Here is a 279,728-nt window from a genome sequence, read left to right as displayed (position 1 = left end):
GTACCCTCTATGCTTGTGTCCACCTTTGATTCCATCTTTCCAGAATGTACCGTAGACTTGTTCTACTGAAAGATATTTTTTACCTGAGTATATAGCTGGGCTATTGGTTCTGAGCTCAAACCGATCTACATAAAGGACCCCAAAAATTTTACAACCTGATTCTTTAGGAAAACATAATTTTATGACCTGCAGCACTAAACTGCTTTACCTTCTCATAGACAAACACAAATACTATCTGTGGATGGTTTCTTTCAGGCACCAAAGTATCTGCTAAATATTAGGGGTGATCCTTTGTCATAGTAGCATTTTTAATGCAGAACTGTAATTTCTCTAAAAATTATATTTAATTAAAAACTATTACATGTAAGATAAAAATAGATTGACACAATTTTCTTTTAAATCTATGTATTAAAGATTTAACAATTGGTATGGCAATCCAGTTTAGTCCTGGCACAATTATAATTTTTATTCCACCTTAAAAATGTTATGTTGAAAGACTTCTTGATGATTGACAAGAAACCATGGCAAATGTGATCAGTTCTAGGTTAGAATTTAATGCTGTAGTGTGTATTTTTCAGTCCTCAAAAATATAGGGTCCGATTGCGAGTAAAATTAAAAAAATAAGGGTCATCTGCATTGCAGGGAATTTAAGAAACACATCCATAACCCCAACAGCCCACTTTAGTGCTTTAGTACATTTAAATAAAAACCTATAGCGTGACATCATAAAGAAAAGACATAATGTCACTTTTCAATTTTTTTATGTTTTCTATCAATGTCATGGCAATGACAAAAACAGTATTGTTCCATGTGGTTTTGTTAAAAAATGTACTCCTAATTGCAACGGATAACACACAACTGTTTCTGCTCACATTTTCCTGCTCTTGATGGAAATATTTTAGTTTTTCGTCCAAGACTGTAATGTGTTAGCTCTGAACTGTTGTCCAATGAAGACCACCTTCTCCATATATCAGACGCAGAGGCGGCTCTCTAATTAGAAAATTTAGGCGGCCGCCTAAGGCCTCGCGCTGATGAGGGCCTTGCGGCTGCCTAAATCGCCTTAGGGCAGAATACCATGTCTGACCGAGGACCCAACACAAGAGGAGGCCCTGCGGCTTGCTCATAATGCTGCCGGGTGCGAGGCCCCTCCTGTCAGTTTGCCCGAGAGAGAGACAGCCTTCAGTCTGCAGCCATCAGAGCAGAGCAGACTGAAATGTCTCGCGGGGTTACCACGGCAACACTCTAACTGGAGATCGCAAGATTTACCACAGGGTCTGCAGCTCACTCCTGGGGGAGCTGCAGACCAGAGAGCCGGACCAGCGGGGAGACTGCACCCACAAGACCACCAAGGAAGGTATTTATGAACCCTAATACCTAACCCCTGTTACTGCCCCTCCACCCCACCTACCCCCTGTTACTGCCCCTCCATCCCCCTACCCCCTGTTACGACCCCCTATTACGGTCCCTCTACCCCCCTACCCCATGTCACTTCCCTTCCACCCCCCCACCCCCTGTTACTGTTTCTCCACCCCTGTTACTGCCCCTCCATCCCCATACACCCTGTCACTGCCCCTCCACCTCCTACCCCTGTCACTGCCCCTCCACCCCCTGTTACTGCCCTTCCATCCCCCCCACCCCCTGTCACTGCCCCTCCACCCCCACCCCTGTTACTGCCTCTCCATCCCCCAACCCTCTGCTACTGCCCCTCTATCCCCCCTACCCCTGTTACTGACACTCCACCCCCCTACCACCTGTTACTGCCCCTCCATCCCTTCTACCTCCTGTTACTGACCCTCCATTCCTTCCTACCCCTTTCTACTACCCTTCCATCCCCTCCACCCCCTGTCACTGCCCTTCCACCCCCACCCCTGTTACTGCCTCTCCATCCCCCAACCCTCTGCTACTGCCCCTCTATCCCCCCTACCCCTGTCACTGCCCCTCCATCCCCCTACCCCCTGTCACTGCCCCTCCTACCCATTGTCACAGCCCCTCCACACCCTACCCCTTGTTACACCCTCTCCATCCCCCCACCCCCTGTCACGGCCCCTCCACCCCCTACCCCCTGTCACAGCCCCTCCTACCCACTGTCACAGCCCCTCCACCCCCTACCCCTTGTTACACCCCCTCCATCCCCCCTACCCCCTGTCACAGCTCCTCCATCCCCCTACCCCCTCTCACTGCCACTTCATGCACCCTACCTCCTGTCACTGCCCCTCCACCCCCCTACATAGTCACAGCCACGCCACCCCACACCACATTACAGCCCCTCCAGCCCCCTTAACCTATCACAGCCCCCACAGCCACCCACACATATTGTTCCAGTCCCCCCTACCCTGTCACAGTCCCCCCACCCTCTCACACCCCCCCACCCTGTCACAGCCCTGCCAACCTGTCGCAGTCCCCCCCTACCCTGTCACAACCCACCTTACTGGCTGTGGGATGACAGCCCTCTCACACTCCCACACACCCTGTCACCCCTCCATCCACACACTGTGACCCCTCCACACCCTTTCACAGTCCCCCCCCACACACACACTGTCACAGCCCCCCTCCACACACACTGTCACCCCCACACGCACACATTGTCACTCCATACACATTCACTATAACCATTCCCAAACACTTTCAGCCCCCACACACTGTCTACCGCTTCACTCAGCCACACTCACATTAAACCCTACTAATCTTGTCACTCTCACCCCCTCCAACTATACCAAACTCACCTTCCCTTGTGTGGCAAACCTAGCCACTTCTGGACACTTAGGGTATATCTTGCACATTACGTGGTTCATCATTGCTGAACACAGGATCCGCACTACCTTTCCCACAAGTGACGCTTACAGACTTTGTATTACTATCATCTAAGTTTTATTTTGGGACTATTTGTGATATTACAATTTTGGTCACATATTTCTTTTACCCCTATATTATTTTAAAGGGGGTTATTCACTAAGCGCTGAAACTATCTGTACAAAATGTATCTTTAGAATTTGGGAAATTGTTTATCTGTTTTAGCAGCTGGTGATTATTGTGTACCTTGGGTACCGTTTTTTTATGTCACTATTTAAATAGGTAATATAATTAGTGAGCTATTTTACCTAATAGCCTTTGTATTAAGACACAGCCAACTTTACTACTATTTCTTTGCGCTCTCTTGCTTGCATTTGTTTCATGCTGGGAAACACACAGTCCTCTGTAGTAAAACCCCTGCAATGTAATTCAGGAAACCCCTTGCATGGGGTCTGGTCTGTCACTGTGAAGCGGGCGTAACCCTTACACTACCTGATCGATACAAGATCATACCTGATGTTTTAAAGCACGTTATTCCAAACAATTTAGGAATGTTAGGTGTTTTATGCCCTTTATGGATTAAAACCAGACTCTGCATCAACTATGTAATTTTCCATGGGAGTTTTGCCATGGATTCCCCTCCGGCATGCCACCGTCCAGGTGTTAGTCCCCTTGAAACAACTTTTCCATCACTATTGTGGCCAGAAAGAGTCTCTGTGGGTTTTAAAATTCGCCTGCCTATTGAAGTCTATGGCGGTTCGCCCGTTCGCGAACAGTTGCGGAAGTTTGCGTTTGCCGTTCGCGAACGGAAAATGTTATGTTCGTGACATCACTACTAGGGATGTGTAGTTACAAACTGTGGATGGTAAGTCAACTTCAAGAGGGAAAGTAGCAAACTCAGTACATTGTAAACTCAGTATATTGCATTCTCTCATATTGATTTGTAAGTGAGATGCATACATTCTCAATGTATATTTAGTTTCTGTAAGTGCCTACAGCTTTTGAGTGAGTTTTAGCCATTGAAACCTTTGTTTTTTCATTGGCCTCATCTAGTGATAACCATTCAACAGTATTTGTTTTACCCCTTAGGATACCCCAATGATTCCAAACCTTTTTTTACTTGAGTACCCATTTCCATAAATTGTGCCCCTCAGATTAGCAAAATGTTTGTAATTAAAATAGTAGCTGTTATTTCAAATATATGTTTTTCTTTGCACCAGGCTCTCCCTGCTTCTGTTCCACCCCAGGTTATCCCTGCTCTTCCTCTGCCCCAGACTCTCACTACTCTTCCTCTGCCTCAGGCTCTCCCTCCTCTTCCCTCTGCCCCAGGCTCCCCCTGTTCTTTTTTCTGCCCCAGGTTCCCCACACATGCAGATACTCAGATACAAACACCGACACTCATACAGATCCAGACACACAGATACAAACACTGACACACATACAGTTGCACAGATACACACATTGACACACATGCAGATACAATATAAGGTTCAAGATGCCAAATGTCAGCCTCAAAACTTTAATGACTTGGGTAGGATCTGCAAAGAGGAGTGGAACAAAATCCATCCTGAGATGTGTGCAAACCTTGTGGCCAACTGCAAGAAATGTCTGACCTCTGTGATTGCCAACAAGGGTTTTGCCACCAAGTACTAAGTCAAAGGGGTGAAATACTTATTTCACTCATTGACATGCAAATCAATTTATAACTTTTTTGAAATGCATTTTTCTGGATTATTTTTTTGTTATTCTGTCTCTCACACCTACCATTAGAATTATAGACTGATCATTTCTTTGTCAGTGGGCAAACGTTCAAAATCATCAGGGAATCAAATACTTTTTGGAAGATTTTTTTATTCTTTAGGGGCTGCTTCTGAGGAAGTTAGTGCCAAGCAGGGAGCATTTCTCCGGCAGGCATTCCAAAATGCTGTAAATGGTCCTGGCTGCCACTCACAGGGAAGTGTGAGGAGCAGCAGCATCCAACTACTCCTCACAATGCTCAGTACTCATGGCTGCCAGGATTCCGGGTGACATCATACCCAGCAGCTAACAAGTTATAAAGGGCTGAATAAGCATGGGACAGGCTGCTGCTGCTGGTAATCTGTGCTGTGTGTGAGTGTCAGAGAATGTGTAGTTTGTGTGTGAATGGGTCAGGGTGTGCCAGTGTGCAGTGTATTTGTGTATGGTTCAGTGTTAGTGTCAGTGTGCTGTGTGTATATGGTTCAATGTTACTGAGTGTCAGTGTGCAGTGTGTTTTCGTATGGGTCAATGTTACTGAGTGTCCATGTGCAGTGTGTTTGTATGGGTCAGTGTTAGTGACTGTTATTGTGCAGTGTGTTTCTTTATGGATCATTGTGTTTGTGTATGGGTCCACTTTAGTTCCTTGGACAAGTAGATTTAAAAAAAATAAAAAAAAATCCATACCCCTGTATGTATCTATAAAGCAGTTTGTGTGTGTGTGTGTGTGTGTGTGTGTGTGAGTGAGACAGTGTGTTTATGTATTAGGCGGTGTGTGAGTGTATATATTAGGCAGTGTGTAAGTATGAGGCAGTTTGTGTGTGTATGTATTACATGTATGTAATAATCATATATTTCAATCTATGTCTTAGGCAGTTTGCCTCACATACACACACAAACAGCTTTATAGATACATATTCACAATGTGTGTAAGTATGAGGCAGTTTGTGTGTGTGCATTTGGCAGAGTGTGAGAGTATATTAGGAAGTGTGTGTGAGTATGAGGCAGTTTGTGCTGTGTGTGCAGTTTATGTAATAATCATATATTTCAATGTGTGTATTAGGCAGTTTGTATGTATCTATAAAGCAGTGTGTGAGTATGAGACAGTTTGTGTGTGAGTATGAGGCAGTTTGTTTGTGTATGCATTAGGATGAGTGTGCGTGTATATTAGGAAGTGTGTGTGAGTCAGTTTCTGTGTGTGTGCAGATTAGGCAGTTTGTGTGCATGTGTGTATAATGCACGTTGTGTGTGTGTTTGTATGTATTAGGCAGTGTGTGTATTTATACACACTGCAACTGTTTATATGTGTAAGGCAGATTGTTTGTGGGTTTGTGTATGTATAAGGTAGTTTGCCAAAAGAGAGCAATCCTCTACACCAAGCATGTCAAACTTTGTGGTCCGGCGAGCCGAGTACATGCCTAATGTTCCAAGCAGAGTAGGCACCTGCTTTCCCCACATTGCAGGTGCCTACTCTGCTAACACTTACCTGGCCGGGGAGGAAGGGAAGGTGGAAGCAGCGAGGGAGCTCTGTAAGGAAGCCGGGCGCCGGAATATGACATCAGATTCCGGCACCCGGCATCACTAAACCGAGCGAGGGAGCAGTGATAAGCAGATGGAAGGACCCTAGGGAGATGCCCCACATGGGCTCCCAAATGTAATGAGCAATAAGGAAAAGAATGTGTAAGTGTGCGATTGTCTGTCAGTGAGTGTGTGTGTCTGTCAGTGTGTGTGTGTGTGTGTGTGTCTGTCAGTGTGTGTGTGTGTGTGTGTGTCTGTCAGTGTGTCTGTCTGTCTGTCATTCTGTCAGTGAGTATTTGTGTGTGTCTGTCTGTCAGCAAGTATGTGTCTGTCAGTAAGTGTGTGTGTGTCTGTCTGTCAGTGTGTCTGTATGTGTGTGTCTGTCTGTCATTGAGTATGTGTGTATGTCTGTGTGTGTGTCTGTCTGTATGTGTGTGTCTGTCTGACTGTCAGTGAGTATGTGTGTGTGTATGTCAGTGTGTGTCTGTCAGTGAGTATGTGTGTGTGTCTGTGTGTGAGTAAGTGTGTGTCAGTGTGTCTGTATGTGTGTTTCTGTCTGTCAGTGAATATGTATGTGTCAGCAGGAGGATCAGATTTGGCACAGGGTGGTAGATGGGGGGGCTGGGATTTAGTAGAGGATGGTGCTGGGGTTTTATTTATACTGTATTTTTTAAAATAAACCTATGTTTCTATTAAAATGTAAGGTTTTTTTTTTTTGTGGCTCACATAAACTTAAACCTTGTTTATGTGGCCCGTGCCAGACTTTGAGTTTAACATGCTTGCTCTACACACTTAAACAATTTCAGCTTGCTGAACTGCCTTATATGTCTGGAGTTTGTAATTTTCTCTCAATGAGAAGCCTCTGACTGGAGGGCTTGCAGAAAAATATCATATTTTCATTGGGGGTATATACTATATTGATAAAGAAATTAGTGAATAAACTTGTGCCACAATGTAACTATCTTATGAAAGGCACCAAATTGATCTTTGCCTAGGGCAGCAGAATTCCTTACACAGACTCTGACTGACACATACACACACTGACATACAGATACCAAAAATGACACTTACACAGACATACAGATACACAGACATATGGATACAGAGACATACAGTTACACACACTGACGCATAAACTGACATGCAGTTCCACAGACATACAGATACACACTGACACATACACAGATACACAGACATACAGATACTCACATTGACACATACACAGACATACAGATACGCGCATTGACACACATATAGATACACACATTGACACATACACAGACATACAGATATACACACTGACACATACAGGTGCAGACACTGACACATACACAAACATACAGATACACAGACAAACAGATACCAACACTGACACTTACACAGACATACAGATACATAGACATACAGTAACACACACTGACATATACACAGACATACAGATACAATCATTGACACATACACATTCATACAGATACACACCCTCACATACAGACATACAGGTACTAACACTGACACATACGCAAACATACAGATACACAGACATACAGATACACACACTGACACATGCAGACATACAGATACCAACACTGACACATACGCAAACATACAGATACACAGACATACAGATACACACACTGATACATGCACATACCTACATATACACACACTGACATATACACAGACATACAGATACACACACACTGACACACAGACATACAGATACATACACTGACATACAGATACACAGACATATAGATATACACACTGACACATACACAAACATACAGATACCAGCACTGACACATACACAGACATACAGATACACACACTGATACATGCGCATACATACAGGTATAAACTGACACATACACAGACATACAGATACACACACTGACACATAAACTGACACATACACAGACATACAGATACACACCCTGACACATACACTGACACATACACACACTTACACATACACAGGCATACAGATACCAACACTGATACATACACAGACATACAGGTACACAGACATATAAATAAACACACACTGACACATACACATATATAGAGATACCAAACTGACACATACACAGACATAAAGATTCTAATACCCAAAACTCACATAAGGTTAGGATTTTAGCCACCCCCCTGGTCCTACCTTTTGGAAGCAAGAGAGTGGCTTCCATGGCTGTGGCTATTGGGAGTTGGGTTGCTTGCTTCTCTCCCAGTCCGGCTCCCCACCTTGCAGCTCTCCACCTCCTCCCCGCCTACACGGCTGACAGTGTGTCAACTGGGAGGAAGTGACAGACTCGCACTTCCTCTCAGCTCTCCCTGCCAATTAGAAGGGGCGCTGTCGCGCAATTAAAGTGACACAACGCACGGCCGGGCCCCTCATGGCGGATGTCCATCAGGGGGCCCTAAGTTCATGGGTCATCGGATGGATTCACAGTCGCCATTACCAATTTCTTTTTGTGTACCCCATAGGCACTGTTTTGTTACCCTGGGGGTACGCATACCATGGCTTGGGAACCCCTGCCTTAAGGGTATGATGGAAATTTTCTCTCATGCTGGCCTTTTACTTCTGACACTGTGTCCTTTAGGGGATGAGAAAGCACTCTATTGACAGATTATTATTTTTTTAGTAGATTTTTAGACTGTACAAGGGAACACTCCAATCAGAGGTATCTCATTGAGGAGCCAATGTGCTGGAGCCGCGAGCCATGTACACTTTTGCAGTGTGCCTGTGACTTCCTTTAGTTTAGAGGAGCTAACAATAGAAGTGAAAGAAAACCTATCTGGCTGTATGTCAGCCAGTGAAGTGTTTCTGCTCCCAGAATTAAAAGTACTGATTTCTATTAAAATCTGCTCTTTTATAAACTGTCAAGAAAAAAAAAAGGTAAAGTGCTTTTGTTGGTGTCGAGTGTTCCTTTAATCAGGTAGCCCTGACAAGTTCATATACCATTATTATAAGTTTCTACTTGATGAAGCCTTTTGTGGCGAAACGCGTCTAGGAACTTTTTTATAATCTTAGTGTTAATAAAGGAATATTTGGCTATTATACATTTGGTTGCCACATTCCTCTTTCCACTATAGAATTACATCACTTTTTTTAGTATTATTTTATTATTTGAAGTTTATTTTATTCAGACCTGACTACTACTGCCTTTTTGTCCATATTGGAGTACCAAGAATCCCGAGGTGGGGATTATACCACCCATACGCCATCCACCGAGCAGTATGCCTGCTCTATATACCGTGAGTATATTTTATTCTGTTTCAACATTTTATCAACTATACAGTGAGCACTATCTATTTTATCCTTTTATCCCGACCTGGACTACTCTATCAAATTACTCCACTAAAGAACACAAGAGGAGCACCATATATCCTTGAGTGGGGATTATTCCACTTCGTGCCATTCATACCAGAGCTGGATTTAAGCTCTGAATATTGTGAGTAGTTCTACTATTATATACACAATATTATTTACCGTTCATACTACACCATTGGAGTTTCCTCTGTCTTCTGTTTTTTTCCACATATCTACTCTGAAGTTGCGGATATACATCTGGGATTTTACATACCACCTTATGTACTACTAGGACTACCACCTGCATAGTGGATTATTTATATTCGGACTATTGGGTATCGCTGCTCGCACTCTCAAGTAATTTTCAAACAATATTATTTCCCTTGTTTTAGGCACACCCTTATTTCTTCTTTTTTTCTCCATATACCATTATTGTCTAAGTATCTGCTATAATAAAAACAGTTATGCATCACATGAGATGGAGTAATATAGCGTAAATGTATGTGTATGAGACAGAATAACATATTGTAAATGTATGTGTATGTATGTGTGTGAGACAGCATAATGTAGTGTAAATGTATGTACTTGTGAAAAAGGCATTTCGCCTAAAAAGTAAGAACGTGTGGTTTGATGTGCTTTGGGAGACGCATTCAGCGTTATATACTAAAGTGATATCCGCTGGGAATTCAAGTGTATTTCAAAATGAAGGCCAAACTGTAAGCATAGCCGATTTGTAGAATTTTTTTCCAGTTCAGCTATTTTGTTTTTAATTTTGAAATTGACTTTAAGTTCCCAACAATTCTCACTTTAGTGAAGAACTCTGTTTGTTTGTTGATCACATTCTATTTAAGGTGATATTTAAAATCTTCAACTGACATTTCTCTAGTGTCACACACAAACGGTAAGGCTAAGCATCAAGGTTGTTAAGTTCTATGTGTGATAAAGATTACCATGATAGAGGCTAGCTAATAACTTACAAAATGTATTGTTAATAGGTTTGTGGGGAAAGGGTCGACTAGGTTAACGAAGTTCCAAGGCCAAATTTAAAGCAATTTGTTGTCTGCTGGCAAACTGAGTTCATAATTTAAAACAAATCAAACAAAAGTGCAACAATGTGGACATATATGAAACATTCTTTTAACTGGAGAAAGCGGTGTAATGTGCTCACTTACCATCGTTGTATGGGAGGCCGAGCAAGAGTTGATAGAAGGTGAACAGGACACTTTTTTTTTTTTATTAACCATGACATTTCCAATGCTAGTATAACAGAATGGGTGGTGATATTCGGTAGTCTCCTCATTTACAGGTTTATAGGTGGTAGTGGGGGGTGCCAATTCATTTATTTGTCAAGTTGTTTGCTGTATCTGTAGTTCAGAACTTATTCAAGGCCATTCAAAGGTACCCTTGTGCAATTTGGACGATAAGAGATTTTGTGAAATACCTCTGCATTTCTGTCTTCATAATGCACAAAAATTACTTAGTTTTTTTTCCATAATCTGAATAAAAAATGTGAAATTTACTGAGTTACAGATATGTAATACTTGGATCTATGCAGGGGCGTTCCTGGAGCATTTAGCACCTGGGGCGGATCCTATATTTGGCACCCCCCCACGTCCCCTCCTCTCCCCCCAGCTTAAAAATGTAAAAAAACACCCACAATTTTTTTTACATGTACTTAGCACTTAGCAGTGTTTGAATTTTTTTTTTTATGTATTTAGCACTGAGCAGTGTTTTTGTGTTTGAATGTAAGCATGTTTTTGTATGGACTATGTGTGAGTGAATGTACGGGTGTGTTTGCACGTATTGGCATTTGAATGCAGGCGTGCATTTTTCTGTAGTGTGTTTTTTTAATGTGGTGTGCTTTTATGTAGTGTTGACATTTGGATGCAGGGTTGTATTTGTGAGTAGTGTAGGCAAAATGCTGAGATGTATGCACATATACACACATATACTCACATATACACACACTGGCACAAATACACAGAAACATAGGTACACACATGCAGTTACATAGAAACACAGTCATACACATATACAGACACACACTGACACATATAAAGATACACACACATACAAACAAACATTTATATACAAACACACAGGCACATACACACATACAGAGACACACACATACTATCACACTGATACAAACACAGACACACAAACAGATACACAGACACACACTGACACATAGAAATACACATATACCAACACACATGCAGATACACAGACATACAGATACACAGACACACATGTATAAGTGTGTGTCTGTGTGTGTTTGTATAGTGTATGTAGTGTTTGTATAGTGAATGCAGTGTGCTTGTGTAGTGGATGCAGTGTGTGTACTTGTATAGCGGATAATGGTGTGAGGGAGGGGGTGTTGGCGAGAGGGAGGGGATGATGGTGAGAGGGAGGGGGTGATGGTGTGGCATAATCTGTACTATTTACAAATGTAGGCACTGACGTGGTTGGCCTCCTTATAATTTGATAGTTGCCACAAATTCTACGGTTCATACCAATATTTGGGAGGTGGGTGATAAGAGGCAGGGGAGTAATACTGTGAGGGAGGGGTGATGGTGAGAGGGAGGGGGGTGGTTTGAGGGAGGGGTGAAGGTGAGAGGGGGGTCATGGTGTGAGGGAGGGGGGAGTAATACTGTGATGGAGGGGGTGATGGTGTGAGGGAGGGGGTGATGGTGTGAGTGAGGGGGGTGATGGTGAGAGGGAGGGGGTGATTGTGTGAGGGTGGGGATGCCGCCCCCTCAACTCCCCCCCCCTCCCCCTCCCCCTGCTTAATACGCCACTGGATCTATGCAAGATGATTTGTAGCAGTTGAAAATTAGTGCTTTGGTCTGTATTTTGTAATTATGCTATTAATCTGAATTAAATGCAGTTCCACCTGCCCTAAATACTGTTCCGCTAAAATATCCCAAGCAATGCATTCACATTTTTAGAACTGACCTTTTCTCTGCATGCTGTATGTGATCTGTACTTTGTCACATAAGTTAGTACTATTGGTACGTGCCACACAGAGTAATTTGGTTGCTAGAAAACTAAAACATTTTGTTAGAGAAGCAATCACAGTGCACATTTATTGGTGGATGAGTGTGAACTCCAAAGATCAGACTAAACAAAACTAGATTGCATATCTTTATTGATGTGCTATAGAGTGCAATATCCCTAAACAGGACATTGTACTTCTGCAGTTTGTGCACCTTTAAATAATTATTTTATCTGCTACAGACAAATGACACAATGTGTGGACCTGATAGGACAAATTCTTTTGGATCTTGTACACCATGTGCCATAGGTAGGTTTAATAAGACTAAGGAGATAAGAATTATTATTGTTTTGGCAGAATAAATTGTTCCACTTGCATCATGTTAAGTTTGACGTTTTTGTCTGGCTATACTCGATGGTTCTACCTGAAGCATCATGTATTAAAAATGTAGTCATAAAATAAATAAATAAAACCAGGCAGGAACACCCAAAATAACCACTAAAATATTGTGGTAGTTGCAAAACAAAAGTGGCTACCTCTGTGACAACAAATGTAGGGAGAGACGGTATACTTAATACTCGATGCAATTAAGATTCTCACATTCAGAAACTTGAAGTTCAGACATTTCACAAGCTTTCACTTCTTATATCCATACTGAAGAGCTCCACTTCAGTATATGAACTTGAAGTTCAGACATTTCACAAGCTTTCACTTCTTATATCCATACTGAAGAGCTCCACTTGGGGGGATTACATGAGCACAAGATGCCTGTGAGCCGCATTGCACTGAACGACTGCTCCAACAGCAACATTGGTAGAAAGCTGCAAATGCAAAGTAATTGAAAAGAGCCCATCTAATCATTTCAAAGACTGATTTTCAGTATTTTGATGTTAACAGTGCTGTCATCATCAGTTTGAGGTTTTAGTAAATATATGTAAGAGGCAATTTCCTGGAAGGGAAGAATTTGGTCTCAGGAAGACTCAACTTTGTGGCAACGTGATGCTGGCTATTGAACGGTCCTGGGGCATTGGGAATGCCTCGCCTCTGAACCGCTGCGTGGCTCACTACAGTGGACAATACACACGTGGAAGATGGGTGCCTAGTCAGGGTATTGGCTGACTTTCTGATTTTGGGAGCTGGCTGCCAACTAAGATAAGTCTCATGACAGGGACTCTGACCTAGACGAATGTAAACCCTGCAGCACACAAGCGACAAAAGTCATTTTATTTGGTTTAACACTGTTATGTTATTCATCTACTATGTTTATAGCTAAGTATAAGTCTACTAGCTTAGCCTATATTTTACCTAAGACATATGAGCCTAGCCTGTTTTGTCCTGGACAGCTGGACAGCTGCTGCAACAATTGGTTTGCATAACCAAAGAATTTCTGCACAAATAGTCAGAAACCGTCTCAGGGAAGCTCATCTGCATGCTCGTCGTCCTAATCGGTGCTCGACCTGACTGCAGTTCGTTGTTGTAACTGACTTGAGTGGGCAAAAGCTCACAATCGATGGCGTCTGGCACTTTGGAGAGGTGTTCTCTTCACGGATGAATCCCGGTTTTCACTGTACAGGGCAGATGGCAGACAGCGTGTATGGCGTCGTGTGGATGAGCGATTTGCTGATGTCAACGTTGTGGATTGAGTGGCCCATGGTGGCGGTGGGGTTATGGTATGGGTAGGCGTATGTTATGGACAATGAACACAGGTGCATTTTATTGATGGCATTTTATTGATGGCATTTTGAATGCACAGAGATACTGTGATGAGATCCTGTGGCTCATTGTTGTGCCATTCATCCACAACCATCACCTCATGTTGCAGCATGATAATGCATGGCCCATTGTTGCAAGGACCTGTACTCAATTCCTGGAAGCTGAAAACATCCCAGTTCTTGCATGTCCAGCATACTTACCGGATATGTCACCCATTGAGCATGTTTGGGATGCTCTGGATCAGTGTATTCAACAGCGTGTTCCAGGTCCTGCCAATATCCAACAACTTCGCACAGCCATTGAAGAGGAGTGTACTAACATTCCACAGGCCACAATCAAAAACCTGATCAACTCTATGTGAAGGATGATTACAATATGATGACATGGAGTAGTCTGCACAATTTTTGAATAGTAAACAAGCTCATGCAAGAAATGTCAAAGTAAGAGCAGTAGTGAGATTACAGTAAATAGGAACAAGCTATAAAAACTGGAAAGATAATTAATATTATAATAATAAGGATAAAGACCACCAGATAGACAGCAGTAATTATCACTCTAAGGCCAATTTCTCTGCTACCCAAGTCCAGGCCGGTGTATAAGCTGATGTCTTTTCACCACTTAGTCCTCCATCTTCCATGGCATGGCATAAATCCTTCAGGGCTCCTGAATTAGTCCCACAGGATTGCAGTCTGCATATTCTTGGGTCTTGGCCCAGAAGTCGAGCAGGATATTGAGACTCCTCTGGTACTTTCCTCAGGCATACATTGGGTAAGTGACTGCTGCCTCCGTCGGAACTCAATCCGGGCCCAGAAGGCAGCAGAAGGCGGCCTTCTTTGAAATGCCACGAGGCTTCGCCAGGCAAGGGTAATAATAGCCTCTAGGCTGCTTGGACTTGACAAGCTGTCCCTGGTGGGGCACGGGATAACCCCCGTCAGTCCAAAGGGGGGAAACGGGGTACCAGCTGAAAGCGTCAGGAGCACTGGAGTAGTCCGTCTGGGAGATTGGCTGTCTCTCCCCTCCAAGGATCGCCCACAGCGTCTAGGCCACCGATCTAGTTATGGCCGCAGGTGTTTCAAGAATGCTGCAAACTCCCTCAGAGGATCACTGCAGCTTGCAGGAGCAGGTAAGTTTTAGGTCAAATACGCAAGATATACCAGCTGCTAATGAGAAGCTCACTCAAAGAATGTCTGTCCAACATGCTGGCCAGGCCCTGCTCCCCATCCTCTAATACTTTTATCTCTCATTATGCCTTGGATCTTCTAGCCTCCAATCTTTCTGCCTTTGGTAGAAATGTCCTGTCTTCCATTTAATTTAAATAAATCACGTTTGTATTTTTCAGTCATTTGTTTTTTGTTGTTGTGCACAGATAACAGACAGTCTTGCATTCCCCCCAAAGCAGTAGCAAAATCTGAGAAACACATAGTATAACATTGAGGCAATAGAAATATCAGCACATTTAAAAAATATATAGGTAAGAGGAAACACAGTGTGAAATAACTGAAAGACACAGGATAGACATGCTTAGTGCCTATTATGAGAGATGTGGTTCCACCTCGAGAGGCTCTGTGTAGTAGGAGTGAGAGTCCAGATTAGTTAGAGTGGTTGGACACATGCTATAGACATTATGCATTACTGGGGGTGTATCAAGGCTTTCTGACTCTCAGCCTATGCCCGTCAGTGGCAGGGTGCAGTTTCATCTAATGGTGTTGGTCAGCCAGGCACGCGTTGTGAAGGCTGGCAAGATGGCACCTTGATGGCAAGTCAGACAGTGCATGGTAATCTGCTGTCTGCTTCTCAGCTCAGCTCCTCCAGGAGACCCTTCGCATCCCATGGCTGTTTATGGAAGTGCCCCCTGTGCTGCCAATGCTTTCTCCACCGCCGGAGGCGGGCCGCCATAGGGCCGGTAGCCGTGTGGTGGTCATGAGGGTTTCGGTGTGCCTGTGCAGGTACTTTTGCGGGAGGTACATTTGTGGCTGGCAGTAAGTACATGTTGTGCAATTGCAGCCAAAATGCTGTAAGGTGGCTGTCCAGCCGGAAGTAGCAGTCTGGACCTTTCCTCCTGGTGTAGCTGGAAGCATGCGGCCGCCGCCATGTTGGAATGCTGTTTGTGGCTGCAGCTTGTGTCTCGGCAGTACCACAAGTCTCCCGCGGAGATGAGTAGCCCTCCAGGTGGGGACTGTGATAACCCTTGCCAATCCAAAGGAGGAGGGTACAGGGCAGCATAGAGAGTTCCGTCTTGAGGCTGCTCTGCATGGAACAGGAGAGCGGCTGCATCTCCCGTCCAGAGGTTCCACTAGGCCTCACTTGGTTCCTCAGGAAAAACAGCTGTAGCCACTATGTGGACCCCTCACCGGGTACACAATGGAATTCAGGTAAGTGCCAGAGGGTGCTTGGGAACAGCGCCCGAAGACGGTATATTGCAGGGTAGAACAATTAGAAGAGGAGCACTTGCAAGATGCGTTCGACCGTCATGATTGTCAGGCCCTGCCCCCAAATTATAAGTTTTGTTTAGTATTAAATCTGAAATTCATTTTGAATTACCAGCAATTCTCACTTTTGTAAATAACTGAATATTTTGGGTTGAAATCCAGGTGACAGTCCAGTTTAATACCCCTATTGAGAGGAAAGCATGGAAATGTGACCAGTTTCATTTAAACTTAGTGAGTCTTGCGTTTGGTTACGGAAAAGGATAGATATTTACAAAATATTCACAGGCAAAAAGTACAGGTTACCCTATCAGTTCACTATGACATGCAAGCTCATGTACAGACCATAAAGTATTCATTGACCAGAAGCGTCTGGAATGCAAAGGAACAAGGGTTACAGTACAATGACACCAGTAAAGTCCCAATTGAGTAATGTTGGCAGTATTAATTTAGCATATGTAACACTTTTTGGTAGGTATTAACTTATTAAATGTAACTAGTGCACTTTGCCCTAACCAGGATGCAGATGACGAAATCCACTCAGACGTCTGTGTATAAAGTTGCAGTGAGGAGGGAAGTCCTTCTCTTAACTCTGGAGTAGATCTCTCAGAACCTAAACTTTCAGGATAATCCATTAATATGGACAATCGGCCTGGCAAATGGACAGCCATCTTTGTTCTGTGTACATTATTCATTTACCAGGTGAGCCAAAATAATGTACTCTGTATGGGATTTTGCATTCCTCATTGCACATGACTGAATGTAACATGATGAAGGTCATGTGATAAATTTGAAGTCTCCAAGATGCCACCGTGTTTGCAGTGCTGGGTCAAAAGGGAACAAGGGTTGAGCAAATAGAAATAGACTGTAGGATAGATAGAGCACTCAGCATTAAGTTCACATGGAAATTATTTTAACTTGAAGTCAATGTCTGAGCCTGTGAAGTTCACAGTTTATCCACGTTCATTATCTCTTGGAACAGAGCAGGGCTTTTCAAAATATCACTAAGTAACTACAAAAGACAGCAATTGTTCTCAATATCTATTAACAGGTTTATAGATAGACTCAAGGCACCAATGCAAGTTAGACACAAGGTCTATGCTGGGTTAAGATTTGTTATTCTGGTCGGATTCATTAAATTCCTTTCTATTTTATTTTTAACCCCTTTTCTAACCTTTTAACCAGCAGAGTTTCCCCTTTTGCATCAAAACTAAAGCTGACAATTGAAATGCAGCACCCCTGAAACCAATGTCTTGACAATATACCACTGCTTATGGAAACAGCTCAGCATTGCTACAAAACGTTAAATGAGAATGAACAAGTTACTTCTTGGTTTTGTGAGAATACACTGCAGAAGCGGGCTGTTGTCACCTGTGCAATTTAATTTGCCAACTAACACAAACTAATTTCCCATTTTAGCTAAAAAATATTACTCTGTAAAAAAAAGTGTTGCCTAGATTAACTAACATTATATTTATTATTTTTAAACACATATTACACTTTTTAATTTCAAGACAAAGTCAAAGTTTTTCCACTCACAGGTGCACAAGGGGTAGATCTGAGTAATTTGAAAAGCGAAAGTAAATTTGTATTTTTACGAGAAGGAAAATAATATATGGGACTCAGATTCTTTGTGATTAAAGTGTATACCATTGACTACATTTTGAACTGTGAGCATTCACTTTGACATTTTAGTGCATAATCCTGTGTATTATTAATACTTTATGACTTATTAAAAATTATTATTCCAGGATTGTCTTTATTTTGTGTGTTGGTTAATTTTAGTGAGAAGTGCCCCTTATTTTATGGGGAATAAGGCTCACGTAATTTTATTAAATAGGGACAAGAATACCTTCCATACACAATGTCCCTTTTATCTTTAATTGGCACGTGAAGAACTGAGAGTGAAAATGTGTGTTTTTTACACATTGCACAAAATACAATAGGTGGTTGTAAGGAGGGCAGCAAAATATTCTTGCACGCTGGTTACAATAAGATTAGGATTTTATTTTGAAATAATTCTCAAATTTTATCTACATTTGAATTAATAAACAGCTGCACATGTTTGGTTTTGTTACCTAACTGTATGGGAAAACTGCTTGTTACATTTATATATAATATATTCCATGTGTGTAAATCGTAGCAAATTCAAAATGCACAAAATCTATAGTAATGTTGCAATGTGCCCAGAAGTGGTGCATGATAAATAAAATCTTGATACTTTGAATAGATTGCATGAAGAAAGTATTAAGTGATTAATGTCCACTTATCTAAGCTTTCACTAGATTAGTGGTTTTCAATCTTTTTTGACAGGGACCCAAAATATGTGCCTGCTTCCCAGTATCAAAGATGGGGGAGACAGTGCTGCTACATTATTTGGTTTAATGCGTGCTACTGCCCTATTAATGTAGTGTTCCTTTTCCAGCCAGTCTGATCACATTCTATGGTCTAGGGAACCAAGGATTTTTTTACCATAAGCAAAATGTTATTATAGAACATTCATAAAATTGTTTGAATTTTGCATTTAGGTGGAGGCTGCTTCCCTCAGTGGCCTTGCCCAAAAGGCGGCGGTGAGACTGCCAAGGATGACACCGTTTTGGAGGGGACTGTCCTTGCGTCCTATAGGTGCTTCATGCAGAGATCCCTCAGAATGCCTCACACGACTGTGCAAGTAATTATCTCACAATAAATACAATCCCTTTAAAACTTGTTATCACACAAGCACCTTTTTTTAACTCCTTCAACCTTGGTACTTGTGTATACACGATTTAAATTTATTTGCAAACAAATTTAGTCTGAAAATTATGCTTTTTATAACTCCTGAAATTCACAGCACAGTGACACTAACAACTGTCACGCTCTAATTGTTGAGAAAGCTGAGAGCTGCAGCCTTACTCCTCCAGCCACCCTCCCACCAAGAGGAGAAGCCAATCGGAGGGTTGCTGATGCTGGCATGGAGTTCAGAGCTGACTGAGGACAGAGGGCACAAGTGTGCTGTAACTCCTGTCAGCAGGCAGCACTCTCTTCCCTGCTTCATTACTATGTCAACCTGCACATCATAATGGAGCAGGGACGCAGCTTGATGGCTGCTGTCAAGCGTTACAGCACAAATGCGCATGAATGTGTATATGTGTGTGTGCTTCAGAGTGTGTATATACGTGCATGTATTAGTATGTGTGTGTCAAAAGAAGCTGCATGGCTGCAGAAAGGGTGATATCAGCAAAGTCATGGCAATGTGACAACATATAATAATTATACAATACGTATATTTATTTACAACACTGTTTCCTTGCCTGTTACTTAAATATTTTATTTTATACTTAAGTTTTTCTGTCCAACCAAAATTCGGATTTTTGTTTCTGTTTAATAATGTGCTGGCGGGAGATTTAATTATTCACTGTAACATATTTAATTAAATTATTTTATATAGTTCCCTCATACTGATATCTTTCGATAGATAGGTAATGATACAGTCTTCTAAAAAAATCTCCTGTTTGTTTTTCATTTCAGAAACAATCGCTGCTCTTTGCAGACGTTTGCTGATTGAGCAAAGTTAATTTTGGTCAAATCTTTTTACCCACTTATCTGCAGTGAAAAAAAAGAAAAAATATGAGGAGAGGCGTCCTGGGCAAATATACTAACTCATGCTATTTATTAAAAAAAAGAACTTTTATATGTCATATTTGTGTTATATGTATTTTTGCTGGTGTATAGGTGTTAATACTATGTGTTTGCTGCATGGAAACAGGGAACTGTTTTTCAAACAATCAAATGTCCATCCAGTCAATACTAGGAATGGGGAGGTTAGTATATTTACTACTGCTACAAACCTATAACTATCATTGAGCTCGGTAATAACATCATCTATACTCCAGGACATACTTGAAATTTTGTGAATGCTAAACCTATTCTTTCTGGTTAAATAACCAATATTATTTCTGTTATTTGTTAAAGGCATGAATATTTATTTTCATGTCTTATGCACGCCCTTGTATTCTTTCATAAATCAGTTGACTATAAAAATGCTGCTGTGTTTGTTTTTTTGAGCATTTATGAATTGACCTAAACTCCGGTTCTGATAAAGCAAATATGACCACTCCCCAATGGAACAACTGAGAAATCTGGACCCCAAATTAGGATTGAGGGTTTTCCAATGAATTGGTTCTTCTTCTGATTTTCAATGAGCTGAGACTGGCTGATATATTTCAGCATATCTCTGAACCTACTGACAGGCACACACTCTCAGATACACATAAAATTACATACACACACTGACACACTCACAGGCACACCCATTCTCACTCACAGACACACACTGACAGCTACACTCACTCACTCACTCACAGTAAGGTGGACAGCCCCAGAACACGAGGGAAACAAGGCATTTGTCTGGGAGCTTGGGTGGCATTTTTTGGCGCCACCCTAGAAAAATGCCTTGTTTGTGGTAAATACATCCCTGCCTACTGGCACAAATTAGTGCATTTGCAAGAGCAGGTTTACAAATCTAGATTAACTTAAAAGCTTTTGCAATTTATAGCAACAGGTAAAAAAAAAAAAAAGCTCAAACCAGTATGAAGTATGTTTGCCATACACGAATACCCTTTAACCCCTTATGGACCGCAGACGTACTAGGTACTGTGGCAAACAGAACCTCGCCACAGGCTCATGGAGGAGCCTGCTTGCCAACCTCCTGCCTCAAGACTATGGGCCATGCGAAAAGGCTCATACAAGACTTTGTTCGTGGCCTTTCTCTATTCTGTTTGGAAATTGAACAGGCGCACAAACTATGGACCACCCGGGAGCTTGTTAAGCTTAATTGACAGTTTGTAACACGTTCCACCTCAGTGTTCTAATTGTTCGTCCACAGGCAGCGGTGTTTGGACTTCGAGTTAATGGAGCTGAAATCGGCTGCTCTAAGGGTATTGCAGCGATGCCTCGATGTCGAGGCATTCTGCAATACTTCTCCTGACTGCCGGGTCGCAGTTTAGCAGAGTATAGGAAGCCATCGGGCAGGCTTATGATGCTCTGCCTGTGTGCTAAGTTCATCAAGCGCTCGAGGCACTCAGTAAAGGCTTAAATAAAATAAATAAAATAAATTTAAAAAAACGAATAAAATAAATGTATTATTCTCCCCTCTCCCCCGCCCCACCCAACTATGTGGCTTCCAAGATAGCGCTGCCTTTCTAAAGGTAGTACATCATGGGGGTTCTGAGTGTGTCCCTAGCATGCCTCATTATAGCAATCAGAGCTTGACCCTATAATAATATTTATTATTACTATGATCCCCATTGGTCTGGTCAGGTCAATATTAGTAAATATTGACTCTGATCAGTGTGGATCTCCCTCCCTCTCTTCACTTGTGTTTTAGTGTGAGAGCGAGATCTGGGTTTAGGTAGAGGGATTAGGTAGTTTTAGGTAGGGATTTGTAAAATTGAGACTCATTTCAGAGCCAGTAATGCCAATCTAGCCAGTAATCACTACGGTCATGGGCGTAGGAACCCCAAAAAATCTGGGGGGGATAGCATTTTTACTCGCCGGGTATATTCTTATTCCGTAAACTAGGAGTTGTTTATCCCATTGTACAGCGCTACGGAATTTGCAGTCGCTATATAAATGATTAAATAATAACAACATTAAAGGGTCACCACAGGGAAGGGGTTTTACTTACCCGGATACAGCGCCGGGATCCTCCTGATTAGAACCACCCCTACCCTTCCCATGAATATTAGAACCACCCCTACCCCTTCCATGCACAAAAGAACTCCACCTACCCCTTCCACGCACATTAACTCCCTACCCCTTCCATGCATATTAGTACCCCCCTAACCCCTTCCATGCATATTAGAACCCACTCTACCTCTTCCATTCATATTAGTACTCCCCTAACCCCTTCCAATAATTTTTCTACCTACCCCCTCCTCCCATCCATATTAGTAGCCCCCCTAAACCCTTCCAATTATTTTTCTACCTACCCCTCTCCCCTATCCTTATTAGTAGCCCCTCTAACCCTTTCCAATTATTTTTCTGCCATGTTAACTAACGCCAGTGCTGGAGTGCCTACATTAAAAGGCCTGCAGGGACAGGCTATAGACACCAGAACCACTACACTAAGCTGCAGTGCTTCTGGGGACTATAGTGTTTCTTTAATGTGAGGTAAATTAGAGATTAGTGCAACGAATAATATGCTAGATTGCCTACTTACAACCAGATGAGGATGATGATGGGCTCTAGCTGCAGTCTGGCTCCACTGGTCTGGTGTATAACAGGCTCTCTGGAGGCTGTTTGTAACTGTGGTCACAAAAATCAATGTTCTGTGAGAACGGGAAGCAGCTCCATTTTTTGGGGGTCCTTTACACAGCTCAAGGTCTGGATCCCAGGGTCCACCTTCATGTTCCACCAATGAGTTTGTTCACAGGGGGTGGAGTGTGTAGGGGATGTCCTGATATGTGTGTAAGGAATGCATTGTGTGAATCTGTGTTTGTATGTGTAAGGGCTGCAAGGTGTGATTCTGTGTATGTACGGGATGCAGTGTGTGCGTCTGTAAGGGGTGCATTGAGTGTATGTACGGGGTGCATTGAGTGTGTAAGGTTGCATGATTGTGTGAGTGTGTGTGTGTGTGTGCACGGGGTGCATTGAGTGTGTGTAAGGATGAATTGTGTGTTTCTGTGTGTGTAAGGGTGGTATGATTGTGTGATTGTGTGTGTGTGTGTGTGTGTGTGTGGTGGATGTCAATCTCTCTCCCTCCCTTGTCACTCTTTCTCCCCCCCCTCCCTGCTTCTTTCTCCCCCCCCTCCCTCCCTGCTTCTTTCTCCCCCCCTCCCTCCCTGCTTCTTTCTCCCCCCCCTCCCTCCCTGCTTCTTTCTCCCCCCCTCCCTCCCTGCTTCCTTCTCCCCCCCCTCCCTCCCTGCTTCCTTCTCCCCCCCCTCCCTCCCTGCTTCCTTCTCCCCCCCTCCCTCCCTGCTTCCTTCTCCCCCCCCTCCCTCCCTGCTTCTTTCTCCCCCCCTCCCTCCCTGCTTCTTTCTCCCCCCCTCCCTCCCTGCTTCTTTCTCCCCCCCCCTCCCTCCCTGCTTCTTTCTCCCCCCTCCCTCCCTGCTTCTTTCTCCCCCCCTCCCTCCCTGCTTCTTTCTCCCCCCCTCCCTCCCTGCTTCTTTCTCCCCCCCTCCCTGCTTCTTTCTCCCCCCCTCCCTGCTTCTTTCTCCCCCCTCCCTCCCTGCTTCTTTCTCCCCCCCTCCCTGCTTCTTTCTCCCCCCCCTCCCTGCTTCTTTCTCCCCCCCTCCCTGCTTCTTTCTCCCCCCCTCCCTGCTTCTTTCTCCCCCCCTCCCTGCTTCTTTCTCCCCCCCTCCCTGCTTCTTTCTCCCCCCTCCCTGCTTCTTTCTCCCCCCTGCTTCTTTCTCCCCCCCCCTGCTTCTTTCCCCCCTCCCTGCTTCTTTCCCCCCCTCCCTGCTTCTTTCTCCCCCCTCCCTGCTTCTTTCCCCCCCCCTCCCTGTTTCTTTATTTCCCCACCCTCCCTCCCTGTTTCTTTATTTCCCCTCCCTCCCTGTTTCTTTATTCCCCCCCCTTCCCCCCCTGTTTCTTTATTTCCCCTTCCTCCCTCCCTCCCTGTTTCTTTATTTCCCCTCCCTCCCTGTTTCTTTATTCCCCCCCTCCCCCCTCCCTCCCTGTTTCTTTATTCCCCCCCCTCCTGTTTCTTTATCCCCCCCCCCCTGTTTCTTTATTCCCCCCCCCCTCCCCTCCCTGTTTCTTTATTTCCCCTTCCTCCCTCCCTCCCTGTTTCTTTATTCCCCCCCCCTCCCTCTTCCCCCCTTCCTGTTTCTTTCTCTCCCTCCCTCCCCTACCTATGATGTAGCGTGGCCGAGCGCTGTATAGTCCGCCGGTACAGGTAGCTTTTGTTTCCTGTACCCGGCGGACTAACAGGAAGTGCACACTCAGTGTGCACTTCCTGTTAGTCCGGCCGGGTACAGGAGACAGATGCTCCCTGTACCGGCGGACTATACAGCGCTCGGCTACGCTACAGTGAAGGAGTGACAGGAGGGAGCGCTGAGCGCTTCCCTCCTGTCAGCTCCTCTCTTCATGCTGCGCCCGGGCGGTGCGCTCTCATGGACGCACCAGCCCGGGCAAAGCTGCAGCCGCCTGAGGCTCTCTGCAGAGCGCTCGGGCGGCTGCAGCATCAGGGGGGGGGGCGGCGGAGCTGGGGGGGATTTCCCCATACCTGTCCCCCCCGCATGATTTGCTGGGGGGGATGCGTCCCCCCCATCCCCCCCGGTTCCTACGCCCATGACTACGGTATAAATCACTGGCTCTTGCACAGCAGCACTTTTTTTAGGTGTTCATTTCTTTTAGTGATTTTTTTTTGTGAGACTCTAAGGCTCTTTTCAGAGCTATTAACCCCTATTCTGCCAGTGATCACTGTATAGATCACTGGCTCTTCCACAGCAGCACTTATTTTGCTGTCTGTAAATTTTTTTAGGGCTTAATTTTTTGACAGATCACTAAATAAAGTGTCACTGAGGTCACAGAGGTTGTATAGCGCTGAGGAGGTATATACCATCCTTGCGTTAGAGTCTGACACGTCTATGTCTGACTCCCACCCTGATTTTGACCTTGCCAGGTGCTCAGATACATCACTAGATACAGTGTCTGCTGCTAGTGATGTATCTGTACACCCGGACAGCCTGTGTATACCCAGGTTGCCCAGAACATAAGGGAACCAGTGGCAAGATTGTCTGGGACCTGATATTCCCCCGATAGACAATTTTTATACAAGTGTCACTTTGTTCAAGCTATTGTATTGTTTTGATACAGTAGGTTGTGGTACAATCAGAAAGAACCGTGCAGGCTTCCCAGGACAACTTGCACGTACTCGGCTACTAAGGGGGTAGACCTCAGCTCTGCGCCAAGAGGAGCTGTTGGCAGTTAAGTACAGAGACAAGAAGGATGTGTACCTTCTTGCCACCATCCACCATCCACACTAAGAGGACTGTGTGTGCATCAGGGCCTATAACCAGCATATGGGTGGGGTTGATCTGGCAGATCAGCTGCTGCAGCCCTACCTAATTATACGGAAGACAAGGGCCTGGTACAAAAAGGTTGCAATTTACTTAATGCAGATTGCAACCCATAATGCTTTTTTGTTGTTCAAAAAAGCAAACCCCGGAATAAAACTGACTTTTTTACAGTTTCAGCTTCAGATCATTTCGTAGATTTTGTACCAAGATGCACCTGATCCCCGGGTGGTGATCGGAGAGAGCAGAGTTGGGACTACGACTTTTAAAATCCCCGTTACTGCGGCAAAGCAGAATCCTTAAAAAAGATGCAGAGTCTGTTTTAAGAGGAGGCAGAGAAAGTACACCGTCTTTTACTGTCCTGATTGCCCTGGGCAGCCTGGACTCTGCATTGGGGACTGCTTCAAGCAATATCACATACTGGACCGTTTAAAAAATTTTTTTTACATTTTCCGTTCACTTTTTTTTTTATTACGTTTACTGTTCCTGAGTTTTTTTTTTTTTTTTACTGCACCAGACTATTTTTCTGATCAAGTTCAACCTATACATGGGGGCATGAGTGTACTCAGGAGGCCTTGCAGAAAACAACCTGGAGTGGTATCTTGCAATAACCAAAAATAGGCTCCCCTAAATCACTCACAAATGTATGTGTAAAAATGAGAATTGAAAAATTACCACCACACATTTTCTCCAATTTTTTTTTTGCTAAAACGGTTGCATCAAAGGCATCAAACACTTCATATATAATACCTTGGGGAGTCAACTTTTCAAATATATGCACGTTCATGGCAAGAAAATAAATTGGGATATGTAAAAAGGCCCCCAAAAAAGAAGATATGTCAATTTGAAAAACCCATGTCAGATGTTTGGCATTGCACCCCCCCAAACAACCCAACAAACCTATGCATAGGTGGTATCACTGTACTCAGAATATGTTGCTGAACACATATTGGGGGTGTTCTTTGGCAGTAACCCTTAAAGTTCTCCATACATGTATTCTTAAATTGCTATGTGTGTCAAAAAAATCACCAATTATTATTATTGTTATTATTATTTTTTTAAATTTGGCATAGATTGGTGGTAAAACTGTTGCATGAAAAGCATCAAAATACCACAAGTTTAATACCTTAGGTTGTCTTCATTTAAAATATATAAACATGTGAAGAGTTATTCAGAGATTCTTGATAGATATCAGTGTTACAATGTAACTTTAGTTAATTTTGAAAAAAATGGTTTGGAAATAGCAAAGTGCTACTTGTACTTGTACTTGACACAGAGCACTGTAATTGGATGGCTTGAAATCCATCCAATCACAGTGCTCTGTGTCATTTTACACAGCGTGGGAAAATGCTTTGGAATTTTCCCACGCTGTGTAAAATGACAAAGAGCACTCTGATTGGCTTAAACCAGCCAATCAGAGTGTTCTTAGCCTAATTGCAGGGCGTGGCAAGGCTTTATAAGCCTTCCCCCGCCCTGCAGAGCTCAGTCTGCGCGGAGCCCTCCATGGGTGAACATGGATTTTTTTTTTGCACTCGTTTTTTTTTTTTTTTATTGCGTTGGTTATTATGGCTTTTTATTTGGCCTTTTTTGGGGCTGAAGAAAGAAGATTTTCGAAGAAAGAAAACATTGAATGGTAAGTTGTTTTTATCTCTTTTTTTTTTTACAGGTTTTTAGTTAAAGGTCCCCCCTCATTATTTTTAGGGTGAGAGGGGTAGGTAGGGAGATAATTTTTTTGGGGGGGGGAGGGTTAACTAGGGTCCCCCCCTTTGTATTTAGGGCCCCCACCCACCGCTCAGGGGTGGGGGCCGGGGGGGACAATAGGTCCCCCCCTTATTGGTAGTTTTAGGGCCCCCACCCACCGTTCAGGGGTGGGGGCTGGGGGGGGGGCAGTAGGTCCCCCCGATATTGTTAATTTTAGGGCCCCCACCCACCGCTCAGGGGTGGGGGCCGGGGGGGACAGTAGGTCCCCCCCTTATTGTTAATTTCAGGGCCCCACCCGCCGCTCAGGGATGGGGGCCGGGGGGGACAGTAGTTCCCCCCCTATTGTTAATTTTAGGGCCCCCACCCGCCGCACAGGGGTGGGGGCCGGGGGGGACAGTAGGTCCCCCCCTTATTTTTAATTTTAGGGCCCCCACCCGCTGCACAGGGGTGGGGGCCGGGGGGGACAGTAGGTCCCCCCCTTATTTTTAATTTTAGGGCCCCCACCCACCGCTCAGGGGTGGGGGCCGGGGGGGGGGGACAGAAGGTCCCCCCACAATTTTGTTATTTTTAGGGCCCCCACCCGCCGCACAGGGGTGGGGGCCGGAGAGGGGGAGGACAGTAGGTCCCCCCCTCATTATCTCCATGGCCCCCACCCACCGCCCACTATTGTGGCCAGAAAGAGTCCCTGTGGGTTCGGTCTTCAGCTGCCACTCCCACAGCAGTGCTGACAGCCTCAGCACACAAAGCGCGTTCACAGTGCTTTGTGTGCTGATAGCCCGTCTGAAGTATTCACCCATGCGTGAATACGTCAGACGTGAATAAGGCCTTTTTAGGGCCTCTGTACTCGGAAGTCCCTCTGGTGGCCGTCTGATTGACTGCAACAAGAGGTGTTCCAAGCTTCCAATGTAAACACTGCATTTTCTCAGAAAATACAGTGCTTACAAGAAAAAGGCTGCAGGGAGCTGTAGCACTCACCTGAACAACCTCATTAAGCTGAAGTTGTTCATATGACTATAGTGTCCCTTTAAGGTTGATTGGAAGATTGCTGCTTTTACCCAATACGACTGGTTACATCCATTATATTGGGAAAACTCTACACAAAGGGAATACTTTCGCTATATTCACCACAACTGGAAATAGGACTAGAGGAGGATTAAAGGAATAACAGAACAATAGACTCACGAACCCGTGACAGTATCTCTTATGACTTGGGCTCAGTTTATATATTAAACTTCAATCTACATATTATGCTAGCTAGACTACTAGTAAATATGTAGAAGAAAAGTTATTTTCATTTTATTTAACCATTCAATTTTAACTGCTATGCATGCAACACGTCTTCTCTATAAAGGGTCAATAAGTGTTTTGGTGTTTCATAGAAAATACCCCTCTCTGTCTCATTAGAGATTTTGCCTTTTAGGTGTAATAAGCGAGTTGAATTGCTAGCCTAGGACTCACCTAAGAGATTTTGTCTTGAAGTGGCAGATGATCTTACACTTAAATGACAATTCAAGTGACACGAAAAAAGCCTCCAGTTATTTAAATGTGTACAGGGATTTGGGATAGAGTACAAGTAACAGTTTTTTGTTTCTGCTACATATACAGTGTCTATAAGTACCTGGGCTTGCAGCCACCCTCCTGCAAGTGACATGACAGCATTCTAAACTTCTAAAGAGCATCTACAAGTTAAGAATGGTAAGGTGCCATGTATGTCATTTATTTGCTGGTGATTCAAATTGATGACATATCCAACCAGACAACTTCATTAATTTAAGTGGTCCGGGAGCAATGTCCCTGTCCCCTTAACCATGCAATGTTTAGATTGCAGCAACCAGGCAGCCACTAGAGGCGCTTCCTGCTGTTTCATGTAGTTTGACTTTGTGAAGCAATGCTGGACGTCCATAAACCTTGCACACTTGCTGCACACACTTGCTTACAGACACACAGACTGCTGAGTCCATACACACACACACACACACACATACTGCTGATTCCATACACAGAGACAGACTGCTGAGTCCATACACACACACAGTCAGACTGCTGAGTCCATACACACACAGGCAGACTGCTGAGTCCATACACACACACACACACACACACACAGACTGCTGAGTCCATACACACACACACAGACTGCTGAGTCCATACACACATACAGACTGCTGAGTCCATACACACACACAAGCTTCCTCACTAGCAGACAGACAGACAGACAGACACACACACACACAGACTGCTGAGTCCATACACACACACACACACATACAGACTGCTGAGTCCATACACACACAGACTGCTGAGTCCATACACACACACACACACACACACAGACTGCTGAGTCCGTACACACACAGATACTGCTGAGTCCATACACACACACACACAGACTGCTGAGTCCATACACACACAAGCTTCCTCACTAGCAGACAGACAGACAGACACACACACACATACAGACTGCTGAGTCCATACACACACACACAAGCTTCCTCACTAGCAGACAGACAGACACAGACACAGGCACACACACACACACACACACCTGAGCATATCAAACCAACCTGTCACTGGAGGCTGTTGCTTGGCAGTCAGGCAGCCATCTTCTGGACTTTCCAGCAGCAGCAAGATCTGCTGCTTAACGGCAGGGGCGGGGCTTAAGTGTAGGAGGCGTGGCTTAATTTGGGGGCGGGGCCTGTTCCGGGGAAGCTGCTGAAAACACCCAGCACTGTTCCAGCTCCTCTGTCCTGCATTCCCTCGGCTGTAACAGACTGTTACAGTCCGAGGGAATATAATTTAAGCACATGGCCATTAAGTTGCTGGCATTTGGGGGGGGCACAAGGAGGGGCACAGCATGATGTAGGGGAGGCCATGGCTCCCTCTGCCCCCCCCAAGCGATGCCACTGCTCTTTATAGCTCTGTAAATTATGAGCGAGCCTTCGCTACAGCACTTTATTTTACTTATTTTTAATGACATATTGCACTATTATTGTTTCCTCTTTTTTCTTTTTCTGAGATGCCCATCAGGGGGTGACAACCATGACGGTTGTCACGGGCCCGGCGGCCCTGGGGGGCCCGGGCTGCTCTGGCAGTCCTGGGCCCCACTTTCCCTCCCTGCACACATAGATAGCGAATATCGCTATCTGTGTGTGCAGCCGCGGGCCCCCGACTCCCTGCTACTGAAGAGGGGGCCCAGGCAGCACACTGCCTCTTCTCTTCTCATTTCTGCTAATAACTCTCGCAAGACCCGGTTGCCATGGCAACGCTCCGCAGGTCTCGCGAGAGTTATTAGAGGAGAGAGAAGAAAAGAGGCAGTGTGCTGCCTGGCCCCCTCTTCGGTAACAGGGAGCCGGGGGGCCCCACCATGCCACTGGACCACCAGGGATGGAATCTCCCCCTCCCTAGACACAGGTAAGCAGGGAGGGGGGAGAAACAATTTAATTAAATGTAATTTTGTTTTTAATTATGTTAAAATGCTCCCCCTCACCCCAAATTGCACATTTACACACATACACTGACACAACACATACACCAACACACACACTGCATACACTAACACAACATACATACTGCATACACTAACACAACACACACACACTGCATACACTAATACAACACACACACACTGCATACACTAACACACACAGTGCATACACTAATACACTAATACAATACACACACTGCATTCACTAATACAACATGCACTCTGCATACACTACACACTAACCCACTCACTGCATCCACTATACTGACACACACTCTGCATTCACTACATATTAACACACTCTGCATTCACTACACTAGCACACACTCTGCATCCGCTACACACTAACACACTCTCTGCATTCACTACACATTAACACTCTGCATTCACTACACTAACACACACTCTGCATCCGCTACACACTAACACACTCTCTGCATTCACTACACATTAACACACTCTCTGCATTCACTACACTAACACACTTTCTGCATTCACTACACTAACACACTCTCTGCATTCACTACACATTAACACACTCTATGCATTCACTACAAATTTACACACACACTACATTCATTACACTGACACACTCTGCATTCACTACACCCTAACACACACTCTGCATTTATTACACACTAACACACACTCTGCATTCACTAAACTATGCACACACTCTGCATTCACTATACTAACATACACTCTGCATCAACTGTACACACAGCATCCACTACACAAACATCTTGTATTCACAGTACACACACTACATCCACCACAAATTAAAACACTCTGCATTCACTATACACAGACACTGCGTCTAATACACACACTACATCCACTACAGACACTGCATCCATTAAACACATTTCATCTAGTACATACAAACACTACATCCACTACACAAACACACACTACATTGATACCGGAGAAACTGATGGAAGCCAAGCACAGAGAGATGGACACAGGTTTCTTCAGGAAGGAAGAGATTCTTTATTCGGTTCACCGATCGGGACTCAGAGGGACTAGTGTCACCAAAATACAACAAGTTCTGAGCCCCGGACAATAGTGCAGGCTCCTTATATAGGCACATAACTCTTCCCATATTAAGCTCCACCCGCACATTCTCATAACCAATCAAAACGAACAAGAACTAACTTCCTGCTTGACCGCATGGCTTGTCCAGCACAATGGAGGAGGGGAATACTACATCCGGTATTCTCGCACATGCTCCGTACACTACTGATCGTATCTTTGCCACGTGCAACCAACCGACCGATACGTCAGCATATGCACGTACACATGCCACGTGGTAATCTCGGCCTACTAAATTTATTTTTACCGAGATTCCACCACATTCCCCCCTTTGATGCCTCTGATATTTAATAATTACGGAGGCATCACTTAACCTTGGTTTTCATATACCTCAGGTTACCATGAACCAGACCAGACTTTTCTATGATGTGAATCCCTCAACACTCCTCTTCCTGCATTGGTTCTCCCTGATTTAGAGCCTCATATTTATATATGGCCATTATCTGTGCAGCCGCCTTCCTCTCTGCTATATTTTCTATCAGGCTCTGCACAGACCTAACTACTAAAGGAATAAGACATGGCAGGAGTAGACACAACATTAAAATCAGTATGACTCTGCCTACCAATGCCTTAAGCCCTCCAAACTGCTCATACCAGTTACCAAACCAACTACTTGGATTATACCCTTTCCATACCTGAGTAGGCACATGTGCTAGTTTAACCATATGGCTAGTAAGCTCAGCTATTGCTTGCCCTTCGTCATCTATTTGAAGACAGCAATTGCTCAGGTTAAACTTCCCACATACACCTCCCTCTACTGCCAATAGGTAATCCAAGGCTAATCTATTTTGGTACACTGCTGTCCTCATCCTGGTATTATGCTTCGCTAGAAGATTGAGCGCTTGTGAGGTCTCATTAGTAATTATCTCAACCACCGCCTGTAACCTTATAATGCGGTTGAGCATATATATTGGGGTCCTATACCCGAAAGTACCATCCTCTGCCCAAGTGGCTGGCCCATAATAGTCTATAATACGCTGGGGAGGCCATTCATCATCTTCCCATGCGCCTATCTCTATAGGTCCCCTTTTCTTCCTATGATTCACATCATACACTTTAACTCCCAAAGTCTCACCTGTTTCAATAGGTAACAAGAAGAAGGATGGTTTGAGCATACCCAACACACATGCACCTTCCCAGTCCTGTGGCAACCCCGAATAGGCCTTCTTACCACAGATCCAGTACAAATTTGTTGGGGCTTTCTAACTAGATGTGATAGATAAATCAAACCATACGTCCTTTAAATTGGCATATCTTGCAAACGGGTTAGATGGTTCTGAGACATTTGAAGCCGACCACCAAGTTGTATTCTTTGTATCATCATCATAAGCTTTTTGCCCTAGACAAGTTAGTTCTCCTACAGAAGTATTAAACATCATTCCTTTCCTTGCTATGCAAACATAACCTATGATGGAGGTTTTTAATCTCCACTCAGATTTACCTCTAACACTCATCTGATAATCGGCTTGTGTAGATATTAATTGTTCAACTGCCTCAGAACCGGACATTACCTCCTTTGCTTCCCAAGGCCATTGGTCTCCGATGTTAGTACCTCCACACACATAGCAGTTGGTTACATTAAGACTACCAGCAATACTCTCAGCTAAATCTATAAACAGTTTTTTAGATAAAGGTTTGAATTACAAACTAAAAATCCACTACAGACACTGCATCCATTAAACACATTTCATCTAGTACATACAAACACTACATCCACTACACAAACACACACTACATTGATACCGGAGAAACTGATGGAAGCCAAGCACAGAGAGATGGACACAGGTTTCTTCAGGAAGGAAGATATTCTTTATTCGGTTCACCGATCGGGACTCAGAGGGACTAGTGTCACCAAAATACAACAAGTTCTGAGCCCTGGACAATAGTGCAGGCTCCTTATATAGGCACATAACTCCTCCCATATTAAGCTCCACCCGCACATTCTCATAACCAATCAAAACGAACAAGAACTAACTTCCTGCTTGACCGCATGGCTTGTCCAGCACAATGGAGGAGGGGAATACTACATCCGGTATTCTCGCACATGCTCCGTACACTACTGATCGTATCTTTGCCACGTGCAACCAACCGACCGATACGTCAGCATATGCACGTACACATGCCACGTGGTAATCTCGGCCTACTAAATTTATTTTTACCGAGATTCCACCACAACATCCCTGTACACACACTACATCACTACTCAAACACTCTCTGCATTCACTACACATCAACACTCTGCATTCACTATACACAGACACTGTGTCTAATACACACACTACATCCACTACAGACACTGCATCCACTAAACACATTTCATCTAGTACATACAAACACTACATCCACTACACAAACACACACTACATCACTGTACACACACTACATCCACTACTCAAACACTCTCTGCATTCACTACACATTAACACTCTGCATTCACTACACTAACACACTCTCCATCATCCGCTACACACTAACACACCTTCTGCATTCACTACACATTAACACAATGCATCCGCTACAAACTAACACACACTCTGCATCCGCTACACACTAACACACTCTCTGCATTCACTACACATTAACACAGACTCTGCATTCACTACACATTTACACACACTCTGCATTCACTGCACTAACACACACACTACATTCATTACACTGACACACTCTGCATTCACTAAACACTAACACACACTCTGCATTCATTACACACTAACACACACTCTGCATCCGCTACACACTAACACACCCTCTGCATTCACTACACATTAACACACTGCATCCGCTACAAACTAACACACACTCTGCATCCGCTACACACTAACACACTCTCTGCATTCACTACACATTAACACACACTCTGCATTCACTACACATTTACACACACTCTGCATTCACTGCACTAACACACACACACTACATTCATTACACTGACACACTCTGCATTCACTACACACTAACACACACTCTGCATTCATTACACACTAACACACACTCTGGATTCACTATACTGACACACACTCTGCATTAACTGTACACACAGCATCCACTACACAAACATCCTGTATTCACAGTACACACACTACATCCACCACAAATTGAAACACTCTGCATTCACTATACACAGACACTGCGTCTAATACACACACTGCATCCACTACAGACACTGCATCCACTAAACACATTTCATCTAGTACATACAAACACTACATCCACTACACAAACACACACTACATCACTGTACACACACTACATGCACTACTCAAACACACTTTGCGTTCACTATACACACTGCATCCGCTACACAAACACACACTCTGCATTCACTGCACAAACAGTATCTAATACACACAAACACTACATCCATTACACACATTCTAATTCACTTCCACTATACACACCACATTCAGTCCTGCATCATTGTCAGCGGACTAGGTAGGGCGTGGGCGGGCCCGGGAGGGAGGGGGCGGGGGGGGGAGGGGGTAGACCTTGTGCTTTGTCAGGGGCCCCAAAATTTCTGATGGCAGCCCTGATGCCTGATATTGTGTAACAGACAAAGATTCCACTGACATATGTATGTACATCACTGGCGGATCCAGGGGGCCCCCCGAGGCTCTCCCCTGCTGGCTAATGTCCCAGCCCTTCACGGACCGGAGGGGAGATCAGCCTGCAGCTCCTCCGGGTCCTTCTCTCACGAGCACGGAACCACGGCAACGCTATGGATCTCGTGAGAGTGAACTCTAGCCCTGGAGCAAAAGGCTAGAGTTCACTCTCACCACTGCGGCCACCAGGGATCGAGAAATGCCCCCCCCCTCCTCCCTCAGTACATAAATGTATTTATTTTTGTACATTTTTTATTTTATTTTTTTATAAAAAAGCCCCCCCTACCCTCCTCACCACACATTCACACACTGCCCCACACATACACACACTGCCCCCATACACACACTGCCCCCACGCACACATACACTGCCCCATACACACACTGCCCCCCACACACACACTGCCCCCCACACACACACATTGCCCCCCATAAACACACTGCCCCACCACACACATACACTGCCCCCCCCACACACACATTTCCCCCCGTACACACACTGCCCCCCATTCACACACTGCCCCACACACATACACATTGCGCCCCTATACACACACTGCCCCCACACACACTGCCCCACACACACATACACTGCCTCCACATACACTGCCCCACACACACACATTTCCCCCAAACACACACTGCACTCACACACACGTACACTGCCCACACACACACTGCCCCCTCACACAAATACACTGCCCCCACACACACTTACACTGCCCCACACACATACACACTCCCCCCCACACACACTGCCCCCCCACACACACTGCCACGTACACACATTGCCCCACACACACACATTGCCCCCCCATACACACACTGCCCCCCCACACACATACACTGCCCCATACACACACTGCCCCAAACACACACACTGCCCCCCACACATACACTGCCCCCCCACACAAATACACTTCCCCCCATACACACATACACTGCCCCCCCACACACACACATTGCCCCAATACACACTGCCCCCACACTCACATACACTGCCCCCCCACACACTGCCCCCATACACACACTGCCCCCACACACACGTACACTGCCCCATTACACACACTGCCCCACACACAAACATTGCCCCCCCATACACACACTAGCTCGCATACACACACTGCCCCCCCATATACACACACTGCCCCCCCACACACACTGCCCCCCCACACACACACACATACACTGCACCCATACACACACTGCCGCCCCCCCCACACACATTGCCCCCCATCATAGGCGTGCGCAGCCTATTGCATTAGGGTGTGCACCCTAAAGCACAAACACACGCCGCATGTATATGTATATATATATATATATATATATATATATATATATATACACACACACATATATACATACACTGCTGTGTGTGTGTGTGTGCTGTTAGTGTGCTGTGTGAGGATGGTGTGTGTAAGGGTGCTGCTGTGTGTGTGTATGTGTGAGGGTGCTGGTAGTGTGCTATGTGGGTGAGGGTGTTTGTGTGTGTGTGTGTGTGAGGGTGCTGTTTGTGTGATGGTGCTGTGTGTGTGAGTGTGCTGTTTGTGTGATGTGTGTGGGTGCCATGTATTTCTGAGGGTGCTGTTTGTGTGTGTGTGTTTGCGAGGGTGTTGTTAGTGAGCTGTGTGTGAGGGTGTTGTGTGTTTGTAAAGGTGCTGTGTGTGTTTGTGAGGGTGCGGTTAGTGTACTGTGTGTGTGAGGGTGCTGTATGTGTACTGTATGTGTGTGGGTGCTGTTTGGGTGTTGTGTGTGTGAGGGTGCTGTGTGTGTGCTGTTTGTGTGAGAGTGCTGTATGTCTGTAGGTGCTTTTTGTGTGTGGGTGCTGTATGTGTGTGTGTGTGCTGTATATTTGGACAGATTGTGGAGGTGGGGGCAGATTAGTAAATATCCCCCCTCCCTTCTTACCTTATGTAGGGAGGGGGGATCCTTGCTGCCATGTGCCATCCCTGGTGGTCCAGTGGAGAGTGAACTCTAGCCTGCGGGGCTAGAGTTAACTCTCGTGAGATCTGAGCGTTGCCGCGGCAACGCAGAGATCTCGCCAGAGGAACCTGGCGGAGCTGCTGTCTAGAGCTCCCCGGGTCCTCTCCTGCCTCCCTTCATGCTGCTGTGGGCCGGTGAGGTAGATCTTTGATCTCCCCGCCGGCCCATGGAGGCTTAGAGCAGAGCTGACACTCAGCGCCGGTTCTGCGTGAGCCGACAGGGGAGAATAAAGTCCTGGGGAATAAAGTGTGGGAACCAAGATTCCCACCCCCCCCAAAAAATAATATACACTCCAGTGTGTGTATGTATATGTGTGTGTGTATATATATATATATATATATACACACACACATTGACACGCATACTCAAACACACACACATACACTCACAGACACACACACACTCATAGACACACACATTCACAGACACATATATTCACATACACTGACACACATACACATTCACAGACACACATTCACAGATACACATACACACATACACTCACACACACACATTCACAGACACACACACATTCACAGACACACACATATTCACATACACACACATTCAGACACACACACACATTCACATACACACACAGACACACATACACAGTCAAAGACACACACACACAAACACACACACACACACACACACAGTCACAGACACACACACACACATTCACACACACACACAAATTATTATTTTTTTAATAAAAAAAAATGTCCACCCAGCCTCCCTACCTGGAGTGCTGGCGTGGACTTGTCCCTGGGGTCCAGTGGGTCGGGCGGCTCTCTCAATATCAGCCGCGGCGAGGGAGCTGTGAGCTCTCTGCTCCCTCTCGCCGCGCGGGCTGTCTGCTGTAGCTGGGAGCCGGAATATGACGTCATATTCCGGCTCCCAGCATCAGCAAGCAGCGCGGCGAGAGGGAGCAGAGAGCTCACAGCTCCCTCGCCGCGGCTGATATTGAGAGAGCCGACCGGGGGGGGTCCATAACCTCTTGCCCCCCTCTCCCATCCATGACAGGGGGGACATGGGGGGAGGAAGGGGGGCGCTGAGTGCCTGCAGGAACGGCGTTCCTGCACAAAAAAAGTGCAGGAACTCTGTTCCTGCAGGACTCAATCCATAGGCGTGCCGCGGGGATTAGGGTGTGCCCAGGCACACCCGGCACACCCCGTGCGCACGCCTATGCCCCCCATATACACACAGCCCCCACACACACTGCCCCAACACACATACACTGCCCCCACACACACATACACTGCCCACCTATACACATACTGCCCCCCACACACAAACATTGCCCCCCACACACATACACAGCCCCCCATACACACAGTGCCCTACACACCCTACACATTCACACACTACACTTCCCACACACACACTGCACCACTCACACGCACCACTGCTCCTATGCCCTACTATAGCCCCATATCCCAGCAGACCCCAGGTAAATTGTCAAATGGTTCTTAAACGTTTTGACTACTTACTCTGGGAGTGGGTCACAGCACTCCTGGCACCATAACCATTACACAGAGCTGTAGTAGTTATTGTGCATGGATTATTTCTTTAAATAATCTAAAAGTGCCCCTCCCGAGATCAGGCTCTGGATCCGCCACTGCTGTACATGTGGGTCATGTGTAACTTTACTTATGGGTTACAATTTTTCTTAGGTGCAGTCTTCTAATTTTTGTTTCTGAACCAAAAAAAAAGTAAGAGTGGAGCAGTGTGTAAATATTCAAAGTGACAAAAGTCAGTGTTTAGGTGAAAGATCCAAAAAGAAGCGGAAGCAGCTTTGAATATAAAAGTACTGTAGTTATACTTAATAATCAGCAGGTGGCATCAGTTTGAACATCCCATGGCATATATGCAGAAAAAAATATATAAAAACAAATAACAGTGCAGACTGTAACTTGAAAGTAGAATGCAACTTAGTACAAGTAGGCTTTATAAAGTGCCAGCGTGCAATAAGTCATATAAATCTAATACTGGATTTATAAAATGCAATATATTTATTACATATAATTTTGTGACAATAACAATAAAACCACTGACTCTTACAGAACCAAGTTGTGAGCCAAACCGGCATACGCCGTTACTCACTGTCAGGCTTGTTAAAATGAATAACATCCAATATGGCAGGTGGCTTCCATGTAGCTTTGCTGTTCGAAATGCTGTAGTCCAGCTAAATTGTTTTGGAGCAGTCCTCTGTCAGCGCTGCAAGTTTCAAAGTCTCCGCCCCGACGTATGACGTTGACGTGTTTTACAAATAATTTTTCAAATGTGGCAGCTGTAATGCCCGCCAAAAGAAAAAGGTGTTACCAGGAATTTTTGGCCAATAATCAAATATACACCATTAGATATGGTATGACTTGCAATTCCCGTAATGTTATATGCATGCTCACCTGTCCCTGTTGACTATGGTACATAAGATGTACCTCCAGATTACTTTGTACAAAAATATGTGAGCATGTATATAACATAAAGAGGAAGTTTGCATTTCACCAAGTATTACTTCATTTTAGGGTCCACCACGAGGCTGACTTCACCAAGCTAGGGTTTCTGGTATACAGAAAATAAGAGGTGATTGGAGAGGTGGTGATTTTAATAAAAAAATAGGACAGGCAAAGATGAAGTGGATATTTGAATTTTATAACATGACAGGAGGCTTCATAATTGCTTAAGTCTCTCTTTACTAGAACGCCACAGCAGCACAAAGCCAATCACAAAAAAAGTAAGGAAACCATATAAGGCCCCTCCCAACCAACTATTCCCTCTTTCTTTGCTGCTCCACATCAAGCACAGGTCAGAGTACCACTGCCTCCTGTTACTTTGGGTGGCTATGGATATTTTATTCATATTTTATACATAGTTAATACATAGTTTAGATATATATATATATATTTATATATATATATATATATATATATATTCTATACATATTTTTTGGTATATTTTTTACATAGTGTACACATATTTTATTCATATTTTAGGCATGTTTATTACTTATTGTGTTTCTTCGTATGGTGTGCTGTATTGCTATGCTGTGTGGGGGATTTGTGCAAGGGATTTGTGGGAGAGAAAGCTGACCATGTGGGAGCGGCTGCTCCCGACCGTCTCACACTCACCCTCCCGCGACCTCGTGGAGCGCGCTGGGGGGTAGCGGCTTAGTGCCGGATGCTCTTAAGGGTACAATGCACGTTCTGTGCCAGTTAAAGGGAAATACATGGTACCCAAATGGGAGATTTGACTGCATGATTTTACCCCTTTCTCAGTTCCCTGTTATGCCCAGGTCTCTGCTCTGAATGGCTCACTTTCTCTGACTGCCAGGAGACTGGTGGTGGTGGGCATTTGGACTGCACTCCCCTCTGCCGTGCAGCCTCCCTTGCTTACATATATCAGTGAGATGGCACAGTGGGTTGATGCATCATCACTAGAATCTATTGTTGACTCAGTCCTTCATCCTGCTGATGTAGTTAAAGGAGTATCATTAATTAGGTAGTAGTCACATCCCCAGGACATATTTGGACACCAGAGTACTTCCCTGGTACAAAGTTTGTTATTATGGCGTTATCTATGGCATTATCTCCGTTTTCTACATGCCTGACATCCTACCCTCTGACACTTTCCCTGCTATATCTGACTGGCCTGCCTTGAAGGTGCCTCTATTTGGCCTGCGCTGTCTGTGCCCGTGTGACCGGCCTGCTTGGCTGTGACTGGATTGGTCTGCCTTGACTGTGCCCCTTGATTGGACTGCTTTGGTTGTGCCCCCTTGATTAGCCTGCTTTGTCTGTGCCCCCTTGGTTAGCCTGCTTTGTCTGTGCCCCTTTGATTGGCCTGCTTTGTCTGTGCCCCATGATTTGGCCTGCTCTGACTGTGCCATTCTCTATGTACGCCTGATGGCTCTATACACCCACTTGGGCATTGCATGCGCTAACTGCTTGCCTCTGCCATTATAAGGGGTGCTGTTTACATACTGGTGACACCTGTCACTCTATACCCGTTGGTGTCTCATTTGCCCATGTCTGCTTGAGCATTGAGCCATCTACCCAGGAGCAGAATCTGTAAGCCATGATTACTGCGGCAGTGGCTGCCTCCATGGAAAAGGCCCTGGAAAGGCCCAAGCTTAACTGGAATGGGGCACTAGGGAGACCTCCTATATGGCAGACGACTCGGCCGAGTCGGACTCTCCTAGGAGAGAACGGGCAAGTGTGCTGGGGCGCTATTGGAAGGGTGAAGGCCCTGAACCACGCTCCCGGAAAGGCAAGGCTCCAGCGAAGTGTCATGGCCCAGCGTTGTCTGCCTCACCGGCCAGATGCTGCCGCCTGTCAGGCACGGGAGAGGTGGCCTCTAAACCCCTCCCCCCCCTTAGATGGCCATCCTGGATGTATGGCGGGCGGGCCAGTTCCCCTCGGAGGAGGCAGTTGAGTGGGACAAGGACCTTGGAGATGACCCTAAGTGGCACCATGAAGCGGAGGATACCTCCATGCCTGGGGTGGCGGCTACGGCCATGGACGAGGACTCTTTCTTGGATGCCATGGACGAACCCATGTTCGACCCTCGGGCCATTCGACACCCTAGGTCCTCCGCATGGTCTCTTCCCGATCAGTTGGCACAATTCGTACATTATTGGGTCCACAGACCTCTGGATTGGGAGGTGCGCAGTAAACTTCGGGCTGAATGCCCCAGACCAGTACTACCGGATAAGGCCACCACGACCCCGGAATTTGTCTCCCTGGTTTCTACATACATGACCCATACGGGGCATGATCCCAAGAAGGGGTCGAGCGCAGCCTCTGTTTGGCTCAGGACAAACTACGGGACATGCTGGGTCCCCTGTGCAGGATGCTAATGATGGCTGATAAGGCCTACCCTGCTGCCATGCGGGACTGGACCTTGCGCTCCATTTGCCTGCGGGGCAACACAAAAGTGGCCCTCTCTACGGAAGGCAGGAAGGCGGTCCTTCTAAGGATGGACAACATATTGTCGTACTTGGGGTCAAAGGAATTAGGCCCCTTGGCTAAAGGTCTGCTATTGGGGGAACCGTTCATTATAGAACTGCACAAGCACGTGAACCTGTTCACTTTCATGGACAAGGCGCAGACCTCCATGTAAGGGTCTTTCGCTGGCAGTTTTCACAGGTTTTGGCAGGGCTGGACGACAGCGGGGTCGTGTCTCCAGCCGCTTCTGGCTTTTGGACCCCTGAGGATTCCGTGGACCATCGTTCTTCGAACGTTTCGGGGATATGTCATAGCTTGCCATTCCCCTCTGACTCAGGTGCATCCTCCACCGGTTCCCTTTGCCGCAAGAGAGCAACAGACCCTGATGGACGCAGCGATTCGGGCTCTGTTCAACAAGGGGGCTGTACAGTGGGCTCCGGACACGCAATTCTGCGAAGAGCCATTCAGACTGTAGTGTCAGACGCACTCTGCGGTCTCCTTATTCGAACACCTAGGGTTCGTGGTCATCCGGGAGAAATCAGCTCTCTCTCCTGCTTAGGGGGTCGAGTTCTTGGGTTTCGAAGTAGACGCGTAAGAAAGTGTCCTACGTCTGCCTCTATCCAAAATAGCGTCCATTCGGAAGGAGATAAGGAGGATCCTTTGTCATCATGCTAGACATCATGCATTCAGCTGACTGGTCACGAGAAGATACTTTTTGCCAATTTATTTTTGAAATATATAATATTATGCTTCTTTTGCTTTGCTTTCGGAGCGTTAAAACAGCAAATATGAAGCCTTCTGTCATGTTATAAAATTGTAGATTATACTAGCTTTAGTGTAACTATAATCTTAATTTTATTAATGACAGGAGGCGAAAATTTCCCTCCCAGTTTCTCCCTTCCCTTATCGTTGTTTGTTTTTAATGACATATTTTTAGTGTTAGTCTATTCTCAAGGACGGTGGTAGGCAGGTCTGGTATTGTCTATTTAGGGGAAGTCAGATTGTGTTTTCTGGGATGTTGTACTGTCAGTAATTGATTATGGGTTTTCATGTTTTTCCCAGTACATTTTATTCACTAATCAGAGTTTCGATTCTGTTTATCTCGTTTCAGTTTAATGGTTCCACTACAGGTCCTGTTTCCAGATGTTCTGCTGGAGACAGTTCAAGGCTTACTCTGCGGATCCACTTTTGTTACGAGTTTGCATGACAGTCATTGACAGATTTCGTTTAATTCTTCTTCTATTGTTATTGTATTATATCTTGTTCATGTACTTAGTTTTGTTGCAGCTTGAAAGAGGAAATAGTTGGTTGGGAGGGGCCTTGTATAGTTTCCTTACTTTTTTGTGATTGTTTTTTTTCTCTCTATGTTAATGTGCTGCTGTGGAGTTCTAGTAAAGAGAGACTTAAGCAAATATTCGCCTCTTGTCATTAATAAAATTAAGATTATAGTTACACTAAAGCTAGTATAATCTACAATTACATACTAGGATTCCAAATGGCCTGAATTTTGAGATTTGCCATTTTTTTAAAGTCATTTTATTAGTGCATATAAATTATCAAGGTTTAAATGTCTGAATTTTACTATTTTTAATAATACGAGACATTTTATCATGACATATGTTCCATTTTTTTTTTTTACTATATTTCATTATCTCATTGTCTTAATATTAGTCATACATACACTCATTTATACTGCCTGCCCTGCTATACATAGATATATGTTTAATTATGCAATAATTTCATTAAGTGTTTCTAACCAACTCTCCTTTCCCCTTTTTTCCCTCTACTCCTCTTATCTTGAGACTTTAAATAATGTTATACTGAAGCCAAAATATAATTGTTATTTTTAGTTTATATGTCCTTTTTTCTGTATATTTCTTTGAAATTGGGTCCCTTTAAATTTCCTCATATTGAAAGTATAAATATGTTTAACTTAATTTACTTGGTCTAATGGAGACTTACACTATAATAATTTTTGATCAAGATCTGTCGGTGTATATACATTTTAAATGCAAAGACGTGATATTTAAATGAGAGACTTTTGATACACCAATCAGAGCAATTAAAGGAAAACTATAGGGTCAGGAACACAAACATATATTTCTGACCCTATAGTGTTAAAACCACCATCTAGCCTTTCTGGCCCTCTCTTGCCACCCTAAATATAGTATAATCTTACTTGTATTCAAGTCTGCAGCTGCTACCTCTACCCCTGTTTGCTTGTGAAACTGTCTGCTGCGTGGTGATCAGAAGTGGTGATCTGAGCCAATCACAATGCTTTCTCATAGGATTGGTTGAGAAGGTCAAGGGGCAAAGCCAACACAAGTCAAACACAGTACTGGCCAATCAGCATCTCCTCATAGAGATTAATGAAATCAATGAATCTCTATGAGGAAAGTTCAGTGTCTGCATGCAGAGGGCGGAGACACTAAATGTTGTAATACACACTAGGCAAGACTGAGATAGGAAGCACCTCTAGCAGCCATCTAAGGAGTGGTCAGTGAAGTTTTCACTAGGTTCTAATGTAAACAATGCATTTTCTCTGAAATGGCAGTGTTTACAGCAAAATGCCTGAAGGGAATGACTCTACTCACCAGAACAAATGCAATAAGCTGTAGTTGTTCTGGTGACTATAGTGTCTCTTTAAACATGACGGATCATGCCCTCAAATACCCTTCTCCAAGATGGAGGCTACAGCATCATGTCCTGAGGAAGCCAGAACTACCAGTGCAATGTGTAGATGTCATACGTGGAGACGGAAACTTTGGAACTTGCAGCAGTGACAGAGAACTGCTCCGAAACAATTTAGCTGGAATACAGCATTTCGAACAGAAAAGCTATATTGAAGCCACCTGCCGTATCCCCATTGAATGTTATTCATTTTAACAAGCCTGGCAGTGAGTAACGGCGTATGCCGGTTTGGCTCACAACATGATTCTGAGTGGTTTTATTGTTTATTGTCACAGATTTATATGTAATAAATATATTTGCATTTTATAAATCGAGTATTAGATTTATATGACCTATTGCACGCTGGCACTTTATAAAGCCTACTTGTACTAAGTTGCATTCTACTTTCAAGTTACAGTCTGCACTATTATTTGTTTATATATTTTTTTCTGCATATATGCTATGGGATGTTCAAACTGACGCCACCTGCTGATCATTAAGTATAACTACAATACTTTTATATTCAAAGCTACTTCAGCTGTTTTTTGGGTCTTTCACCTAAACATTGCCTTTTGTCACTTTAAATATTTACAAACTGCTCAACTCTTACTTGTTTTTTTGGTTTAGACTTTATATTGTGTGTTTGGGGTGTAACACACAAGTGTGATAGCAGTATATACTCTAGAAAGCTCTAAGGAGTTTTCTAGCACTGTAGAATGTATTTATACTTTAATATTTGTTTCTGCTAAAGATATTCTTGTGTTAGATGAAAGGGAGATGGTAAACAATTAAGACCCCACAATTAAGAAAGAAACTGTTTAAAAACAAGGACCTCTTATGTGTTGCTATATGGTCTGCCATCAGTGTGCATGGTGAATAGCCTACTGAGCCAAGCTGAAGCAGTAGGGAAAAAACAAGAGCATTCATGTCGAAGGAGAGGTCAAGAAACAGATGGAATTAAGCTTAGACTTTGGTGGTCTTTAGAATGTAAAAGGATTTCAGTGACATTCCAGTCAAGAAAGGAGACAGGGGGTAGCTGGAGGGCTCATAACAGATACGTTACTGTGAACCTTAGAAGTGAAATTAAATACATCAGTATGACCATGGAACAGTATATAAGGATTGTGGTAAAAGATTTCAAATATTGCAATTGGTTTAGGTATCGTGGGTGATGGAAAGGTCCTGAAACTGGGAATCCTGGTCCTTATTAACACACAAGACACTAGCATGGTTATTTTCTAATGTGAAAATGCAAAGTGAATTCAAAGTGAATTTAAAATTTAAGGTCAGAATAGCCCAACTAAAAGCATATCAAATTTTAGTGAATAACACTGTAAGCATTGCTCTCATGTTGTTTCCTTCTTTAGTGAATGCTTGTGGATACACACATCATACCTGGATTAGGAGAATATGGAGTACGAAAGGGTGATTTCATTATATTATAGTGGACATTTAATGGTCCCCCAGGTTGAAAATGAAAGTAAAATAAGAATATTTATGTCATGTTCTAGTACAAAAATAATTGCATATATCCAGATAACAGGATAGTTAAATGTATTGTGACATAATGCCAAAAAAGTACCTACCTGGTTTAAGTTTCCAGAATGGCTGCAAGTTGTTCCCATAAAGAAGCACTGTATGTGCCTGAATGAGCCAAACCTAGCTTGAAAGTCAAAAACAGTATATACCTAAAACGAAAACATCAATCACTCTATCCTCGTTATGATTGAACGAGGCAAAGAGATCATGCGGCATGTAGAAAGCAGCACGTAGACATACCATACCAAAAATGGTTTTAGATAGAAAGTTGTAATGTTTTAATTTGTAGATTAGAAAGAACAAAGGAAAGATTAAAGGGCATTCCCTGATGTAACATCTAAACATAAATGGCTTCACATTAATTAGAACACAAATATTTTAAGCTATGAAAATCTTCCAGACATGGTTTACCGCTACATGAATGTAGCATTGTATTTTAGATAAAGCAGGCTACAAGAAAAAAACAAAAACAAAAACAACAAAAAAACAACAAATGTAGTAAGAATTGTATTCATATTGGTTGCTTTGTAGAATACAACATAATTCATACCATGGCCAATGACCAGAAAATGCACAAAACCTAATTTTACTCACCATAAATTCCATAGTCCAAGCAGCAGAGCTTGGGTTGTCACCTTCCTCCGGACAGTTGATGTACAAAAACAAACCAAAATACATTAACATGGGTACAGGCAGTAGGAGGATTACAAAATGTAACAACCTGTTTTGACTTTTCATATGTTTCCAACTCCACACAGAGCCGGGCCAAGACTCAAATGCTGTCCTCAAAGTCACTCACACATATACACATACAAATACTTACACACATACACACATACAGAAATACACACTTACAGACAGGGCCAATGTAAGAAATCCTGCCACCCTACGCAAAGGTATATTTTGCCATTCCTTGCTGTTCACAGTAATTTTAAATGTACATATACATTTCCTTACCTTGCTTCACTCCACCTCCTCTGCACCTCTTCACACCATGTTCTCTGCACCTTTTCACTCCTCCAGATTGTACCCACAGCACTAGATATTGCACCCAATGTACCAGACTGCACTCCACTTCCATATTTCTCATCCAACTTCCTTACAGGTCTCTCTTCTACCCTTCCATCTATTTTACTCTTATCCCTCTCTGCTACTTATTCCATGTCTCCCCTCTCCTCCCCTGGTGGTTGAAGGTAGCATCAACTCAGTTCACAAACAGACTGGTGACCCCTCCCTGCTGTTTCTCCTGTCATGTCAGGGAAGTGGGGCTCATGATGTCCAGCATGCTGACTGACATTTCAGACTGAATGCAGAGTAGTCATGTAACACCCAGCACTCTGAAGCAAAGTGAGACAAAAGAGGCACTATCCTGTCACTTTATAATGTGAAAAATAACGGGTCCGGTCAAGGCAAGGGCGGCAAGTTGCCAACCCTTTCGAAAGTAAAACCTTGGGCCATTGCCTCAACTGGACCCATTGTAGGGCCGGCTCTTCCTCACAGCCAAATTATTGACCGGTTTGGCCAACTTGTTACATTTTAGAAACATGTTTGCGTAAACAGGTTGATCGCACCATTGGGTACGGGGCCCCAACCTCCTCTTGATTTAACAAGCAAATCCTCCAGTGACCCCATTAATTATAAAAATGTGGGGAAACACCATTGACTGTATCAAGAAAGCTTTAGTTGCATTGCTATTGCTCCTATTTCCCATTCAGAAACATCCAGGAAAACAGCGCTACCTCAGTTCAAAACTTATATAGTTTGACGTTTCCATCACAAACCTTAGATCAGGGACATCCAGGGATACTAAATTTGTGGGGGTTATTATTGGCGTTCACATTATTTGGGTTTTTTTTCATGGCAGGTGCATATGTGCCTGGAGGTTAATTAAATTACCCATGTTTAATCTAAACTTCATCTCCCAGTTAAAGACTGTAGTTAGATACCCCAATGCTGGAGGTCTGGGTATAGATAATTGTGTAAAATCCAAAAAGTGTCCTTGTTTTCATCCATCATCAAGTCTCTCCTGATGTTTTGGTGGGTTGCTATAATCACCTACAACTTTGCGGGACTGCGAGAGCTGCTTTTGCTGAGATACTCTGGTCAAGTATTGGAGCTCCTCCACATCTAGTGGCAGTGGTGGTGCCTTTCCCTTCTAGATCGACATCCTGGACAAAGTAGTTATCACGGTTAATAATATATAAAAAAAACAACAACGAAGAGCAGTACTTGGAATAGTAGACAAAATAATAAAATAAAGTCTAAGGCAAACAAATCTGGCAGGAGTAAGACAAAGGCAAGGTCACACAGTCAAATAGTCAAATATACAGGCAGCAAAGGTCATCAACATTGGGGTAGGCCAGAAGTCAGGTAAATCCAGAAGATCAGAAAAGGCAAGGTGCATGGACATTGACAGGTGGCTTCCAAGATTTTTAATCCTCACCATATAAGTTCCAGTGGATGACATATTGAAGATGGCCATGGTGAATATGGGAATCAAAGATTTTTTCCACCTCGTATTCTTCTTCGCCATTGACCTGAATGGAACCCACAGGAGGAGGATTTTGAGTGGTAAAGCTGTCTGGTATCTGAGGTTTCAACAAAGATACATGGGAAACAGGATGAAATTGCAGATCAAGTGCAATTGCACGATCACATGAGAGAGGGCAGACTCTATTTGGTATGGAACCATATATTTCAGTCCAAGTTTCTTACTTGTACAAGACAATCTTAAATGCTCGATTGACAACCATACTTTTTGCCCTACATGATAGACAGGAGCAGGTCTGCGTTTCATGTCAGCATGTCAGCAGTGTTTCTTGTAGGATGGTTTTGGCACTTTGGAACTCTATCTGGAGGTCACAGGTAAATTGTTCAAGGTCAGGCAGAGAACATGTGATAGGTTGATCAGGGAGCATAACCGGATTATAACCATAGTTCATGTAAAAAGGAGACTTTGATATGATGAGTAAACTGTGTAACTGGGAAACTATGTAAATGTGTATTTCATGCAAATTCTGCGGTGGGTAGCAGCCCATACGAGTCATATTGTAGATGAGTGCTGTAGCACCTAATGTATTTATGTACCTAGTGACCGAACAAGCAGTGTGTATATGATAATAGATATGACAACATACAGTTGTGCTCAAACATTTGCATAGCCTTGGAGAATTGGTAATAATTGAGTGAGCAGTCAAAATACAATTATTTTATTTTATTTTTTTCAAAATATCATTTGTATTACAAACAGGGTAGAGATGTACATTGCAGCAAGTTTACATCTTTATCGACATATAGTGAATATCCACCGTGGTACATTGGTAGGTAAACAAGGTTTCGTGTGAATATAACAGTTAACGAGCTAAATATTTGTGAGTCTTTGGCATCTTATCTTTGTTTTTGTTAGGTTTACAGTGCTTTATTTTGGACTAGACAAGTGTAACAATTGCAGTATCTCCTCACAAGGCAAATTTAACATAGATTTGTAAGATTATGTAACTTTGACAATTGTATAGTATTGGGTGATCTGTAGGGGGAGGGCATAGGAGAAAATATAGGGAGAAAGGGAGGGGTGGGGAGAAGGGGTGGGGGCATAAAGTCCCCATCTTTGCTACATCTAGCTGTACATGCAATAGCCATTATATACTGTTAGTTACAGCTCTCTTGTTAGATTAACGATGTCAACTGACCATTAGTTAACAGTTCATTCCCACTAGTGTTGACAGTGAAGTGCAGTTGTCTAGACCCAATCTCGGTCATGTTTGTCCGCACAGCCATTTAACCTGCAAGCCCTTCACTCGTAGGAACATATTGTGTCCAGTCTACTACTAATAACGTCTATGGAGGCAATTATTGTACTTTTCCAGTTGTGTTCCAAGAGTACTTTTGCTACTGTGAGTATGTTTATTACCACCTTGCTATGAGGGTATGTTGACTGCTCAGGTATCATATGTAGGAGGTAGTATTCTGGCTGTAGTTGGAGGAGGAGGTGGGTAGTGTTTGAGATGCGACATTGTATATGCTTCCAGAAAGCCCCTAGTGCCAGGCAATCCCAGAACATGTGTAGCACGGTACTCGTTCCCTCCCCACATCTCCAGCATAGCCCAGACGAGTCGCTATAAATACGTGACAACCTATGCAGAACTAGATACCATCTCATTGTGATTTTGCGGCTCGTTTTGTGTTTGTCATTGCCTCATGGCATTGTGTCAAGGGGAATCGGCGAACCAGTTCTCCCTCCCAGTGTGACATATATGGCAATTTCTCTTGGTACAGGTCCGTGAGAAGGGCATTCTAGCACATAGCCAAAGGTTTGGTTAATTTGGAGGACAGTACCCCACCCCCCCCAGCAGTGGTGATTCCCTGGGGGGTCCCTCTTGCCTTGTTCAAGCGATTGTAATATATTTTTCACTCTGAGGTAAAGGTACATATATCTTTGTGGTAGGGAAAATTGCTTTTTAAGGTCAGGGAAAGGCATGATCTTATTGCCCTCCAGTAGGTTGGTCACCTTTTGTATGCCCTTGGTTTTACACCCTGTCACCGGCAGGTCAGGGGAGAAAGTGGCTCCAATGGAGCTGATCTGAAGAGTGAATATGTATCTAGGATTAGGTGGCTCTAGAGTTGCCAGGAGCGCAGTAGGAATCATGAATACTGCAACATGGGTGCTCCTCCAGTCTGGGGGAGCGTGTTCGCCCACAGAGAGTGTTTTGTGTCCTGTGGGTGCAGACATGCGTCCTCCAATGGCAGACATAATGGTTGGTGGGAGGAATGTGAGATTCTTAGTACTTGTACTCCCTGCACAAGCACCGCAGCTCTATAGTAAGTCCTGATGTCTGGCAAGCCCAATCCCCCCTTGGCAGTCCAAAATAGCGATGGGCCACTCTAGGGGGTTTCCGCCTCCAGACACGTGCATTTATGGTAGATTGAAAGAGTTTAATTAACTTGTTTGGCAGCGCTTTTGGCAGTGTCTGGAAGAGGGAGAGAATGTCAGGCAGTGCCATCATTTTGATGGAGTTGATGCGGCCTAGCCAGGACACCTCCAGGCTCTCCCACTTCTCTAGGGTTGATTTTAGTTTGTGTATTACGGGTAGTGGTTCTCTTTTAAGGTGGTCTGGGGAGATTTTTACAGCTTAATCCCTTGGTATGAGAGGGATGATTTGCACCAGTCAAAAGCGTATTCAGATGCCATCAGCGACAATATTTGGTATGGGAGGTTAATTGGCAGCGCTTGTGTTTTAGAGGTATTATTTTTGTAGTATGACACTTTCCCATAGGCCCGCAGAAGATCTAGGAGGCGGGGAATAGATGTTGTAGGGTTTGTTATATAAATGAGAATGTCGTCTGCAAAAAGTGCCAACTTTTTTGTACCTCCTTGGGTATTTAATCCTTGTATTTGTGTGCTGTGATGTATTAGGTGTTCAAGGCATAGGATAAAAATGAGTGGGGACAGTGGGCACCCCTGTGCGCGCCGTTGTGTATTGAAAATTATGTGGATAAGAAACCTGTGCTAAAAAGTTTTGCCCATGGTTGTTGATATAGAGCCAGGATGCTGGACAGAAAAGTGGGGGGGGGAATCCCATTTTGGTTAGAGTTCATTCCATGTATCCTCAGTGCAAGTGGTCGAACGCCTTTTCGGCATCCAGCGCCAGCACCAGGCCCTGCTGAAAGGAGTGATTTGCCCAATCAATGAGGTCAAGGAAGTATCTGGTGTTGTCACCCACCTGTCTCCCGGGTACAAACCCCGCTTGTTCATTGGAGATGAGCATGGGGAAAAGTGTTTTGACTCATGTTGCCAATAATTTAGCATACAGCTTTATATCCAAGTTAAGTAGGAATATAGGGTGCAGATTGGCGCAGTGTGTGTGTGTGTGTGTGTGGGGGGGGGGTGCCTGGTACATAGATGCTTATATAAACTAAGAAAAGTCTCTTGTGCCGACCTCCGTCTAAAGACTAAACTACCCAATATCCATTGCGGCAAAGCACGTGATCGCGGACGATCGCGATCACGTGTCTATCACTCTCCCCCCTCCCTCCGGTCTCCTCCTATGCCTTACGATATACTACATCCCCCATGAGGCTTTAGGACATCTCATGTGATCGCGGCAGCCTGCGACCACGTGATTATTTATTCCTCTCCTATTTCTAATACCAACACTCGTTTTAAAGTTATAATTAATGGTTTTAATTACTTTTTAAGCCAGCACTATTATGTACTTTCATTTCTTCTGATTTATAATTTTCTTGTATTTCACACATTGTATTGATGACGTCACTTTGGCGCCAAAATTTGAATAAGCATGTATTTTCTTAGTTTATATAAGCATCTATGTACCAGGCTGATTTTTACTATTGCCAGTTGATAAAGCCCTGTGTGGCGAAACGCGTTTTGGCTGTTTTTAAATTTTGATTATATTATTAAAGGAATATTGGCTTTTTTACTATATATTTGCCATATACCCTTTATTTTATTATTTTATTTTCTTTTTACCTGGTCATACATCACCGTGAAGCTGTCACCCATTAAAGAATCCCAGGTGGGGATAATACCACCCACGCGAATATATTGAGCAGTATATCCTGCTCATTTAAATGTGAGTACCTCCATTTCTACTTTTTAGACTTATTTTATCATACCAACAGTGAGCACTATATTTGGATTTTATTTTTTATTCTATACCGAGGAATTATCTACACCCTATCCCACCAGTGGGGGGCAGACGCCACTGAATGCCAATCATACTTGAGCTAGTTTATGCTCTGGAATAGGTGAGTGAATTACCTCCCTAGTATTTATCCTGCTTCTACCTATCTACTCTCAGTTTTCACTATTGGAGTTTCTCTGTCTTCTCATTTTTATGTCTACCACCGAGTCAAGACTGCCCAAGTATTAGAGGATCCAGTTTTCCATTGGAATCACTATACTTTCAAGCTCTCTACAAGCCTACTGGAATCCATAAGAAGTTTACCAAGTTTTGGGACTAGTATTTGTATATTGTTTTATTTTACGTTTTTTAACGTGTGTGTATACATTATATTTATTTTATTCTTATTTATTTATTTATTTTATGTTCTATAGCGTGACCTATTACTGTGTTTTTGCCATTTCTTCTTTGAGGATATTAGAGGGAACCTCATACCCATAGGTTGCAGCTTTTTATCTGTTTTTACTCCCATTAGATCTCTCAGCGCTGATCCTATACCCATAACTCAATTCTAGTGTATGTCATGTGGACCAGTGAGTAAAATGTGTAGTCTCTCGTGCTGGGGTACAGGTTGCGCCATACATCCTAGTAGTCATGGGAGTGTAGTAAGTGTGCCAAGTGGTGGCTGAGAAAGACTGAGATGTGTTTGGGAGACTGATTTGTATGTCCATGAGTGGGTCAGGGGTGCAGTTGAAGTCCCCGCAAATGACAGTGTGCCTGTCCTTATACTGTTCTATTTTACGGAAGGCCATGCTTAGGAAGGACTTCTATGTGTCGTTCGGGGCATCTAGGAAGACAATGGTTAATTGGAGGCCGTTTAGGGAACCTACCAGTATGAGTAGGCTGCCATCTCTACTAGCATATTGTTTAGTGGGAGCGAAGACCCAGTCGCTGTGAAAGTAAATGGAGACTCCTGTTGACTTAGTGTGGGACATGGCATGATAGGCTTGGGCGTATTGCTTGACATTAAAGGAGGGAAGTTTATGTGCGCAAAAGTGAGTCTCCTGTAAGCATGCGATTGCTGCTCTCGATTTGGACATTTCCTGGGCAGTTAGTCTGCGCTTGTGGGGGCTATTACGGTCCTTGACATTCATGGAGATGATTTTTAGATAGTTAGCCACATAATCTCTAGGTATGTACTTGCTAAACTTTGATAATTGTGATTCCTGTAGTATTGAGCGTGTTTGGCAAAGAGGGGATTTAGGGTAGGAGGGAAACATAAATAAACATACAACATAACTAAGGTATATACATACCGCCTTTGTTACAGTTGGCACTCCTCTTGGTTGAGGCACAGGTCGCAACCGCTACCGCTACCAGCTACTGTGTTCATCCTTGGTGGTACCCTCGGAGTTCAGAGCGAAGTGTGGATGACCTTACATGCTATCTATAGTAGCACTGCCCTAGGGCAGTGTTTTCCAACCCAGTCCTCAAGGCACACCTACCAGTCCAGGATTTAAGGATTACCCAGTTTTGTCTAAGGTGTTTTTAGAAAAAAAAAGAAGAAACACCTTAGACAAAACTGGGTAATCCTTAAATCCTGGACTGGTAGGTGTGCCTTGAGGACTGGGTTGGGAAACACTGCCCTCGGGTATTAATCAACATTGTGCCCATATTTAGTGCCTGTAGGGACCTCACCTCCTGTCTGTAGAGTACTCTCCCAGTATGTGGACATTTTTCCGTTGTTGGAATGGGATGACGGATAAGCTAGCTAAATTTGCATGTAGCCTGCCTGGGACCCAACCACAACCCACAACTCACTGTGCCCAAGTATTCCACTCATGCTAGCTTATTGATCTCAGCTGGGGACCCCAGCGGTGGCTCGGCACTCCCTCTAAAACAGTGGGCTTGTTTGGCTGTATCACCCGTATCAGGCTCATTACTGGTGCCATGAGACATAGGTTGAGCAGTTCGTTGTGACAGGCACTTGTAAGAATATACTTAAACAACCCCACATCAACATTCAACTTAAAGAATATGTTTTACGTATTCTTGTCCACTTAGACATCTATCTGGTGAGAGTCCCGGAGGCACAGTTCCTTAGGCCTTGGTGGGCGATCCCGCTATCTGCCACTGTCCTTGGAGTCGTTTCGGTGATTCAGCGGCAGTCGCTACCGGCGTTTGTGCAGGAAATAGTCCCCATTTTTTTATGAGGAGCATGCCCTCCTCCGGCTCATTGACGGTGTGGTTTTTACCATTCCTCCATATGAGTATCTTCGTTGGATAGCCCCAGCGGTATTGTATGTTGTGTCTTTGTCACTGTCACGAACTCCCACCGGCGGGATATTGTCAGCGCAGATAGATTTGCATAAATCTGGATGCTGGCAAAGGGCTCTGGCAGCTTGGCAAGTTTTCGTGCCGCCATGAGTAATGCATCTTTCGTTTTAAAATAATGAAATCGCACCACCACATCACGAGGCGCATCTTGCATGAGTCTTGGAGGCCTGGGTAGGTGGTGGGCCGGATCCAGAAGCCATTCACTTTCAGTAATGTTTGGCAGCAGGGCTTTGTAGAGTCTCATGATGTATAATGAGAGCCTGTCTGTCGCCACTGTTTCTGGGATCCCGCGGAAGCGAACATTGGAGCGGTCTTCCAAGTCTGCAAGCTTGTGTTTCAGTTATTGTTGCTCCTCCACTAAATGGTGCACTGTATCCGCTAGCGTGTTATGCTCTGAGTAGAGTTCCTCGGTGTGGGCCTCCAGGCGGTTTGTCCATTCACACAGTTCGGAGATCTCCCTCTAAATTTCGCATGTTGCTCTTTTCAGGTCAGATTGAAGGGTGACCCTGAACTCTTGTAGCATGGCGTAAAGTCTTTTTTCAGTGACTGGTGCATCAGTATATTGGCCCGCGTTCTGGTCTGATCCCTGCAGGGTTTCAGATGTCTGCGAAAGGGATAGGCCGTCGTCGCCATATTGAGTAGGCCGTAAGCGGTCTTTTTTTGCATGGCGGATCGGATCCGTTAATTTAGTTTTTTTTGCAGGTGCCCATCGTGCAATGCCTGGCTGCTAACTTGTTGGTAAAAAGGCAGTGTATGCAGTTAATAACCAGGCTTTAAAGTCATCCAGAACCGGGAGCTCTCACTCTCTGCGTCCGCTCACCGCGGCAGTCAGCCACGCCCCTCCATTTCTTTTATTTCTTATTGGATTCATATTTAACTGTAGATTATAACAGAGTGACACAATAATAAAACAAAACATGGCAACAAAGAAAAAAAATGAAATGACCCCTGTTCAAAAGTCTGCATACCCTTAGTTCTTAATACTGTGTATTTCCCCACTTTAGCATCAAAGACAGTGTGACATCTTTTGTAATAGTGGTCTATGAGGCCCCTATTTCTTGCAGGTGGTATAGCAGCCCATTCGTCCAAAATACCTCCAGGTCATGCAAAGTGTTTATTTGTCTTGCATGAACCACATGTTTGAGATCTACCTAGAGTGGCTCGATGATATTAAGGTCAGGAGACTGTGATGGTCACTCCAGAATCTTCAGAAAAATTCTGCTGTAACCACTGTAGGTTCAACTTGGTCTTGTGCTTAGGGTCATTGTCATGCTGGAAAGTCCAATAGTGTCCCATGTCTGCCAGTATTTTCTGATACCATGGAGCATTAATCTTGCCAATAATTTTCACAAGATTCTAAGTGCCTTTCCCCCCATAAAACATCAGTTTTAGGGGTAAAACATCACTACCCCAAAACATCAGTGAGCCACCACAATGCTTCACAGTGGGGATGGTATTCTTTTCACTATAGGCCTTGTTGACCCCTCTCCATAGCACTTATGGTTGTGACCATAAAGCTATATTTTGGTCTCGTCACTCCAAATTACAGTGTGCCAGAAGCTGTGAGGCATGTCAAGGTGTTGCCAGGCAGATTGTAACCGGGATTTTTTGTGGCATTGGCGCAGTAAAGGCTTCTTTATGGAAACTCGACCATACAGCTCATTTTTGTTCAAGTATTGTTGTGTTGTGTGCCTTGAAACAACCACACAGTCTTTTTCCAGAGCAACCTGCATTTTTCCTGAGGTTGCCTGTGGTTTTTTTTTTTTATATCTCAAACAATTCTTCTGGCACTTGTGGCTGAAATCTTTCTAGGACTACCTGACCTTCACTTGGTATCAAAAGATCCATGACTTTTCCACTTCTGAATAAGTGATTGACAGTTCTTTTCTGCTCCCCATGGCTCAGTATCTAGCCTGTTCAGTGCATCAACGTGAGAGCTAACAAACTCATTGACTATTTATACACAGACACTAATTGCAATTTAAAAAGCCACATATGTGAGAAATTGGCCTTTAATTGCTATTTTAACCTGTGTTATGAATTTTTGTGAGAGGATTCAATGGGTGGACCAGATGTGAAAATCTGAACTTCCTATAGAAGTTTGCAAACCCCAATAATTGATTTTAACCTTTTTTTATTCGGAGGTGTAGGCTTGGACGTGATTGCTTCCACTTTCGCTTGATCCATCTTGAGCTGTACAGGGGTCAGTACATAACCTAGGACTTTTATTTTGGTGGTCTCAAATATGCATATTTTGAGTTTGACGAAAAGAGGGTACTGACATAGTCTGTCAAGAACTGTGCTTACATGATGACGATGGGATTTTAAGTCAGGAGAGAATATCAGTATGTCATCCAGAAATTATTATTGTTATTATTATTATTATTTATAAAGCACCAACAAGTTCCGTAGCACTGTACAATTGGTGGACTAACAGACATGTATTTGTAACCAGACGAGTTGGACACACAGGAACAGAGGGATTGAGAGCTTACATGCTTGAGGGAGTGGGGTAATGTGACACAATAGGTAAGTGTAGCGTAGAAAAGTAGGTTGCTAGGATAGTGTTCATTGAGGGCTTAGTGTTTTGTTTTGATGACAGTTGCAGGAGCAGAGTCAGGATGCGAGGAGGGAAAGCTGTTCAAAGTTTAATTGATATGCTTTCCTAAAGAACTAAGTTTTGAAAGATTTTTTTGAAGGAGTGTAGATCTCTAACGGAGAGGGGAAGGGCGTTCCATAGGAATGGTGCAGCCATAGAGAAGTCTTTAAGGTGAGCATCAGAGGTAGGAGTACGAACAGAGGTTAGACGTAGGTCTCCGGCAGAGCGTAGGGGCCTAGATGGGACATATTTGTGTATTAGTGAGGATAAGTAGGTCGGAGCAGCATTGTGTAGATATTTGTAAGCAAGTATCCGGATCTTAAATAAAGTCCTATATCTTACAGGAAGCCAATGTAGGGACTGACAAAGGGGGAGGTGTGGGGGGTGCGGGCGGACAGGAAGATTAGCCTCGCCACCGCATTCATTATAGACTGTAATGGGCAAGTTGGGAACACGTAAGACCACTGAGAAGCGGATTACAGTAGTCAAGTCGAGAGCGGACAGCGGCATGGACAAGCACCTTTGCCATATCAGGCATTAAACAGGGTTGGATGCACACAATATTTTTTAGATGGAAGCGGCAGTATTTGGCAATATTTGGACATGAGGTGTGAAGGAAAGGTCGGAGTCAAAGAGAACACCAAGGCAACGAGCCTTAGAGGTAGAGTGGATTGTAGCACCATTGACTTGTAGGGAAACATACAAGTAGCAACACTTGAGGGAGGGAAGACAAGAAGTTCTGTTTTGGACAGGTTCAGTTTAAGGAAATGAGAAGGCATTGAGTTGGAAATAGAGAGAGACAGTCAGAAACATGAGTCAAAAGGGATGGTGAGAAATCAGGGGAGGACAGATACATTTGCGTGACATCTGCATAGAAATGATACTGGAAGTCAAACGAGCTGATGAGTTTACCAAGGGAGGCAGTGTTGATTGAGAACAATAGGGGACCAAGAACAGACCTTTTGAAAACACCAGGAGAGCACCAGGAGAGCACCAGGAGAGAGCGGTATCTCGTAGACCGAGATTACGGAGGATGAGAAGAAGCTGTTGATCAACAGTGTCAAAAGCAGCAGAAAGGTCGAGGAGAATTAGGATAGAGTAATGGCCATGAGATTTTGCAGTGATAAGATCATTGGATACTTTGGTCCCAGCTGTTTCAACAGAGTAAGGAGCACGGAATCCAGATTGAATTCAAGGAAGTCTGTCAATCTTGCATATACAACTCTCTCAATGATCTTGGTGTAGCGGTACTTACCTTATCCGGGGGCCGGACGCGGTCCTCTCTTCAAGCCGCGCGCGGTCCTGCGGCTGCACGAGCCGCGCGCGGCTCGTCCGACTGTTCAGACAGGAAGGCGGGCAGTGACCGCGGGAAGCGGTCACGTGTCCCGCCTGCAGCTAAGAGCGCGCCGCGAATCTCGGGCGCGCTCTTAAAGAGACAGTGGGAGCCTAAATTGCAAAAAGGCTCCCATTGGCTCCTGTCATGCCAATCACCCCATACACTTACCTGTTGGGGGAGTGGAAGTGACAGGAGCCAATCACATTAGTTTGAAGGCTACTTATACTTACCCTTTTCCCTTAGTTCCTTGCCCTATCGTGGTTTCTGCTACAGTTCCCTTTAGTGCTTGTTGTGTTCAGTTGTGTTTCTCCGTATTTGACCTTGGCTTTGTATTCTGACTTCGTTTTCGCTTTATCCTATTCTGTACTGTTTGCCGGCTTGCTGATTCCTGTGTACCAGTCCCCGGCTAGTTTTCGTTTACGCTGTCTCTTTGTGCCCTTGACCTCGGATCGTTCCTGACTCTGTCTTATCCTATTACGTCGAGTCCGGCCACTCTAAGGTCCGGTAGACGTATCTCTCCTCTGTACTGTCTTCTGTTAGGCTGGATCCTGCGTGTAGGGGTATATACTCGTTACATTACGATAGGGCCATGGACCCCGCAGATTTAGCTCAACAGATGGCGACCCATGAGGCTAGATTTGTAGAGCAGGATCACCGTATGGATCAAATAGCTCAGGCTCTCCAGACGCTCTTAGCTAGAACCATTCCAGCAACCGCACCTAACCCTCCTGCACCCCTGCTTCCTGAAGTATCGACTATGCCTAACGCTACAGCACATTTAACGCCTCCTCCTAGGTATGGAGGGGATTCTAAGACATGCAGAGGGTTCATTAACCAAATAGAGTTTCATTTTGAAATGTATCCACGTTCATTTCCCACAGAGAGGTCTAAAGTTGGGTTCTTTATGCACCAACTTACCGACAAAGCACTTGAATGGGCAAACCCTATTTGGGAGGCTAATGGACCTATGGTGCATAACTTTCACAGTTTCCTAACAGCTTTTCGCAGAACTTTTGATACTATGAAAAGGTCTAAGAATGCCGCTAGAGCATTAATGAGGGTTAAACAGGGTTCTAGGTCTGTCACTGATTACGCTATACAGTTTCGTACCCTTGCCTCACAGGTCGATTGGACCAATAATGGGTTAACTACGGCCTTCATGGAAGGTTTATCAGACTCTATATTGGATGAGGTAGCAGCTAAGGAGCTTCCTATTGCCTTAGAGGACCTTATTGACTACCTCATCGATATAGATAATAGGATTCGTGACAGGCTCTATACTAAGAACAGGAATAGACGTTTTGTTACACCTATTCAACCCAGAGTTAATATACCGGAGAGTGTTAAAGTATCTGAAGAGGAACCTATGCAATTAGGGGTTGCCAAACTCTCAGATACTGAGAAATTACATAGGAGAAGGGAGGGACTCTGCCTATATTGTGGTAAGAGAGACCATATGGTAAAGGAGTGTCCTCTGCTCCCGGAAAACTCTCGCACCTAAGACCTTATAGGGGACTGGCCTTGGGTGTGATTTCTAAGTCTCCTACATTGCCTCCTAACCGACTGCTTCTCCCTGTTTCTTTACATATGGGAGAGAGTTGTATAGTTGAAAACATAGACGCCCTGGTTGATTCTGGGGCAGCCGAGAACTTTATAGACTCTGGTTTTGTAAAGAGAAACAATATTCCCATCAGAGAGAAGGAGATACCCTTGGCCGTTGAGGCCATAGATGGTAGACCATTGATATCTCCTGTTGTTACTCACGAGACTGCACCGCTACACATGTACACAGGGGTTCTACACTATGAAACCATTCGGTTCCAGGTCATCACCTCTCCCTCTTCACAGTTGGTGTTAGGGTATCCATGGTTACGTGCCCACAATCCCATTTTTGACTGGGAGACAGGGCAGATAAAATCATGGAGTGAAGCCTGCCATGAGTCATGTACTATTGAAGTCACGCCTGTGAATTCTATTAACGTTCCTACTGTTCCTCCTTTATCTACGACAATACCCTCTCAGTATTTAACTTTAAAGACTGTCTTTGATAAAAGAGAGGCTGACAAATTACCGCCTCACAGACCCTACGATTGTGCTATTGATTTGTTGCCTGGTACTATACCTCCTAAGGGCAGGGTGTACCCCCTATCGGTTCAAGAAAACCGTGTCATGGAGGAGTACATTAAAGAGTCATTAGACAAGGGATTTATTAGAAGATCCTCCTCTCCGGCTGGAGCGGGGTTCTTCTTTGTATCAAAGAAAGAAGGTGATTTAAGACCTTGCATTGATTATAGAGGTCTTAACAAGATCACCATCAAAAATGCTTACCCTATACCTCTAATAACAGAATTGTTTGACAGGCTCAAACATGCTACGGTATTCACCAAATTAGATCTTAGAGGAGCATACAATTTGATACGTATTAAAAAGGACCACGAATGGAAGACAGCCTTTAACACTCGGTCAGGTCATTATGAGTATACCGTCATGCCATTTGGGCTTTGCAATGCCCCAGCAGTGTTCCAAGAATTTATTAATGATGTCTTAAGGGACTTTATTCACTCATTTGTTATTGTGTACTTGGATGACATTTTAATATATTCTACTGACATTCACGCTCATCACAGACATGTTACAACAGTTCTGAAGACCCTTCTTGCTAATGGTCTTTATTGCAAATTAGAAAAATGTCTATTCGACCAGTCCGAGGTCCAGTTTTTAGGGTATTTGATTTCCGCCGAGGGTTTTCGGATGGATCCCCAGAAGCTCGCTGCAGTCATAGAATGGCCTCTGCCGCAAGGTCTGAAAGCCATCCAGCGTTTTCTGGGTTTCTCTAATTATTATAGACGTTTTATCAAAGGTTTTTCGTCTATAGTAGCGCCTATTACTCGTATGACTAAAAAGGATGGCAATACACGTGTCTGGTCTACTGAGGCACTTCAGGCTTTTGACTTTCTTAAAACTACGTTCGCCTCTGCCCCTATTTTACAGCATCCTGTCCCCTCATTGCCATATATACTTGAGGTTGATGCTTCCGATATAGGGGTAGGTGCTGTCTTATCCCAAAGAGAGTCTCCTGACAAGCCATTGCATCCTTGTGGCTTCTTTTCTAAACAAATGTCCAAGGCAGAGAGGAATTATGATGTGGGTAATCGCGAACTCCTTGCTATCATTTTAGCACTCAAAGAATGGAGACATTTGCTAGAAGGAACTAAGGATCCTATTCTCATATTTACAGATCACAAGAACCTATCCTACCTTAGCGAAGCTAAAAGATTGTCTTCAAGGCAGGCTAGGTGGTCACTGTTCTTGTCTCATTTTAATTATATAATCACCTATAGGCCAGGTGACCGGAACACCAAAGCGGACGCTCTGTCCAGACAATTCGAGACTATTGACAAACAGGAGATTGATGTCACTCCTGTCATTCCCCCAGACAGGATAATAGCAACTACTATATTGTCTATTTCCTCGTCCCTCTTGCAGGCCATACAAGCGAAACAAGGCATGGCACCCAGCGAGAGGCCTAATGATAAATTGTTCGTTGACATTCCCGAGAGACGGGATATTCTGTCACTTTATCACGATACTAAGACTGCTGGACATCCTGGTATTTCCAAAACAGTGTCAGCCGTTTCTCGGTATTTCTGGTGGGATACCTTACGTAAGGATGTTACTGACTATATAAGTGCTTGTACTACTTGTGCATGTATGAAAACCTCTCGTAGAGTTCCTTGTGGGCTGTTGCATCCGTTGCCCGTTCCCGAGAGACCTTGGTCTAATCTATCAATGGATTTTATTGTTGAATTACCCCCTTCGAATGGTAACACGGTCATCCTAATGATAGTAGATCGGTTTTCCAAAATGGCTCACTTTGTGTCTCTTCGCAAGTTGCCCACTTCCAAGGAATTGGCTCTTATCTTCGCTAGAGAAGTGTTTCGATTACATGGTATTCCCTTATCTATTGTATCCGATAGGGGTAGCCAATTTATTTCCAGGTTCTGGAAAGCCTTTTGTTCGGAGATGGGTATTTCCCTCTCATTTTCTTCCGCTTACCATCCCCAGTCTAATGGAGCTGCTGAACGTGCCAACCAGTCTCTTGAGCAGTACCTCCGTTGTTTTGTGTCTCACCATCAGGACAATTGGTCTGACCTGCTTCCTTGGGCTGAATTTGCTCGGAATAATGCCACTCATGATTCTTCCGGCAAAAGCCCTTTTTACGTTGTCTATGGCCAGCATCCCGTTGTTCTTCCGGCTGCATTCTCCTCTCAGGGCATGCCAGTTCTGGATGAGCATTTGGCTGGTTTGCGTAGTACTTGGGAGCAGGTTCAGCGTTCTTTGGTGGACTCTGCTGCCCGCCAGAAGGCTCAGGCTGACAAGCATCGCAGAGCGGCTCCTTCCTATGTTGTGGGGGACAGGGTTTTGCTTTCCACACGGAATATTCGCCTCCGGGTGCCTTCTATGAAATTGGCTCCCCGCTTCATTGGTCCTTATCGCATTATACATAAGGTTAATCCCGTTTCTTATGCCTTGGGTCTGCCTAAGAATCTGCGTATACCCAATGTATTTCACACCTCTTTGTTGAAGCCTTACGTACGCAACCGCTATACCCGGCATACTCCCCCTCCCCCTCCTGTCTCTGTGGAGGGTCATGAGGAGTTCGAAGTATCTGCTGTTATTGACTCTCGTTTTGTTAGGGGTCGGCTTCAGTACTTGGTACATTGGAAGGGTTATGGGCCTGAGGAGCGCAGTTGGATTTCTGCGGATGCTGTTCATGCTCCCCGCCTTGTCCGTTCTTTCCATTCGCGTTTTCCTGCCAGGCCTGGTCCTGCCCGCCCGGAGGGCGTGTCCTCAGGGGGGGGTACTGTAGCGGTACTTACCTTATCCGGGGGCCGGACGCGGTCCTCTCTTCAAGCCGCGCGCGGTCCTGCGGCTGCACGAGCCGCGCGCGGCTCGTCCGACTGTTCAGACAGGAAGGCGGGCAGTGACCGCGGGAAGCGGTCACGTGTCCCGCCTGCAGCTAAGAGCGCGCCGCGAATCTCGGGCGCGCTCTTAAAGAGACAGTGGGAGCCTAAATTGCAAAAAGGCTCCCATTGGCTCCTGTCATGCCAATCACCCCATACACTTACCTGTTGGGGGAGTGGAAGTGACAGGAGCCAATCACATTAGTTTGAAGGCTACTTATACTTACCCTTTTCCCTTAGTTCCTTGCCCTATCGTGGTTTCTGCTACAGTTCCCTTTAGTGCTTGTTGTGTTCAGTTGTGTTTCTCCGTATTTGACCTTGGCTTTGTATTCTGACTTCGTTTTCGCTTTATCCTATTCTGTACTGTTTGCCGGCTTGCTGATTCCTGTGTACCAGTCCCCGGCTAGTTTTCGTTTACGCTGTCTCTTTGTGCCCTTGACCTCGGATCGTTCCTGACTCTGTCTTATCCTATTACGTCGAGTCCGGCCACTCTAAGGTCCGGTAGACGTATCTCTCCTCTGTACTGTCTTCTGTTAGGCTGGATCCTGCGTGTAGGGGTATATACTCGTTACACTTGGAGACAAACAGCAGTAGCGATATAGGGTGGTAGTTGGACGGGGAATTAGGGTCAAGGTTGGGCTTTTTCATAATCGGGGTTACGGTTGCATGTTTGAAGGGTAGAGGAAATGTGCCAGAGGAGAGGGAGAGATTGAAAATTTTAGTAAGCGGCAGAGCAAAAGAAGGAGACAAAGTGCGAATGAGATACAAAGGAATAGGATCGAGGGAACAGGTGGTGGGGCAGGAAGAACGGAGCAGAGCAGAAACCTCTTCTGCTGTAGTGGGTGCAAATGAGCATAGGACAGCTGAAGGAATGTGGTTAGGGGAAAAGGGGGTAGTGGATGGAGAGAGATGAGAGATTTCTTCCCTGATTGTAGAAATCTTCTCAGTGAAGTGAGTTGCAAAGTTTGTGGCAGTCAAGTTGGTAGGAAGAGGAGGCATGACAGGGCACAGAAGAGAGTTAAAAACAGTTGTTTGTCAAAGGATGAATGAATCCTTTCTCCAGGTTCTCTCTTATGTATTCCTTCAGTGTACTAAATTCGTGTTCTAACAACGGATATGTGAGTCCAAAAGGGATATGTTCTCCCGGTAATAAATTAGCAGTGAGTCAACACTGTTTTCCATGTAGGCAGAAGGGAGATGGAAAACTGGACTATCTATATTGGCATCTATGGTGTTGTTAATGTGTATCAAAAAAAGGTTAGACAGTTCTGTTATCAATAGGGGCATCTAAAATACACCATGCCTTTAGTCCAATACATGTGAGGATTTTGAGTTCTCAACCATTGCAACCACAAAATTTCAGGAAACAGGGGTGAGGTTTACCAGGTCAAACTGCATTTTTTCTCATGATAATAGACAAAAACATATTAAACCCAGTTCCCCATTGAAGTTATGGGTCTATAAAAGGGGGGATTAATACATTGGATGTGTTAGTAACAAAACAAAATAAAAATGGTCTGTATTACACGTGGTGCAATCAGTAATGTGCTTATGATAATACATACAGATACAAATGGTATGTTTCCCTCCTAGCTAGAGTTAGCTGGACTAAAAAGCAGTATTTGATGAGCTCTCCAAGGAAATATATATGTCTAATGAGTAGCATGCATACATCATTGTATATCAAATCTAAGAAAATAATAGAGTAGTAAGAAGAAACAAACAACTATATAAGGTGTGGGCAACCCATAAATCAAGGGTGGACTGACCACTTGGGCAGATCGGTCATGGACAGAGAACCCGAGGCACTCAGGGCCCCAGTGGGCTGCACAGCCATGCTCTCTCTAGCTGGGGAGCTCAGAGATCCCCTCCATCCAGAAAGGCAAAATTCCAAATGTTTAAGCGATATGTTGCTGTCCCACCCTGCACCCAGGGGCCCAACCTGCTGCACAGCCATGCTCTCTCTAGCTGGGGAGCTCAAAAATCCCCTCCATCCAGAAAGGCAAAATTCCAAATGTTCAAGCTATATGTTGCTATCCCACCCTGCGTCCACCACATCCCCTGTCCCATCCTGTAGCCACAATGTGACAATCTCCCCTGTCCTTGTGAGTTTGCCACAAGCTCCTGGAGGAGACTGCTTGCCAGCCTCCTGCCCACCGACTATGGGCCAGGTTAGTGACTGTAAAGACCCATATTTTATTCCCCCTGGGGGAACTTTCCATTTGTGCGCATAGAACTGAATGCTAGCTACCTGGTGGCTGTTCGCATGGACCAAAACCGCAAATAGACTTCAGGTGGACTTAGCCACAAAAGCTCTGGAACTATTTTCGGCAAGACTTTGCGGTTCCCGGTCGGTCCCCAGCCGTTCTATGGAACTATTTTCAGCTAGGGGACCATGCGTGCGGTCGATCAAATTCTGACTTCCAGGAGATTCCTGAACCCCTGAACTGATCTGGGTGATATTTGGATATGCTGGTCACCCAGATCGGGGCTATCAGGGGATGTAACTTTTATGAGGTTTTATATATTTTTAAGGTACTTTTGGGGTGTTTGGGAAATGTGTGCTTTTTGTGCTTGGAGATAATTGAGTTTAATACAGTGTTTGACTCAATTATCTCCCAGGCACAGGAGAGGGATTATCTTGTTTTGTATGGGAGTGTCCTGGACCTGAGAGCCAATGTAATTGTGTGTATGTTTTTACTGTAGTCTACTCACAGGTCCAGGGGGGAGTGCATATAAGGCCAGTTGTGGCTGCCATTAACCTTATTCAAGCTTGTATTCCCAGAACTATGTGTTGTCTGTTATTGGGAGGGGAAAGGGCTATTCTTTAATCACTGTGGAGGATTCAACGGGGAAAGTCCTTGTAAGGACTAGAGCTCCCAGGACTGAGTATCGTCCAGTGCCTGGGGGTGTCTAGAACGAATTCCCCATTCGGCTCCAGGAGGGAGCGGTTCCAGGACTAGAGCTCCCAGAACTGAGTGTCGTCCAGTGCCTGGGGGTTGCTAGAACGAGTTCCCCATTCGGCTTCAGGAGAGAGCGGTTCCAGGGCCCCAGTCAAGCCACGGCAACTGTGAGCAGACTGAGTACCTTCCATTGACGGATGCTTCCTAGCTTGCGCCGAGGACCATAAGCACCGCACCAGACACCACAACCACTGCAGACCGTCGTGGCTTAACTGGAGTCTCGCTGTCTTCCTTCCACCCTGGATCAACCTCTGTCCTCCAGGACCGTGTGGGAAAGACCTCTCCTCCAGGAGAGTGTATCAGGAACAGCTCTTAAAAGAGCTAAGTGATTAGAACTCAGGGGAGTATACAAAGTATGGCAATCCCCAGTGTTAATATAGCAGTTCCCTACAATAACGATACAAGGCTATCTATTGAGGGTTAAGCAGGAACAGAATGAACTGAAGGTTTATTGTCTCTTTTATACAAGTTTTCCCACAAGGTTACCACCCATGTGGACCTTGTGGTACACAGGACACAAAGTTACAAAGCCAATCAAAACACTCTTGTACAGATAATGTACAGAAACCCTCCCCTTTGCCTGTGATACAATTACCAAACACAATGGACTAACTCAATTAACCACAGGCAGAAAACACAAATTTTTCGCAAAACATAGAAAACACACTAAAACACCACATATCCCCACAATACATCCCTGGATAGCCCTGATCTGGATGAACAACATATCCAAAAATCACCCAGATCAGAGCAGGGGTTCAAAAGTTTTGTGGAAGTCACATTTGACCAACCGCAAGCATGGCTTTCATGCCCAAAACAGTTCCACAGATTTAGGCTGTGCGGCCGGTCTATCTTCTCCTCTATCCTGGAGATAATTGGCTTAAGTGGCTGTGGTAAGCCAATTATCTCCAGTAACAGGAAATATCTCTAAGTCCAAAAACTGTTACAAAAACCACATAAAAATACATAACTCTTATAATACAATGTTTAACCTATATGTCCAACATATCCCCAGATAGCTTGGATCTGAGCGCTCAATATGTCCGAAAAGCTCTCAGATCTCACGAATACAGTTGGATTGCCATGGGGCTAAACAATAGCAAGGGCTGATGAGAGATTGAGGAGGGACAAAGCAGCCAGTTTCAACTGGTCTGGCAGTGTCCCTGGGACAACGCCCTGCTGGATAACAATGGACAGGAAAATGGGGGAGGGGAAGAGGCACATTTTCCCATGGATTTAAAGGGGAAGAAAAAGTGTTTTAAAATCCAATAAGTCACAGGGGCCATAGTCACAGGCCAAAAGGCTAGCCATTAGTCCTCTCCAAGAACAAGTGGTGAAGGGCCCTTCGTCACAGCTACCCAAAGTGAGAAAAATAAAATACACAAAAGAAAAGACTGGCAAAGGTTTTTGCATGCAGCACTACACCTTCATCAGAACAGGTACCAAGGTCAATGTAGAATATTGCATATTATGTTTATTCATATTCAAATACATATTAAGGTGTGGCTGTCTAATGGGTAAACATAACAGATGGTGTTTGCTATTCTGTACCATGAGGTCTCTGGAATTTGCTGTATAAGAGATTTGGGGTGGTCTTTATATGGGGAATTTCCTTATATGGCTAGTCTAAACTAAACGTTATGACGTAATTTGGGCTATAAAGGGCAGAGGACAAAGGACCACATTCTCTTGCTCTTCCTGGTACAATTCTGTTTGTTCTCCTCTCTGATGTCCTGAGTTGCTGATACAAAGACGACTCTCTGTAACTTCGTTAAGACATACCATCTGTTAAGTATATTATGATTTGCTATTGAAGTAGAATAAATTCTTATTTTTTATAAAGAACGTCAGATTGCGTATTAGTACTTTTCAATAATATAGACATATATTATTGTGGCGAGCATTTGGCCCAAGACTATATATATATAAAGGATTTACTCGACTAGATAAACACACAGCCAGATATTACATTGACGAGCCAGCTAGACTGTTTTTCTGGCATTCCACACTTCTATTCAGGGGGGATATTGAGCAGAGGAAGTGAGAGAGAGGACGGATCGAATTACTCTGTGTTGAATAAAAGTGTGTGCAGGCAGAAATACAGGAAAAGAACCGTGTGTTTATGAGAAGACAAAGATTTTCAAATCACAAAGACTGTTCCAAGATTATATTCTACAACAGACAAAAGCACGTGTTATAAAGAAAGCAGCACAAGATACAACGTGTATTCTAGAAGCAAGCACGTGGCAGAGATTGGCAAGCGTCCAGAATCAAGCCCAATACTGCGCAGCTGTACGAGTAAAAGGCAGACTAAAAGCAGACGGAGTCGTGCAGTAAAGATCAACTTGTCTGGTAAGTAATAATGGATTTTGTTACTGAAATTGCAGAGAAAAGTAAACTTGATTTTGTGTTTAATAGATGCTATACAGATAGTCAATTGTGGGCAAGTTTATATGAGCAATGTAAACAAGCAAATGCAGCCATTAATAATAAACTGTTATGTTTAAATAAAACAAAAAGAAAATTAGAAATGTTTTAAAATTGCTAGAAACCTTTGACACAATGATTCTTAGAACAGGAGTTGCTCCAACAAATTTGCAAGTACCAGCACAAGTAAAGGTGCAAGATTTAAAAAGTACACAGACAGACATTAAAGAGAAATTTGTATGTGTAACAGAAATTAAATGTGATAGACTACAGGCAAGTATTTGTGATTTGGGAGAACAGTTGGATCTTAAATCTGAATTGATCTGTAAGCTTAGAAATGAAAATAAACAAATGTGTGTAATTACACAGAGTGACCATAATTTGATACCCGAGACAGTGGATGTCACAGAAATATCATCCCAGTCTGATTTGCAACGTAGAAAATTGTTAGATAAGGCTGCAAAACTTAAATTAAAAATTCAAGAGCAGCTGATGAAAGTTACCAAAGATATTCCCCCATATAATCCATCAATGGATGCCTTTGGTAATGCAGACGTATTTGAGTCTAATTTATCTAAACATAATTTGAATGACGAACAAAGGAACAGATTGTTTACAATATGGCTGCCAACATACATTGCACGTAGACTGACCCCACCCATAAGTACCCCTAATGACGAAGATGGTGAAATAGTCCATGGGAATGAGCGAGATAGATTGACACAATTAATAAGATTAACAACAGGAAATGAGCATGTGGATATTGAGGTTTTAGAAAAATTAAAACCAAATATAAAGGAAGATGTCTTCAGTTTCCTTTTAAAATTTGAGCGTGCATACAGATTAGTAATGAGTATTCCTGATGATCAGACACCAAAATCTATGATAAATGCATTTGTAAAAAAATTTAAATATCTTGATCCAATATCAATTGCATGCGCTCTCCAGTGTCAAAATATTGAAGAAGCCGCATCATTTCTTGATAGGGTCAGGAGGGAATCCAGACAACAAACAGTTAAAACAATCTGTCTGTGCAGTAAGAAGAGATAGGGGAGAGGAAAAACCCAGCTACAGGAAGTACCCCCCCCCCTCGCCTACTGCAGCTGTTAGAACTCAGACAAAGAGGAGAGAAGCTCCAAGTTTTAATATGCCCCACTCACACTATGAAAGAAACTCGACACATGGTCTGGTCTGTTTCTATTGTAACAAGCCAGGTCATATAAAGAGAAACTGCAGGAATTATTTTCATGATTTACAATCAAGGGATCATGGCAAATCAAATGGATTTATTCAAAATAATCCTAATATAGAAAACTCCAGAGATTCGCCATATACTCCTCTGATAAGGCAAGTGAGAGAAATTGTAGCGTCCTCAAACACAGGAGACAGACAGGGTGTGATTTCTAACATGTCTAATCAGGCTGACCAAATTTTAAATTCACAATGACAATCTAAAGGAATCAGGCCACGTCCACTTGAATTTTTGGCTCCATTAAATTTAGATGGATGTGGTAAACCATACATAAAATGTTCTTTAAAAGGTTATGACACAGAATTTCTCATCGATACAGGTGCTCAGTTAAGTATAACTAGTTTGCAACTACCTTTATCACCAAATGCACCTAAATGTACAATTGTAGGATTTGACAGAATTGGAGGATCTATGGCAACATTAGTAAATAGTGTTACTTTAGAAATACCTCAGTGTTTAAAAACAAAAATTGATATCTGGTACTGCAAAAATGTTGATAATATCATAGGCACATATGTTATGTAAAGAAGAGGTTGGATTGTTGATTTGGGAAACAAAGCTATTTGGAAAGATGCTAAGGGTAGGAAACCAGTGCTATTGGATTCTACTGAATATGGGGAGTTAGGAATTGTTTGTCCAGTAGATGTAGTGTCTATAGAAAGGCAATGGCCTAATACTAGGGATAACCTTGAACTTAAAGAGATTGTACAGAGTTATCCAGATTTATGGGCACAAAGTAAAAATGAATGTGGAAGATTTAAAAATGTGCTGATTGACATTCAAGGTCCTGATCCACTCCCACAGAGGCAGTATAGATAACCCCCAGATTCAATTGATTCTATTGCAAGTGTCGTTAATGATTTGGAACAGAGAGGAATAATTAGAAAAGCAAATAGTCCATGCAATCATAATCTGTGGCCAATATTGAAAAAAGATTAAAATTCTTGGAGATTAACAATTGATTTAAAGGACCACTCTAGTGCCAGGAAAGCATACTCGTTTTCCTGGCACTAGAGTGCCCTGAGGGTGCCCCCACCCTCAGGGACCCCCTCCCGCCCGGCTCTGGAAAGGGGAAAAGGGTTAAAACTTACCTTTTTCCAGCGCTGGGCAGGGAGCTCTCCTCCTCCTCTCCGCCTCCGTTCCTCCCCGTCGGCTGAATGCGCACGCGCGGCAAGAGCTGCGCGCGCATTCAGCCGGTCGCATAGGAAAGCATTCATAATGCTTTCCTATGGACGCTTGCGTGCTCTCACTGTGATTTTCACAGTGAGAATCACGCAAGCGCCTCTAGCGGCTGTCAGTGAGACAGCCACTAGAGGAAAAAGGGGAAGGCTTAACTAATTGATAAACATAGCAGTTTCTCTGAAACTGCTATGTTTATAAAAAAATTAGTTAACCCTAGCTGGACCTGGCACCCAGACCACTTCATTAAGCTGAAGTGGTCTGGGTGCCTAGAGTGGTCCTTTAAGAACATTAAATAAATACACACCACCTTCTGCACATGTGGTGGCAGAAACCCCAGATATGATGTCACGATTGACGTCAACGGCTAAAGTATACTCAGTACTAGATTTAAGTAATGGATTTTTCTCTGTACCACTGAAACATAGTTGTCAATATAAGTTTGCTTTTACATTTCAAAATCAGCAATATGTGTTTACTGTGTTACCCCAGGGTTTTCACAGTTCTCCAACATATTTTCAGGCATTGGCAAAAGTTTTGTCTAAGTTTTCTAGGCCAGAATGCTTGTTACAATATGTTGATGATATGCTTTTGCAGACTGAAACTGAGGAAGAACACCTGATTCTGTTAAATGAATTATTTTTCCTTTTGCAGGATTCTGGTTTAAAACTGAACACACGCAAAGTAACACTGATGCAACCAGAAGTACAATACTTAGGTGTACACATTGGTCCAGGACACAAGAAGCCAGTGCAGGAAAGAATCAAAACTATTTCTTCTCTTCCTGTACCGACTTCACACAAGGCCTTACGCCAGTTCCTAGGATTAATGAATTTTTCCAGAGAATTCATTGAAGGGTTCGCTGAAAAAGCCAAACCTTTATATGATCTCTTGAAAAATAGTGAATCTTCATTTGGACCATGGACAGATGAACATCAGAATGCATTTGAGGTACTTAAAAGAGACTTACAGGTTGCACCTGCTTTAGCGACAATACATCCAACTGCATCTTTTGCAATTCAAGTACATACTTCAGAGACGGCTGTCTCCGCAGTACTATTACAATTGCAACAAGAGATATGGAGAATAGTGGGATATTTTTCTAAAATTCTTTCCCCAGTGGAAAGAGGGCTAGAAATTTGTACCAGACATTTGGTAGGAGTACATTTTGCGGTAATGGCAACGGAACACATAGTGGGATTCAAAGACATAAATCTGCAAACACCACATACACCTTTGAAATTACTTCTTGAAAAAGGAATTCCAGGTGTGTCACATCAGAGATTTTCACAATGGTTAATAGCTCTATCACCAAAGCAAATTAAGGTAGAACATAAGGCAAAGTATGTACTTCCACAACTAATGCAATATGAGGGTAAACCCCATGAATGTTTAGCAGAAGTTGAAGAAAGAGAATTTTCTTTCTCTTTTCAGAAAGGAAGCAAGTGAATCTGATGAACCTGTGTTTGTTGACGGGTCCAGATTCTGTTCAGATGGGAAGTACTATACAGGTTATGCTATATGGTATCCTAAACGAGGATATTCAGTAGAGCATAAATTGCCAGGTGATTTGTCAGCACAGAGAGCAGAACTTGAAGCATTAAAAACAGTACTAACACTTGAGGAAAAAGAAGGGCGTCCCCTAGTGATATATAGTGATAGTTCATATGTGGTTAGATCACTAACAGAACATTTAGCTATATGGAAAAGAAGAGGGTTCGTAGATGCCACAAATAAAGTGTTAGCACACAAAGAGACACTAGAGACCATATTTGGAATTGCGTCTCAAGAACCATGTTTACATGCTATAGTTAAAGTTCCTGCCCATCAAAAAAAATAAGATTTACTTAGTGAAGAAAATGAAATAGCTGATAAATTAGCAAAAAGAGCAGCTTTAACTGGTGAAAATGCATTGCAGACAGAGCCTATGTCAGTAGCAGTGGTTATAAAGACTAACACACAGCCTCCATCTTTTGCAGAAGAACAGGCAAAGGATTCGTCCCTTGTGGCTTCTCGGGTTGATCCAAAACATCCATTTGTTCATGAGAACGGGGTTTTGTGTCATGACCAAAACGGAGAACTGTGTCCGGTCATGCCAGAACATCTAAAAGTGTTATTTACACAATATAATCATGAAAGTTTAGGTCATATTGGACAGCAGAAACTATTAGAGGTACTCAGAAATAAGTTTTATTGGGATAACATGGAAAAGACTGTACAACAGTGTTACGGTTGCCTCCAGGCTGGCTGGAAGTTGGACCGTAGGAGAGGATGCTCCTAGCGCTCACCAAAGGACCATCAGCACCGCAGCCACCATAAGCACTGCAGACTCCACGAACCACCGCTGCTGGGCTGGTATCTCGCCGTCTGCTCTGCGCCCTGGACCTACGACCAGGCTCCAGGTTCCAATAGGTGAACCTCTCCCTTCTGTAGAGCGAAGCAGGATCAGGAACAAGAGCTCTTACAAGAGCTCAACAGCTAAGGGAGTATGAAGAGCATAGCAATCCCTGTAGTGATTATAGCTGTCCCCTACAAACATGAGTCGAGGCTGCAAGTTAGAGGGTCAGAAGAGGTCTCAGATGCTGGCACACCCAACCTGGCTTTTATTGAGGTACAGGCAAACAGGACACTCCCAGGGGGAGGCATAAAATCACCAATAACAGCAAGGTACAGCCCACAGGTTCCCTCCCCTCAGCTTGGGAGATAATTGAGTTTCCTACTGTATCTACTCAATTATCTCCAAGCTAAAACTTACACATTTTTATACATTTCTATAAATTTCCCATTTTACATGATACATTAATAAAACTTACATTTTTATGAACAACATAAATTGGGGAACAACATACTCAAAATTCGTGAGAATCTGTCCAGTGGTTCCAGAGATATAAAAAGTCTCTTTGGACTGACCGCACGCCTGTTTGCATGCCCACAAACAGTTCCACAGATTCAGGCTGTGTGGTCGGTCTATCTCTGCCCTGAAAACCAGTAAAGTCCCATCCGAAGACGGTGTTCGAATAGTCGAACGCACTTCGACATCTGTCGAAGTGCCGAAGTAAACCGCGGTTAAAAACTTCCTCGGGGGTCGCTAGTCGAGGACGATCGGTTTCCCATAAAAAGATGATGAAGTCCCATTCGAACGGGTGTTCGGACGTTCGAACGGGACTTAGTCTCTAGCTGTGGTGTCGAAGGATACGGGAAGGTACAGGTCACCGCGGACCGCGTTCGACTGTTTTAAAATGGCCGCTGCCACGTGTTCGAATGTAATGGCGGCCACTTCGACTACTTCGGCGACTTCGGTACTTCGGCGGCTTCGGTACTTCGATTGTATCCGAAGTTCAGTATCGAAGTACCAAACAGTTAAAGGGCCCAGAACAGCATACCAGAATCCTTGGTGCCCGAAGGTAAGTCTCAAAAGGTAATATATTCCAGGGCCATAGTCACGAGGAAGGAGGCTGGCCATTAGGCTTCTCCACAATCCAGGGAAGCAGGGCAAAGTTCTATTTAAAAGGCCAGTTGCGAATAACGATTTGTAACATATCTCCCCTTTCGGAGGGAGACTAACCAGGCACCTGACCTTCTGTCGGTCAGTGCCTACGTTAGTCTTGCAGACCACCCACAAATAAACATTGGCAGAGAGGCCCCCCCACAATAAATAGTACTGGCCTGTAGGTCCGAGGTTGTAGGGTAAAAATGCAGCACCCGCTGCCTTCCTGGTGAAGCTGGGCAAATAGCTGGTGGTACTTGGGGGGCAGAGGCCAGCGGCACTCTGCCCTGGTGCCAGCGCTTCTGCTGGGGGAATTGGGGCATAGTCCTGCCCGGTGGCAAAGGGAACGTGGGGGTCAGTGGGGGCTAACATCTCCACTGTTAACCCTGGGCCCCAGTTAGGAGTTAGCTGAGGAGGGGGGAATTGGCTTACCTCCTCCTCCTGATACTCCTGTGGCCGTTGGGAAGGGAGGTTGATGCTCTCCGCTTCTTGTGGAACATGCTGCGGCTGGGGAGAGAGACCGGTTGTCTCCTCTCCCTGGAAGGCACACTCTGGCTGGGGAGGGAGGTCGATGCTCTCCCCTCCCTGTAGCTGGGTCTGTCGCTGGGGATCTGGGCTGCCTGCCCAGCATCCCTGTAGGGCCGGTAGAGAGACTGCGGTCCCATCTCCACCTGCCTGCTGGGGGTCCTCCCAGGACCAGTCTATGAGGCCTGCTGCCTCGGGTATCTCTGGTTGGGGTTGGGGAAGGAGACCGGTTGTCTCTTCCCTCTGCACGGTATACTGCCGCTGGGGAGGGAGGTCGCTGCTCTCCTCTCCCTGTAACTCAGGCTGCCGCTGGGGAGGGAGGTCGTTGCTCTCCACTCCCTGTAACTCACCCTGGGGTTGGGGATCTGGGCTGCCTGCCCAGCATCCCTGTAGGGCCGGTAGAGAGACTGCGGTCCCATCTCCACCTGCCTGCTGGGGGTCCTCCAAGGACCAGTCTATGAGGCCCGCTGCCTCGGGTACCTCTGGCTGCTGTTGGAGAAGGAGACTGGATGTCTCTTCCCTCTGCACGGTGCACTGCCGCTGGGGAGGGAGGTCGCTGCTCTCCTCTTCCTGTAACTCAGGCTGCCGCTGGGGAGGGAGGTCGCTGCTCTCCGCTCCCTGTAACTCACTTTCTCGCTGGAGACCAGGTGTCCATACCCCCAAACTCCACAGTTGGCGCTCAAAGGCTCGTGCCGCTTCGTTCTCAGTATCCAATTCCCGGATGATTCGACTGACTACCTCCTGCGCAGGGTCTGGACCATATCGGATTAGCCGCCTCTTTACCTCTGGAACGAAATCAGCGCCCTCATAGCGACGGATCAGGTTGAGGTGCTCTTCACATGGTTCTGACCAGTGTCTTGTCAGCCCCATGCTGCTGTAGGTAGGGACGCTGCGCAGTGGCTAGCGTTGCCCTCAATAACTCTCATACGATACCAGTGCTGTTGGGGTGCTGCTCCTTGCACTAGGACGCCATCCCACCGCTGCCACCAAATGTTACGGTTGCCTCCAGGCTGGCTGGAAGTTGGACCGTAGGAGAGTATGCTCCTAGCGCTCACCAAAGGACCATCAGCACCGCAGCCACCATAAGCACTGCAGACTCCACGAACCACCGCTGCTGGGCTGGTATCTCGCCGTCTGCTCTGCGCCCTGGACCTACGACCAGGCTCCAGGTTCCAATAGATGAACCTCTCCCTTCTGTAGAGCGAAGCAGGATCAGGAACAAGAGCTCTTACAAGAGCTCAACAGCTAAGGGAGTATGAAGAGCATAGCAATCCCTGTAGTGATTATAGCTGTCCCCTACAAACATGAGTCGAGGCTGCAAGTTAGAGGGTCAGAAGAGGTCTCAGATGCTGGCACACCCAACCTGGCTTTTATTGAGGTACAGGCAAACAGGACACTCCCAGGGGGAGGCATAAAATCACCAATAACAGCAAGGTACAGCCCACAGGTTCCCTCCCCTCAGCTTGGGAGATAATTGAGTTTCCTACTGTATCTACTCAATTATCTCCAAGCTAAAACTTACACATTTTTATACATTTCTATAACTTTCCCATTTTACATGATACATTAATAAAACTTACATTTTTATGAACAACATAAATTGGGGAACAACATACTCAAATTCGTGAGAATCTGTCCAGTGGTTCCAGAGATATTAAAAAGTCTCTTTGGACCGACCGCACGCCTGTTTGCATGCCCACAAACAGTTCCACAGATTCAGGCTGTGTGGTCGGTCTATCTCTGCCCTGAAAACCAGTAAAGTCCCATCCGAAGACGGTGTTCGAATAGTCGAACGCACTTCGACATCTGCGTAAAAACTTCCTCGGGGGTCGCTAGTCGAGGACGATCGGTTTCCCATAAAAAGATGATGAAGTCCCATTCGAACGGGTGTTCGGACGTTCGAACGGGACTTAGTCTCTGGCTGTGGTGTCGAAGGATGCGGGAAGGTACAGGTCACCGCGGACCGCGTTCGACTGTTTTAAAATGGCCGCTGCCACGTGTTCGAATGTAATGGCGGCCACTTCGACTACTTCGGCGACTTCGGTACTTCGGCGGCTTCGGTACTTCGATTGTATCCGAAGTTCAGTATCGAAGTACCAAACAGTTAAAGGGCCCAGAACAGCATACCAGAATCCTTGGTGCCCGAAGGTAAGTCTCAAAAGGTAATATATTCCAGGGCCATAGTCACGAGGAAGGAGGCTGGCCATTAGGCTTCTCCACAATCCAGGGAAGCAGGGCAAAGTTCTATTTAAAAGGCCAGTTACGAATAACGATTTGTAACAAACAGGTAGTACAATCATGTTTGATATGTGCACAAATAAATCCCAGACCTAAAGGACAAAAAACACCTATACAACGTATAGCACCTGCAAATGGTCCTTGGTCTACTTTACAAATTGATTTCATTGGGCCATTACCAACAGGTAAGAATGGATTAAAATATGCGTTAGTAGTTGTGGATGTATTCTCTAAATGGTTAGAAGTAATTCCACTGACTAAAGATGATTCACAAAAAACGTCTGAAGCATTATGGACACACATTTTCTCAAGATGGGGATTTCCTAGACTTCTAGAGTCAGACAGAGGTACCCATTTCACATGGAAAATCATGCAAGCACTGTGTGCTATTCTAGGCATAGAGCAGAGATTTCATGTTCCATATCATCCACAATCTGCTGGGATTGTGGAACGTATGAATCGAACATTGAAATCTAGACTTTCAAAGATGTTACGTGAGAAAGGCAACACATGGGTACAGGCACTTCCTGCTGTACTTATGGGTATTAGAGGCACTATTTCTTCAACTACACAATACACTCCATTTGAATTGATGACAGGTAGGAAAATGCAGTTGAATTTTCCTAATTAACCATATTTGTCTACCCCACAGAAAGATGCAATTGCTAAAAATAAATGGTTGCTAATGCTGCAGGAAAATTTGGAGCAAATTCTTCCACATGCAGCTACTCGTATGTGCAAAATGGCACCTCCTGATTTTTCAAAGTTTTTAAAGGGGGGTATGGTCATGATAAAAACTTTTAGGAAAACTGGACCTTGGGAGGCAAACTGGGAAGTTCCTTATAACATAACAGATACAATGGGACAAACAATGGTACAAGTGCAAAGACCTCTTGATGGTTCACGGAATAAACAGAGGCAAAATTGTTTTTGGGTTCATGCAGATCAGTGCAAATTGTATAAACCTACAACATAATCTGATATATTGATACTGCTTTGTTTTTCTTAGTTTATTTTAGATAATTTGTAAGCAGAGCTACAGACGAAAGTTGGCCGGTGACAGACGATGTGTTCGCAAAGACAACCGTGTAGCAGAAAGAAGTTGTTCGTCAGCATCCTAACGTCTAACATTGATGACTACAGTTCTTGTAATAGTTATTTTTAAGATGAACAAAACGACTTTCAATCAGGAATTAAAGAATGACTTATTGGGAAATATTAGAAAAAAGAGAGACAATGAACAAGTATTAAAAGGCCATGTTTGTTTCGGGACAAAAGATGGCTATCTACAAGTATGCAATGTGCTAATTCATTTCACAGGAGATAGTGTTATTAATTTAAACATTACAATAGGTCCAAATGATTTATTTAGTTGGACCAAAGGTTCATTTGTACAAGACAATGTAGAAACGGGATCATGGGAACTTAACATATTACAAAATGCATATATCATGATTGTAGTTAATGGAGAGGAAATGGTAAATTGGTCAGGTGACATGCATGTGAATGTTGCACAAACTTCAGTAACAACACGAGGACGAGGTGGTGAGGTACTTTATACAATACAATATTGGCTTATACATTTAGAGCCAGAATTCCTCTTAAAAAACAATACTCCAGGTATACCTTGGATATGGGAAATACGAGCATCTAGGGAATCGTTGACAGTAAGAGTTAACATGATGTTTCTGGTAACTGATTATGTTATGCGAGATATTATAATGAAGTCTAGTCTCGTAGATATCCAGGAAGGAAAGGAAAGACTTAGATTAACATGCACAAACAGAAATTAGACGGAATATCTTACATACACATAACAGTAGCAATTCTGACTGTATAAATGGTATTCCAATAACAGGAAAAAAACAAAGGAAACAAATAATGGTGAAATATCGTTGGTGCTGATGGGGAAAATTACAATATTCCCAATAAAATCCCAATGAATTTGCACTCACAAACAAGGAGCCAATCAATATCCGGCTCAGATCGTCAGCTTTGTGGGATATATGAGGTCCCACTCCCTCCTCTGTATGTAAGAGATCTTCCTTTTGTTGTAATCACAGGCATACAGTTGGGGTAATCAAAGTGCTTTATTCCATAAAGTGCACAATACTATAAAAAGTATAAAATAAATAAAAACCTTACAGTTGGTACTGGTGAATCTTGAAAAGGTAGCAAAACGCGTTTCGCCTCTCAGGGAGGCTTCCTCAGTTGCTGGCTTACTGTGTAGTACACATATAAGTTTACCCCCTGAGTATGTAATGACATGGAAATGGGAAGGAATGTTTTTGGGTAGTATGTCACATACAATGCCAAAGATTCGGGGTCCGGGGTCCGGATCTGCTCGGCTTTTCTTCGCCTTCTTCCCCATGGTGTAGGGGGTCGGGGGACCGGTGTATGGGTCCCAAAGTTGGTTCTGACCGCAGAAATGCAAGGTATAGCGGGTCGCGAACTCGGAGCTGTCGTGTAGTGCGACTTGCTCGCTCAGGCGCTGGCTCCGCCCCCCCCCCAAAAGCCTTTGTTATTAGATGGGAAATTTGCAACAATAGTTTGGCATTTTAAGGTTTCTCAGTGGAAAATCTCAAGTCAATTTCCACAATGTAAGGAGCATTTATTAAATATGGAACGAGGCTTAGAACATTGGTTTGGAGGAAGTAAAGTATCAAACAGGAAAAAAAGAGATATAGTAGACGGAATTATGGCTGGATTTGGTACTATAGGAAGTATCACTAATTCTATGGATATTCAAACATTAAAGAATGATTTGGGAACTGTAGGGTTAATAGGGGGAAAAGGATTGCATATTCAAAGAGGTTTCAATCAAATATTGGAAAATATGGTTATGAACACCGCCTCTGTTATTGCACCCTCTGTTCAACATTTACAGGAAGCTACTTTGGCATTAATGAGAAATTCAGATTCATCCCAGGCAGCCAAAGCTTGTTTAGAAATACAAGTTGAATATTCTACAGATTTTAAGGTGATGGCACAAGCATTACAAGGTGGTGTTACTCCTATAGAACTCAAACGTAGTTTACCTGAGGAGTTTGCGTTCGCTAAAAATCATACAGATTTATGGGTTAACAAATGGTTAGGATGTAACAATGATATATGTATAAGTTCTTCTTTAATACCAATTTCTGGTATTGAAAAAACACTATTTTCAATGTCGGTATTAGGAATTCCTATTAGTAACACACAATTATTATTTAATAAATTACAATATCCTGATTTTGTATCTTACAATAACATTACTGAACTTGAGAAGGTAGATCTTTCTAATTGTCTACATTTTGCATCCAAAATAATATGTTTAAATAACCAAGTTGAAACCATTTATCATTCATTATCATCATTTTCATAACCAAAGTTCATGTTCCGGTAAAATTAAAACAGTTAAAAATCCTCATGAAATTGTAACTCCCATAGAAAAAGACAAAGTATGTGTACAGGTTATGTCAAATAATGAGTTAGTAAGAGCTACATTTTCAGAATGTACACATTCAGAAACATTACTGAAAGGGTTATATTGTATCAATGGGGGTCCACTAATAATACATATACAAGGAACTCAAGCTAACATATCGAAGAGTCCTATACAAGAGATAGATATCATGCCTATTCAATTAAATGTTTCACAAACAAATGAGTTTCCATGGAGAAAATGGGCAGATAAGATTAGGAAAGACAAGATATTATTATATTCGTTACAAAAACAGTTTAAAGAAACAAAAATTCAATTTGAACATGAACAGGGTAAATTTAAGGTGATAGAACATGAATGGTCAATTGTTTCTAGTTCCTCTTGGTGGAACGACATAATTAAAAGCACACTTGCTAAATCATCTGTAGGATCAGCCATTGTAAATATTTTATTTCATCCATTTATTATTGTTATATGTGTATCTATAATATGTATTGTTTTACAAGTAATTATGCAATGTAGAATTAGAAAACTGTATATACTCGTAAATGAAAAGGTTAAACAGAAGGAGAATACACTAAAGGAAACTGTAAACAGGGTAATACACAATACTTCCAAGGTATCTCAGATACTGGGTAGCTATGAACACATCTCTTCTTATACCCAATGACTGTGATATGAAATGTGATACGAATGATGTATGAATGGACAGGTAAATAACATTTTGTTATGGTTTATAAATAAACCATAAACAGAGGGAAATGTAGAATATTGCATATTATGTATATTCCTATTCAAATACATATTAAGGTGTGGCTGTCTAATGGGTTAAGCAGAACAGATGGTGTTTGCTATTCTGTACCATGAGGTCTCTGGAATTTGCTGTATAAGAGATTTGGGGTGGTCTTTATATGGGGAATTTCCTTATATGGCTAGTCTAAACTAAATGTTATGACGTAATTTGGGCTATAAAGGGCAGAGGACAAAGGACCACGTTCTCTTGCTCTTCCTGCTACAATCCTGTTTGTTCTCCTCTCTGATGTCCTGAGTTGCTGATACAAAGACGACTCTCTGTAACTTCATTAAGACATACCATCTGTTAAGTATATTATGATTTGCTATTGAAGTAGAATAAATACTTATTTTTTATAAAGAACGCCAGATTGCGTATTAGTACTTTTCAATAATATAGACATATATTATTGTGGCGAGCATTTGGCCCAAGACTATATATAAAGGATTTAGTCTACTAGATAAACACACAGCCAGATATTACAGTCAACAACAATGGAAGAGGCCTCTTTGGCAACAAGCCCAGATTTCAAACTCTCAACTTTAATGCACATAGGATATTCTTTATTTTGACAAGGTATACACATGGTAGCAGCAAAAAAAATATCCAAAAAAACAGCCACTTGCTCCAGAATCTACTATGGCATTCACGGTCACATTCTTCTTATTCCACTGTAATATAACCAAAATAGATAAGTGGGGTGCCTTGTTTGAGGAGAAATGCATAAAGACAGGTCATGGGTGTTGCTTACCAGCATGGTTGGCATCCTTTTTGGGACTGATAGCCCTGATGTCTGATAGCCCTGATGGCAGCTTGGGCATTGACAAGGTGGTTGGGATCATCATATAATGCGCCAAGTGCAGTGGAAAAAGAGTCCCAAGTTTGTAAAACTTGGTTTTGTGTACACATCAGGTGATATGCCCATGTACATTGTTCACCAGACTGTAGAGAGATCATGGTTTTAACTGTGACAAAATCAGTGGCTTAACAGTTGTAGGAAATTAGCTGTTCCTGAGATGTTTGTTTGTCACACCAGAGTTTTAATATTCGAATCAGATTGTCTTGCAGCCAAAAATGTATATTTATTCAAACAAACACACCAATCCGAAAATAACACAAAGCCTTTGCACACATCTGGACCAATACAGCAATGTGTAAGCACTTCAAGATAGTATCAATTTTTGATGTTAAAAGTATTGGTAAAGAATTTCTAACTGCAAACATTTTTAGATGTCTAAAATTCAGGCATATTCATAAGGTTATTGGATACCTTAAAATATATGGTCCTCATAGAAAAAGTGTTGTGGCTTAACCATTCTGTCCAATCTATGATTAAAGCCATATGTTATATTTGGGCGGTAAAATATAATTTGCACAAAGGACGTTCTAAATACATGGTTAAACGAATGCCTTCAGAAAGGAATCTCTTTCTAATACACACGGGAGTCTGGTTTGCAATGCTGGGTCAAAGGTTTACATCAACAGGCCTTCATCAATCTATCTGAAGTAGAACCAGATGTAGTGACCATTGGTATACAATGGAAGTCTGTAATATTAGATACAAAGGTAGGGCCTCTCAGTTCCTATGTCTGAAAGAAGTCTGAAATGAAATTAATTTAAACTAATATAAATAATTATAATATTCATATTACAAAGATAAAATCCTAAAACACATCAGATATTTTAAAGTTTATTAAATATTTCATTCCCCTTGTGATGCTTTTAAAAAATATAAAGCATCATGAAACTTACTCAAATTCCTTATGAGATTTTAACTTTGTTCTCAGTTTACAAGGAAAGGCTTTTATTCTCTGTCAAAACTTTCAATAAAAAAAATCAATTTCTAATTTGCTTTTAATTTGATATCTCTGATAAAATATCTGCAAGACCTCAAATAATGTTTTTTATTGCACCAAGAACAAATAACGTTAGGAGTTATATTCTGCCTTGGTGACCTGTGACTTTTAAGACAGCCACTGCCAGTTGAGAAAACAGTGAGGGGTTCAGCTGTCTGTAATACTTTTACACTAAGTACAAGAAGGAGGAGGGGGGTCAAATCTGGATTGTCTGTCTGCCTAATTTCACAATCCATTTTAACCCTTTCATTTCTGGACTTCCACTTAATTTACAGGGAGTGCAGAATTATTAGGCAAGTTGTATTTTTGAGGATTAATTTTATTATTGAACAACAACCATGTTCTCAATGAACCCAAAAAACTCATTAATATCAAAGCTGAATATTTTTTAGTTATAGCTATTTTAGGGGGACATCTGTGTGTGCAGGTGACTATTACTGTGCATAATTATTAGGCAACTTAACAAAAAACAAATATATACCCATTTCAATTATTTATTTTTACCAGTGAAACCAATATAACATCTCAACATTCACAAATATACATTTCTGACATTCAAAAACATAACAAAAACAAATCAGTGACCAATATAGCCACCTTTCTTTGCAAGGACACTCAAAAGCCTGCCATCCATGGATTCTGTCAGTGTTTTGATCTGTTCACCATCAACATTGCGTGCAGCAGCAACCACAGCCTCCCAGACACTGTTCAGAGAGGTGTACTGTTTTCCCTCCTTGTAAATCTCACATTTGATGATGGACCACAGGTTCTCAATGGGGTTCAGATCAGGTGAACAAGGAGGCCATGTCCTTAGATTTTCTTCTTTTATACCCTTTCTTGCCAGCCACACTGTGGAGTACTTGGACGCGTGTGATGGAGCATTGTCCTGCATGAAAATCATGTTTTCTTGAAGGATGCAGACTTCTTCCTGTACCACTGTTTGAAGAAGGTGTCTTCCAGAAACTGGCAGTAGGACTGGGAGTTGAGCTTGACTCCATCCTCAACCCGAAAAGTCCCCACAAGCTCATCTTTGATGATACCAGCGCAAACCAGTACTCCACCTCCACCTTGCTGGCGTCTGAGTCGGACTGGAGCTCTCTGCCCTTTACCAATCCATCCATCTGGCCCATCAAGACTCACTCTCATTTCATCAGTCCATAAAACCTTAGAAAAATCAGTCTTGAGATATTTCTTGGCCCAGTCTTGACGTTTCAGCTTGTGTGTCTTGTTCAGTGGTGGTCGTCTTTCAGCCTTTTTTACCTTGGCCATGTCTCTGAGTATTGCACACCTTGTGCTTTTGGGCACTCCAGTGATGTTGCAGCTCTGAAATATGGCCAAACTGGTGGCAAGTGGCATCTTGGCAGCTGCACGCTTGACTTTTCTCAGTTCATGGGCAGTTATTTTGCGCCTTGGTTTCTCCACACGCTTCTTGCGACCCTGTTGACTATTTTGAATGAAACGCTTGATTGTTCGATGATCACGCTTCAGAAGCTTTGCAATTTTAAGAGTGCTGCATCCATCTGCAAGATATCTCACTATTTTTGACTTTTCTGAGCCTGTCAAGTCCTTCTTTTGACCCATTTTGCCAAAGGAAAGGAAGTTTCTGGGTTCTGTCTCTTCCTCTCTAGACTCGGGATCTGATGTAGAATCCCCTGAGCTGGCATCAATGGTTTGGAATGCTGAAAACACAGGAAGTGTACCTAAGTAGTATAGCTATCTGCTATCGAAAAATTGAGAGGTGAGTGTTTGAATCTACACAGAAGATAACTATCAGACAAAGCACTTAGCTGATAAATAAAAAAGGAAAAAATAAATAAATTTTATTATAAGTAAATAATACTAAAAAAACAAACGTGCTAATGTACAAAACGTGAACCTAGAATAGGTACTAAAACTAAACTCCAAACCAGTGTCCTAATGATATAAAAACAAATCGTCCAAATGGCCAAAATAAATGGTCAAAAGGTACTGAAATATGGATGTTTGCAAGATACACTAATCGATATATATTCCACAGTATCTTAGTATCCTGTGAGGTATTTACAGTTATACAGTCTTTTCTATATTTGGGGAATAGCAGGTTGATCATCAATAATGATCTGTTAGCAGAAAAAATCCCCCTTCACGATATTGATTGGAGCTGTGCATACCGATCTTGAATGATATTTTTTGTAAAGTACTTTCAAGACTTAGAATGACCTTTTTGCATTACTAATACTTCTATTTAGTTCCCCAGTTTTGGGGTATTCAAACATATCAGCCAATATTTAGTTTTCTAGTTACACTTTATACATACCAAGTCGCCTGGGGACCATCTGTCAGTCCCGTTGAGACTGACATTCATTCTAACAGGTTTCCTACATATGTAATATTTGTGATCTTTTTACACCAAGTAATTAGAAGGACACTTTCAATAGATATATTTTTGGTTTATATTCTGGCTGATACTCAATACTATCACACTTTGATACTTGATACTATCATACTTACCTTAAATCCCTATTAGCAGATTTCATATTTCAGTACCTTTTGACCATTTATTTTGGCCAATTGGACGATTTGTTTTTATATCATTAGGACACTAGTTTTGGGGTTAAGTTTTAGTATCTATTCTAGGTTCACATTTTGTACATTAGCACGTTTGTTTTTTTAGTATTATTTACTCACTATTTATTTATTATTTACCAGGTACCCGCAGACGAATGGGTCACTATCCTCTCTGGGAAGTTATCTGGCCGGGCCAGTGAAGCGTTTCGTACCATCCCAGTGGAAGAAATCACCAATAACCAGGTTGCTGAGGCCCTGGTTAGGATTTTTACTAGGGTCGGGTTCCCTAAGGAGATCCTCTCCAACCAGGGAACCCAATTTACCGCTGTGCTCACCCAGCAGCTGTGGAAGGTGTGCGGCATTAAACCGCTGCTTAGCTCACCTTATCATCCACAGACTAACGGTCTCTGCGAGTACTTTAACGGCACCCTCAAGCAAATGCTGAGGACCTTTACAGATACTTGCAGAGACTGGGAGAGGTTCCTGCCTCATCTGTTATTTTCCTACAGAGAGGTACCCCAGGAATCTACTGGGTTCTCCCCCTTTGAGTTGCTTTATGGGAGAAGGGTGCGCAGACCCCTGGATCTCATTAGAGGCCACTGGGAGGGGGAGACAGAGCAGGAGGGGATCCCCATAGTACCGTATGTCCTAGAACTCTGGGACCGCATGGAGAAACGGTCTCTGATGGTAAGAGAGAATCTCCAGACGGCCCAGGGGAGACAGAAGAGATGGTATGATCGGGGTGCCCGACAGCGGGTCTTCCAGGTTGGGCACAAAGTATTGGTGCTCAAGCCTGTGAAGGCAAACAAGATGCAAGCATCTTGGCAGGGCCTGTATAAAGTATTAGCTCAGATCTGTGTTACTACTTACCTTATAGCCAGCTGTGCAGATGAAAGGATCCAGTGATCCTTTCATGTGAACATGCTGAAAGAGTATCATGAGAGACCCGAGGATGTTGCTGCAGTGTGTGCTCCTGCTGCAGATGACCTGAGAATTTACTCCTTCCCGATTTGCTAGAAAACAGCCCCCAGACTGATCTTACTAACCTTGTACAGCTAGGGGATAGGTTAAACCCTACAGAAAAGTCACAGGCAAAGCAGCTGCTGTGGGAGAAGCAGGCGACGTTCTCCCAGGAGCCAGGTTATACTACCCTAGCTGTACATAAGGTCAACCCCTGGACAGACTCCCCTGTGACAGCCCCCCTATTGTATCCCTGAAGCAGTCCGAGAAGGAATGCGGAAGGAGATACAGGAGATGACCCAGCTTGGGGTCATCGAACACTCCGATAGCCCTTGGGCTCGCCTGTAGTTCTGGTACCAAAGAAAGACGGGACCACCCGGTTTGGACTACAGGCGACTCAACGAGCGGACCACCACTGATGCCTACCCGATGCCCCGGGTAGACGAATTATTAGATCGTATTGCCAGGGGGCGCTATCTGACCACCATAGACCTGTGTAAGGGCTACTGGCAGATCCCCTGGCCGAGGATGCTATCCCCAAGTCGGCATTCGTCACCCTGTTTGGCCTGTACCAATTTAAGGTCATGCCTTTCGGGATGAAGAATGCCCCGGCTACCTTCCAGCAGATGGTGGATAGGCTCCTTGGTGGCTTCCAGGAATTTGCCTGTGCATACCTGGATGACATTGCGATCTACAGTGGGTCCTTGGAAGAACACCTGGTTCATGTAGGGGTAGTGCTGGATAAGATTTGGGCCGCTGGCCTGACATTGAAGCCAGAGAAGTGCCATCTAGGTATGGCTGAGGTGCAGTACCTGGGTCACAGAGTGGGTTGTGGAAGCCAGAGACTGGAGCCAGCTAAGGTAGAGGCAGTGGCTAAATGGCCCACACCTATCACTAAGACCCAGGTGCTAGCCTTCTTGGGGATGGCAGGGTACTACAGATGTTTTGTCCCCAACTACAGCACTATTGCCAAGCCCCTGACTGACCTAACTAAGAAGAACCTCCCTAAGCAGGTCCTGTGGTGTCCAGCTTGTGAAGCCATGTTTCAGGCACTGAAGCAGGCTCTTGTGAATGCCCCTATCTTGGCTGCCCCAGTCCCTAACAAACGCTTTCTCGTCCATACAGATGCTTCCATGTATGGCCTGGGGGCTGTGCTAAGCCAAGTAGGGGAAGATGGAGGAGAGCACCCTGTCGCATACCTCAGATGAAAGTTACTACCCCGGGAAGTGAGTTATGCGGCAGTGGAAAAAGAATGTTTGGCCCTGGTCTGGGCACTGAAAAAGTTGAGCCCCTATGTCACGAGTGTGGGTTATAGGCCCAGCCGAGATAGTGGGGAGAGTGTGGAAGTGACAGGGTTAATGACACCAGACCCCTGGTTACCTGTTGCTAGTCCCAGCAACCACTCAATTAACCCCTGCAATCCCTTCTACACTAACCTCTTAGTACACACTTTACTGCCACCACCAAGACTTTAAACCCGGGCGTCTTAGGTTACCCCACACACAGGAGAATTATAGTATCACAGTTCTACTTTTACTGATCAAACACATATAGTTAACCCTTTTTGGTAACGTGTTTACCTGAGCTTTCCTCTGGAGAATGAAGCTCATAGAGAACAGAGACACAAGCTGATTAAGTAAACATTTAATCTGACAAAAAAGATTCACAGTGCTGAGTACAAAATACAGAAATAAATGACATACAGATAACAAATTGCAAAACAGTACATAAAATAAAATAGGAGAAAACACAAGAAATTCCTTACATATATTTACCCCATATAGAATTCTTGTGGGAGTCTTAGATGGTATTGATCTCCTAGAAGTTACTGACAAAAGAAAAATGAAACTGAACTGACCTCCCTGGATAGTCCAGCACCCTCATTATATCTAAACTAGTTGTTTCTCAGGGGCTGACTCCTGGGGGTTGGTCTGGCAGTTTATTGCCCACTCTATGCAATTCCTTGTGTCCAGCTCTGGTGATGGCTATCTAGATGTTTTAGATGACCACAATAAATGTCATCCTAAGGTTTACAAATAAACAACTCTTAATATATTTCAAGATGCTACCAAGGAGCTTGTCCATGCTCTAGTAATTTCCCGCATGGATTACTGTAACCCTCTCCTGATTGGTCTCCCCAAAAGCCGTACTGCCCCGCTACAGTCTGTAATGAATGCTGCAGCTAGACTGATTTTCCTATCCAGTCGGTCCTCTCACACCTCGCCCCTCTTCCAGTCCTTACATTGGCTCCCTGTATCCTATAGGAGTCAATTCAAAGTGCTAACCCATACATTTAAAGCACTGAACAATTCCAGCCCCTCTTATATCTCTTCACTGATCCAGAGGTATGCCCCTCCTCGTACCCTCCGCTCTGCCCGCGACCACCTCCTGACCGCTGCTTGCACCCGTACGGCCAACTCGCGCTTGCAGGACCTCTCACGGGCGGCTCCTCTCCTTTGGAATAACTTGCCTACTGCCATCAGACTCTCCCCTAGTCTTCAATCATTTAAGAAGGGCCTTAAAACCCATCTCTTTAGGAAAGCGTATGGCCTCCCAGAGTAATCTCTCCCTTACATACCTGTCTCTTGCTCTCTCCTATGGGATAGTGCTTTGCTCTCTCCTCCAGCTCTGCTTCACTCCTACTTGATATTTCCTATCCTAATGTTTCTAATACCCCACCTCCTATAGACTGTAAGCTCATTTGAGCAGGGTCCTCTTCAACCTATTGTTCCTGTAAGTTTTCTTGTAATTGTCTTATTTATTGTTACATCCCCCCTCTCAAAATATTGTAAAGCGCCACGGAATCTGTTGGCGCTAAATAAATGGCAATAATAATAATAATAATAATAATAATCAACAACCATCAAACACCAACTCATGCTTTTGGCATGACACCCTATTTAAGCGGACAGGAATTTTCCCTTATAACGGACCACAATCCCCTTGTCTGGCTTAACCGGGTCTCAGGAGACAATCTCCAGCCTTATAACTTCACCTTCAGCTACCGACCCGGTAAGCAGAACGGGAATGCAGATGGATTGTCCCGGCAAACTGTCCCTACCACCTCCTAGTCCGGTCATCCCCAAGTTGACCCGCCAAAGGATCAAGCCGGGTCTGCCGGAGTGTCCCACAAGGAGGGAGCCATGTGACAGACCCATCTGTATAGCCTAAGATTGCTGGTTCGTCTGTTTGCCCCTTTTCGTCTATTTGCCTGTCCGTATACCCCTGTTCATTTGTTTCCTGAAAGAACCGATTAAAACTACCGAACGGACGACCACCCGGGAGAGAAGTGTGCTGCTGGTTAACCTCTTGGCCCCAATTAGAACGTTGTGGTTAACCACAGACACCTCTCCATTCCAACCGTATTCAGGGTGGTCGCCGTTCGTATGCCGACCACGAGGCGGCGGCCATTTTACACCATGCGAAAGACCAGCGGTGTTCGGCGCAGATTCTATGGAACTAAAAACAGACACTCTTTCTGCCGAACACCACTGAAATTACCGACCGCCCTTCTCAGTCGACAAGGCATGCGACCACCGGCCGTTCGGGAGTTTGGATTACAAGGATGAACTTAACCCAGATAGCCGTCCCATGGAGTCAATTGCATACCGAAAGACTGTAAGAGACTTTGACTCCATGGCGATTGAACTGTACGTATGGGATCTGAGCGCTATTCGGTAAGAATATGCACTCAGATCCAGGCTATCTGGGGATACGTTGCACGAATGTAATATGTAATTGTAAACTTATGCAATTTTACACGGTTTTTGTGTCTAATTTAAAATGGCGATTTGCCACTGTCCTGGAGATAATTTAATTACTTCTTGATTATCTCCAGGGCAGAGGGGAGGAAACCGGGATGCATTGTGGGAATATTTTGTGCCTGTATGTCTAAAAGTGCCATATGTCTGTCTGCCATTACAGTCTCCCATTTGGTCCCCTAGGGGAGTGTCCACCAAGTGGGAGACCTGCATAAATACGGGCGGGTAGCACACAGTAAAGCCAGTTCTTATTTTACCCTCAATGCGGAGCTTGGTCTCGGTATTGGAGGGGAGATTTACTACACGGTTAGCGACTGATTGCTGGAAACGTAAGCCACTTGGATGTTATATTTGATCGGCTGTTAGCTGCGATTCGTGGATTTCTTATTCGTGAGTTTTGGGATCCGTATGGTTCTGGTCGGGAGACTGGTACATTCCCCTGGTTGCAGTTCATACAGTTGGAGTATACGAATGGAGTTTGCATTATTGCGAAAGGGAAAGCTTAACTAAACGGCGGTTTTACTCCTTTGTACCGGAGGGGTCTTAACAACAAGTAAAATCAAATTATGTGCAAATAAAGTGCTGCAGCATGTCCATAGCCAAAGCTCTATTTAAAAGTCCCTCCTATTGTTGTTAGAGTCCAATCAACCAATCCGCGATCCCTGTATCACCTGTCTTCACTTCTTCGTTTGTTTTCTTCCTTCTAAGGGCTTCCGCCGGACATCCGTGGAACGCATATGCGTTCCACCGACCCGGAAGCCTTCCATCCTCATCCTCTAGTTTGGCCGCGTCATCTTCCTGCGGCTGGAGCGCACATGCGTTCCACTTCGTTTGTATGTGCTCCACTTCATTCTCCAGCTGGAATGCTCATGCGTTCCACTTCGTTCTCAATTTGCATCAGGGTAGTCCTTGTAATTAGTCCTCATTAACATATGATATAGAAAACAGTAACATACAAATAAAGAAGATTATTAGTATTATGAGATTTTGTGTATTTAATCACATAGAAACATCTGTGCAAAATGTTAAATGAAGCAATAGATGCAATGAATGCAATAGAATTGATATATACATATTGTTACCAACATCATTGGAATTTCCAATATATCAAAACCAATTATACAGATAAAATATACATAATAAGTAACAAATTAAAAGTTATAAATTATAAATTATAAGTTATAAAGGGAAAGATTCTGAAGACAACAAACCAAAACCATATAGAATGAAGAAGATGAAAACCTAAATAAAAATAAAAATAAATATAAAAATAAAAATGAAAATAAAAATAAAAATAAATAAAAAATAAAAATGTAAAAATATATAAAAAAATATAAAAAAATGAATGAATTATAAAAAACAGATTAAATCAAAATCAGCGTTCAGCGCTAACGGTTGAAGTGTTTTAGTTTGTGTATCCAGAAACCTTCCCTTTGTCTTAACCTCATCACAATGTCACCTCCCCTTACATCAAGTGCAACCTGTTCAATAATAACCCATGAAAGGGCCTGGGCTTTAAACTGTGGGCATTGATTACAATGTACAGGGACAGTCTGACCCTGCATGCCCTTCCCAATATTATTTACATGTTCCAAAAAGTGGGTTTTAGCCTTCCTTCCTATTCTTCCCACATATTGTGCACCACATCCACATGTGAGAAGGTACATAACATGTTTGGAAGAACAGGTTACACTTTTCTGAATCTGTACATAGGATGGTTGGCCTCTACAGGCCTTATAAAATCCACATGTATGGAATCCCTTCCTAATGTTCACTTTATTTTGTGTCTTCTTATTGCAAAATAGGCTAGGTGTGAGATGGGATAAGAGATTCCTTCCCTTCCTGTATATAACTCTAGGATTATCTGGAAGTTTGCTCCCCAAATATTCATCATGCTGAAGTATGGTCCAATGTTTCTTCAGTATTTTATTAATGGCAAAAGCCTCTGAGTTGTACTGTGTATTAAATGAAAACTCATATTGTGCATTGGAACTCGTGTTAGGTTTAGGTTTATCTATCAGGAGATCCCCCCCTGCGAATATCTCCTATTCTTTGGACTTCTGTCTGCAATTGTTCATTATTATACCCTTTCTCTAGAAATGTATTGGTCAATATTCCGGCCTGTTCCACATATGTCGGTAGGTCAGAACAGTTCCTTCTCAGTAGGGTATATTGGCTCTTTGGGACTCCTGCAAGCCATCTTGGTCAGTGTCCGTTTTTTGATTCAATAAAGCTGTGCATATCAGTGGGTTTAAAGTATGTTTTAGTTCTTATTTGACGATCCTTGACAAAAATAGTAAATTCCAGAAAATCAATAGATATCTGGCTATAGACAGGTGTAAACACTAAAGAATATGTGATATTGTTCAAATCCTTGAAGAAGTCTTGTAGTTGTTCATCAGACCCCCTTCCAAATGACAAGGATATCGTCAATGTAACGTTGCCAGAGCACCAGGCTCGACCCATATGGATTACTTTCCCAGATGAATGTACGTTCCAAGTAATCCATAAATATGTTGGCATAACTAGGGGCGAACCTGGTGCCCATAGCTGTGCACTTGACCTGCAGGAAGAATTCATCATTGAACATAAAAAAATTATGAGTCAATATAAATGTGATTGCCTCTAATAGGAATGACCCAAAGCCTTTTTCCATGGAGATATCTTGATCTAAATTGTCTTTGACAGCTTTTAGACCCAACTGATGATCTATAACGGTATATAAAGACCCTACATCTAATGATGCCCACATATAGTTGTCATGCCACTCTATTGAGTTTAACTCTTGAAGTAAGTGTTTGGTGTCTTTTAAATAAGACCTTGCCGATTGTGCATATTTTTGTAACGAGTGATCTATGATTTGGGATAGTTTAGATGTTGGAGAATTGATTCCGCTTATTATCGGTCTGCCGGGTGGAATTTCTTTGGATTTGTGCACTTTCGGCAGAAAGTAAAAGGTTGGAATCCTAGGGGAATCCTGATAAAGAAACTGAAAAATGTTGGTATCAATAACATCTGTTGTTAAGGCTTTTTCCAATAAAGTTTTCAACTCTCCTTTGAAGACTTCATTTGGGTTGTTACCCAGTCTTATATATGTATTTGTGTCGCCTAACAATCTATAGGCCTCTCCCAGGTAGTCTATGGACATAACAACTATGCCCCCTCTGAATTCTTGATGATGATATCTTCTCTATTTTTTCAGCAGATTCAAGGTTTGTATCTCTTTCCTAGTCATATTATTACAATACTCTTTTTTTATTGGTCAATCTATCAAGATCTGCCATAACCATTTTATTAAAGGACTCTATCTGGCCACCTTTTTCATAGGGGCAAAAAGTTGAACGCGGTTTAAAGTGTCTGAGAGGGTCTTGATCTGACTTTGTTGTATTTTCTATGTCCAAGGGGTTCTCTAATTGTCGTTTAATGGAGAATCTTTTTAGACTTCATTTTCTAATGAATTTTTGCATGTTTATATAGACCTAAAAAGGATCTGGAGGGACATTAGGAGTGTATTTCAAACCATTCTTCAGAATTAGACATTCTTCCCTAGTTAGCGGTACCTTGGAGATATTAAATATCCCTATGGATTCTTCTTTTTTTGCTGTTTTAATTCTCTAACTCTGGACTGGTTCTCCTCCTTTTCGTAGGAGTTTCCATTTCTCTCAGTGGAGCGAAGCGATTGGTTGTATTGGTTCTGGAGGGTCTTGGGGAAAAGTACTGTGTTATCTCTTTTTTCTTTGTTCTTAGGTCTCGCCCCCTCTCTAAAAAATCCCTATCAATGTGGGTAGTTTGGGAGGTACTTTCATGTGGGGGTGTGTTCATTCTAGCTTCTAATCTAGCAGGATTGTGTGTGGTTGCTTTGCGTTTTAGTAATTGGTTATCTGTGGGACCATTTCCCCTTCCTATTTTGGGAGAATGTGGTACATACTGTTCATTAATCCTTCTAGGAGGGAAGGAACTATAGTTTGTACTGTTATCGTGTTTTCTGTTGATAATTAACAAAATGGGGTTGGGCACTGTGCCTGTCATTGAAAATTCTATTCTTATTTCTATTTTTTATGGAGAAAAATTTGACTTCTTTGTCTCTTTTAGCTGTTTTATATTTGTTGTTTTTTGTTTCTGCAATGGTTCCAAAAGTCAGGGCAGGCAGTGAACAGGCAATAACAAAATTATCCAAAAGCAGGGGTCACAAGCCAAGTCAGTCTTAGAAAACATAAAACAATGAACTGACAAAGTTCCCAGGGTGAGGCAGTGCTTAAATACCCAACTAATACTGATCTGATTCAGGTGAGCTTAGATAGGCAGGTGAGATCTATTGGTGAAGTCCAGCCCCCTAGTGCTGCAGAATAGACAAGATTGGACTTCAGGCTGATACATGTGAAATAGTTGAAATAGACAAGATTGGACTTCAGGCTGATACATGTGAAATAGCTGAAATAGTGGCTTAGAGGCACACACACAGGCTTGGGATGCATAAGGCATCAGGTTCAAATCCCCTGCTGGACAACTCTGGGGCGACCACACCTGGCTGGATGTCATGGCGAGAACCGTGACAGTGACGCATTTGAGAGGTTGCAGACCTGCCCTAGCATTCAAGAATGCACAATTTTGGGAGCAAGGGAACGAAGGTAAGTTGTGACAGTAGTGGCAAATGGAACAGCAGTACTGAAGAAAAGTAACCTGAAGGAGTTGCCTGGAAGCTCGAGGGCAAAGGGACATACTAAGACACAACGAGAATCCCATGTTCATGCTGCAGGTAATGGCTCAGGTGACCAAGGCACAACTGTGGGGGCAGCAGTCAAGCAGGTGGACGAGTTCCAGGACCAAGCTGAGTCCGAAGTGGTGAGTTACAGCACACCCTTGCAGTTTAACATGAACATGAACAGAGGAGACTCTAGGAAGAAATCTCCAAGGTTATGAAACAATACACTAGGGTTTTGCGGGAAAAGTACTCTTGGATACATAGAACAGACAAGGAGTAGTCAGGTGCAGTTTAAGGCAGAAATTGGCAAATATGGTTAAAGTAGGAGTCAGATGAACTAAACAGTTTCCAAGACAGGTCACAAAAGCAAGGTGAAATGAGAAACAAACTAGAATGAATATGAGAAGCGGCAATTAGGTTCAATCCCAGTAATGCCCTGAGAAGTGATGACCATGCCTGGCAGTCTGCTTGGCACGGTGCGAACCGTGACAGATAGCTCATGGAAATTGCTGCACTCCACCTTTAAAGTTTGCACGGGTGGGGAAGATATCATTGGCTACCTCCACAATGTACCCTGGAGGTATTGGATGAGGTCAGTTGGATGGCCATTTTGAGCAGCAAACTAACTGGATGAGCTGCTGAAGCATACCATGCAGTGCCAGACACAGACATATAGAACTGTGAAAGAAAATCTGTTTTACATCATAACCCCTGAAATATATTAGAAGAAATTTACAGGTTTTCAGAATGGAAATAAGGATTTCCATGCTGAATAGGGTTTCTGCATGCAGCAGGTATCTCAAAATTGGATGCAGGGCTGGCAGGTATCCACTTTGGATGACGCAATCCAGATCATCCTTCTGGAACAGTTCTATGATCATATTGCTCTGGAAATCAGGGACTAGTTGGGAGACTGAAAACCTACAACTGTGGAGGGAGCAGTCAAGCTGGTGGACGAGTTCCAGGACACCCGGCGAAGGGAGCAAAGCAGAGCTCGCCCCATGTTCAGTCCCAGCAGTAACTCAGCTCAGCATTTGCCCCATTCCAACCACCTCCATCTGCCCCAGCTCACAATCAACCTCACCAATGGAGAAGAGGGCACTTGTGCTAGGGGTGTAACCAGTACAGGCACGTAAAAAATAATTGTCCTCAGAGGAACTGAACGGGTTGGGTCAGACCACCAGCTAATCCCCTGTGGGCCGCCACCTACTGCCTGCATAAGGACCAGACATGGGATGCCCTGACTTTTTTGCCAAAGCATATGAACTATTGCAAGCTGCCAGATGTAATATGAAACACCACTGGCAAATAGTAAAACTAGATGACCAGGATGCGCAGGGTATGAGAGACACCAGAGACACTTTGACCTTGATACAGCCTCACTGAATTACATAGATGGAAAAGACTGGTCAAACATTAACAGTAAGGGTAGCTAGAGAAGTGATTCATAGGCTCCCTACTGCTAAAGTACTGTGTGTCTTTGTTCTGCTGAATGTAGCTAACTGCCACTAGTTCAGTAGCTCTATACTGAGATATAGAGAATGAAAATACTGCATCCTACTACCATTACAGCATTTATTCATATTGTTGCATTCTGTGACATAACAGAAATGTCTGTTCTCTTAGATTGATTTTACCCCATTTTTTGATTTATTTATCCAATGTACATATTTTAATAGTTCAATAAAAGTTGCATTTTATATACCTCTCACTCAGAGTTGGCACACTTATAGGAAGATGTTTTTTCTTTTCTTGTTTTTATATATCTTTATTTATTTATGTATTTATAAAATGTTTTTTTTATCTCCTCGTCCCTACTACTAGAAGTGCCCCTAGTAAGGCTAACCCCAGAACAACTACCCTCAGTACGCTATTCCCACCTGTTACGTGGGACATATATCTGGGTAATGTGTTACATAGTTTAAGATACTGTATGGCGGGGGTTTCCTGCCATACATTACGTTTGTTATAGGTTGATGCCATTGTTTTGGATCAACCCGTCTTATCTTTGTGTAAACAATAAAAAATAATGTTTTGGGGTTTTCTACATAAGTATGGTAATATATGGAGAGAGAGAATCCCAAAAACCAATTAGAAATTACAAACTAAGCTGATCTCAATAAATGTCCAGGGGATCAATACACCATGCAAAAGGTCTTTAATTGTAGATTTTCTGATAAAAAATTGGGTACATATTTGTGCCCTGCATGAAACTCATTGGACAAGATCCAAAGAAAATACAATAAATTCATGAAGGTTCCCTATTATCATAAGTGCAGCACTAGAAAATCAAAAAAGAGGTGTTGTATTTATCTTAGCAAAAAATGTTTCCTTAACTATTAAACATCAAGAACTAGATCCAGAAGGCCGATATATAATTTTAATTTGTGAAATAAATAATAAGCTATTCACATTAGCCAATATCTATGCACCAAATAAATCTACAATAAACTTCATATCAAAAGTGCTTAAAAAACCAGAGCAGATCAAACAAGGGTAGATATTAATTATGGGAGACTTCAATTGTGTAGTCGATCCACTAGAGAACAGAAAGGGCCAGAACGATAGAAAAAATAGGAAAATAGATGACTCCAGACTGCAAAGCTTACTGAACAATTATAATTTAAGGGATGTATGGAGAACATTTTTACCCTGCCGATCTAGACTACACATGCTATTCGAAAACATTCAACTCATATTCCAGAAAAGACCTTGCCTTGGGAAACGTGATCATGTTATACCTTTTAAAAAAAATAGAGATACAGGACATAGCATGGTCAAACCATATCCCCATCATGTTGGAATACAAAGATAACTTTTGATACTTTTCTTAAAGAGTGGCGCATTAAAGATTTTATATTACATAAAAAAAATAATGTGGAAGAAATAAAAAAATAACAAATCTCTTTTTTTTTTTATAAAAACAAAGGTACACCGGACATCAGAGGTCATGTGATAAAAATGGCAGCTATTGAAAATAAATATGATCTACCACCTCTTTTTAAATTATATATAACACTAAGCAAATACAAAAACCAAAAATGCAATACCCTCCATACAAATAGCAAGTTAGATTGCAGAAATAGAAAAACAGATTAACAACCAATTAATGAACAAAGCATCTAAACAACTAGAATCACTACAAGCTAAATGGTACTTAAAAGGTAATAAACCTGAAACAATTATGTCTAATAAACTGAAAAAAGACAAATATAAAAAAGTAATATATACAATAAAAGATAAGGATACCTACTTAATGGCCCCAGAAAAAATAGGTCTAGCATTTGAAAGATTTTATCAGAATCTATATGGTTTACCAGAATAAACATTTGGCATAGAAAAAGAGATTGAAATTGTTTTTTTAAAACCTGTCCATGCCAAAAATTCTACCCAACCAATTAAGACTGATGAATCAGCCCATAACAGAACTAGAGGTTACTAAATCAATAGATAAACTTAAAAACTGCACCAGGCCCAGTTTAATTCACAAACAAATTCTATAAGATAATAATAGATCAATTAAAAGGGGAACTAACGTCTTTAACTATAAAATGGAAACAGGAGACTGCCCTGGAGAGCTGTTGAGAGCAAACATCGTTCCCATCCCAAAAGCAGATAAAGATCTAGATCACATCAGCAACTATAGACCTATATAATTAATAACTACAGATATTAAAATACTATCCTCTATTCTTGCTGATAGACTAAAAATAGTAATATCACATTTAATCAATAATGATCAAGCCGGATTCATACCAGGGAGATCCCCAATCAATAATCTTAGAAAAATAATAAACATATTAGAAGAAATAGAGAACAGTGTAACCCTTCTGGTATTCCTGTTAATAGACGCAGAAAAAGCATTTGACAGGGTTGAAAGAGGTTTCATGTTCGACACTTTAAACCAGTTTGGAATCACTGGACCAATTTCACAAGCCGTGTACACTCTCTACAGCTCCCCATCAGCCAAGGTAACAGGGTCAGGCTTTACATGACAAAATTTCAATATAAAAAAATGGGACTAGACAAGGATGCCCTCTCTCTCCTTTACTGTATATAACGGTGTTAGAACCTTTAGCGATATTAATAAGACAAAATAAAAAAAATTAAGGATTTACCAATCTGCTAGGACAAACCAAATGAAACATATATGCCGATGATATTTTACTAAAACTAGAAGAACCAAATGTCTCAGTCCCAGAATTATTGAAGGATATAGATACTTATTTTAAAGTCTCAGGATATAAAATAAATCTGGAGAAATCAACATTTATAGCTAAAAATATGAACAAAAGTACAATTAAATTACTTGTACAAGACATTGGGCTCCCCTAAAAAAGCGGCAGATTAAAATATTTGGGCATTACCATAACCTCAGAATTAAAAGACTTAGTAGAAGCCAATTTCCTCCCTTTATAAAAATAAAACTAATAAAAATCTAAGGGATTGGAAAGGCAAAATTTTGCCAAAATGGTTATACTTGTGGAAAATGATTCTTATTAACTTCCCAGAAAATTGGTTATCACCACTACACTACTCTATTTTTAAATTCATATGGGGAGGTAGAAAACCTAGAGTTAAAATGAAAGTTTTGGCCAAATCAAAGCAGTACGGAAGCCTGGGATGCCCAGAAATCTTGCAATGCTATCAGGCTAGCAGACTTTTCCATATAATGCTCACACAAAGTAAAGCGGCAACTCGAGAAATATGGTATAAAATGGAAAAAGCTAAAACTGGGGTTGGAAATTTATCCTCATTATTTTGGGTTGTAGAAGTAAACAAAAATTGTATCAGAGAGGCTTGAACCAAATCCCAGATAACTGAAGAGTTAACAAGATGGTGGGATACATTTACAAATAATAAAGGTCTTAGAAATAAAATAATAGAGGCACTCCCCCTCTCAAGTATTTCAGATCTGTTAGAAAAATGAAAAATAGATGTTTGGATATCAAGGGGGATTAGGGAATTTAAAGATATAATAGTAGAACATAATCTCCCTGCTTGCATTCCCTGCAAGCTGGAACAGCAGACACAGGGGTTAAATCTTCCCTACCTCCAGTAACCAGACGAAACACAGTTCTGGAGGTTAAAACACTCACACTCTTTATCTGGAACATACAGCTTTTATGCACAGACCCCTGTAGGGGGTCACCATTCAGTTCAACACAATCCCAGGCAGGAGGGGGTTGGGTTACAGATATTAATCTCCCACTTTAGGAGATACTAACAGTACACAGGGACACACATTAAAACATATTCCATAGGGGTGACCTTTGGGGCTTGGTGCCCCGGGAAGGGAAGGGGTCGCATAGATAAAAACTAGATAGCCCTGGGTCCTATCTGAGATCAATGCAAAAAGTGGGGGCAATCGATTTACAGACCACGATAAATTAACGTCTACAGTCTGGGGCTCGAGGCTCTGTACATCCCCGAAATTAGTTCCATGAAGTTGATTGGTTTAGTCTGGCGAATTCGAACTTCGCACCTAAACACAAGATACACAAAATGCACAATATACAATATATACAAGATACACAAGATACACACTGTGCACAATATACACAAGATACACAAGATGCACAATCATAATCATTTGAAAAAAAAAAGTAGTTATTCTTACTGCTTCAAATGTCTCAAGCTTTAGCGTTATCTTATTTTGGATTTCATGGTTTGATATAATTATTTATCACAAAAAAAAAATGTGGACATATCATTTGCTAATGCCATTTTAAATGCAGGCCATGATGTACTGATGACATCTTCTAAACTGCTTAAAGCATTTATATTAAATAAAAAAACAATAAAAAAATAAAGAAAAACCCAGTCTTTGGTAGATTTAACGTTTGCACAAAATAAATAGTTTTAAAAATGTATCGTGCATGAACTCAAGAATTTTGATTCCTCATGAATTTTTAAATAATTTATTTGTAAATAAAAATGAAGATGGTGTCTTTTAGCAAGATGAACAGCAAAGCTTATTTTTAATGGATATGTCTGAAAAGAAGACGTGCAGAATTCTTTGTCCATCGTGACCAGACAGTCTGTAAATTATGTCAGTCTTCCAATCTCAACAAAACACAGTGTTGTGGATACAATTAGAGGCAGCAAGAAAACATTCAAGTGGGTTGCGATCCTTAATGTTCCAACTTGGCATCAAGTCGTAACCAGTGCAGGCCTTGACGGGTGTAGCGTACCAGATCTGGGATGGTGCTAGAATGAAAGATCAGGGGACCCATAACTTTATCCAGTTCAGAAAAAAATTCTGGAGAAAAAAAATAGATAAAATGTAAATATGAGGCCAATATTCTTCTTTTCTAGTTATAATATTCCATGCCTAGGTGAATTCCTGTATCTAGACTAAAATCAGAGCAAGGACTTCCTCATCTTTTTAAAGTATGTCTATACTAGTAGTTGCAATTGTAATTGTAAACTATTGCAGCCCTTTAATCTAGAATAAATATAATAAACAATTCAGAGAAACTAAGCAGTTTATTACATATTATGTAAATAATAAGAAACCTTACCACTTTGCTCTCTGCAGAGTTGTTCTGCTTGGTCCCAAATTTCAGTGGCATAAAGGAAGTTGGACGTGTCCTGGACATAGCTGGCTGTCATCTGGTGAATCTTCTGTGGCATAGTCACAAATGACGTGTCTCCAGTAGTATTGGACACATTGGAGGAATAGCTATTAGAGTTGCCGGGAGACAGCTTCGGAGACATTGGGAAAGGCATACTCACGGATTTGCTGTATGATAAATGAAAAAGTCATGTTGTTAGGACTTAACTTTAGAAAAAAAGAGCATGCTGCCTATAATTATACTTGTATTCAGTTCCATTTCAGAGCGATTAAATATACAAAACACATATATTTTGAATGTTAAGAAACCTATAAATAACTGCATAACCTTACGTGTTTGCACATGTTATGCCTTGCAGGTATAAAAGGAACACTTGAGTGGTTTAATATACATTTATTTATAACTCCTGAGTGTTGTGCTGTCTCCTGGGCACCATTTTCGAAGTTCATTTAAAATTTTAGGCCAAAGCAGGTTTGCTTTAAATCACAAAACGTTTTAGTTTCTGTTTTCTAGACACATATTGCCCAAAAATACTTTCCAAGGCATGTTCCAAACATTTAACTACAAAGAAATGAAATTACGTAGTTAAAGCAAACGTCTTACCATCCCCTGGTAGGAGATGGAGCTTGAGAATTACCGTAAGAGATCTGCAAAGGAAAATAAAAACATGTTAAATATTGAATAAAATCCCTGGAATTACAGTGGGCCTTTATGATTTAATCCTCCAGGACCACAACCAGTCTATTATTATGTATATTATTATCCTCCTAATGTGAACTTCAGATAAGTAAAAAAATGTAATGAATACATCTACAAATAATATCACCAACAAAATGTATAAAACAGAAGTATAAACATGTGAAGATGTACCTGTAATACCCAAGATTTGTACATGGAAGTTTAATCATGTACAATATTTAATTGTAGAATTTGCACTTTGAACTATGGACCTGATAAGAATTACCCCTTACATCTACATCTCTATAAAATATTTCAATTTAAATCAGTCATTATTATTCAAAAATATCAGTCATAGACAAAATCACTGACAACACAAGTATACAAAAAAAAGAATAACTCAAAGACCCTAAAAATACAATATATAGAAATACCAAACAATTGCTACCATTCTGAAAAAGCTCTTACGTTTAAGTATTCAGTTAATGTCTTGGAATATTTCAATGCACTCTCCTTCTTCAGTTTGAATAACCTCAAGTACAAAAGGGATTGACAGCAAAGACTGAGGAGACACAACAAAATAAATCACAAAATATGCGGCATGTAAAATTTGTATTAGTTAGTAGACCAGGTATCTCACTGGCTGGATGATTCATTTTAGCATAGTGTTTTCTTAGTTGATAAATTTCTTTGTTAAAATATCTACCAGCAAAGAAAAACAATGTGGTACTAACTGTTGACACTGGTATTATTTTTCTCCTAATAGTACAGGTAGCCATGCTTACCAAACTGGTTGCAAATCTTAAGGGAGAATAGCACTTTGATTATAAAACTCCTGCCATATATACCTAGAACTTTTAGTTATCTGTTCACGTTTAGAAGTATCGGTACGCAATGTATGATTCACAAGCATCCGGTTTCAAACTGGCTATTCCAAGCAGATCATATTAGTTAAGTCCAACCAATGACTACCTCACTGGCATACACTTTATACACATATCTACTGGAAAGTGAAGAAGTTGTGCATGGAGACAGGCAAAACATAGCATGGCTTATATTTCCACTTTTAGATATTTGCTCTACTATCTGCCTTCAGAATTAATATCAGATAACGCTCGGTTATGGTTTTCTGACAATGGTGTGATTTTGGTTTACAATGCAAGAGTGAAAAAATACATACCAAAGAACAGCAAGTCTCTTATCAGCTGATGTAGCATCAGGGGCTGCAGGGCATGCCAATTTCAAGGTGTACCTAGAAAGTTAATGCAAACTTATTAAAATATAGTAAAATTAATTGTTGTAGTAGTATATTTGTAAGACATTAACGTTTACTTTCACCAAGCCTCACTGCACACAGCGGCCACACATTTCTAACAACATTCTTCCACTACTAAGATTCCTAATAGAATAGACTACATCAGCCCCTGGTAGTATTTAAATTCATCATTCTAATCTGTATAGAATACAAAAGAGCAGGAGTTGAGCAGTGGCCAAAGAGGAAAGGCTAGGTGACACCCACCACAGGCTGCAGGAGTTATGGCAAGTATTAATAATATTAACACCGCCTTGTTCTGGTTTCCCTACAGCCTAGTTTGGTTTTAAGCTGGATGCCATAAAAATAGAGCATCCACAGAAAAGTGTTCCTATCTCTAATATATTACTTGATGCTCTGCACAAAACATGGGCAGTGATTTAAAAAACAAAAAACAAAAAAAAAACCTCAAACTACTGCTTAACAAGTAATAATATTACAAGCATATCACATCCCATAAAAATGAAAGTTCAAATTAAAATACATACTTTATTAACTCTAATGTTTCACCATACATCCGAAATGGAGATTTTGATTCTTCAACACTCTTCTCTAAAGCGTTTCCGCACTCAATGAAAAAAAGCACCGCATCAAGGTAGAGTACTGCTTTCTCGAACCTGTCTGACTACAAAGGAAATAAAAAAGATATTTTTTTTTGCCAGGTTAGAAAAATGCAAAGACAAACCCACTGAAAAATTACAACAATACATGCAAAATCCGCTATCTTCCACCCGCCAGAATAAACGTAAGCAAAGTAAAATGCACCTTTGTAAAGATTTGGGGGTACTTCATTACCAACGCATCAGCCTTGTGCATTACTCTCTTCGCTTCCAGTAGATAGTGATCAGCCGAATGGGTTCTGGAAGAGACAAAATGGATTAAGAGATGTTTTCATACCAATTTTTTATGAAACTACTCATTGCAAAGGAAATAAGTGATAAAACATATTGTCTAGTTTAACCATTTGAGTGATGGAGAGCAAAGCAAGGCATACAAATCATTATTACACTGACTCTCGGAGTTAAGTCTATATGACAATTTATAAGGACAGAAGACAATGGCAGTTGGGCCCTAAGATCAGATTGTAGCCACCACCTACCCCCAGCATCCCCAAACCTCCCCAGAGATTGTAATTGTGTAGATCAAAAATATTATTTTGCTGACAAACATTGTAAATGATTTACTTGTTTTGTGTTTTTGAGTTTTCTACAATCTTAAAGATTTATCTAATAGAGAGAGTTAGGTAATGTGTTTGTTTAACACTAGAACTCTTATAACTAGAAGGTTATTTTAGCACAGGGACCTTTAAAGCCATCTGTTGTATGGACAAATTTTGGTGTTTTTGAGTTTTCTAATGTGATGTGTTCATTTAAGCAATGTGTTTGTTTAACACTAGCAGTCAAAAGTTATAATAGCCCAGGGACCTTTAAAGTGAGCTCTTGCTGGACAACATGGTCAGCATTATTTTTTCTATCCAACAAAAGCTGAAGTAGAATAGAACTGCAGATACATTAAATAGTTTTGAAAAGAAAAATGCTATTTAGTTTTATGAAAAAAAGATAAAACATGTTGTCTTGTGTTACCATTTGAGAGTCCTTCCCAGAGATTGTTAAGGTGTAAATCCGATATGGTCAAAAAATATATTTTTTGCTGATTAACATGTTAAATAATTAACTTGTTTGTTTGTGCTTTCATGTTATAAACTACCATAAAGGTCTATCTGTACAACACCATGTTAAAGAGATGATTTTGTATTTCAAATGCCTCACCTGTCTTCGAAGGTCAGTTTTGCTCTCTACAATTTTTTATCGATTGCTGGCACAAAAGCGACAGTAGCTGTATTACCTGAGGGTTTATCCTGGAAAGGAAGAAATGTACAATTCATTACACAAAGTAAAGTTTTGCGGACTATATTGTTGTTACAACTGTTCCAATTGTGATGTCTACATCACTGAAAATCCTTTAAATAAATTAAAAACCTGAGTGGAATAGGCATTCTATTTATCTATTTATGAATCAGATCTAATCCAGACAGTGGAACTCTTCTTCACAACAATACATTGGGTGTCCCATAATGGACCAAGTTATATTGTCAGAACTGTAAGAAATGTGCTTCTGTTTTGTTCTATATCCAGAAACTGGTTTAAAGTTAAACGCATGTTGGCTGAAAGCAACACATAAAACCTTGAAAATATATTGTCGGCTATTACGTTGCTTATTGACTTCATTACAGACTAAGGGTCTGTAGCTGAATCCAATTGGATTGGACGATGTACAGGTTTAACAATACTCAGCTGCACACTACAACCATTGAAGAAGGATTTACTCAGTTTAAGACGTAAACATGTTCAACTTTGTAAACAAACAATGCGACATTTGTTGGATTTAACCCCTTAAGACCGCAGGACGTACTATGCCGTCCTTATTTTGGTGGCTCTAAACGCAGCAGGACGGCATAGTACGTCCTGGGCGGTCTTCAGCCCCACGTGGCCGGCGGAACATGGCCGCTGCAGATCGCGGTCGGGGGGCATGCCTGGCCCCCCAGGCAGCCCCCCTGTGCCTGGGGACCGCGGTCTGCAGCTTCCGATCGCAGTGACAGGCTGTCACTGCGATCGGTATTTACCATGTGTCAGCCGATTTGAAATCGGCTGACACATGGAGCCGGCCGCATTCTTCTGCAGCAGATCGCGGTCGGGGGACATGCCTGGCCCCCCAGGCAGCCCCCCTGGGGTCAGTGACCGCGATCTGAACTGTCAGGCTGCAGTCTGATCACACTGACAGGCTGCCATAGCCTGTCAGTGCGATCAGTGTTACTATGTGTCAGCCCATTGGCTGACACATGTAACTGCAGCCATTAGCCCCCTACAGATCGCGGTGGGGGCATGCCTGTACCTCCCAGGCATCCCCCTGTGGCCAATTACCGCGATCTGTAGGAGGTGATCACAGTGACAGCCAGTCACTGTGATCACTGTTAGTATGTGTCAGCCAATGATCTCAGATCACTGGCTGACACATTGTCTCTGCCCCTCTCCTCACCTCACTTCGATCTGAGAGAGAGAGGCAGAGAGATCGTGGTTTTTGCAGCTCCTGTGGAAAAAGAAAGTTTAAATTTTTTTTCAAAGTTTTAAAATTTATATTTTATTTAACCCTTTCAGTGCTGATCACAGCATATTACTGTGATCAACCTGATTAGGGCATTTATTTATTATTATTTTTTTGGATCAAAAAAAAATTATTTCTAATTTTTTTTGATCCTTTGTGTCAGTCGCAGCAACCCAAATCTCCATTACCCTTTTTCCGCTGCCGTGATCACTATACTGTACAGTATATCTGCTGTACAGTACTGTATCAGTGATCACTGTGATCAGAGGGCTCTCTGATCAGACTGACCTTTTTTAGGGTTATTTTTACATATCAAAAAATAACCCTTTCAGTTTTAAAAACTTTTTTGGGTCAAAAAAATTATTTCTAATTTTTTTTGACCCTTTGTGTCAGTCGCAGCAACCCAAATCTCCATTACCCTTTCCCCGCTGCCGTGATCACTATACTGTACAGTATATCTGCTGTACAGTACTGTATCAGTGATCACTGTGATCAGAGGGCTCTCTGATCAGACTGACCTTTTTTAGGGTTATTTTTACAGATCAAAAAATAACCCTTTCAGTTTTAAAAACTTTTTTGGGTCAAAAAAATTATTTCTAATTTTTTTTGACCCTTTGTGTCAGTCGCAGCAACCCAAATCTCCCTTAACCCTTTCCCCGCTGCCGTGATCACTAAACTGTACAGTTTATCTGCTGTACAGTACTGTATCAGTGATCACTGTGATCAGAGGGCTCTCTGATCAGACTGACTTTTTTTTAGGGTTATTTTTATAGATCTGAAAATAACCCTTTCAGTGTACTGATTGCAGCTGCCTATACTGTGATCAGTACATTTATATTATTTTTTGAGGGCGGGTAGTAGGTGTTAGGCAGGTAGATAATTAATTACCCACTTTAGTATATAAATTAATTAATTTGTCCCCCTAGAATGGCACGTCGCTACTCAGCCGAGGAGGCGTATGCCATTCTGGCAGGCAGTGATAGTGACACTCTGCAAGACAGTGACACTATCACTGCCTCTGACATTGAGCCTCTGAGTGAGACCTCAAGTGATGGTGCCCCACCACCACTCACAAGAGGACGCTCAGCAAGCCCAATGCCAGGCGGAGACTGGGTGCCTCCAAATATGATGGCCCCAGAAATACCGCCGTTCACTGTTACACCTGGCATCACTGTAACAGTGGACGACTGCGAGCCAATTCGTTTTTTTGAGCTCTTTATGTCAGACGATATATTTGAGCTCATGGCTCAGCAAACGAATTTGTTTGCTATGCAGTATCTCTCTGCACATCCGGGGTCCCATCATGGTCGCAGGAATATGTGGAGACCCACGGATGTCGCAGAGATGAAGCGGTTTTGGGCTTTAACCCTAATGATGGGTATTGTAAAAAAGCCCAGTATCAGGTCCTACTGGAGCAAGCAACGTATCCTGGCTACACCTCTTTTCCCTGAGGTTATGTTGAGGGATCGCTACCTGCAACTGCTGCGATTCCTTCATTTTAATGATAACTCGCTGTGTCCCCCTAGAAACGACCCACTGTTTGACAGGCTATATAAAATTCGGCCCTTTATTCAACTCCTGTCAGACAAATTTTCGGAAAATTATGTCCCCGATAAAGATATTTCAATTGACGAGTCCCTTATGAAATTTAAAGGTCGACTGCTATTTAAGCAATATATTCCATCGAAGCGGTCCCGATATGGCGTTAAATTTTATAAATTATGTGAATCCTGTACTGGTTACACATGGGCGTTTCGCATTTACCAGGGGAAGGATAGCCATCTTGACCCACCAGGATGCCCTGATTCTGTGGGTACAAGTGGCAAGATTGTTTGGGATCTAATCCTTCCCTTGTTGAATAAGGGATATAGGCTATGGGTTGACAATTATTATACCAGTATAGAATTATTTAAAAATTTATATTGTTTTGAAACCCTAGCCTGTGGCACAGTGAGGAAGAATCGCAGGGGTTTCCCCCAAGCCCTGGCAAGTGGCAGAAGCAGTAGAGGTTCCTCTTCAGCTCTCCGCCAGGATGAGTTGCTTGCTCTTCGCTTCAGAGATAGGAAAGATGTATACATGCTGTCTACGATGCATGACGAAAGTACAGTGCCAGTGTCTGTGAGAGGTAGCACTGAGCATCTGGAAAAGCCGAAGTGCATTGTAGACTACAGCAAGTTTATGGGGGGAGTAGACTTGGCTGACCAATGCATACAGCCCTATCTGGTGAACCGAAAAACTAGGACCTGGTACAAGAAAATTGCAATCTACGTGAGCCAGATTGCAATTTTCAATGCCTATGTCCTCTATACAAAAGAGGTCATAGGTAGGCCCTGCCCTTTCCTCGAATTCACATTAAGCATTTTGTCCCGTATGTTATTTACCCAGCCCCCCAATCCCACTTTGGAATCAGGAGATCTCCAAAGACTTTGTGGCAAACACTTCCCTTCCCGAATCCCATCCACCCCTAGTAAAAAAGCTCCCCAAAAAAAGTGCCGTGTTTGCTACAAGAAAGGAGTCCGAAAGGACTCCAGTTTTTATTGTCCAACCTGCCCATCTCTACCCGCCCTCTGCATAACAGACTGTTTCAAAGTCTACCATACAGAGCTGAATTTCTGAATCACTCTGTATGGGACTTTGGCAGTTTGTTTGCTTGATTTACCTGGATTTCTGACCTCGGCTTGTCCTGACTACGCTTTGTTAGCTGCCTGTACCGACCCATTGGCTTGTTTTACCGACTACTCTGAATTCTGGATTCCCCTGACCTTGGCCTGTCCCTGTTTACGCTAGCCATTCTAAAGTGGCTACACCAAACAACTCAAAATACTACATTTGTAGTACTTGAAATGTGACTTCCCAATAAAAAACTGATCACAGGGTTAATGCTGTGATTAGCACTGAAAGGGTTACAAAAAATAGTTTTTTTTTTTCGTTTTTTTTACTTCTCAAACTTTTCGCACAGTGACTCTCTATGTGATATCAAAGATCTATCTGCCTCTCTCTGCCTTCAGATCAAAGTGTATGTGGGGTACTGTTCTATTCATGTGATATAATAAAAACCTGGAAACATGGTACATGTAGGTACTGTTATATTCAAAAGACAGTGTTAAATCAAAATACTAAGTCTCTAGTGCACTAACTAATATCAGGATTATGACATTTCCAGTGAAAATGCTATTTATCTGATTAAAAAGACAAAAATCAAACTAGAAATCACTACATGGGCCCAGCATTTCTGTTAAAATGGCTAGACCTAACATCTCAAATTATGCCATTTGTTATACTCTGGGGTGCCTACTTTTGAAAATGGTTTGCCATAACGGTGGGAATGTTATTACCCAGGCTGCCATACTCTCTGAAAAGCTACATAGGCCCAGAAAATAATATTGGCAAACTTACAAGCTGAAAGGGCATCTAATATATTTCGCCCTGTGACTTATCAGTAAAATCTGAAATAATAGTACGTGGGGGTACCGTTATATTCAGAAGACAGTGTTAAATCAAAATACCAAGTCTCTAGTGCACTAACTAATATCTGTATTATGACATTTCCAGTGAAAATGCTATTTATCTGATTAAAAAGACAAAAATCAAAATAGAAATCGCTACATGGGCCCAGCATTTCTGTTAAAATGGCTAGACCTAACATCTCAAATTATGCCATTTGTTATACTCTGGGGTGCCTACTTTTGAAAATGGTTTGCCATAACGGTGGGAATGTTATTACCCAGGCTGCCATGCTCTCTCAAAGGCGAGATAGACCCAGAAAATCACTTTGTTAAATTGCCAACTTTGAAAAGGACATCTAATATTTTTGTCCCCATGACTTCCCCCCCAAAACAGAGAATCTAGTACATGGGGGTACTGTTACATTCAGGAGACAATGTTAAATACAAATAGTGAGGCTTTGTTGCAATAACTCATATCAGGAATATGAAATGTCCTGTGAAAATGGAGTTCATGTGCGTGAAAAAGCACAAATAAAGCTATAACCCCTATGTGGGCCCTTCATTTCTGATAAAGTGGTTAGACCAAACATCTTGCAATGCACCATTTCTTATACTCTGGGTTGCCTACTTTTGAAAATGGTATGCCATAATAGTGGAAATGTTATTACCCAGGCTGCCATGCTCTCTCAAATGTGATATAGGCCCAGAAAATCACTTTGCCAAATTTCAATGTAATAAAGCCTAAATGGATAAGCCGTATATATGACCGTGTAACTTTCCAAAACACCATAAAACCTATACATGGGGGTACCATGGCGCTCGTGAGACCTCACTGAGCAGAACTAGGAGTGTTTCAGGGCAGTAAACTATATACTAACAATAATATTATCAGTGAAAGTACAGATTTTATGTGAAAAATGCAAAAAAAACAAACAAACACTAAATTTGGCTAGGGTTTGTGCCCAAGTGGCTACTAGAAAAGACTGGGCATACCCCATTTTGAATACCCTGGGATGTCTACTTTTTCAAATGGTATGCCATGATGGGGGTAATTTTCATTTCTTGGCTGCCATACGGTCTCAAAGGCAGCCTGGACACTGCAAACTAATCTGACAAATTTCAAGGTGAAAAAGCATAAATGGATAAGCCGTATATATGACCCTGAAACTTTCCAAAACCCCATAAAACCTATACATGGGGGGTACCATGGCGCTCGTGAGACCTCACTGAGCAGAACTAGGAGTGTTTCAGGGCAGTAAACTATATACTAACAATAATATTATCAGTGAAAGTACAGATTTTATGCGAAAAATGCAAAAAAAACAAACAAACACTAAATTTGCCTAGGGTTTGTGCCCAAGTGGCTACTAGAAAAGACTGGGCATACCCCATTTTGAATACCCTGGGATGTCTACTTTTTCAAATGGTATGCCATGATGGGGGTAATTTTCATTTCTTGGCTGCCATACGGTCTCAAAGGCAGCCTGGACACTGCAAACTAATCTGACAAATTTCAAGGTGAAAAAGCATAAATGGATAAGCCGTATATATGACCCTGAAACTTTCCAAAACCCCATAAAACCTATACATGGGGGGTACCATGGCGCTCGTGAGACCTCACTGAGCAGAACTAGGAGTGTTTTAGGGCAGTAAACTATATACTAACAATAATATTATCAGTGAAAGTACAGATTTTATGTGAAAAATGCAAAAAAAACAAACAAACACCAAATTTGGCTAGGGTTTGTGCCCAAGTGGCTACTAGAAAAGACTGGGCATACCCCATTTTGAATACCCTGGGATGTCTACTTTTTCAAATGGTATGCCATGATGGGGGTAATTTTCATTTCTTGGCTGCCATACGGTCTCAAAGGCAGCCTGGACACTGCAAACTAATCTGACAAATTTCAAGGTGAAAAAGCATAAATGGATAAGCCGTATATATGACCCTGAAACTTTCCAAAACCCCATAAAACCTATACATGGGGGGTACCATGGCGCTCGTGAGACCTCACTGAGCAGAACTAGGAGTGTTTCAGGGCAGTAAACTATATACTAACAATAATATTATCAGTGAAAGTACAGATTTTATGTGAAAAATGCAAAAAAAAAAACCAAACACCAAATTTGGCTAGGGTTTGTGCTCAAGTGGCTACTACAAAAGACTGGGCATACCCCATTTTGAATACCCTGGGATGTCTACTTTTTCAAATGGTATGCCATGATGGGGGTAATTTTCATTTCTTGGCTGCCATACGGTCTCAAAGGCAGCCTGGACACTGCAAACTAATCTGACAAATTTCAAGGTGAAAAAGCATAAATGGATAAGCCGTATATATGACCCTGAAACTTTTCAAAACCCCATAAAACCTATACATGGGGGGTACCATGGCGCTCGTGAGACCTCACTGAGCAGAACTAGGAGTGTTTCAGGGCAGTAAACTATATACTAACAATAATATTATCAGTGAAAGTACAGATTTTATGTGAAAAATGCAAAAAAAACAAACAAACACTAAATTTGGCTAGGGTTTGTGCCCAAGTGGCTACTAGAAAAGACTGGGCATACCCCATTTTGAATACCCTGGGATGTCTACTTTTTCAAATGGTATGCCATGATGGGGGTAATTTTCATTTCTTGGCTGCCATACGGTCTCAAAGGCAGCCTGGACACTGCAAACTAATCTGACAAATTTCAAGGTGAAAAAGCATAAATGGATAAGCCGTATATATGACCCTGAAACTTTCCAAAACCCCATAAAACCTATACATGGGGGGTACCATGGCGCTCGTGAGACATCACTGAGCAGAACTAGGAGTGTTTCAGGGCAGTAAACTATATACTAACAATAATATTATCAGTGAAAGTACAGATTTTATGTAAAAAAAAGAAAACACAAAAAAAACCGCTAACTTTGGCTAGGGTTTGTGCCCAAGTGGCTACTACAAAAGACTGGCCATACCCCATTTTGAATACCCTGGGATGTCTACTTTTTCAAATGGTATGCCATGATGGGGGTAATTTTCATTTCTGGGCTGCCATACGGTCTAAAAGGCAACCTAGGTCACTCAAACCAATCTGTCAAATTTCTATGCAGAAAATAAAATAATGGACAAGTCGTATATTTGACCCTGTAACTTTCCAAAACCCCATAAAACCTATACATGGGGGGTACTGTTTTACTCGTGAGACATTTCTGAATACAAATATGTATGTTTTATTGCAGGAAAACCGAATAGTATTCTGACATTAACAGTTAAATTGCCATGCTGAAATTGAAAAATAACATAATAATAATTTTTTCAAGTTTTTTTAGATTTTATTCATATAAAATGGAGTTCCATACATGAATGTTTGATATTAAATGAAAGCCCTGTTTCCCCTGAACAAAATGATATATAATAAGTGTGGGTGCACTTAGTATGAAAGAGGTAAATTATTGTTGAACAGACATATAGTAAAATTCTGTGGTTTGTTTACATTTTTTTTGGATCACAACTTGTACATTTGGCTGCGGTCTTAAGGGGTTAACAATCCCTTAAGATATTAACTTGGGCAAATCAGGTTTTTGAAACTATCATCCCTAAGAATTTCTGTCTGGAAAACCATTGCAATGTTTACCTTTGTCTCCTCGGTGCTACTTTTTCTTTGCTTATCAGAATACTTACTTTTGGTGCCACTATCCTTTGTGCTGCCACTGCTGCTGGATTTCTGAGATGAAGACTGGCTAATGGTTATTTTTCGAGACCCATGTTCAGACTTGAAATCTTTCTGTAGAGCAGGGGTTGCAGGTGAAGGCAGTAACTCTCTTTCCTTTACAGGATTTGGTTTTGACAACCTGAAACATGAAAAAACAAATATATTAATGAGGTGTTGCAACACAATGTACATGAGAGGTTACACAGACGCACACACAATACAAACATACACACATAGTGAATGAATAAACAAGATCAGATATAGTACTTACTCTTTACTGGGCACTTTGTAGTTTGTGGTCTTTTCTTCTACTTTTTGTTTCTTGGCATCATTACCCTTTAATTCTTCATCATTCTGTTAAAAAAAATGTACATATTCTATAAATATAAAATATTTTAAAATATCCAATCACAGTGCAAAGCTCGAGTTTTTAAAGACACCCTTATTTAGAAAAAATAAAAATCTGAATTTTCTATTGAATTCATGTCAGTCAATAAATCTTAACATTTATTATTTATATTAATCTGAATGGAAACTTGGGACACCTAGCCAAGAGTATAACAAAGCTTTGTTCAGTTTCAATTTGATGTCCTTGAAGAAACATTACAATGGCTATTTAGACAGCACACAAATCAATTGTTTGGAGAACTAGGTTTGCAAATAACACAAAATGAGACAATATTGAGAACCCCATTACAGTGGGAAAATATATTTGTTTAGGAAAACTTCAGTAACCAATGCAACTTATGCTAGTGGTCAGAATAGTGAAAGTGTAAAACAAAAACAAATATCCACACAAGGACAGATGACATTTCTGGAATAAAATCATGTGTCTTTGGTCCAGGAGTAAAATTACAGTAGGGACCAAACCCCTCTATTCATTATGAAAAAGTTAGAGATGTGAAAGCAAGTTAAACCGGAAAGAGATATAAAGTTAATTTTACTATAATTTTAAAATTATGTGGTGTTTTGGGATAGAAAAAGAAAACAAAATAAATCATTTTCAAAACAATTCTTTGTGTACGTGTTGAGATTACTAACCTTGTGCGTCCGCTTCCCCTTATTGAAGCTTTGCTCGGTCTGTTTCTGGGTCTCTTTTGGGTGCTGCTTAGGTGCAATCTTTTCAGTCATGGGCTGCTCTGCATTTTTGTACGGCCATCCAGGAATCTGGGACAACAGGTTTGAGTCCTTTTTTACAATAAGAGGTAACTGATCCTCAGGGTCACTAAGGGGTGAAAGAAGCCCCTTCATAGGAGTTAATAATGAGCGATAAAAAATATCTTCCTGCTCAATGGAGGGTTTTAGAGGAGATGTTCTATTGCTCTCTGAATTTTTAGACGTTTGGACTAAAGATGTTTTAACAAACTCTCTGGACTTCTGAAGGGATTTAGGTAAAGACTTAGACTTTTTATTCTCTGCTACAAGGCAGGGAGAGGATTTGGGTTCTTTCTTCATGTTGGGTTTGTGAGAGCCATTTGTAGAAGCATTGGGTCTGTTAGGGGGCATATTTGTAGTAATTTCTGCTGTAGTAGCAATTTATATTTTGTGTGCTTCAACAGATGCCTTTTCAGCTTTTTTGGACAAAGTTCTCCTTTGTGTTGTGCTCTCATATTGAGCTGGAGACTTATGCCTGCCCTGGCTGCTTTCATTGCCTTTTTGTGCAGTGTTGGTGTTTTGGATGGGGGTAGAGGAAGTGGTGGACTCCTTTGGGCTACTTGATTCTGTATAACCTGCTTCAGTGCCCTGCCCCAACTGCCACTTATTTAAAGATGAAAGGTCAGCCTAAAAAAATAAATAAATCAAAGTTAAAAAAATAATTGATCGTAAATTTTGACATTTACAAAGCTATGCAGACTATGTGAAAAACAAAACTATTCTATGTGCATGTGATAAGATTACGTACCATGTGCTTCCACTTCCCATTGTTGGAGCTCTTCACTGTCTGCTTCTTGGTCTCTTTTTGTTGCTTCTCAGGTTCTGTCTTTTCAACTTTGGGCTGCCCTGATTTTTTGTAAGGCTGTCCAGGTATTGGGGATAACAGGGTTAAGCCAGTCTTTACAATAAGAGATAACTGATCCTCTGGGTCTCTAAGGGGTGAAAGAAGCTTCTTCATAGGAGTAAACAATGATGAAAAGTGAAAAAAACTATCATCCTCATCAATAGAGAGTTTTAGAGGAACACTCTCTATTTTGAGTCCATCTCGTGGTGCCTCTACAGATTCCTTTCGAAAATGTCTGGACTTTCAAAATATCTCTCCTTAGTGTGGTGTTTTGAAATTGAGATGGAGACTTCTTTCTGCCTCGTCTGCTTTCAGAGCCTTTTTGTGCATTCTTGGTGTCTCGGGTGGGGGTAAAAGAAGTGGTAAACTCCTTTGGACCACATGATTCTGTATTTCCTGCTCTAGTGCCCTGCTCTTGATTCTCCTTGTTGTATCCATGGGATGATACCATATTAGTATCTAATGAAGATGCAAGAGACACTTTGTGTAGATTCCCCTTCTTCAACCAGTTACCCAAGTGCCACTTATTTGATGATGGAGGGTCAGACTAAAAGAAAAGTTAAAATTAAATTAATTGCAATTTCTGACATTGATAAAGCAACAAATACAATGAACAAAAAAAAAAACATTGCTATAAAGGACATTATAGATACTAAAAAGAGGCAGACATCTATCAGCAAAAATATATTACCTCAATTTCCAAAAGAAGCCATGTCAAGCCACATAAATCACAAAACACACTACTCTAGGAATTTAGTTTGCACTTGATAATAGTAAACTAAGCTGTCCTTTACAGGTGTTCTGCGAGCAATAAAAACACTAACAATGTGATCAATTTAAATTCAAATCAATTACAAAAATTAAGTTGGAAGGTGACAATGAATTTATAATATATAATGGAATAAAATGATTTGTGGACCCAGGACATACTTGAAAACAAGACAAATCTCAATGTATCTTTCCTGGTAAAATATTTTATAAATAAAATAATAAATAAATCATTGATTTTTCACAGCATTCCAGGTAGACCAAAACACAATATGAAACTGAGAACAGTTAGCACATTCTTCTGAAGTGGAAATTGTACAGATTTTGTTTCTAAAATAATTAAATTATAATCAAATATAATGTGATTGAGGAGATGACTGGAATTTAAGTTCACGTGAAAACTATTACTATATAAAACTTTAGAAATATTTAGGGAAGTTGTATTTTCTTTCTAAAATGGGGAATATAAGTACTTAATCTTACTGTACAATTAAAAGATCCCATTATATTGGATCATGCAGACCAATATAAACACAATTTGTACTACAAGTGGTAATTGTGAATTCATAAAGCTATGAAGATTATGGAAAAAAACAACATTGTTATAGAAGACATATATATATATAATATAATATATTACCTCATGAAAACAGAAATTCAGGACAGCAGCCATGTAAAGCCACAAAAATCACAAAACACACTGCTGTATGAATTCAATGATTGCTCTTGGTCACAAAACAAGACTGAACTGTCCTCTACAGGTTTAAGTACAATTTGAGAGATTTCATAGAATATGAACTTTTATAGTCAGGTATGTAGTAGCCTACCCATTAAAAATGTCTAAATGCAAATAAACCAAAAACAAAGACAATAACTTTCCTCAATTAGAGTATATTTTCAAGAGTTGGTGTGCCTATGAGCAATAAAAACACTAACAATATGATCATTTTATATTCAAATCAATTGCAAAAATTAAGTTGGATGGTGACAATGAAGGTATAATATATAATATAATAATTTATTTTTCATAGAATTCCAGGTAGACCAAAACACAAAATGAAACTGAGAACAGTTAGAACTTTCTTTATAGTGGAAATTTGAACAGATTTTGTTTCTAAAATAATTAAATTATATTCAAATATAATGTGATGGAGGAGATGACTGGAATTTAAGTTCACAATGTGTAAAGCCACAAGCATCAAAAAACACACTGCTGTTTGAAGTCAAAATTTGCACAAAACAAGACTGAACTGTCCTCTACAGGTTTAGTTTCAATTTGTGAGATTTCATAAAATGTGGACTTTTATGGTCAGGTATGTAGTAAGTAGCCTATCCATTAAAAATTGCTTAAGATAAATCAACCAAAGACATTAACCTTCCTCAATTAGAATATTTGTAGGAGTTAGTATGCCTGCAAGCCATGAAAACACTAACAATATAATCAATTTTAATTCATATCTATTTCAAAAATCAAGTTGGAAGGTTACAATAAAAGTTTAATATGTAATGGGCTTAAGTTATTTTCCTCTCCATTCCAGGTTGACAAAACCCAATATTGAATATTTGTATGTTTCTAAAAGAAACAAATTGCCTTAAAATATAATGTGATTGAGGAGATGGCTGGAATTTAAGTTCAAAATGTGAAAACAATTACTATATAAAACTTTAGACATATTTAGGGAAGTTGTATTTTCCTTCTAAAATGGGGAATGCAAGTTCTTAATCTTACTGTACAATTAAAAGATCCCATTATATAGGATCATGCACACCAATATAAAACACAATTTGTACTACAAGTGGTAATTGTGAATTCATAAAGCTATGAAGATAATGGAAAAAAACAACATTGTTATAGAAGACATTAAAGCTACTAAAATAAAGCAGAAATCTATAAACAAACATATATTACCTCATGAAAACAGAAATTCAGGACAGCAGCCATGTCAAGCCACACAAATCACAAAACACTCTGCTCTATGAATTCAAAGATTGCTCTTGGTCACAAAACAAGATTGAACTGTCCTCTACAGGTTTAAGTACAATTTGTGAGATTTCATAGAATGTGGACTTTTATAGTGAGGTATGTAATAGCCTATCCAATAAAAATGGCTTAATGCAAATCAACCAAAAAACAAAGACCTTTCTCAATTAGAATATTTATAAGAGTTGGTGTGCCTGGGAGCCATACAAACACTAACAATGTGATCATTTTAAATTCAAATCAATTGCAAAAATTAAGTTGGAAGGTGACAATGAAGGTATCATGCAAAAGTACAAATAAATCAAGTAAAAAATGGCGCTATAAAATCAGTGAAAATAATTTGAAATATCACAACAAAGGCTAGCAAGCACTAATAAAATATATTACCTCATGAAAACAGAAATTCAGGACAGCAGCTATGCCAAGCCACAAAAATCACAAAACACCCTTGCAGCCCTTCATCCCACTCACCCACCAACGATATGAAAGCTGAGTAGGAGCCTGCTGTTTTGGGCAGGCGCCTACTCTGCATTGCCGCCTTGGGGAACCTAAGCTGCCGACCGGTGTCAGCAGTGACCCCATAAGCGATCTGGCAACCTATGGCTGCGTGCCCACAGAGAGGGCTCGGCATGCCAGCTGTGGCACGCGTGCCATAGGTTCGTAATCACTGCCCTAGGGTATTTCAAATTATGGTATTTTAACACTTTCCATGCATTTTTTTTATATTTATCATATTTATTCAGAAAAGTTTCAACAAATACATATAAGCACATTTGTTTGTCTCATATAGCCTCATCAATCCAAGTATATCAAGAATTGTAGCAATAATTAAAAATATATCATATATTAATATACATGTGCAATATGGGTGATAATATCTATCGAGACATTCAAAATATCAAGATTATATATAAACATTAAAAACAAGACATACAGCGACAAAACGAAGAAGAGGAAAAAAAAAAAAAGGAGGAGGGAAAAGGAATATCTTCCCTCTTGGCCAATGGAGAGGGGGCAGAACAGTCCAGAGATATACCTAAGTCTTGCTTACATATTTGGATGTCCAGGGGGACCAAACCTTTTAGTTTTTCTTAGATTGTGAGCTAAAAACATAGCTCGTCTCCATTTTATATTGAGAATCAATTTGAGCCATAATCTCTATCCAGTCCGGAGGCATAGGAGATTTCCAACATCTAGCGATGCTGATTTTGACTGCAGAGAAAATATGGGTCAAAAGTCTATTATTCTGTGTAGGAAGACCGATATTAAATAAAAACATTTGTGGGCTAATTTCATTTATGTCCTGACATAGAGATTTTACTAGGTCAAGCATCTGTATTTTTAAATTGTTTAGTCTAGGGCATTCCCACCATATATGATATATTGTACCATCTTTCAATCCACATCTCCAACAAATTTCACTATGAATAGGGTCGATCTTGTGCATTCTAACTGGGACAAGATACCATCTATAAATTAGTTTAAGATGGGTTTCCAATAATGATACATTATGAATAGATTGTTTTACTAGTTGAGTACCTCTAATACATTCTACAAAAGGTATAGATTTACCAATATCGATCTCCCATTTATTAAAGGAAGAGATTTGGAAATCCTGGTCCAATAAATCAAATAATCTAGAAAATCTAGCAATACTCCCCTTTTTTGGCTATTAGCAATTTGAAAGGTTATATAATGTTCTTTACATATTGATTTAGACATAAAAAAAATTATTTAATCTTAGATATTTAAATGTATCACTTAAAGATATATTATATTTTAATTGTAGTTGGTTAAATGTATTCTGTTTATATCCTTCACATATATCTGAAATCTTACTTATCCCTAGTTGAAGCCAGGGTTTAATATCTAGATCTACCACTATATAACGTAAAACCTCTATTGGGGTATCATAGAATATTTTATCTTTCAAATTAAGTTTTTTCATAAGTATTTTTGAAGTTGTAACCATATCACTTAAAATGTTATTGGTAAAATGATTTTTCTCCAATACAACTAGATCTAATATGCCTATCCACACCAAAATAGGTAGTTTATACTTGGGGCTACTTTCTTGTTCTATACCAAACCATGGTGAGCTGTCCTGATCCATATTCATCCACATTAAAAGCTGAGATGCTTTACAGGCTTCATAGATCCTATATACATCAGGAAAAGCTATACCCCCTTTCAGGTAGCTTCTACGCAGTATTTCAAAAGCAATCCTAGGGGGTTTATTAGCCCATATGTAGTTGGAAAATAAATTTTGGAACCGGTTAAGCATTTCTAACTTAATTCTAAATGGAATTGCCCTAAAAAGATATAAAAGTTTCGGTATCAAGAATGCTTTAACCATATTTATTCTACCAATCCAAGAAGGTTCTAATAAGGATAATATCATCCGCAAAAAGAGTTATTTTAACTTCGCTATTTCGTGTTTCTACTCCTTTTATGTTAATGTTTGGCCTAATCAGGGTAACTAGTGGTTCTATTGACAATATATATAATAACGGAGCTAAAGGACAACCTTGCCTAGTACCATTATTAATTTCAAAGATATCTGAATCAAAAAAAGGATTACTAATTTTTGCTGAGGCGTTCTTATATAGTGTCATGGTCTTGCTCCTAAATTGGCCCACGATACCGAACTGGCCCATGACAGAGTCAAGGAATCTCCAATTGACCCTGTCAAAGGCCTTTTCGGCATCGAGGGCCATAACAACCGAACCCAGTCCATTCTCATCCATTCTGTGTATTAAATTAAAAATCCTACGAGTATTATCAGTAGTACTTCTTCTACCCCTTACAAAACCCGACTGGTCCACTCCAATCACATCATTTATAGTATCTTTAAGTCGATTAGACAATATACTGGAAAAGATTTTTATATCCGTGTTGATCAATGAGATCGGTCTATAGTTAGTAATTAGAGTGGGATCTTTGTCGGGCTTTGGAATAGGTATTATTGAAGCTATCATCATTTCTTTTGGAAAGGGAGAGTCTATAGATACCTTTGTAAACATTTCCAATAGAATAGAGGAAATAGGACTAAGGAAGGTTTTATAAAATATTGCCGGATATCCATCAGGGCCAGGCGCTTTATTAGGTTTTAAATTATTTATTGCCTCTATAATCTCCGTTAATAGAATTGGGGCATTAAGTCTGTCTAAATTTGAAGTTTTTATTTTGGGGAGTTTAAGACTACTTAGGAATCTACAAAAGTAATCTACAAAAGCCCTAGCAATGTCATTTGGTAGGATTAAGTGGGAATCTCCTGAGATTATTTTTTTTATAGATTTATCCTTATTAAAGTTTTTAAGTTTATTGGAGAGATCTCTATTTATTTTGTTACTATTGTGGTACCATCTTTGTTTAAGGAGTGTAAGGTTCTTATTTACTGAGTCATAGATTTTATCTTTAATGGATAGTTTCAATTTATTTATTTCTTCCGTTAGTTCTTTAGTTGTTGCTTTTTTATTTAAGTATTCTTTCTCAGCCAATTTAATTCTTAATTTTTGAAGAGTATCACCCTTCTTCCTTTTAAGTTCAGAACCATATTTAATTAATAATCCTCTAATAAAACTTTTGAGAGTACACCATACCATAGGAGTCGAGACCTCTCCATTGTTGTTAATCTTTAAAAAATTCTCAATTTCCATTTTAATAGAATCTTTGATATGATCAACTTTCAGTAGACTTTCATTAAGACTCCACCTTGTCCTAGGTCTACAATTCACTTTGGATTTAATCTTCAGAAATATAGGGGCATGATCTGATAATGTTATAGAACCAATACTTGCCTTAACGATAGAGTCTAAGAAGTCTACTTTTACAAAAAACATATCGATACGTGAATAAGTCTGGTGGACATGAGAAAAGAAGGTATAGTCCCTTTCATTTGGGTTAAATATCCTCCAGCAATCATAAAGAGTATTTTTGGTAATAATGTCTGCTAAATTGTATGGATAATTATTTAATGACACAGAGTTTCCTATTTGTTTATAGCTTCTATCCTTTCTTGGATCCATGACACTATTAAAGTCACCTCCCAATATTATATTGCCACTAGCTAGTTCATCTAGTGTTTCCATAATCTGATCAAGTAATATTTCTGGATTACGATTTGGAGCGTAGATATTAATCAAGGTATAAGTCATACCATCTATTTTGACCACTAGGAGTACGTATCTACCCATAGGGTCAGAAGAGAAGTGTATAGTTTCTACTATATGACTATTGGAAATAATAATTGCAGTACCCCTTTTCTTCTTCTTCCCCTCTAAATTTGAGGTAAATACCCATGGATATTTCTTAAATTTCCACAATCTATCTGACGGGTTGATCCAATGAGTCTCTTGAATAAATGCAACATCTATTTGATTTTCATTTAGAAATTTATATACGGCTCCCCTCTTTTGAGGTGAGTTCAACCCCTGAACATTCCATGAGACAATATTAAGTGTCATCATAAAGAAAAGTATTCTCCACTGCTCTTAATTCCCCTCTCCATCGGCCAGAAAAACCACAAAAAAAAAAAACCTTTCCACACAAAACACACACGAATAGCATACCAATAAGTAAAACGAATTTCCCATTGGTATTCCAATAAAGTAACCCAATAGTTACCCTTTGGATAGGCCTGCATAGATTGCAGGAATAAGGTCACAGGGGGGGAGGGGGAATGGAGAGGTTGGAGGTCACAGAATAATATATAGACTCAGTTCAATATTAGACTATACCGTTATTATAAATTACCATTAATACGAGAGTCAACTCTACGAGGGTGGGAAGGAAAATAAATAAATAAATAAAGGAAGAGGAATTATATATACATTACTCAGTTATCTATTACCCTTAGTCATAGCAGTTGTAACACTGTCTTGGGTATTAATTGCTACTATCATTTACTACAGCAGATTGAATATTTATCCTGTCCCAAATTGAGAGTTTTAGCTGGTTTTAATATTTTGCTAATAGAATATAATATTGGGCGGAAAGGAGGCCAATATACATTTACCTTCACCATTAATCCAATAGTTCACCATGCATTTCAACCATACAGGGGGTAGATTAGTCTATTGTGATTAATCAGGTCAATAAGTCTCCTATCAATTAAGGGAATAATACATTGCATATATATCCTTATAATTAGTTGTGTATATCTATCATAAGTTTCAATAAATCCCATATATGGGATCTAACTCGTGTTCAAAATAAAATATAGAAGAATAAAGTGTAACATTGTGAATATCCTCTTCAAGCTTATGTTAATCATCAAAATAGTTCTTCTGTGTCAGAAAGAAAGAGAGAGAAAAAAAAGGGAAAAAAAAGAAACATAATAATGTCTCCTTCCTCTTTTCTTCCCTCCTTCCCCTTCTTTCCTTTATATATGTACCAATGTATATTATCCAACTATCCGCTACCATTACTCATAACAGCTATAACAATATCCTAGATGTAGATTGCTACTATCATTTATTACAACAGGTTGGGTAATTATCCTACCCCCAGATTAAAAATTCTGGTTGATTTTAATGTCTTACTAGTAGGGTATGATATTGGGTAGAAAGGGAGCTACTGTATATTTACCCTCACCATAATCACCATACACTTCAACCAAACAAAAAAAATAGTATTAGTCACTGGTGGCTTTAATCACCAGTTACCAATTGCTATTAAAACAGGATATTGGACACAGAGAAAACTAATTTACAATTATCCTTATCATTCACCATACACTTCAACCAAACAGAGAGTGAATTAATCTACTGTGATTAGTCAAATCAATAAATCTCCTATCAGTTAGAAAAATAGTACATTATGTATATATCATTATAATTAACTATGGATATTTATCATAAATTTCAGTATATCCCATATATAAAATTTAACTCGTGTTCAGAATAGTATATAAGAAAATAAAGTGTAAAGTTGTGAATATCCTCTTCAAACTTATATTATTCATCAAAATAGCTCTTCTGTGAGAAAAAAAAACACGTTCCCTTTCTAGCATCAACTATTGTATCCATTATAGAATCAAACATAAATGGACAATATTGCTGATTAACAATTTTTAGATTGAAATTAATTTAAATCCCAAGAGTCAATGGTTTCCTGAGCTTCAGTAGCATCTTTAAAAATAAATCTTTGGTCTTGGTAGAATGCTGATAATGTCGTTGGAAAGTTCCATTTGTATCTAATTCCTTTCCGTCTCAATATTGCAGTCTGATTAGCAAATTTTTTCCTATTCTGTCGAGTTAATATAGATAAATCTGCAAATATTTTAGTATCTTTAAAGTCCAAGTCAGTGATCTCGTTTTTCTGTACTGACCACATAATCTGGTTCTTGATGAAATTATTAGAAAATCAAACAATAATGTCTCTGGGTACAGTAGATGCAAGGTTCTTTGGTCTACTTAGCCTATGAAATTTTTGAAAAGGTAGGTCTCCTAAAGATGTTTCCGGAATAATCTTCTGAAAGAAAGATCTAAGAAATTGATCTAATCTATCATATTTGATGGTTTCTGGAATGCCACGTATTGCCACGTATTTTTTGTGTTATTTTTCTCTCAAATTGTACTTTAGGCATGGATTCTTTGTTCCTGTTATGTGTTACTGACAAAGAACACCCCAATATGTGTTCAGCAACATCTCCTGAGTACAGTGATGCTACCCATGTATAGGTGTGTTGGGTTCTCTGGGGACTAAAATACCTTATACATTTAACATGAATGTGTGTGTCTATATATACATATACATATACAGGTTTTATGAGTTTTGCAAACTTACAGCAGTCAAATGTAGGGCATATAATATGTGTGTATGTATGTGTGTGTGTATATATATATTTACATAGAAACATAGAAACATAGAATGTGACGGCAGATAAGAACCATTCGGCCAATCTAGTCTGCCCAATTTTCTAAATACTTTCATTAGTCTCTTATAGTTAGGATAGCCTTATGCCTATCCCAAGCATGCTTAAACTCCTTTTGCTGTGAAAAGGGAACGAAAGCAATGTTAATTAAAAACACACACACACACAACCATACACACACACTTTTATTTCCTATATATGTGTAATATGTTATAATTAAATAATTTTATAATATATTATACATACATAATGCATATATATGATTTCATTATGTATTTTTTTTAGATATATGTGAATATATTTCAAAGTACACGTACAATGAAATCATATATATGCATTATATATGTATAATATATTATAAAATGCTTTAATAATTTTACAATATATTATACATATATAATACAGACACTCCTGACTTACCAACCGGATTAATTTCCTACGACCCAGTCGTAGAACGAATAGGTCGGTAAGTGAGGAATTAAGGGATATCCTGCTCTGGCACATTCATCTATGTTCAGGGAAGTTTCTTAGCCCAGACAGTCCCCCTCAGAAGAAGACAAATTGGGGTTGGGATCATTATGTACGTGGGGAGGAATAGGGAGGGAGAGGGAAGGAGGGTACAGGTGAATTTTTTAAAAATTTTATTATTTTATTTATTTTATTTTATTTTAACTGAGTGCCTCGACCTCTTGAGGCACTCAATACAGGCAGAGCATAGGAAGCCTGCCTGAAGGCTTCCAATGCTCTTCTCCACACTGCCTGGCGCCAAGTGCAGCAACAAGGAAGTGATCGCTCCAAGGAGAGTGATCACTCAGGTCCCCGGCAGTGTGGGGAGTATTACACGTCTCAATATTGAGGCATCTTGTCATGCCCTAAGGGCGGCTGGAAGGACCATTTTTTTGTCGGACGTACCTTATACGTCTGCGGTCCTTAAGGTGTTGCCTTTGGCTGCTTTCACCTGCTCTGTCAATTAAACAACTCCTCTTAGATGCTACTTTAGCTGTTTTGTCTGTAATTCAGTGATTCATGTTACTTTTTGCATTATATAGTTATTAAACATTGTAGCGGAGGCCTGGTATTCCACAAGTTAACTCCACTAAAGATCCCAGTGAGGCTCAGGAACAAGTAGTAAAAACACCATGAATCAATAATTCCAGCAAACAAAGTAATCCACGAATATCCCCATACAGATCCCAATGACTGGACGACACACAGCATCAGGAGCAGAACTGACTTTTAATCCACACAGTCTCCTTATAAAGCATTCTCCCATGCAAGGGAGGGATTCACAGTAATTAGTTTAGTATCCAATAGTGAAACCGCTACCTCCCACACATCTCCTCCCCTCAGTATGACACTTAATCCCATTATACATACTGTAGTTTTCCCCGAGTTCTGAATGTACCCTAGACAAGTAGTAATAATAATACTGTGGGTACCCTGTGGTAGCCCTCATCTGGGTGACTAACATATTCAAAATTCCCCCAGATCGGACCAGGGGTTCGAGAATTAGGTGGAGGGTGTAATTTGACCGACCGCACATGAGGTGGTATCCGAAAAGGGTTCCATGGGTTTTGGCCCTGCGGTCGGTCTTCATTCGGGAAGTAAAACACATAAAATACTGCCATCCACGATTAATCTTGTATTCGTATGAATCCCCTTGATCGGTACTTTGAACCTACCGAACGGGAGGCTGATTAGCCTTCCAGTTTGGGAGTTACGGAGCCCTGGAGGTCTCAGCGGTGTTCGGATTATCGAGTGTCCGATTTGAGTTCCAGACACTCGACGACCAAACACCGCTGAGATTTTCGTGCGTAAGATGGCCGCCGCCACGTGTTCGTATACCGAACGGCGCCCACACAGATACATCAATAAAGTACTGATTAACCTGCGGTTAGAGAAGTGTGAATGCTTAATAAGGTACACACTTCTCTCTGGGTGGTCTATGGGTTTGGTAGTTTACATTCGTATGGAGTACAGATGGAAACTACCAAACAATCATACGAATCCCACATACATTTTAACCATAGAAACAGAAATAACACACAAATTGCAATATTATTACAGTCTTTTAGGACAGCCCTGGTACCATCTGCTACAAACATATTAAGAAAAAAGGAGGAGGTGGAAAGGTATATTTGCTCTTTTTTGGTGTCATTTCTCTTTTACTTCAACTGGCGTTACTTGGTACCTTTTGTTGCAGGTTGCTGCTACCACTTGCGGCTATTTCCCAGTGAGGGTCCACAAATACTTTTCGTAAACGCCGTAGCCACTTGACAAAGCTCCGCTTACTTCAGGCTTTATTGTACGCTGCAGCTATGCAGCGAAACTCTGCATGTTTCGGGCGCTTGTCTCCCAGACCCTGCCATACCACTACGCGAGGACGTCCTCATTTCATCTCGTCCTGCCGGCTGGATGAACTGGCATGCCATTTCACTGCATATTTAAAAGGTTAGTTACGCCTAAATATAAATGTCTTTTCAATGCTTAAATATGAATTCAAATTTCTCTATACTGACTTCTAACTAAAGATTATTATGTTTAGGCATCATTTACTTTACACCTGTTGTGTATTATATGTTCCAGCTATCTCAAATATTTCAATTGACTATTTTACTTGATTTGAGATGGCCTGATAAAATTAATTTAACTGAGGATCATGTAAGCTTTTCCTGCCACTTTTGGTATTTCATATCATTTAACATTAATTCACAAATTATATCACTGATATCAATAGATTTTTTTATTTAAAATCTTTCCAATACAAATATAAATATGACTGTTTCTTATTCCCTCTCCCTAGTGAACACAACTGAGACATTTTATGGGGTGAGTGAAGCAGCAGAGGTATGTATAAATTCACTTCACTTCTGTGTCTAGGGTGACTACATTGTTTTATGATACTCTGGGAGCAAATGCCATACAAGCACATGCACACTCTGGCATTCCTTGCTGAACATTGGCATATGACACTCATGCACTCCATGAGAACTAAATTTAATTACATAATATGCTCTTGCTAAGGCAGGACAGCCACACACAATAAAAACTATAAAATAAAAATAGGTTTGGATTATTATAAAAAAACACGCTTAATGCTTAGATCAGGGGTCAGCAACCTATCACTCGCGGTGCCTTTTCACAGCACTCAAGGCTGCTAGAGTCAAACAGGCTCTGGCCTATCAGGAGTCCCAGTGGGACTTCAGATTTCTGCCTGTGAAAACTGAGTAGTGATTGCAGGTGTTGAGGGGCAATCCTCAATTCATGTATTGCAGCTCTTGATTGCAATTCATGTATCTTGCAGCTCAGATTACTTTCTCTTGTGAATGGGAATCCACACTTGAGCAGAGCAGCCCAGCAACTATCGCAGCTCATGCAATTGACCTGTACCATGCCAGCCCTGGCCCCACTAGATCCCATGAAAGCCACCCACACTGCTAGCTATACCCAGAGCTGCAGAAGATACCTCGCCCTCTTTCAAACAGACACACAGTCCCCACAAACACAACACTCATAAACCCTCACATTCAATACCACAGGCAGCCACACATACATCCCGAAACACAAATTTATTTGAAAAAAATATGGGAAAATACACACCTCAGTTTTAAAAAATAGGAATTTATTACATAATAAGCTGCAACAGTTCTTGATCAGCATTTATTTATATGTACGTTTTTAATCTTTACATATTAAAAATGAATGGAGCTTTAACCTGGTCTCCGACAAAATCAAACAATGAAAAGCCCAAAAATCATAAAAAGAAAATGTGAGGTTTATCATGTAAAGTACATTGAAGATGCACAATCATAGGATTTTTAAAAAAAGAGAGAAATTTTTCTTACTGCTTCAAATGTCTCAAACTTTAGCGTTATCTTATTTTGGATTTCATTGTTTGATTTAATTATTTACCACAGCAAAAAGAACGTGTAGACATATCATTTGTCAATGCCCTTTTAAATGCAGGCCATCATGTACTCATGACATCTTCTAAACTGCTGAAAGCATTTATATTAAATAAAAAAAAATAATAAAGAAAAACTCTCTCTATGGCAGATTTAACGTTTTCTTAAAATAAATAGTTTTAAAAATGTATTGTGCATGAAATCAAGAATTTTGATTCCTCAGGAATTTTTAAATAAATTATTTTAAATAAAAATAAAGATAGTGTCTTTTAGCAAGATGAACAGCAAAGCTTATTTTTAAAGGATATGTGTGAAAAAAAGACGCGCAGAATTCTTTGTCCATCGTGACCAGCCAATCTGTAAATTATGTCAGTCTTGCAATCTCAACAAAACACAGTGCTGTGGATACAGTTAGAGGCAGCAAGAAAGGATTCTAGTTGGTTGGGGTCATTAATGTTTCAACTTGGCATCAAAGCGTAACCAGTGCAGGCCTTGACGGGTGTAGCATACCAGTTCTGGGATGGTGCTGGAATGGAAGTTCAGGGGGCCCATAACTTTATCCAATTCAGAAAAAAATTCTGGAGAGAAGAAATAAAGAAAATGTAAGTATGAGGCCAATATCCTTTTTTTCTAGTTATAATATTCCATGTCAAGCTGGAATCCAGTATCTAGACTAAAATCAGAGCAAGTGCTTCTCATCTTTTTAAAGTATGTTTTTACTAGTAGTTGTAATTGTAATTGTAAACTATTTCAGCCCTTTAATGTAGAATAAATATAATAATTAATACAGAGAAACTAAGTAGTTTATTACATATTATGTAAATAATAAGAAACCTTACCACTTTGCTCTGTGCAGAGTTGTTCTGCTTGGTCCCAAATTTCAGTGGCATAAAGGAAGTTGGACGTGTCCTGGACATAGCTGGCTGTCATCTGGTGAATCTTCTGTGATATAGTCACAAATGACGTGTCTCCAGTAGTATTGGACACATTGGAGGAATAGCTATTAGAATTGCCGGGAGACAGCTTCGGAGACACTGGGAAAGGCATACTCATGGATTTGCTGTATGATAAATGAAAAATTCATTGTTAGGATTTAACTTTAGTCAAAAAGAGCATGCTGCCTCTAATTATACTTGCATTCAGTTCCATTTCAGAGCGATTAAATATAGAAAACACATATATTTTGATTGTTAAGAAGCCTAAAAATTACTGCATAACCTTACGTGTTTGCAAATGTTATGCCTTGCAGGTATAAAAGGAACACTTGAGTGGTTTAAAATACATTTATTTATAACTCCTGAGTGCTGGGCACTTTTCGAAGTTCATTTCAAATTTTAGGCCAAAGCAGGTTTGCTTTAAAACAAAAACGTTTTAGTTTCTGTTTTCTAGACACATATTGCCCAAAAATACTTTCCAAGGCATGTCCCAAACATTTAACTACAAAGAAATGAAATCACGTAGTTAAAGCAAACGTCTTACCTTCCCCTGGTAGGAGATGGAGCTTGAGAATTACCGTAAGAGATCTGCAAAGGGAAAAAAAAACATGTTAAATATTGAATAAAATCCCTGGAATTACAGTGGGCCTTTATGATTTAATCCTCCAGGACCACAACCAGTCTATTATTATGTATATTATTATCCTCCTAATGTGAACTTCAGATAAGTAAAAATTCTTAATGAATACATCTACAAATAATATCACCAACAAAATGTATAAAACAGAAGTATAAACATGTGAAGATGTACCTGTAATACGCAAGATTTGTACATGGAAGTTGAATCATGTACAATATTTAATTGTAGAAGGATTCAAACTTTGAACTATGGACCTGATAAGAATTACCCCTTACATCTACATTTCTATAAAATATTTCAATTTAAATCAGTCATGCGTATTCAAAAATATCAGTCCTAAACAAAATCACTGACAACACAAATATATATATATATATATATATATATATAAAATAAAAAAGAATAACCCAAAGACCCTAAAAATACAATATATAGAAATACCAAACAATTGCTACCATTCTGAAAAAGCTCTTACCTTTAGCTGTTCAGTTAATGTCTTGGAATCTACCAATGCACTCTCCTTCTTCAGTTTGAATAACCTCAAGTACAAAAGGGATTGACAGCAAAGACTGAGGAGACACAACAAAATCAATCACTAAATATGCAGCATGTAAAATCTGTATTAGTTAGTAGACCAGGTATCTCACTGGCTGGTTGATTCATTTTAGCATAGTGTTTTCTTAGTTTATAAATTTCTTTGTTAAAATATCTACCAGCAAAGGAAACAATGTGGTACTAACTGTTGACATTGGTATTATTTTTCTCCTATTAGTACAGGTAGCCATGCTTACCAAACTGGTTGCAAATCTTAAGGGAGAATAGCACTTTGATTATAAAACTCCCTGCCATATATACCTAGAACTTTTAGTTATCTGTTCACATTTAGAAGTATCTGTACGCAATGTATGATTCACAAGCATCCGGTTTCAAACTGGCTATTCCAAACAGATCATATTTGTTAAGTCCAACCAATGACTACCTCACTGGCATACACTTTATACACATATCTACTGGAAAGTGAAGAAGTTGTGCATGGAGACAGGCAAAACATAGCATGGCTTATATTTCCACTTTTAGATATTTGCTCTACTATCTGCCTTCAGAATTAATATCAGATAACGTTCGGTTATGGTTTTCTGACAATGGTGTGATTTTGGTTTACAATGCAAGAGTGAAAAAATACATACCAAAGAACAGCAAGTCTCTTATCAGCTGATGTAGCATCAGGGGCTGCAGGGCATGCCAATTTCAAGGTGTACCTAGAAAGGTAATGCAAACTTATTAAAAGATAGTAAAATGAATTGTTGTAGTAGTATATTTGTAAGACATTAACGTTTACTTTCACCAAGCCTCACTGCACACAGCGGCCACACATTTCTAACAACATTCTTCCACTACTAAGATTCCTAATAGAATAGACTACATCAGACCCCTGGTAGTATTTAAATTCATCATTCTAATCTGTACAGAATACAAAAGAGCAGGAGTTGAGCAGTGGCCAAAGAGGAAAGGCAAGGTGACACCCACCACAGGCTGCAGGAGTTATGGCAAGTATTACTAATATTAACACTGCCTTGTTCTGGTTTCCCTACAGCCTAGTTTGGTTTTAAGCTGGATGCCATAAAATAGAGCATCCACAGAAAAGTGTTCCTATCTCTAATATATTACTTGATGCTCTGCACAAAACATGGGCAGTGCTTTAAAAAACAAAAAACAAAAACAAAAAAACTCAAACTACTGCTTAACAAGTAATAATATTACAAGCATATCACATCCCATAAAAATGAAAGTTCAAATTAAAATACATACTTTATTAACTCTAATGTTTCACCATACATCCGAAATGGAGATTTTGATTCTTCGACACTCTTCTCTAAAGCGTTTCCGCACTCAATGAAAACAAGCACTGCATCAAGGTAGAGTACTGCTTTCTCGAACCTGTCTGACTACAAAGGAAATAAAAAATAGATTTTTTTTGCCAGGTTAGAAAAATACAAAGACAAACCCACTGAAAAATTACAACAATACATGCAAAATCCGCTATCTTCCACCCGCCAGAATAAACGTAAGCAAAGTAAAATGCACCTTTGTAAAGATTTGGGGGTACTTCATTACCAACGCATCAGCCTTGTGCTTTACTTTTTTCGCTTCCAGTAGATAGTGATCAGCCGAATGGGTTCTGGAAGAGACAAAATGGATTAAGAGATGTTTTCATACCATTTTTTTATGAAACTACTCATTGCAAAGGAAATAAGTGATAAAACATATTGTCTAGTTTAACCATTTGAGTGCTGGAGAGAAAAACAAGGCATACAAATCATTATTACACTGACCCTCAGAGTTAAGTCTATATGACAATTTATAAGGACAGAAAACAATGGCAGTTGGGCCCTAAGATCAGATTGTTGCCACCACCTACCCCCAGCATCCCCAAACCTCCCCAGAGATTGTAAATGTGTAGATCAAAAATATTCTTTTGCTGACAAACATTGTAAATGATTTACTTGTTTTGTGTTTTTGAGTTTTCTACAATCTTAAAGATTTATATAATAGAGAGAGTTAAGTAATGTGTTTGTTTAACACTAGAAGTCTTATAACTAGAAGGTTATAATAGCACAGGGACCTTTAAAGCCATCTGTTGTATGGACAAATTTTGGTGTTTTTGAGTTTTCTAATGTGATGTGTTCATTTAAGCAACGTGTTTGTTTAACACTAGAAGTCAAAAGTTATAATAGCCCAGGGACCTTTAAAGTGAGCTCTTGCTGGACAACATGGTCGGCATTATTTTTTCTATCCAACAAAAGCTGAAGTAGAATAGAACTGCAGATACATTAAATAGTTTTGAAAAGAAAAATGCTATTTAGTTTTATGAAAAAAGATAAAACATGTTGTCTTGTGTTACCATTTGAGAGTCCTTCCCAGAGATTGTTAAGGTGTAAATCCGATATGGTCAAAAAATATATTTTTTGCTGATTAACATGTTAAATAATTAACTTGTTTGTTTGTGCTTTCATGTTATAAACTATCATAAAGGTCTATCTGTACAACACCATGTTAAAGAGCTGATTTTGTGTTTCAAATGCCTCACCTGTCTTCGAAGGTCAGTTTTGCTCTCCACAATTTTTTATCGATTGCTGGCACAAAAGCGACAGAAGCTGTATTACCTGAGGGTTTATCCTGGAAAGGAAGAAATGTACAATTCATTACACAAAGTAAAGTTTTGCGGACTATATTGTTGTTACTGCTGTTCCAATTGTGATGTCTACATCACTGAAAATCCTTTAAATAAATTAAAAACCTGAGTGGAATAGGCATTCTATTTATCTATTTATGAATCAGATCTAATCCAGACAGTGGAACTCTTCTTCACAACAATACATTGGGTGTCCCATAATGGACCAAGTTATATTGTCAGAACTGTAAGAAATGTGCTTCTGTTTTGTTCTATATCCATAAACTGGTTTAAAGTTAAACGCATGTTGGCTGAAAGCAACATAAAACCTTGAAAATATATTGTTGGCTATTACATTGCTTATTGACTTCATTACAGACTAAGGGTCTGTAGCTGAATCCAATTGGATTGGACGATGTACAGGTTTAACAATACTCAGCTGCACACTACAACCATTGAAGAAGGATTTACTCAGTTTAAGACGTAAACATGTTCAACTTCGTTAACAAACAATGCAACATTTGTTGGATTTAGCAATCCCTTAAGATATTAACTTGGGCAAATCAGGTTTTTGAAACTATCATCCCTAAGAATTTCTGTCTGGAAAACCATTGCAATGTTTACCTTTGTCTCCTCGGTGCTACTTTTTCTTTGCTTATCAGAAGACTTACTTTCGGTGCCACTATCCTTTGTGCTGCCACTGCTGCTGGATTTCTGAGATGAAGACTGGCTAATGGTTCTTTTACGAGACCCATGTTCAGACTTGAAATCTTTCTGTAGAGCTGGGGTTGCAGGTGAAGGAAGTAACTCTCTTTCCTTTACAGGATTTGGTTTTGACAACCTGAAACATGAAAAAACAAATATATATGAGGTGTTGCAACACAATGTACATGAGAGGTTACAAAGATGCACACACAATACAAACATACACACATAGTGAATGAATAAACAAGATCAGATATAGTACTTACTCTTTACTGGGCACTTTGTAGTTTGTGGTCTTTTCTTCTACTTTTTGTTTCTTGGCATCATTACCTTTTAATTCATCATCACTCTGTTAAAAAAAATGTACATATTCTATAAATATAAAATATTTTAAAATATCCAATCACAGTGCAAAGCTCGAGTTTTTAAAGACACCCTTGTTTAGAAAAAATAAAAATCTGAATTTTCTATTGAATTCATGTCAGTCAATAAATCTTAACATTTATTATTTATATTAATCTGAATGGAAACTTGGGACACCTAGCCAAGAGTATAACAAAGCTTTGTTCAGTTTCAATTTGATGTCCTTGAAGAAACATTACAATGGCTATTTAGACAGCACACGAATCAATTGTTTGGAGAACTAGGTTTGCAAATAACACAAAATGAGACAATATTGAGAACCCCATTACAGTGGGAAAATATATTTGTTTAGGAAAACTTCAGTAACCAATGCAACTTATGCTAGTGGTCAGAATAGTGAAAGTGTAAAACAAAAACAAATATCCACACAAGGACAGATGACATTTCTGGAATAAAATCATGTGTCTTTGGTCCAGGAGTAAAATTACAGTAGGGACCAAACCCCTCTATTCATTATGAAAAAGTTAGAGCTGTGAAAGCAAGTTAAACTGGAAAGAGATATTAAAGTTAATTTTACGATAAGTTTAAAATTATGTGGTGTTTTGGGACAGAAAAAGAAAACAAAATAAATCATTTTCAAAACAATTCTTTGTGTACGTGTTGAGATTACTAACCTTGTGCGTCCGCTTCCCCTTATTGAAGCTTTGCTCGGTCTGTTTCTGGGTCTCTTTTGGGTACTGCTTAGGTGCAATCTTTTCAATCGTGGGCTGCTCTGCATTTTTGTACGGCCATCCAGGAATCTGGGACAACAGGTTTGAGTCCTTTTTTACAATAAGAGGTAACTGATCCTCAGGGTCACTAAGGGGTGAAAGAAGCCCCTTCATAGGAGTTAATAATGAGCGATAAAAAATATCTTCCTGCTCAATGGAGGGTTTTAGAGGAGATGTTCTATTGCTCTCTGAATTTTTAGACGTTTGGACTAAAGATGTTTTAACAAACCCTCTGGACTTCTGAAGGGATTTTGGTAAAGACTTAGACTTTTTATTCTCTGCTGCAAGGCAGGGAGAGGATTTGGGTTCTTTCTTCATGTTGGGTTTGTGAGAGCCATTTGTAGAAGCATTGGGTCTGTTAGGGGGCATATTTGTAGTAATTTCTGCTTTAGTAGCAATTTCTATTTTGTGTGCTTCAACAGATGCCTTTTCAGCTTTTTTGGACAAAGTTCTCCTTTGTGTTGTGCTCTCATATTGAGCTGGATACTTATGCCTGCCCTGGCTGCTTTCATTGCCTTTTTGTGCAGTGTTGGTGTTTTGGATGGGGGTAGAGGAAGTGGTGGACTCCTTTGGGCTACTTGATTCTGTATAACCTGCTTCAGTGCCCTGCCCCAACTGCCACTTATTTAAAGATGAAAGGTCAGCCTAAAAAATAAATAAATAAATCAAAGTTAAAAAAATAATTGATCGTAAATTTTGACATTTACAAAGCTATGCAGACTATGTGAAAAACAAAAATATTCTATGTGCATGTGATAAGATTACGTACCATGTGCTTCCACTTCCCATTGTTGGAGCTCTTCACTGTCTGCTTCTTGGTCTCTTTTTGTTGCTTCTCAGGTTCTGTCTTTTCAACTTTGGGCTGCCCTGATTTTTTGTAAGGCTGTCCAGGTATTGGGGATAACAGGGTTAAGCCAGTCTTTACAATAAGAGATATCTGATCCTCTGGGTCTCTAAGGGGTGAAAGAAGCTTCTTCATAGGAGTAAACAATGATGAAAAGTGAAAAAAACTATCATCCTCATCAATAGAGAGTTTTAGAGGAACACTCTCTATTTTGAGTCCATCTCGTGGTGCCTCTACAGATTCCTTTGCAAAATGTCTGGACTGATTTTTCAAAATATCTCTCCTTAGTGTGGTGTTTTGAAATTGAGATGGAGACTTCTTTCTGCCTCGTCTGCTTTCAGAGCCTTTTTGTGCATTCTTGGTGTCTCGAGTGGGGGTAAAAGAAGTGGTAAACTCCTTTGGACCACATGATTCTGTATTTCCTGCTCTAGTGCCCTGCTCTTGATTCTCCTTGTTGTATCCATGGGATGATACCATATTAGTGTCTAATGAAGATGCAAGAGACACTTTGTGTGGATTCCCCTTCTTCAACCAGTTACCCAAGTACCACTTATTTGATGATGGAGGGTCAGACTAAAAGAAAAGTTAAAATTAAATTAATTGCAATTTCTGACATTCATAAAGCAACAAATACAATGAACAAAAAAAAAACATTGTTATAAAGGACATTATAGATACTAAAAAGAGGCAGACATCTATCAGCAAAAATATATTACCTCAATTTCCAAAAGAAGCCATGTCAAGCCACATAAATCACAAAACACACTACTGTAGGAATTTAGTTTGCACTTGATCATAGTAAACTAAGCTGTCCTCTACAGGTGTGCTGCGAGCAATAAAAACACTAACAATGTGATCAATTTAAATTCAAATCAATTACAAAAATTAAGTTGGAAGGTGACAATGAATTAATAATATATAATGGAATAAAATGATTTGTGGACCCAGGACATACTTGAAAACGAGACAAATCTCAATGTATCTTTCCTGGTAAAATATTTTATAAATAAAATAATAAATAAATAATTGATTTTTCACAGCATTCCAGGTAGACCAAAACACAATATGAAACTGAGAACAGTTAGCACATTCTTCTGAAGTGGAAATTGTACAGATTTTGTTTCTAAAATAATTAAATTATATTCAAATACAATGTGATTGAGGAGATGACTGGAATTTAAGTTCACAATGTGAAAACAATTACTATATAAAACTTTAGAAATATTTAGGGAAGTTGTATTTTCCTTCTAAAATGGGGAATATAAGTACTTAATCTTACTGTACAATTAAAAGATCCCATTATATTGGATCATGCAGACCAATATAAACACAATTTGTACTACAAGTGGTAATGGTGAATTCATAAAACTATGAAGATTATGGAAAAAAAACAACATTGTTATAGAAAACATTAAAGCTACTAGAAGAAAGCAGAAATCTATTAACAAAAATATATTACCTCATGAAAACAGAAATTCAGGACAACAGCCATGTCAAGCCACACAAATCACAAGACACTCTGCTCTATGAATTCAATGATTGCTCTTGGTCACAAGACAAGACTGAACTGTCCTCTAAAGGTTTAAGTACAATTTGTGAGATTTCATAGAATGTGGACTTTTATAGTGAGGTATGTAATAGCCTATCCAATAAAAATGGCTTAATGCAAATCAACCAAAAACAAAGACAATAACCTTTCTCAATTAGAATATTTATAAGAGTTGGTGTGCCTGGGAGCCATACAAACACTAACAATGTCATCAATTTAAATTCAAATCAATTGCAAAAATTAAGTTGGGAGGTTACAATAATAGTTTAATATATAATGGGATTAAGTTACTTTTCTCTGCATTCCAGGTACACCAAAACACAATATGAAACTGAGAACAATTAGCAATTTCTTTGTAATGTAAATTTGTTTGTTTTTTTATTTCTAAAATAGTTAAATTATATTAAAATATAATGTAATTGAAGAGATGGCTGGGATTTAAGTTTACAATAGGAAAACAAAGACTTTATAAAACTTTAAAAATATTTAGGGAAGTTATATTTTCCTTGTAAAATGGGGAATACAAGCACTTAATCTTAACTTTTCCAGTTTTAGAGCTGTTATTAATCTATTTATTGATTAATTATACCAAATCTGTCTGTCTTATTCCCTCTTCTTTCTTTTCTGCTATATTCACTTGTGGATATCAGGATTTTTTTTTACTTAATCTTACTGTACAATTAAAAGATCCCATTATATTGGATCATGCAGACCAATATAAACACAATTTGTACTACAAGTGGTAATTGTGAATTCATAAAGCTATGAAGATTATGGAAAAAAACAACATTGTTATAGAAGACATTAAAGCTACTAAAATAAAGCAGAAATCTATAAACAAACATATATTACCTCATGAAAACAGAAATTCAGGACAGCAGCCATGTCAAGCCAAAAAAATGACAAAACATACTGCTGTATGAAGTCAAAGAATGCACTTTGTCACCAAACAAGACTCAACTGTCCTCTAAAGGTTTAAGTACAATTTGAGAGATTTCATAGAATATGAACTTTTATAGTCAGGTATGTAGTAGCCTACCCATTAAAAATGTCTAAATGCAAATCAACCAAAAACAAAGACAATAACTTTCCTCAATTAGAGTATATTTTCAAGAGTTGGTGTGCCTATGAGCAATAAAAACACTAACAATATGATCATTTTATATTCAAATCAATTGCAAAAATTAAGTTGGATGGTGACAATGAAGGTATGATACATAATGAAATAATTTATTTTTCACAGCATTCCAGGTAGACCAAACACACAATATGAAGCTGAAAACAGTTAGCAATTTATTTGTAATGTAAATTTGTACAGATTTTGTTTCTAAAATAATAAAATTATATTCAAATATAATGTGATTGAGGAGATGGCTAGGATTTAAGTTCACAATGGGAAAACAAATACTTTAGAAAACTTTAGAAATATTTAGGGAAGTTGTATTTTCCTTCTAAAATGGGGAATACAAGTACTTAATCTTACTGTACAATTAACAATGTCATCATTTTAAATTCAAATCAATTGCAAAAATTAAGTTGGAAGGTGACAATGAAGGTATAATATATAATATAATAATTTATTTTTCATAGAATTCCAGGTAGACCAAAACACAATATGAAACTGAGAACAGTTAGAACTTTCTTTATAGTGGAAATTTGAACAGATTTTGTTTCTAAAATAATTAAATTATATTCAAATATAATGTGATGGAGGAGATGACTGGAATTTAAGTTCACAATGTGTAAAGCCACAAGCATCAATAAACACACTGCTGTTTGAAGTCAAAATTTGCACAAAACAAGACTGAACTGTCCTCTACAGGTTTAGTTTCAATTTGTGAGATTTCATAAAATGTGGACTTTTATGGTCAGGTATGTAGTAGCCTATCCATTAAAAATTGCTTAAGATAAATCAACCAAAGACAATCACCTTCCTCAATTAGAATATTTGTAGGAGTTAGTATGCCTGCAAGCCATGAAAACACTAACAATATAATACATTTTAATTCATATCTATTTCAAAAATTAAGTTGGAAGGTTACAATAAAAGTTTAATATGTAATGGGCTTAAGTTATTTTCCTCTCCATTCCAGGTTGACAAAACCCAATATTGAATATTTGTATGTTTCTAAAAGAAACAAATTGCCTTCAAATATAATGTGATTGGGGAGATGGCTGGAATTTAAGTTCAAAATGTGAAAACAATTACTATATAAAACTTTAGACATATTTAGGGAAGTTGTATTTTCCTTCTAAAATGGGGAATGCAAGTTCTTAATCTGACTGTACAATTAAAAGATCCCATTATATAGGATCATGCACACCAATATAAACACAGTTTGTACTACAAGTGGTAATTGTGAATTCATAAAGCTATGAAGATTATGGAAAAAAACAACATTGTTATAGAAGACATTAAAGCTACTAAAATAAAGCAGAAATCTATTAACAAAAATATATTACCTCATGAAAACAGAAATTCAGGACAGCAGCCATGTCAAGCCACAAAAATCACAAAACACACTGCTGTATGAATTCAAAGATTGCTCTTGGTCACAAAACAAGATTGAACTGTCCTCTACAGGTTTAAGTACAATTTGTGAGATTTCATAGAATGTGGACTTTTATAGTGAGGTATGTAATAGCCTATCCAATAAAAATGGCTTAATGCAAATCAACCAAAAACAAAGACAATAACCTTTCTCAATTAGAATATTTATAAGAGTTGGTGTGCCTGGGAGCCATACAAACATAACAATGTGATCAATTTAAATTCAAATCAATTGCAAAAATTGAGTTGGGAGGTTACAATAATAGTTTAATATATAATGGGATTAAGTTACTGTTCTCTGCATTACAGGAACACCAAAACACAATATGAAACTGAGAACAGTTAGCAATTTCTTTGTAATGTAAATTTGTTTGTTTTTTTATTTCTAAAATAGTTAAATTATATTAAAGTATAATGTAATTGAGGAGATGGCTGGAATTTAAGTTTACAATCGGAAAACAAATCCTTTATAAAACTTTAGAAATATTAAGAGAAGTTGTATTTTCCTTCTAAAATGGGGAATACAAATACTTAATCTTAACTTTTCCAGTTTTAGAGCTAAGTTATTAATCTATTTATTGATTAATTATACCAAATCTGTCTGTCTTATTCCCTCTTCTTTATTTTCTGCTATATTCACTTGTGGATATCAGGATTTTTTTTTTACTTAATCTTACTGTACAATTAAAAGATCCCATTATATTGGATCATGCAGACCAATATAAACACAATTTGTACTACAAGTGGTAATTGTGAATTCATAAAGTTATGAAGATTATGGAAAAAAACAACATTGTTATAGAAGACATTAAAGCTATTAAAATAAAGCAGAAATCTATAAACAAACATATATTACATCATGAAAACAGAAATTCAGGACAGCAGCCATGTCAAGCCACAAAAATGACAAAACACACTGCTGTATGAAGTCAAAGAATGCACTTGGTTACAAAACAAGACTTAACTGTCCTCTAAAGGTTTAAGTAGAATTTGAGAGATTTCATAGAATATGGACTTTTATAGTTAAGTATGTAGTAGCCTACCGATTAAAAATTTCTAAATGCAAATCAACCAAAAACAAAGACAATAACTTTCCTCAATTAGAGTATATTTTGGAGTTGGTGTGCCTGTGAGCAATAAAAACACTAACAATGTGATCATTTTAAATTCATATCAATTGCAAAAATTAAGTTGTAAGGTGACAATGAAGGTATAATATATAGTGGAATCATTTATTTTTCACAGAATTCCAGGTAGACCAAAACACAAAATGAAACTGAGAACAGTTAGAACTTTCTTTATAGTGGAAATTTGTAAAGATTTTGTTTCTAAAATAATTAAATTATATTCAAATATAATGTGATGGAGGAGATGACTGGAATTTAAGTTCACAATGTGTAAAGCCACAAGCATCAAAAAACACACTGCTGTTTGAAATCAAAGACTGCACCTGTTCAGAAAACAAGACTGAACTGTCCTCTACAGGTTTAGGTTCAATTTGTGAGATTTCATAAAATGTGGACTTTTATGGTCAGGTATGTAGTAGCCTATCCATTAAAAATTGCTTAAGATAAATCAACCAAAGACAATCACCTTCCTCAATTAGAATATTTGTAGGAGTTAGTATGCCTGCAAGCCATGAAAACACTAACAATATAATCAATTTTAATTCATATCTATTTCAAAAATTAAGTTGGAAGGTTACAATAAAAGTTTAATATGTAATGGGCTTAAGTTATTTTCCTCTCCATTCCAGGTTGACAAAACCCAATATTGAATATTTGTATGTTTCTAAAAGAAACAAATTGCCTTCAAATATAATGTGATTGGGGAGATGGCTGGAATTTAAGTTCAAAATGTGAAAACAATTACTATATAAAACTTTAGACATATTTAGGGAAGTTGTATTTTCCTTCTAAAATGGGGAATGCAAGTTCTTAATCTGACTGTACAATTAAAAGATCCCATTATATAGGATCATGCACACCAATATAAACACAGTTTGTACTACAAGTGGTAATTGTGAATTCATAAAGCTATGAAGATTATGGAAAAAAACAACATTGTTATAGAAGACATTAAAGCTACTAAAATAAAGCAGAAATCTATTAACAAAAATATATTACCTCATGAAAACAGAAATTCAGGACAGCAGCCATGTCAAGCCACAAAAATCACAAAACACACTGCTGTATGAATTCAAAGATTGCTCTTGGTCACAAAACAAGATTGAACTGTCCTCTACAGGTTTAAGTACAATTTGTGAGATTTCATAGAATGTGGACTTTTATAGTGAGGTATGTAATAGCCTATCCAATAAAAATGGCTTAATGCAAATCAACCAAAAACAAAGACAATAACCTTTCTCAATTAGAATATTTATAAGAGTTGGTGTGCCTGGGAGCCATACAAACATAACAATGTGATCAATTTAAATTCAAATCAATTGCAAAAATTGAGTTGGGAGGTTACAATAATAGTTTAATATATAATGGGATTAAGTTACTGTTCTCTGCATTACAGGTACACCAAAACACAATATGAAACTGAGAACAGTTAGCAATTTCTTTGTAATGTAAATTTGTTTGTTTTTTTATTTCTAAAATAGTTAAATTATATTAAAGTATAATGTAATTGAGGAGATGGCTGGAATTTAAGTTTACAATCGGAAAACAAATCCTTTATAAAACTTTAGAAATATTAAGAGAAGTTGTATTTTCCTTCTAAAATGGGGAATACAAATACTTAACTTTTCCAGTTTTAGAGCTAAGTTATTAATCTATTTATTGATTAATTATACCAAATCTGTCTGTCTTATTCCCTCTTCTTTATTTTCTGCTATATTCACTTGTGGATATCAGGATTTTTTTTTTACTTAATCTTACTGTACAATTAAAAGATCCCATTATATTGGATCATGCAGACCAATATAAACACAATTTGTACTACAAGTGGTAATTGTGAATTCATAAAGTTATGAAGATTATGGAAAAAAACAACATTGTTATAGAAGACATTAAAGCTATTAAAATAAAGCAGAAATCTATAAACAAACATATATTACATCATGAAAACAGAAATTCAGGACAGCAGCCATGTCAAGCCACAAAAATGACAAAACACACTGCTGTATGAAGTCAAAGAATGCACTTGGTTACAAAACAAGACTTAACTGTCCTCTAAAGGTTTAAGTAGAATTTGAGAGATTTCATAGAATATGGACTTTTATAGTTAAGTATGTAGTAGCCTACCGATTAAAAATTTCTAAATGCAAATCAACCAAAAACAAAGACAATAACTTTCCTCAATTAGAGTATATTTTGGAGTTGGTGTGCCTGTGAGCAATAAAAACACTAACAATGTGATCATTTTAAATTCATATCAATTGCAAAAATTAAGTTGTAAGGTGACAATGAAGGTATAATATATAGTGGAATCATTTATTTTTCACAGAATTCCAGGTAGACCAAAACACAAAATGAAACTGAGAACAGTTAGAACTTTCTTTATAGTGGAAATTTGTAAAGATTTTGTTTCTAAAATAATTAAATTATATTCAAATATAATGTGATGGAGGAGATGACTGGAATTTAAGTTCACAATGTGTAAAGCCACAAGCATCAAAAAACACACTGCTGTTTGAAATCAAAGACTGCACCTGTTCAGAAAACAAGACTGAACTGTCCTCTACAGGTTTAGGTTCAATTTGTGAGATTTCATAAAATGTGGACTTTTATGGTCAGGTATGTAGTAGCCTATCCATTAAAAATTGCTTAAGATAAATCAACCAAAGACAATCACCTTCCTCAATTAGAATATTTGTAGGAGTTAGTATGCCTGCAAGCCATGAAAACACTAACAATATAATACATTTTAATTCATATCTATTTCAAAAATTAAGTTGGAAGGTTACAATAAAAGTTTAATATGTAATGGGCTTAAGTTATTTTCCTCTCCATTCCAGGTTGACAAAACCCAATATTGAATATTTGTATGTTTCTAAAAGAAACAAATTGCCTTCAAATATAATGTGATTGGGGAGATGGCTGGAATTTAAGTTCAAAATGTGAAAACAATTACTATATAAAACTTTAGACATATTTAGGGAAGTTGTATTTTCCTTCTAAAATGGGGAATGCAAGTTCTTAATCTGACTGTACAATTAAAAGATCCCATTATATAGGATCATGCACACCAATATAAACACAGCTGGTACTACAAGTGGTAATTGTGAATTCATAAAGCTATGAAGATTATGGAAAAAAACAACATTGTTATAGAAGACATTAAAGCTACTAAAATAAAGCAGAAATCTATTAACAAAAATATATTACCTCATGAAAACAGAAATTCAGGACAGCAGCCATGTCAAGCCACAAAAATCACAAAACACACTGCTGTATGAATTCAAAGATTGCTCTTGGTCACAAAACAAGATTGAACTGTCCTCTACAGGTTTAAGTACAATTTGTGAGATTTCATAGAATGTGGACTTTTATAGTGAGGTATGTAATAGCCTATCCAATAAAAATGGCTTAATGCAAATCAACCAAAAACAAAGACAATAACCTTTCTCAATTAGAATATTTATAAGAGTTGGTGTGCCTGGGAGCCATACAAACATAACAATGTGATCAATTTAAATTCAAATCAATTGCAAAAATTGAGTTGGGAGGTTACAATAATAGTTTAATATATAATGGGATTAAGTTACTGTTCTCTGCATTACAGGTACACCAAAACACAATATGAAACTGAGAACAGTTAGCAATTTCTTTGTAATGTAAATTTGTTTGTTTTTTTATTTCTAAAATAGTTAAATTATATTAAAGTATAATGTAATTGAGGAGATGGCTGGAATTTAAGTTTACAATCGGAAAACAAATCCTTTATAAAACTTTAGAAATATTAAGAGAAGTTGTATTTTCCTTCTAAAATGGGGAATACAAATACTTAATCTTAACTTTTCCAGTTTTAGAGCTAAGTTATTAATCTATTTATTGATTAATTATACCAAATCTGTCTGTCTTATTCCCTCTTCTTTATTTTCTGCTATATTCACTTGTGGATATCAGGATTTTTTTTTTACTTAATCTTACTGTACAATTAAAAGATCCCATTATATTGGATCATGCAGACCAATATAAACACAATTTGTACTACAAGTGGTAATTGTGAATTCATAAAGTTATGAAGATTATGGAAAAAAACAACATTGTTATAGAAGACATTAAAGCTATTAAAATAAAGCAGAAATCTATAAACAAACATATATTACATCATGAAAACAGAAATTCAGGACAGCAGCCATGTCAAGCCACAAAAATGACAAAACACACTGCTGTATGAAGTCAAAGAATGCACTTGGTTACAAAACAAGACTTAACTGTCCTCTAAAGGTTTAAGTAGAATTTGAGAGATTTCATAGAATATGGACTTTTATAGTTAAGTATGTAGTAGCCTACCGATTAAAAATTTCTAAATGCAAATCAACCAAAAACAAAGACAATAACTTTCCTCAATTAGAGTATATTTTGGAGTTGGTGTGCCTGTGAGCAATAAAAACACTAACAATGTGATCATTTTAAATTCATATCAATTGCAAAAATTAAGTTGTAAGGTGACAATGAAGGTATAATATATAGTGGAATCATTTATTTTTCACAGAATTCCAGGTAGACCAAAACACAAAATGAAACTGAGAACAGTTAGAACTTTCTTTATAGTGGAAATTTGTAAAGATTTTGTTTCTAAAATAATTAAATTATATTCAAATATAATGTGATGGAGGAGATGACTGGAATTTAAGTTCACAATGTGTAAAGCCACAAGCATCAAAAAACACACTGCTGTTTGAAATCAAAGACTGCACCTGTTCAGAAAACAAGACTGAACTGTCCTCTACAGGTTTAGGTTCAATTTGTGAGATTTCATAAAATGTGGACTTTTATGGTCAGGTATGTAGTAGCCTATCCATTAAAAATTGCTTAAGATAAATCAACCAAAGACAATCACCTTCCTCAATTAGAATATTTGTAGGAGTTAGTATGCCTGCAAGCCATGAAAACACTAACAATATAATCAATTTTAATTCATATCTATTTCAAAAATTAAGTTGGAAGGTTACAATAAAAGTTTAATATGTAATGGGCTTAAGTTATTTTCCTCTCCATTCCAGGTTGACAAAACCCAATATTGAATATTTGTATGTTTCTAAAAGAAACAAATTGCCTTCAAATATACTGTGATTGGGGAGATGGCTGGAATTTAAGTTCAAAATGTGAAAACAATTACTATATAAAACTTTAGACATATTTAGGGAAGTTGTATTTTCCTTCTAAAATGGGGAATGCAAGTTCTTAATCTGACTGTACAATTAAAAGATCCCATTATATAGGATCATGCACACCAATATAAACACAGTTTGTACTACAAGTGGTAATTGTGAATTCATAAAGCTATGAAGATTATGGAAAAAAACAACATTGTTATAGAAGACATTAAAGCTACTAAAATAAAGCAGAAATCTATTAACAAAAATATATTACCTCATGAAAACAGAAATTCAGGACAGCAGCCATGTCAAGCCACAAAAATCACAAAACACACTGCTGTATGAATTCAAAGATTGCTCTTGGTCACAAAACAAGATTGAACTGTCCTCTACAGGTTTAAGTACAATTTGTGAGATTTCATAGAATGTGGACTTTTATAGTGAGGTATGTAATAGCCTATCCAATAAAAATGGCTTAATGCAAATCAACCAAAAACAAAGACAATAACCTTTCTCAATTAGAATATTTATAAGAGTTGGTGTGCCTGGGAGCCATACAAACATAACAATGTGATCAATTTAAATTCAAATCAATTGCAAAAATTGAGTTGGGAGGTTACAATAATAGTTTAATATATAATGGGATTAAGTTACTGTTCTCTGCATTACAGGTACACCAAAACACAATATGAAACTGAGAACAGTTAGCAATTTCTTTGTAATGTAAATTTGTTTGTTTTTTTATTTCTAAAATAGTTAAATTATATTAAAGTATAATGTAATTGAGGAGATGGCTGGAATTTAAGTTTACAATCGGAAAACAAATCCTTTATAAAACTTTAGAAATATTAAGAGAAGTTGTATTTTCCTTCTAAAATGGGGAATACAAATACTTAATCTTAACTTTTCCAGTTTTAGAGCTAAGTTATTAATCTATTTATTGATTAATTATACCAAATCTGTCTGTCTTATTCCCTCTTCTTTATTTTCTGCTATATTCACTTGTGGATATCAGGATTTTTTTTTTACTTAATCTTACTGTACAATTAAAAGATCCCATTATATTGGATCATGCAGACCAATATAAACACAATTTGTACTACAAGTGGTAATTGTGAATTCATAAAGTTATGAAGATTATGGAAAAAAACAACATTGTTATAGAAGACATTAAAGCTATTAAAATAAAGCAGAAATCTATAAACAAACATATATTACATCATGAAAACAGAAATTCAGGACAGCAGCCATGTCAAGCCACAAAAATGACAAAACACACTGCTGTATGAAGTCAAAGAATGCACTTGGTTACAAAACAAGACTTAACTGTCCTCTAAAGGTTTAAGTAGAATTTGAGAGATTTCATAGAATATGGACTTTTATAGTTAAGTATGTAGTAGCCTACCGATTAAAAATTTCTAAATGCAAATCAACCAAAAACAAAGACAATAACTTTCCTCAATTAGAGTATATTTTGGAGTTGGTGTGCCTGTGAGCAATAAAAACACTAACAATGTGATCATTTTAAATTCATATCAATTGCAAAAATTAAGTTGTAAGGTGACAATGAAGGTATAATATATAGTGGAATCATTTATTTTTCACAGAATTCCAGGTAGACCAAAACACAAAATGAAACTGAGAACAGTTAGAACTTTCTTTATAGTGGAAATTTGTAAAGATTTTGTTTCTAAAATAATTAAATTATATTCAAATATAATGTGATGGAGGAGATGACTGGAATTTAAGTTCACAATGTGTAAAGCCACAAGCATCAAAAAACACACTGCTGTTTGAAATCAAAGACTGCACCTGTTCAGAAAACAAGACTGAACTGTCCTCTACAGGTTTAGGTTCAATTTGTGAGATTTCATAAAATGTGGACTTTTATGGTCAGGTATGTAGTAGCCTATCCATTAAAAATTGCTTAAGATAAATCAACCAAAGACAATCACCTTCCTCAATTAGAATATTTGTAGGAGTTAGTATGCCTGCAAGCCATGAAAACACTAACAATATAATACATTTTAATTCATATCTATTTCAAAAATTAAGTTGGAAGGTTACAATAAAAGTTTAATATGTAATGGGCTTAAGTTATTTTCCTCTCCATTCCAGGTTGACAAAACCCAATATTGAATATTTGTATGTTTCTAAAAGAAACAAATTGCCTTCAAATATAATGTGATTGGGGAGATGGCTGGAATTTAAGTTCAAAATGTGAAAACAATTACTATATAAAACTTTAGACATATTTAGGGAAGTTGTATTTTCCTTCTAAAATGGGGAATGCAAGTTCTTAATCTGACTGTACAATTAAAAGATCCCATTATATAGGATCATGCACACCAATATAAACACAGTTTGTACTACAAGTGGTAATTGTGAATTCATAAAGCTATGAAGATTATGGAAAAAAACAACATTGTTATAGAAGACATTAAAGCTACTAAAATAAAGCAGAAATCTATTAACAAAAATATATTACCTCATGAAAACAGAAATTCAGGACAGCAGCCATGTCAAGCCACAAAAATCACAAAACACACTGCTGTATGAATTCAAAGATTGCTCTTGGTCACAAAACAAGATTGAACTGTCCTCTACAGGTTTAAGTACAATTTGTGAGATTTCATAGAATGTGGACTTTTATAGTGAGGTATGTAATAGCCTATCCAATAAAAATGGCTTAATGCAAATCAACCAAAAACAAAGACAATAACCTTTCTCAATTAGAATATTTATAAGAGTTGGTGTGCCTGGGAGCCATACAAACATAACAATGTGATCAATTTAAATTCAAATCAATTGCAAAAATTGAGTTGGGAGGTTACAATAATAGTTTAATATATAATGGGATTAAGTTACTGTTCTCTGCATTACAGGTACACCAAAACACAATATGAAACTGAGAACAGTTAGCAATTTCTTTGTAATGTAAATTTGTTTGTTTTTTTATTTCTAAAATAGTTAAATTATATTAAAGTATAATGTAATTGAGGAGATGGCTGGAATTTAAGTTTACAATCGGAAAACAAATCCTTTATAAAACTTTAGAAATATTAAGAGAAGTTGTATTTTCCTTCTAAAATGGGGAATACAAATACTTAATCTTAACTTTTCCAGTTTTAGAGCTAAGTTATTAATCTATTTATTGATTAATTATACCAAATCTGTCTGTCTTATTCCCTCTTCTTTATTTTCTGCTATATTCACTTGTGGATATCAGGATTTTTTTTTTACTTAATCTTACTGTACAATTAAAAGATCCCATTATATTGGATCATGCAGACCAATATAAACACAATTTGTACTACAAGTGGTAATTGTGAATTCATAAAGTTATGAAGATTATGGAAAAAAACAACATTGTTATAGAAGACATTAAAGCTATTAAAATAAAGCAGAAATCTATAAACAAACATATATTACATCATGAAAACAGAAATTCAGGACAGCAGCCATGTCAAGCCACAAAAATGACAAAACACACTGCTGTATGAAGTCAAAGAATGCACTTGGTTACAAAACAAGACTTAACTGTCCTCTAAAGGTTTAAGTAGAATTTGAGAGATTTCATAGAATATGGACTTTTATAGTTAAGTATGTAGTAGCCTACCGATTAAAAATTTCTAAATGCAAATCAACCAAAAACAAAGACAATAACTTTCCTCAATTAGAGTATATTTTGGAGTTGGTGTGCCTGTGAGCAATAAAAACACTAACAATGTGATCATTTTAAATTCATATCAATTGCAAAAATTAAGTTGTAAGGTGACAATGAAGGTATAATATATAGTGGAATCATTTATTTTTCACAGAATTCCAGGTAGACCAAAACACAAAATGAAACTGAGAACAGTTAGAACTTTCTTTATAGTGGAAATTTGTAAAGATTTTGTTTCTAAAATAATTAAATTATATTCAAATATAATGTGATGGAGGAGATGACTGGAATTTAAGTTCACAATGTGTAAAGCCACAAGCATCAAAAAACACACTGCTGTTTGAAATCAAAGACTGCACCTGTTCAGAAAACAAGACTGAACTGTCCTCTACAGGTTTAGGTTCAATTTGTGAGATTTCATAAAATGTGGACTTTTATGGTCAGGTATGTAGTAGCCTATCCATTAAAAATTGCTTAAGATAAATCAACCAAAGACAATCACCTTCCTCAATTAGAATATTTGTAGGAGTTAGTATGCCTGCAAGCCATGAAAACACTAACAATATAATCAATTTTAATTCATATCTATTTCAAAAATTAAGTTGGAAGGTTACAATAAAAGTTTAATATGTAATGGGCTTAAGTTATTTTCCTCTCCATTCCAGGTTGACAAAACCCAATATTGAATATTTGTATGTTTCTAAAAGAAACAAATTGCCTTCAAATATAATGTGATTGGGGAGATGGCTGGAATTTAAGTTCAAAATGTGAAAACAATTACTATATAAAACTTTAGACATATTTAGGGAAGTTGTATTTTCCTTCTAAAATGGGGAATGCAAGTTCTTAATCTGACTGTACAATTAAAAGATCCCATTATATAGGATCATGCACACCAATATAAACACAGTTTGTACTACAAGTGGTAATTGTGAATTCATAAAGCTATGAAGATTATGGAAAAAAACAACATTGTTATAGAAGACATTAAAGCTACTAAAATAAAGCAGAAATCTATTAACAAAAATATATTACCTCATGAAAACAGAAATTCAGGACAGCAGCAATGTCAAGCCACAAAAATCACAAAACACACTGCTGTATGAATTCAAAGATTGCTCTTGGTCACAAAACAAGATTGAACTGTCCTCTACAGGTTTAAGTACAATTTGTGAGATTTCATAGAATGTGGACTTTTATAGTGAGGTATGTAATAGCCTATCCAATAAAAATGGCTTAATGCAAATCAACCAAAAACAAAGACAATAACCTTTCTCAATTAGAATATTTATAAGAGTTGGTGTGCCTGGGAGCCATACAAACATAACAATGTGATCAATTTAAATTCAAATCAATTGCAAAAATTGAGTTGGGAGGTTACAATAATAGTTTAATATATAATGGGATTAAGTTACTGTTCTCTGCATTACAGGTACACCAAAACACAATATGAAACTGAGAACAGTTAGCAATTTCTTTGTAATGTAAATTTGTTTGTTTTTTTATTTCTAAAATAGTTAAATTATATTAAAGTATAATGTAATTGAGGAGATGGCTGGAATTTAAGTTTACAATCGGAAAACAAATACTTTATAAAACTTTAAAAATATTTAGGGAAGTTATATTTTTCTTGTAAAATGGGGAATACAAGCACTTAATCTTAACTTTTCCAGTTTTTAAACTACGTTATTCATCTATTTATTGATTAATTATACCAAATCTGTCTGTCTTATTCCCTCTTCTTTCGTTTCTGCTATATTCAATTGTGGATATCAGGATTTTAAATTTTTAACTTAATCTTACTGTACAATTAAAAGATCCCATTATATTGGATCATGCAGACCAATATAAACACAATTTGTACTACAAGTGGTAATTGTGAATTCATAAAGCTATGAAGATTATGGAAAAAAACAACATTGTTATAGAAGACATTAAAGCTACTAAAATAAAGCAGAAATCTATAAACAAACATATATTACCTCATGAAAACAGAAATTCAGGACAGCAGCCATGTCAAGCCACAAAAATCACAAAACACAATGCTGTATGAATTCAAAGATTGCTCTAGGTCACAAAACAAGATTGAACTGTCCTCTACAGGTTTAAGTACAATTTGTGAGATTTCATAGAATGTGGACTTTTATAGTGAGGTATGTAATAGCCTATCCAATAAAAATGGCTTAATGCAAATCAACCAAAAACAAAGACAATAACCTTTCTCAATTAGAATATTTATAAGAGTTGGTGTGCCTGGGAGCCATACAAACATAACAATGTGATCAATTTAAATTCAAATCAATTGCAAAAATTAAGTTGGGAGGTTACAATAATAGTTTAATATATAATGGGATTAAGTTATTTTTCTCTGCATTCCAGGTACACCAAAACACAATATGAAACTGAGAACAGTTAGCAATTTCTTTGTAATGTAAATTTGTTTGTTTTTTTATTTCTAAAATAGTTAAATTATATTAAAATATAATGTAATTGAGGAGATGGCTGAAATTTAAGTTCACAATAGGAAAACAAATACTTTATAAAACTTTAAAAATATTTAGGGAAGTTATATTTTCCTTGTAAAATGGGGAATACAAGCACTTAATCTTAACTTTTCCAGGTTTTAAACTAAGTTATTCATCTATTTATTGATTAATTATACCAAATCTGTCTGTCTTATTCCCTCTTCTTTCGTTTCTGCTATATTCAATTGTGGATATCAGGATTTTACATTTTTTACTTAATCTTACTGTACAATTAAAATATCCCATTATATTGGATCATGCAGACCAATATAAACACAATTTGTACTACAAGTGGTAATTGTGAATTCATAAAGCTATGAAGATTATGGAAAAAAACAACATTGTTATAGAAGACATTAAAGCTATTAAAATAAAGCAGAAATCTATAAACAAACATATATTACATCATGAAAACAGAAATTCAGGACAGCAGCCATGTCAAGCCACAAAAATCACAAAACACACTGCTGTATGAATTCAAAGATTGCTCTTGGTCACAAAACAAGATTGAACTGTCCTCTACAGGTTTAAGTACAATTTGTGAGATTTCATAGAATGTGGACTTTTATAGTGAGGTATGTAATAGCCTATCCAATAAAAATGGCTTAATGCAAATCAACCAAAAACAAAGACAATAACCTTTCTCAATTAGAATATTTATAAGAGTTGGTGTGCCTGGGAGCCATACAAACATAACAATGTGATCAATTTAAATTCAAATCAATTGCAAAAATTAAGTTGGAAGTTTACAATAACAGTTTAATATATAATGGGATTAAGTTATTTTTCTCTGCATTCCAGGTACACTAAAACGCAATATGAAACCGAGAACAGTTAGCAATTTCTTTGTAATGTAAATTTGTTTTTTTTTTTATTTCTTAAATAGTTAAATTATATTAAAATATAATGTGATTGAGGAGATGGCTGAAATTAAGTTCACAATAGGAAAACAAATACTTTATAAAACTTTAAAAATATTTAGGGAAGTTATATTTTCCTTGTAAAATGGGGAATACAAGCACTTAATCTTAACTTTTCCAGTTTTTAAACTAAGTTATTCATCTATTTATTGATTAATTATACCAAATCTGTCTGTCTTATTCCCTCTTCTTTCGTTTCTGCTATATTCAATTGTGGATATCAGGATTTTAAATTTTTTACTTAATCTTACTGTACAATTAAAAGATCCCATTATATTGGATCATGCAGACCAATATAAACACAATTTGTACTACAAGTGGTAATTGTGAATTCATAAAGTTATGAAGATTATGGAAAAAAAACAACATTGTTATAGAAGACATTAAAGCTATTAAAATAAAGCAGAAATCTATAAACAAACATATATTACATCATGAAAACAGAAATTCAGGACAGCAGCCATGTCAAGCCACAAAAATGACAAAACACACTGCTGTATGAAGTCAAAGAATGCACTTGGTTACAAAACAAGACTTAACTGTCCTCTAAAGGTTTAAGTAGAATTTGAGAGATTTCATAGAATATGGACTTTTATAGTTAAGTATGTAGTAGCCTACCGATTAAAAATTTCTAAATGCAAATCAACCAAAAACAAAGACAATAACTTTCCTCAATTAGAGTATATTTTGGAGTTGGTGTGCCTGTGAGCAATAAAAACACTAACAATGTGATCATTTTAAATTCATATCAATTGCAAAAATTAAGTTGTAAGGTGACAATGAAGGTATAATATATAGTGGAATCATTTATTTTTCACAGAATTCCAGGTAGACCAAAACACAAAATGAAACTGAGAACAGTTAGAACTTTCTTTATAGTGGAAATTTGTAAAGATTTTGTTTCTAAAATAATTAAATTATATTCAAATATAATGTGATGGAGGAGATGACTGGAATTTAAGTTCACAATGTGTAAAGCCACAAGAATCAAAAAACACACTGCTGTTTGAAATCAAAGACTGCACCTGTTCAGAAAACAAGACTGAACTGTCCTCTACAGGTTTAGGTTCAATTTGTGAGATTTCATAAAATGTGGACTTTTATGGTCAGGTATGTAGTAGCCTATCCATTAAAAATTGCTTAAGATAAATCAACCAAAGACAATCACCTTCCTCAATTAGAATATTTGTAGGAGTTAGTATGCCTGCAAGCCATGAAAACACTAACAATATAATACATTTTAATTCATATCTATTTCAAAAATTAAGTTGGAAGGTTACAATAAAAGTTTAATATGTAATGGGCTTAAGTTATTTTCCTCTCCATTCCAGGTTGACAAAACCCAATATTGAATATTTGTATGTTTCTAAAAGAAACAAATTGCCTTCAAATATAATGTGATTGGGGAGATGGCTGGAATTTAAGTTCAAAATGTGAAAACAATTACTATATAAAACTTTAGACATATTTAGGGAAGTTGTATTTTCCTTCTAAAATGGGGAATGCAAGTTCTTAATCTGACTGTACAATTAAAAGATCCCATTATATAGGATCATGCACACCAATATAAACACAGTTTGTACTACAAGTGGTAATTGTGAATTCATAAAGCTATGAAGATTATGGAAAAAAACAACATTGTTATAGAAGACATTAAAGCTACTAAAATAAAGCAGAAATCTATTAACAAAAATATATTACCTCATGAAAACAGAAATTCAGGACAGCAGCCATGTCAAGCCACAAAAATCACAAAACACACTGCTGTATGAATTCAAAGATTGCTCTTGGTCACAAAACAAGATTGAACTGTCCTCTACAGGTTTAAGTACAATTTGTGAGATTTCATAGAATGTGGACTTTTATAGTGAGGTATGTAATAGCCTATCCAATAAAAATGGCTTAATGCAAATCAACCAAAAACAAAGACAATAACCTTTCTCAATTAGAATATTTATAAGAGTTGGTGTGCCTGGGAGCCATACAAACATAACAATGTGATCAATTTAAATTCAAATCAATTGCAAAAATTGAGTTGGGAGGTTACAATAATAGTTTAATATATAATGGGATTAAGTTACTGTTCTCTGCATTACAGGTACACCAAAACACAATATGAAACTGAGAACAGTTAGCAATTTCTTTGTAATGTAAATTTGTTTGTTTTTTTATTTCTAAAATAGTTAAATTATATTAAAGTATAATGTAATTGAGGAGATGGCTGGAATTTAAGTTTACAATCGGAAAACAAATACTTTATAAAACTTTAAAAATATTTAGGGAAGTTATATTTTTCTTGTAAAATGGGGAATACAAGCACTTAATCTTAACTTTTCCAGTTTTTAAACTACGTTATTCATCTATTTATTGATTAATTATACCAAATCTGTCTGTCTTATTCCCTCTTCTTTCGTTTCTGCTATATTCAATTGTGGATATCAGGATTTTAAATTTTTAACTTAATCTTACTGTACAATTAAAAGATCCCATTATATTGGATCATGCAGACCAATATAAACACAATTTGTACTACAAGTGGTAATTGTGAATTCATAAAGCTATGAAGATTATGGAAAAAAACAACATTGTTATAGAAGACATTAAAGCTACTAAAATAAAGCAGAAATCTATAAACAAACATATATTACCTCATGAAAACAGAAATTCAGGACAGCAGCCATGTCAAGCCACAAAAATCACAAAACACAATGCTGTATGAATTCAAAGATTGCTCTAGGTCACAAAACAAGATTGAACTGTCCTCTACAGGTTTAAGTACAATTTGTGAGATTTCATAGAATGTGGACTTTTATAGTGAGGTATGTAATAGCCTATCCAATAAAAATGGCTTAATGCAAATCAACCAAAAACAAAGACAATAACCTTTCTCAATTAGAATATTTATAAGAGTTGGTGTGCCTGGGAGCCATACAAACATAACAATGTGATCAATTTAAATTCAAATCAATTGCAAAAATTAAGTTGGGAGGTTACAATAATAGTTTAATATATAATGGGATTAAGTTATTTTTCTCTGCATTCCAGGTACACCAAAACACAATATGAAACTGAGAACAGTTAGCAATTTCTTTGTAATGTAAATTTGTTTGTTTTTTTATTTCTAAAATAGTTAAATTATATTAAAATATAATGTAATTGAGGAGATGGCTGAAATTTAAGTTCACAATAGGAAAACAAATACTTTATAAAACTTTAAAAATATTTAGGGAAGTTATATTTTCCTTGTAAAATGGGGAATACAAGCACTTAATCTTAACTTTTCCAGGTTTTAAACTAAGTTATTCATCTATTTATTGATTAATTATACCAAATCTGTCTGTCTTATTCCCTCTTCTTTCGTTTCTGCTATATTCAATTGTGGATATCAGGATTTTACATTTTTTACTTAATCTTACTGTACAATTAAAATATCCCATTATATTGGATCATGCAGACAAATATAAACACAATTTGTACTACAAGTGGTAATTGTGAATTCATAAAGCTATGAAGATTATGGAAAAAAACAACATTGTTATAGAAGACATTAAAGCTATTAAAATAAAGCAGAAATCTATAAACAAACATATATTACATCATGAAAACAGAAATTCAGGACAGCAGCCATGTCAAGCCACAAAAATCACAAAACACACTGCTGTATGAATTCAAAGATTGCTCTTGGTCACAAAACAAGATTGAACTGTCCTCTACAGGTTTAAGTACAATTTGTGAGATTTCATAGAATGTGGACTTTTATAGTGAGGTATGTAATAGCCTATCCAATAAAAATGGCTTAATGCAAATCAACCAAAAACAAAGACAATAACCTTTCTCAATTAGAATATTTATAAGAGTTGGTGTGCCTGGGAGCCATACAAACATAACAATGTGATCAATTTAAATTCAAATCAATTGCAAAAATTAAGTTGGAAGTTTACAATAACAGTTTAATATATAATGGGATTAAGTTATTTTTCTCTGCATTCCAGGTACACTAAAACGCAATATGAAACCGAGAACAGTTAGCAATTTCTTTGTAATGTAAATTTGTTTTTTTTTTTATTTCTTAAATAGTTAAATTATATTAAAATATAATGTGATTGAGGAGATGGCTGAAATTAAGTTCACAATAGGAAAACAAATACTTTATAAAACTTTAAAAATATTTAGGGAAGTTATATTTTCCTTGTAAAATGGGGAATACAAGCACTTAATCTTAACTTTTCCAGTTTTTAAACTAAGTTATTCATCTATTTATTGATTAATTATACCAAATCTGTCTGTCTTATTCCCTCTTCTTTCGTTTCTGCTATATTCAATTGTGGATATCAGGATTTTAAATTTTTTACTTAATCTTACTGTACAATTAAAAGATCCCATTATATTGGATCATGCAGACCAATATAAACACAATTTGTACTACAAGTGGTAATTGTGAATTCATAAAGTTATGAAGATTATGGAAAAAAACAACATTGTTATAGAAGACATTAAAGCTATTAAAATAAAGCAGAAATCTATAAACAAACATATATTACATCATGAAAACAGAAATTCAGGACAGCAGCCATGTCAAGCCACAAAAATGACAAAACACACTGCTGTATGAAGTCAAAGAATGCACTTGGTTACAAAACAAGACTTAACTGTCCTCTAAAGGTTTAAGTAGAATTTGAGAGATTTCATAGAATATGGACTTTTATAGTTAAGTATGTAGTAGCCTACCGATTAAAAATTTCTAAATGCAAATCAACCAAAAACAAAGACAATAACTTTCCTCAATTAGAGTATATTTTGGAGTTGGTGTGCCTGTGAGCAATAAAAACACTAACAATGTGATCATTTTAAATTCATATCAATTGCAAAAATTAAGTTGTAAGGTGACAATGAAGGTATAATATATAGTGGAATCATTTATTTTTCACAGAATTCCAGGTAGACCAAAACACAAAATGAAACTGAGAACAGTTAGAACTTTCTTTATAGTGGAAATTTGTAAAGATTTTGTTTCTAAAATAATTAAATTATATTCAAATATAATGTGATGGAGGAGATGACTGGAATTTAAGTTCACAATGTGTAAAGCCACAAGCATCAAAAAACACACTGCTGTTTGAAATCAAAGACTGCACCTGTTCAGAAAACAAGACTGAACTGTCCTCTACAGGTTTAGGTTCAATTTGTGAGATTTCATAAAATGTGGACTTTTATGGTCAGGTATGTAGTAGCCTATCCATTAAAAATTGCTTAAGATAAATCAACCAAAGACAATCACCTTCCTCAATTAGAATATTTGTAGGAGTTAGTATGCCTGCAAGCCATGAAAACACTAACAATATAATCAATTTTAATTCATATCTATTTCAAAAATTAAGTTGGAAGGTTACAATAAAAGTTTAATATGTAATGGGCTTAAGTTATTTTCCTCTCCATTCCAGGTTGACAAAACCCAATATTGAATATTTGTATGTTTCTAAAAGAAACAAATTGCCTTCAAATATAATGTGATTGGGGAGATGGCTGGAATTTAAGTTCAAAATGTGAAAACAATTACTATATAAAACTTTAGACATATTTAGGGAAGTTGTATTTTCCTTCTAAAATGGGGAATGCAAGTTCTTAATCTGACTGTACAATTAAAAGATCCCATTATATAGGATCATGCACACCAATATAAACACAGTTTGTACTACAAGTGGTAATTGTGAATTCATAAAGCTATGAAGATTATGGAAAAAAACAACATTGTTATAGAAGACATTAAAGCTACTAAAATAAAGCAGAAATCTATTAACAAAAATATATTACCTCATGAAAACAGAAATTCAGGACAGCAGCCATGTCAAGCCACAAAAATCACAAAACACACTGCTGTATGAATTCAAAGATTGCTCTTGGTCACAAAACAAGATTGAACTGTCCTCTACAGGTTTAAGTACAATTTGTGAGATTTCATAGAATGTGGACTTTTATAGTGAGGTATGTAATAGCCTATCCAATAAAAATGGCTTAATGCAAATCAACCAAAAACAAAGACAATAACCTTTCTCAATTAGAATATTTATAAGAGTTGGTGTGCCTGGGAGCCATACAAACATAACAATGTGATCAATTTAAATTCAAATCAATTGCAAAAATTGAGTTGGGAGGTTACAATAATAGTTTAATATATAATGGGATTAAGTTACTGTTCTCTGCATTACAGGTACACCAAAACACAATATGAAACTGAGAACAGTTAGCAATTTCTTTGTAATGTAAATTTGTTTGTTTTTTTATTTCTAAAATAGTTAAATTATATTAAAGTATAATGTAATTGAGGAGATGGCTGGAATTTAAGTTTACAATCGGAAAACAAATACTTTATAAAACTTTAAAAATATTTAGGGAAGTTATATTTTTCTTGTAAAATGGGGAATACAAGCACTTAATCTTAACTTTTCCAGTTTTTAAACTACGTTATTCATCTATTTATTGATTAATTATACCAAATCTGTCTGTCTTATTCCCTCTTCTTTCGTTTCTGCTATATTCAATTGTGGATATCAGGATTTTAAATTTTTAACTTAATCTTACTGTACAATTAAAAGATCCCATTATATTGGATCATGCAGACCAATATAAACACAATTTGTACTACAAGTGGTAATTGTGAATTCATAAAGCTATGAAGATTATGGAAAAAAACAACATTGTTATAGAAGACATTAAAGCTACTAAAATAAAGCAGAAATCTATAAACAAACATATATTACCTCATGAAAACAGAAATTCAGGACAGCAGCCATGTCAAGCCACAAAAATCACAAAACACAATGCTGTATGAATTCAAAGATTGCTCTAGGTCACAAAACAAGATTGAACTGTCCTCTACAGGTTTAAGTACAATTTGTGAGATTTCATAGAATGTGGACTTTTATAGTGAGGTATGTAATAGCCTATCCAATAAAAATGGCTTAATGCAAATCAACCAAAAACAAAGACAATAACCTTTCTCAATTAGAATATTTATAAGAGTTGGTGTGCCTGGGAGCCATACAAACATAACAATGTGATCAATTTAAATTCAAATCAATTGCAAAAATTAAGTTGGGAGGTTACAATAATAGTTTAATATATAATGGGATTAAGTTATTTTTCTCTGCATTCCAGGTACACCAAAACACAATATGAAACTGAGAACAGTTAGCAATTTCTTTGTAATGTAAATTTGTTTGTTTTTTTATTTCTAAAATAGTTAAATTATATTAAAATATAATGTAATTGAGGAGATGGCTGAAATTTAAGTTCACAATAGGAAAACAAATACTTTATAAAACTTTAAAAATATTTAGGGAAGTTATATTTTCCTTGTAAAATGGGGAATACAAGCACTTAATCTTAACTTTTCCAGGTTTTAAACTAAGTTATTCATCTATTTATTGATTAATTATACCAAATCTGTCTGTCTTATTCCCTCTTCTTTCGTTTCTGCTATATTCAATTGTGGATATCAGGATTTTACATTTTTTACTTAATCTTACTGTACAATTAAAATATCCCATTATATTGGATCATGCAGACCAATATAAACACAATTTGTACTACAAGTGGTAATTGTGAATTCATAAAGCTATGAAGATTATGGAAAAAAACAACATTGTTATAGAAGACATTAAAGCTATTAAAATAAAGCAGAAATCTATAAACAAACATATATTACATCATGAAAACAGAAATTCAGGACAGCAGCCATGTCAAGCCACAAAAATCACAAAACACACTGCTGTATGAATTCAAAGATTGCTCTTGGTCACAAAACAAGATTGAACTGTCCTCTACAGGTTTAAGTACAATTTGTGAGATTTCATAGAATGTGGACTTTTATAGTGAGGTATGTAATAGCCTATCCAATAAAAATGGCTTAATGCAAATCAACCAAAAACAAAGACAATAACCTTTCTCAATTAGAATATTTATAAGAGTTGGTGTGCCTGGGAGCCATACAAACATAACAATGTGATCAATTTAAATTCAAATCAATTGCAAAAATTAAGTTGGAAGTTTACAATAACAGTTTAATATATAATGGGATTAAGTTATTTTTCTCTGCATTCCAGGTACACTAAAACGCAATATGAAACCGAGAACAGTTAGCAATTTCTTTGTAATGTAAATTTGTTTTTTTTTTTATTTCTTAAATAGTTAAATTATATTAAAATATAATGTGATTGAGGAGATGGCTGAAATTAAGTTCACAATAGGAAAACAAATACTTTATAAAACTTTAAAAATATTTAGGGAAGTTATATTTTCCTTGTAAAATGGGGAATACAAGCACTTAATCTTAACTTTTCCAGTTTTTAAACTAAGTTATTCATCTATTTATTGATTAATTATACCAAATCTGTCTGTCTTATTCCCTCTTCTTTCGTTTCTGCTATATTCAATTGTGGATATCAGGATTTTAAATTTTTTACTTAATCTTACTGTACAATTAAAAGATCCCATTATATTGGATCATGCAGACCAATATAAACACAATTTGTACTACAAGTGGTAATTGTGAATTCATAAAGCTATGAAGATTATGGAAAAAAACAACATTGTTATAGAAGACATTAAAGCTACTAAAATAAAGCAGAAATCTATAAACAAAAATATATTACCTCATGAAAACAGAAATTCAGGACAGCAGCCATGTCAAGCCACAAAAATCACAAAACACACTGCTGTATGAATTCAAAGATTGCTCTTGGTCACAAAACAAGATTGAACTGTCCTCTACAGGTTTAAGTACAATTTGTGAGATTTCATAGAATGTGGACTTTTATAGTGAGGTATGTAATAGCCTATCCAATAAAAATGGCTTAATGCAAATCAACCAAAAACAAAGACAATAACCTTTCTCAATTAGAATATTTATAAGAGTTGGTGTGCCTGGGAGCCATACAAACATAACAATGTGATCAATTTAAATTCTATAATTCAGTGATTCATGTTACTTTTTGCATTATATAGTTATTAAACATTGTAGCGGAGGCCTGGTATTCCACAAGTTAACTCCACTAAAGATCCCAGTGAGGCTCAGGAACAAGTAGTAAAAACACCATGAAGCAATAATTCCAGCAAACAAAGTAATCCACGAATATCCCCATACAGATCCCAATGACTGGACGACACACAGCATCAGGAGCAGAACTGACTTTTAATCCACACAGTCTCCTTATAAAGCATTCTCCCATGCAAGGGAGGGATTCACAGTAATTAGTTTAGTATCCAATAGTGAAACCGTTACCTCCCACACATCTCCTCCCCTCAGTATGACACTTAATCCCATTATACATACTGTAGTTTTCCCCAAGTTCTGAATGTACCCTAAAACAAGTAGTAATAATAATACTGTGGGTACCCTGTGGTAGCCCTGATCTGGGTGACTAACATATTAAAAATTCACCCAGATCGGACCAGGGGTTCGAGAATTAGGTGGAGGGTGTAATTTGACCGACCGCACATGAGGTGGTATCCGATGAGGTGGTATCCGAAAAGGGTTCCATGGGTTTTGGCCCTGCGGTCGGTCTTCATTCGGGAAGTAAAACACATAAAATACTGCCATCCACGATTAATCTTGTATTCGTATGAATCCCCTTGATCGGTACTTTGAACCTACCGAACGGTAGGCTGATTAGCCTTCCAGTTTGGGAGTTACGGAGCCCTGGAGGTCTCAGCGGTGTTCGGGTAATCGAGTGTCCGATTTGAGTTCCAGACACTCGACGACCAAACACCGCTGAGATTTTCGTGCGGAAGATGGGCACCGCCACGCTTAATAAGGTACACACTTCTCTCTGGGTGGTCTATGGGTTTGGTAGTTTACATTCGTATGGAGTACAGATGGAAACTACCAAACAATCATACGAATCCCACATACATTTTAACCATAGAAACAGAAATAACACACAAATTGCAATATTATTACAGTCTTTTAGGACAGCCCTGGTACCATCTGCTACAAACATATTAAGAAAAAAGGAGGAGGTGGAAAGGTATATTTGCTCTTTTTTGGTGTCATTTCTCTTTTACTTCAACTGGCGTTACTTGGTACCTTTTGTTGCAGGTTGCTGCTACCACTTGCGGCTATTTCCCAGTGAGGGTCCACAAATACTTTTCGTAAACGCCGTAGCCACTTGACAAAGCTCCGCTTACTTCAGGCTTTATTGTACGCTGCAGCTATGCAGCGAAACTCTGCATGTTTCGGGCGCTTGTCTCCCAGACCCTGCCATACCACTACGCGAGGACGTCCTCATTTCATCTCGTCCTGCCGGCTGGATGAACTGGCATGCCATTTCACTGCATATTTAAAAGGTTAGTTACGCCTAAATATAAATGTCTTTTCAATGCTTAAATATGAATTCAAATTTCTCTATACTGACTTCTAACTAAAGATTATTATGTTTAGGCATCATTTACTTTACACCTGTTGTGTATTATATGTTCCAGCTATCTCAAATATTTCAATTGACTATTTTACTTGATTTGAGATGGCCTGATAAAATTAATTTAACTGAGGATCATGTAAGCTTTTCCTGCCACTTTTGGTATTTCATATCATTTAACATTAATTCACAAATTATATCACTGATATCAATAGATTTTTTTATTTAAAATCTTTCCAATACAAATATGAATATGAGTAATATGAATATTTCTTATTCCCTCTCCCTAGTGAACACAACTGAGACATTTTATGGGGTGAGTGAAGCAGCAGAGGTATGTATAAATTCACTTCACTTCTGTGTCTAGGGTGACTACATTGTTTTATGATACTCTGGGAGCAAATGCCATACAAGCACATGCACACTCTGGCATTCCTTGCTGAACATTGGCATATGACACTCATGCACTCCATGAGAACTAAATTTAATTACATAATATGCTCTTGCTAAGGCAGGACAGCCACACACAATAAAAACTATAAAATAAAAATAGGTTTGGATTATTATAAAAAAACACGCTTAATGCTTAGATCAGGGGTCAGCAACCTATCACTCGCGGTGCCTTTTCACAGCACTCAAGGCTGCTAGAGTCAAACAGGCTCTGGCCTATCAGGAGTCCCAGTGGGACTTCAGATTTCTGCCCGTGAAAACTGAGTAGTGATTGCAGGTGTTGAGGGGCAATCCTCAATTCATGTATTGCAGCTCTTGATTGCAATTCATGTATCTTGCAGCTCAGATTACTTTCTCTTGTGAATGGGAATCCACACTTGAACAGAGCAGCCCAGCAACTATCGCAGCTCATGCAATTGACCTGTACCATGCCAGCCCTGGCCCCACTAGATCCCATGAAAGCCACCCACACTGCTAGCTATACCCAGAGCTGCAGAAGATACCTCGCCCTCTTTCAAACAGACACACAGTCCCCACAAACACAACACTCATAAACCCTCACATTCAATACCACAGGCAGCCACACATACATCCCGAAACACAAATTTATTTGAAAAAAATAGGAATTTATTACATAATAAGCTGCAACAGTTCTTGATCAGCATTTATTTATATGTACGTTTTTAATCTTTACATATTAAAAATGAATGGAGCTTTAACCTGGTCTCCGACAAAATCAAACAATGAAAAGCCCAAAAATCATAAAAAGAAAATGTGAGGTTTATCATGTAAAGTACATTGAAGATGCACAATCATAGGATTTTTAAAAAAAGAGAGTAATTTTTCTTACTGCTTCAAATGTCTCAAACTTTAGCGTTATCTTATTTTGGATTTCATTGTTTGATTTAATTATTTACCACAGCAAAAAGAACGTGTAGACATATCATTTGTCAATGCCCTTTTAAATGCAGGCCATCATGTACTCATGACATCTTCTAAACTGCTGAAAGCATTTATATTAAATTAAAAAACTCTCTCTATGGCAGATTTAACGTTTTCTTAAAATAAATAGTTTTAAAAATGTATTGTGCATGAAATCAAGAATTTTGATTCCTCAGGAATTTTTTTTTTTTTTTTTTTTTAGTATAAATTCTTTTATTCTTTTTTTGACATAAATACAAAAACCAACAAACAGGACATGGTCTGTATTACATAATAATATAATCCGTTAAATACAAAACAATCTTATTTCTCAGTAAACAGACACAGTACATAATACATCGTTATCTGCGGGGGCAAGCCAAGGGGGGGGGAGTGCTGTCTAAGCTCAGGCCTATAACTACTTAGATAATAGCAAATCTCTGTACTCCCCTTAATTCAGCAAGTAGTTTCCAATTCATTTACCCAGCATTGCCATAGGTCAAATCTTTTTGGGGAATTCAGATATGGTATGCTTAAATCTCTTTCCATCCTCGCCTGAAGATTGATTTGAGTTTTAATAGCATCCCAAGGCAGAATCTGATTAGATCTCCAATTCCGTGCTAACACAATTTTAAATGCGATACAACAATGAATTATAAAACTCCTTACCGAATAGGACATATTCGGCCAATGCATATGTAACAGCACTACCTCTGGTTTCGTTTCTAGTTCTATTCCAGTTATGCCTTTAATAAAGCTTATCAATCTCACTATTGAAAACTGAATATTTGGGCAGCTCCACCAGATGTGGAGAAATGATCCAACCTCTTTATCACATCGCCAACATCTTGAGGTAACTCCTGGATATATCTGAGATAATTTACTCGGAACTAAGTACCATCTATAAATCACCTTGTAGTAGGTCTCCAGTAGATTTAAACATTGGACCTGGCTACGAGTATTATTTATAGCTTTACACCACTCTTGAAATTCTAGAATACAATTTAAATCTTTTTCCCATTTATTCTTCTGGGGAAAGCTCGATACTACTTTGATATTTCTAATTACCTCTATCTCTTTAGCCAATACTTTAGGTATGACCTGATTTGAGAATATTAATTTCAGCATAGTGGACGATTTTCCAAGCTTTCTACTAAGATGTTTCTGCAAAAAGTATTTAAGCCTCAAGTAGTTAAAGCTCTCTCTTTGGGGGAGGTGATATTTTTGTATAATAGAACCAAAAGACATTATTTTGTCTGGAGATAGTATCTGTGACACTTTATTTATTCCTTGTACTCTCCAGGTCTCTAAGGACAAATCTGTCATATTGGCTTCTATAATCCTCAGGTTTGCCGATTCCATTATTGTACCCTTCAAATCTAATTTCTTTTTGATTTCCTCCCATACAGGCAACATTTGGGCCCAGATCGTGTTATTTTTAATATCAATCCCCATTTTATCTATCCTTTTCGTGTTCCATATCAAACCCTCAGGGTTTTTTAGTCCCAGATCTTCCATTTCGATATTGAACCAGCTTTCCTCTTTGGCACCCACTAGTTGGGATCTATACATATGGGTGATCACATTTGCCCAATACATAACTCTTATATTGGGGAAATTTAGTCCCCCTTCCTCGGTTTTCAGTGAGAGAATATTTCTATTAATTCTATTTTTCTTGCCTTTATTGATGACATTTTCTAAGTTATTTTGTAGTAACGTCAACCAGCTTTCTGGGATCTTAAGAGGAATCATTTGCAATACATAATTCCACTTAGGAATTATATAAGGCAGTGATGGCGAACCTTTTTGAGCCCGAGTGCCCAAACTGCAATACATGCCAACTTTTTTTCCCTCAAAGTGCCAACACGACAATTAAACCTGAATACTGAGGTTTACGTTTAGAAAAAACTACTCGTACAGTTAACAACTTTTGTTTTAAAAGAAGAACACAACATAGAGTTAAATTATACAAATTTTAAATAATGATATAAATTAAGCTTATATTAGTATCTCCAACAAATGCAATACATACACACAGACTGCTGAACACATTCACACACCGAGACATAGACAGACTGCTAAATACACACACAGTCCGCTAAATACACGCACACTGCTGAGTACGCAGTCTGCTGAATACACGCACGCAGTCTGCTGAATACACACACACACACACACACTGCTGAATACATAAAGACTGCTGAACACACACATACACTGCACCCCTCAATGCAGTATATGTGTCTGTGTGTAATGTTGTGTGTGGGGGGGGTGGGGTGCTGTGTGTGGGGGGGGGGGTGGGGTGCTGTGTGTGTGGGGGGGGGGGTGGGGGTGCTGTGTGTGGGGGGGGGGTGGGGGTGCTGTGTGTGGGGGGGGGTGGGGGTGCTGTGTGTGGGGGGGGGGGTGGGGTGCTGTGTGTGTGTGGGGGGAGGGGTGCTGTGTGTGGGGGGAGGAAAGGGTGCTGTGTGTGGGGGGAGGAAAGGGTGCTGTGTGTGGGGGGAGGAAAGGGTGCTGTGTGTGGGGGGAGGAAAGGGTGCTGTGTGTGGGGGGAGGAAAGGGTGCTGTGTGTGGGGGGAGGAAAGGGTGCTGTGTGTGGGGGGAGGAAAGGGTGCTGTGTGTGGGGGGAGGAAAGGGTGCTGTGTGTGGGGGGAGGAAAGGGTGCTGTGTGTGGGGGGAGGAAAGGGTGCTGTGTGTGGGGGGAGGAAAGGGTGCTGTGTGTGGGGGGAGGAAAGGGTGCTGTGTTTGTGGGGCTGCTGTGGGTAGGGGTGCTGTGTGTAGGGGGTGGGGGTGCTGTGTGTAGGGGTGGGGGGGTAGGGGTGCTGTGTGTAGGGGTGGGGGGGTAGGGGGGGTAGGGGTGCTGTGGGTAAGTGGGGTAGGGGTGCTGGGGGTAAGTGGGGTAGGGGTGCTGGGGGTAGTGGTGCTGTGGGTAAGGGGGTAGGGGTGCTGGGGGTAAGGGGGTAGGGGTGCTGGGGGTAAGGGGGGTAGGGGTGCTGTGTGTAGGGGGAGTAGGGGTGCTGGGGGTAAGGGAGGTAGGGGTGCTGTGGGTAGTGGGAGTAGGGGTGCTGTGGGTAGTGGGAGTAGGGGTGCTGGGGGTAGGGATGCTGTGGGTAAGGGGGGTATGGGTGCTGTGGGTAGTGGGAGTAGGGGTGCTGGGGGTAGTGGGAGTAGGGGTGCTGGGGGTAGTGGGAGTAGGGGTGCTGGGGGTAGTGGGAGTAGGGGTGCTGGGGTAGGGGTGCTGAGAGTAGGGGTGCTGAGAGTAGGGGAAGTAGGGGTGCTGGGGGTAGGGATGCTGTGGGTAAGGGGGGTATGGGTGCTGTGGGTAGTGGAAGTAGGGGTGCTGGGGGTAAGGGGGTAGGGGTGCTGTGGGTAAGGGGGTAGGGGTGCTGTGGGTAGGGGTGCTGTGGGTAAGGGGGTAGGGGTGCTGTGTGTAGGGGGAGTAGGGGTGCTGTGGGTAGTGGGAGTAGGGGTGCTGGGGGTAGGAATGCTGTGGGTAAGGGGGGTATGGGTGCTGTGGGTAGTGGGAGTAGGGGTGCTGGGAGTAGGGGTGCTGGGGTAGGGGTGCTGGGAGTAGGGGTGCTGAGAGTAGGGGTGCTGTGGGTAGTGGAAGTAGGGGTGCTGGGGGTAGGGATGCTGTGGGTAAGGGGGGTATGGGTGCTGTGGGTAGTGGAAGTAGGGGTGCTGGGGGTAAGGGGGTAGGGGTGCTGGGGGTAGTGGGAGTAGGGGTGCTGGGGGTAGGGATGCTCTGGGTAAGGGGGGTATGGGTGCTGTGGGTAGTGGGAGTAGGGGTGCTGGGGTAGGGGTGCTGTGGGTAGTGGGAGTAGGGGTGCTGGGAGTAGGGGTGCTGGGAGTAGGGGTGCTGGGAGTAGGGGTGCTGGGAGTAGGGATGCTGTGGGTAAGTGGGGTAGGGGTGCTGGGGGTAAGTGGGGTAGGGGTGCTGGGGGTAGTGGTGCTGTGGGTAAGGGGGTAGGGGTGCTGGGGGTAAGGGGGTAGGGGTGCTGGGGGTAAGGGGGGTAGGGGTGCTGTGTGTAGGGGGAGTAGGGGTGCTGGGGGTAAGGGAGGTAGGGGTGCTGTGGGTAGTGGGAGTAGGGGTGCTGTGGGTAGTGGGAGTAGGGGTGCTGGGGGTAGGGATGCTGTGGGTAAGGGGGGTATGGGTGCTGTGGGTAGTGGGAGTAGGGGTGCTGGGGGTAGTGGGAGTAGGGGTGCTGGGGGTAGTGGGAGTAGGGGTGCTGGGGGTAGTGGGAGTAGGGGTGCTGGGGTAGGGGTGCTGAGAGTAGGGGTGCTGAGAGTAGGGGAAGTAGGGGTGCTGGGGGTAGGGATGCTGTGGGTAAGGGGGGTATGGGTGCTGTGGGTAGTGGAAGTAGGGGTGCTGGGGGTAAGGGGGTAGGGGTGCTGTGGGTAAGGGGGTAGGGGTGCTGTGGGTAGGGGTGCTGTGGGTAAGGGGGTAGGGGTGCTGTGTGTAGGGGGAGTAGGGGTGCTGTGGGTAGTGGGAGTAGGGGTGCTGGGGGTAGGAATGCTGTGGGTAAGGGGGGTATGGGTGCTGTGGGTAGTGGGAGTAGGGGTGCTGGGAGTAGGGGTGCTGGGGTAGGGGTGCTGGGAGTAGGGGTGCTGAGAGTAGGGGTGCTGTGGGTAGTGGAAGTAGGGGTGCTGGGGGTAGGGATGCTGTGGGTAAGGGGGGTATGGGTGCTGTGGGTAGTGGAAGTAGGGGTGCTGGGGGTAAGGGGGTAGGGGTGCTGGGGGTAGTGGGAGTAGGGGTGCTGGGGGTAGGGATGCTCTGGGTAAGGGGGGTATGGGTGCTGTGGGTAGTGGGAGTAGGGGTGCTGGGGTAGGGGTGCTGTGGGTAGTGGGAGTAGGGGTGCTGGGAGTAGGGGTGCTGGGAGTAGGGGTGCTGGGAGTAGGGGTGCTGGGAGTAGGGATGCTGTGGGTAAGGGGGGTATGGGTGCTGTGGGTAGTGGAAGTAGGGGTGCTGGGGGTAGTGGGAGTAGGGGTGCTGGGGGTAGGGGTGCTATGGTAGGGGTCTGTTGGTAAGGGGAGTAGGGGGTGCTGTAGGTAAGGGGGGTAGGTAATTAAATCAGTATCCCCCCTTCCCTTCTTGTTACCTTTGGTGAAGGGGAGGGGGGGAACACAGCCATCCCTGGTGGTCCGGTGGTGTTATGCAGGACAGGACAGGTCCTGCAGCTCTCCTGTCCTCCCGCGCGATGCTGTGTGGAGCGTTGCCATGGTAACGCGCGGCAACGCTCCACACAGCTCGAGGGAGGACAGGAGAGCTGCTTCCTCGATCCCTCCCCCCCTGCTTCCGGTCCTGCCGACACGGAAGCAGAGTAGGCGCCTGCAGTTTCGGGCAGGCAGGCGCCTACTCTGCAGTGATGGCAACCCTATGGCCGCGTGCCCACAGAGAGGGCCCGGCGTGCCACCTGTGGCACGCGTGCCATAGGTTCGCCATCACTGATATAAGGTATATAATAACATTAATACGGCCCCACCAGGTAATCTGCATATTTCTCCAATCTTTAAGTAATAGATTTGTACTTTTTAATAATTTTAAAAAGTTTTCTTCCATCATTCTCTCTATGTTCTTAGTGATAACTATATCTAAACAATCGAATTTCTGGGATACCCATGTGAATGCGTATTTTTTACTAATTTCTTCCCTTGATTTCTTATCTAATTCAATACCCATCACAACTGTTTTTTCATTATTTAACTTATAGTTGGCTAGCTGGCTGTACTTTCTGACTTCCTCCATCAAATAGTTTAAAGAACTAGTTGGATCAGTAATTGATAGCAGAATATCATCCGCATACAGGCTGATTTTAAATTCTTTATCTCTTATTTTATATCCTTTTATATCTTCGTTGTTCCGAATATTCTCCGCTAAAGATTCTATTGAAAGGATATATAACAAAGGTGAAAGTGGGCAACCTTGTCTCACCCCATTACTTATATGTACCCAGTCTGAGCAGACATTTGGGCCTACTATTCTAGTTGAAGGGTTTTTATATAAAGACATAATGCCTCTTAACAACCAGCCATCTATTCCATATGCTTCTAGAGATGCTTCTAAAAACTTCCAATTCAGCCTATCAAAAGCTTTTTCTGCGTCAACTGCTAAAGTCATAAGGGGGATGTGTTTCTTATTGGCGTTATCTATGATATCTATAATTCTCCTTGAATTAGAGCCCACCCATCTGTCTGGTATAAAACCAATCTGATCGTTATGGATTAGAGTTCTAATAATACTCTTGAGACGCTCTGCTAGGATGGATGAGAATATTTTTACATCCGAATTGATTAAGGATATGGGGCGGTAGCTGGCCATGACAGTTGGATCTTTTCCCTGTTTCAAAATGGGGAGCATATTCGCTCTGGTCATCTCTTCAGGGAAACTTCCCTCTTGCACCGCATTGTTAAATGCTATTGCTAATTGTTTACTTAGGATAGATTTGAATGTATGAAAGAACAGATTAGAGAATCCATCTGGGCCGGGAGTTTTCTGTTTCTTAGTTTTCATTATTGCCCGATTTACCTCCTCCTCTGTAATCTGTTTATTTAAACTCTCTGTCTTAGTCTGGTCTATTTTCGATAGCTTTGTACTAGTCAGATATTGTTTAATCTTATTTATAGGGGCTTCATCTGGGATATTATATAATGCACCATAATATTCTCTAAAACAGTTACCGATATCTCTTGGGTTTGTATAAGTTATTTTATTGTATATAATCTTTAGTATCTGAGCGTTAGCCTGTTGTTTCCTCAGCTTATTTGTTAACATCTTATCTGTTTTGTTCCCTCTACAATAAAATCTCAACTTTAGTTTTTTAATGTTATTCATTGTTTTAATATTCAAACACTGTACAATATTATTTTGAACTTCTGTTAATCTTCTACCTTTCTCTATTGAAGGATCTTTTTTATTGTCCTCTGTAAGCTTATATAGTTCAATATATAGATCTCCCAATTGAAGGGATAGAGAGAGTCAATAAATGGTTAATGAATCTCATCTTATAAATTCAGCTAATATATTCTCTTTATAATGATTTACTCGATAGCTAAATACCAGACTAACCGCAGGATTATTTTGAGCTTGGACTGTCCTTGGACTTCTGTGTTTTGATATGTTTTGATATTAAACTTCTGCTTTCGATAACAAACACGCATCCGCAACCTAAAATAAATCTGATAGTTACGTGAAATAAATCACATGCTTGATCACAAGGGATTTTGTGCGAAATCAGCTATATCCGCTTGTTGCAAAAAACATGTATCCTGTGTAACCATTTATTGCATTTTTTGTAAGTCAAAGTTCATATCCGATACTGTATAAATATAACTGTCTATCCCTAATACATTTGAAGTACGTTGGAAAGCAACTGTGTGCGTGTCATTATTGCTCCATCGTTCTTCCCTGAAATTCAGCCGGCAACGGAGACCAGAGAACGACTAAGTGGGACCGAGTCACTTAGAATAGAAGTTGCCTTTCACCAATCTTTTTTCTTTAGTTTTAACTTCATGGTTTAGTTTTATAAGGTGACCTCTCACAACTGCTTTAAAGGAGCACCAAGTATTTAAATTTGATGTATCCGAAGGATCATTCTCCTTAAAAAAAACAGTTTATTAGTCTCTCCAGCTTAGTCTTACAGTTTTTATTGTGTAGCAGGTAGTTATTTATTTTCCACGTTGAATTATTTCTAGTTGTCAAGTTATCTTTCATTACAAATATGTACATACTGTGATCTGACCATACATTTTCTGCTATATTTATTTTAGCCAGATTATTCGCCATATGTAAATTGCCCCATATCATATCGATTCTTGAGTATGTATAATGGACTTTCGATAGATGGGTATAATCCCTTACTTCTGGATTTTGGAGGCGCCAAACGTCGAATAAATCAAATTTATTTTTGGTATTAGTTAATGAGCTAGCATTTTTTATTATTGTTTTGTTTATAACACTCCCTTTCATCAGTTTTTTATCTTTTAATGGGTCTAATATGCAATTAAAATCTCCTGCAACTATGTATAATCCTGTTTTAATTTGGTCTACCTTATTTAATATTTTATTTAATTGGGAGACTGGGGCTATATTGGGTAAATATATATTAACTATAGTATATTTCACTTCATTTATCAGACCTACTAATATCATAAATCTTCCTTCTTTATCTAATTCCTGATATAATGTCTCCCACTTTACCCTTTCTGAAATTATCAGAGCAACTCCTCTTTTTTTTTTTTCCTTCATAGAGGCGTGTATAATAATTGGGAACTTCTTCCCCCCCCACGTTGGTTTCTCATTTTGTCTCCAGTGAGTCTCTTGCACTAAACAGATATTGATCTTATCTTTTATCATTTGGTTACGTAACAGGGATCTTTTGTACACCGAGTTCAGACCCTGAGCATTTATAGACATGAACTTAACCATATGTTATTCTTCTCCTTCTCTCTTTCCCCCTCCTGACTTTGAAACCACGCAGATAACACAAATATACAACAGACGACATGACAAAACCTAGGGACATCTATATATAGTCCCATAACTAACCCTATCTCACAGAAGGCTGTAACCTGGCCCCTGTGGATAGACCCTGTCTCGAGAGTAACCAATTACTCCGAGACTTGTGCTTAAAAAAAAAGCATCAGGCAGGACCATGAGGTAGCGTCCAAGGGCACAGACCAAGGGGGGGACCAAGAGGGAGGAGAGAGTGAAAGCACAAAAAAAAAAGAAAAGAATTAGAATTATAATTTCACTATTTGTATTATAGTTATCCATTGTGTTAATTTGTGCAAACTATTTAACCCCTTAAGGACCAAACTTCTGGAATAAAAGGGAATCATGACATGTCACACACGTCATGTGTCCTTAAGGGGTTAATCTTTATCACTTATCTCTTTTTCTACAACCACCTTTTATCTTCCCTTCCATAGTGAATACTTATTTCAATTTCACCCTTGCAAATATTCATTGTGCTAATTTATGCATATTGCTTCCACCTTGTGTATAGTGTAATTTGATTCTTTTTCTACAGCAAGCCTTTTTTTATCCCTCCATAAAGAATACTTAAATCAATTTATCTATTCCTTGCCCATTCTGTACTATAACACCCTAATTTGATTATTCTAGCAGCCTTACTGCCGTTATATCTTTAAAAACACACTCATTACAGGTTAAATTTACCATTTAGTGATATATTTAGTCTAGTTCCTTCAAACCAAAATTTTTGTGACTCTTTTTCGTCTGGGGAGCTTTTACTTTACTTCTGTAAAGACCATTTTCCCAATTAGGCCTTAATTACCTCTTAATTACCCCTATTGTGTTACATCATCTTGTGCTTTATTATATTCTATAATTACCACTACCTTATTAGTTTATACTTAAATACTGTTATTAGCATCTATTAATTAAAAAAAAAAAAACCTTCTCTTTCTTTTCCCCCCCCTCCCCTCTCTCTTCTTTGTCCTTTAATTCTTAGTTAACTAATTTATCTTTTGGAGATCAAACATGCTTTAGTCCAGTCCTCTAGGTCTTTGGCTGAAGTAAATGGTCTCCATCTTTCTTCCCACCACACAATTATTTTAGATGGCTGTATCCATTTATATTTTATATTTTTTTTGCTTCAGTGGTTCTAAGGCTTGATGAAAGGTTTTTCTCCAGCGTCTAGTTTGGATTGAGAGGTCTTGATATGTAGTAATATCTTTAAATTTCTCAGGGAGATTTTCTTTGTTCCTTAACAGATTCAACAGTTGTTGTTTGCATGAGTATGAAAAGAAGCACACAATAACATCTCTTGGATAATGAGACGAACCTCATTAGGTTTCCTTAATCTGTGTGTTCTTTCTATAATGGGTGCAGAAGTTTCATTCTGTAATCCAGCGTCTTGAAAAAATGATAATAGAAAGTCCTTTAATTGATCTTGAGTTATAGATTCTGAAATATTTCTAAAGCGCACATTGCACCTCCTTGAGCGATCTTCCAAATTTCTAATCTTCGAGTCCATTTGCTGTAGTTTATCTTCTGTTTGGATATTCTCTGTTTGCAAGCACTTTATTTGATCTTCCATTATCGTGATTTTTTCTAGTGCAGAACTTAGTTTTATATTCATTCTCTCCATCTCTATTTTAATTGTGTTCATACTATTGGTGATCTGATTGGCTATCATTGCCACTTGCTCTTCCAATTTTGTCACCAAGAAATCCTGAGATACATAATTCTTCTGTTCATCACTTTTTAGGCTTATTGTCTGTGTGTGCTGGTCTTGGTATAGCATATCATTGTCTTTAGATCCCTGTTTTTCTCTATTAGGTGAGAAAAACCCCGATAATCTCGTTGGCTGGGGGTCCTCTTTTTTATCTCTGGTTTTAATTTGTTTCTTGGAAGCCATTATGGAGCTCTTTCTGAGTTTTGTTATTTTTATTTTTTTTCCTTTTTCGCCCTTCTCCTCTTTTCCTTTCTTTTTCTCTCCTTTTCCTTCCCCTTTTCAAAGTGGGAGTACACCTTTAAATAAGCTCTCACTATTACCCAGAATCGATATCGTTGTCTTCTGAGCTTCTGAACTTTTACAGATAGTTCTTGAGCTTATTTAACCAATAATTGTAACGGCTTCCTTTTTCCCTCTTTATTCCCCCTTTTTTTTTTTTCCCTTTTTTTCCGACCCCCTGCAACACAGACAACCAGCTTTTAGCCCAACGCTTAGCAAACCTCCTAGTAAGAGTAAGACTAGCGTGCACTTATCTTTTTGTCAGTGTTTTAGGTATCCACTTCCTGATCTCCGTGACACTTATGATGTCTTTTTAACCCTCCGGCTTTCTGCTCGTCTCCAGGGAGATTATGCTGCCAAATCTCCCTAAACTTTCGACTTCGCTTCAAGCAGCCTCGGACCTCGAGTCTCTCAGCGTCCGTCCTCGCCTCATCTCCCCTCACCAAGCCTGCGCCCGCTCCTCATAGCTCCGCCTCTCGACGTGCTCACGCAATCACGTCATCACCCCACCCGACCGACCCAGGAATTTTTAAATAAATTATTTTTAAATAAAAATAAAGATAGTGTCTTTTAGCAAGATGAACAGCAAAGCTTATTTTTAAAGGATATGTGTGAAAAAAAGACGCACAGAATTCTTTGTCCATCGTGACCAGCCAATCTGTAAATTATGTCAGTCTTGCAATCTCAACAAAACACAGTGTTGTGGATACAGTTAGAGGCAGCAAGAAAGGATTCTAGTTGGTTGGGGTCATTAATGTTTCAACTTGGCATCAAGGCGTAACCAGTGCAGGCCTTGACGGGTGTAGCATACCAGTTCTGGGATGGTGCTGGAATGGAAGTTCAGGGGGCCCATAACTTTATCCAGTTCAGAAAAAAATTCTGGAGAGAAGAAATAAAGAAAATGTAAATATGAGGCCAATATCCTTTTTTTCTAGTTATAATATTCCATGTCAAGCTGGAATCCAGTATCTAGACTAAAATCAGAGCAAGGGCTTCTCATCTTTTTAAAGTATGTTTTCACTAGTAGTTGTAATTGTAATTGTAAACTATTGCAGCCCTTTAATGTAGAATAAATATAATAATTAATACAGAGTAACTAAGCAGTTTATTACATATTATGTAAATAATAAGAAACCTTACCACTTTGCTCTGTGCAGAGTTGTTCTGCTTGGTCCCAAATTTCAGTGGCATAAAGGAAGTTGGACGTGTCCTGGACATAGCTGGCTGTCATCTGGTGAATCTTCTGTGATATAGTCACAAATGACGTGTCTCCAGTAGTATTGGACACATTGGAGGAATAGCTATTAGAATTGCCGGGAGACAGCTTCGGAGACACTGGGAAAGGCATACTCATGGATTTGCTGTATGATAAATGAAAAATTCATTGTTAGGATTTAACTTTAGTCAAAAAGAGCATGCTGCCTCTAATTATACTTGCATTCAGTTCCATTTCAGAGCGATTAAATATAGAAAACACATATATTTTGATTGTTAAGAAGCCTACAAATTACTGCATAACCTTACGTGTTTGCAAATGTTATGCCTTGCAGGTATAAAAGGAACACTTGAGTGGTTTAAAATACATTTATTTATAACTCCTGAGTGCTGGGCACTTTTCGAAGTTCATTTCAAATTTTAGGCCAAAGCAGGTTTGCTTTAAAACAAAAACGTTTTAGTTTCTGTTTTCTAGACACATATTGCCCAAAAATACTTTCCAAGGCATGTTCCAAACATTTAACTACAAAGAAATGAAATCACGTAGTTAAAGCAAACGTCTTACCTTCCCCTGGTAGGAGATGGAGCTTGAGAATTACCGTAAGAGATCTGCAAAGGGAAAAAAAAACATGTTAAATATTGAATAAAATCCCTGGAATTACAGTGGGCCTTTATGATTTAATCCTCCAGGACCACAACCAGTCTATTATTATGTATATTATTATCCTCCTAATGTGAACTTCAGATAAGTAAAAATTCTTAATGAATACATCTACAAATAATATCACCAACAAAATGTATAAAACAGAAGTATAAACATGTGAAGATGTACCTGTAATACGCAAGATTTGTACATGGAAGTTGAATCATGTACAATATTTAATTGTAGAAGGATTCAAACTTTGAACTATGGACCTGATAAGAATTACCCCTTACATCTACATTTCTTTTTTTTTTTTTTTATATAATTTTTATTGTCGTTATAATTAATTTCTTTCTTTACATACAAAAACAAAAACATTCGTTGTGCTTGGTTACATACTACTTAGTCTTCGCGGTTTAGTCACAAAAAAGTACAATAAATACATATACATACATACATATACATACATTACATCACATATACATTACATCACCTTGCATGCCGAAAAGAGAGCAGGGGAGATCTGCTGGTTCATCACATAGTCTCAGAGTCACACCAGGGTCCTTTGCCGGTTAACAGCCCCTATGTTTAGCAAGTGTGACCTGGGTATCACTCAGGGACAAACCTAATTACCGCTATCATTTTGTAGTTTTTCTCTCCAAAAAGTGCTATAATCTTTGGCTTTCAAGTCTTTGCCATGAAACTTATCTAGTTGGGATTCCATCCCCAGTTGGAACTTTACTTGAGATAGAAGTTTATCTACAGAGAAGGGAAGTGAGTTTTTCCAATTCCTAGCTATTATAATTTTTACAGCTATCATAAAATGAATGTAGACAGTAGAATCTTTCTGAGATAGAGAATCAATATTTAAGTGTAGAATAGCATTTTCTGGACATTTGGGTATAGGCTTAAAAATCAATTTTTCAATAATAACAAAAGTTTCCTGCCAAAAGTTTCTTATATTCTCACAGTCCCACCAAATATGTAAGTAAGAGCCCACTTGTCGGTTACATCTCCAACATATGGGTGAGGTCGAGCTATACATATTAGCTAATCTGGTGGGGACAAAATACCATCTGTTTATTACTTTATATAGTGTTTCCAGTAAATTTAAGCAATGAATATTTTTGGCTGTTTTAGATATAATCGTACACCAGTCTTCCCTTTTAATTCTTATTTTTAGTTCTTTCTCCCATTTTTGAACTGAGGTAATAACAGGAGGTGCATCAAGTTTTAGAATAGCTTTCATTGCTAAAGCAGAGACTCTATTAACTCTTTTGTTGTTTAAAAATAGACATATCATCTTAGCCCCAGCTTGTAAATTATGTTCAATTCTTTGATTTAAAAAATGTTTTAATCTCAAGTATGTAAATAGTACCTTACATCTACATTTCTATAAAATATTTCAATTTAAATCAGTCATGCGTATTCAAAAATATCAGTCCTAAACAAAATCACTGACAACACAAATATATATATATATATATATATATATATATAAAATAAAAAAGAATAACCCAAAGACCCTAAAAATACAATATATAGAAATACCAAACAATTGCTACCATTCTGAAAAAGCTCTTACCTTTAGCTGTTCAGTTAATGTCTTGGAATCTACCAATGCACTCTCCTTCTTCAGTTTGAATAACCTCAAGTACAAAAGGGATTGACAGCAAAGACTGAGGAGACACAACAAAATCAATCACTAAATATGCAGCATGTAAAATCTGTATTAGTTAGTAGACCAGGTATCTCACTGGCTGGATGATTCATTTTAGCATAGTGTTTTATTAGCTGATACATTTCTTTGTTAAAATATCTACCAGCAAAGGAAAACAATGTGGTACTAACTGTTGACATTGGTATTATTTTTCTCCTATTAGTACAGGTAGTCATGCTTACCAAACTGGTTGCAAATCTTAAGGGAGAATAGCACTTTGATTATAAAACTCCCTGCCATATATACCTAGAACTTTTAGTTATCTGTTCACATTTAGAAGTATCTGTACGCAATGTATGATTCACAAGCATCCGGTTTCAAACTGGCTATTCCAAACAGATCATATTTTTTAAGTCCAACCAATGACTACCTCACTGGCATACACTTTATAGACATATCTACTGGAAAGTGAAGAAGTTGTGCATGGAGACAGGCAAAACATAGCATGGCTTATATTTCCACTTTTAGATATTTGCTCTACTATCTGCCTTCAGAATTAATATCAGCTAACGCTCGGTTATGGTTTTCTGACAATGGTGTGATTTTGGTTTACAATGCAAGAGTGAAAAAATACATACCAAAGAACAGCAAGTCTCTTATCAGCTGATGTAGCATCAGGGGCTGCAGGGCATGCCAATTTCAAGGTGTACCTAGAAAGTTAATGCAAACTTATTAAAAGATAGTAAAATTAATTGTTGTAGTAGTATATTTGTAAGACATTAACGTTTACTTTCACCAAGCCTCACTGCACACAGCGGCCACACATTTCTAACAACATTCTTCCACTACTAAGATTCCTAATAGAATAGACTACATCAGACCCCTGGTAGTATTTAAATTCATCATTCTAATCTGTACAGAATACAAAAGAGCAGGAGTTGAGCAGTGGCCAAAGAGGAAAGGCAAGGTGACACCCACCACAGGCTGCAGGAGTTATGGCAAGTATTAATAATATTAACACTGCCTTGTTCTGGTTTCCCTACAGCCTAGTTTGGTTTTAAGCTGGATGCCATAAAAATAGAGCATCCACAGAAAAGTGTTCCTATCTCTAATATATTACTTGATGCTCTGCACAAAACATGGGCAGTGATTTAAAAAACAAAAAACAAAAAAAAAAACTCAAACTACTGCTTAATAAGTAATAATATTACAAGCATATCACATCCCATAAAAATGAAAGTTCAAATTAAAATACATACTTTATTAACTCTAATGTTTCACCATACATCCGAAATGGAGATTTTGATTCTTCGACACTCTTCTCTAAAGCGTTTCCGCACTCAATGAAAAAAAGCACCGCATCAAGGTAGAGTACTGCTTTCTCGAACCTGTCTGACTACAAAGGAAATAAAAAAGATATTTTTTTTTGCCAGGTTAGAAAAATACAAAGACAAACCCACTGAAAAATTACAACAATACATGCAAAATCCGCTATCTTCCACCCGCCAGAATAAACGTAAGCAAAGTAAAATGCACCTTTGTAAAGATTTGGGGGTACTTCATTACCAACGCATCAGCCTTGTGCTTTACTTTCTTCGCTTCCAGTAGATAGTGATCAGCCGAATGGGTTCTGGAAGAGACAAAATGGATTAAGAGATGTTTTCATACCAATTTTTTATGAAACTACTCATTGCAAAGGAAATAAGTGATAAAACATATTGTCTAGTTTAACCATTTGAGTGCTGGAGAGAAAAGCAAGGCATACAAATCATTATTACACTGATCCTCGGAGTTATGTCTATATGACAATTTATATGGACAGAAGACAATGGCAGTTGGGCCCTAAGATCAGATTGTAGCCACCACCTATCCCCAGCATCCCCAAACCTCCCCAGAGATTGTTAATGTGTAGATCAAAAATATTCTTTTGCTGACAAACATTGTAAATGATTTACTTGTTTTGTGTTTTTGAGTTTTCTACAATCTTAAAGATTTATCTAATAGAGAGAGTTAAGTAATGTGTTTGTTTAACACTAGAAGTCTTATAACTAGAAGGTTATAATAGCACAGGGACCTTTAAAGCCATCTGTTGTATGGACACATTTTGGTGTTTTTGAGTTTTCTAATGTGATGTGTTCATTTAAGCAACGTGTTTGTTTAACACTAGAAGTCAAAAGTTATAATAGCCCAGGGACCTTTAAAGTGAGCTCTTGCTGGACAACATGGTCGGCATTATTTTTTCTATCCAACAAAAGCTGAAGTAGAATAGAACTGCAGATACATTAAATAGTTTTGAAAAGAAAAATGCTATTTAGTTTTATGAAAAAAGATAAAACATGTTGTCTTGTGTTACCATTTGAGAGTCCTTCCCAGAGATTGTTAAGGTGTAAATCCGATATGGTCAAAAAATATATTTTTTGCTGATTAACATGTTAAATAATTAACTTGTTTGTTTGTGCTTTCATGTTATAAACTATCATAAAGGTCTATCTGTACAACACCATGTTAAAGAGCTTATTTTGTTTTTCAAATGCCTCACCTGTCTTCGAAGGTCAGTTTTGCTCTCCACAATTTTTTATCTATTGCTGGCACAAAAGCGACAGAAGCTGTATTACATGAGGGTTTATCCTGGAAAGGAAGAAATGTACAATTCATTACACAAAGTAAAGTTTTGCGGACTATATTGTTGTTACTGCTGTTCCAATTGTGATGTCTACATCACTGAAAATCCTTTAAATAAATTAAAAACCTGAGTGGAATAGGCATTCTATTTATCTATTTATGAATCAGATCTAATCCAGACAGTGGAACTCTTCTTCACAACAATACATTGGGTGTCCCATAATGGACCAAGTTATATTGTCAGAACTGTAAGAAATGTGCTTCTGATTTGTTCTATATCCATAAACTGGTTTAAAGTTAAACGCATGTTGGCTGAAAGCAACATAAAACCTTGAAAATATATTGTTGGCTATTACATTGCTTATTGACTTCATTACAGACTAAGGGTCTGTAGCTGAATCCAATTGGATTGGACGATGTACTGGTTTAACAATACTCAGCTGCACACTACAACCATTGAAGAAGGATTTACTCAGTTTAAGACGTAAACATGTTCCACTTCGTAAACAAACAATGCAACATTTGTTGGATTTAACAATCCCTAAAGATATTAACTTGGGCAAATCAGGTTTTTGTAACTATCATCCCTAAGAATTTCTGTCTGGAAAACCATTGCAATGTTTACCTTTGTCTCCTCAGTGCTACTTTTTCTTTGCTTATCAGAAGACTTACTTTCGGTGCCACTATCCTTTGTGCTGAGACTGCTGCTGGATTTCTGAGATGAAGACTGGCTAATGGTTCTTTTACGAGACCCATGTTCCGACTTGAAATCTTTCTGTAGAGCAGGGGTTGCAGGTGAAGGGAGTAACTCTCTTTCCTTTACAGGATTTGGTTTTGACAACCTGAAACATGAAAAAACAAATATATTAATGAGGTGTTGCAACACAATGTACATGAGAGGTTACACAGACGCACACACAATACAAACATACACACATAGTGAATGAATAAACAAGATCAGATATAGTACTTACTCTTTACTGGGCACTTTGTAGTTTGTGGTCTTTTCTTCTACTTTTTGTTTCTTGGCATCATTACCTTTTAATTCTTCATCATTCTGTTAAAAAAAATGTACATATTCTATAAAAATAAAATATTTTAAAATATCCAATCACAGTGCAAAGCTCGAGTTTTTAAAGACACCCTTATTTAGAAAAAATAAAAATCTGAATTTTCTATTGAATTCATGTCAGTCAATAAATCTTAACATTTATTATTTATATTAATCTGAATGGAAACTTGGGACACCTAGCCAAGAGTATAACAAAGCTTTGTTCAGTTTCAATTTGATGTCCTTGAAGAAACATTACAATGGCTATTTAGACAGCACACGAATCAATTGTTTGGAGAACTAGGTTTGCAAATAACACAAAATGAGACAATATTGAGAACCCCATTACAGTGGGAAAATATATTTGTTTAGGAAAACTTCAGTAACCAATGCAAATTATGCTAGTGGTCAGAATAGTGAAAGTGTAAAACAAAAACAAATATCCACACAAGGACAGATGACATTTCTGGAATAAAATCATGTGTCTTTTGTCCAGGAGTAAAATTACAGAAGGGACCAAACATTTTCATTATGAAAAAGTTAGAGCTGTGAAAGCAAGTTAAACTGGAAAGAGATATAAAGTTAATTTTACTATAAGTTTAAAATTATGTGGTGTTTTGTGACAGAAAAAGAAAACAAAATAAATCATTTTCAAAACAATTCTTTGTGTACGTGTTGAGATAACTAACCTTGTGCGTCCGCTTCCCCTTATTGAAGCTTTGCTCGGTCTGTTTCTGGGTTTCTTTTGGGTGCTGCTTAGGTGTAATCTTTTCAATCGTGGGCTGCTCTGCATTTTTGTACGGCCATCCAGGAATCTGGGACAACAGGTTTGAGTCCTTTTTTACAATAAGAGGTAACTGATCCTCAGGGTCACTAAGGGGTGAAAGAAGCCCCTTCATAGGAGTTAATAATGAGCGATAAAAAATATCTTCCTGCTCAATGGAGGGTTTTAGAGTAGATGTTCTATTGCTCTCTGAATTTTTAGACGTTTGGACTAAAGATGTTTTTACAAACTCTCTGGACTTCTGAAGGGATTTAGGTAAAGACTTAGACTTTTTATTCTCTGCTGCAAGGCAGGGAGAGGATTTGGGTTCTTTCTTCATGTTGGGTTTGTGAGAGCCATTTGTAGAAGCATTGGGTCTGTTAGGGGGCATATTTGTAGTAATTTCTGCTGTAGTAGCAATTTCTATTTTGTGTGCTTCAACAGATGCCTTTTCAGCTTTTTTGGACAAAGTTCTCCTTTGTGTTGTGCTCTCATATTGAGCTGGAGACTTATGCCTGCCATGGCTGCTTTCATTGCCTTTTTGTGCAGTGTTGGTGTTTTGGATGGGGGTAGAGGAAGTGGTGGACTCCTTTGGGCTACTTGATTCTGTATAACCTGCTTCAGTGCCCTGCCCCAACTGCCACTTATTTAAAGATGAAAGGTCAGCCTAAAAAGTAAATAAATAAATCAAAGTTAAAAAAATAATTGATCATAAATTTTGACATTTACAAAGCTATGCAGACTATGTGAAAAACAAAAATATTCTATGTGCATGTGATAAGATTACGTACCATGTGCTTCCACTTCCCATTGTTGGAGCTCTTCACTGTCTGCTTCTTGGTCTCTTTTTGTTGCTTCTCAGGTTCTGTCTTTTCAACTTTGGGCTGCCCTGATTTTTTGTAAGGCTGTCCAGGTATTGGGGATAACAGGGTTAAGCCAGTCTTTACAGTAAGAGATAACTGATCCTCGGGGTCTCTAAGGGGTGAAAGAAGCTTCTTCATAGGAGTAAACAATGATGAAAAGTGAAAAAAACTATCATCCTCATCAATAGAGAGTTTTAGAGGAACACTCTCTATTTTGAGTCCATCTCGTGGTGCCTCTACAGATTCCTTTGCAAAATGTCTGGACTGATTTTTCAAAATATCTCTCCTTAGTGTGGTGTTTTGAAATTGAGATGGAGACTTCTTTCTGCCTCGTCTGCTTTCAGAGCCTTTTTGTGCATTCTTGGTGTCTCGGGTGGGGGTAAAAGAAGTGGTAAACTCCTTTGGACCACATGATTCTGTATTTCCTGCTCTAGTGCCCTGCTCTTGATTCTCCTTGCTGTATCCATGGGATGATACCATATTAGTATCTAATGAAGATGCAAGAGACACTTTGTGTGGATTCCCCTTCTTCAACCAGTTACCCAAGTACCACTTATTTGATGATGGAGGGTCAGACTAAAAGAAAAGTTAAAATTAAATTAATTGCAATTTCTGACATTCATAAAGCAACAAATACAATGAACAAAAAAAAAACATTGTTATAAAGGACATTATAGATACTAAAATGGGGCAGACATCTATCAGCAAAAATATATTACCTCAATTTCCAAAAGAAGCCATGTCAAGCCACATAAATCACAAAACACACTATTGTAGGAATTTAAAGTTTACACTTGATCATCGTAAACTAAGCTGCCCTCTACAGGTGTGCTGCGAGCAATAAAAACACTAACAATGTGATCAATTTAAATTCAAATCAATTACAAAAATTAAGTTGGAAGGTGACAATGAAGTTATAATATATAATGGAATAATTGATTTTTCACAGCATTCCAGGTAGACCAAAACACAATATGAAACTGAGAACAGTTAGCACATTCTTCTGAAGTGGAAATTGTACAGATTTTGTTTCTAAAATAATTAAATTATATTCAAATATAATGTGATTGAGAAGATGACTAGAATATAAGTTCACAATGTGAAAACAATTACTATATAAAACTTTAGAAATATTTAGGGAAGTTGTATTTTCCTTCTAAAATGGGGAATATAAGTACTTAATCATACTGTACAATTAAAAGATCCCATTATATTGGATCATGCAGACCAATATAAACACAATTTGTACTACAAGTGGTAGTTGTGAATTCATAAAGCTATGAAGATTATGGAAAAAAACAACATTGTTATAGAAGACATTAAAGCTATTAACCCCTTAAGTCCGGCGGACGTATATTTACGTCCTTTTAAAAGCAGCTCTAAACGTCGCAGGACGTAAATATACGCCCGCCGTTTTTTTTTTACTTACCCGGTCGCCGGTGGTCCCACGCCGGCGATCGCGGTTGGGGGGACTCCCAGGGAGCCCCCCCGCGGCAGATCTGCCTCCTCCGGTCCCTCCCGGTCATGTGAGAGTGAGGTCCTTGCGAGGACCTCACAATCACATGGCCAGGATAGCTGGCTCAGGCATTGCCAGCAGGGGGACCAACTGTAATGACAGTTGGTCCCCCTGCTGGCTGAAAATGAAATAAAATTGAGTTAAAAGTGTAAAAAAAAAAATATATATACTTAGATCATATATATATTATATATATATGATCTAAGTATATATATACACATATACACACATACACATACACCGTCTAGGTGTATTTTAATATTAATATATATATAATTATATATATATATATATTAATATCAAATTACACGTAGACTGATACTGATTAAATATATATATAATTATTGTTATATATATATTTATAAATAATATAAAAAAAAATATGTAAATACGTAAAAAAATAAAATAAAATAAATAATTAAAAATAAAATATTAAAAAATATATAGATGTGTTTTATTTCGTTCTAACTGTATTGTGATGTTAATATATATATATTTATATCAAAATACACATAGAACGAAATAATATATATATATCTATATACATAAATATATACGTATATATCACTATATATAAATAAAAATATTTAAAAAAATATATATATATATACGTATATATACACATATGTATATATATACATATATTAATTCTACACATATATTTATGTAATAATTTTACATAATTAGGTATCCTAATTAATTACAATTAGCGGGACCTGCCTGACAACCCATGCCGAAAGTATAAGGAATTTAATTTGCTAGCACTATATTTAACCCTATAACTTTCCAAGACACCATAAAACCTGTACATGGGGGGTACTGTTTTACTCGGGAGACTTCGCTGAACACAAATATTAGTGTTTCAAAACAGTAAAATGTATTACAACGATGATATCGCCAGTAAAATTGACGTTTTTTGCATTTTTCACGCACAAACAGCACTTACACGGACGATATTACTGCTGCAATACTTTTTACTGTTTTGAAACACAAATATTTGTGTTCAGCGAAGTCTCCCGAGTACAACAGTACCCCTCATGTACAGGTTTTATGGTGTTTTCAAAAATTACAGCGTCAAATATAAGGCTTGTGTTTCATTTTTTTCACATTAAAATTCGCCAGATTGCTTACGTTGCCTTTATGACCCTATGGTAGCCCAAGAATGAAGATTACCCCTATGATGACATACTATTTGCAATAGTAGACAACCCAAGGTATTGCAAATGGGGTATGTCCAGTCTTTTTTAGTAGCCACTTAGTCACAAACACTGGCCAAAATTGGCGTTTTTTGCATTTTTCACACACAAACAAATACTAACGCTAACTTTGGCCAGTGTTTGTGACCAAATGGCTACTAAAAAAGACTGGACATACCCCATTTGCAATACCTTGGGTCGTCTACTATTGCAAATGGTATGCCATTATGGGTGTAAATTTATTTCCTGGGCTACTATACAGTCTCAAAGGCAACGTAACCAATCTGACAAATTTCCATTTCAAATGTAACACGCTATATTTGACCCTGTAACTTCCCAAAACACCATAAAACCTGTACATAGGGGGTACTGTTTTACACGTGAGACTTTGCTGAATACAAATATGTGTATTTTATTGCAGTTAAAGCAAACAGTATTATGACATTGACAGTTAAAATGTCATGTAGAACTAAAAAAATAAAAAAAAATCTTATTTTCTCCCATGTTTTTCATATTAAATTATGTTTCATAGCTAAATATTTGATATTAAATGAAAGCCCTGTTTCCCCTGAATAAAATGATATATAATAAGGGGGGGTGCATTTAATATGAAAGAGGTGAATTACGGTTTGACAGACATATAGCGCAAATGACAGGTTTTGTTTACATTTTGTTTCGTTCACAACTTGTACATTTGGCTGCGGTGTTAAGGGGTTAAAATAAAGCTGAAATCTATAAACAAACATATATTACCTCATGAAAACAGAAATTCAGGACAGCAGCCATGCCAAGCCACAAAAATGACAAAACACACTGCTGTATGAAGTCAAAGAATGCCCTTGGTTACAAAACAAGACTCAACTGTCCTCTAAAGGTTTAAGTACAATTTGAGAGATTTCATAGAATATGGACTTTTATAGTTAGGTATGTAGTAGTCTACCGATTAAAAATGTCTAAATGCAAATCAACCAAAAACAAAGACAATAACTTTCCTCAATTAGAGTATATTTAAGAGTTGGTGTGCCTGTGAGCAATAAAAACACTAACAATGTGATCATTTTAAATTCATATCAATTGCAAAAATTAAGTTGGAAGGTGACAATGAAGGTATAATATATAATGGAATAATTTATTTTTCACATAATTCCAGGTAGACCAAAACACAAAATGAAACTGAGAACAGTTAGAACTTTCTTTATAGTGGAAATTTATAAAGATTGTGTTTCTAAAATAATTAAATTATATTCAAATATAATGTGATTGAGGAGATGACTGGAATTTAAGTTCACAATGTGAAAAGCCAAAAGCATCACAAAACACACTGCTGTATGAAGTCAAAGACTGCATCTGTTCAGAAAACAAGACTGAACTGTCCTCTACAGGTTTAGGTTCAATTTGTGAGATTTCATAAAATGTGGACTTTTATGGTCAGGTATGTAGTAGCCTATCCATTAAAAATTGCTTAAGATAAATCAACCAAAGACAATAACCTTCCTCAATTAGAATATTTGTAGGAGTTAGTATGCCTGCGAGCCATGAAAACACTAACAATATAATCAATTTGAATTCATAGCTATTTCAAAAATTAAGTTGGAAGGTTATTTTCCTCTGCATTCCAGGTTGACATAAACCCAATATTCAATATTTTTATGTTTCTAAAAGAAACAAATTGCATTCAAATATAATGTGATTGAGGAGATGGCTGGAATTTAAGTTCACAATGTGAAAACAATTACTATATAAAACTTTAGAAATATTTAGGGAAGTTGTATTTTCCTTCTAAAATGGGGAATACAAGTACTTAATCTTACTGTACAATTAAAAGATCCCATTATATGGGATCATGCAGACCAATATAAACACAATTTGTACTACAAGTGGTAATGGTGAATTCATAAAGCTTTGAAGATTATGGAAAAACAACAACATTGTTATAGAAAACATTAAAGCTACTAAAAGAAAGCAGAAATCTATTAACAAAAATATATTACCTCATGAAAACAGAAATTCAGGACAGCAGCCATGTCAAGCCACAAAAATCACAAATTAAGTTGGAAGGTTACAATAAAAATGTAATATGTAATGAGTCACAAAACAAGACTGAACTGTCCTCTACAGGTTTAAGTACAATTTGTGAGATTTCATAGAATGTGGACTTTTACAGTGAGGTATGTAATAGCCTATCCAATAAAAATGGCTTAATGCAAATCAACCAAAAACAAAGACAATAACCATCCAATTAGAATATTCATAAGAGTTGGTGTGCCTGGGAGCCATACAAACACTAACAATGTGATCAATTTAAATTCAAATCAATTGCAAAAATTAAGTTGGGAGGTTACAATAACAGTTTAATATATAATGGGATTAAGTTATTTTTCTCTGCATTCCAGGTACACCAAAACACAATATGAAACTGAGAACAGTTAGCACTTTCTTTGTAATGTAAATTTGTTTGTTTTTTATTTCTAAAATAGTTAAATTATATTCAAATATAATGTGATTGAGGAGATGGCTGAAATTTAAGTTCACAATCGGAAAACAAATACTTTATAAAACTTTAAAAATATTTAGGGAAGTTGTATTTTCCTTGTAAAATGGGGAATACAAGCACTTAATCTTAACTTTTCCAGTTTTTAAACTAAATTATTCATCTATTTATTGATTAATTATACCAAATATGTCTGTCTTATTCCCTCTTCTTTCGTTTCTGCTATATTCAATTGTGGATATCAGGATTTTACATTTTTTTTTTTTTTTATAAAATTTATTTAATTATTAGTTTTCTCTTTTTTCTTTCCTATAAACAGCATAGATATATACATATCATAGATTACATACATATCCTACATATGTTACTATGTGTACAAATAAATACGACAAATAAAGACATACATATAAACTAGGAAACATAAACATAAACATAGACAAAGTTGACCATCCTATCTTGTTCATTCAACTCTGCCCTCAAATTACATAAAGTTAGGTTAAACTTTCCACTCCAGAAATTACCGTCAGAAATTACCGAAAAATTGCTGCCCAATATATACATACCAGCATTAATTCCCAAGGACCTTTAACCAATCATCCCATATCTCATATTGTCTACTATTAATGCTTAAATTAGAGGCTATTCCTCTTTCCATTTTACATTGAATGATAATAGATGCCTTAATTTGTGGCCAAGAATCTATTGTTGTCCCCTTCCAATTTATGGCGATGGCCATTTTAAAGGCCATCAAGGCCTGAATCAAAAGATCTCTCTTATCTTTAGTTAATTGCGGTAGATTCAGATGTAAGAGCAAATTTTCTGGGGTCCAAGAATGGTTCAAGTCCAAAAATATATTTATATGATCCATTAATTGAACCCAGGCTTCCTTAATTGGTGCACAGTCCCACCATATATGTAATTCATTTGCTCCCTCATTTCCACATCTCCAGCATTTAGATGTCCCCTCTTTTGTGAATTTCTGAATCTTATTAGGAGTCATATACCATCTATTAAGTATTTTAAAATGTGCTTTGCTAGGGCTTTTGTAGATTACTATGGCTCTCTATACAATTTGGATGAAGTTAAAGCTACTGACCTAGAAATTGATAGATTCCTAAGTAGTCTTAAACTCCCCAAAATAAAAACTTCAAATTTAGACAGACTTAATGCCCCAATTCTATTAACGGAGATTATAGAGGCAATAAATAATTTAAAACCTAATAAAGCGCCTGGCCCTGATGGATATCCGGCAATATTTTATAAAACCTTCCTTAGTCCTATTTCCTCTTCCTTAGTCCTATTATCTCTTTTGTGAATTTCTGAATCTTATTAGGAGTCATATACCATCTATTAAGTATTTTAAAATGTGCTTCCCTGATATTTAGACAGTGTATCGTGGAGTAAACTGATTGTAAAGCCTTATACCATTCCTTTATATCGACTTTTATTGCCAAATCTCTTTCCCATTTACTTTTAGCTATAGGGTAAACCGGTCTTTTTATCATTTTTATAATCTCAACGCATCTCGTTAGTAATTTAGTATTTTTCTCTGAATCTATCAACGCATTTAATTTAGATAATGAGAAAGAGCACATATTTCTTCCAAGGGCGCTTTGCAAAAAACTTTTGATTCTAATGTAATTAAACGATTGTGAGAGCGAAATACCATATATTCTGCGTATCTCAGCAAAGGGCATAATCTTCCCATCTACTAAAAGGTCCGCTAATTTTTTTACTCCAAATCTAGTCCATTCGGACGTATCCATCTTTTCCATCCATATGTCTACATTTTTAAAAGTAAGAGCAGGTAAGACTTTGTTTTTCAGGTCTAAAAGTTTTTTGAAAGTAGCCAGAACTTTAAGAGCGATCTAGTTATCAGATTATCCGTCCTACAACTTATATTTTTATTTCTACTGTTCTTTCTTGTCGGCCACATTAATCTAATATTATTATATGGATCTGTAATATCTGCCCCTTCTATTTTAAACCAATCTTGTGAGCACGGATGCTGCCTAATTAAAGGCAGAGTATGCATCAACTGTGACGCTTGGTGGTACAAAAAAATGTTTGGAAAACCAATCCCTCCTTCCTTATACTTCAAGTATAGAAGATCCTGGCCAATTCTAGGTTTCTTGTCAGACCAAATATAATCCCTGAATAGTTTATTCACAAGTCTAAGCCGTTGAGGGTGAATCTGTAAAGGAATCATCCTCAATAAGTAAATAAACTTAGGGAAAACATATGCCTTAATAAAATTAACCCTTCCCCACCATGATAACTGCAAGGCGTTCCATTGTTTCAGAGAGTGAGTACATTCTCTAATAAGGGGAATTATATTGGCCTTCATTGTGTTCTCTGGATCCTTCACTATATTAATTCCAAGATATACAAATCCCTTTTTTCCCATTTGAAGGCAAAATGTTCTTTTAGCTGTTGCAATTCTCTTCCCTCCATATAGAAGGATAATGCCAGTGTTTTTTGAACGTTAAGTTTATAATTTGACAGGAAACTATATCTTTCAATTACCTGCATGGCAGATGGGTCTGACTTACCGGGGTTGGTTAACGTTATCAAGGTATCATCGGCATATTGACTTATCTTAAAATCCTTGCCCCCTTTTTTAAACCCAGTTATATCCGTATTGTTGTGTATTTCATATGCTAGAGGTTCCGCCGTTAGGATGTATAGTAGTGGAGAAAGAGGGCAGCCTTGGCGTGTGCCATTTGATAGCGTAAACCACTCTGACTTAATCCCCCCTCCTACTATCCTGCTAGATGGTGAGGAATAACAGGCCATTATCGCTGATAGGATCTGGCCAGCAAATCCAAAAGCTTTTAGTGTTAAGTTCATAAAATTCCAACCGACCCTGTCAAATGCCTTTTCTCCATCTAAGGCCATCACTAAGAAAGGAGTTTTATTCTCATGGATTTTAGTAAATATATTTAATATCCTCCTGATATGATTTGAGGACATCCTGCCTGGTATAAAGCCTACCTGATCCTCCGCAATCAGGAAAGAAATTATATTCTTAATTCTATTGGCAATAATTGAGGCATAAATTTTATAATCATTATTTAATAAGGCAATAGGTCGATAATTCGTTATTTCTTCTGGATTTTTGTTATTTTTTAGAATAGGAGTAATATTTGCTTCCAGCATTTCCTTAGGTAATTTGCCGGTGTTAATCGCTAAGTTATAACATTCCGCCATCCCCGGGGCCAGTCTATCCCCATAAATTTTAAAAAAAGAATCCATAAACCCGCCTGGGCCTGGGGCCTTATTTTTTTTCATAGAATCTATTGAATCCAGGACTTCTTGCAGAGATATCTCTGTGTTTAATTGCTCTAATTGTAGCTCGTTAAGTCTAGGGATATGAATACTCTGGAGGTAATTATTTATATCCTCTTGGGATGATATCGTCGGTAAGTTATATAAATTATAATAATAATCTCTAAATACCATTCCAATTTTCTTAGGATCCAATATAGTATCGTTTCCCTGTTTTATTTTTGTAATTAGTTTATTTTTTTGTTGATTCTTCACTTTATTAGTAAGGATCTTATCCGCCTTATTGCCCCTATAATAGTAGTTCATTCTCATAATCTGTAGGTTTCTATTTATTCTAGACATCAAAATGTCATTGATTTTATTTTCTATGATCCTGATCTGATTTGACCTGGTTCTCCCCGGGGCAACAATATTTTCCTTATGGCGTTCACTTAATTCAATATATAAACTAGATAAGGATTCTTGTCTATTTTTCTTATCTTTAGCTTCTAGACTAATTAGATGGCCCCTGATAACGCTTTTAAATGCGCACCATTTTATGTCCGAGGACACTTCATTATTGTCATTCTCCTCCCAGTACATATCTATCTCATTGGCAATCTGTTCCCTATTCACTTTAGTAATTAATAACTTATTATTTAATTTCCAATCTGGTCTTTGCTTTAAATTATTATTCTTTAGCTTAATTTTTACCATGTTATGATCCGACCACGTGACCGTGCCTATATTTGTAGACTGCACATGTTCCAATAAGCTTCGATCTCCAAATATAAAATCTATTCTTGAGTATGAACAGTGCGTCTTACTAAAACACGTGAAATCTTTCTCTGAGGGATGAAAAATCCTCCAGCAATCAGAGAACCCTTCATTTTGAATAATATTACGATTTTTTTTTTGCCAAATTAATGATATTTCTAGAGGGGCTTTTGGTCTTTTCAGAGCTTCTGTCTAAGTTAGGGTCAATAGTCAGGTTAAAATCACCCATGACAATAGTACGTCCTTGCTTGATTTTTTCTAATTGTACAAAAAACTTGTGAAGGAACGGTATCTGGGAAGTATTTGGGGCATAGATATTCGCAATTGTATATAATTGATTTTCTATTGTCCCTATAAAAATAATCCATCTACCCATTTTGTCAGTTTTCACGTACTTTGTGGAGAGATTTAATGCTGAAGAGAAAAAAATAGCAACTCCCCTCTTTTTTTTATCTTTATACGACGAACAGAATGAGGTGAAGAAATCTTTAGAACTGAATGTTATCTTATCATCTCTCCGCCAGTGGGTCTCTTGTACTCCTACCACTTGCGCATTCTCTTTTTTTGCCCGTTCAAATAATAATCTCCTTTTTTGAGGAGAGTTCAAGCCCTGTGCATTTATTGAGACAACACTAATCATATATTTCTGATCCTGCTTTTTTCCTTCTCTTTCGATATTTTATTGCCTTATCTTTTACCCTATGTAATTGAGTTTTGTATTTCCTAGCCACCTGCGTCAACTTATGACAAACCAAACAACATAAAACACATACGAAAGACACTAAATGTCGAATAGACATCCCTTAAGGAAGTGTGGATGGTCCTGTGATTAACCCCTTTTTTTTTCACAGGGCCTCCAAATAGATCCTAATCCGGATCAGTATTTTGATGCTGAACCGCCCTCTTTGGGGAGTTTTCCCTTTCTTCTCTTTTTTTTTTCCTTCCTGATCATATTACATCAAGTTAACTTTCAAAAAAGCAGTCCTAGTTATCCCGCTACTATCAAACATCATCTCACGAGAGAGCGAGAAAAAAAAAAAATCAAATCTTTATGTATATTCAATTTATATGCATTTATCCTTCTCTATATCTTTACTCTCATCCATATTCCATTCTGTGACCCATATCAGTATCTATCTATCAGTATCTTTTTCTTGTGAACATTATTAGCCTCAATTTATACCTTTTTCTTGTGAACATTATTAGCCTCAATATTATACCTCCACCTTTATATTCCGTGCCATTTATAATCATAAACAGTAATCAATCTCTAGTGAATATCATTCTCTTTCTTTCCCTTTCTACCCGTGCCCTTTAATATTCAAATGTATTCTTATTTCTTATTTCTTTAAAATATTCATATCTTTGTATATATTAAGTGACCTCATTTAAATCAACTCTCTTTTACATACATATACTTATTATAGTGCCTCTATATTTCCTTTGATCCTTCTGTGCAACGTTTGTCCTCCCAATACCATTTATAATTTATAATACACCAACTTCACCTCTGTATTACATTTGTTCCTCCTAAATTCCATTTATCCTCCTAATACCATTAAAGGTTTATAACATATAAACAAATAAAGTGTCCATTGTGAATGTCTATCTCCTCAAGGATATCTGATAACTGATTTATGTTTTCAGGGTTAAGATACCAATAGTGTCCTTCTATTTTCTTTTTATGTCTTCTGAGTTAGAGAAAAAAAATAAATAAAAAATAAACCCTTTAAATTCTGTTGTTTTTCTTCTCCATTTCATACTTTGTCTCCCGCTGTTAGATTAGTCTGATCAAAGTTCTGCTGTCTAAACCACTTTGCAATTGCCGTGACATCTGAGAAAGCGTATGTCCGTGCTTCATGAGAGATTATTAATTTGCAGGGATACCTCCAAGAGTATCTAATATTCTTCTGCCGTAGAATCTTTGTATATAGTGCGAACGGTTTTCTTTTCACCCTGGTATAATATGAGATATCCGGAAAAATCATGATATTATTATATGGATTATTCAATTTGATGAGTCTAGCTGCTTTTAACGCTTGTTCTTTCATTTTGTATGTCGAGCAGCAGATCATTACGTCCCTAGGCTCACCTTGCGCCACAAAATCTGGTTTCATAATTCTGTGGCATCTTTCCAAAAAATGTAATGGATTTGTCATTTGTATGCCTAATTGCACAAAGAGCTCCGTTATATGCTCTTGCAAGATATCATTATTAACAGATTCTGAAATACCACGGATTCTTAAATTATTACGTCGAGACCTATCTTCCAGATCTGCAATTTTGAGTTCCAATTCAGCTATTTTTTTATTTGCTTTTCTCATATTATCTTCTGCAGAGACTTGCTGAAATTCCAGAGCTTCCAATTTTTCTTCATGTTGCTTACATTTTTTTTCCAACTGTATTAACTCTGTTTTAAATTCCATAAGACCCTCATGGATTCCGGTCTTAATCTTATCTGGTTGTCGTTCAAAGCAAGACTCAAGATAGCTGTGTAGTTCTTCCGCACTATATTCTTTAGAAGACAATTTCTTTTTTGTTAGGCTCTTTGGTGACAAATTCTCAGATTCTTTAGGAGATTGAGATGAAGAATGCGATGCATTCTGATGATCTATTTCCTGTTTCTGAGTTAGCTGTGACGCTGAAAAAGAGAGCCTCCTATCTGTCTTGCCTTCTTGTTTCTTTTCTCTATATCTTTTAGTAAGCTGTTTACTGTCTTGACCTTTCCTTGATGCCATGGCAAAAAAAAAAAAATTATCTTTCTCCCTTCTTTCCCCCTTTTCTTCTCCTCTTTTAATCCCTCTTTAACCAGGTGCTTAGTTATGCTTAATTATGATGAGAAGTGCTATGCAGCTTAATATCTTCCTTAGTCCAGATTCACTTGGTCTTTATTATTCCCCCCTTTTTTTTCTCTCTTTTATCTATTTCTTTCTTTATGTTCTATATTTCATGTCTCTTGACGCTTCTTTATTTATTTATTATTTTAAATGTTTTGCGGAAGTCCCCTTTATCTCTTCTTTTCTGTCTCTTTCTTCTTTCTCCTTTTTATTTTCTTTTCTTTTTTTCCTTCTCCCTTACTTCTCCTTTGCTTTCCCTCAGCTCACTGCCCTTTGTATTGAGTAATGCAACCACAGCAACAGCAACAGCTAATTCATCTTTCTTATTCTGCTCCTCCCAAGTGTTTCTTTCTGTCTCCAACAGGAGTACCCAAAAAAGTACACAAAAAGGGTGCTTCTTATTATTAGCCAGATATCTTAGGCGGTCTTATGCAGTTTATTATATATTAGTATTATATATTATAGTTTCAGCTTCTTCAAGATATTGCTCGTATGCCCTGAGTTATAAGTCCTTTTTCCTTTTTGTCTTGAGACTTATAAACTTAAAATCTCTAGGGGCACCCCTTTTTTATAGCCTTTTATACTGCTCACTGCCCTTTTTTTTTTTACACTGCTCCGATTTTAATACCGGACCCTCCGTTTTTCAGCAGTTACAGTAATACCTCTATGCCTTCTAATTCGCACCCCTGACTCCCAAAACTCACTTGTCTGTCGAGTTGTAGTTTCAATTAGGGGAGTCTTATCTCCAGTTGCCCTCGTCTGGGCGCCAACGGTCAGACTCGGTCAGACTGAGGTCAGACTCTCCGCTGCCTCAAACCCCCACAGCGTCGGCAGTGTCGGCAGTATCGGCAGTGTCGGCAGTACCCGGATGGCGGATCAACTTTCACCTCGTCGGCAGTATCGGCGGTATCTGGATGGCGAATCAAGCTGGAGTCAAGCTGGGGTACGGCTGTAGCTGCAAGTAAGGCTCAGCTGGGCTGCAGGCAAGCGGCGATTTTCCACTTGCAGGTTCGACTTGCGGCCTGCGGGTTTACCGGGTTTAGCTTAGGCAGATTCAAGCGCGGCTGCACGAGACATCAGGGGCTTCACGCTACTTCACTCCCCTAGCGCGTCAGCATCTCCACGAGGCGGACGTGCTCCTCCGTGCTCCTCCGTGCACGTCCTACTACATCGCTCCTCCCCCCCAGGATTTTACATTTTTTACTTAATCTTACTGTACAATTAAAAGATCCCATTATATTGGATCATGCAGACCAATATAAACACAATTTGCACTACAAGTGGTAATTGTGAATTCATAAAGCTATGAAGATTATGGAAAAAACAACATTGTTATAGAAGACATTAAAGCTATTAAAATAAAGCAGAAATCTATAAGCAAACATATATTACCTCATGAAAACAGAAATTCAGGACAGCAGCCATGTCAAGCCACAAAAATGACAAAACACTCTGCTGTCTAAAATGTCTAAATGCAAATCAACCAAAAACAAAGACAATAACTTTCCTCAATTAGAGTATATTTTCAAGAGTTGGTGTGCCTATGAGCAATAAAAACACTAACAATATGATCATTTTATATTCAAATCAATTGCAAAAATTAAGTTGGATGGTGACAATGAAGGTATGATACATAATGAAATAATTTATTTTTCACAGCATTCCAGGTAGACCAAACACACAATATGAAACTGAAAACAGTTAGCAATTTCTTTGTAATGTAAATTTGTACAGATTTTGTTTCTAAAATAATTAAATTATATTTAAATATAATGTGATTGAGGAGATGGCTAGGATTTAAGTTCACAATGGGAAAACAAATACTTTAGAGAACTTTAGAAATATTTAGGGAAGTTGTATTTTCCTTCTAAAATGGGGAATACAAGTACTTAATCTTACTGTACAATTAACAATGTCATCATTTTAAATTCAAATCAAGTGCAAAAATTAAGTTGGAAGGTGACAATGAAGGTATAATATATAATATAATAATTTATTTTTCATAGAATTCCAGGTAGACCAAAACACAATATGAAACTGAGAACAGCTAGAACTTTCTTTATAGTGGAAATTTGAACAGATTTTGTTTCTAAAATAATTAAATTATATTCAAATATAATGTGATTGAGGAGATGACTGGAATTTAAGTTCACAATGTGTAAAGCCACAAGCATCAAAAAACACACTGCTGTTTGAAGTCAAAATTTGCACAAAAACAAGACTGAACTGTCCTCTACAGGTTTAGTTTCAATTTGTGAGATTTCATAAAATGTGGACTTTTATGGTCAGGTATGTAGTAGCCTATCCATTAAAAATTGCTTAAGATAAATCAACCAAAGACAATAACCTTCCTCAATTAGAATATTTGTAGGAGTTAGTATGCCTGCAAGCCATGAAAACACTAACAATATAATACATTTTAATTCATATCTATTTCAAAAATTAAGTTGGAAGGTTACAATAAAAGTTTAATATGTAATGGGCTTAAGTTATTTTCCTCTCCATTCCAGGTTGACAAAACCCAATATTGAATATTTGTATGTTTCTAAAAGAAACAAATTGCCTTCAAATATAATGTGATTGAGGAGATGGCTGGAATTTAAGTTCAAAATGTGAAAACAATTACTATATAAAACTTTAGACATATTTAGGGAAGTTGTATTTTCCTTCTAAAATGGGGAATGCAAGTTCTTAATCTTACTGTACAATTAAAAGATCCCATTATATAGGATCATGCACACCAATATAAACACAATTTGTACTACAAGTGGTAATTGTGAATTAATAAAGCTATGAAGATTATGGAAAAAACAACATTGTTATAGAAGACATTAAAGCTACTAAAATAAAGCAGAAATCTATAAACACACATATATTACCTCATGAAAACAGAAATTCAGGACAGCAGCCATGTCAAGCCACACAAATCACAAAACACTCTGCTCTATGAATTCAAAGATTGCTCTTGGTCACAAAACAAGATTTAACTGTCCTCTACAGGTTTAAGTACAATTTGTGAGATTTCATAGAATGTGGACTTTTATAGTGAGGTATGTAATAGCCTATACAATAAAAATGGCTTAATGCAAATCAACCAAAAACAAAGACAATAACCTTTCTCAATTAGAATATTTATAAGAGTTGGTGTGCCTGGGAGCCATACAAACACTAACAATGTGATCATTTTAAATTCAAATCAATTGCAAAAATTAAGTTGGAAGGTGACAATGAAGGTATCATGCAAAAGTACAAATAAATCAAGTAAAAAATGGCGCTATAAAATCAGTGAAAATAATTTGAAATATCACAACAAAGGCTAGCAAGCACTAATAAAATATATTACCTCATGAAAACAGAAATTCAAGACAGCAGCTATGCCAAGCCACAAAAATCACAAAACACCCTTGCAGCCCTTCATCCCACTCACCCACCAACGATATGAAAGCTGAGTAGGAGCCTGCTGTTTTGGGCAGGCGCCTACTCTGCATTGCCGCCTTGGGGAACCTAAGCTGCCGACCGGTGTCAGCAGTGACCCCATAAGCGATCTGGCAACCTATGGCTGCGTGCCCACAGAGAGGGCTCGGCATGCCAGCTGTGGCACGCGTGCCATAGGTTCGTAATCACTGCCCTAGGTTATTTCAAATGGTGGTATTTTAACACTTTCCATGCATTTTTTTTTATATTTATCATATTTATTCAGAAAAGTTTCAACAAATACATATAAGCACATTTGTTTGTCTCATATAGCCTCATCAATCCAAGTATATCAAGAATTGTAGCAATAATTAAAAATATATCATATATTAATATACATGTGCAATATGGGTGATAATATCTATCGAGACATTCAAAATATCAAGATTATATATAAACATTAAAAACAAGACATACAGCGACAAAACGAAGAAGAGGAAAAAAAAAAAAAGGAGGAGGGAAAAGGAATATCTTCCCTCTTGGCCAATGGAGAGGGGGCAGAACAGTCCAGAGATATACCTAAGTCTTGCTTACATATTTGGATGTCCAGGGGGACCAAACCTTTTAGTTTTTCTTAGATTGTGAGCTAAAAACATAGCTCGTCTCCATTTTATATTGAGAATCAATTTGAGCCATAATCTCTATCCAGTCCGGAGGCATAGGAGATTTCCAACATCTAGCGATGCTGATTTTGACTGCAGAGAAAATATGGGTCAAAAGTCTATTATTCTGTGTAGGAAGACCGATATTAAATAAAAACATTTGTGGGCTAATTTCATTTATGTCCTGACATAGAGATTTTACTAGCATCTGTATTTTTAAATTCTTTAGTCTAGGGCATTCCCACCATATATGATATATTGTACCATCTTTCAATCCACATCTCCAACAAATTTCACTATGAATAGGGTCGATCTTGTGCATTCTAACTAGGACAAGATACCATCTATAAATTAGTTTAAGATGGGTTTCCAATAATGATACATTATGAATAGATTGTTTTACTAGTTGAGTACCTCTAATCCATTCTACAAAAGGTATAGATTTACCAATATCGATCTCCCATTTATTAAAGGAAGGGATTTGGAAATCCTGGTCCAATAAATCAAATAATCTAGAAAATCTAGCAATACTCCCCTTTTTTGGCTATTAGCAATTTGAAAGGTTATATAATGTTATTTACATATTGATTTAGACATAAAAAAATTCTTTAATCTTAGATATTTAAATGTATCACTTAAAGATATATTATATTTTAATTGTAGTTGGTTAAATGTATGAAATCTTACTTATCCCTAGTTGAAGCCAGGGTTTAATATCTAGATCTTCCACTATATAACGTAAAACATCTATTGGGGTATCATAGAATATTTTATCTTTCAAATTAAGTTTTTTCATAAGTATTTTTGAAGTTGTAACCATATCACTTAAAATGTTATTGGTAAAATGATTTTTCTCCAATACAACTAGATCTAATATGCCTATCCACACCAAAATAGGTAGTTTATACTTGAGGCTAATTTCTTGTTCTATACCAAACCATGGTGAGCTGTCCTGATCCATATTCATCCACATTAAAAGCTGAGATGCTTTACAGGCTTCATAGATCCTATATACATCAGGAAAAGCTATACCCCCTTTCAGGTAGCTTCTACGCAGTATTTCAAAAGCAATCCTAGGGGGTTTATTAGCCCATATGTAGTTGGAAAATAAATTTTGGAACCGGTTAAGCATTTCTAACTTAATTCTAAATGGATATAAAAGTTTCGGTATAAAGAATGCTTTAACCATATTTATTCTACCAATCCAAGAAGGTTCTAATCTTTTCCATTTAATAATTTGATGTTGTAAATTTCTAAATAGGTTATCATAGTTTGATTGAATTACATTATCAATGTCAAGAGAAATCTTTATCCCCAAGTATTCAATCTCATCTTTAGCCCAGGCTATATGAAACTGTTTAGCTATTATTTCCTTTTCAATATCGCTTATCATATAAGATAGAATTTGAGTTTTTTTCATATTGATTTTATAGTTAGAAAAAGAGCTATACATAGCTATGTCACTTAATAGGTGTGTAATTGATACCTGGGGATTAACTAAAGTAAGGATAATATCATCCGCAAAAAGAGTTATTTTAACTTCGCTATTTCGTGTTTCTACTCCTTTTATGTTAATGTTTTGCCTAATCAGGGTAGCTAGTGGTTCTATTGACAATATATATAATAACGGAGCTAAAGGACAACCTTGCCTAGTACCATTATTAATTTCAAAGATATCTGAATCAAAAAAAGGATTACTAATTTTTGCTGAGGCGTTCTTATATAGTGTCATGGTCTTGCTCCTAAATTGGCCCACGATACCGAACTGGCCCATGACAGAGTCAAGGAATCTCCAATTGACCCTGTCAAAGGCCTTTTCGGCATCGAGGGCCATAACAACCAAACCCAGTCCATTCTCATCCATTCTGTGTATTAAATTAAAAATCCTACGAGTATTATCAGTAGTACTTCTTCTACCCCTTACAAAACCCGACTGGTCCACTCCAATCACATCATTTATAGTATCTTTAAGTCGATTAGACAATATACTGGAAAACGATTTTTATATCCGTGTTGATCAATGAGATCGGTCTATAGTTAGTAATTAGAGTGGGATCTTTGTCGGGCTTTGGAATAGGTATTATTGAAGCTATCATCATTTCTTTTGGAAAGGGAGAGTCTATAGATACCTTTGTAAACATTTCCAATAGAATAGAGGAAATAGGACTAAGGAAGGTTTTATAAAATATTGCCGGATATCCATCAGGGCCAGGCGCTTTATTAGGTTTTAAATTATTTATTGCCTCTATAATCTCCGTTAATAGAATTGGGGCATTAAGTCTGTCTAAATTTGAAGTTTTTATTTTGGGGAGTTTAAGACTACTTAGGAATCTATCAATTTCTAGGTCAGTAGCTTTAACTTCATCCAAATTGTATAGAGAGCCATAGTAATCTACAAAAGCCCTAGCAATGTCATTTGGTAGGATTAAGTGGGAATCTCCTGAGATTATTTTTTTTTATAGATTTATCCTTATTAAAGTTTTTAAGTTTTTTATTTTAAGTATTTTTTATTTTAAGTATTTATTTTGTTACTATTGTGGTACCATCTTTGTTTAAGGAGTGTAAGGTTCTTATTTACTGAGTCATAGATTTTATCTTTAATGGATAGTTTCAATTTATTTATTTCTTCCGTTAGTTCTTTAGTTGTTGCTTTTTTATTTAAGTATTCTTTCTCAGCCAATTTAATTCTTAATTTTTGAAGAGTATCACCCTTCTTCCTTTTAAGTTCAGAACCATATTTAATTAATAATCCTCTAATAAAACTTTTGAGAGTACACCATACCATAGGAGTCGAGACCTCTCCATTGTTGTTAATCTTTAAAAAATTCTCAATTTCCATTTTAATAGAATCTTTGATATGATCAACTTTCAGTAGACTTTCATTAAGACTCCACCTTGTCCTAGGTCTACAATTCACTTTAGATTTAATCTTCAGAAATATAGGGGCATGATCTGATAATGTTATAGAACCAATACTTGCCTTAACGATAGAGTCTAAGAAGTCTACTTTTACAAAAAACATATCGATACGTGAATAAGTCTGGTGGACATGAGAAAAGAAGGTATAGTCCCTTTCATTTGGGTTAAATATCCTCCAGCAATCATAAAGAGTATTTTTGGTAATAATGTCTGCTAAATTGTATGGATAATTATTTAATGACACAGAGTTTCCTATTTGTTTATAGCTTCTATCCTTTCTTGGATCCATGACACTATTAAAGTCACCTCCCAATATTATATTGCCACTAACTAGTTCATCTAGTGTTTCCATAATCTGATCAAGTAATATTTCTGGATTACGATTTGGAGCGTAGATATTAATCAAGGTATAAGTCATACCATCTATTTTGACCACTAGGAGTACGTATCTACCCATAGGGTCAGAAGAGAAGTGTATAGTTTCTACTATATGACTATTGGAAATAATTATTGCAGTACCCCTTTTCTTCTTCTTCCCCTCTAAATTTGAGGTAAATACCCATGGATATTTCTTAAATTTCCACAATCTATCTGACGGGTTGATCCAATGAGTCTCTTGAATAAATGCAACATCTATTTGATTTTCATTTAGAAATTTATATACGGCTCCCCTCTTTTGAGGTGAGTTCAACCCCTGAACATTCCATGAGACAATATTAAGTGTCATCATAAAGAAAAGTATTCTCCACTGCTCTTAATTCCCCTCTCCATCGGCCAGAAAAACCCCAAAAAAAAAAAAACACATTTCCACACAAAACACACACGAATAGCATACCAATAAGTAAAACGAATTTCCCATTGGTATTCCAATAAAGTAACCCAATAGTTACCCTTTGGATAGGCCTGCATAGATTGCAGGAATAAGGTCACGGGGGGGGGGGGGGGGATGGAGAGGTTGGAGGTCACAGAATAATATATAGACTCAGTTCAATATTAGACTATACCGTTATTATAAATTACCATTAATACGAGAGTCAAATCTACGAGGGTGGGAAGGAAAATAAATAAATAAATAAATAAAGGAAGAGGAATTATATATACATTACTCAGTTATCTATTACCCTTAGTCATAGCAGTTGTAACACTGTCTTGGGTATTAATTGCTACTATCATTTACTACAGCAGATTGAATATTTATCCTGTCCCAAATTGAGAGTTTTAGCTGGTTTTAATATTTTGCTAATAGAATATAATATTGGGCGGAAAGGAGGCCAATATACATTTACCTTCACCATTAATCCAATAGTTCACCATGCATTTCAACCATACAGGGGGTAGATTAGTCTATTGTGATTAATCAGGTCAATAAGTCTCCTATCAATTAAGGGAATAATACATTGCATATATATCCTTATAATTAGTTGTGTATATCTATCATAAGTTTCAATAAATCCCATATATGGGATCTAACTCGTGTTCAAAATAAAATATAGAAGAATAAAGTGTAACATTGTGAATATCCTCTTCAAGCTTATGTTTTTTTTTTTTTTTTTTTTTTTTTTTTAACATCAGAAAGGCTTCTGTCCCATGAGTATCCACCGCTTAACAATAGGAAAGATGCCAATTCATCATATGTTGTTATATGCAAGAAGGTTATATATAAATTTTCATTGGTATTCAATTTATTTGTATTATTATTATTGACGTAAGACCGGCCATGGAGGATCCGTATCTGGTAGTTATCATAGTCTATATTAACCAATAAATTGGTACCTAGCTCCCCTAACCGTATCAGACTAGACAAGAAAAACATACATAAGAAAACGTACTCATTCACACAGTGCATCAGGGGCATTAGGAAAAAAACAAAAAACGGAGAAGAAAAAAAAATGAAAACTTATAGTTTTAAAGACCAGTTTTCTTTTAGTATACTATTAATTATTGGTTAATGGATATCTCAGTTGCCCAGGGTTCCCATATCTTGATGTGTTTGTTTGTCATATCAAGATTTCTATATATCTGTTTCTCCATTAGACGTTGGTATCCTATTTGATATTCCACCTCTCTCCATGAGGGAATATTTACAGTTTTCCAATATCGGGCCATACAAATTTTAACCGCCATTAAGATATTAATTATTAAACATTTTGTATTTTTAGTTTTAATAGGGATATTCATATGTAGGAGGAATAATTGTGGAGAAAGGTCCACTGTTTTTTTAAGAATGGTATTGATTATTGTTGATGTCGCTTGTTTTAAAGGATCGAGAGCATAGCAATCCCACCATATATGTCTAAACGTTCCATCACATCTTAAGCATCTCCAGCAAAGGGGATCTGTGGGGGGGTGGAATCTTGCAACTCTCGCTGGGACCATATACCACCTATGGACCAATTTAATCTGTAATTCATACAAATTCATTCTTCAAGCTTATGTTAATCATCAAAATAGTTCTTCTGTGTCAGAAAGAAAGAGAGAGATAAAAAAGGGGAAAAAAAAGAAACATAATAATGTCTCCTTCCTCTTTTCATCCCTCCTTCCCCTTCTTTCCTTTATATATGTACCAATGTATATTATCAACTACCCGCTACCATTACTCATAACAGCTATAACAATATCCTAGATGTAGATTGCTACTATCATTTATTACAACAGGTTGGGTAATTATCCTACCCCCAGATTAAAAATTCTGGTTGATTTTAATGTCTTACTAGTAGGGTATGATATTGGGTAGAAAGGGAGCTACTGTATATTTACCCTCACCATAATCACCATACACTTCAACCAAACAAAAAAATAGTATTAGTCACTGGTGGCTTTAATCACCAGTTACCAATTGCTATTAAAACATGATATTGGACACAGAGAAAACTAATTTACAATTATCCTTATCATTCACCATACACTTCAACCAAACAGAGAGTGAATTAATCTACTGTGATTAGTCAAATCAATAAATCTCCTATCAGTTAGAAAAATAGTACATTATGTATATATCATTATAATTAACTATGGATATTTATCATAAATTTCAGTATATCCCATATATAACATTTAACTTGTGTTCAGAATAGTATATAAGAAAATAAAGTGTAACGTTGTGAATATCCTCTTCAAACTTATATTATTCATCAAAATAGCTCTTCTGTGAGAAAAAAAAAAACACGTTCCCTTTCTAGCATCAACTATTGTATCCATTATAGAATCAAACATAAATGGACAATATTGCTGATTAACAATTTTTAGATTGAAATTAATTTAAATCCCAAGAGTCAATGGTTTCCTGAGCTTCAGTAGCATCTTTAAAAATAAATCTTTGGTCTTGGTAGAATGCTGATAATGTCGTTGGAAAGTTCCATTTGTATCTAATTCCTTTCCGTCTCAATATTGCAGTCTGATTAGCAAATTTTTTCCTATTCTGTCGAGTTAATATAGATAAATCTGCAAATATTTTAGTATCTTTAAAGTCCAAGTCAGTGATCCCGTTTTTCTGTACTGACCACATAATCTGGTTCTTGATGAAATTATTAGAAAAACAAACAATAATGTCTCTGGGTACAGTAGATGCAAGGTTCTTTGGTCTACTTAGCCTATGAAATTTTTGAAAAGGTAGGTCTCCTAAAGATGTTTCCGGAATAATCTTCTGAAAGAAAGATCTAAGAAATTGATCTAATTGATCATATTTGATGGTTTCTGGAATGCCACGTATTGCCACATATTTTTTGTGTTATTTTTCTCTCAAATTGTACTTTAGGCATGGATTCTTTGTTCCTGTTATGTGTTACTGACAAAGAACACCCCAATATGTGTTCAGCAACATCTCCTGAGTACAGTGATACTACCCATGTATAGGTGTGTTGGGTTCTCTGGGGACTAAAATACCTTATACATTTAACATGAATGTGTGTGTCTATATATACATATACATATACAGGTTTTATGAGTTTTGCAAACTTACAGCAGTCAAATGTAGGGCATATAATATGTGTGTATGTATGTGTGTGTGTATATATATATTTACATAGAAACATAGAAACATAGAATGTGACTGCAGATAAGAACCATTCGGCCAATCTAGTCTGCCCAATTTTCTAAATACTTTCATTAGTCTCTTATAGTTAGGATAGCCTTATGCCTATCCCAAGCATGCTTAAACTCCTTTTGCTGTGAAAAGGGGACGAAAGCAATGTTAATTAAAAAAACACACACAACCATACACACACACTTTTATTTCCTATATATGTGTAATATGTTATAATTAAATAATTTTATAATATATTATACATACTTAATGCATATATATGATTTCATTATATATTTTTTTTAGATATATGTGAATATATTTCAAAGTACACGTACAATGAAATCATATATATGCATTATATATGTATAATATATTATAAAATGCTTTAATAATTTTACAATATATTATACATATATAATACAGACACTCCTGACTTACCAACCGGATTAATTTCCTACGACCCAGTCATAGAACGAATAGGTCGGTAAGTGAGGAATTAAGGGATATCCTGCTCTGGCACATTCGTCTATGTTCGGGGAAGTTTCTTAGCCCAGACAGTCCCCCTCAGAAGAAGACCAATTGGGGTTGGGATCATTATGTACGTGGGGAGGAATAGGGAGGGAGAGGGAAGGAGGGTACAGGTGAATTTTTAAAAAATGTTATTATTTTATTTATTTTTTATTTTATTTTAACTGAGTGCCTCGACCTCTTGAGGCACTCAATACAGGCAGAGCATAGGAAGCCTGCCTGAAGGCTTCCAATGCTCTTCTCCACACTGCCTGGCGCCAAGTGCAGCAACAAGGAAGTGATCGCTCCAAGGAGAGTGATCACTCAGGTCCCCGGCAGTGTGGGGAGTATTACACGTCTCAATATTGAGGCATCTTGTCATGCCCTTAGGGCGGCTGGAAGGACCATTTTTTTTGTCGGACGTACCTTATACGTCTGCGGTCCTTAAGGTGTTGCCTTTGGCTGCTTTCACCTGCTCTGTCAATTAAACAACTCCTCTTAGATGCTACTTTAGCTGTTTTGTCTATAATTCAGTGATTCATGTTACTTTTTGCATTATATAGTTATTAAACATTGTAGCGGAGGCCTGGTATTCCACAAGTTAACTCCACTAAAGATCCCAGTGAGGCTCAGGAACAAGTAGTAAAAACACCATGAAGCAATAATTCCAGCAAACAAAGTAATCCACGAATATCCCCATACAGATCCCAATGACTGGACGACACACAGCATCAGGAGCAGAACTGACTTTTAATCTACACAGTCTCCTTATAAAGCATTCTCCCATGCAAGGGAGGGATTCACAGTAATTAGTTTAGTATCCAATAGTGAAACCGTTACCTCCCACACATCTCCTCCCCTCAGTATGACACTTAATCCCATTATACATACTGTAGTTTTCCCCGAGTTCTGAATGTACCCTAAAACAAGTAGTAATAATAATACTGTGGGTACCCTGTGGTAGCCCTGATCTGGGTGACTAACATATTCAAAATTCACCCAGATCGGACCAGGGGTTCAAGAATTAGGTGGAGGGTGTAATTTGACCGACCGCACATGAGGTGGTATCCGAAAAGGGTTCCATGGGTTTTGGCCCTGCGGTCGGTCTTCATTCGGGAAGTAAAACACATAAAATACTGCCATCCACGATTAATCTTGTATTCGTATGAATCCCCTTGATCGGTACTTTGAACCTACCGAACGGGAGGCTGATTAGCCTTCCAGTTTGGGAGTTACGGAGCCCTGGAGGTCTCAGCGGTGTTCGGGTAATCGAGTGTCCGATTTGAGTTCCAGACACTCGACGACCAAACACCGCTGAGATTTTTGTGCGTAAGATGGCCGCCGCCACGTGTTCGTATACCGAACGGCGGCCACACAGATACATCAATAAAGTACTGATCAACCTGCGGTTAGAGAAGTGTGAATTCTTAATAAGGTACACACTTCTCTCTGGGTGGTCTATGGGTTTGGTAGTTTACATTCGTATGGAGTACAGATGGAAACTACCAAACAATCATACGAATGCCACATACATTTTAACCATAGAAACAGAAACAACACACGAATTGCAATATTATTACAGTCTTTTAGGACAGCCCTGGTACCATCTGCTACAAACATATTAAGAAAAAAGGAGGAGGTGGAAAGGTATATTTGCTCTTTTTTGGTGTAATTTGCTCTTTTACTTCAACTGGCGTTACTTGGTACCTTTTGTTGCAGGTTGCTGCTACCACTTGCGGCTATTTCCCAGTGAGGGTCCACAAATACTTTTCGTAAACGCCGTAGCCACTTGACAAAGCTCCGCTTACTTCAGGCTTTATTGTACGCTGCAGCTATGCAGCGAAACTCTGCATGTTTCGGGCGCTTGTCTCCCAGACCCTGCCATACCACTACGCGAGGACGTCCTCATTTCATCTCGTCCTGCCGGCTGGATGAACTGGCATGCCATTTCACTGCATATTTAAAAGGTTAGTTACGCCTAAATATAAATGTTTTTTCAATGCTTAAATATGAATTCAAATTTCTCTATACTGACTTCTAACTCAAGATATTATTATGTTTAGGCATCATTTACTTTACACCTGTTGTGTATTATATGTTCCAGCTATCTCAAATATTTCAATTGACTATTTTACTTGATTTGAGATGGCCTGATAAAATTAATTTAACTGAGGATCATGTAAGCTTTTCCTGCCACTTTTGGTATTTCATATCATTTAACATTAATTCACAAATTATATCACTGATATCAATAGATTTTTTTATTTAAAATCTTTCCAATACAAATATGAATATGACTGTTTCTTATTCCCTCTCCCTAGTGAACACAACTGAGACATTTTATGGGGTGAGTGAAGCAGCAGAGGTATGTATAAATTCACTTCACTTCTGTGTCTAGGGTGACTACATTGTTTTATGATACTCTGGGAGCAAATGCCATACAAGCACATGCACACTCTGGCATTCCTTGCTGAACATTGGCATATGACACTCATGCACTCCATGAGAACTAAATTTAATTACATGATATGCTCTTGCTAAGGCAGGACAGCCACACACAATAAAAACTATAAAATAAAAATAGGTTTGGATTATTATAAAAAACACGCTTAATGCTTAGATCAGGGGTCAGCAACCTATCACTCGCGGTGCCTTTTCACAGCACTCAAGGCTGCTAGAGTCAAACAGGCTCTGGCCTATCAGGAGTCCCAGTGGGACTTCAGATTTCTGCCCGTGAAAACTGAGTAGTGATTGCAGGTGTTGAGGGGCAATCCTCAATTCATGTATTGCAGCTCTTGATTGCAATTCATGTATCTTGCAGCTCAGATTACTTTCTCTTGTGAATGGGAATCCACACTTGAGCAGAGCAGCCCAGCAACTATCGCAGCTCATGCAATTGACCTGTACCATGCCAGCCCTGGCCCCACTAGATCCCATGAAAGCCACCCACACTGCTAGCTATACCCAGAGCTGCAGAAGATACCTCGCCCTCTTTCAAACAGACACACAGTCCCCACAAACACAACACTCATAAACCCTCACATTCAATACCACAGGCAGCCACACATACATCCCGAAACACAAATTTATTTGAAAAAAATATGGGAAAATACACACCTCAGTTTTTAAAAATAGGAATTTATTACATAATAAGCTGCAACAGTTCTTGATCAGCATTTATTTATATTTACGTTTTTAATCTTTACATATTAAAAATGAATGGAGCTTTAACCTGGTCTCCGACAAAATCAAACAATGAAAAGCCCAAAAATCATAAAAAGAAAATGTGAGGTTTATCATGTAAAGTACATTGAAGATGCACAATCATAGGATTTTTTGAAAAAAGAGAGAAATTTTTCTTACTGCTTCAAATGTCTCAAACTTTAGCGTTATCTTATTTTGGATTTCATTGTTTGATTTAATTATTTACCACAGCAAAAAGAACGTGTAGACATATCATTTGTCAATGCCCTTTTAAATGCAGGCCATCATGTACTCATGACATCTTCTAAACTGCTGAAAGCATTTATATTAAATAAAAAAAAATTATAAAGAAAAACTCTCTCTATGGCAGATTTAACGTTTTCTTAAAATAAATAGTTTTAAAAATGTATTGTGCATGAAATCAGGAATTTTGATTCCTCAGGAATTTTTAAATAAATTATTTTTAAATAAAAATAAAGATAGTGTCTTTTAGCAAGATGAACAGCAAAGCTTATTTTTAAAGGATATGTGTGAAAAAAAGACGCGCAGAATTCTTTGTCCATCGTGACCAGCCAATCTGTAAATTATGTCAGTCTTGCAATCTCAACAAAACACAGTGTTGTGGATACAGTTAGAGGCAGCAAGAAAGGATTCTAGTTGGTTGGGGTCATTAATGTTTCAACTTGGCATCAAGGCGTAACCAGTGCAGGCCTTGACGGGTGTAGCATACCAGTTCTGGGATGGTGCTGGAATGGAAGTTCAGGGGGCCCATAACTTTATCCAGTTCAGAAAAAAATTCTGGAGAGAAGAAATGAAGAAAATGTAAGTATGAGGCCAATATCCTTTTTTTCTAGTTATAATATTCCATGTCAAGCTGGAATCCAGTATCTAGACTAAAATCAGAGCAAGGGCTTCTCATCTTTTTAAAGTATGTTTTTACTAGTAGTTGTAATTGTAGTTGTAAACTATTGCAGCCCTTTAATGTAGAATAAATATAATAATTAATACAGAGAAACTAAGCAGTTTATTACATATTATGTAAATAATAAGAAACCTTACCACTTTGCTCTGTGCAGAGTTGTTCTGCTTGGTCCCAAATTTCAGTGGCATAAAGGAAGTTGGACGTGTCCTGGACATAGCTGGCTGTCATCTGGTGAATCTTCTGTGATATAGTCACAAATGACGTGTCTCCAGTAGTATTGGACACATTGGAGGAATAGCTATTAGAATTGCCGGGAGACAGCTTCGGAGACACTGGGAAAGGCATACTCATGGATTTGCTATATGATAAATGAAAAATTCATTGTTAGGATTTAACTTTAGTCAAAAAGAGCATGCTGCCTCTAATTATACTTGCATTCAGTTCCATTTCAGAGCGATTAAATATAGAAAACACATATATTTTTATTGTTAAGAAGCCTAAAAATTACTGCATAACCTTACGTGTTTGCAAATGTTATGCCTTGCAGGTATAAAAGGAACACTTGAGTGGTTTAAAATACATTTATTTATAACTCCTGAGTGCTGGGCACTTTTCGAAGTTCATTTCAAATTTTAGGCCAAAGCAGGTTTGCTTTAAAACAAAAACGTTTTAGTTTCTGTTTTCTAGACACATATTGCCCAAAAATACTTTCCAAGGCATGTTCCAAACATTTAATTACAAAGAAATGAAATCACGTAGTTAAAGCAAACATCTTACCTTCCCCTGGTAGGAGATGGAGCTTGAGAATTACCGTAAGAGATCTGCAAAGGGAAAAAAAAACATGTTAAATATTGAATAAAATCCCTGGAATTACAGTGGGCCTTTATGATTTAATCCTCCAGGACCACAACCAGTCTATTATTATGTATATTATTATCCTCCTAATGTGAACTTCAGATAAGTAAAAATTCTTAATGAATACATCTACAAATAATATCACCAACAAAATGTATAAAACAGAAGTATAAGCATGTGAAGATGTACCTGTAATACGCAAGATTTGTACATGGAAGTTGAATCATGTACAATATTTAATTGTAGAAGGATTCAAACTTTGAACTATGGACCTGATAAGAATTACCCCTTACATCTACATTTCTATAAAATATTTCAATTTAAATCAGTCATGCGTATTCAAAAATATCAGTCCTAAACAAAATCACTGACAACACAAATATATATATATATATATAAAATAAAAAAGAATAACCCAAAGACCCTAAAAATACAATATATAGAAATACCAAACAATTGCTACCATTCTGAAAAAGCTCTTACCTTTAGCTGTTCAGTTAATGTCTTGGAATCTACCAATGCACTCTCCTTCTTCAGTTTGAATAACCTCAAGTACAAAAGGGATTGACAGCAAAGACTGAGGAGACACAACAAAATCAATCACTAAATATGCAGCATGTAAAATCTGTATTAGTTAGTAGACCAGGTATCTCACTGGCTGGTTGATTCATTTTAGCATAGTGTTTTCTTAGTTGATAAATTTCTTTGTTAAAATATCTACCAGCAAAGGAAACAATGTGGTACTAACTGTTGACATTGGTATTATTTTTCTCCAATTAGTACAGGTAGCCATGCTTACCAAACTGGTTGCAAATCTTAAGGGAGAATAGCACTTTGATTATAAAACTCCCTGCCATATATACCTAGAACTTTTAGTTATCTGTTCACATTTAGAAGTATCTGTACGCAATGTATGATTCACAAAGATTCACTGGAAAGTGAAGAAGTTGTGCATGGAGACAGGCAAAACATAGCATGGCTTATATTTCCACTTTTAGATATTTGCTCTACTATCTGCCTTCAGAATTAATATCAGATAACGCTCGGTTATGGTTTTCTGACAATGGTGTGATTTTGGTTTACAATGCAAGAGTGAAAAAATACATACCAAAGAACAGCAAGTCTCTTATCAGCTGATGTAGCATCAGGGGCTGCAGGGCATGCCAATTTCAAGGTGTACCTAGAAAGTTAATGCAAACTTATTAAAATATAGTAAAATTAATTGTTGTAGTAGTATATTTGTAAGACATTAACGTTTACTTTCACCAAGCCTCACTGCACACAGCGGCCACACATTTCTAACAACATTCTTCCACTACTAAGATTCCTAATAGAATAGACTACATCAGACCCCTGGTAGTATTTAAATTCATCATTCTAATCTGTACAGAATACAAAAGAGCAGGAGTTGAGCAGTGGCCAAAGAGGAAAGGCAAGGTGACACCCACCACAGGCTGCAGGAGTTATGGCAAGTATTACTAATATTAACACCGCCTTGTTCTGGTTTCCCTACAGCCTAGTTTGGTTTTAAGCTGGATGCCATAAAATAGAGCATCCACAGAAAAGTGTTCCTATCTGTAATATATTACTTGATGCTCTGCACAAGACATAGGCAGTGCTTTAAAAAACAAAAAGCAAAAAAAAAAAAACTCAAACTACTGCTTAACAAGTAATAATATTACAAGCATATCACATCCCATAAAAATGAAAGTTCAAATTAAAATACATACTTTATTAACTCTAATGTTTCACCATACATCCGAAATGGAGATTTTGATTCTTCGACACTCTTCTCTAAAGCGTTTCCGCACTCAATGAAAACAAGCACCGCATCAAGGTAGAGTACTGCTTTCTCGAACCTGTCTGACTACAAAGGAAATAAAAAAGATATTTTTTTTGCCAGGTTAGAAAAATACAAAGACAAACCCACTGAAAAATTACAACAATACATGCAAAATCCGCTATCTTCCACCCGCCAGAATAAACGTAAGCAAAGTAAAATGCACCTTTGTAAAGATTTGGGGGTACTTCATTACCAACGCATCAGCCTTGTGCTTTACTTTCTTCGCTTCCAGTAGATAGTGATCAGCAGAATGGGTTCTGGAAGAGACAAAATGGATTAAGAGATGTTTTCATACCAATTTTTTATGAAACTACTCATTGCAAAGGAAATAAGTGATAAGTGCTGGAGAGAAAAGCAAGGCATACAAATCATTATTACACTGACCCTCGGAGTTAAGTCTATATGACAATTTATAAGGACAGAAAACAATGGCAGTTGGGCCCTAAGATCAGATTGTTGCCACCACCTACCCCCAGCATCCCCAAACCTCCCCAGAGATTGTAAATGTGTAGATCAAAAATATTCTTTTGCTGACAAACATTGTAAATGATTTACTTGTTTTGTGTTTTTGAGTTTTCTACAATCTTAAAGATTTATCTAATAGAGAGAGTTAAGTAATGTGTTTGTTTAACACTAGAAGTCTTATAACTAGAAGGTTATAATAGCCCAGGGACCTTTAAAGTGAGCTCTTGCTGGACAACATGGTCGGCATTATTTTTTCTATCCAACAAAAGCTGAAGTAGAATAGAACTGCAGATACATTAAATAGTTTTGAAAAGAAAAATGCTATTTAGTTTTATGAAAAAAGATAAAACATGTTGTCTTGTGTTACCATTTGAGAGTCCTTCCCAGAGATTGTTAAGGTGTAAATCCGATATGGTCAAAAAATATATTTTTTGCTGATTAACATGTTAAATAATTAACTTGTTTGTTTGTGCTTTCATGTTATAAACTATCATAAAGGTCTATCTGTACAACACCATGTTAAAGAGCTGATTTTGTGTTTCAAATGCCTCACCTGTCTTCGAAGGTCAGTTTTGCTCTCCACAATTTTTTATCGATTGCTGGCACAAAAGCGACAGAAGCTGTATTACCTGAGGGTTTATCCTGGAAAGGAAGAAATGTACAATTCATTACACAAAGTAAAGTTTTGCGGACTATATTGTTGTTACTGCTGTTCCAATTGTGATGTCTACATCATTGAAAATCCTTTAAATAAATTAAAAACCTGAGTGGAATAGGCATTCTATTTATCTATTTATGAATCAGATCTAATCCAGACAGTGGAAATCTTCTTCACAACAATACATTGGGTGTCCCATAATGGACCAAGTTATATTGTCAGAACTGTAAGAAATGTGCTTCTGTTTTGTTCTATATCCATAAACTGGTTTAAAGTTAAACGCATGTTGGCTGAAAGCAACACATAAAACCTTGAAAATATATTGTTGGCTATTACATTGCTTATTGACTTCATTACAGACTAAGGGTCTGTAGCTGAATCCAATTGAATTGGACGATGTACAGGTTTAACAATACTCAGCTGCACACTACAACCATTGAAGAAGGATTTACTCAGTTTAAGTAAACATGTTCAACTTCGTTAACAAACAATGCAACATTTGTTGGATTTAGCAATCCCTTAAGATATTAACTTGGGCAAATCAGGTTTTTGAAACTATCATCCCTAAGAATTTATGTCTGGAAAACCATTGCAATGTTTACCTTTGTCTCCTCGGTGCTACTTTTTCTTTGCTTATCAGAAGACTTACTTTCGGTGCCACTATCCTTTGTGCTGCCACTGCTGCTAGATTTCTGAGATGAAGACTGGCTAATGGTTCTTTTACGAGACCCATGTTCAGACTTGAAATCTTTCTGTAGAGCTGGGGTTGCAGGTGAAGGAAGTAACTCTCTTTCCTTTACAGGATTTGGTTTTGACAACCTGAAACATGAAAAAACAAATATATATGAGGTGTTGCAACACAATGTACATGAGAGGTTACACAGATGCACACACAATACAAACATACACACATAGTGAATGAATAAACAAGATCAGATATAGTACTTACTCTTTACTGGGCACTTTGTAGTTTGTGGTCTTTTCTTCTACTTTTTGTTTCTTGGCATCATTACCTTTTAATTCTTCATCATTCTGTTAAAAAAAATGTACATATTCTATAAAAATAAAATATTTTAAAATATCCAATCACAGTGCAAAGCTCGAGTTTTTAAAGACACCCTTATTTAGAAAAAATAAAAATCTGAATTTTCTATTGAATTCATGTCAGTCAATAAATCTTAACATTTATTATTTATATTAATCTGAATGGAAACTTGGGACACCTAGCCAAGAGTATAACAAAGCTTTGTTCAGTTTCAATTTGATGTCCTTGAAGAAACATTACAATGGCTATTTAGACAGCACACAAATCAATTGTTTGGAGAACTAGGTTTGCAAATAACACAAAATGAGACAATATTGAGAACCCCATTACAGTGGGAAAATATATTTGTTTAGGAAAACTTCAGTAACCAATGCAACTTATGCTAGTGGTCAGAATAGTGAAAGTGTAAAACAAAAACAAATATCCACACAAGGACAGATGACATTTCTGGAATAAAATCATGTGTCTTTGGTCCAGGAGTAAAATTACAGTAGGGACCAAACCCCTCTATTCATTATGAAAAAGTTAGAGCTGTGAAAGCAAGTTAAACTGGAAAGAGATATTAAAGTTAATTTTACTATAAGTTTAAAATTATGTGGTGTTTTGGGACAGAAAAAGAAAACAAAATAAATCATTTTCAAAACAATTCTTTGTGTACGTGTTGAGATTACTAACCTTGTGCGTCCGCTTCCCCTTATTGAAGCTTTGCTCGGTCTGTTTCTGGGTCTCTTTTGGGTACTGCTTAGGTGCAATCTTTTCAATCGTGGGCTGCTCTGCATTTTTGTACGGCCATCCAGGAATCTGGGACAACAGGTTTGAGTCCTTTTTTACAATAAGAGGTAACTGATCCTCAGGGTCACTAAGGGGTGAAAGAAGCCCCTTCATAGGAGTTAATAATGAGCGATAAAAAATATCTTCCTGCTCAATGGAGGGTTTTAGAGGAGATGTTCTATTGCTCTCTGAATTTTTAGACGTTTGGACTAAAGATGTTTTAACAAACCCTCTGGACTTCTGAAGGGATTTTGGTAAAGACTTAGACTTTTTATTCTCTGCTGCAATGCAGGGAGAGGATTTGGGTTCTTTCTTCATGTTGGGTTTGTGAGAGCCATTTGTAGAAGCATTGGGTCTGTTAGGGGGCATATTTGTAGTAATTTCTGCTTTAGTAGAAATTTCTATTTTGTGTGCTTCAACAGATGCCTTTTCAGCTTTTTTGGACAAAGTTCTCCTTTGTGTTGTGCTCTCATATTGAGCTGGATACTTATGCCTGCCATGGCTGCTTTCATTGCCTTTTTGCGCAGTGTTGGTGTTTTGGATGGGGGTAGAGGAAGTGGTGGACTCCTTTGGGCTACTTGATTCTGTATAACCTGCTTCAGTGCCCTGCCCCAACTGCCACTTATTTAAAGATGAAAGGTCAGCCTAAAAAATAAATAAATAAATCAAAGTTAAAAAAATAATTGATCGTAAATTTTGACATTTACAAAGCTATGCAGACTATGTGAAAAACAAAAATATTCTATGTGCATGTGATAAGATTACGTACCATGTGCTTCCACTTCCCATTGTTGGAGCTCTTCACTGTCTGCTTCTTGGTCTCTTTTTGTTGCTTCTCAGGTTCTGTCTTTTCAACTTTGGGCTGCCCTGATTTTTTGTAAGGCTGTCCAGGTATTGGGGATAACAGGGTTAAGCCAGTCTTTACAATAAGAGATATCTGATCCTCTGGGTCTCTAAGGGGTGAAAGAAGCTTCTTCATAGGAGTAAACAATGATGAAAAGTGAAAAAAACTATCATCCTCATCAATAGAGTGTTTTAGAGGAACACTCTCTATTTTGAGTCCATCTCGTGGTGCCTCTACAGATTCCTTTGCAAAATGTCTGGACTGATTTTTCAAAATATCTCTCCTTAGTGTGGTGTTTTGAAATTGAGATGGAGACTTCTTTCTGCCTCGTCTGCTTTCAGAGCCTTTTTGTGCATTCTTGGTGTCTCGGGTGGGGGTAAAAGAAGTGGTAAACTCCTTTGGACCACATGATTCTGTATTTCCTGCTCTAGTGCCCTGCTCTTGATTCTCCTTGTTGTATCCATGTGATGATACCATATAAGTGTCTAATGAAGAAGCAAGAGACACTTTGTGTGGATTCCCCTTCTTCAACCAGTTACCCAAGTACCACTTATTTGATGATGGAGGGTCAGACTAAAAGAAAAGTTAAAATTAAATTAATTGCAATTTCTGACATTCATAAAGCAACAAATACAATGAACAAAAAAAAAATTGTTATAAAGGACATTATAGATACTAAAAAGAGGCAGACATCTATCAGCAAAAATATATTACCTCAATTTGCAAAAGAAGCCATGTCAAGCCACATAAATCGCAAAACACACTACTGTAGGAATTTAGTTTGCACTTGATCATAGTAAACTAAGCTGTCCTCTACAGGTGTGCTGCGAGCAATAAAAACACTAACAATGTGATCAATTTAAATTCAAATCAATTACAAAAATTAAGTTGGAAGGTGACAATGAATTAATAATATATAATGGAATAAAATGATTTGTGGACCCAGGACATACTTGAAAACGAGACAAATCTCAATGTATCTTTCCTGGTAAAATATTTTATAAATAAAATAATAAATAAATAATTGATTTTTCACAGCATTCCAGGTAGACCAAAACACAATATGAAACTGAGAACAGTTAGCACATTCTTCTGAAGTGGAAATTGTACAGATTTTGTTTCTAAAATAATTAAATTATATTCAAAAACAATGTGATTGAGGAGATGACTGGAATTTAAGTTCACAATGTGAAAACAATTACTATATAAAACTTTAGAAATATTTAGGGAAGTTGTATTTTCCTTCTAAAATGGGGAATATAAGTACTTAATCTTACTACACAATTAAAAGATCCCATTATATTGGATCATGCAGACCAATATAAACACAATTTGTACTACAAGTGGTAATGGTGAATTCATAAAACTATGAAGATTATGGAAAAAAACAACATTGTTATAGAAAACATTAAAGCTACTAGAAGAAAGCAGAAATCTATTAACAAAAATATATTAACTCATGAAAACAGAAATTCAGGACAACAGCCATGTCAAGCCACACAAATCACAAGACACTCTGCTCTATGAATTCAATGATTGCTCTTGGTCACAAAACAAGATTGAACTGTCCTCCACAGGTTTAAGTACAATTTGTGAGATTTCATAGAATGTGGACTTTTATAGTGAGGTATGTAATAGCCTATCCAATAAAAATGGCTTAATGCAAATCAACCAAAAACAAAGACAATAACCTTTCTCAATTAGAATATTTATAAGAGTTGGTGTGCCTGGGAGCCATACAAACACTAACAATGTGATCAATTTAAATTCAAATCAATTGCAAAAATTAAGTTGGGAGGTTACAATAATAGTTTAATATATAATGGGATTAAGTTATTTTTCTCTGCATTCCAGGTACACTAAAACACAATATGAAACTGAGAACAGTTAGCAATTTCTTTGTAATGTTAATTTGTTTGTTTTTTTATTTCTAAAATAGTTAAATTATATTAAAATATAATGTAATTGAGGAGATGGCTGGAATGTAAGTTTACAATAGGAAAACAAATACTTTATAAAACTTTAAAAATATTTAGGGAAGTTATATTTTCCTTGTAAAATGGGGAATACAAGCACTTAATCTTAACTTTTCCAGTTTTTAAACTAAGTTATTCATCTATTTATTGGTTAATTATACCAAATCTGTCTGTCTTATTCCCTCTTCTTTCGTTTCTGCTATATTCAATTGTGGATATCAGGATTTTACATTTTTTACTTAATCTTACTGTACAATTAAAAGATCCCATTATATTGGATCATGCAGACCAATATAAACACAATTTGTACTACAAGTGGTAATTGTGAATTCATAAAGTTATGAAGATTATGGAAAAAAACAACATTGTTATAGAAGACATTCAAGCTATTAAAATAAAGCAGAAATCTATAAACAAACATATATTACATCATGAAAACAGAAATTCAGGACAGCAGCCATGTCAAGCCACAAAAATGACAAAACACACTGCTGTATGAAGTCAAAGAATGCACTTGGTTACAAAACAAGACTCAACTGTCCTCTAAAGGTTTAAGTACAATTTTAGAGATTTCATAGAATATGGACTTTTATAGTTAGGTATGTAGTAGCCTACCGATTAAAAATGTCTAAATGCAAATCAACCAAAAACAAAGACAATAACTTTCCTCAATTAGAGTATATTTTGGAGTTGGTGTGCCTGTGAGCAATAAAAACACTAACAATGTGATCATTTTAAATTCATATCAATTGCAAAAAATAAGTTGGAAGGTGACAATGAAGGTATAATATATAATGGAATCATTTATTTTTCACAGAATTCCAGGTAGACCAAAACACAAAATGAAACTGAGAACAGTTAGAACTTTCTTTATAGTGGAAATTTGTAAAGATTTTGTTTCTAAAATAATTAAATTATATTCAAATATAATGTGATGGAGGAGATGACTGGAATTTAAGTTCACAATGTGTAAAGCCACAAGCATCACAAAACACACTGCTGTATGAAGTCAAAGACTGCACCTGTTCAGAAAACAAGACTGAACTGTCCTCTACAGGTTTAGGTTCAATTTGTGAGATTTCATAAAATGTGGACTTTTATGGTCAGGTATGTAGTAGCCTATCCATTAAAAATTGCTTAAGATAAATCAACCAAAGACAATAACCTTCCTCAATTAGAATATTTTTAGGAGTTAGTATGCCTGCAAGCCATGAAAACACTAACAATATAATCAATTTGAATTCATATCTATTTCAAAAATTAAGTTGGAAGGTTACAATAAAAATGTAATATGTAATGAGCTTAAGTTATTTCCCTCTGCATTCCAGGTTGACATAAACCCAATATTCAATATTTTTATGTTTCTAAAAGAAACACATTGCATTCAAATATAATGTGATTGAGGAGATGGCTGGAATTTAAGTTCACAATGTGAAAACAATTACTATATAAAACTTTAGAAATATTTAGGGAAGTTGTATTTTCCTTCTAAAATGGGGAATACAAGTACTTAATCTTACTGTACAATTAAAAGATCCCATTATATGGGATCATGCAGACCAATATAAAAACAATTTGTACTACAAGTGGTAATGGTGAATTCATAAAGCTATGAAGATTATGGAAAAAAACAACATTGTTATAGAAAACATTAAAGCTACTAAAAGAAAGCAGAAATCTATTAACAAAAATATATTACCTCATGAAAACAGAAATTCAGGACAGCAGCCATGTCAAGCCACAAAAATCACAACACACACTGCTGTATGAATTCAAAGATTGCTCTTGGTCACAAAACAAGATTGAACTGTCCTCTACAGGTTTAAGTACAATTTGTGAGATTTCATAGAATGTGGACTTTTATAGTGAGGTATGTAATAGCCTATCCAATAAAAATGGCTTAATGCAAATCAACCAAAACAAAGACAATAACCTTTCTCAATTAGAATATTTATAAGAGTTGGTGTGCCTGGGAGCCATACAAACATAACAATGTGATCAATTTAAATTCAAATCAATTGCAAAAATTAAGTTGGGAGGTTACAATAATAGTTTAATATATAATGGGATTAAGTTATTTTTCTCTGCATTCCAGGTACACTAAAACACAATATGAAACTGAGAACAGTTAGCAATTTCTTTGTAATGTTAATTTGTTTGTTTTTTTATTTCTAAAATAGTTAAATTATATTAAAATATAATGTAATTGAGGAGATGGCTGGAATTTAAGTTTACAATAGGAAAACAAATACTTTATAAAACTTTAGAAATATTAAGAGAAGTTGTATTTTCCTTCTAAAATGGGGAATACAAATACTTAATCTTAACTTTTCCAGTTTTTAAAATAAGTTATTAATCTATTTATTGATTAATTATACCAAATCTGTCTGTCTTGTTCCCTCTTCTTTATTTTCTGCTATATTCACTTGTGGATATCAGGATTTTTTTTTTTACTTAATCTTACTGTACAATTAAAAGATCCCATTATATTGGATCATGCAGACCAATATAAACACAATTTGTACTACAAGTGGTAATTGTGAATTCATAAAGTTATGAAGATTATGGAAAAAACAACATTGTTATAGAAGACATTAAAGCTATTAAAATAAAGCAGAAATCTATAAACAAACATATATTACATCATGAAAACAGAAATTCAGGACAGCAGCCATGTCAAGCCACAAAAATGACAAAACACACTGCTGTATGAAGTCAAAGAATGCACTTGGTTACAAAACAAGACTCAACTGTCCTCTAAAGGTTTAAGTACAATTTGAGAGATTTCATAGAATATGGACTTTTATAGTTAGGTATGTAGTAGCCTACCGATTAAAAATGTCTAAATGCAAATCAACCAAAAACAAAGACAATAACTTTCCTCAATTAGAGTATATTTTGGAGTTGGTGTGCCTGTGAGCAATAAAAACACTAACAATGTGATCATTTTAAATTCATATCAATTGCAAAAAATAAGTTGGAAGGTGACAATGAAGGTATAATATATAATGGAATCATTTATTTTTCACAGAATTCCAGGTAGACCAAAACACAAAATGAAACTGAGAACAGTTAGAACTTTCTTTATAGTGGAAATTTGTAAAGATTTTGTTTCTAAAATAATTAAATTATATTCAAATATAATGTGATGGAGGAGATGACTGGAATTTAAGTTCACAATGTGTAAAGCCACAAGCATCACAAAACACACTGCTGTATGAAGTCAAAGACTGCACCTGTTCAGAAAACAAGACTGAACTGTCCTCTACAGGTTTAGGTTCAATTTGTGAGATTTCATAAAATGTGGACTTTTATGGTCAGGTATGTAGTAGCCTATCCATTAAAAATTGCTTAAGATAAATCAATCAAAGACAATAACCTTCCTTAATTAGAATATTTTTAGGAGTTAGTATGCCTGCAAGCCATGAAAACACTAACAATATAATCAATTTGAATTCATATCTATTTCAAAAATTAAGTTGGAAGGTTACAATAAAAATGTAATATGTAATGAGCTTAAGTTATTTTCCTCTGCATTCCAGGTTGACATAAACCCAATATTCAATATTTTTATGTTTCTAAAAGAAACACATTGCATTCAAATATAATGTGATTGAGGAGATGGCGGGAATTTAAGTTCACAATGTGAAAACAATTACTATATAAAACTTTAGAAATATTTAGGGAAGTTGTATTTTCCTTCTAAAATGGGGAATACAAGTACTTAATCTTACTGTACAATTAAAAGATCCCATTATATGGGATCATGCAGACCAATATAAAAACAATTTGTACTACAAGTGGTAATGGTGAATTCATAAAGCTATGAAGATTATGGAAAAAAACAACATTGTTATAGAAAACATTAAAGCTACTAAAAGAAAGCAGAAATCTATTAACAAAAATATATTACCTCATGAAAACAGAAATTCAGGACAGCAGCCATGTCAAGCCACAAAAATCACAACACACACTGCTGTATGAATTCAAAGATTGCTCTTGGTCACAAAACAAGATTGAACTGTCCTCTACAGGTTTAAGTACAATTTGTGAGATTTCATAGAATGTGGACTTTTATAGTGAGGTATGTAATAGCCTATCCAATAAAAATGGCTTAATGCAAATCAACCAAAAACAAAGACAATAACCTTTCTCAATTAGAATATTTATAAGAGTTGGTGTGCCTGGGAGCCATACAAACATAACAATGTGATCAATTTAAATTCAAATCAATTGCAAAAATTAAGTTGGGAGGTTACAATAATAGTTTAATATATAATGGGATTAAGTTATTTTTCTCTGCATTCCAGGTACACTAAAACACAATATGAAACTGAGAACAGTTAGCAATTTCTTTGTAATGTTAATTTGTTTGTTTTTTTATTTCTAAAATAGTTAAATTATATTAAAATATAATGTAATTGAGGAGATGGCTGGAATTTAAGTTTACAATAGGAAAACAAATACTTTATAAAACTTTAGAAATATTAAGAGAAGTTGTATTTTCCTTCTAAAATGGGGAATACAAATACTTAATCTTAACTTTTCCAGTTTTTAAAATAAGTTATTAATCTATTTATTGATTAATTATACCAAATCTGTCTGTCTTGTTCCCTCTTCTTTATTTTCTGCTATATTCACTTGTGGATATCAGGATTTTTTTTTTTTACTTAATCTTACTGTACAATTAAAAGATCCCATTATATTGGATCATGCAGACCAATATAAACACAATTTGTACTACAAGTGGTAATTGTGAATTCATAAAGTTATGAAGATTATGGAAAAAACAACATTGTTATAGAAGACATTAAAGCTATTAAAATAAAGCAGAAATCTATAAACAAACATATATTACATCATGAAAACAGAAATTCAGGACAGCAGCCATGTCAAGCCACAAAAATGACAAAACACACTGCTGTATGAAGTCAAAGAATGCACTTGGTTACAAAACAAGACTCAACTGTCCTCTAAAGGTTTAAGTACAATTTGAGAGATTTCATAGAATATGGACTTTTATAGTTAGGTATGTAGTAGCCTACCGATTAAAAATGTCTAAATGCAAATCAACCAAAAACAAAGACAATAACTTTCCTCAATTAGAGTATATTTTGGAGTTGGTGTGCCTGTGAGCAATAAAAACACTAACAATGTGATCATTTTAAATTCATATCAATTGCAAAAAATAAGTTGGAAGGTGACAATGAAGGTATAATATATAATGGAATCATTTATTTTTCACAGAATTCCAGGTAGACCAAAACACAAAATGAAACTGAGAACAGTTAGAACTTTCTTTATAGTGGAAATTTGTAAAGATTTTGTTTCTAAAATAATTAAATTATATTCAAATATAATGTGATGGAGGAGATGACTGGAATTTAAGTTCACAATGTGTAAAGCCACAAGCATCACAAAACACACTTCTGTATGAAGTCAAAGACTGCACCTGTTCAGAAAACAAGACTGAACTGTCCTCTACAGGTTTAGGTTCAATTTGTGAGATTTCATAAAATGTGGACTTTTATGGTCAGGTATGTAGTAGCCTATCCATTAAAAATTGCTTAAGATAAATCAATCAAAGACAATAACCTTCCTTAATTAGAATATTTTTAGGAGTTAGTATGCCTGCAAGCCATGAAAACACTAACAATATAATCAATTTGAATTCATATCTATTTCAAAAATTAAGTTGGAAGGTTACAATAAAAATGTAATATGTAATGAGCTTAAGTTATTTTCCTCTGCATTCCAGGTTGACATAAACCCAATATTCAATATTTTTATGTTTCTAAAAGAAACACATTGCATTCAAATATAATGTGATTGAGGAGATGGCTGGAATTTAAGTTCACAATGTGAAAACAATTACTATATAAAACTTTAGAAATATTTAGGGAAGTTGTATTTTCCTTCTAAAATGGGGAATACAAGTACTTAATCTTACTGTACAATTAAAAGATCCCATTATATGGGATCATGCAGACCAATATAAAAACAATTTGTACTACAAGTGGTAATGGTGAATTCATAAAGCTATGAAGATTATGGAAAAAAACAACATTGTTATAGAAAACATTAAAGCTACTAAAAGAAAGCAGAAATCTATTAACAAAAATATATTACCTCATGAAAACAGAAATTCAGGACAGCAGCCATGTCAAGCCACAAAAATCACAACACACACTGCTGTATGAATTCAAAGATTGCTCTTGGTCACAAAACAAGATTGAACTGTCCTCTACAGGTTTAAGTACAATTTGTGAGATTTCATAGAATGTGGACTTTTATAGTGAGGTATGTAATAGCCTATCCAATAAAAATGGCTTAATGCAAATCAACCAAAAACAAAGACAATAACCTTTCTCAATTAGAATATTTATAAGAGTTGGTGTGCCTGGGAGCCATACAAACATAACAATGTGATCAATTTAAATTCAAATCAATTGCAAAAATTAAGTTGGGAGGTTACAATAATAGTTTAATATATAATGGGATTAAGTTATTTTTCTCTGCATTCCAGGTACACTAAAACACAATATGAAACTGAGAACAGTTAGCAATTTCTTTGTAATGTTAATTTGTTTGTTTTTTTATTTCTAAAATAGTTAAATTATATTAAAATATAATGTAATTGAGGAGATGGCTGGAATTTAAGTTTACAATAGGAAAACAAATACTTTAAAACTTTAGAAATATTAAGAGAAGTTGTATTTTCCTTCTAAAATGGGGAATACAAATACTTAATCTTAACTTTTCCAGTTTTTAAAATAAGTTATTAATCTATTTATTGATTAATTATACCAAATCTGTCTGTCTTGTTCCCTCTTCTTTATTTTCTGCTATATTCACTTGTGGATATCAGGATTTTTTTTTTACTTAATCTTACTGTACAATTAAAAGATCCCATTATATTGGATCATGCAGACCAATATAAACACAATTTGTACTACAAGTGGTAATTGTGAATTCATAAAGTTATGAAGATTATGGAAAAAAACAACATTGTTATAGAAGACATTAAAGCTATTAAAATAAAGCAGAAATCTATAAACAAACATATATTACATCATGAAAACAGAAATTCAGGACAGCAGCCATGTCAAGCCACAAAAATGACAAAACACACTGCTGTATGAAGTCAAAGAATGCACTTGGTTACAAAACAAGACTCAACTGTCCTCTAAAGGTTTAAGTACAATTTGAGAGATTTCATAGAATATGGACTTTTATAGTTAGGTATGTAGTAGCCTACCGATTAAAAATGTCTAAATGCAAATCAACCAAAAACAAAGACAATAACTTTCCTCAATTAGAGTATATTTTGGAGTTGGTGTGCCTGTGAGCAATAAAAAACACTAACAATGTGATCATTTTAAATTCATATCAATTGCAAAAAATAAGTTGGAAGGTGACAATGAAGGTATAATATATAATGGAATCATTTATTTTTCACAGAATTCCAGGTAGACCAAAACACAAAATGAAACTGAGAACAGTTAGAACTTTCTTTATAGTGGAAATTTGTAAAGATTTTATTTCTAAAATAATTAAATTATATTCAAATATAATGTGATGGAGGAGATGACTGGAATTTAAGTTCACAATGTGTAAAGCCACAAGCATCACAAAACACACTGCTGTATGAAGTCAAAGACTGCACCTGTTCAGAAAACAAGACTGAACTGTCCTCTACAGGTTTAGGTTCAATTTGTGAGATTTCATAAAATGTGGACTTTTATGGTCAGGTATGTAGTAGCCTATCCATTAAAAATTGCTTACGATAAATCAACCAAAGACAATAACCTTCCTCAATTAGAATATTTTTAGGAGTTAGTATGCCTGCAAGCCATGAAAACACTAACAATATAATCAATTTGAATTCATATCTATTTCAAAAATTAAGTTGGAAGGTTACAATAAAAATGTAATATGTAATGAGCTTAAGTTATTTTCCTCTGCATTCCAGGTTGACATAAACCCAATATGCAATATTTTTATGTTTCTAAAAGAAACACATTGCATTCAAATATAATGTGATTGAGGAGATGGCTGGAATTTAAGTTCACAATGTGAAAACAATTACTATATAAAACTTTAGAAATATTTAGGGAAGTTGTATTTTCCTTCTAAAATGGGGAATACAAGTACTTAAACTTACTGTACAATTAAAAGATCCCATTATATGGGATCATGCAGACCAATATAAAAACAATTTGTACTACAAGTGGTAATGGTGAATTCATAAAGCTATGAAGATTATGGAAAAAAACAACATTGTTATAGAAAACATTAAAGCTACTAAAAGAAAGCAGAAATCTATTAACAAAAATATATTACCTCATGAAAACAGAAATTCAGGACAGCAGCCATGTCAAGCCACAAAAATCACAACACACACTGCTGTATGAATTCAAAGATTGCTCTTGGTCACAAAACAAGATTGAACTGTCCTCTACAGGTTTAAGTACAATTTGTGAGATTTCATAGAATGTGGACTTTTATAGTGAGGTATGTAATAGCCTATCCAATAAAAATGGCTTAATGCAAATCAACCAAAAACAAAGACAATAACCTTTCTCAATTAGAATATTTATAAGAGTTGGTGTGCCTGGGAGCCATACAAACATAACAATGTGATCAATTTAAATTCAAATCAATTGCAAAAATTAAGTTCAGAGGTTACAATAATAGTTTAATATATAATGGGATTAAGTTATTTTTCTCTGCATTCCAGGTACACTAAAACACAATATGAAACTGAGAACAGTTAGCAATTTCTTTGTAATGTTAATTTGTTTGTTTTTTTATTTCTAAAATAGTTAAATTATATTAAAATATAATGTAATTGAGGAGATGGCTGGAATTTAAGTTTACAATAGGAAAACAAATACTTTATAAAACTTTAGAAATATTAAGAGAAGTTGTATTTTCCTTCTAAAATGGGGAATACAAATACTTAATCTTAACTTTTCCAGTTTTTAAAATAAGTTATTAATCTATTTATTGATTAATTATACCAAATCTGTCTGTCTTGTTCCCTCTTCTTTATTTTCTGCTATATTCACTTGTGGATATCAGGATTTTTTTTTTTACTTAATCTTACTGTACAATTAAAAGATCCCATTATATTGGATCATGCAGACCAATATAAACACAATTTGTACTACAAGTGGTAATTGTGAATTCATAAAGTTATGAAGATTATGGAAAAAAACAACATTGTTATAGAAGACATTAAAGCTATTAAAATAAAGCAGAAATCTATAAACAAACATATATTACATCATGAAAACAGAAATTCAGGACAGCAGCCATGTCAAGCCACAAAAATGACAAAACACACTGCTGTATGAAGTCAAAGAATGCACTTGGTTACAAAACAAGACTCAACTGTCCTCTAAAGGTTTAAGTACAATTTGAGAGATTTCATAGAATATGGACTTTTATAGTTAGGTATGTAGTAGCTCACCGATTAAAAATGTCTAAATGCAAATCAACCAAAAACAAAGACAATAACTTTCCTCAATTAGAGTATATTTTGGAGTTGGTGTGCCTGTGAGCAATAAAAACACTAACAATGTGATCATTTTAAATTCATATCAATTGCAAAAAATAAGTTGGAAGGTGACAATGAAGGTATAATATATAATGGAATCATTTATTTTTCACAGAATTCCAGGTAGACCAAAACACAAAATGAAACTGAGAACAGTTAGAACTTTCTTTATAGTGGAAATTTGTAAAGATTTTGTTTCTAAAATAATTAAATTATATTCAAATATAATGTGATGGAGGAGATGACTGGAATTTAAGTTCACAATGTGTAAAGCCACAAGCATCACAAAACACACTGCTGTATGAAGTCAAAGACTGCACCTGTTCAGAAAACAAGACTGAACTGTCCTCTACAGGTTTAGGTTCAATTTGTGAGATTTCATAAAATGTGGACTTTTATGGTCAGGTATGTAGTAGCCTATCCATTAAAAATTGCTTAAGATAAATCAATCAAAGACAATAACCTTCCTTAATTAGAATATTTTTAGGAGTTAGTATGCCTGCAAGCCATGAAAACACTAACAATATAATCAATTTGAATTCATATCTATTTCAAAAATTAAGTTGGAAGGTTACAATAAAAATGTAATATGTAATGAGCTTAAGTTATTTTCCTCTGCATTCCAGTTTGACATAAACCCAATATTCAATATTTTTATGTTTCTAAAAGAAACACATTGCATTCAAATATAATGTGATTGAGGAGATGGCTGGAATTTAAGTTCACAATGTGAAAACAATTACTATATAAAACTTTAGAAATATTTAGGGAAGTTGTATTTTCCTTCTAAAATGGGGAATACAAGTACTTAATCTTACTGTACAATTAAAAGATCCCATTATATGGGATCATGCAGACCAATATAAAAACAATTTGTACTACAAGTGGTAATGGTGAATTCATAAAGCTATGAAGATTATGGAAAAAAACAACATTGTTATAGAAAACATTAAAGCTACTAAAAGAAAGCAGAAATCTATTAACAAAAATATATTACCTCATGAAAACAGAAATTCAGGACAGCAGCCATGTCAAGCCACAAAAATCACAACACACACTGCTGTATGAATTCAAAGATTGCTCTTGGTCACAAAACAAGATTGAACTGTCCTCTACAGGTTTAAGTACAATTTGTGAGATTTCATAGAATGTGGACTTTTATAGTGAGGTATGTAATAGCCTATCCAATAAAAATGGCTTAATGCAAATCAACCAAAAACAAAGACAATAACCTTTCTCAATTAGAATATTTATAAGAGTTGGTGTGCCTGGGAGCCATACAAACATAACAATGTGATCAATTTAAATTCAAATCAATTGCAAAAATTAAGTTGGGAGGTTACAATAATAGTTTAATATATAATGGGATTAAGTTATTTTTCTCTGCATTCCAGGTACACTAAAACACAATATGAAACTGAGAACAGTTAGCAATTTCTTTGTAATGTTAATTTGTTTGTTTTTTTATTTCTAAAATAGTTAAATTATATTAAAATATGATGTAATTGAGGAGATGGCTGGAATTTAATAGGAAATAGGAAAACAAATACTTTAAAACTTTAGAAATATTAAGAGAAGTTGTATTTTCCTTCTAAAATGGGGAATACAAATACTTAATCTTAACTTTTCCAGTTTTTAAAATAAGTTATTAATCTATTTATTGATTAATTATACCAAATCTGTCTGTCTTGTTCCCTCTTCTTTATTTTCTGCTATATTCACTTGTGGATATCAGGATTTTTTTTTTTACTTAATCTTACTGTACAATTAAAAGATCCCATTATATTGGATCATGCAGACCAATATAAACACAATTTGTACTACAAGTGGTAATTGTGAATTCATAAAGTTATGAAGATTATGGAAAAAAACAACATTGTTATAGAAGACATTAAAGCTATTAAAATAAAGCAGAAATCTATAAACAAACATATATTACATCATGAAAAAAGAAATTCAGGACAGCAGCCATGTCAAGCCACAAAAATGACAAAACACACTGCTGTATGAAGTCAAAGAATGCACTTGGTTACAAAACAAGACTCAACTGTCCTCTAAAGGTTTAAGTACAATTTGAGAGATTTCATAGAATATGGACTTTTATAGTTAGGTATGTAGTAGCCTACCGATTAAAAATGTCTAAATGCAAATCAACCAAAAACAAAGACAATAACTTTCCTCAATTAGAGTATATTTTGGAGTTGGTGTGCCTGTGAGCAATAAAAAACACTAACAATGTGATCATTTTAAATTCATATCAATTGCAAAAAATAAGTTGGAAGGTGACAATGAAGGTATAATATACAATGGAATCATTTATTTTTCACAGAATTCCAGGTAGACCAAAACACAAAATGAAACTGAGAACAGTTAGAACTTTCTTTATAGTGGAAATTTGTAAAGATTTTATTTCTAAAATAATTAAATTATATTCAAATATAATGTGATGGAGGAGATGACTGGAATTTAAGTTCACAATGTGTAAAGCCACAAGCATCACAAAACACACTGCTGTATGAAGTCAAAGACTGCACCTGTTCAGAAAACAAGACTGAACTGTCCTCTACAGGTTTAGGTTCAATTTGTGAGATTTCATAAAATGTGGACTTTTATGGTCAGGTATGTAGTAGCCTATCCATTAAAAATTGCTTAAGATAAATCAACCAAAGACAATAACCTTCCTCAATTAGAATATTTTTAGGAGTTAGTATGCCTGCAAGCCATGAAAACACTAACAATATAATCAATTTGAATTCATATCTATTTCAAAAATTAAGTTGGAAGGTTACAATAAAAATGTAATATGTAATGAGCTTAAGTTATTTTCCTCTGCATTCCAGGTTGACATAAACCCAATATTCAATATTTTTATGTTTCTAAAAGAAACACATTGCATTCAAATATAATGTGATTGAGGAGATGGCTGGAATTTAAGTTCACAATGTGAAAACAATTACTATATAAAACTTTAGAAATATTTAGGGAAGTTGTATTTTCCTTCTAAAATGGGGAATACAAGTACTTAATCTTACTGTACAATTAAAAGATCCCATTATATGGGATCATGCAGACCAATATAAAAACAATTTGTACTACAAGTGGTAATGGTGAATTCATAAAGCTATGAAGATTATGGAAAAAAACAACATTGTTATAGAAAACATTAAAGCTACTAAAAGAAAGCAGAAATCTATTAACAAAAATATATTACCTCATGAAAACAGAAATTCAGGACAGCAGCCATGTCAAGCCACAAAAATCACAACACACACTGCTGTATGAATTCAAAGATTGCTCTTGGTCACAAAACAAGATTGAACTGTCCTCTACAGGTTTAAGTACAATTTGTGAGATTTCATAGAATGTGGACTTTTATAGTGAGGTATGTAATAGCCTATCCAATAAAAATGGCTTAATGCAAATCAACCAAAAACAAAGACAATAACCTTTCTCAATTAGAATATTTATAAGAGTTGGTGTGCCTGGGAGCCATACAAACATAACAATGTGATCAATTTAAATTCAAATCAATTGCAAAAATTAAGTTGGGAGGTTACAATAATAGTTTAATATATAATGGGATTAAGTTATTTTTCTCTGCATTCCAGGTACACTAAAACACAATATGAAACTGAGAACAGTTAGCAATTTCTTTGTAATGTTAATTTGTTTGTTTTTTTATTTCTAAAATAGTTAAATTATATTAAAATATAATGTAATTGAGGAGATGGCTGGAATTTAAGTTTACAATAGGAAAACAAATACTTTAAAACTTTAGAAATATTAAGAGAAGTTGTATTTTCCTTCTAAAATGGGGAATACAAATACTTAATCTTAACTTTTCCAGTTTTTAAAATAAGTTATTAATCTATTTATTGATTAATTATACCAAATCTGTCTGTCTTGTTCCCTCTTCTTTATTTTCTGCTATATTCACTTGTGGATATCAGGATTTTTTTTTTACTTATTCTTACTGTACAATTAAAAGATCCCATTATATTGGATCATGCAGACCAATATAAACACAATTTGTACTACAAGTGGTAATTGTGAATTCATAAAGTTATGAAGATTATGGAAAAAAACAACATTGTTATAGAAGACATTAAAGCTATTAAAATAAAGCAGAAATCTATAAACAAACATATATTACATCATGAAAACAGAAATTCAGGACAGCAGCCATGTCAAGCCACAAAAATGACAAAACACACTGCTGTATGAAGTCAAAGAATGCACTTGGTTACAAAACAAGACTCAACTGTCCTCTAAAGGTTTAAGTACAATTTGAGAGATTTCATAGAATATGGACTTTTATAGTTAGGTATGTAGTAGCCTACCGATTAAAAATGTCTAAATGCAAATCAACCAAAAACAAAGACAATAACTTTCCTCAATTAGAGTATATTTTGGAGTTGGTGTGCCTGTGAGCAATAAAAAACACTAACAATGTGATCATTTTAAATTCATATCAATTGCAAAAAATAAGTTGGAAGGTGACAATGAAGGTATAATATATAATGGAATCATTTATTTTTCACAGAATTCCAGGTAGACCAAAACACAAAATGAAACTGAGAACAGTTAGAACTTTCTTTATAGTGGAAATTTGTAAAGATTTTATTTCTAAAATAATTAAATTATATTCAAATATAATGTGATGGAGGAGATGACTGGAATTTAAGTTCACAATGTGTAAAGCCACAAGCATCACAAAACACACTGCTGTATGAAGTCAAAGACTGCACCTGTTCAGAAAACAAGACTGAACTGTCCTCTACAGGTTTAGGTTCAATTTGTGAGATTTCATAAAATGTGGACTTTTATGGTCAGGTATGTAGTAGCCTATCCATTAAAAATTGCTTAAGATAAATCAACCAAAGACAATAACCTTCCTCAATTAGAATATTTTTAGGAGTTAGTATGCCTGCAAGCCATGAAAACACTAACAATATAATCAATTTGAATTCATATCTATTTCAAAAATTAAGTTGGAAGGTTACAATAAAAATGTAATATGTAATGAGCTTAAGTTATTTTCCTCTGCATTCCAGGTTGACATAAACCCAATATTCAATATTTTTATGTTTCTAAAAGAAACACATTGCATTCAAATATAATGTGATTGAGGAGATGGCTGGAATTTAAGTTCACAATGTGAAAACAATTACTATATAAAACTTTAGAAATATTTGGGGAAGTTGTATTTTCCTTCTAAAATGGGGAATACAAGTACTTAATCTTACTGTACAATTAAAAGATCCCATTATATGGGATCATGCAGACCAATATAAAAACAATTTGTACTACAAGTGGTAATGGTGAATTCATAAAGCTATGAAGATTATGGAAAAAAACAACATTGTTATAGAAAACATTAAAGCTACTAAAAGAAAGCAGAAATCTATTAACAAAAATATATTACCTCATGAAAACAGAAATTCAGGACAGCAGCCATGTCAAGCCACAAAAATCACAACACACACTGCTGTATGAATTCAAAGATTGCTCTTGGTCACAAAACAAGATTGAACTGTCCTCTACAGGTTTAAGTACAATTTGTGAGATTTCATAGAATGTGGACTTTTATAGTGAGGTATGTAATAGCCTATCCAATAAAAATGGCTTAATGCAAATCAACCAAAAACAAAGACAATAACCTTTCTCAATTAGAATATTTATAAGAGTTGGTGTGCCTGGGAGCCATACAAACATAACAATGTGATCAATTTAAATTCAAATCAATTGCAAAAATTAAGTTGGGAGGTTACAATAATAGTTTAATATATAATGGGATTAAGTTATTTTTCTCTGCATTCCAGGTACACTAAAACACAATATGAAACTGAGAACAGTTAGCAATTTCTTTGTAATGTTAATTTGTTTGTTTTTTTATTTCTAAAATAGTTAAATTATATTAAAATATAATGTAATTGAGGAGATGGCTGGAATTTAAGTTTACAATAGGAAAACAAATACTTTAAAACTTTAGAAATATTAAGAGAAGTTGTATTTTCCTTCTAAAATGGGGAATACAAATACTTAATCTTAACTTTTCCAGTTTTTAAAATAAGTTATTAATCTATTTATTGATTAATTATACCAAATCTGTCTGTCTTGTTCCCTCTTCTTTATTTTCTGCTATATTCACTTGTGGATATCAGGATTTTTTTTTTACTTAATCTTACTGTACAATTAAAAGATCCCATTATATTGGATCATGCAGACCAATATAAACACAATTTGTACTACAAGTGGTAATTGTGAATTCATAAAGTTATGAAGATTATGGAAAAAAACAACATTGTTATAGAAGACATTAAAGCTATTAAAATAAAGCAGAAATCTATAAACAAACATATATTACATCATGAAAACAGAAATTCAGGACAGCAGCCATGTCAAGCCACAAAAATGACAAAACACACTGCTGTATGAAGTCAAAGAATGCACTTGGTTACAAAACAAGACTCAACTGTCCTCTAAAGGTTTAAGTACAATTTGAGAGATTTCATAGAATATGGACTTTTATAGTTAGGTATGTAGTAGCCTACCGATTAAAAATGTCTAAATGCAAATCAACCAAAAACAAAGACAATAACTTTCCTCAATTAGAGTATATTTTGGAGTTGGTGTGCCTGTGAGCAATAAAAAACACTAACAATGTGATCATTTTAAATTCATATCAATTGCAAAAAATAAGTTGGAAGGTGACAATGAAGGTATAATATATAATGGAATCATTTATTTTTCACAGAATTCCAGGTAGACCAAAACACAAAATGAAACTGAGAACAGTTAGAACTTTCTTTATAGTGGAAATTTGTAAAGATTTTATTTCTAAAATAATTAAATTATATTCAAATATAATGTGATGGAGGAGATGACTGGAATTTAAGTTCACAATGTGTAAAGCCACAAGCATCACAAAACACACTGCTGTATGAAGTCAAAGACTGCACCTGTTCAGAAAACAAGACTGAACTGTCCTCTACAGGTTTAGGTTCAATTTGTGAGATTTCATAAAATGTGGACTTTTATGGTCAGGTATGTAGTAGCCTATCCATTAAAAATTGCTTAAGATAAATCAACCAAAGACAATAACCTTCCTCAATTAGAATATTTTTAGGAGTTAGTATGCCTGCAAGCCATGAAAACACTAACAATATAATCAATTTGAATTCATATCTATTTCAAAAATTAAGTTGGAAGGTTACAATAAAAATGTAATATGTAATGAGCTTAAGTTATTTTCCTCTGCATTCCAGGTTGACATAAACCCAATATTCAATATTTTTATGTTTCTAAAAGAAACACATTGCATTCAAATATAATGTGATTGAGGAGATGGCTGGAATTTAAGTTCACAATGTGAAAACAATTACTATATAAAACTTTAGAAATATTTAGGGAAGTTGTATTTTCCTTCTAAAATGGGGAATACAAATACTTAATCTTACTGTACAATTAAAAGATCCCATTATATGGGATCATGCAGACCAATATAAAAACTATTTGTACTACAAGTGGTAATGGTGAATTCATAAAGCTATGAAGATTATGGAAAAAAACAACATTGTTATAGAAAACATTAAAGCTACTAAAAGAAAGCAGAAATCTATTAACAAAAATATATTACCTCATGAAAACAGAAATTCAGGACAGCAGCCATGTCAAGCCACAAAAATCACAACACACACTGCTGTATGAATTCAAAGATTGCTCTTGGTCACAAAACAAGATTGAACTGTCCTCTACAGGTTTAAGTACAATTTGTGAGATTTCATAGAATGTGGACTTTTATAGTGAGGTATGTAATAGCCTATCCAATAAAAATGGCTTAATGCAAATCAACCAAAAACAAAGACAATAACCTTTCTCAATTAGAATATTTATAAGAGTTGGTGTGCCTGGGAGCCATACAAACATAACAATGTGATCAATTTAAATTCAAATCAATTGCAAAAATTAAGTTGGGAGGTTACAATAATAGTTTAATATATAATGGGATTAAGTTATTTTTCTCTGCATTCCAGGTACACTAAAACACAATATGAAACTGAGAACAGTTAGCAATTTCTTTGTAATGTTAATTTGTTTGTTTTTTTATTTCTAAAATAGTTAAATTATATTAAAATATAATGTAATTGAGGAGATGGCTGGAATTTAAGTTTACAATAGGAAAACAAATACTTTATAAAACTTTAGAAATATTAAGAGAAGTTGTATTTTCCTTCTAAAATGGGGAATACAAATACTTAATCTTAACTTTTCCAGTTTTTAAAATAAGTTATTAATCTATTTATTGATTAATTATACCAAATCTGTCTGTCTTGTTCCCTCTTCTTTATTTTCTGCTATATTCACTTGTGGATATCAGGATTTTTTTTTTACTTATTCTTACTGTACAATTAAAAGATCCCATTATATTGGATCATGCAGACCAATATAAACACAATTTGTACTACAAGTGGTAATTGTGAATTCATAAAGTTATGAAGATTATGGAAAAAAACAACATTGTTATAGAAGACATTAAAGCTATTAAAATAAAGCAGAAATCTATAAACAAACATATATTACATCATGAAAACAGAAATTCAGGACAGCAGCCATGTCAAGCCACAAAAATGACAAAACACACTGCTGTATGAAGTCAAAGAATGCACTTGGTTACAAAACAAGACTCAACTGTCCTCTAAAGGTTTAAGTACAATTTGAGAGATTTCATAGAATATGGACTTTTATAGTTAGGTATGTAGTAGCCTACCGATTAAAAATGTCTAAATGCAAATCAACCAAAAACAAAGACAATAACTTTCCTCAATTAGAGTATATTTTGGAGTTGGAGTGCCTGTGAGCAATAAAAAACACTAACAATGTGATCATTTTAAATTCATATCAATTGCAAAAAATAAGTTGGAAGGTGACAATGAAGGTATAATATATAATGAAATCATTTATTTTTCACAGAATTCCAGGTAGACCAAAACACAAAATGAAACTGAGAACAGTTAGAACTTTCTTTATAGTGGAAATTTGTAAAGATTTTATTTCTAAAATAATTAAATTATATTCAAATATAATGTGATGGAGGAGATGACTGGAATTTAAGTTCACAATGTGTAAAGCCACAAGCATCACAAAACACACTGCTGTATGAAGTCAAAGACTGCACCTGTTCAGAAAACAAGACTGAACTGTCCTCTACAGGTTTAGGTTCAATTTGTGAGATTTCATAAAATGTGGACTTTTATGGTCAGGTATGTAGTAGCCTATCCATTAAAAATTGCTTAAGATAAATCAACCAAAGACAATAACCTTCCTCAATTAGAATATTTTTAGGAGTTAGTATGCCTGCAAGCCATGAAAACACTAACAATATAATCAATTTGAATTCATATCTATTTCAAAAATTAAGTTGGAAGGTTACAATAAAAATGTAATATGTAATGAGCTTAAGTTATTTTCCTCTGCATTCCAGGTTGACATAAACCCAATATTCAATATTTTTATGTTTCTAAAAGAAACACATTGCATTCAAATATAATGTGATTGAGGAGATGGCTGGAATTTAAGTTCACAATGTGAAAACAATTACTATATAAAACTTTAGAAATATTTAGGGAAGTTGTATTTTCCTTCTAAAATGGGGAATACAAGTACTTAATCTTACTGTACAATTAAAAGATCCCATTATATGGGATCATGCAGACCAATATAAAAACAATTTGTACTACAAGTGGTAATGGTGAATTCATAAAGCTATGAAGATTATGGAAAAAAACAACATTGTTATAGAAAACATTAAAGCTACTAAAAGAAAGCAGAAATCTATTAACAAAAATATATTACCTCATGAAAACAGAAATTCAGGACAGCAGCCATGTCAAGCCACAAAAATCACAACACACACTGCTGTATGAATTCAAAGATTGCTCTTGGTCACAAAACAAGATTGAACTGTCCTCTACAGGTTTAAGTACAATTTGTGAGATTTCATAGAATGTGGACTTTTATAGTGAGGTATGTAATAGCCTATCCAATAAAAATGGCTTAATGCAAATCAACCAAAAACAAAGACAATAACCTTTCTCAATTAGAATATTTATAAGAGTTGGTGTGCCTGGGAGCCATACAAACATAACAATGTGATCAATTTAAATTCAAATCAATTGCAAAAATTAAGTTGGGAGGTTACAATAATAGTTTAATATATAATGGGATTAAGATATTTTTCTCTGCATTCCAGGTACACTAAAACACAATATGAAACTGAGAACAGTTAGCAATTTCTTTGTAATGTTAATTTGTTTGTTTTTTTATTTCTAAAATAGTTAAATTATATTAAAATATAATGTAATTGAGGAGATGGCTGGAATTTAAGTTTACAATAGGAAAACAAATACTTTATAAAACTTTAGAAATATTAAGAGAAGTTGTATTTTCCTTCTAAAATGGGGAATACAAATACTTAATCTTAACTTTTCCAGTTTTTAAAATAAGTTATTAATCTATTTATTGATTAATTATACCAAATCTGTCTGTCTTGTTCCCTCTTCTTTATTTTCTGCTATATTCACTTGTGGATATCAGGATTTTTTTTTTTTACTTAATCTTACTGTACAATTAAAAGATCCCATTATATTGGATCATGCAGACCAATATAAACACAATTTGTACTACAAGTGGTAATTGTGAATTCATAAAGTTATGAAGATTATGGAAAAAAACAACATTGTTATAGAAGACATTAAAGCTATTAAAATAAAGCAGAAATCTATAAACAAACATATATTACATCATGAAAACAGAAATTCAGGACAGCAGCCATGTCAAGCCACAAAAAATGACAAAACACACTGCTGTATGAAGTCAAAGAATGCACTTGGTTACAAAACAAGACTCAACTGTCCTCTAAAGGTTTAAGTACAATTTTAGAGATTTCATAGAATATGGACTTTTATAGTTAGGTATGTAGTAGCCTACCGATTAAAAATGTCTAAATGCAAATCAACCAAAAACAAAGACAATAACTTTCCTCAATTAGAGTATATTTTGGAGTTGGTGTGCCTGTGAGCAATAAAAACACTAACAATGTGATCATTTTAAATTCATATCAATTGCAAAAAATAAGTTGGAAGGTGACAATGAAGGTATAATATATAATGGAATCATTTATTTTTCACAGAATTCCAGGTAGACCAAAACACAAAATAAAACTGAGAAGAGTTAGAACTTTCTTTATAGTGGAAATTTGTAAAGATTTTGTTTCTAAAATAATTAAATTATATTCAAATATAATGTGATTGAGGAGATGGCTAGGATTTAAGTTCACAATGGGAAAACAAATACTTTAGAAAACTTTAGAAATATTTAGGGAAGTTGTATTTTCCTTCTAAAATGGGGAATACAAGTACTTAATCTTACTGTACAATTAACAATGTCATCATTTTAAATTCAAATCAATTGCAAAAATTAAGTTGGAAGGTGACAATGAAGGTATAATATATAATATAATCATTTATTTTTCATAGAATTCCAGGTAGACCAAAACACAATATGAAACTGAGAACAGTTAGAACTTTCTTTATAGTGGAAATTTGAACAGATTTTGTTTCTAAAATAATTAAATTATATTCAAATATAATGTGATGGAGGAGATGACTGGAATTTAAGTTCACAATGTGTAAAGCCACAAGCATCAAAAAACACACTGCTGTTTGAAGTAAAAATTTGCACAAAACAAGACTGAACTGTCCTCTACAGGTTTAGTTTCAATTTGTGAGATTTCATAAAATGTGGACTTTTATGGTCAGGTATAGTGTTGTCGCGAACCCGAAATTTTCGGATCGCGAACGGCGAACGCGAACTTCCGCAAATGTTCGCGAACCGGCGAACCGCGCGAACCGCGCGAACCGCCATTGACTTCAATGGGCAGGTGAATTTTAAAACCAACAGGGACTATTTCTGGCCACAAAAGTGATGGAAAAGTTGTTTCAAGGGGACTAACACCTGGACTGTGGCATGCCGGACGGGGATCCATGGCAAAACTCCCATGGAAAATTGCACAGTTGATGCAGAGTCTGCTTTTAATCCATAAAGGGCAGAAATCACCTAACATTGACACCTGTCCTCAAAGCCCTGCCCTGATACACACTGACACAGAGCAGAATAGAGACTGTTCCCCGTCCTCAGAGACCATGATACACACTGACACAGAGCAGAATAGAGACTGTTACCCCTACATAGGGACACTTGGCAGATATGGCGGGGTCGTGGGAGGGGGAGGATGACTTTCACCTCTTCCCCTGTTTCATTCCCGTTGTGCTGTGACATCACCCTTATACGCTGTGTAAAGCATACCATTTAATTTGATCAGCATGGCCACTTGAGTTTTTATAGTTTTCACGCTGCTTGTAGTTTATATATGGTTCACAAAAATCAAACAAACGATAAAGTAAACATGTAAGGATTCAGAATATTCTTTCAAACCCTTAAACATTGTGTGTACGTATTTTTTGTCTTAAGTTTGTGGCTTTAAAGAGGTTTACGTTGTTTCTATGATGTGCATAACATGTTCTTGTAAATGTTTGTTAAATTTTTCCTGGAATTGTAATTTTTGAATCTGAATAAAGATAGTCAAATCCCTGATACACACTGACACAGAGCAGAATAGGGACTGTTCCCCCTACATAGGGTCACTTGGCAGATATGGATTGACACCTATCCTAATGATCCCTGATACACACTGACACAGAGCAGAATAGAGACTGTTCCCCCTACATAGGGTCACTTGGCAGATATGGATTGACACCTGTCCTCAAAACCCCTGATACACACTGACACAGAGCAGAATAGGGACTGTTCCCCCTACATAGGGTCACTTGGCAGATATGGATTGACACCTGTCCTCAAAACCCCTGATACACACTGACACAGAGCAGAATAGGGACTGTTCCTCCTACATAGGGTCACTTGGCAGATATGGATTGACACATGTCCTCAAAACCCCTGATACACACTGACACAGAGCAGAATAGGGACTGTTCCCCCTACATAGGGTCACTTGGCAGATATGGATTGACACCTGTCCTCAAAACCCCTGATACACACTGACACAGAGCAGAATAGGGACTGTTCCCCCTACATAGGGTCACTTGGCAGATATTGATTGACACCTGTCCTCAAAACCCCTAAAACACACTGACACAGAGCAGAATAGAGACTGTTCCCTGTCCACAGAGACCATGATACACACTGACACAGTGCAGAATAGAGACTGTTCACCGTCCACAGAGACCATGATACACACTGACACAGAGCAGAATAGAGACTGTTCCCCGTCCACAGAGACCATGATACACACTGACACAGAGCAGAATAGAGACTGTTCCCCGTCCACAGAGACCATGATACACACTGACACAGAGCAGAATAGAGACTGTTCCCCGTCCACAGAGTCCATGATACACACTGACACAGAGCAGAATAGAGACTGTTCCCCGTCCACAGAGACCATGATACACACTGACACAGAGCAGAATAGAGACTGTTCCCCGTCCACAGAGACCATGATACACACTGACACAGAGCAGAATATGGACTGTTACCCCTACATAGGGTCACTTGGCAGGTATGGATTGACACCTGTCCTCAAAGCCCATGATACACAATGGGGGGGCCTACTTTCCTCCCCCCCAGCCCCCATCCCTGCGCGGTGGGGGGCATAAATCACAATGGGACGGACCTACTGATAGGAGTGGAGTATTGTTCATATCAGTTTAATACCTTCCGCGTCTCCTATCAGTGGACGTGTATATGGCAGCCATTTTAGGAACCGCACACCTGGGACCCGAGCAAGGTCACCTCGTTCAAGCTGCTCTGGTTCCTTGATGAGCCAGCTGCCCGTGAGTTAACATGTCCCGTGGAGAAGCACTCTGTCCTGTAAAGCCTCACCACAAAAAAATTAAATAAATAACAGCACTCGGAGTGGTGAGTTTAGTAAATGTTCATATCAGTTTAATACCTTCCGCGTCTCCTATCAGTGGACGTGTATATGGCAGCCATTTTAGGAACCGCACACCTGGGACCCGAGCAAGGTCACCTCTTTCAACAGGCGACATGATTTGGCCCTGCAAAACTATCCTGGATATTCTCTACAATTTCTATGGATATGGCATTGATTTATGTAACAGGGAGATGGAAGAAGATGCTTGGTCGGTCCTCTTACTTGAAATTTGGGGCACTGCGCGGGCAAGCTAATGTGCCACCAGATAGGAGTGGTGAGTTTAGTATTGTTCATATCAGTTTAATACCTTCCGCGTCTCCTATCAGAGGACATGTATATGGCAGCCATTTTAGGAACCGCACACCTGGGACCCGAGCAAGGTCACCTCTTTCAACAGGCGACATGATTTGGCCCTGTAAAACTATCCTGGATATTCTCTACAATTTCTATGGATATGGCATTGATTTATGTAACAGGGAGATGGAAGAAGATGCTTGGTCGGTCCTCTTACTTGAAATTTGGGGCACTGCGCGGGCAAGCTAATGTGCCACCAGATAGGAGTGGTGAGTTTAGTATTGTTCATATCAGTTTAATACCTTCCGCGTCTCCTATCAGAGGACATGTATATGGCAGCCATTTTAGGAACCGCACACCTGGGACCCGAGCAAGGTCACCTCTTTCAACAGGCGACATGATTTGGCCCTGTAAAACTATCCTGGATATTCTCTACAATTTCTATGGATGTGGCATTGATTTATGTAACAGGGAGATGGAAGAAGATGCTTGGTCGGTCCTCTTACTTGAAATTTGGGGCACTGCGCGGGCAAGCTAATGTGCCACCAGATAGGAGTGGTGAGTTTAGTATTGTTCATATCAGTTTAATACCTTCCGCATCTCCTATCAGTGGACGTGTAAATGGCAGAGATTTTTAATTGTTGAATCACCTCCCCTTTTTAGGCCAAGGTGGTAAGATGCTTAGACCACTGGTATATTGGTGCCATCTTGGAGGATTTTTTTTTGGTTTGGTTTTTGAAGCCACAGTGCTGCACCAGTGGGCCTAAAAATTAGGCATGTACACATGCCTGAAAAATTTGGTATTGTTGCAGCCACTGCCGTAGCAGCGGCCAGCAAAATGTATGTTTGTTTCACAGGCAGAAAGTGCCCTAAAACATGGCGGCTTGAACCCTAGTTGGTGGCGGATAAGTCACGCAAGTCAAACGTCATTCAGAGCTAAAATACAGCAGCGTGTGGACCATTTTTAGCCCAAGGCAGCTCATCTCATCAGGCCTTTTTTAATCGAATGTATCGCCCAGTGTCAGTCCCTTCGGGATCCATCCCTCATTCATCTTAATAAAGGTGAGGTAATCTAGACTTTTTTGACCTAGGCGACTTCTCTTCTCAGTGACAATACCTCCTGCTGCACTGAAGGTCCTTTCTGACAGGACACTTGAAGCGGGGCAGGCCAGAAGTTCTATCGCAAATTGGGATAGCTCAAGCCACAGGTCAAGCCTGCACACCCAGTAGTCAAGGGGTTCATCGCTCCTCAGAGTGTCGATATCTGCAGTTAAGGCGAGGTAGTCTGCTACCTGTCGGTCGAGTCGCTCTCTGAGGGTGGATCCCGAAGGGCTGTGGCGATGCATAGGACTTAAAAAGGTCCGCATGTCCTCCATCAACAACACGTCTTTAAAGCGTCCTGTCCTTGCCGGCGTGGTCGTGGGAGGAGGAGGAGGAGGATGACTTCCACCTCTCCCCCTGTTAGATTCCCGTTGTGCTGTGACATCACCCTTATACGCTGTGTAAAGCATACTTTTTAATTTATTTTGCAAATGCTGCATCCTTTCCGACTTGTTGTAATTCGGTAACATTTCCGCCACTTTCTGCTTATAACGGGGGTCTAGTAGCGTGGACACCCAGTACAGGTCGTTCTCCTTCAGCCTTTTTATACGAGGGTCCCTCAACAGGCAGGACAGCATGAAAGACCCCATTTGCACAAGGTTGGATGCCGAGCTACTCATTTCCCGTTCCTCCTCCTCACTGATGTCATTGAAGGTATGTTCTTCCCCCCAGCCACGTACAACACCACGGGTACCAGATAGGTGACAACGAGCACCCTGGGATGCCTGTTGTGTTTGGTCTTGCTCCTCCTCCTCCTCCTCAAAGCTACAATCCTCCTCTGACTCCTCTTCCTCACAATCCTCTTCCAGCGTTGCCGCAGGTCCAGCAAGCGATGCTGATAAGGCTGTTTCTGGTGGTGATGGTGACCACAACTCTTCCTCTTCCTCTTCACGCTCATCTACAGCCTGATCCAGCACTCTTCGCAGGGCACGCTCCAGGAAGAAAACAAATGGTATGATGTCGCTGATGGTGCCTTCGTTGCGACTGACTAGGTTTGTCACCTCCTCAAAAGGACGCATGAGCCTACAGGCATTGCGCATGAGCGTCCAGTAACGTGGCAAAAAATTCCCAGCTCCCCAGAGGCTGTCCTAGCACCCCGGTCATACAAATATTCATTAACAGCTTTTTCTTGTTGGAGCAGGCGGTCGAACATTAGGAGTGTTGAATTCCAACGTGTAGGGCTGTCGCAAATCAAGCGCCTCACTGGCATGTTGTTTCGCCGCTGGATATCGGCAAAGTGAGCCATGGCCGTGTAGGAACGCCTGAAATGGCCACACACCTTCCTGGCCTGCTTCAGGACATCCTGTAAGCCTGTGTACTTACGCACAAAGCGTTGTACGATCAGATTACACACATGTGCCATGCACGGCACATGTGTCAACTTGCCCAACTTCAATGCCGCTATTAATTTTTTTCCGTTGTCACACACCACTTTGCCGATATCCAGTTGCTGCGGAGTCAGCCACTTTTCCACCTGTGCGTTCAGGGCGGACAGGAGTGCTTGTCCGGTGTGACTCTCTGCTTTCAAGCAAGTCAAACCCAAGACGGCGTGACACTGCCGTATCCGGGATGTGGAATAGTACCTGGGGAGCTGGGGGGGTGCCGTTGATGTGGAGCATGACGCAGCAGCACAAGAGGACTCAGCCGAGGAGGTTATGGAAGAGGATGGAGTAGGAGGAGTAGAGGAGGTGGCAGCAGGACTGCCTGCAATTCGTGGCGGTGTCACCAACTCCTCTGCAATGCCACGCATTCCTTGCTTGTCAGCCGTCAGCAGGTTTACCCAATGCGCAGTGTAGGTGATATACCTGCCCTGACCATGCTTTGCAGACCAGGTATCAGTGGTCAGATGGACCCTTGCCCCAACACTGTGTGCCAGACATGCCATTACTTCCTTTTGCACAATCGAGTACAAGTTGGGGATTGCCTTTTGTGAAAAGAATTTCCGGCCGGGTACCTTCCACTGCGGTGTCCCAATAGCTACAAATTTTTTGAACGCCTCAGACTCAACCAGATTGTATGGTAAAAGCTGGCGGGCTAATAGTTCGGGCAAGCCAGCTGTCAGACGCTGGGCAAGGGGGTGACTTGGTGACATTGGCTTCTTACGCTCAAACATGTCCTTGACAGACACATGACTGTGGGCAGATGAGCGGGAACTGCTCAAGGCGGGAGACGGAGTGGCGGATGGTTGAGAGGGGGCAAGAAGGACAGCAGTGGTTGACGTGGCTGAAGATGCTAGACCAGGAGGAGGATGGCGACTTAGAGTAGGCGTGCTACTTGTACTCATGTGTTGATCCCATAGGCGTTTGTGATGTGAGATCATGTGCCTACGCAAATCAGTTGTACCTAGGTGGGTGTTGGACCTCCCACGACTCAGTTTCCTTTGGCACAGGTTGCAAATGGCATCGCTGTTGTCCGAGGCAGACACACAAAAAAATGCCACACTGCTGAGCTCTGCAATGACGGCATTCTGGTGGTGGACACAGCATGCGTTGATTGGCGTGCTGTCGGGCTGACCCCGGGTGCCGATGCATGCTGTCTGACTGTGCCACTAGCTCCTTGCGACGACCCCCCCTGCTTCCAACTCGTCTCCTCCTCCTCTCTGTCTCCCCATCTGAACTTTCGCCCTGTTCTTCTTCTTGCCGAGCGGGCACCCACGTGACATCCATGGACACATCGTCATCATCAACCGCTTCGCTTGTATCTGACAACTCAGAAAAGGAAGCAGCAGCGGGTACAACATCATCATCATCACACCGTACCTCCATGTGTTTAATGCTGCCTGCCTGAGACATATCCCTGTTATCTACATCCTCTAGCAATAATGGTTGCCCATCACTCATTTCTTCAAACGGGTGTGTGAATAACTCCTCTGACATACCAAGTAAAGCGGCTGTGGTGCTAGTTTTGGTGGTGGCGGCAGGCGGGTGAGTGGTATCTTGAGAGGTGCCTGAAGCTAAACTGGAGGAGGATGGTGCATCAAGGTTCCGAGCGGAGGCTGTACAAGATTGGGTGTCCTGTGTTAGCCAGTCAACTATGTCCTCAGAACTTTTCAAGTTCAGGGTACGTGGCTTCTGAAAACTGGGCATTATTCTAGGGCAAAAGGGAATCACAGCACCACGACCACGATGGCCCCTGCGGGGTGGCCTGCCTCTGCTTGTCATTTTTTTTGGTATTAGTGGTACTATGCGTGCAAGCTACTGTGAGACCAGATATGATTGGCAATGTGAACTGTAACAGTTCTGCAGAGCACACACTGTAGGCCTGAAACACCCGCTTGAAGACAAGTAACTGCTATTCAATCTATAACAGTGAAAAATAAATTTTGGTTTTAAAAGCACGCTATAGAGACACCAGATATGATTGGCAATGTGCACTGGAACAGTTCTGCAGAGCACACGCTGAAGGAAGGACTGACAGAGCCGCTTGAAGACAAGTAACTGCTATTCAATCTATAACAGTGAAAAATAAATTTTGGTTTTAAAAGCACGCTATAGAGACACCAGATATGATTGGCAATGTGCACTTGAACAGTTCTGCAGAGCACACACTGTAGGCCTGACACACCCGCTTGAAGACAAGTAACTGCTATTCAATCTATAACAGTGAAAAATAAATTTTGGTTTTAAAAGCACGCTATAGAGACACCAGATATGATTGGCAATGTGCACTGGAACAGTTCTGCAGAGCACACGCTGAAGGAAGGACTGACAGAGCCGCTTGAAGACAAGTAACTGCTATTCAATCTATAACAGTGAAAAATACATTTTGGTTTTAAAAGCACGCTATAGAGACACCAGATATGATTGGCAATGTGCACTGGAACAGTTCTGCAGAGCACACGCTGAAGGAAGGACTGACAGAGCCGCTTGAAGACAAGTAACTGCTATTCAATCTATAACAGTGAAAAATTAATTTTGGTTTTAAAAGCACGCTTTAGAGACACCAGATATGATTGGCAATGTGCACTTGAACAGTTCTGCAGAGCACAAACTGTAGGCCTGACACACCCGCTTGAAGACAAGTAACTGCTATTCAATCTATAACAGTGAAAAATAAATTTTGGTTTTAAAAGCACGCTATAGAGACACCAGATATGATTGGCAATGTGCACTGGAACAGTTCTGCAGAGCACACGCTGAAGGAAGGACTGACAGAGCCGCTTGAAGACAAGTAACTGCTATTCAATCTATAACAGTGAAAAATTAATTTTGGTTTTAAAAGCACGCTATAGAGACACCAGATATGATTGGCAATGTGCACTGGAACAGTGCTGCAGAGCACACGCTGAAGGAAGGACTGACAGAGCCGCTTAAAGACAAGTAACTGCTATTCAATCTATAACAGTGAAAAATAAATTTTGGTTTTAAAAGCACGCTATAGAGACACCAGATATGATTGGCAATGTGCACTTGAACAGTTCTGCAGAGCACACACTGTAGGCCTGACACACCCGCTTGAAGACAAGTAACTGCTATTCAATCTATAACAGTGAAAAATAAATTTTGGTTTTAAAAGCACGCTATAGAGACACCAGATATGATTGGCAATGTGCACTGGAACAGTTCTGCAGAGCATACGCTGAAAGAAGGACTGACAGAGCCGCTTGAAGACAAGTAACTGCTATTCAATCTATAACAGTGAAAAATAAATTTTGGTTTTAAAAGCACGCTATAGAGACACCAGATATGATTGGCAATGTGCACTGGAACAGTTCTGCAGAGCACACGCTGAAGGAAGGACTGACAGAGCCGCTTAAAGGACACTGACTGGCTGCTATTAGCTTACACTAGAAACCTTTTTTCTTTGTAAAAGCACGCTATAGAGACACCAGATATGATTGGCAACTGTCAAAGCACGCTGGCACAGGTCTGCAGAGCACACGCTGAAGGAAGGACTGACAGAGCCGCTTGAAGGACACTGACTGGCTGCTGTTAGCTTAAACTAGAAACCTTTTTTCTTTGTAAAAGCACGCTATAGAGACACCAGATATGATTGGCAATGTGCACTGGAACAGTTCTGCAGAGCACACGCTGAAGGAAGGACTGACAGAGCCGCTTGAAGGACACTGACTGGCTGCTATTAGCTTACACTAGAAACCTTTTTTCTTTGTAAAAGCACGCTATAGAGACACCAGATATGATTGGCAACTGTCAAAGCACGCTGGCACAGGTCTGCAGAGCACACGCTGAAGGAAGGACTGACAGAGCCGCTTGAAGGACACTGACTGGCTGCTGTTAGCTTAAACTAGAAACCTTTTTTCTTTGTAAAAGCACGCTATAGAGACACCAGATATGATTGGCAATGTGCACTTGAACAGTTCTGCAGAGCACACACTGTAGGCCTGACACACCCGTTTGAAGACAAGTAACTGCTATTCAATCTATAACAGTGAAAAATAAATTTTGGTTTTAAAAGCACGCTATAGAGACACCAGATATGATTGGCAATGTGCACTTGAACAGTTCTGCAGAGCACACACTGCAGGCCTGACACACCCGCTTGAAGACAAGTAACTGCTATTCAATCTATAACAGTGAAAAATAAATTTTGGTTTTAAAAGCACGCTATAGAGACACCAGATATGATTGGCAATGTGCACTGGAACAGTTCTGCAGAGCACACGCTGAAGGAAGGACTGACAGAGCCGCTTGAAGGACACTGACTGGCTGCTATTAGCTTACACTAGAAACCTTTTTTCTTTGTAAAAGCACGCTATAGAGACACCAGATATGATTAGCAACTGTCAAAGCACGCTGGCACAGGTCTGCAGAGCACACGCTGAAGGAAGGACTGACAGAGCCGCTTGAAGGACACTGACTGGCTGCTATTAGCTTACACTAGAAACCTTTTTTCTTTGTAAAAGCACGCTAAAGAGACACCAGATATGATTGGCAACTGTCAAAGCACGCTGGCACAGATCTGCAGTGCACACGCTGAAGTAGGCCTGACACCCAGACGCTTGCAGACAACTAACTGCTCTTCTTTTACAGTGAATTTTTTTATTTATTTTAAATGTAAAGCTTAACCTATTGTTAAAACAGATATGAGTGGTGGCACTGACTGTGCAAATGGGCAAGGCATACAACCTGACACAGAAGCTGGCAGGCAGGCAACTGCTCTTCTATTACAGTGAAAAAAAATTATTTCTTTTAAATGTAAAGCTTAACCTATTGTTAAAACAGATATGAGTGGTGGCACTGACTGTGCAAATGGGCAAGGCATCCAACCTGACACAGAAGCTGTCAGGCAGGCAACTGCTCTTCTATTACAGTGAAAAAAAAAGATTTCTTTTAAATGTAAAGCTTAACCTATTGTTAAAACAGATATGAGTGGTGGCACTGACTGTGCAAATGGGCAAGGCATCCAACCTGACACAGAAGCTGGCAGGCAGGCAACTGCTCTTCTATTACAGTGAAAAAAAATTATTTATTTTAAATGTAAAGCTTAACCTATTGTTAAAACAGATATGTGTGGTGGCACTGACTGTGCAAAAGGGCAAGGCATCCAACCTGACACAGAAGCTGGCAGGCAGGCAACTGCTCTTCTATTACAGTGAAAAAAAATTATTTCTTTTAAATGTAAAGCTTAACCTATTGTTAAAACAGATATGAGTGGTGGCACTGACTGTGCAAATGGGCAAGGCATCCAACCTGACACAGAAGCTGGCAGGCAGGCAACTGCTCTTCTATTACAGTGAAAAAAAAAGATTTCTTTTAAATGTAAAGCTTAACCTATTGTTAAAACAGATATGAGTGGTGGCACTGACTGTGCAAATGGGCAAGGCATCCAACCTGACACAGAAGCTGGCAGGCAGGCAACTGCTCTTCTATTACAGTGAAAAAAAATTATTTATTTTAAATGTAAAGCTTAACCTATTGTTAAAACAGATATGAGTGGTGGCACTGACTGTGCAAAAGGGCAAGGCATCCAACCTGACACAGAAGCTGGCAGGCAGGCAACTGCTCTTCTATTACAGTGAAAAAAAATTATTTCTTTTAAATGTAAAGCTTAACCTATTGTTAAAACAGATATGAGTGGTGGCACTGACTGTGCAAATGGGCAAGGCATCCAACCTGACACAGAAGCTGGCAGGCAGGCAACTGCTCTTCTATTACAGTGAAAAAAAAATATTTCTTTTAAATGTAAAGCTTAACCTATTGTTAAAACAGATATGAGTGGTGGCACTGACTGTGCAAATGGGCAAGGCATCCAACCTGACACAGAAGCTGGCAGGCAGGCAACTGCTCTTCTATTACAGTGAAAACAAATTATTTATTTTAAATGTAAAGCTTAACCTATTGTTAAAACAGATATGAGTGGTAGCACTGACTGTGCAAAAGGGCAAGGCATCCAACCTGACACAGAAGCTGGCAGGCAGGCAACTGCTCTTCTATTACAGTGAAAAAAAATTATTTATTTTAAATGTAAAGCTTAACCTATTGTTAAAACAGATATGAGTGGTGGCACTGACTGTGCAACTGGGCAAGGCATCCAACCTGACACAGAAGCTGGCAGGCAGGCAACTGCTCTTCTATTACAGTGAAAAAAAATTATTTCTTTTAAATGTAAAGCTTAACCTATTGTTAAAACAGATATGAGTGGTGGCACTGGGCAAGTAGGCACAGTATCCAATGTGAACCTCACACAGAAGCTGGCAGGCAGGCACCTGCAATTACATTACACAGGAAAAAAAAAAGCAGCCCTAAAAAGGGCTTTTTGGGGTGCTGTCCTTACAGCAGAGATCAGATGAGTCCTTCAGGATTGTAGTGGACACTGAATACCCTAGCCTAGCTATCAATTTCCCTATCTAATCAGCAGCAGCTAAACTTTCCCTCCTCTCACTAAGCATGCAGCTTCAGAATGAATCGAAAATGGATGCTGGGAGGGAGGTTGGAGGGTGTGGAAGGGAGGGAGTGCTACTAATTGGCTGGAATGTGTCTGCTGACCGAGAGGCACAGGGTCAAAGTTTGCCCAATGATGACGAATAGGGGGCGGATCGAACTGCGCATGTGTCCGCCCGCCGCGGCGAACGCGAACACGCTAAGTTGGCCGGGAACTGGTCGCCGGCGGACAGTTCGGTACATCACTAGTCAGGTATGTAGTAGCCTATCCATTAAAAATTGCTTAAGATAAATCAACCAAAGACAATAACCTTCCTCAATTAGAATATTTGTAGGAGTTAGTATGCCTGCAAGCCATGAAAACACTAACAATATAATCAATTTGAATTCATATCTATTTCAAAAATTAAGTTGGAAGGTTACAATAAAAGTTTAATATGTAATGGGCTTAAGTTATTTTCCTCTCCCTTCCAGGTTGACAAAACCCAATATTGAATATTTGTATGTTTCTAAAAGAAACAAATTGCCTTCAAATATAATGTGATTGAGGAGATGGCTGGAATTTAAGTTCAAAATGTGAAAACAATTACTATATAAAACTTTAGACATATTTAGGGAAGTTGTATTTTCCTTCTAAAATGGGGAATGCAAGTTCTTAATCTTACTTTACAATTAAAAGATCCCATTATATAGGATCATGCAGACCAATATAAACACAATTTGTGCTACAAGTGGTAATTGTGAATTCATAAAGCTATGAAGATTATGGAAAAAAACAACATTGTTATAGAAGACATTAAAGCTACTAAAATAAAGCAGAAATCTATAAACAAACATATATTACCTCATGAAAACAAAAATTCAGGACAGCAGCCATGTCAAGCCACACACATCACATAACACTCTGCTCTATGAATTCAATGATTGCTCTTGGTCACAAAACAAGACTGAACTGTCCTCTACAGGTTTAAATAGAATTTGTGAGATTTCATAGAATGTGGACTTTTATAGTCAGGTATGTAGTATCCTATCCAATAAAAATGGCTAAATGCAAATCAACCAAAACCAAAGTCAATAACCTTCCTCAATTAGAATATGTTTAGGAGTTGGTGTGCCTGGGAGCCATACAAACACTAACAATGTGATCAATTTAAATTCAAATCAATTGCACAAATTAAGTTGGAAGGTTACAATAACAGTTTAATATATAATGGGATTAAGTTATTTTCCTCTGAATTCCAGGTAAACCAAAACACAATATGAAACCGAGAACAGTTAGCACTTTCTTTGTAATGGAAATTTGTTCCGTTTTTTTATTTCTAAAATATTTAAATTATATTCAAATAAAATGTGATTGAGGAGATGGCTGGAATTTAAATTTACAATAGGAAAACAAATACTTTATAAAACTTTAGAAATATTTAGGGAAGTTGTATTTTCTTTCTAAAATGGGGAATACAAGTACTTAATCTTAACTTTTCCAGTTTTAGAGCTAAGTTATTAATCTATTTATTGATTAATTATACCTAATCTGTCTGTCTTATTCCCTCTTCTTTCTTTTCTGCTATATTCACTTGTGGATATCAGGATTTTAAATTTGATACTTAATCTTACTGTACAATTAAAAGATCCCATTATATTGGATCATGCAGACCAATATAAACACAATTTGTTCTACAAGTGGTAATAGTGAATTCATAAAGCTATGAAGATTATGGAAAACAACAACATTGTTATAGAAGACTTTAAAGCTACTAAAAGAAAGCAGAAATCTATTAACAGAAATATATTACCTCATGAAAACAGAATTTCAGGACAGCAGCCATGCCAAGCTACAAAAATCACAAAACACACTGCTGTATGAATTAAAAAAAATGCACTTGGTCACAAAACAAGACTGAACTGTCCGCTACAGGTTTAAGTTCAATTTGTGAGATTTCATAGAATATGGACTTTTATAGTCAGGTATGTACTAGTCTACCCATTAAAAATGTCTAAATGCAAATCATCCAAAATCAAATACAATAACCTTCCTTATTTAGAATATTTGTTGGAGTTGTTGTGCCTGGGAGCCATAAAAACACTAACAATGTGATCTAATGATTTTAAAAGTAGACACCCTAGGGCAGGTTTTCACAATAAATGTTTCCCTTGGAATAGCAAAACATGGGAACCTCAACAAAAAAATGTGTGCTTTAGAGTAGGGAAGCGCTGTAGCGGTACTTACCCTTCCGGGTGCCGGACGGGGTCCTCTATTCAAGCCGCGCGCGGCTTATCCGACGGCTGCAAATGGAGGGCGGGCAGTGACCGCGAGAAGCGGTCACGTGTCCCGCCTTACACTAAGAGCGCGCCGCAAGTCTCGGGCGCGCTCTTAAAGGGACAGTGGGAGCCTAATTAGAAAAGGTCTCCCATTGGTCCCTGTCATGCCACACTCCCCATACAATTACCTTTTGGGGGTGTGGATATGACAGGGACCAATCATAATAGATGTTTGGCTATTTATACTTACCTCTTTCCCTTTGTTCCTTGCCCTATCATGTTTTCTGCTACAGTTCCCTTTAGCGCTTGTGGTGTTCAGTTGTGTTTCTTCGTTTTGACCTTGGCTTTGTATTCTGACTTCGTTTACTCTTTATCCTTATCTGTTCTGTTTGCCGACTTGCTGTTTACTGTGTACCAGACCCCGGCTAGTCCTAGTTTACGCTGTCTCTTAGTGCCCTTGACCTCGGATCGTTCCTGACTCTGTACTTCTCCTATATACGTTGAGTTCGGCCACTCTAAGGACCGGTAGACGTATCTTCCCTCTGTGTTGTCTTCCGTTTAGCTGGATCCTGCGTGTTGGGGTATAATCTCGTTACATTACGATAGGGCCATGGACCCCGCAGATTTAGCTCAACAGATGGCGTCCCATGAGGCTAGATTTGTAGAGCAGGATCACCGTATAGATCAGATAACTCAGGCTCTCCAGACGCTCTTATCTAGAACCATTCCAGCATCCACACCTAACCCTCCTACACCCCTTCTTCCTGAAGTATCTTTTTTGTCTAATACTTCGGCCCATTTAACACCTCCTCCTAGGTATGGAGGGGACTCTAAGACATGCAGAGGGTTCATTAATCAAATAGAATTCCACTTTGAGATGTACCCACGTTCATTTCCCACAGAGAGGTCTAAGGTTGGGTTCCTTATGCACAAACTTACCGATAAAGCACTTGAGTGGGCAAATCCTATTTGGGAAGCTAATGGACCTATGGTGCACGATTTCAACAGTTTTCTTACAGTTTTCTTACAAACTTACAGATTTCTTAAAAGTTCTTAGAACTTTTGTATTTAATGCTTTTTATTATTGGAAAGAATTCCTTTTCAATTACACTGTTGTATAAACAAACAAGGACAATACCATAAAATATTTCATACAAATATATACATACAACTACATAGAATTATGATGCGATTTAGGTAACCTACATTATATACTTTACCCAAATGGCATCAGAATATAACATAGCATAACAAACATTTAACAATACTTGGAGGTAACAGGAAGTAGTAGAAATGGGCGGGTTATCTAGGACGATCTTTAAACTTAGGTATCATATTGTCAGAATGATGAGTATACTTTCTATCCTTATTGAAGTATAGAACTCCTCTTTCCATTTCGAACTCTAATTATTATATAAGAACCGTGTCCTATATATTTTACACATCTGGTATCAGGATGATTAACATTAAACAATATTTAAATAAGACAAGAAAGAAGAGAAACAATCAAATCAACTGAAACAGTCTTTGATTTTGGATATCCAATTATCTAAGTGATGGATATGCTTTCTGTCATTGTTAGAGTAAGCAACTCCTCTTTCCATTTAGAGCTGGTATAGTAATTGGGTTATAAACTGTCTACTGTCAGGTGTATGAGTTTGTTTCCAGGTTCTTGCTATTAATATCTTCGCCGCTATAAAAGAGTGGATAGTTAATATTAGCTGATCTTTTAGGAGTCTATCCCATCTAAGGTGAAGTAAGCCCGTATGTGGGTATTTTTTAACTTTAATATTAAAAAACTCTAAGAAGGAGTAAATTGAATCCCATAAGTTAGAAATTTTTGGGCAACTCCACCATACATGTAGCATATCCCCTTCATACTTGTGGCATCTCCAACATAGAGAAGAATTAGATGTGGATATTTTAGCTAATCTCGTTGGTACTAAGTACCACCTGTGATAAACTTTAAAAAAAGTTTCTATTAAGTTTAGACAATGTATATTTTTTCTCAGTATTTTCATGTGTGTACACCAATCCTTATCAGTCAATACTATGTTGAGATCTTTTTCCCATAGTTTTTTTAGCCGTGGGGTAAATGTCTGAAAAAACTTGTCTGATCAGATCTGTAGCCAAGGAGCATATCGATTTTGTTGTTTCTTTCTCAAAAATCTTATATACCAAGTTATTTAAACCGCTATCTCTTTTTAATAGAGATTCATTTATAAATCCTCTAGCTCTAAAATAAGAGAATATCTCTGTATCAGGAAGGTTTACCGTATATACTCGAGTATAAGCCGACCCGAATATAAGCCGAGGCCCCTAATTTTATCCCAAAAAACTGGGAAAACTTATTGACTCGAGTATAAGACTAGGGTGGGAAATGCAGCAGCGACTGGTAAATTTCTAAATAAAATTAGATCCTAAAAAAAATATATTAATTGAATATTTATTTACAGTGTGTGTATAATGAATGCAGTGTGTGCGTATGTGTGTGTGTATGAGTGCAGCGTGTGTGTATGAGTGCAGCGTGTGTGTATGAGTGGCGTGTGTGTATGAGTGCAGTGTGTGTATGAGTGCAGTGTGTGTGCATGAATGCAGTGTGTGTGTGCATGAATGCAGTGTGTGTGTGTATGAATGCAGTGTGTGAATGCAGTGTGTGCAGGGCCGGTGCAAGGATATTTGCCGCCGTAGGCAAAAAACATTTTGCCGCCCCCTCCCCCCCCATATGTCCTGACTTCCCCTCCTCCTCCCTCAGTGGTCCTTCACCTCCCCACCCCCGTGTTCCTTCACCCCCCCCCAGTGGTCCTGACTCACCCCTCCCCTAGTGGTCCTTACCCTCCCCTCCCCTAGTGGTCCTTATCCCACCCCCTCCCTCTCATAGTGGTCCTTATCCCCCCCCCATACCTCCCATAGTGGTCCATATACCCCCCCTCCCTCCCATAGTGGTCCTTATACCCCCCCTCCCTCCCATAGTGGTCCTTATACCCCCCTCTCCCTCCCATAGTGGTCCTTATACCCCCCCTCCCTCCCATAGTGGTCCTTACCCCCCCTCCCTCCCATAGTGGTCCTTATACCCCCCTCCCTCCCATAGTGGTCCTTATCCCCCCCTCCCTCCCATAGTGGTCCTTAAACCCCCCCTTCCTCCCATAGTGGTCCTTATCCCACCCCCTCCCTCCCATAGTGGTCCTTATCCCCCCCCTCCCTCCCATAGTGGTCCTTATCCCCCCCCCTCCCATAGTGGTCCTTATCCCCCCCCCTCCCATAGTGGTCCTTATACCCCCCTCCCTCCCATAGTGGTCCTTATCCCCCCCCTCCCTCCCATAGTGGTCCTTATCCCCCCCCTCCCTCCCATAGTGGTCCTTATCCCCCCCTCCCTCCCATAGTGGTCCTTATACCCCTTTTTTTTGTTATTATTAATTTTTTATTATTATTTCTTATTTTTTTATTATATTTTTTTTTCGTCCCCCCTCCCTGCTTGATACATAGCAGGGAGGGGGGCTCCTTCCCTGGTGGTCCAGTGGCAGTTCAGTGAGGGGAGAGGGGGGCTGGCAGAGCTGTACTTACCTTTCCTGCAGCTCCTGTCAGCTCTCTCCTCCTCCGCGCGGTCTGTGCAGCTCCCTCTGTCAGCTCCCAGTGTAAGTCTCGCGAGAGCCGCGGCTCTCGCGAGACTTACACTGGGAGCTGACCGAGGTGCTGAACGGACGGCGCAGAGGAGGAGAGAGCTGACAGGAGCTGCAGAACAGGTAAGTACAGCTCTGCCAGCCCCCCTCTCCCCCCAGTCTGTATTATGGCAATGCAAATTGCCATAATACAGACATTGACTCGAGTATAAGCCGAGTTGGGGTTTTTCAGCCCCAAAAATGGGCTGAAAAACTCGGCTTATACTCGAGTATATACGGTAAGTTAAATTTAAGATCCTTAAATGGCAGCAGCTTTTTATTTTGAAGGAGATTTTTGACATAAATCTCCCTTTCAGATCTCCATTTAGCGAGATTCATATCGGGGATAATCCTTTCAATGACTCTTATATTTGCTCCTTCATTTATCTTTGTTGATATCTTGAGTAATTTTTTAATTCGTTGCCATTCTCCGATCAGATGAGATACGATCATAGAGTTGGCCTGCATTAAATGTGTATTATAATTAGTTCTATCATCCCAAATCATAAGCGATAGATCTTTCTCTTTTATCCTTATTGATTCTATCTGATACCAGGGTTGTTTCCTTGAATCAGAGCTGTGAAATTTATGTATATGGGAGATTATGTTAGCACTATATATATCTTTAATTAGTGGAAAGGCCATTCCTCCATGATTAGTTTTTTTTGTTAAAATTTGAGATTTTATTCTTGGTGTTTTCCCTTTCCAGATAAAATTAGAAAAAGAATGTTGGAGCATGTCCAACCATGGTTTTGGAACTTTCAGTGGGATCATATTGAACAAATAAGTCCATTTGGGAATAACATATGCTTTTACTGTGTTAACTCTTCCCCACCATGAAATTTCGAAAGGGCGCCATTCCCTTAAAATCCCTTAAAATCTTATTAGTATGTTTAAATAGTTTTAGAAAATTAATTTCTAATATATTCGGAGGATTCGCCGTAACCATCCAAATATTGGAACTCTTTTTTAGTCCAATGAAAATTATATTTCTCTTGGAGAGAGGCTAAAATACGAAAATTTATGTTAATTGTAAGAGCTATTGTTTTATGGAGATTTATCTTATAATTGGACACATCCTCATAATTCTTAATCTCTTTCATTAAATTAAAGAGAGAAATCTTCGGGTCTGTTATTGAAATCAATACATCGTCTGCGTATAGGCATATCTTTGCTTCTACGTCTTCAATTATCACGCCTCTTATTCCCTGATTTTCTCTGATAGATATAGCTAACGGTTCGATTGAGAGAACGTACAACAGGGGTGATAATGGGCATCCCTGTCTCGTTCCGTTGTTGATATCGAACCATTCAGAGCATATATCATATCCTATTATTCTCGCAGATGGACCTTTGTATAGAGCCTTGATCGCAAGTGCAATCCATCCCTCGAAACCGAATGCACTCAGAACGCCATTGATGTATCCCCATCCGACCCTGTCGAAAGCCTTCTCTGCATCAATCGACAGGGTCAGAAGGGGCGTGAGCGTTAAATGAGCATATTCAAATAAATCGATAATTCTGCGAGAATTATCGCTCGCGTGGCGACCTCTGACAAACCCTATTTGATCTATGTGTATTAATTCAGGAAGTATTAAATTGATTCTATTGGCTAGTATTGCTGCATATAATTTAATATCTATGTTTATTAAAGAGATAGGCCTATAATTTGTTATTTCTGTTGCTGCTTTATTAGGTTTCAAAGTAGGTTTTATATTGGCTCTCAATAATTCCTGAGTCATTTTGCCAGAAGAGGCGACCTCATTAAACATTGCAGTCATGTTGGGAACTATAGTTTCTTTGAATAATTTGAAAAATAAATTTGAGAATCCATCCGGGCCCGGAGCTTTTGATAATTGTAAATTATTTATAGCTTCTTCTACTTCTATCTGTGTTATTTTTTGGTTTAATTTTTCTTTTTGAATCAAAGTAATTTTAGGAATTTTTATTTTATTTAAATAATTTTCTATTGCTTGCTCTGTAGGTGTATATTGCAGGTTATATAATTTTTCATAATATTTCCTAAATGAGTCGCCTATATCTTCTGGGGACAGCAGAACTTTTCCATCATCGATAATTTTATAGATCTTATTTTCCATTTTGTTTTTTTTAAGTCGATCTGTCAGTAATTTGTTTATTTTATTACTTCGATAATAAAATTTAGTTTTAAGTCGTTTCAAATTAAATTCTATTCTTTCAAGAATCTTTTGATTTATCATGTTTTTATATTTTTTTATCTGAATTATTGTATCTTGTGAAGAATTTTTGTTATTTTGAACTTGTAGTTTATATAGTTGTAAATAAAGTTCAGATATTGGCGCCCCCCTCATTTTTTTTTCATAGCTCGCGAGCTTTATAAAATATCCTCTAGTGACTGCTTTATATGTACACCATACAATTTGATTAGATGTTGTTTCAGGGAGATTTTCCTTAAAAAAATATTCTGAAAGATTTTTTATGTATTCTATATTTCGTTTTTTTGCTAATAAAAAATCATTAAGTTTCCATGGTAAAAAATCCTTCTTCCTATTTTCTTTAATTTCCAATATAAGAAGATCATGATCTGACCATGTATTAATTTCAATTTTGATTGTTTTTAATCATTTTAAAAGATCCAGATCTCCCCAACACATATCTATCCTTGCTGAAGTTTTATGTGCCGATGAAGTATGGGTATAGTTACGTTCATTGGGATGGAAAATTCGCCATAAATCAAAGATATCATTTTTTTTGCCAGATTGGTTAAGTAAGCTGCTTGATTGGCTATGTTTCCATCTATGCGTTGACCAAGTTTTACTTGTTTATCTAATTTAGGGTCTGCCACACAGTTAACAACTTTAGTTTGTTTTGTTTTAAGAATTTATATTAAATTTGGTGTGCAATCTACAACCTGCGTTCCTGTGTTTTGCACTTACCCTGGGAAGACACCCATTATAATTCGTCCCTGTTCCAGTCTCTGGGAGATTTCTTCTGTTCAAGGCGTGTAGCTTGGGCCAGCTTCTAATTGGCTCCTCGTTTGTGAGTGCAATTTGCCCTTTTTTTTATTTTATTTAATTTGACGTTATTACCCTATATTGTGTTTTTTTCCCTTTTAGTGTTATCCTACAAGTGGGTAATATTATCTGTTTTTTTATTTGAGTGCTCTCACCACTATTCTTTATTTTATCACTTGTGTTCTTTCTAGTGGTTTATTGTGGCCCACTAGGGTGATTGTAGCACCAGAGTGCAGATTATCTTTTCACCGTATACTCTTGTATTTTGTGTATTGAGTAAAGTATATTGAATCTCATTTATCTTTCCTATCCATATAATAGATCTCCCTTCTATATTATTTTCAGAATAATCACATGAATAATTAATCGAATTGGAAAACAGTATTGCAACCCCCTTTTTTTTTTAATTTGATCTGAAGCTTCAGCAATAATATTGAACTTTTTATAGTTCCAATAATGGTTATCTTGTTTTTTCCAGTGGGTTTCTTGGATAAAGGAGATTTTAGCTTTTTCTTTTAATAAGGTATTATATAAATAAGCTCTTTTATTTGGAGAGTTGAGTCCCTGAACATTAATTGATATCAGTTTTAGCATTTTTTAGTAGTTAATTTCCAGCCGATCCCCTGTAAATTAGCAATTTCTATTAACCCTTCCGTTTTCAACCAAGTATATATACAAATACATTTAAAAACAAACAACAAATAACTCAAGATGCTAAAAAGCATCATACCTATATAGATACTGCCTATTGTGCAGCACCTACATATTGGAATACAACAAGATTCCAACATCAAAGTAACATATGGATACCAACAGGGAGGGAGCCCTTATTGGAGATGATAAGGGAGAATATATAAAAATAGGAGCCCTTATTGGAGATGATAAGGGACAATATATAAAAATAGAGAGAAGAGAGGGGGGAGAAAGGAGGAGAGGGAGAGAGAAAAAAAAAGAAGGGATCTCTCCCCTCTCGCCTCTCTCCCCCCCTGAAGAAGCAAATAGTTGAATTGTTACCTAAGTATAACACCATGCCTTCTCTCTACTTCAAAACATTTTTGATTTCAAACTTACAGTGCTTAATTTCAGTGCTATAATACTTTAGCTTAGCATAAGTATGCATGATATCTCGTATTATGTTACCTTGACTTAAAATTGATAATTTCTCGTGCTGTATTCCGTTAACTTATCATGCATAATTTCTAATGCTATATTCCATTAGCTTCAAGTGCCTAATTACTTCAACACATTTTTTAATTTTTATCTTACAGTGCATAATTTCTGTGCTATAATACTTTAACATAGCATAATTTCTGGTGCCCTATTTCTTTAACTGACAATGCATGATATCTCATATTATATTACCTTGGGTTAAAATGAATAATTTATCTTATCATGCATACTTTCTAGTGATATATTACATTGGGTTACTGTGCCTAGTTTCACATGATATATTACATTATCTTACAGTGCTTAATTTCTCGTTATATATTGCATTGACTGCAGAACATGATTTTTCATGCTATATTTCATTCACTTGTAGTGCTTAATTTCTCGTGTTATATTCCACTAATCTACAGTGCATTATTTACAGTGCATAATTTCTTGTGTTATATTATGTTAAATCGTATACTATTATGCTCAGTTGTGGTATGTGCTTTCTGTGAGGATTCCGCCTAATTATTTTCAAACAAATTATAGTTGAAGTAATTAATATTTAGTGATAAATTACGCTAAGTCTAGTCTTATAGTCCTGTAAATAGACTATGATATGTGCTTTCCCTTTAATGTCCTTCCAAGACTATCTTATTAATATATTCTAGCGTTTGGTAATCGTTGTGGAGTAGTGAGCAATTTGTAGTAAATGTCTGATGTTATAATTTTTCAGTCTCTTTTTTTCCCCCTTTTTTTTTCTTTCCCTTTCCTTGCCCTTTTCCTTTTCATTTCCGCTCTTTATCTTCTTCCTTTCTTTTTTTTTTTTCCCCTTCCCCTTTTCCTTCCCGGTCCAGTCTTTCACTTTCAGTTTTCTATTAGTTGTAGCAGCCATTCATTGGCTTTCTCATATGTTGTGAATGAGATCCATTCATTGTGGTAATATATTTGAAGGGAAGCAGGATGTCGCCATCTGAACCTCAGATTGTGTTTTATTAACATTTGAAATATTGGTGAGAAATTTCTTCTTTTAGCTCTTGTATGATAAGAGATATCTGGAACAGCGAATATCTCTTTAAATTTTTCTTCTGTTGATCTGTTATTTTTTAAGGCAGAATTTGTTTTTTGTATCATATGAATGAAACGCCACTATCACATCTCGTGCAGAATCATTTTTGATATTTGTGGGCTTGAAGATTCTATGACATCGATCCATTATTAATTCATGGGGATCGAGTGATAGCTTAAGGGAGATGAACAGTTCTTTCAGAAAGTCTTTCAATTTATCATTTGTTATACCTTCTGGAATATTTCTGAATTTTAAATTTGTTCTTCGGGCCCGATCTTCTAAATCTGCTATTTTAGCTTCCAGTTGCTCCAGTTTGCGCTCCATTTCTTTATGGGACTCTTTAAATGATTGAATCTGAAACTCTGTATGATCTTGCTTTTCTTCTATTGTTTGCATTCTGGTTAATACCTTGGATATATCATTTTTGAGATCAATAGAATTTTTCTGGATCTCTTTTTTTATCTCTTTCAAAGTATTATCCAACAGTGATTTTATAATTTCTATAGTGATAATCGGTGGTTCTATGGGTGGCAGGGTCGTCTCAGTAAAGGAGTCTGGAGAGAGATCTTCATTGGTGTCTTGAGTTTTGTGAGGAGAGAAAAATTTGGAAAGTCTCTTCTCTTGTTTTAAAGATTTCTTTTCCGTTTTTGATGTTGCTTTAGGTTCCTGCGATCGTTTAGAAGCCATTTTAAAAAGAGAGAGAGAGGGGTTATTCTTTAAATTCAAACTTATCTTCCATGCTTTTTTATTTCTTTGAAGCCAAGTTACACTTCTGAGCTTATCTTTGTGTCGATTTCAGTCTCGTTTTCTTGCTTTTGCCTTGTTTCTCCAATTATTTTTTTTTTTAATATACCAATTAATTTCTTTCAGGTCGTGCTCTCTCTTTATTATCAGAACAGTTCTTTTGAGAGATATCGGAATTATATGGGGAGAAGCCGTATAATTGAATATTGGTGTATAGAGGATATGGGGGTATATAAAGTATATTTATTTCCGTTGTTTTTGTTTTCAGTTCATTTCATACCCCTTCTCATATGTTCTTTCCCCTTTACTTTATCTTTTCCCCTTTTGCTTCCTCTCTTTTTCTTTCCCCCCTTTCTTCTTCCCTTTCTTCCCCTCCTCTCCTCTTTCTCCCTCTCCCCTCCCTTACATTTTTTTTTTTTTAGAAATACCTTTACAAAATGACTTGCCCTTTTAATTTCTCCTTCAATGATCTCGAGGTAATAAGCAGTACACAGCCGATTCAGACCCGATATACTGGGAGCGTCATCCCTTGCTCCGCCAACGGTGGCAAAAGAAAATCCCCTTCAGACTAGCGGTCTCCCCAGATCAGGCGCACGGGTATCGCCGGACGGCCGGACAGGATAAGAGGTTAGTGGGGACTGCTTGGAGATTGTTTGAGCCGATCCTCCAGTGAAAGATTAATCATGAGCGGAGTTTGAGCGATATCTTGCTTAGCGTGGTCTCGAGAGGCAGCTACCACGCGCTGCTCATCTCCGGCGGCTCCCTCCCCCTTTACGGCCCGTACACATTCCGGTCTACATCATCACGCTCCTCTGTAAGGCAGAGCAGCTCTTCGTAGAACTTTTGACACAACGAAAAGGTCAAAAAATGCCGCAAGAGCATTAATGAGAATTAAACAGGGTTCTAGGTCTGTGGCTGACTATGCTATTCAGTTTCGTACCCTTGCTTCACAGGTAGATTGGACCAACAATGGGTTAACTACTGCCTTCGTGGAAGGTTTATCAGACACTATATTGGATGAGGTAGCAGCTAAGGAGCTTCCTATTGCATTAGAGGACCTTATTGACTACCTCATTGATATAGATAATAGGATTCGTGACAGGCTCTATACTAAGAACAGGAACAGACGTTTTGTTACACCTATTAACCCCAGAGTTAATATAACGGAGAGTGTTAAAGTATCTGATGAGGAACCCATGCAATTAGGGGTTGCCAAACTCTCTGATACTGAGAAATTACATAGGAGAAGGGACGGACTCTGCCTATACTGTGGTAGGAGAGACCATATGGTAAAGGAATGTCCTTTGCTTCCGGAAAACTCTCACACCTAAGACCTTATAGGGGACTGGCCTTGGGTGTGATATCTAAGTCTCCTAAATTGCCTCCTAACAGTTTGCTTCTCCCTGTTTCTTTACATATGGGAGAGAGTTGTATAGCTGAACACATATATGCTCTGGTTGACTCCGGGGCAGCTGAAAATTTTATAGACTCTGGTTTTGTGAAGAAAAACAACATTCCCATCAGAGAGAAGGAGATACCCTTGGCCGTTGAGGCCATAGATGGTAGACCATTAAGTTCTCCAGTTGTTACTCATGAGACTGGACCATTACACATGTACACAGGGGTTTTACACTATGAAACCATTTGGTTCCAGGTCATCACCTCTCCCTCTTCACACTTAGTGTTAGGGTACCCATGGTTACGTGCTCACAATCCCATTTTTGACTGGGAGACAGGGCAAATAAAATCATGGAGTGAAGCCTGCCACGTGTCTTGTACTATTGAAGTCACACCTTTGAATTCCATTAATGTTCCTACCACTCCTCCTTTGTCTACGGCTATACCCTCTCAGTACTTATTTCTAAAGACTGTCTTCGATAAAAGGGAGGCTGACAAATTACCGCCTCACAGACCCTACGATTGTGCTATTGACTTATTGCCTGGCACTATAACTCCAAAGGGCAGGGTGTACCCTTTATCGGTTCAAGAAAACCGTGTCATGGAGGAATATATTAAGGAATCACTAGACAAGGGATTTATTAGGAGATCCTCTTCTCCGGCTGGAGCGGGGTTCTTCTTTGTATCGAAGAAAGAAGGTGATCTAAGACCGTGTATCGATTATAGAGGTCAAAATAAAATCACCATCAAAAATGCATACCCTATACCATTAATCACGGAATTGTTTGACAGGCTACGGTATTCACCAAACTGGATCTTAGAGGTGCATACAATTTAATATGTATCAAGAAAGACCACAAATGGAAGACAGCATTTAACACTAGATCAGGCCATTATGAGTATACTGTTACGCCATTTGGGCTTTGCAATGCCCCAGCAGTATTTCAAGAATTTATTAATGACGTCTTAAGAGACTTTATTCACACATTTGTAATTGTGTACTTGGATGACATATTAATTTATTCTACAGACTTACACACTCATCACAGACATGTTACGACAGTTCTGAAGACCCTTCTTGCTAATGGTCTTTATTGTAAACTGGAAAAATGTCTATTTGACCAATCCGAAGTCCAGTTTTTGGGGTATTTGATTTCTGCTAAAGGTTTTCGTATGGATCCCCAGAAGCTTGCTGCTGTCATAGAATGGCCTCTACACACAAGGTCTGAAAGCCATTCAGCGTTTTCTTGGTTTCTCTAATTATTATAGACGTTTTATCAAAGGTTTTTCGTCTATTGTAGCACCTATTACCCGTATGACAAAAAAGGAAGGCAATACTCGTGTCTGGTCTCCCGAGGCACTTCAGGCTTTTGAATTTCTAAAAACTACGTTTGCCTCTGCACCTATCTTACAGCATCCTGTCCCCTCTCTGCCCTATATTCTTGAGGTTGATGCTTCCGATATCGGGGTAGGTGCTGTCTTATCCCAAAGAGAGTCGCCTGAGAAGCCATTGCATCCTTGTGGCTTCTTTTCCAAACAGATGTCCAAAGCGGAAAATAATTATGATGTGGGTAATCGCAAACTCCTTGCTATTATTTTAGCGCTTAAAGAATGGAGGCATTTGCTAGAAGGAACCAAGGATCCTATTCTCATATTTACGGATCATAAGAACCTATCCTACCTTAGTGAGGCTAAAAGATTGTCTTCTAGGCAGGCTAGGTGGTCACTGTTTTTGTCCCACTTCAATTATATTATCACCTATAGGCCGGGTGATCACAACACTAAAGCGGACGCTCAGTCCAGACAGTTCGAAACTACTGACAAACAGGAGATTGATGTTACTCCCGTCATTCCCCCAGAAAGGATAATAGCTACTACTATTTTGTCTATTTCCTCGTCCCTCTTGCAGGCCATACAAGCGAAACAAAGCATGGCTCCTACAGAGAGGCCTACTGATAAACTATTCGTTGATGTTCCCGAGAGACGGGATATTCTGTCGTTATATCATGACACTAAGACTGCTGGACATCCTGGTATTTCCAAAACGGTGTTGGCTATTTCTCGGTATTTCTGGTGGGATTCCTTGCGCAAGGATGTCACCGACTATATAGGTGCCTGTATGAAATCTTCTCGTAGGGTTCCTTGTGGGCTGTTGCATCCGTTACCCGTTCCTGAGAGGCCTTGGTATAACCTGTCCATGGATTTTATTGTGGAATTACCTCCTTCGAATGGTAACACTATTATCCTAATGATAGTTGATCGGTTTTCCAAGATGGCCCACTTTGTGTCTTTTCGCAAGCTGCCCACGTCTAGGGAACTGGCACTTATCTTTGCTAGAGAGGTGTTTCGATTGCATGGCATTCCCATATCTATTGTGTCTGATAGGGGTAGCCAGTATATTTCCAGATTTTGGAAAGCCCTTTGTTCAGAAATGGGTATTACACTCTCATTTTCTTCTGCATACCACCCCCAATCTAATGGAGCTGCTGAACGTGCCAATCAATCTCTGGAGCAATACCTTCGTTGTTTCGTGTCCCACCATCAGAATAATTGGTCTGACCTCCTTCCTTGGGCTGAATTTGCTCGGAATAACGCTACTCATGATTCTTCCAGCAAAAGTCCTTTTTACGTTGTTTATGGCTAGCATCCCGTTGTTCTTCCGGCTGCTTTCTCCTCACAGGGGATGCCAGTTCTGGATGAGCATTTAGCTGGTTTACGTAATACTTGGGAGCAGGTTCAGCGTTCTTTGGTGGATTCCACTGCTCGCCAGAAGTTGCAGGCTGACGAGCATCGCAGGGCGGCTCCTTCTTATGTCGTGGGGGACAGGGTTTTGCTTTCCACGCGAAATATTCGTCTCCGGGTGCCTTCAATGAAATTGGCTCCCCGCTTTATTGGCCCTTATCGTATTTTGCATAAGGTTAATCCTGTCTCGTATGCCTTGAGTCTTCCTAAGAATCTGCGTATTCCTAATGTCTTTCATACTTCCCTGTTGAAGCCTTACATACGCAACCGCTATACACGGCATACTCCTCCTCCCCCTCCTGTCTCTGTGGAGGGTCATGAGGAATTTGAAGTATCTGCCGTTCTTGACTCTCGTGATCCTGGAAATAAGCAAACAACTCCTGACGCAATTTAAACATTCTAACAAGGACTTTACCTCGTGATAGCCAACGGACGTCGGAATGCAAAAGCAGAGCAGAATGGTGACTACCCATATCTTCACATATTATTTTAAATAGTCATGACTGTAATGGTCGACTTTTTATAAAATTAATAATCTGGACCGATTCGTCTAGCATAGTTTTAAGTGAGAGTGAAATATCTTTAGCTACCAGTGCATGGCTGTGAAGAACACAGTGAGAACTGGTGCTATTTTTTGCTACATTTTTTATTTGTGTCACAGTGCCTGCCACATTTCCAACCATTGGTTTGTAACCATCACTGCACACATCTACACATTTGTCCCAATTTATACTGTGTGTGTTCATGAACTCCTGGATACAGTTAAAGATGTTGTCACCAGTGGTATGAGTTTTCAAAGTTTCACACAGAAGCAAGTCTTCTTCAATCTGTTTGTCAAAATTATATCTAACAAAAACCAACAAAACTGAAAGTCCTGCAACATGTGTCGACTCGTCTAATTGTAGTGAGTACCCATCACGTTGATGCAGTCGAGAAATTAGTGCAGTATGGATGTCATCAGCAAGATCATGAATACGGCGCAAAACTGTGTTGTTGGAAAGTGGCACAGCTTCAATTTTTACCCAACTTCTCACTTAAAATACATGACACTATTGTTTTTTTACATGGTTTTATTAGAGATTCCCCAACTGCATGTGCATCTCCTGCAAGTGCTATGCGGTAACTCACTCTGTAAGAAGCCTCTGTGGCTTTTTCTTTTTTTTTTTATTTCAGACATTACCAGCCAAGAGATTTTCTAATACATCATTGTATAGGGCTTTGGTAAAAAGTCATCATCAATTTGGTGTTGTCTCTTCCTATCTCCTGACTTCTCTCCATAACCACTATATTTCCTCCTTTCCCTCTCTCCTCCCTCCTCCCCTCCATCCCTCTCTCCCTTCTCCCTCATCTATCTCCTCTCTTACCCTCCTCTACTTCTCCCCGAATTCCCAACCGCTTTGTATTAGGGGGCTACCCTTCTATCCTATGAGAGTCCATCACTATTCGCTCTCTCCCTTGGGAGGTAGTGGTCAGGGGTGGTGGGGGGTAGGATTAGGGGGGGGGAAATCTCTTGCTGCATTCATTCATTCATCAATCACTCACACATTAAACTTTCACGTTTACTTGGTACAGTGGTGACTTTCATCTTCATCCCTTCTGACTTATGGAAGTATATATTGTATAGATAGCTATTTCTATGGTAAGTTATTTTTTTCCTCCTGTTCTAATAATTCTAACCAGGTAAACCAGAAATTATTCTCTTTGCTGTTGCTTCGGCTTTTATTTACTCCAATTTCCATTCTTATCTGGAATTTTACTTGTTGTATGAGCTTTGCTTTGGCGAAATCATCTGTCTTTTTCCAGTTTCTCGCTATAATTATTTTTGCCGCTATCAGACAATGAATTGTCAATATCTGCTTTCTTTTAATTAACGCGGGCCATCTAAAGTGAAGCAACATCGTGTCTGGGCTAGTCTCTATTCTGATATTGTCCAGTTTGAATAACAAAGTGCTCACCCAGCTCCACAACGGAGTTACTTTTTTACATTTCCACCATATGTGAAGATAATCTCCTCTTGATTCGCCACATCTCCAACATAGGTGGTCATTGTCTGTTGAGATTCTAAACAATCTTGTAGGTACCAAGTACCATTTATTTATCACTTTGTAATGGGTTTCTAATAAATGTATACTATGCACGTATTTGTTCACCTTAGCTAACGCCCCATACCAAATATCTATATCTATATTTATATGCAGAAGTTTTTCCCAACTTTTTATTGCTGTAGGGTGATGTTCAGACACCTTAGTATCGAGTATTCTAATACTTTTTGAAAATAATTTCCTTGTTTCATCATTATCAAAAGTTGCTTTTATTGCATTGTACATATACCCTTGATTCATAAATTTGTGTTTATTTAGGTAGCTGTTTACCCTTATATATGAAAAAGCTTCCTGTGGCGAAAGAGACGCTTCATTTTTTAGTATTCTAAATGGTTTCACCTTGTCATCTTTGTAAATATTTTCTATTGTGATAATATTTCCTTCTTTCCATTTTTTTAAGGAAATATTGGGTATTTCTCTTTCAAGATGCTCAATACTTTGGAATCCGAAAATTTTGTTTTGTATATCTAGTTTCTTTTTTAATTTTTCCCACATGGGGAGTAAGTGTCTCAACACATAAGAAGAAGAGCAATCACATATTTTATTATTCCATATTATGTTAGCTGATTTCTTGGTTTGACACATTTCAGCTTCTAGCCAAAACCAACCCTCTTTAAGTGTGGATTCTTTCTGCAGTAATGTTATATGATGTATTATCCCAGCCTCATAATATTTTTCTATATTTGGGTAACTAAGCCCACCTTTGCTAGTATGATTACATAAGGTGTCTGTTTTTAACCTGGGTTTTTTGCCTCTCCATACAAAATTGGAAAAAGTTGATTTTATCATTTTTATCCATGGGGGAGGGATTGTTAGCGGCAACATTCTGAACATATATATCCATTTGGGGAGAACATAGGACCTTAAGGTGTTAATTCTGCCCCACCATGATATTTCTAGTTGGCGCCAGTCCTTCAGATCTTTATTAGTTCGTTTTAGGAGGTGTAAGAAATTTATTTCCATTAGTTTATCTATATGCTTCGTTATTCTAATCCCCAAATATACAAATTCTTCTGGTTGTAGAAAACCGTATTTAGTTTGGTATTCCTTTATTATGCTTACTCCGACATTTTTATACAAAGCAATCGATTTGGTCATATTTATTTTATAATTTGAAATGGTGCTGTACAATTCAATTTCTGCCATTATTTGGGGTAAGGAGCTCTCTAAATCTTTGACATATAGGAGGGTATCATCTGCGTATAATGATATTTTTAAATCGCCCTTAACTGTGTTAAGGCCTTTTATTAATTGATTTTGTCTTATTCTTAAAGCAAAAATCTCCATAGTAATAATGTATAGGATTGGAGACAGGGGACATCCCTGCCTCGTTCCGTTTTCTAAACCAAACCAGGAAGAACATATATTTTGACCTACCGATCTTGCTGATGGGTTGGCATATAAAGCTCTGATCGCATCCAGCATCCACCCAGAGATATTGAATGCTTCCAAGGCCCTAAACATGAATCCCCAACTGACCCTGTCAAACGCTTTCTCTGCGTCTAAGGACAGGATCAGGAGGGGATCCCCGCTTTTGTTCGACATGTCCATTGCGTCTATTAGCCTCCTCACGTTATTACCCGAGTTTCTCCCAGGGATAAATCCACTTTGATCTGGATTAATTATATCCTCCAATATTGTTTTTAATCTCTTAGCTAAGATTGATGCAAACAGCTTAACATCCACATTTATTAAGGAAATTGGTCTATAGTTTATTACTTCAGTTGGTTTTTTACCTGGTTTTAGTATTGGCAGGACATTTGCTTTCAGCATTTCTTGTGGGAACGCTCCCTTTTTTATGGCCTCGTTGAAAGTCTTAGTTAATGGATCTGCAATTATATCTTTCATATCTTTGTAAAACCTATTACCGAATCCGTCTGGTCCTGGAGTTTTATATTGTGCCAGTTTATTTATTTGTTCTAATACCTCTTCTTTTGTGATTTCTTTATTTAGGTTTTTTCTTTGTTCTATGGATATTTTGGGGATTTTCACCCCCTTAAGATATTTTTCTATTTTCTCATTTGAATTATTTTTAGGTAAATTGTACAGGGATTTATAGAATTGATTAAAAGCTTCTCCTATTTCTTTAGGTGCTATGCATGTTTTCCCATCATATATGATTTTATCTATTCTATTATCTGCTTTCCTTTTTTTTAGTTGGTTTGTTAGTATTTTATCTGCTCTATTTTGCCGGTAATAATATTTAATTTTTAATTTAACCATTTTTTTTTCTATGTTTTCTAAGATTTTATTTTTTATAGTCTGTTTAATTTGTTCTATTTTGATTTGACCTTCTCTATTTGGGTTATCCTTGTATTCTTTAATAATTTGATATAATTGAATATACCACATAGCCAACCTCGATCCTTCTGATCTTTGGGTATCTTTTTTAATCTTTATACAATGCCCTCTAATCGTTGCCTTATATGCACACCATGTTGTTATATCTGGTATCTCTAACGATTTATTTTCTATAAAAAAATATTTAGAGGTCTCTTTCAAAAATTCTTGATTTTCTTTTCTGTAAAGAATTGACTCATCTAATTTCCAGGTTGTCCTTGAATGATTGATCTTCCCTTCTTTTAATGTCATTATGATACTGTTATGATCAGACCATATCATAGTTTTTATCTCTATTTGTTCAACTTTTTCTATTACTCTTGTATCACCTATGAAAAAATCAATCCTAGAGTATGAATTGTGAGGCCATGAATAAAAGGAATATTCTTTATTTATTGGGTTTCTTATTCTCCAAATGTCGTATAAGTTGTTCTTTTTAATAATGTTAGAGAAGGTTTTAATGTTCCTAAGTTTAGTTTTGTCTATGTTTGTATTGTTCTCTCTATGTGTGTCCATTTCTATATCCAACACACAATTAAAATCTCCCCCCAATAATATACAACCCATAGCAATTTTATCTACTCGATCTAGGATTTGAGAAAGTAGTTTCATCGGATTAGTATTAGGCAAATATATATTTACCAATGTATATAGATCACCATTAATTATACAAACTAAAATTAGGAACCTTCCTTCGACATCACTCTCCTGATGTTGTATTTCTACTTGTATATGTTTTGAGAACATGATTGCTACCCCTGCCCTTTTTTCCTCTTTTTTAGATGAAGTGAATACCAATGGAAAAAATTTCTTACACCACCCAATTTTCTCCTCAAGGATCCAATGTGTCTCCTGTATTAGTGCCACTATATTTTCAGATACTAAATAATCTTTAAAAGCCCATTTTTTTTTGGAGTATTTAAACCCTGAATGTTAATTGAAATTAATTTCACCATTTAATGACTGATTAGCCATCCTCTTTTTTTTCCCCGTTGCTTAACCCTGATCACCATGTCGTTCACCACTGTACCTAAGTCATTCATTCTACACATACATTCTTCCATTTTATTATCTTCTACTAAAATCTCTATATTGTTTAGAGATCAATACTAACATTAGCTTAAGTTGCCTGTTTATAGGCAATCTCTAAGTCCTATTAAGAACTCATGGGCGAAGTAATTTGGGCGTTGTGGCGGTACAGATTAGTTTATCTGCTCTACATTTATTATTTGATTATCACATATTCAGATTCTATGTATATCTCTCTCTCCTCCTTCCTCCTCCCTCTCCTCTCCCCGTCCCCCCCCCCCCCCGTGTACTTAAGGAGAGGGGAGATGAAGAGAGGGGAAAAAAAAACAAAAAAACCCGTGCCTATTATTTCGTTGTGGTTTACACTACTCTACTTCAATCCTCAAAATATAATTTACTCTAAGTGTTTACTTATATCACACTTGAAAAATATTGTGCTTTAGTGCCTATGTTCTCTGTTATATTCTTTTATATAGTGCTTCTATTATCCCTAACTATAGTGCTCCCTTTATTATTTACTCTTTTTATTCCTAAACTCAGAGAGAGGTGTATATATATTGATTCCAGCTTCCCCATTATTTACAGTCTTATGTCTAACTCTAATCATGTCTTTTCTGCTCCGTGTTTATATTTTGTTCTCTGTTGTGTTTACTACTAGTGTACATACATGCAAATTATTGTGTCATTACATTGTACTCGTGAGTCTGTAACTATTATTTTATAAATTATTCTATTCGCCGTGATGGGGAAAAAAAAAAAAAAAAAAAACTACATTTATTCTTCCCTCTCCTTCTCCCCGCCCCTATTCTGATGCGAGATTCGTTTAATGTTAGTTGTTTCTCCTTTATCCAGGCTGCTATTTTGTCCGGCGAATCGAAAACCTCTGCATACTCTTCCATAAACACTTTTATAGCTGTTGGAAAAATCCACGAATATTTTATATTGTGTTGCCTTAATATAGCTGTTGTTGGTCCATATTTTTTTCTTTGTGCTCGAGTAAAGAAAGACAAGTCTGGGAAGATTTGTATATTTTTAAATTCTTCTCCATGCGGGTCTTTTTTCCTGCTTGTTCTCAGTATTATTTCTTTAAATTGAAACGATTGAAAGCAGCAAATTATATCTCTTGCTTTATTATCTGGGATACTTTTGGGTTTAAACACCCTATGATATCTTTCCATATTGCAATTGAATTTTTCCACTTCAATCCCCCAGGCTTTCCAGAGGTTGATTACATAGTTTGGTATCTTCTCTTGCTCTATATTTTCTGGTACATTTCTTATTCTCAAGTTAATTACGCCGAGAGCGATCTTCCAAATCTCCCAGTTTCGTTTCTAGTGCATTAATTTTCTTTGTCAGTTCTTTATTTTGTTCTAATATTATTTTTTCTTGGAATTCTATAGATGTAATTTTTTCTTCCGCCGTATTTATTTTTTCTGTCAGCTGTCTCATTTGGCCAAGGATCTCTTCCGAACTCTGATTCATATGCTTCATTAAAGTTTTGGATTGGGATTCTAGGCATCTTTCTAACAGTTCTGCAGTTATCTGTGTACTAGGTATGCTCTCTTGGCTACTCTGTGATTCTTCGATTCTTGAAGTTGTTAGGGATGTATTCTCTGTATGTTTCTCTTTAATTGTTTTATTAGGAGGTGAGAAAAAGTTTGTGGTTTCTTTTCCTAGTTTAGTATTCTTTTTCTCCTTTTTTTGGATTATTTTCTCTTGGGATTTTGCTGCCATTTTGCTGTGCTCTTTTCTCAATTTCCCTCCTTTCTCCCCTTTTTTCCGTTTTTTTTTTTATTTATTTTTTTTTATTTTTTCCTCTGTTCTTACGGTTCTCCCTTCTTTTTTTTTTTCTTCCTTTCTACCTCGAGAGGCAGCACCAATCAGTAGCCTCTACTCTTACAATCTTCTCTACCAGTCCACAGCGGAAGAATCAATTTTTTTTTTTTTTTTTTTTTTTTTTAGAGACCTATCTTTAATAGCCAGGTTTTCCAGTTTTAATGGTCAAAAAAGATACATCAAACTAAACACTGGCCTAAACATTAATTGTTTGGTCTCTACCGCGTTCTCATGGAAAAACAAACCAAAAAAAACAAAAAACGTTTAACTACTGGAATATGTAAGCCATATAAAAAAAAGAAAGTCCGTGTCTCAGTACTTTCGTCACAGTTTTTAGTCCTTTAACCATGTAAGGCAAATGTCAAATCACACTTTCCACAATAACCTACTGGTATTTCTCATTCGGTTACCTGATTACATCATAGCAATGCAGTTTTCCAATTAGCATGTACAATCTTGTCTAAGACAGTATGAATTAAACTTTGGGTTTAGACTTAACAGGAACCTGTATATAACATTACAAGTTTCTACTCTAGCAGCCTAATGGATACGAGGAAATTAGCCTCAGCCCTAGC

General features: G+C 38.1%; 4 protein-coding genes and 1 pseudogene across 4 annotated transcripts; 1 reads left to right on the top strand and 4 right to left on the bottom strand.

The window, feature by feature from the left end:
- The first annotated feature begins 17,058 nt into the window (after positions 1-17,058).
- LEAP2 (liver enriched antimicrobial peptide 2) lies at positions 17,059-20,166 on the top strand. The gene is made up of 3 exons (XM_063445253.1): positions 17,059-17,188; positions 19,015-19,157; positions 19,997-20,166. The coding sequence occupies exons 1-3, from the start codon at positions 17,126-17,128 to the stop codon at positions 20,031-20,033; spliced, it is 243 nt and encodes an 80-aa protein (XP_063301323.1). The 5' UTR covers positions 17,059-17,125; the 3' UTR covers positions 20,034-20,166.
- Positions 20,167-102,626: 82,460 nt separating this feature from the next.
- On the bottom strand, positions 102,627-124,213 carry LOC134601663 (AF4/FMR2 family member 4-like; annotated as a pseudogene).
- A 7,075-nt stretch (positions 124,214-131,288) lies between these two features.
- On the bottom strand, positions 131,289-174,308 carry LOC134601662 (AF4/FMR2 family member 4-like). Its single transcript, XM_063446179.1, has 13 exons — positions 173,154-174,308; positions 138,471-138,840; positions 137,328-137,824; positions 136,557-136,639; positions 136,195-136,426; positions 135,502-135,590; positions 134,529-134,592; positions 134,223-134,359; positions 133,601-133,672; positions 132,889-132,982; positions 132,318-132,361; positions 131,678-131,898; positions 131,289-131,416 (listed from the first exon to the last, which is right to left on the bottom strand). The coding sequence occupies exons 1-13, from the start codon at positions 174,306-174,308 to the stop codon at positions 131,289-131,291; spliced, it is 3,186 nt and encodes a 1,061-aa protein (XP_063302249.1).
- Positions 174,309-178,765: 4,457 nt separating this feature from the next.
- Positions 178,766-195,244, bottom strand: LOC134601661 (AF4/FMR2 family member 4-like). Its single transcript, XM_063446178.1, has 13 exons — positions 194,561-195,244; positions 187,038-187,407; positions 185,895-186,391; positions 185,129-185,211; positions 184,780-184,996; positions 184,072-184,160; positions 183,099-183,162; positions 182,792-182,928; positions 182,171-182,242; positions 181,458-181,551; positions 179,795-179,838; positions 179,155-179,375; positions 178,766-178,893 (listed from the first exon to the last, which is right to left on the bottom strand). The coding sequence occupies exons 1-13, from the start codon at positions 195,242-195,244 to the stop codon at positions 178,766-178,768; spliced, it is 2,700 nt and encodes an 899-aa protein (XP_063302248.1).
- Positions 195,245-214,315: 19,071 nt separating this feature from the next.
- Positions 214,316-267,649, bottom strand: LOC134601660 (AF4/FMR2 family member 4-like). Its single transcript, XM_063446177.1, has 13 exons — positions 267,050-267,649; positions 221,252-221,621; positions 220,109-220,605; positions 219,338-219,420; positions 218,991-219,207; positions 218,284-218,372; positions 217,459-217,522; positions 217,153-217,289; positions 216,531-216,602; positions 215,906-215,999; positions 215,345-215,388; positions 214,705-214,925; positions 214,316-214,443 (listed from the first exon to the last, which is right to left on the bottom strand). Exons 1-13 carry the CDS (start codon positions 267,647-267,649, stop codon positions 214,316-214,318), a joined length of 2,616 nt encoding a protein of 871 aa, XP_063302247.1.
- Positions 267,650-279,728: the final 12,079 nt, after the last annotated feature.

The sequence above is a fragment of the Pelobates fuscus genome, chromosome 3, assembly GCF_036172605.1.
Source record: "Pelobates fuscus isolate aPelFus1 chromosome 3, aPelFus1.pri, whole genome shotgun sequence".
Taxonomy (NCBI): domain Eukaryota; kingdom Metazoa; phylum Chordata; class Amphibia; order Anura; family Pelobatidae; genus Pelobates; species Pelobates fuscus.
This window is presented reverse-complemented; position numbering and strand designations above follow the sequence as displayed.

What these genes read in the sequence shown, in the direction of transcription:
- LEAP2 (XM_063445253.1), top strand. Translation starts at nt 17,126, where the DNA reads ATGGACAATCGGCCTGGCAAATGGACAGCCATCTTTGTTCTGTGTACA. An exon ending in GTACATTATTCATTTACCAG is followed by an intron (nt 17,189 to 19,014) that starts GTGAGCCAAAAT and finishes TTTTGCATTTAG; the next exon opens with GTGGAGGCTGCTTCCCTCAG. An exon ending in TGCCTCACACGACTGTGCAA is followed by an intron (nt 19,158 to 19,996) that starts GTAATTATCTCA and finishes TTTTCATTTCAG; the next exon opens with AAACAATCGCTGCTCTTTGC.
- LOC134601662 (XM_063446179.1), bottom strand. Translation starts at nt 174,308, where the DNA reads ATGTTAACAAATAAGCTGAGGAAACAACAGGCTAACGCTCAGATACTA. An exon ending in AAACTGACCTTCGAAGACAG is followed by an intron (nt 134,593 to 135,501) that starts GTGAGGCATTTG and finishes TGTCTCTTCCAG; the next exon opens with AACCCATTCGGCTGATCACT. An exon ending in CATTAACTGAACAGCTAAAG is followed by an intron (nt 132,362 to 132,888) that starts GTAAGAGCTTTT and finishes TTCCCTTTGCAG; the next exon opens with ATCTCTTACGGTAATTCTCA.
- LOC134601661 (XM_063446178.1), bottom strand. Translation starts at nt 195,244, where the DNA reads ATGGCGGAATGTTATAACTTAGCGATTAACACCGGCAAATTACCTAAG. An exon ending in TACAAAGTGCCCAGTAAAGA is followed by an intron (nt 184,997 to 185,128) that starts GTAAGTACTATA and finishes TTCATGTTTCAG; the next exon opens with GTTGTCAAAACCAAATCCTG. An exon ending in CATTAACTGAACAGCTAAAG is followed by an intron (nt 179,839 to 181,457) that starts GTAAGAGCTTTT and finishes TTCCCTTTGCAG; the next exon opens with ATCTCTTACGGTAATTCTCA.
- LOC134601660 (XM_063446177.1), bottom strand. Translation starts at nt 267,649, where the DNA reads ATGGCTTCTAAACGATCGCAGGAACCTAAAGCAACATCAAAAACGGAA. An exon ending in AGCACAAGGCTGATGCGTTG is followed by an intron (nt 217,290 to 217,458) that starts GTAATGAAGTAC and finishes TTTCCTTTGTAG; the next exon opens with TCAGACAGGTTCGAGAAAGC. An exon ending in CATTAACTGAACAGCTAAAG is followed by an intron (nt 215,389 to 215,905) that starts GTAAGAGCTTTT and finishes TTCCCTTTGCAG; the next exon opens with ATCTCTTACGGTAATTCTCA.